This window comes from Protopterus annectens, chromosome 3.part1 (assembly GCF_019279795.1).
Source record: "Protopterus annectens isolate FY-2018-M chromosome 3.part1, PAN1.0, whole genome shotgun sequence".
In the NCBI taxonomy this organism is placed as follows: domain Eukaryota; kingdom Metazoa; phylum Chordata; order Ceratodontiformes; family Protopteridae; genus Protopterus; species Protopterus annectens.
Window position 1 is genome coordinate 1,024,880,245 of NC_056732.1, and position 288,358 is coordinate 1,025,168,602.

Sequence of the window (288,358 nt, forward strand, 5' to 3'; positions counted from 1 at the left end):
CACTGATATTGTGAAAATAACTCACACTGTGCATATAAGGACTGTTGATCTATTTTGTGAGTATGAAAACTTATTTACTGATCTGGATCATTCACTGGAAATTAGTAATATTCAGACAGATTGTGAATGTTTCCAGTGGCACATGTTCCAAGGAAAGATCCAGTAAGCCTGAGGAGTAGAACCAAAAAGGTGCTGAGCAGAGTAGAGAACATGGGTGTGATTAAAAAAAAATGAACCTAATGACTGAGTAAACAATACGGTTACTGTTGTGAAGCCTGACAAAATTCTTGTCTGTATAGCTCTACGAGTCCTTAATATAGCATCAAAAGGGAGTATTACCCATTTCATACAACTGAAGAAGTGGCTAACTGAAAGATCAAACTATTGAAGCCAAGCATATATCAGTATAAAAAATGCATCTTAATTATGTAGAGGTGTTTAAAGTGAATGCCTATCTAATTATCATTATCACTTACCCTATGTGCATTACTTCACTTCATCTGAAAAAGATGTAATATTTGTATATGTGTTTAAATAATGCCTTTATCCTCAGTCAGAGTCCTGCACATAAACATAATCATGGAACTTCGAAGATGCAAACACAATTGCCAACAGCTCTTTCTGTATCTGAGCATAGTGCATTTCAGTTTGGTAAGAGTTCTCAATGCATAGGCAACAGGTTGACCCTCTTGTAGAATGACTGCACCTAGATGAAATTTAGAAGCATCACATGAAAGAGTAACTGGCTTGTGAACATCATAGTATCTGAGAGTTGGTGGACTAGCAGTTCTCTGTTTCAGGACTTCAAATGCTCTTTGGTGCTGTTCCAACCAAGACCAGGAAATATCTTTACATGTCAGCTCTCTGAGCAGTGCTGATAGTTGGCTCAAGTCTGGAATGAACTTGCTTAGGTAGTTAACCATGCCAAGAAAATGTTGCAGGGTTTTTACATTGTCTAGAGCTGGCATCTTGAGAATGGCTGTTTGCGTTGAAGGGTCTGGTCGTAGGCCTGAACTAATTAATAAATGACCAACATAAATAACTTCTCGTAACCTAAATTTGCTTTCCGTAAATTGAGCTTAAGATTCACTTGATGTGCCCTTTCCAGAACATTTCTGAGGTTTCTGTCATGCTCAGCTTTATCATTACCTCCAACTAGTATGTTGTCGACTATAACAGCACAAGGATACCTAGAAAAAAGTTACTCCATTGCATGCTGAAAGACTTCACTTGCAGAATTTATCCCAAATGGCATTCTCAAAAATCTATACCTGCCAAAAGGCTACTGAATGTAGTGAGCAATGAGAATTGTTTGTCAAGCTGAATTTGCCAAAATGAACTCTTTGCATCTAAGACGGAAAAAACAGTGGCATTTGGCATAAGAGCTGCGACTTCTTCGACTGTGTGCATTGGATGATGGGGTCTTTTTAGTGGATCAATACATATTCTGATGTCATCTGAGCTTTTCTTGTGAGCTACCACCATAAAAGCTCCCCATTCAGTAGGAGCTGTGGAACCATCTGGACAAATCACACCTTGTTGCACCATTTTATCTAGCTTAGCTTTGACTCAGTCCTGCATGGCTGTTGGAACTCTTTGAGCTAGCCTGATAATGGACTGACATCTGGGTCTAACTTCATGGAGTACACAACTGGAAGATTCCCTAGTTTGTCTTCAAAAAGATCAGCATAGGTAGAAAAAAATGTACTGGGTGAAATTAGAGTAGTGGTCTTTTAAGCTAATATGATGGGACTTCCTTGTTAAATGAAAGCAGTCCCATTTTCAAACTCTCTCTGAGCCCTAATAATGAGTGGATGTGCCTCTTGACCACATAAAATAACATGTTGTAACATATCCCAGCAGAGTAACATGAAAGCACTACTGAGACTTCAGTCTGAATTTCTTCACCACCATCAGCAAATCAAGCCTTTCACCATAACACACTCTAGCAAATGTTTCTGCTGACATCACATTGCACTTGGAACCTGGGTCAACTTTAGCTTTATGGGTTTGCTATTTATCCAAATAGTGTAAAATACTTCATTCTTTGCCCTTAAATCTACTGCATTAACTGTTTCGTAAAGCGCTAACACTAACATAAAGAGTAGGGTTACAGCTTTCTAATTGGTCAACTTATTCCTTAAAATGTTCCCTTTTAATAAAAAAGTTGTCCTTTTAAATTACAAAACCTTTTGAAATTATTCCACTTATTGTATTTGTGATACTGCTGAGCAAAAGCTAAACATTTTTCCCTTTTAAATTCATGATTTCTACCACAATTACAACATGTTGGCAATGAAGCTAGGTGGGGGCCCATGCTTTGAGTTTGATGACTCACTCATCCTTCACTGAGACTGTGCAAACTCTGGAATTTGCTGGAAAGCTCTGGGGTTTACCAGTGAGAGCTGCAGGGACTACAGTTGCTGCCTTGTGCTTGGGCCTGTTTCTTTTAACCACGTGATGCATATGATCAGCACAAGCTTTGTCACTGTGCCTTCTAGAGCTGACACTGTGCCTTCTAGAGCTGATCTCATTTGTAAGCACATTTGTTTGCTTTTCTGTAAGCTTGTATATCTGACAAATCTCAATGGCCTTATTCAAAGTTAAATAACTATCACAAAATCTTTCTCACAGCGTCATCTTTCATACCACACACAAGTCTCTCCTTTATCAACTCATCCCTTAAATCACCAAATCTGCAAGTTTTAGCCTTGTTTCTCAAGTCAGTTATATATGCTGCAAAGGTTTCACCAGGCTTTTGATCCCTTGTGTAAAATATATGCCTCTCCATTGTAACATTTGTCTGGGTTATACACATTTCTATAATGTATGTTTTAAGCACTTGGGGTCCTCCCTATACTCAGTCAGTACAACAATATGATGGTTTCCTCCTCTCCTGCATAAATAGTAGGTGCATACATAAATGAACGCTCCCTTTCTATGTGTTCTGACCTAGCTAAATTAAGTAGAATAAATGCCTTTGTAAGGTCATCTTTATCAGAAAATGCAGCCTGTTTGAAAATGTCATACTCCTGCTCAGACACTCTCCAGTTCTCTGCAATATTATTGTCAAACACAAGTGCATTGGGTTTTCAAAATCCATCTGCCATGCCCACAAAGTATGCACAAACACACTGAAATATGGCCCTTGTAATTATGTATGGACAAACTCTTCTGTGAGCTTGTAATAACATCCAAATGCACAGTAAACTCTTCAAAACACTGTACTTTGCAAAATATGCTCTGTAATGGCTGTATCTTGTGAAATAACTTTACTGTAACACTGCACAAACATGCAAACACTTTATACACTTCTGATAACTTGGATATCTTTAATTAATATGAAAAATACATGCTTAGCGAAAATGTGGTCATTTCCTCTTACTTTATTCATTTTATGCAATTCAGACTTTATTTCAAACATTTTCCATAGTAATTTGAATATTTTAATCAATATCAGGTATATTGGTTTATTCGAATATCATTTATAGTTCTGTATGCCTTGTTTTATATTTTGCGAATAAGAAATCATTTTGAGCAAGTTTTAATATTTTAAATTTGTTTCTGACCTGTTTTGTGAATTATGTGTGCAATAGGGCTGATTCACTACTGTATATTCCTCCAATGCCAACCGGGTGCCTCTTGGACTTAAGTGGAAGAAACTGGAACTCTTTCTCTTGACAACGAATCATTTTGGCCATTCTTCTAACATCATGTCCGATATGCCACTTCTGACACCATGTTGCTTGTTCTTCTCTAACATAGATAACAAACAGGCGGGGTATTTTGCTTAGATGCATTTAATATATAGCAACACATCAAGATGGATAGCAGCATCATAAAATAGAAATTAACTGGTTAACAGACAGACGTTACATACATACATGCTTACATCTCAACAGCCTACTAAGAAATGGCAGTCAGACTCACACGTGTTCAATATTTATACACTTGTGCAAGCCCTTGGATAGCTTCTTACAAGGTATATATATATATATATATATATATATATATATATACACACATACATTGATCTACAAAGACCATATATTTTTTTTAAGCAAAATTTTTGTGACTTCACTAAAAGTGTTTGCCCCCTTCCCAGGCATAACTGTTTATATTCTAGTTAACATGTCCCATTTGTTAAGCTTTTGACTGCCTTATTACTCTGTTGAATTATATTGCTCCACCATGTTGCTTAATTTCCATGGCAACCACCTCTTAATTCCATAACTACTGTAAAATTATATTGAGAGGAATGCTTCATCTTAGTTCTTTTAATAGAATCTAGTGACTGCATGGGATTTCCACTTTGTCCAGGTTTGTCTGTTCCTTTGACATTTTTTAGCTTAGAAGACAGCTTTATTTTTAGAATTCAGATGAGCTAGACACATTTTTGAATTACAGGTTGTGATGTGGATTGAATTATAGACGATATTTCATAAATGGACAGGCAAGGTCTCTAGTAACCCTTTGCATATACCTGTGGTTATGTCAGACACACTAATTAATGAAGAGATTCATCTCACCTTCTATTCTTTCTTTACAAAACTGCTATGTTTTTACCGGTAACCATTTGAAATGTCAAGACTCGCAAGGCGGAGTTCCAAAATGTGGAGACCGAATGACTGAAAATCCAAACTTACATGCACTAAATGAGAGAGTGCTGTTTCTTGGAATATTCCATTTTCTCTGAAGTATGCTGATGTTGCAATTCTTGTATGTATATATGTATATATACACACACACATCTGTGGATCCCTATCAGATAATTGAGTTTCCAGAAATGCGATATTCATACGGTCGGGACCATATGATCGAGTTTCTGAAAACTCGAACATCAAAAAAAAAAAAAAAATCTACCATTTTTACACTTTTGCAGGGGGGCAAGCTCCCCTGCACTCCCTACACCTCCTGCAAATTATATATACCAACTCCGAGATTGCATTACAGTGAGGAAAAGGGTAAATTTCCTATCTGCACTATACTGTGATCTCCATTCAAAAGCTTTATTTTTTCAAAAACTGGATTATATGGTCCCGATCATATGAATTTCAAGTTTTTGAAAACTGGATCAACTGATAGGGATTTAGGGATACATATAAAAAAAAAATATATATATATATATATATATATATATATATATATAGATATATATAGGTTTACCATCACAATGTCGCAGCTGCAGTGTGCGACAACGGATATTAGAAAGTAAGTCTACACATGTTTGTATGTGCAAAAAAAAAACACATGAGGAATGCACAACAGTGAATGGTAGTGTGCGTTTGCTGTTGTGAGTTTGGCATGTTGGCTGGAGATTGCACTATAGTGGGAATTGTACTCTTACTCACACTGTAGTGCAATCTCGGAGTTTGTGTATATATATATATATATATAAGTTGCACCCCCCCCCCCCGCAAAATGTCTGTTGTATGCCACCGGATGAGGTGGTATGTTCGAAAAATATCGACAATTCAATTTTTTTTGTTCTTTCTTTTTCTCGGTCGCTAGCATAACTTTCAACAATGTTTTTCCAAGTATGAAAGTACTCGCAGCAAACATTTTCGAAATTATGATAGTAAACTATATATATATATATATATATATATATATATATATATATATATATATATATATATATATATATGTGTGTGTGTGTGTGTGTGTGTGTGTGTATGTATGTATGTATTAAGTTTGGGTGGGAGAGCTTGTCCATGTAAAAAACAAGTTTAAAAGAGAAGAGTGATAAATAATACTTGCTCTTCTGTATTTTCAGTCTTTCTTTTGTGTTTTTGGACTCGATGTTCCCAGTACCAACATTTCAGTAGGGAGCCATTGTTTACATTGCTTGTATGCTTAGAGACAATATTTGGCTCATGTCTTCAGAAATAAGGACATTCAGAAATTTAATCAACCTTTTGTTTCTTTTGCAGAGAACTAGTTAAACATTCCAAGAGGCAAACAAAAGTACTTCCAAATGGTTAGCTTAAACAGTGCATTTTACTATCACTTACCCAATAAGCCCATTTCAGTCATATTAGAGCACATTCTAAGAACACATCTGCAGGCTTCTTTATGAATCATTTCATCAGAAGATATTTGTGAAACAATCAGCTCATCATCCATTTACATATTCATTAGACATTATAAGCTGGATTGCTACTCCAAAGCAATAGGGGGGTTTCTTCTACTGTAGGGAGCTACTATAAATTCATGACTTACTACTGAATCCAAATTCACAAAGTAGTAGTTCAACAAAATTAACTGATAGGAGCAATACACAGGCATAACGGAAAGTTAGTTTTGGGAACCTTTTGGAAGAGAAAACTCCCATGTGGGAGACAGTGTCCCACCATCACTAATTAAAAAGTGTATCTCTGAGGTTGCACAACATAATGTAAGAGGGAAATTCCTTGTCCTTGAGGCTGTGCAACATCTGTGATGTAATATTTACATGATAGGGTTGCAGGGGAGCTTGCCTCCTTGCAAAAATTACTTTTGACTTTGTCCATGTGTTCAGTTCAACAATAGGCCAATTCAGTTTATTTTCTTCTGTAATTATACATTAGTCAAACTGATACCTTGCAAACTACTCATCCTTCAATAATGCATTCTACCCTTATGTTTAGAGCACAAAAAACTAGGCATAAATGAAAGATTATAGTAGAGTTGTATGAGATATGATAACAAAAGATGATGACTTAATTCATTTCCATCCTGTATTAGTGGCCTCCCTTTCCACTTCCTTTTTTAAGTTTCTTTGTTCTGTCTTTGTGCAGTGCTTGGAATAAAAGCTAATATGTTTGAAGTGATGACATTGAGCTGAGCTGTGGTTTAAAATGCACCTCACCCTCAGCAGGAGATGCATGGAGTTGAAAGTAAATGAAATGCAGAACATGCTTCAAGGGGTCTACTTCAGAATGTTGAAGATGGTTTTAAGTGGATATTGCAGTACAGTGAGGATCGGGACGTTAACCCTTTTCTCACTGTAGTGCGATCTCAGAGTTGGTATATGTAATTTAGGGGGGTGGGGTGCAGGGGGGGGGCTTCCCCCAAGTAGAACTGCTGAGACAGATTTAGTGTAGCCTGGTTTTTCAAATGCAGGATTGTTTCTAAGTGAAGACTGGACTTCTGGTAAGTTGAATAGTCCGATGTTCTGGGTTTTCATAATATAAGGTTTTGATTAACTGGGGTTTCGCTATTCCGGTCTCAATGTTTTGTAATTCGATAATATGAGTCTTCAACATTCTGAAATAGACTCACTTCAGCATATTGGCTACTATTACACATTTGGAAACATAATAAAGTAATTGTGTGTATTGGGGATTTCCTGTCCCAGGCAAATCCCAGAAAACAATTAGTTGCGAATATTATTTGTGGAGGCACTATAAGCTAGACAAGTGAGTTGTATGCACACCCTAAGTAATTCCAATTGCAGAGCGCGCCAGAGAATGAAGGCAGGGTATAAATATACAAAATATGAAATTATTATTTAGTTTTAAATGATTTAATGCTCTTGAATGCAACTATTTTTTGTTAACTTTAATGTTTTAATACCCCCCCCCTTATATTAGATATAATTTGCAAAAGCAATATTTTGTGAAAAAAAGAATATATTGCTCAGCAATATATTCTGCTAATACCTAGTGAGAGTTCCACTAAAGTTTTATCTGATCAACTAGCTGGTAGCAAGGATAGTGGGGAGGGTGGGTATAATGGGGAATGTGCATCATTCCCCAGTCAGTAGTGCTGTAGTACAGCTAATACAAAATAAATTAATCTCTGTAGTTAAAAATTCCTTGATATAGTGGTATGTACTGAACATTTATTTACTGCTTATTGCTTTGCTTATTTTGAATAACTGTGGGGAGGTGGGGGTTTGATGTCCTGCACCTGTTTAAAAATAAAATGCTACATGGGAAAATGCAGCTCAACATAAGTAAATAGAGTAAGGGCCATATTCAATAAAGTCTTCTCTAAGTGTACACTGTTATGGGTGAACAGACAACACAGACATAACACACACACCTTCTTCCTCCTAATTTTAGTTTTCCTGCTGATATTCTTACAGTTTTAAATATTGACAGGGATTTATATAAGTTACCACAAAGTGTAGACTACATGTATACTTAATGTAATCTTTCGGAGTGACTAGAAAGCACAAAAAATGTAATAATATTTTATTGAATATGTATCGTGTACGCTTAGTATACACTTAGTGTAGGGTTTATTGAATCCGGCCCTAAGTGTAAATGTATGCGATACAAACAATGCCTGCCTGTGGTTGAAGGTAGTGTAATCAACTTTCACTTCAGACAAAAACATGGATTTCCCAAGAATTTCTGGTTGGGCAAATTATGCCATGCAGGTACTATTACCCTTATTTGAATAATGGGCTTGGTGTATGATCTTTGAAAACTGTGGAGGGGAAAAAAAAAACAGATGGAATCCCAGGTACAGAAATCAAACACCAGTATGGCAAGTCCTCCAACCTGATGTGTAATGGTAGACTAAATTAGGCTAATTATTGCCATAGCTACTACTGCTAAACCCAAGGCCTGGGAAAGTCTGTCAGAACATAATCTTCAAAACCACCATGGAATCAGTTACAAGGGTTACATTCAATTCCACTGTGCCACAGGTCCACTTACCTGCAAAGAAATCAGAAAAAGGGATGCTGAAATAAGGGCACCAGCTGGTGGCAAAGACAGCTTGTGATGAACTTCTACTCAAGGAGCACTTAGAGTTAGTAACTCTTTTGCTGACGTGAGTCAGATGATAATGGACTTCCATCCAAACATGGAGATCTATATCACACTCCATTTGCCTCCATAGTTCTCATTTTTCTATTAACAACAACAACAACATATGCTTCATGCATTTGCCACTTCATAGTTAACTTAAAATCTCTACGGGAGGGACAGTCTTCAGCTTCATGTCCTCTGCCTGAGTAGAAAAGGATATTAAAATTAATGTTTCACTGAGGAACTAGTGCCTGAAGTCACATTTTGCTAACTGAAGTAAATCAATTGAATTATATGAACTTATAAACTACTCAGAGTAGATCGATACAATCCCTTCTCAAAGTGTAGATGTATCTATCAGCAAAAGCATGTGAAGAAACATAAGGCAGATTGGTAGACGCCTAATGCAAACTCCAAAATCTGTGAAAAGGAAGTCCACATTTTAATACCTCTGCAAACCTTCTACTATGGGTTATTACCTAAAATGAATCAATTCTGGGTCATATACTTAATGTATGAGCCTTGTGAGAGCAAGGTACAAAGGTTTTAATAAGAATCCATCACTGTCTGAAATTCAGATATGCATTTGTATGGGATAATAACTGAAGAGTACAACAGAGGACCCCTTCACTAACATACTAAGCACATGAATTATTAATGAAGCAAAAGGTACCCGCATCCTCTTAAAATCATTCTTTCTAACATAATAAAATGGTTATTCATGTGGTATAATGCAAGGGATGACTTTAACATTTCTTGAGATTAATCTCAGGATCTCCTAAGAGGATGTTCACTTTGCTACCCAGGTCCTGATCTTACTGATTGTCTCCCGAAATTATTCGTGATGTCCTTTCTACAAATGTGATGGAACAACAGACTGCTTTAGCTTCTGTTCTTGCACAGACTGTTTTACTTAGTTATCCCTTGTAGAATATAAACAATATGTTGTACACATGGATGGGAACCACTAATGCATTATGAACAATGCTAGTTATTAATTCATATGAAATAAATACACAAGTCAAGCGCTTTATTTTTTTTTTTAGTCTTTACTAATTTTTTAGCTGCAGTTTGACCACAGCGTATTAAGAACAAGCATAAAATCTGTGTTTATGTCTAACAGCACTTAGAGCAACATATTTCTGTAAAGTATTGCAATAACAGACCTTAGGTCTAAAACTATGACATCACCATTGCTCAAAGGAACAAAAAAAGGCAAATACACTGCAGTTGTAATCATCTCTTTGATATAACTGAGAGTTACCTTATATGCAAGCAAAGAATGTTAAAGAAAAAAAAAGAATCCTTTAAGCAAGTCATATTGTCAGAATTCATATGAAGGACTAGTCCAACTACAACTGTAAAGTAACTGTTTTCAACAAAACTCTTTACAACAGAACTTTAATGGATAAATAATTGCCAAGTGCTGCACATAGTTTTGAATAACTGCAAATGAAAACAGGCAATTTTAAGTGTATAACCCAGAGATTATTTCTGAAGTCAACAGCAAGGGAAGATGGGAAAGGGATGTCATATGCAGATGACATACTCAAAGCTGGAATGAAGTGCACCTACAAGCTGTCAAAACTGCAACACTGGCATTCGTTTTACATTGTCTGTTCCATGAGAAAATTGGTCATCTAATTAAATATAACTTAGGTAGGGCACATCAGCTCAGTATTCAAGAAAGTACTGGATGCTATCCATTGCTAAAGCAGTAACACATTTTACAAGTCTCACAGCCGTACAAGGATACAATACTGTAATGTTCATTTTGAGCCTATGGCCTCAAAAGATGCCATGCAAGTGTGCATTTCCAGATTGTCTTGGCTAGTAAATCATATCACAGAAAAAGTTACATCAGTTTTGTCGTGTGTCATTCTTTAAATCATTAGACTCAGATTTGAAATGTGGAAGTGCCTGCTCTGATTTCTGAATTACTTTTTTAAAGTTATCGGGAAATAAAAATCTTGTCAGGTTTACTTGTGGTTTTGTGGCATAAACAAAAGGAAGCTATCATCAGGCAAATAGTACTATGATAATTAGTTGCAAAACAGTTCATGTCTTAACCTTATTACTTAATACTTGCACAGCAATCAAAAATAAAAACAACCTTCCAGAATGAAGCAGAAGGAGCTTTACTAAATATATACACATAATGTTGGAGTGACACCTTTGCAGGTATATAGGTGTAGACAGACAGCATTTCCAGCAGGAATATTTTGGTGATAAAGGTCATACTGTTTAAAGAGAGAGAGACATAAAATAAAATCCTAGAAAAAAAATAGAAGACATCCAAGGGCTCATTATGTCAATCCAAAAGGTCCTCCACAGTGAGTGTAACATGTAGTTGCAACTTTCTTGTGTGCTTTCTTATGGCTTTTCTTAAAATTGTGAACTCCCGTGCTTGAAATGACTGTGTTCCATCTGGCCCATTCATAGCATTATTGTGCTATAGTTAGAGCATATTCCTGACCTCAGGATTTCCAGTTCTCAACACCTCAGAGAATAGAAAGTTGCATACTATCTAATGAAATTATAAAACTATAAACCTGAATTTTATTTAAATGAGGTTCTGCTACCAGTGTGTCCCATGGAAGAGAAACAATGGGCAGGAATAATGCAACCACTATGCAGGATCCTCTTGAAAATAAACTAACATAATACTACATACTTACATATCTGTTATATCTCATTTCAGAGGCCTGTCTGCACAGGGTGGAATACTTTTCTCGAATCCCAAGCAGTGTCCCAAAAATGGGTCAAAAGGAGCCCCAAAAAAGGCAAAAGAAACAAAAAGAGAGCTTCTGGACAGATGTCTATGAAGGCCAGTTCACCCAGAGGATACTTTGCATCCAAATTGGATGTGAAGCTACAAAGCTTGACAAGATAGTTACTGCAAGACTATTTGTCAAGACGTAACGTTATTATTCATCAAAGAGGGATCCAGCGGAGATGAATTCATTGAGCCTGATACATTGGCAAATGCTATTTCTGCAAGTTACAAATGTCTTCCAGCAGAGCAGAGAGGTTGCTGCAGTCAGCAATTTCACTTCTGATCTACAGTGATCTGCAAGTTGATAATATTTAATTTTTTGAGGTTGCTACAGGGGGACAATTTCTTGTATGGGGATGTCAGGGAGACAGCAGTGCTTGACCCAAAAATGTATTTCTTAAAATGATGCCTGTGTGGTTTTCAATGACATTTTGGTCATATTGATAATCATGGAACAGTACTGTGCAGATATTCTAGAACATTGATAAGACACAACAACCCCCCCAAAAGAATGTCATGTTAGCATGCACTAAGGGACCTTTAACCTTCTAGTGATAAAGGAAAATTTGCCGGTAAACACTGGGATTGAATAGGTTTCCTAACTACAAAACCCTCCTGATTAAGTACAAAGGAAATGAACAGCTGTTATGTCTGTTCTTATGAATGGGATCAAATTGTAACCAAAAAGACAACATCCTGCATATATAGGATATATTAACCCTGTTTTCCCCACACACAAATTAAAAGAGGAGATGAATGGACTGGTTGAATGACATCTCAAAAACTTCCTTTGGGAGAAAAGGAGAAATTATTTGGTGAAAGACAGCACATAGCTAAGCGATTTCTCAGGTTAAAATAATAGCTACCAAGAGAAATCAAGGTAAACATTTCCATGACAGAGACTTTAGGTATGCTGAACTAGCTCATTTCAAAGATGGAAATGACACCATGTAGATCATGAAGAGACTGTTACTTCACTGGAATCCAGAATCAAGTGAATGTCCTTAGAAGCAATTCACCATTCTATGTTAGGTCAAAATCTTGCCTCTAACCAAATCATGATATCGTGTGATAGCCAATTTCTGTATTTTGTTGAGTAACTGAGACCTATAAAATGTTTGAAACAGACTAGACAAAATGGGAAGGTACAGAATGAGGACAAAGGGACCTTTTCACTTGCTTTATAGACTGTGGCAATCTCCAAAAGTTCTAAATTTTATATGGTAAGTTCTGCTGGCCAAACAGTGTTTATACTTTTTTAAGTAGAAGTGCTCATCCTGCCATAGCTATAAAATCTTCAGTGCTTTGAGCAGAATTATCTCTAGAGACACCAAGGTTCAACAGACATAACTAAACTTTCCTGGACCACCACACTGTGATATACATAAGCTTTGACCTTCCTTCATGTAACTTCAGTAGAAGGTGAGGGACAAGGGTTAATAGGTAATGTAACCTGTCCCCATTCCATGAGTTATGTCACTATTAACCACTGTATTTGTCCTGTTGAAGTCAGTTAGTCAGCAGAACTGAGCAGCACTACCTTCAACTGGCAAATGTAGGGTGAGATGTGGAATGCCCACTTCTGCAATATGATCTGAACATTGACCTGATGAAGTCAGAGCACCAGTTGGTGTCCCATTCCAAAACTGAAGGTGTCCACCAGGACATTCAGTTTTCCTGAGATATGGATCACCATTAAAAACTGCACTGGTGGGTGGCAAACTTCCAGACAAGGATAGTTTCTCTGCAACCAGAAAAAGAACGAGTCCACCGTCCAGTGTTTCAGGTATTATATTACCATATAATTGTCTAATCCTACAAGAAATGGCTCATTTTCAGCAGTACTTTCACAGCCTGCAGCATTAAAAGCATAACCCTCTGATTGCAGACTAATTTGGACATATTTCTTCAGAAGAAACAAATAGAAATTGGCAATTCAGATTGTACTAAGTTCCATACCACTCCAGTGAAGCAAATGTAGTCAGCAACTGCACCAGATAAACAAGAACAAGAAAACCCATCTCCCTTTTTGGGCTGAAATCTACAGATCCACTGAAAAGTGTCTTGGTTTGTAGACAAGGAATGAATCCACTGATACATATGAAAGTATCTCAGTGGAAATGTGACACTGATGTCATAGGCTCACAAATGTGAACTAGAAGGCAGACTTGAACACATCTCCAAGACAAGACACTTATGTGGCTCTCCTTGCTAATACACCAGTATAGGAATATCACTGAGAAAGGCATACGTTCAAATCCTGTTGTGGCCTAGCTTTCTCTAGGGGTGGGGGCTGGCATAATTGTCTACAAGGTATAGGTTTCGGTTCTCAGCTTTGAGGGGAATTGGCTAGGTTAAAATAGTCCACAAGGAACCTAAACCTAAGGAGACCAGACACCCAAGCTGTTGTGTTCCCTGCAAAAGGATGAAGGTGGAGTTCTGCACTGTGTCTGAAATCACTTCTGTAACTGTTCTGAGATGCACTGGATGTAATGACAACCTTTCCCATCTGATGGTAACACAAGTGGATACAAGCAAGGCAAAGAACAGGTTAACACCATGACTAGAGAATCATGTCTCACCTATCACAAATAACACTGGTAAATACCCTGGGAACAGAAGTACCTTGCGCCGAAATGCCAGCCATCCACAATAAAGCACAGGAGCCTTCTATGTGCCTCACATATGCTGATGTACCAACAGATATCCATAATACCGATGACAAGCCCTGTGGGGCTACTAGTATCAGGAGTTGTAAAGGGATCATGTGAATTGTCACACAACTGATAAGAAGGCTAAAATCATTTAAATCCAGAAATGGCTAAGACTTCAACAGCATCTGAATGATCAGGAACAGATGGTGGTAGAATTCCATTCCATGTCCCTTGTGCCTCTGGTGCAAAAGTAACTACCGATCCATTAGCAGGTGGGGGCTGAGACTGGGGAGGTACTATGGAGCTGGAAACACATGGTACATAAGGGGGCACCTCCTAGGACAGGATTCATCTGATATCACTTGGGAGGACAGTTTGAATTATTTATCAGCACTGATGTGTGCATTGAACAGAGAGAGTACTGCTGTCTTCAGAATTAGGGAGTGTGGCTAGATGGAACAAAAGTCTGCCAGAGTGCTGGAAAAACTGCAGTGCCTATCTTATCTTTCATGACTGTATATTTTTATAAGAACATTAATTTAGAGATGGTGGATAATTTAATTGGGATATTTAATAAGGAGTGTTAAGGAGAAAAGCTTCCATCATCAGTAGCTTGGGTTTACACCTTACCTGCAGGTTACTGAGAGGTACCAGAATTGAGGTAAAAATGCACAAAAATAAATCATTAGTTACCAAAGGAACAGACTGTACCAATAAAATACACCTTTTAGTACTGGAGGAAAACATTGCTGTTTTTAAACAAAAAGGCAAATGATTTTTCCACCACTGTTATCTGGTGGCCATACTGTATCACTGCAAGTTGATTCCATCAAGTATTGACTGCATCTACATTTTAGCACTGCTGCAGTCCTGACATATATATTCTTGCTAGCTTTGAATGATAACATTAAAGTGAGGAAACACAAGAAAATGTATTTCTTTTAAATGACTGTTTCACTTTCTACTGTACTCATCTGTCGCTGTGCCAACTTGTGCTTATTGATTTGAGGGAGACAAAACCTAGTTGTGTGCCTGCTAAAGCATGAAACTAAGGTAAGACCTTGATCACAGAAACTGCAACAAGTCACTTCACAAAGTTCAGCCCCAAGAAGGAACTACAAGACCTATTAATATCCCAGGCAAAGCCAAACATGGAAATGTTATGTATGTAGAATCTGGTAGATGTTCTCAGATTTGTACCCATTTTTAATGCTAGATATGTTGTTAAAATACAATAATTTCATGAATGGGGTATCAAAATTTACTGGAAAAATGTGATACTATAACAATAGGATGGGCTGTAAAAGTACCATTTAACCAAACAAGTGCCAGTTTACACTTTTGATAGCCTTCAGTGTTCTTTCTATATAAAAGCTTTGAGTTCACAGTTAGGGTTTGACATTTTGTTTAGAAAATTGTTAGCAATCTGTTCTTTTCTTGACACAGCCAGCAGTAGAAAAAAAAGAAAGAACAGTCAGCTTTTCCTGGTCCTACCAAGTAACAGCAAGGTGATACAGAAATGGCAAGTATTCCATTGCAGTATTAAAGCTTCTTTGTAAGAAAATGGTAATTGCAAAGATACAACAAATAACTAGTTCCTCTATACAGGCTGGTCAGCAATTGCCAAAACTTTTTTCAAATGTTCCTTTAGCGTAACATTAATAAGTATTTATAGGAAAATAAAATACATAGATATCTATCATTTGTATGCATTAATTTGCTATTTTTGTTTACAAAAAAAGGATAAAGCACATGGTAGGCATTCACAAATTCTATGCCACTGTGTTAAAATTGGTATTATTTATACATTATCTTACATTATTAACAATATATTTTGTTGTTCTACCCATTGGGTAGGATATGTGCATAATATATTCAAGTTATATACAGCACCTTACAAATAAAACATAAAAAGAGACAAACTGAAGAAGCACCATTTTTAAGTGAGGCACAACAAAGGTGGGAGCTTGAGTGCAAGGGGGTTCCTATATCTGCTCAGACTTGAACATGAGGCACCTTAAGTTGTTTACAGACTAGTAACATGCAAACCTCCAGATTAAAAAAGAAAAAAATACACTTTTTTCTCTACCACAGTGGACATTAACAAGCAAACACTAAGAAAGATACACAGATAAAGAAAGCTTGGAAATGAAGCCTCTTCTGACACACAAAAGTCCTAACACACACACACTCTGCATCAGATCTGAAAGCTAACATACGTAACCATTTAAAGCAGTAATAGCAGCAACGGCCATAGCAGCAGCAATATAGCAAACAATGAAACAAAGTTAATTCTGGCAGTATCATAATTCTTAAAATCTTTTTTTGTTATGTCTTCATTGTTCATGACACAGATAGAGAGCACTGCTATAGTCATAGCAACTCACTGACTAATGTAGCTTGTTTAGTTCTGAATTAAATATAAAATATTGCATGGTGTAAATAAAGCCAGACATGAGGTTTTCAGTTCTGAAGCAAGCAATACACAACACTGCCTGCTTTAGCATCAACAAGTGAAATGTGTACTGTCTAATTTACATAACGTTTGATATGCCATCCCTTTTCCCTCAAGTGTCAAGAGCTGAATGAAGTGGTTTGAGTATCTGAATTAAATCTTCATTTTTCAGGTACAGTACTATTCATGCTGGATTCCTTTATAAGGTCCAGTCGTGCATTGGTCACACAAAGGAACAGTTTCCCACTAAGAACAGCTACACTTCTGAAGTAAGAGGTAATGCACACTTTTCTTATGATATGTCTAAAATGTGAAGAAGCCACTGTTAACAGTGTAGTGACAGTCTTACATTTAATTTATTGTCGCATCAGCCATTTTGCATCTGAATGCAACATCAGACACATTTAATTTGGCAAGCCTGTCATGGTCATGTAAAATCTGACATCACGGTCTAGCCCAGTAAGTATATGTTTTAACGGCATTTTACTTAAAGCAAAAGTATTATATGTAACTTCAAAACAATGTAATCCATTGGCTAATTTTATGCTACTTAGGCATGTCTTCAAGATTTCTAAATTCAGAATATTATCTAAGTACAATTATGCAGTTAAAAGAGGCTTCTTCACCTAGTTGCCATATATGACTCTGCCCACTAAAATCCCAAGACTTAACAGTCAGGTTCATAAGGACCTTGAATACTGAAATAAAAATCTCCTTAAAATATGCTGCTCACAAATTGATCATATGTTTTTCTCAAGTGCTTGACAAAAAGTGACATGAGATATGCCTCATCAAAGCAGTCTAAATGTACAAGTTTAGCACAGGTGAAGCCAATTACTATTTAAAACACAAAAAAAAATAAATAAATAAAAAAACAATATGCAGGCAACACAGTGTGAAGGAAAAGATTAAACAGGCAAAGTTTAAATTAGATCCTTAATAGCCCTTAAATTAATAAGAAAATTAAAGGTAACCTTGAGCATAGCAAGTTTGTTAAGAATACACTTCTCTCAGAACAATGTCAGCCTGTTATAAGTTGTACTGTCACTGTCATATCTGCTTGTTCAGCATGTGTGCTTATAGAAAAAATACTATATCACATATAGTAACCAAAGGAAGTCTGGTGCTAAGGAGCTGAAGACATTAAAGCATATACTCCTAACAATGAAAATCAGAGAGAATGAGTGAGTGTGTCTTTTAAAGTTTTCCACATTGTCATAAAGCAACCTGTTGGCTGGAAGGTGCATTTATACTCCTGCATATATGTACATAGGCGCAAGAAAGAAGACATTTATACATAATCACATGTTGTTAGTGCCAACACTGCCAATGGAAAGCCGTAACAATGAAGACAATGGGCATAGTATCTTTTTCCCAAAAGAACGTTACCACCTATTTTTCAGTTACTGACATCCTGAGAATTCTGTAGAGAAGCACATACTTCACCATCTTTTCTCATTTATTAATAACCTTACTGTGACAAATGAATTCATACTGCCATTATTTTGAACATGAGAGAAAAAAAAAAAAGCTAAACAATTCCCTCGTGCCTTTGCCTTACATAAAGAAAAAATGAAGGTCACCAAATTAAGTTGTACCTTGTATCAGTGACAAAGACTGTTGCAAGGATGAGAAACAAATATATCTTGCTACTAACAAAAGACAAAGGAAAAATATGAGATATAACTTAACCTTCTAAACAAGGTAAAAAAAACTAAAGTCTGCCAATAAGGAACAAACTACATTATGACACTCAAAGAACTGGGTTACTAGAAGTTGTACACAATAACAGTGGGAATCAGGATTGTATTTTAACATATGTTGAATAAATGATAAGGGAAACAAATACCACAGAGGCAGAAGATGGAAAATTAGTGGATCCAGAAATGAAGACAGGAATGGGGAAGGCCAGTCACAGTTTTTGGGGGGGGGGATAAGCAGCTAACAACTCTGCTGCTCCTCTCTGCCTTTCACAGAAGATGGAGACAAAAGCGCAGTATTTGTGCATTCACAGCATCTGTACATCATCATTAGGGGCCATGCATAATAATGTAGATATACCACTGTTACATTACGTGGCATAACTACATCATTGTGGGTATGCCATGAATAATTTAAGGTGTCTGTACAGGGAAGGGATTTTAAAGAAAAAAACAGAGAGATTTAGATGAAGGCCTCCAGAAGGGCTCCCTGATAGTGTTGCAAATATTCTCCACTGGAAAGCCTGATGATTCTGATATCACAGAGTTCAAAAAGTGAGAGTTGAGCTTACCCCTTTCCTTGATCTCCACTTGGATGATAAAGCTGTTTTACAATAAGGAAGCTGCATCAGTCAGGTAACTGGTGACACAGCATTGGTGGAAATGACTTTTAAGCAGGTAGAAAATAAGGATGCAAAAAGCTATAGGTGTACAACCCACAATAATAAATACTAAAAAGAGCTGATATGTAATGCATGAAACATGTCACATATCACGTTTAAAATTTGTGAACTGCTGATACAACCAGCAAGCAAAATCTGCTTTAATGGAATACAGACTGTCCAGTCACTAATCCACTGAAAATATGTTACGCGAGGACCATGCAGTTAAGCAGCACTAAAACAGGTACTGTGTCCAATTCCCAGCACGGACAAGGTCACAGTTCTACTGAAGTCAGCCTTGGTGAATTTCTGAGCCCTCTTTTTCTCTAATACATAAGGTTTGACAATGCTGGTCTTCATGGAATCTAGCCTCAGGAATCCTTGAAGGTTCAAAGTTATCCGAGAACATAAACCGTTCATCTCATTTGCAGATGAGGACTTCTGTTTGATTTCTCTTTCAACTGTTCATCTCAGACTCATCTTGTGAATCTCCTTTTCATTAGGGTGCAATGGCTAAGGAGTGCAAGATGGAAGACCCTTACTAACCAGAAGGAAGACTGTGACAACATTTCTGTGGAAGATGAGACCTTCCTAAACAGCATTTTGTCACTGCACATGATAACATATTGTTTCTACTAGGGTCTTATGTGAGGGTTCAGCAATGTAGCTGAAAAAACACAGACCCATGCCATACATCTCACCCCCTCCCCGCAGACACTTAGCATGTGGAACAAAGGCCTTCCATTGTTAAACATTATGTTACAGTGAAACAAATGCCCTAGATTGAGGTATAAGATATGAAAGTACAAATCTGTCTAGAAGTTATCAAGGTATATACAACATCCTTGGATATATGCAGCTGCTAAATAGGTCAGGGTATGTACTGCACTCTCTTCCATTAAAAGATTAGGGTATGAAGGTGACAGACGTACTGGACATGCTACTTTTATAAAGCCTGACTTCCATAACCTTCTTAGTCACTCGAGTCCAGCAGAAGGAAATCTTCTGTGGGTGGGTATGGGAAGAAAAACGTCTGTGTTACCCTAAGAATCACAAGCAGCATCTGTAAGGCAAACTGCTCTGACGTTCCTGTCCAAAATGACTACTTATGTTGCTTCTATGTTTGCACATGGACAGTGGCTTAAACACTTGGAGAGGAAATGTATCACTAGAAGAAAGTGAATTTATATATGAGTGTCTGACTAAAGGCTTAAAGGCTGGAGAATTTTCTTCCAAGGTGGGTGATGACGCATTCAGAATGTCTTTTCAGGCAATTCCAAAAGATGGATATTGTTTTCCTATCCAATAACAGGTGAGTTATTTCATCTATCTTATATTCTCAACCCATGCCCCACTGTTGTAATTTCTTATTTTACACTACTTGTTGCTTATCTCTGTTATGAAAAAGGCTAAGTGCTGTCATTGCACATTTATATGGATGTGAATGGAGATGCACCTCGTAGGGTGACCTTATATATGTGATGTTTGTTAAGTTCAGGCTGTCAGTTACACAGACTGCTGTCATTTCTTAAAATCTTTCTGAAGAAACTTCCAGTAGAGTCATCACACTAACTTTCAAACTTTGTAAATGACACAACTAAAAGAACCAGTGCACTCTGGCCTACTGTTGGTTGTGGGGTCTGAAAAGTTATATCTGTAAATGCTACTTTGGAACATAAGCCTGCAAAACTAACCCAAACATGTTTTCACTGTTTGTCTGCCTGCCTGTCAGTCTCTCTTCTTCACTTAAAGCCAGGATCTGATATATAAAGTAGGGGCAGAGGGCCAAGCACAGGACCTTAAACTGTACTGAGCTGAGGTTTCCCCTTATAAGACAGTCATAGAAAAGCTTTTCCCATAAATTACGTTGAAGACCACCACTAGAGTCAAGATGGCTTGAAAACGTGCCTTCTTTAGATTCACCTGGCAGCATGGTATTCTAGAAGTCATTTTTCACTTGGTGCTAGGACTACTACCATCATAACTAAAATGGGTGGGGGACATTTCACAACATAAATGGTTACAATTGCTGTTGCTGGAATCTTTCGACCACTCAGGAACAGCCAAGTCGAAAGGATGTATGGTATATGGTACTTCTGAGTGGAGCACTCAGCAAAACTGCTAAAATTATTTTACAAGCACATCTGCTGTTCCAATTTATATGCTTTACTTTTGTATGTGTTCAGAATACTCACTGATGGGTAAAACCACAATCTGTGAACAAAGCAGTGTATTATAAGGATAAATTCTTAGCTTCTGTTGGGGAGGGGGCATCATAATTTGCTTTACAGATTCCTGATATGCAATGGTTACAGCACATTGTACAGGGATACCATGCTTCTATTATTTCCTTTTTTTGTGGGAACCTTTGAAGAAAAACCTACACAAATAGGTTTTCCTATAATTTAGTGCCAATAAGCAAGTTTTAGCTTGCTGAAAAGTCATTACCCCTTCTTCCAAAGTGCCGGCATTGCAGAATAAATAAACACGAAATGGCATGTGGTTGCAGAAAATCAGATGTAAAATATAGTTTTATAATACACAACAAATATATTTAAGTTTATATAGCCTTTTTCGAATAAAAATGTTAAGAAAGTACCCTGCAAAATGTTTTGTAAGAAAGCATTATGCCATAATTAAGTTATACTTTGGAAAGTTTTTCTGAAATTAACTTACTTATGCTGAAGCTAGCACAGGTTTTACAGAAAATCTTTGCTACATCAACTTGTGAAAACAAAAGCCATTGCGAAAACATCATGATGTCTTTCAAGGTGATACCAAGCAAGGAAAGCCATTAAACAGGTTGAGGAATGCTAGTTTCCTAGCAAAGAAGCCCAGTATGACCTCTGGTAAGTAAAGAAAAGGAATGAAAGAATCATTTTTAAGTGTCCTTCACATATGCCAAAAGAATATTCATAGTTCTGCATGAAATGTGGTTAAGTACAAAGAAGGCAGTCACAGACAAATCAGACTACTTCAACAAACATCCTTTAGAATGATTTGACACTAAGCCCATCAGGAACCACAGATAAGTGTGCTCATTGTGTCTTACAAATGTACTTGGCTGCCAAAATGTGAACAATAAGAATGCACTGAATAGCCCTGGGTATGTCCAGAACTCTCTCCTTCTCTCTCTGGAATCCGTAGAACAATGACAGTGTCCCTGGCTGCATTTGCATCATGTTAATCTGATAGTTATTTCTCAGTGTCTACTGAATAATATCATTTATGAAGAGAAATATGTGAAACTGCAGATGCCAAGAACAGAACTAAATGTTCTTATTGATACCAGCTACAGCCAAGCCTGTCTTAACTGCAATTAACAGTACAATATAACCATAACACCATTTTCCCCATGCAGGTAATTTCAAAAGCCGAATGATAATGACTAGCTGTTTACTAGTGTTACTGTGAATGGCATGCCACAGCCCCATTAAATATTTCTATTTTCTGCATTCATGTTATTGTATTCTTAAATCAAACTACTAAAGTCTGGTGTTATAAAAGTCTGCTCTCTTCCATCCAACAAGTGCATACAGAGGTCAATTTTGGGGTATGGTGGTGTGTTTTCTGTAAAAGAATTATTGCAAAACTACCAACACAAAGTGTCCATGTAATTCCTGCTTTATGTGCACTGGATATGTAAATGACCCCCAACTTAGTTTGCTTCAGAGATACCTCCATGGAATTACCATTCATTCCACAGGTGAGAGGACGACAAAGAGAAACTACACACAAAGCACTTCCCTCTTTTTTAAACATTAAGATAGTGCAACTTTTAAAAACACATTTACCTTTACACAAACAAAATCCTTGCATTCTTTTTAAATCTTTAACTTATACCTTGGCACTCGAAACAGGAATTTTGATTCACAAACTTTTCTCTTGGAGACTGGCCAATTTTCCCATTTAGCTGCTAACACTTTCTGCTTCCCTCTGCTCTTCATCTGTTACAACAAAGACTTGAAAAGCATAACTTCTGTGCTACGTTTCCTTTTAGAATTAAATAATTATATTAAAAAGAGATTTCTGAACACTGCTATCTGTCAAAACCGAGTGGAAGTTTTCTATTATTCAGATTCACTTAGCATGCACTCCCCTAAAGGAAATAATAACAAAAAACTTAATTCTGAGTTTGGTTCTCTTAAGTTGTTCCAAGTAAAATGCAGTAATAATATTGTGCGCAAGAGTGGTTCACTGCACTCCTGTTGTCTGTCAGTCCAAGTGCACATTTAAAGAGCTCAGACAAAGTTTCCTGTCTGTCTGTCTTTGCCTTTGATGTGGACAGTTGTGCTCTCTGAATTGTTCTGCTGCAGTTGGAGTCTGTTGCCCCTGTGTGAGGGAGGAGGTGCATTGCTGTGCTGGTGATGGAAAAAAGAGGATCCTGGGTAGTGTCCCATGACCTCACTATATGTTGGAGGTGGTCCTTCCATCCTTCCATTACTGCTATAGTTAGTTGCACTTATGCCCGAATTGCTGCTTGGTGGGTGTGGCCCTCCATTATACATAGAAATATTTATTAAGTCACTGTCAAAAATGGTTCTGTTTGGTGGTGCCCTGACAGACTCCCGATTCAGTTCCATCTGTTGCTCTGGATCCCGGAGCTGAAGTGTGCATGGCCCCTGGTATGGTGGTGGCTCCTCTCCATCTGAAAGCGAGATGGTTGGAGGAAGATCAATATCATGCTGCATGTATGGATAAGTGGGCTGGAAACGACTAAAGCGATCCCTCTGCATGAACGATGGAGCTGAGACTCTGTCCCTGGAACCTGGAGCATACATTATCTGCACAGGAAACAAAATAAAGCAAATTAAAATCTAACATACCATGGACGGCAAAGGAGCATGCTACTGATGATTACAGTAACATCAGGCAGCAGGTAAAGCACTTTAAGAATATATTACAAGTGCTGAAACAATATCAAATAATTTAAAGCAACAATATTCATGTAAGCAGAAGACTCCACTATATATAACAATATATTTGTACTTATACTAACAAGCTGTGAGGTTCAATGATGATTTTTCCCTGAATGATAGGTGTTTTAGTGGCTATTTTAAAGTACTAGGGACAATCCCGGTGATGAGGGACTTGTTGAAAATGGGAAGCGGTGGAGCAGATATCACTGTGGCACAGATTCTGAGACTCCTTATAGATAGACAATCTAAACATAGCAGCCATGCTTAGAGAAGTTCTCCAGACATTTTGGTATTTTGCTTTCCTACAAATTTTTAATTCAAATGGAGTGTTATCATGAAAGGTTCAGATGACTTAAGGGATCAGACCTGAAATGAGAGAGAAGAAGGGAGGGTGAGCTTCCAAACCTGACATTCTACAGAAACGTGAGGTAACAGAGTCACTTAATGAGATGAAATAAAGTATGGCTGACATTTCAACTTTATTTCACACTGGACAGCAAGAGATTTACTTACAACCAAACAGACCCTTGGAATTCTTAACAAATAAACTTTTATCTGATGGAAACTTACAATGCCTCTTTAACATTTCTTCATTTATTTACTAAAATGCCTGCAGTTAAGCACTGTACTTAAAACATAACCAACAATGACAACTTGGATAAATATAAAAAAAAATGCATAGCAAAATGACTTTCCAAGACTGGCTGTCAGATCAGGTATTAGTTATTACTAAGAGCATCTCTCTATGTAGATTTGAAAATCCTTTCCTATATAGGTGGCATTAAAGAGTCCTATAGAATGAGACTTCTCATCTCACAAACCCATATCAAGGAAGGTAGTTGATTCCAAAGGACAATTGATACTTAAAGTCTCTAGGCAAGTCCTAAGATCAACTTAATGACTCTAATGCAGTTGTCCAAGATGCACAGGAGGAGTGGAGTGCAAAAATAATTCTTGTAACTAGATAGGGCCCTGACCATGCAGTGCACAGAAGGACAGGAAAGAATTTTAAAGATAAACCTCACGATGACAAGAACCAAGTTCAAATCACACAGGCCAGGGAATGACTGGACCACAAAGTACTAGTCAACACTATAGTGGAAGAGGTCTACACCTATTACAGCTCGACAAGGTCACTATACAAAAGTCTACAGTAAAGTACAATAGTCAAGATGAGAAAATATAAGAGCATCCATTAGTAAGGCAAGGTATAAGGAAGATGCTTAATTCAGCCAGGATTTTATATATGTGTGTGTGCGCGTGTGTATATGTGTTTAGGTGTAAGGCAGTTGGCTGAATTTTCCTTTTGTTGAAGGTACAAAAAAAAAGGCAGCCAGTACAGATGATTGAAATGTGTTTGATCAAAATTGTTCTGGATTTTGTCTGTATGAGACCACATAACAGCAGAGATTGGGGGATGTGCCCTTTTTCCACTGTAGCACAATCTCAGAGTTGGTATATAAAAGTCACAAAGTATGTGTGTGGGGGTGCAAAATGTAATGATTTCTGTACTTTTCTTTTATTTTCATTCATGTTTCACTCACAAATGCTTACTGAATTGTTGGTTGACATTTGGAAGATTTCAACCTTTTGAAATCTGTCTCCCTCCCTCTCTCTCTAAATATATATGCATATATTCATAAATATCTGTCTACATATATATATATATATATATATATATATATATATATATATATATATATATGTGTGTGTGTGTGTGTGTGTGTGTGTGTGTGTATATATGGGTCTACTTCAGACCATCGAAACACCACATCGATACGGAAACAACGAAACACCAGAACATTGAAGGATGAAATGCTCAAACCACGGAACATCGAATCAAATCTAACAAGCATATATACCCGATACAACAGTTTTGCAGGGGGTGAGCCCCCCTGCACCCCATAAATTACATACATCATCTCTGAGATCGCACTATAGTGGGGTAAGGGTAAATTTCCCTATCCCCAATGTACCGCGATCCCCACTTCATACTACTGTGCACTACCTGACATCTACACTACCTGGGTCGATGTTCTGTGGTTTGAAGCATGTTGTCCTTTGACGCTCTGGTGTTTCATTGTTTCTGTCTTGATGTTTTGTAATTCGATATTATGGTGTCGTTTTGATGGTCTAAAGTAGACCCATACATAGAAAGTTAATTTGATAGAAATTCATTTGACTGAGACAATAACACCGAAAGTTCAAAACACTGAAAACCCATTTGACTGAAACTCGTAACACTGAAACATTACAGTAAAAGGTATATGCCCATTTTCCCCACTGTAGTGCAATCCTGGAGTTAGTATATATAGTTACCCCACATACTACATACATTTTAAACCGTACACATGGATACTTATATCTGCAATGAATAACTCTTTGCAGAAAACAATATTTACCTAAACTATGTGGGGGGCTATGCGTGGGAGGCTGTGACCCCCACACACCCCCTAACTATATATACTAACTCCAGGATCACACTACAGTGGGGAAAAGGGCATATACCTTTTACTGTAATGTTTCAGTGTTACGAGTTTCAGTCAAATGGGTTTTCAGTGTTTTGAACTTTCAGTGTTATGGTCTCGTCCAAATGAATTTCTATCAAATGAACTTTCTGTCATATGAAGTAGACCCATATATATATATATATATATATATATATATATATATATATATATATATATATATATATATATATATATCTATGCATATATGTACATACACACACACACACACACACACACACACACATATATATATATATATATATATGTTATTCACACAAAGAATGAGACCACGATAAATCATTTCAAAACTTTTCTCACCTTTAATGTGACCTATTACCTGTACAATTCAGTTGAAAAACAAACAAATCTGTTAGGGGAAAAAAAATCTACAATAAGCTGGTTGCATAAGTGTGCACACCCTTAAACTAATAATTTGTTGAAGCACCTTTTGATTTAATTACAGCATTCAGTCTTCTTGATTAGGAGTCTATCAGCATGGTACATCCTGACTTGGCAATATTTGCCCACTCTTCCTTGTAAAAGTGCTCCTAATCTGGCAGATTGCGAGGGCATCTCTTGTGCACAGCCCTCTTCAGGTCACCCCACAGATTTTCTATTGGATTTAGGTCTGGGCTCTGGCTGGGCTATTCCAAAACTTTAATTTTCTTCTGGTGAAGACATTCTTTTGTTGATTTGGATGTATGCTTGGGGTCACTTTCATATTTAAAGGTGAAATTCCTCTTCATCTTTCTAGCAGACACAAGAAGGTTTTGGGCCAAAAGTGACTGGTATTTGGAACTGTTCATAATTCTTTCCAGCTTGACTAAAGCACCAGATCCAGCTGAAGAAAAGCAACCCCAAAGCATGATACTGCCACCACCATGCTTCACCATGGGGATGGTGTTCTTTTGGTGATGCAAAGTGCTGCTTTTGCGCCAAACGTACCTTTTGGAATTGTGGCCAAAATGTTCAACCTTGGTCTCATCAGACCATAACACATTTTCCAACATGCTTTTGGGAGACTTGATGTATTGTTTTGCAAATTTTAGCCGGGCCTGGATGTTTTTCCGTGTAAGAAAAGGCTTCCGTCTTGCAACCCTACCCCATAGTCAAGACATATGAAGAATACAGGAGATTGTTGTCACATGTAGTACACAACCAGTACTTGCCAGAAATTCCTGCAGTTTCTTCAGTGTTGCTGTAGGTCTCTTGGCAGCCTCCCTGACCAGTTTTTGTCTTGTCATTTTATCAGTTTTGGAGGGGCGTCCAGTTCTTTGCAACATCATTGTTGTCCCATATTTTCTCCACTTTTTGATGACTGTCTTCAATGTGTTCCATGGTACATCCAATGCTGTGGAAATTTTTTTGTAGCCTTCTCCTGACTGATACCTTTCAACAATGAGATCCGTTTGATGCTTTGTAAGCTCTCTACGAACCATGGCTTTTGCTGTAGCAGGCAGCTGAGTAAATGTCAGGAAAATCCTACTAGGACAGCTGAACTTTATTTAAGGTTATTCAGAGTTTTTTAGTTGATGGCAGGTGTGTATCCAAGAAGACTGAATCTTGTAATTAAATCAAAAGTTGCTTCAACAAAGTATTAGTTTAAGGGTTTGCACACACAACAAAGTTTAGTTTAAGGTTGTGCACACTTATGCAACCAGTGTATTGTACGTTTTTTTATTTTTTCCTCTAACAGAGTTGTTTGTTTTTCAATTGAATTGTACAGATTATAGGTCACATTAAAGGTGGGAAAAGATTTGAAATAATTTATTGTAGTCTTATTTTTTTATATCACAAAAACCTGGCATTTTAACAGGGGTGTTTACACTTTTTATATCCACTGTGTGTGTGTGTGTGCGTGTGTGTGTGTGTATATATATATATATATATATATATATATATATATATATATATATATATATGATTTTTTAACTGTGTCAGAGCCCCAACTAGGAAAATTCTTCGGAATTCCTAAAATACATAAGGACCAGTTTAATCCTCCTTTTAGACACATAGTGTCGAACAAGAAAACTAAGACAGAAGGTATAGCAGAATTTATTGATTTTGTATTAAACCCTTTAGTACAAGTTTCACCCTATTTTCTAAGGGATTCATGGGATTTCCTTAATCTCCTTTTTCTCAACCCTCCTACTGATGAACATACTATTTTAGTTACTTTAGATATCGAATCATTGTATTCTAACATTCCTCATGATATAGGCATAGAATACTTAAGAAATTATTTATCAAAATTTACCACCTTCTCACAGGAAAAAATTAACATGATTTGCTCCCTAACTTCTCTAGTATTAACTAACAATTTTTTTCACTTTGATGGTAAGATTTTTCATCAAACTAAAGGTGTAGCTATGGGGGCTAAACTAGCTCCTGCCTTTGCAAATTTAGTACTAGCCTGGTGGGAATGTAACTTTCTAGTATATTTACCTGGTTTTAATAATATTCTTCTGTATTGACGTTACATTGATGACCTCTTTTTTGTATGGAAGGGATGTGAGTCTGATTTGTTTACATTTATTAATTCCTTATCTGATAGTATTCCATTTCTAAAGTTTAAGATTTCAGCTTTTGGGAAGCAAGTTAACTTTTTAGATGTACTTATTTCCATTGATACAAATTCTTTAACTTGGAACTCTACTATATTTAGGAAAAAGACATTCAGAAATAATTATTTACATTTCTGCAGTATGCATCCTCTATTTATGAAAGTTAATATGGCCAGAGGTCAGTACATCAGATTGTCTAGGATTATTTCTGATGATAATGTTTTTCTACATGAATGTGATGTCTTTAGTTCCTTTCTTATAGAGAGATGTTACCCTACTGATTTACTGAATTCTATTGTTAAAGATGTAGTCTTTTTAAGGCACACTAATTATCCTCCTATTCTTTTAAAAGGCTTCTCTCCCAAGAAAAATACAACCAATAGTATGAATGAAATACAGACTACTCCCCTTGTGACCAATGAGTGTAGTAACACTATAAATGATATAACCAATACTATGTTTGAATCACGGACTACTCCCTTGTCCTGCACCTATCAGTACGTTTCACAAATACATAATTCAGGACACTCTCTTTCTACACATAACTCTATAGATAGATTCACTAGTTTCCCAGTTCCTATTTGCAGGGACTCTATAGCTATTAAGAAAGTGTTTTATAATAACTGGGATATTCTTACCTCCAGCCAGGAGGTTGACAACAAATTAGGGCTAGGTCCTGTTTTTACACATAAATTTAAATCTTTACGTTCTCTTTTTGAAAATAGAGACACTCTGTTTATTGTTACACCCCCTGTCATTCACAGTAATAAAGGGATGTTTGCTTGTGGAAAATGCATTGCCTGTAAGAATATTCTTACAGGTGCCTCATATACTTTTAAACATAATAATTTTAAAATACATTATACTACATATTTTGACTGCAATTCAGACAATGTTGTTTATGCAGCTATCTGCACATTGTGTTCAGCATTTTATATTGGTAAAACAATACCAAGCTGTCTACAAGAATCAAGGAGCATTGTGCGGCTATAAGAAAATGTGATTTTAGTAATGCCCTAGCTAAACACAGTCATATATGTCCTTTGTCTACAGGATTTAAATTCATTGTGCTTGATTATGTTCATATGTTTTTGGGGATAGAAATACTTTATTGGAGGTTAAAGAATTAAGATGGCAACTAAGGTTAAATGCTAATGCCCCACCTGGACTAAATGAAAGTTTAAACACTAAATGTTTTTTGAAATGGCACAACTAACTACACATTTACTAGTGGTAGGCTTTGTTTAATTTTGAACAGGGTTCTAAATACATTATACATAATTCAGTTAGTGGAATGTCTTGCTTCAACAGGATTCTTATTACATAATTCATGAGTTATATTTCCTAATTGGTCTACAGTATGACTTGTCATTTCACCATTACTTTGGTTATATATACAGGATTGTATTGTAATTGTATGTTATTCTGAAGAAGTCCAACATATTAAATTGGATGAAAGCGCTAATTACTGGCTCTCAGTGTGTTTTTTCGACATTGCTATTGGATAATTCTGATTTTTACGAAGTTTTTTGTATATATATATATATATATATATATATATATATATATATATATATATATATATATATATATATATATATATATATATATATATATACACACATACATATGGGTCTACTTCAGAATGCCGACTTTCATATGGCTGACACCATATGATCGACATTCCGAAAGACTGACATCCTGAAATAGCACCATTTACCTACCTGTAAACACAGTAAAACTTTTATGCAGGGGGGCAAGCCCCTCTGCACCCCCCACACCCCCTGCTACTTAAATATTCTCACTCTGAGATCGCACTACAGTGCAGGAAAGGGGAATCTCCCAGTCCTGCACTGCAGCAGGATCTCCGCTATCACTTGTCAGCCTTTCAAATGTTCTGTGGTGTCGGCCATATGAGTTTTGAACATTTGAAAGTTCGAACAAATGAAGGGCTCCCATATATATATATATATATATATGTGTGTGTGTGTGTGTGTGTGTGTATATATATATATATATATATATATATATATATATATATATATATATATGTATGTATATATATGGATTCACTATGTAATTTCGAAATACTGAAATCCCAAATTTCATTATTTCGAAATTACATAGCCGAAGACACCAAAACCCTAAATCCGCGAAATTCAAAATCCCGACGCTGCAGCACATGCAAACACATACACACAACCCCCCCAACTCAAATATAATATCCTACACTACAGATAAGCTTGGGGGCAAGCACCTCTATACCCCTCCATGTGTGGGATGCACCCCCCATACTTATATATACGAACTCCGAGATCACACAATCAGACACACAAGCAACTCACTCCCACACATTGTACACACCCTCGCACACACATCACAGACAAAACACACACTGACAGACACTAAAGCCCCTAACCAACAGACATACACATACATACATACCCAAACTCACATCTTACCATTCATACACCACAACACCAGAAGCGCTAATTCAAAATCTTCGTACTTCGGGATTTTGAATTTCACGCTTCTGGTTTACTGGTATTTCAAGACGTCCGTATTTTAATTTCGAAATACTGAAATTCGGGATTTCAGTATTTCGAAATTAAATAGGGATCCCATAAAATATATATATATATATATATATATATATATATATATATATATATTTTTTTTAAAGGTTATTTTTTTACCCTCAGGGGCTGCTCCATGTCTTTGGTCTGTGGAAACCCTAGTGCAGAGGGGAGACCCTACTGCAGGGGGACTATCTGGGCAGCCATGGACGTGCTGTGCATTTGTAATTAAGGCCCCTGTCTCACTCCTTGGTGGTTGACATGGGCAGCCACATTATCATGACTTAGTACACCTTCCCTCTGCATTTAAGAGCTCTCCTCCACATGAACAAGGACTACTATCACTGGCTTGATAAGCCAAGCCCACATCCCTGGTTACAACTGCAACTTGAATCACCTGCTAGTCTGTGCTTACATGTAACAGGACAGGCACCAGATCACTCTCCCCACAGAAACATGAGCCAGAACTAGCCATTGACTCCTACTTTCCACTGTCCAAATCTTCCAGCACCCCAGCTGCTATTCAAATGTGGGATATCAGCCTTTGGTTCACAGTTGGGGTTTTATCCCTCTATACCACAGAAACAGGCCTGAATGATATTTTTTGATAGTGGTAAGATGACCTGACAAAAACAGAAACCTGATCCTTTAGTGTTAGTGTGTTGCTAGGCATTATGCTGAGACTGCACACATAAGGGACAAATTCCAGTCTCTTCTCCAAATAAAAGAAGTCCATGAAGAATGAAAAGATGCATGTATCACTGCTGTCTTTGTTTTCACTAGCTTGTCTTTGAGATGACTACATTCCATCCAATGAAGGATGGTATTTAAACACTCTTCAAGAATGGAAAACTCAAACATCAACCACATGTTTCAAAGAGAAGTACAGCTGAATATGACCAGCATACAAGGGCGCCTGTAGGCAGGTGCAAGGGAGTGCACTTGCTCCCCACTGGAATTGGCTAGCTGGGAGATTAATCTTCTTTTAAGTAAAAATCTTTTTTTTTTTTTTTTTAAGGGCATTCCGCTTTAAGAATGCGCTTTGCATCCAGTCACTTTTGTGTCTGTGACACCGATGAGTTTACGTCTTCATCTTCAGCACCCACACGGAATTTGAATTCCAGATGATGTTTGGACTGCGGACGAACATACTAGGGAGAAGTAGGTGTGTGCATGTGTATGTTTAAGAGGTGTGTGTGTGTGTGTGTGTGTGTGTAAGAAATAGGTAGAGGTGTGTGGATGTAACAAGTAGGTAGGGGTGTGTATGTAAAAAGTTGGTAGGTGAAGATAGGGTGTGTGTGTGTGTGTGTGTGTGTGTGTGTGTGTGTGTAAGAGGGGGGGTAGGATTGTGTGTAAGGTGGGGTCATACCTTGCAGTTATGCAGATTTTTGCCTCATATTTTCATTTTGTTTCTCATAAAATTGTGTTTTTCATTGAGGACTGAAATCAGAAAATAATGGCAGACATTTGAGCTTTAGACTTCATCTCCTCAGAAGATGCAGAGTAATGTAAACATTGTTGTTCTATCCACTTTCTAAGGAGGTAGGGGGATGTATGTGTGTTCACACCTCTCAACTGTGCAGATTTTCACAGAATGTCCAGATTTTTGCCTTATATTTTTGGTCTGTTCTTCATAAAAATTCTGTTTTTTTTTGACAAATCACTGGGATACGCTAAGGATTAAAGTTAATAAATAATGATATGCATTAGAATTTCAGACTTACATCCTTCAAAAAATGCACTCTAACACAAATCCTGTTATTCTAGCAACTTTCTAAATGTGTCCCTAGTTTTAGGCCTTTGTCCCCAACATTATAACAGGCTTTCTCCAGATTTCTTGTGGTAAGAGATTGAGAGGTTGTGTGTGTGTGTTGTGTGTGTGTCTGTGTGTGTGTTGTGTGTAGGGAGGTAGCATACTCCTCAGCCAGGGTTGCCAGACACACCTATTTCAGTGGGACCCAATCCCGAGTCCCACACCGCCGGTTAAATCCCAGCGAAACAGCCCCCATTTTGGGTTTTATGATTGGCCCGTATGCCGGTATATGAGACAATCAAAACTTGCAAAGCAGAGCCACTTCTGTTCAGTGCAGACTAGCTAGCTATTCTGCATTGAACAGAAGAGGTTCTGCTGTGCGATTTTTTGACTGGCTTGTATTCCTGCATACGAGCCAATCAAAAATCACAAAGCGGAGCTACTTCTGTTTAATGCGGAACTGCCTACTGTTCCGCATGAAAGACCTTTTTTTTTGTCTTCACTTAGCATGAAGGACCTTTTGTTTTTTTTGGTCCCTACTTATCCCTTTCCAAATCTGGCAACCCTTCCCTCAGCTGTCCAGGTTTTTGCAGAATGTCCAAAATTGTGCCCCATATTCCTCCTAAAAAGGATTGAAGTTGCTAAGTAATGACAGACATTTGAGTTTTAGACATCATATCCTTTAGAAAAATGCATACTAACATAAATAATATTATTCTAGCAATTTTCTAAGTTCATGAGAGCAATATTTATAATCTGCCCCTATTCAGTTTAGGCTTTGTCCAGATTTCTTGCACTAAGAGGTTGAGGTTGAGGGTGTGTGTGTGTGTGTGTGTGTGTGTGTGTGTGTGTGTGTGTGTGTGTGTGTGTGTGTGTGTGTGTGTGTGTGTGTGTGTGTGTGACAGAGAGTGAAATGCCCTAGTTAGAATTAGCAGGTGGAATTTATTTTCAAGTGCATTTTCAAGGAATTGTGAGCTTCAAGGAAAGAGAAGATCTGATGTTGTTAATCTTCTTTCCATTCATCACTGATGGGGTTCAGTTCTGAGCCCTCAGAACTGAGTAAGCCTAATACCAAGCTCGCGCTAGCCAAAAATCTCTTGAGCTAAGCTATTACCCATAGTTCCCTTCTCCCTGTTACCTTAGATCTCGTTTGCCGTGTAGCCATAAAGCCGCATTTCAGACAAGGTAAGTGGAAAACGTTTGACATCTTATCTGGATATTTTGTGTATGTCTTATTTCTTGTTGTTAATCTTGATATTTCTTTAAATTTGAAGCTATATTTAGACCTTTTTGCCCTTTTATTTCTACCCGTTTGGTAATGTGTAAGTACCATTGGTGGTACGATCTTTCTCCTACCCTTGTGATATTTCTTAAATACCATTGTTGGTATTTCTTCTTCTTCTTCCCTTTTCAGCTAACTTGTTGTGTGTTTTTGATATATCTTTAGATGTAGATATAGCCGATCTATAGACATATAAGACATAGATGTTCTAGAATTAGAACTGTTTGCTTTAGTTTTCTATCTAACTGGGTGTGTGTATTTTGTTCATGATGTCTGATAAAAAGGGCAGTCAGGGTTTAAGCATTGTACTTCATGTAAGGGTAAACTGCCTAACAGTGATTCCCATGATGACTGTGTTTATTGTTTGGGGGTGCCCCATCTTTCGGTGCAACCTCCTTGTGTGATTTGTCAAGGTTTTAGCCAGTGCACCTTGAATGAGCACAAAAACAAGCTGATTCTGAGGGGCCTCCTTAAATCGCCCTTTTCAGAGGCTCTTTCTGCGATGGAGATCTCATCCCCTCTAACCAAAGATAAGAAAAGGTCCCACTCTGTTCCCTCTTCACCAGAGCAGGGCAAACATGTAAAGCCTAAGGTACCTAAATTATCTTTGGAGCATAAGTCTGCCTCATTGGCACCAACCTCTTCCTCCCCGACTACAACTGTTCCTATAACAGTGCCAGCTTCGGCTCCGAAACTGTCTCCAGCACCGACTTCGGACTTTCCAAAGATTACTATGACTTCGGCACCGAGTGCCACTTCATCACAGTGCATGCCTTCGATGCCTATCTCTACGATTATGCTTGCTACTGAACTTTCTGTGTTGGCTCCGAGTGCCCCTTTGGCACCGAGTCCTTTCATGGTCCCAATAATGACTATTTTGATGCCACTTCTTCTGGTCTCCAAACTTGAGACATTGGTGCAGGTAGATTCCACACCACGGACCCGATACTTTCCATCAACAGATCCATTTCTAGGGCAAGTATACAGTCCGCTCCTAGAATGACCTGACTCCCCTTTGGGAGTATCTACTAGATCCATCAGGAGTCTTTCCAAGCTTGACATGGTGCGTCTTGTGGATCAGCTTTTGGCAGCCAGGGGGATACCCACTCGTTATAGGATCCATTCACCTGCAGGACTTGGGTTGGCTTCTCATGGACTCCATCCTTCTCTCCTCCTTTGACCATACCGGTTCCAAAGTCTTCAGCTTTGACATTCTTTTTGGAACCCCCCATCTTGGCGCCTGTAATGGACCTCACTGGGGCTCCACGACTGTCCCTTTGTCCTTTGGTCCCCGGTGAATTGGGCCTACCTCAACCCTGTGATTGGGCTGCAGGCTCTTCGGCTAGTGGCATGGTTCCAAGTGTGTCTATGGTTCCATCCACAGTGCTGAGAGCTCTGCCTGCACCGATCCTGCTTGAGGCTCCATCCTCGGGAGTGGGTTCGACGGAGCAGAGTGCGACCCCGGTTCCGAGGTTGACCTTCTCAGTTCCGGGCTCCCGTCCCTCTTCGGGCAGACCTGCTTTCCGAGCTATGGAGTGGGCACTTGCTTCTGGAAGCATTCCACCGATGTCAGAACTCCAGATGTCTTTTGCCCCTGAGCTACAGCTGACACAAGCCACCACCCTGGGACACTGGGCAGGAAAGTCACAGGAGACCCCATTACAGGGCACCCCCTCTTCCGAGTCCTCCTCAGAAGCCCTGCTGAGGAGCCCCCATGGAAGAGATCATGCAACAGGAAGCACGTAGACTCCCCTGAAGAGTCAAAAATAACACTAGAACAGGTACTTAGACACCAATGACTCCAAAATCAAGTAAAATACGTACCACATATGAAGGAAAATAGTCGGCTCAATGATAGAATTCCAAAGCTGGTTAATTCAAACACATAAATGCAATTCCACACACAGAATTTTTGTCTAAGTTGCTAAGACTTCATCAAATGCAAACAATATATGAATGAATAAAGCCTCTCATTATATAATCCATTAGCTTAATTATCCAAGCAATCCACCAGTGAAAATACAGTCCATTGTCTCAATAAGGCATGTCATTAATCTAAAATGCAAAGAAAATGTTCATATTAAATCATAACCATAATATAGGAAATGCACTGTCTAAAATCTATTTAAAATCTGTTTAAAAACATAAAACATTTTATTAGCTTAAAAACTATTCAAATATGTAAAATGCTTAAAAATACTTAAAGATGCTTCAAAGTTCACATACACATAGTACAACAATACATAAAAATATGGGAATAACAGCATCAAGTGGCAAAACTCAAAATTGCAATGTCCTTAAACTTGTGCTTAGTTAAAGCCATTTATAACCATTTATAACTTGGCTGCCCTCATTTTTAGGACAGGGGCTATGGAAATATTATCATTGAGTCCTGGTGGAATCCTTCATCTGTGGTACTTATTTTACTCCCCTGAAGAGTCTCTGACAGAGGATATGGATTTAGATGATGGTGAAGGGTCCCCACGGTCACCCACTGATGATGTCTCCTTTGGGGACATCCTTGAAATATTGAAACAGATGGGTGATTGGAAGCCCACTAACCCTTCTTCCAAGGAGTCCGTGTTTCTGCAGGCTTTCTGTGCCTGGCCATCTACCTTTTGGGTGACCCTGCCTGCAGATAAACTGGTACAACTCATGGTGCAGCATGCCTGGAAGAACCCTGATTCTGTTGAGTCGATCTCTTGGAGACCTAACAAGATACCCCCCCCCAATGAGAACCCACATTGGTCGAGAGGTTTACCAGTTGTTGCTATGGTGGTGGTGGTGGCCACGCAAAAGGATCTCACCGAAGAGACTCATACTGTTCGTCCACCCAATAGAGAGTCCCGAGCTGTGCACAGATTAGGGAAGTGAGTTTTTGCTTCAGCGACCTTTGCCATATGGTCTCTGAATTACTTGGCACATTTTATGAGGCTCCAAAGAGACTTGGTTTCCAAACTCCCTGGAACACTCGCAGGACAGGTGTCTAATGAGGTAAGAGACAAGGTTGCCTCACAGCTCGCAACCCTGGAATTCATCTCCAATTCGTCCATGAGGTTACGCTCACATGCAACCGAAGGGGTGGCTAGAGCGGCGGGTTCAGGCATAGTTATGAGATGCCATGCCTGGATGCACCTCTGTGACTTCGCAGACCCTTTAAAGTTTTCCTTCCTGAATGCTCTAATCAAAGCATCTTCTCTTATTGGCCCCAAGGTGAAGGACACAGTGGCCAGGTGTGACCAGGATGGTAAGACCCTATCTGCCATAGGCCTACATTATTCCAATCCTCAATGTTCCTTTTCCGGGAACCAGAGGAGCAGGAAAATGTGGCACAAAAAATCTCAGGGTCCTTTCCGTGCCACACATGGCGATGATACCCTCAGGGGCCGGGGGGGGGTAACAATTCTGGAAGATGCCCCTACCGATACATAGGGGGTCTGTGCAATCAGGGACCCAGGGATTCTTTCTCTGGGCAGCCTTATCAGTGCTCCTGAAGAGTGGCCCGATTCCTTTCCTCTGGAAGCAGTCGGGGGACTTTCTCTCTGCACCACAATGCATTGTATAACTTCCAACTGTTGGGTACAGAAGATCATAACCAGAGACTACACCATTCCCCTCAACACTTACCCAAAACCTCCGACAAAACTTCCTGATGTTCCATCCAGTCAAATGGAAGAAGCAGCAGCTGCAGAAATAAACAAGCTGTGTCAAAAAAGAGTCATCCAAATAGTCCCACCAGACCAATGCGGATCCGGATTCTACTCAAGATTCTTTTTGGTGCCAAAAAAGACAGGGGACTGGAGACCAATTCTGGATCTCAGCTATTTGAACAAGTCCATTGCCCAAACAAAATTCTGGATGGTCACGGTTCAGTCCATTCTCCCTTTTCTAATGGAAGGTGATTGGATGTGCTCGATAGATCTCCGGGATGCGTATTACCACATCAAAATGGACAAACACTCCAGGAGTCTATTTCACTTCTGGCTAGGAGCCAATTAACACCAGTTTCATGCCCTGCCATTTGGACTCTCTACAACCCCCAGTGTTCACAAAGTGCATGGCAGTGGTCACAGTTCCCTTGAGGCTGCAAGGATTGGCTTCTTACTGTGCCCACCAAGCATTGTCTGGTAACAGCTATGCAGTACACTCTTTCCCTGGTGAGATATTTGGGAATAACAATAAACTGGGAGAAATCCAACCTTGCTGCGACTCAGAACATAGAGTTCATTGGAGCAGTCTTCGAAACTTGTTCTTGCCTGGTGTCTCTCCCAGCTCACAGACTCCAGAGATTGAGGTTCCAGTTCTGGGTGATACTTTGCCAAAATAAAGCCTCAGCAATGAAGGTTCTACAGGTTTTAGGATCCATGGCAGCTTCCATTCCAATAGTGCCCCTTGTGAAACTGCATATCTGAATACTTCAATAGCTACTGCTATCTCAATGGTTAACAAATTACCACCCTCTATGTTTCAAATTCAGATAACCAATTGTTGCAAGCAAGACCTTCTTTGGTGGATAAGGCCAGACACAGAACTTTGGAGCCACCCTTTCCATCCTCCCCAACCCAAGGCCATTGTGACCATGAATGCTTCCCTGACAGGGTGGGGGGGCCATTTTCAGGGAAAGACAGTCCAAGACAAATGGTCCACTTTGGAGGCCAACCTGCATGTCAACGTTCTAGAACTGAGAGCGGTGCTGTTAGCATTGCAAGTATTCCAATCTGTTCTTCCTTCTGGGATGATTGCAGTTCAGTCAGACATGTCAGTAGTCTGGTATATCAACAAGCAAGGAGGAACCAAGTCCTATCCCCTGTGTCGAGAGGCCGTAATAATTTAGCAGTGGGCAATAACTTCCAACCGCTTTCTGATAGCAATGCATATCCCTGGAAATTCTAACATGATTGCAGACAAGTTGAGCATATGTATTCTCCTGCCTCTTGAGTGGTCCCTCAGTCCCAACATAGTGGCGAAAAATTTCAGCCATTGGGAACAGCCTTGCTGTGACCTATTCGCCTCCCCATCAAACAACAAATGTAGCAGCTATTTTGCCCTGTTTCCCCCACAGGGAGAGTCCCCAAGGGACACTCTGATTTATGATTGGCCCACGGGACTGCTATATGCCTCTCCCCCCATCCCCCTGATTCCCCAATTCATAAAGAAAGCTGTTCTGTTGAAATGCAAAGTGATCCTCATAGCCCCCTTACTTTGGCCTCATCTGTTAGGTAGACCGTGGATTCTGGACCCTCTTCCAGACCTGATTTCTTACCCCCAAGGGTTGAGTCACCCGAACTTATCCAGTCTCAAGCTGACAGCTTGGTTTCTCCACTTCCGTTAATCACCAGACAAGATAACCTCCCCTCACCTGTACATGACATTGTCCTGGCTTCACACAAACCATCCACCAGAAGACTATACCTAGACAAATGGAAGAGGTTCTTTAATTGGTCTAAGAAAAGAAGGCTCAACCCGTACTCAGCAGTCTTAGAATATCTGTCAAAGTTTTTCAAAGATGGAGCTGCAGCCTCTACCATACGAATACATCTGGGGGCTAGTTCTAATTTTCATGATGGTTTGGTTCATTCTCCCCTCATCTCTCTTCAGTTATGCAAAACCTTTCTTAAAGGGATATCTCACATTAGGCTTCCAATCAGGCAACCTATAGAGCCATGGAACCTCACGTTAGTTCTTCAGTCCTTAACTCAACCTCCTTTTGAACCTGCAGCAAAGTGTGACCTCACATTTTTATCTGGGAAGTCTCTTTACCTGGTAGCCATCACATCAGCCAGATGAATTTCAGAGCTTCAGGCATTATGCATTAAAAGGCCCTACTTAATCTTCCACAAGGACAGAGTATCACTCCGGATAAACCCATCTTTTCTCCCCAAAGTTATTTCAGAATATTCCATCAATCAGACCATTGATTTGCCAGTATTTATCCCTAATTTTACTAATAAAGGGGGAATATTGTCTACCTTCTTTGGATGCACACAGACAACTGAGGTTTTATTTGGACAGAACCAAAGCAATGGGTAAAACTGACCAGCTTTTCATTTCCTTCTCTGGACCTAGAATGGGAAATTCTGTCTCCAAGGTCACTTTATCGAAATGGCTATGGGACTGCATATGCTACATCTATTCACTTGCAAAAAAACCTATACCACAGAATGTCAAAGCCCATCCTACCAGATCTATGGCAACTTCTGTAGCCTTCCAATCAAGAGCCTCTATGGATGATATTTGTGCAGCAGCCACATGGGCTAATAACCACACTTTTATTAATTACTACAAATTGGATGCGGTCTCCAGAGGGAGTGCTGCCTTCAGCTCAATGGTGCTCAGGAACATTCTTCCATAAGGGCCGCCCAAGGAACACTGGGGATTCTGTCCCATCAGTGATGAATGGAAAGAAGATTAACAACATCAGATAAAGAAGTTATGTCTTACCATAATGTTCCATCTGTGTTGTTGATCTTCTTTCATTCATCACCTCCCACCTCCTCCCCCCTTCAAAGGCTCCTGAGGGATTCTTTGGGTCCAAGTGGTGAGTTAAGGCATTTGTGCAGAAATGGCCTCTGCTTTACTAGTACAAGATGGGCAAACTCGATCTGAGTTAACAGAGAGAAGGGCACTATGGATAATAGCTTAGCTCGAGAGTTTTTTGGCTGGCGCGAGCTTGGCATTAATCTGACTCAGTTCCAAGGGCTCGGAACCGAACCCCATCAGTGATGAATGAAAGAAGATCAGCAACACAGATGGAACGTTATGGTAAGACATAACTTCTTTTTTACTGCTGCTCATGCTAAGTCTACTTAAAATGTGCAAATGTTTTCTTTAGCAAATGGTATCACTACTGTGGTATAGACTTTTAAAGCAATGTTAGTAGCATAGGAGATAGCATACTTGCATCTTGATGTAGAGGGCTGTAGGTTCTACTCCCACAGAATGTAGATTTGTATTTTAAGGGGGTGGGGTACTGCAGTCCTGAGTATGTTCTCCTTTGGATGAGATGTCAAGTGACTAGGAACCTGTTTTTCACCTTGCCACCCATTCCCTATTGCAATATACCAGCGTACCATTTTTTTATGTAACATAGGCAAATTATTATTCAAGGCCAGCAGGCACTGAATTTGTAGATGAAACACTGAAATATAAAGTTGTTTTCTAGCAACAGTCTCTTTATTAGTTTCAGATCTCTTTAATGTGGAATTATTCAGATGACTTTTACTTCTGCAGAGATTGTGCATATTGACTGATGTTGGTGGACTGTAATGACAGAAGTTTGAGTGACCTTTTATGGTTGAAATGTTCTGAATTGAGCAGTTTGTCCTTATTGGTTCATATGTTTTGTTTCATTGCTTACTGGAAACATTTTCAAATGCTGTATTATACAAGTAATATAATTCATTTGTTATATATTATAATTAATACAATCAAGAAGGTGAATGAAAGAACTTTTGCATGGTCCTAAAAATGTGTGCAAGGGGCCTATGATTTGAAAACAGCCCAAAGGTAAACGTAACCCGCCACTGGCCAGATGCATGTTCTTTGAATGTGGATTTCAATGCTGTTTCAGTGAATGTGGGTTTTAAAGGTAGAGAAGTTTTAATGCTAAGTCTGTTTTCATTGTAAGACTATTGCTTTGTTTAGCAAATATCTATCAATGTTTGTACTATAAAATTTGAAGTAAAAGTTGTAAATTAAATCCAAATATCTGTAATCATTGAAGAAGTAAAGCATAAAACAGTATGCACACTGAGAGTTTTGAACAGAGTTTATGCCAACTGGGGAGAAATAGCCAAGTAGTGAGACACTGGAATGGCTGCATGGGGGGGGCTCTGGGTTTGCACACCCCTGCAAAATATCCTGTGAGCTCCCCTGCTAGCATAACAATGGTATCAGATTCCTCTACTTTGGATGAATTCTCTCAGCATAAGTAATTACATCATGCATGTTACTGAAACCATATTTAAAAAGTGTGACACCCCACACACTACCAGATGTCTCTTGGAAGAATTTGTTGTAGAGACAACCCACTAAGTGTTATCTGAGAGTTAGGAGGCAAATGACTTGAAAACTGCAGCAAACAGATCATAATTGGTGCACCAATGTGTAATTAGGACACCAGTGATTCAACAGGAGAAATGCCATCAAAAGGTCAAATATGACTGAGACAGAACATTAATCCCAAGCCATTAAGGTCAACCACCATCCTAATACAGGTGGTATCGCTGTTCTGTGTAGATCTAATATCAGATGAACAAGAGTTGAGGAAATCATGCAACATGAGATGAGCAAGCAGTTGTATATAAACTGCCTTCTCTATAACCTTACTGAAAAAAGGTAGGTACGTTAGAGATAAGAAAAACATTCTCAGCTTGTTAGAATCAGGAGACGATTTCTTATGGAAAACAGTATCAGTTGTCTCTTTAAGGACATTTAAGGACAGGTGGAAGAATTCCTTATCTCTGTCATGAATGCACAGTTCAACAAACCACTGGTCCAAGAAAATCCAGACAAGATTTTACTAACATGGATGGTCCAGAGTCCAGTCTACAATAAATAGACCATAAAGCTGAAAGCAACATCAACAATCTCCTCAGAATAGACATGACTGAGGAGTGTGGTCTCTCCATAATTAGAATACACCTTCCTGTCCCCCTTTTTTGATAATAATGACCATGATTCAAGTCGGCTAATCCAGACATACTGACTCTGCCTTCCATGCAATTTTGAAAAGGCACACTGTGAAACTTTAACCATATTCAGTGCCTTCAGCATTTCTATTCTGATCTCGTCCACTTCTGTAGTACTACCCACTGTGGAAGTAGTTTTTCTTCACACTGACCTCATCAACAGTAAAGAAGTGTTTGGGATGTGGTCAGTGTGAAGAAAAACTACTTCTGACAAACAGATGGGAGCATCAGCAGCACTACTACAGGCATTGTAATAGCCTGTAGTGGTAAAATGTGAGCTGAGTCCTAAGATGATGCTCTCAGCTTATCATTCAGTTTATGTCCCTAGCTTCACCTATGGTAACGAGACCTGGGTGGTGACCACAGTGATCAGATCGTAGATATCAAAGAATCAGATTGTGGATGCAAGTAACAAAAATGTGGCTCCAAGTTTTATTTTTACTTCAAAGGAGACCATTTTGTGGTCTAACCTTACCAGGGGAGACATTACAGTAGGGGGTATGCAACACTCTCTCATGTTAGTAAGGACCAGATCCAGTATGGCTGCACCCCTGATTGGTGTACTGACTATCTGGTTCAGGGAGCTTGTGTTTACAAAATCCAGGAGTCTCTGCGCCTGTACGTTTGGTGGGGTAATTGAATTCACCCATGAATATGGTATTGGGTTGGATCGTTAGTGTTTCTAATAAGTTTAAATACATGGTATGAATTTCCTGGGTCATAGATGGGGACATATAGCTGGCAAGGAAGTGATAATGGATTTTGCCTATGGTGGTTTGAACATGGAGCATCTCAAGTGCATTGTCCTGTTTGACCAGCCAAGAGGTATATTTATTTTTGCTGTAAAGAGAGACACCTCCACCTTTAGTCCCTGCCTGTGAAGTAGCTGTGTGGAAGGCATTATAACCTTGTAGTGTTGGTGTGCTCTCAGCGGCTTTAAACCATGTCTCAGTGACCACACAGTTGTCACCTATTCTCTAGGGTGAAGAGAGCATCTAGGGAGTGGAGTTTTTTTGTTTAGACTCCTAGCATTGTAAAGTGCTGCTGCTGCTGCACACAAGAGAGGCCCGTGATGTGACATCAGCAAGCTGTGAATCACAGAGTATAAAGTGTTAATGAGATGCAAATAAGGACTGGTACACAGAATGCAAAATAAAGCTGATACAGGTCATATCACTTCTGAATTGTAATGCCTACTGCTGCCTATTAAAGTGTGAAAGGCCCCACTGTTCCACACAGTGTACAGCTTTCTCCTTCTTGGAGCTCTGTCACATGTTGTACACAAACGCTGAAACAGACATGCACATAATGCCATATAGCATAACCCACCCTGACCTATGGTTGCCTTTATATGACATAGATCACAGTTGGAGTCTTTCTGTCATTATGTCAGTTGTCACCACCCCTAACCATGCCATTGGGAGTATAGCATAGAGAATTAAGGCTATTCACTGCTAACAAGCTTTAAATTACAGAACAAGATCTGATGCCAGCAGCCTTCACTTCTCAGTTGTGTGAGTCTGAGCATGTCACTTAACCAATCAGCCCTCCTGCATCACCTTGGAAACGGGCTTGTGCATAGTGAACTTACCCAGTTAAGAAATTAATAAAAAAAAAATCATGTCAGGCAGCATGCAGTTTGCTTCTACTGTATCCTTTTTTCAACCAGTGGCTGAAACACTGCAGGGCACACAGTCTACTCTGCCTGGAACAGCACTTTGTACACCTATCCTGGGCGCCATCTCTTCAGTGAAATAATGTGTTGTGACACAGAATGGTATACCAGTTTGCTATTTAGTGCGCTATTTGGTTCACTCTGCAATACACTGCATGGGTCCTGACACAGTTCTAGTTATAAATCACACAACACCCTCCATACCACAACTAGTGCACAGGACAGGAAAAGTCTGTGAAATCATCCACCACATTTTAAAGTATGTATTTAGAACATTTATTTTGCTTTTTTGTCTATATCGTTTACAGTTGGCCAAAATGCCATTGGGTTATTATATTTGCTGTGTTATGTAGACCTTATAGCATTTATAATACAAAATTCCAGAACCATTTTATGCTGCCTTTTTTATGCCAGCATATTAATCTGTTACACCTAGTGCTTTCTACTTTGCATTTATAATTAATAAATAAGATGGTCTACATAAATTGCCAATAAAATTCAGATACAATGAACAATTGCTTTGTTGTTTTGGCTGAAAAAAGACTAAGAAAAAACTGAACTCAGCTGCAATATACATACAGAGTGCCAAGGGAAGCGGTATGAATACCATGCTGTTCACTGTCGAGAAAGTCCTAAACTATTTTGAGAAAATGACAATGGATGAGGTAATAGGGTCAGATGTATTACATCCCAGAATACTGCAGAGTCTCTGAAAGGGGATAGAAGAACCACTCATGAATGTGATATACAGATAACAGTTGGCTCTAGGGCAGCATGCATCATGGTAGGCAGGTCTTGGCAAGTAAATCTGTTTCTGGATGGCAGGCGAGACTGCTCTGAGGAAGGCAACAGACAGCGCCAATCCATATCTTAGCAAGGCACTTGATACCATTCCAGATAAGAAGCACAAATAAATAACTGCTGGAGTCATATTAAAGGGATGTTAACCATATCAAAAACTGACTTGGAACCCAGGCTAGTTCTGAATGGAGAAAATCATGTCAAAAGAAAAGAAAACCAATGGGATGTGTAGGGCATGAAGGTTAGACACAGTCTTTTGAAAAAGTGCAGACTGCTAATGCCACAAAGCTGGAATAGAAATGATGCCTCTTTACAAAAAAGGCAAACACTTAAATAGGGTCAGCTACTGAGGGAAGGAAGGGATGTCAAAAGGAAAAATAGCCTGAACAGGTCTGCAGACAGATAAAAGGGATGAGCAGTTCTGAGTGCAGGCAAATGCAACCTGATTCATCTAGGCTAGAAGAATAGTCAGTGAGAAGCGTAAGTAACAATCGTCCATCCAATCAGTTATGGATAAAGGCACTTTTTCATGTATAACATATGAAGGCCTAGACAAGTTCAGGCAGTGTGAGAATGAAGCTGGACAGGTCAGCAGGTTTCTAGGGCGCTACGTGACTGTAAGAGGGTAGTAATATCACTCTCTGCAGCTCTTCTAGTGATTTGTTTTGTTCAGCAAGTGTACCTTCGCAAAAGATACATATGGTGGTGATACTTGTTTTTCAAAAAATAATAAAAAAGGTTGTATTGATGATTGTTGAAATGTACTGCACTGAAGTGGAAGTCAATGAACATGAAATTGGAAAAATAATTCACCTAAAAAACTTCAGCAAGTTAAAAAAGACATTTTTTATAGCTGGCAAGTGTCCCTGCTCCACCTATTCTAGGGGCCTGTGGCATCACACTCCTTTATACTTTTTTCCAACTTTAAGGCTAACCATCTTTGTAAAACAAAGATCACTCAGGTCCAAAGCTGCATGACCTCTGACTTAAAACAGCTACATAGTACAGGCAAAACTGCACTATCCCATTTGGTGAAAGACCCCATGGAAGATACTCTGTAACAAAGTCATGGCTGTGCTGCAGGAACATACCAGGAGTAATCAGAAGGGACAGAATAGGGAATTGTAAAGGTAATTGCTGCAAAATTCATTCCTGGAGATCTAGTATCATACTGTATACCTCAAAAATAATTGGCTTAGTTTCTGGTGTCATTCTGAGGGGGTGCAGTATTTGTCAGCATGGAAGGAGATGGTCAACAGACCACACTGCTTTGCCACGGATGGTCAGCACCTCTCCCCTCTAGGCTTTCGAAGATTAGCTAAAACATTGTCTTCCCCCATAGTTGTTTTAGGCAATGCCAAACTGAAAGTACATCTGACATAGCAAATCAAAACCAAGAAAATCTAAAGGTATTACTGCTCAATGCTAGGAGTCTAAACAAAAATCTCCACTCCCTAGAAGCTCTCTTCACCCTAGAGAATGCTGACATCTGTGTGATCACTGAGACACGATTTAAAGCCACAGAGAGCACACCAACAGTGCAAGGTTGTAATGCCTTCCACACATTTAGGCCAGCTACTTCACAGGCAGGGACTAAAGGAGGAAGTGTCTCTGTTTACATCAAAAATAAATATATCGTAAGGCTAATCAAACAGGACAATGCACTTGAGCTACTCCATGTTCAAATTACTATAAGCAAAATCCAGTACTACCTCCTTCCAAGCTATAGGACTCTGTCTATGACCCACGAATCCCATACCATTTATTTAAACTTATTAGAAACACTCACCATCCAGTCTAATACCATATTCATGGGTGACTTTAATTACCCCACTATGAACTGGGAATCCTATGTGACACCAAATGTACAGGCACAGAGATTCCTGGATTTTGTAAATACAAACTCCCTGGACCAGATTGTCATTACACCAACCAGGGGTGCAACCATACTGGATATGGTCCTCACTAATATTGGAGAGTGCTGCACACTCCTAGTGTAACAGCTTCTCTGGTAAGGTCAGACCACAAAATGGTATCCTTTGAAATAAAAATAAATTCTGAACTCTCAGCTAACCCTGGAATATTCAGGAACTATTCTAAGGCTAACTTCCTGCTACTAATTGATAACCCGGCAAAATCTGAAACCCCCATAAACCTTTAGAACAATGCTGCCTATGCAGAACTCTTCACAGAAACCCAATACAAGTATGTTAATAGCTGCATAGAGGCAGCTGTGCCCAGCAAGAAGAAGTACAGAACTAACTAAAAAAAAAAAAAAAAAAACAAGCCACTCTGGTGGAATCACAAAATCAATAGGTTGTATAACACAAGGAAGAAAATCATGGCAAAAATTAGGAGGTGCAACACCCAGCAGGTTTAAAGCACTCTCATCGAACTAAACAAACAACTCAGAGGACAAATAAAGTCTACCAAAGCCAAATTTGAGGTAATTCTGGCCTCCCAGGCCAAGGGCAACTGCAAGGCATTCTTTAGCTATGTCCACAGCTTCAAAGGCAATACACAATTGTGTGCAGAGCTCATTGTAAATGAAACCACCTATACTAAGCCAGAAGATACAGCAAACCTACTGGCCAACAAATTCATCTCCAACTTTACCCCTGTCTCCTCCTCAACCTACCCTCAGGAAATACCATCAAATATAACTTCCCCTGCTATCCCTAGGGAACAGGTCCTTAATGCTCTCTCTAAGGCCAAGAACAATGCCTTCTAAATAGCATGAAATATGACCTATCAGGCCCTCTGGAATTGCTATTTAACTGTAGCCTCCAAACAGACTTCATGCTTCATGAGTGGAGAACAGCAACAATCATCCCTCTGCACAAAGGTGAGCCATCTACGGACCCTGGAAACTACAGACCCATAAGTCTAACTAGTCTTATATGGAAGGCAATGGAAAGAATTATCATGGAAATGATCAATAATGATATAGTAAACCTCCAGACACTGGACCCAAATCAGTTTGGAAGGTCATGCCTACTCAACCTGGGGGACTTCTTTGAGAAGAACAAGACACAAATGAATGGGGTTAAGAAGTAGAACTCAGTTCCCCACTATGAACTTTTAATCTTAAGCATTCCTTCTGTATTACCACTATAGTATCGCATACATATGCAAAAAAATCTTTTACATATAAATGTATGTATTTAAGTTATAAGTGGAGAGGTGACATTGGGTGTTGAAGGGTGCATAAAGTGTGAATACGCGGTGAATGTAGGAAGGATGTTTAAAAATATGTTACAGAAGGATGCTTAAAATGTTGTCAATACTCATGAAAATTTTTATTGCACATTTTATTTTGAACAAGTTTAGGAAAATGTTTTAAAAAAGTTTATATTTAGATACAGAGTTAGCATAAAAGAGTAAATGGGCTGTTTAGGTAACATTTAAGTATGGTAATAATTCCATGGCTCTCAGTAAAAGGGCTAAAGAAGGAAAGGGTTACTAAGATGGAGCAAAGTGGAAGGCAAATGTGATTGGTACATATTTTTAGCTAATTAATGAATTGTGTATAATAGATTGGTACTTAACTGGGGCTATTTTAAATGTTTGCTTATCTGAAGAAGTCACACTACAAGTGAGACAAAAAGTGCTTAATAAAATTGTGGTTTTCGAGCACTGTGTCTTGCTGGTCCCAATGACAGCATTTGGTGTTTTAAAGTTACACAAAGCAAAAGATGAGGGCAAAATGGTTCACACTGCTTACCTTGACATGGCCAAGGCATGTGACACAATACCACACTCAGGCATTGTTGATAAACTCAAGAGGTTAGTTGCAAACCCATATGTCACCCAGTCGATAGTCAGCTGGCTCAGAGACAGGACCCAGGAAGTTAAAATTGGGGAGTCCACCTCTACAAAGAGGCCAGTCACAAGTGGAGTCCCTCAGGGTTCAGTCCTTGGACCAATCCTATTTGGCATTTACTTCTCTGAAGTCAAGGCCACTGTCAGTGGTCCCTGGCTGGCTAAATTTGCAGATGATTGAAAATTAGGAGCTGTCATTGAAACCCACGCTGATACAGATGTTCTCCAGGAAGGGCTGACACAGACAAACAACTGGTGTCAGAGCCATGGACTAAAACTTATTGCCAAGAAATGTATAATAGTATCCTTCAGGAAGTCATCCACCCCTGGTTACTATCATATTGACAATACACCCCTTAAGAGATAACCTGGTAGTCAGGGACGTGGGGACACACAGAGTAATCTAGCTTTTGACCATCACATAATTCTATGTTGCACAATTTATAAACAAAAGTATGGCATTTAAGTCCAAGGAAGCCATTGTTCCACTGTATTCAGCATTCATCAGACCTGTTATTGTTTCATTGAGTACAGTGCCCTCTTTGGTATGTACCTATTCAGGCATATCCAACAATTGGAATGTCAACAGAGATTCCTCACAAAAAAAAATACAGGGCTTAAGTAAAATGTCCTACGCAGACCGCCTCAATGCTCTATACCCAACAAATGCAACATCCCCAGTGGATCCTCACTAAAAGAACACAGGGCATAAGTAAAATGTCCTATGCAGACTACCTCAAGGCCCTATCCCTGTATTCTGTCTCCTACAGGCTGTTGAGGCGGGATCTATGCCTGGCATACAGGGCATTGTCAGACCCCCACTCTGATGGACCTCCTCTATATCAGCAAAAGAAACAGCACCAGAATTGCCTGTTCTAAATACTTAAACCTTACCTGTGATATAAATAAGACCTGCTGGAGAGACAGGTATCTATCCCAGAGACTACCCTGTCTCCGTAGCAGGCTTCCCATTCATGTGAAGCAGAATTCCTTCCTAACCCAATTCAAGTGTAACTTGAACAACTGGATGGGGAACAGGAAATTCATCCAGCTTGGCACCTATGTCTCTAATGGACAGAGACAACCTGTAAATGGTTCATCCCCCAGGCCCCTGCTTGTAAATGTTTCATCTCCCAAGCCCCTGCTTAGACTTATCAAGGGTAGCAGAACTTGTCAGAGATTTGGGATGCATGGCTAGACTTAAAAAGGCCCTTGTGGTAAATAGCTTAGTAAACACCTATTAACCTAAATAGCTACAGTACTTTGCTTTATGGTAGTACTTCAGTACAATCGCAAAATACTTCTTAATGTCAAACAGTTGGAACATAATTAACCGAGAATAAAATGTAATAATTCATTTTGAAAAGCACACCACAATCCTGTAAATGCCCTAATTCTGGATAAAGTGTCTAATTTGCTGTGCATGTTGCAGATGTGTACTGAGGACCATGTGGCTGCAGCACATATCCACTATAGATATGTTTTTCAAGAAAACAGCAGATTTGCTGACAGAATCAGTCTTGGTCATTTTTAGGTTCCCCCCCCCCATGGTACAGAGGGGACAAAGAAATGACTGCACTTCAGTTAAATCATGTACACCTAAAGGAAGGGTGCTGGAGGGACTGTGCAGGGGAAGATGGCAGTGACCAGCTAAAGTCGGCATGTCAGTTCTTGGGGGGGGGGGGAGGTAAACAGCTTGTCTCACTGCACTGGCAATTGTCATAGTATGAAGAGCCTCATAAGCTCCATACTATAAGCAGTCTGCAGCTTGGTTCACTGCATTGCAATTGTCACAGCATGAAGAGCCTAGTCAGCTCTGTACTACAAGCAGTGTGCCATGCACCTCTCAAGGAAGCTATAGCAGAGCTCACAAGCTTCCTGGGGGGGGGGGGTGATAGGACAATCTACAGAATATGCAGACTGGCCCACTCCCTAAAACCTGACTTTTGTCTCTACCAAGGAATGTATGGGGCAGAGAAATTTCACCCTGATGAAGAAATGAACGGATCAATTAGGTGCACAAAAAGAAGCTGGCCCGAGCCTGCACAGAAAAAAAAACTAGGGCAATTGCATTTATTAGTACAACAAAGGGGCATGTTTTAGGTACGTTGTACTTAGTGATCTTGACAAGGACGTGTAATTTATAAATCTTTCTGAAAAGATTTTGCTAATTTGAGTTAAACTAGAGTCCTCTTTGGGCATCTGAGGTAAATAAAGGTTTTCTCTCTATTATTTTACATATGCAGGAATAAAGTGTGAGTTACATTAGGAATAATATTTCCTGTGAAGAACTATCATTATGTAATATATTGAAAGGCTATAATGTTTGGGAGCACTTCTGGCATCAGGATGTGGGCAGTATTCATTCATTTAGAAAACAAATTTCATACATTATACATCACAAATTTTTCATGCCTGTGGCTCATTGGCAGTTTTTTAAATTCCCAGCATTGATTGAAAAAGCTCCAGAATATTTTTTTATGAATGATTTATGAACCAGGATAACGATTAAGGTATCTGTTACAGGGGCAAGTGTGTAACATTTTATCTCTGATAGACATTGTAAGAGAACTTAGTGATATGGAGTCTAGAATGTCACTGACTGCAAAAAAAAAAAACAGTCTGCTTGGGGTGCAGACTGAACTTGAGCAGACTACAAAACAGAAGTCTGGGGGATCTTTTTTTTTGGATGTGGAGATAGCATTCCCAACAACTAAAACCATAAAAGGATGGGTCAACAGCAAAATCCAGAAAGAATCAAATTAAAAAAAAAAATCAGGCCAGCAAAGTCAGGAGTGAAAATTTAATGTCCAACAAATAAAATCCACAAAGCTTTCAGGTTGAAAAACCCTTCTTCAGTGTAGTTCCCAACAACTTAACAAGTTTTTCAGCCACTGTCAATTAGGTCCTGTACATGGATTTGATTGGCTTCAGAGAATCTCACAGGTGATTTTTTTTTTAATCTGTGAGAAGCATAACTTGTTGTTTTAGTGCCCAAGGCCACATCTGCAATAGTTTCTTGAAAATGTAAGGAGCAGATATTTTGTGTAATGAGATACCACACTGTTGTGAAATTGTGGGTGATAATACATGTTATATATTTATGAAGGCCCAGAAGATAGTCCAGAGTTCCAATTGACTGAAGTGTAGAGATGATGACCCTTACTTGTTCCATTGTCCATGTGCAATTCTAAGTTCCCCTCAATGCAAGGAATGCATCTCTGGCTAAAATCTGACAGCGAAGAAAGGAAGTGAAAAGGAGTCCTCCTGATTTAGAAATTTGGTTTTGCTGTCACAAATGGTCAGATATGACTAGACAGATTGCCTTTGTTTGATATTCAGTAGGATCTGGGACAACAGTGGTTGTATCACATGTACAGTCTAGCCAACAGGACTGTTTCGTAAAGACCCTGGGTACAGAGACAGGGTAAATGACAGAACTCTGAACTGGGCATAACACTGTTAAGCTGAATCTGTGAGGTTTGTGGTTACGTTTATATTTCCTTACTTTCATGTAGACATCAAATCTAGATAATTTGTGGTGCAGTCATTGATAAAATGTCTACACTGCAGAGCTGGCCAAGGGTTTCATTTTTTGTTATTGTAACATACCATCTGGTGCATGAAATGTACCACAATGCCACCAAATATGAATCCTAATGATATAGAATACTATGACTGTGTTGCCAGTCATAACCAGTTTGCCATGTGCTCCTAAAATCCATTTAGGGAACATATAACACATTTCAGTTATGACTGGCAACCTGATCATAGTTCTATGTTGCACTTGATCCCTGCTTCCTGGATACAAGTAATAAAAGGATGAGTATAGCTTTGTGTCATCAGTATTGTGATGAGAACGTGGGGTTGAGGACATATAGTAGTAAAGAAATGTCAGTCATCCATCAATGTACACTTTAAACATTACACAGAGCCAAAGGAGGAGGAAGGTACTGTACTTTGTTACTGGAATTGCAGTCAGGGGATCTATGAGCCAGTTGAAGAGAAAAAACATTTTCTTTCTGCTTTTATTGCTTTGTTTGACATTTTGATCTCCAACTTAGCAGCTTTCTTCTCAAGTTTGAAATTGTCTTGTGCCTTCTAATTTTAGTAACTTTGTTAAAGCTTAAAGACTGCTAAAAATTATGGCTGACATGGTTAGCCAAGGCAAAAAACACATTCAGAATGAGTTTTTAGGTATACTTCATTTATCACATGTACACTTGTGAAACTACTTTAATGTGCGATGGTAAAACAATAAAATAAACACAGATATAAGGTTAATTTCTCTCAGTAGAAAAAAGTAACTAAGAAAAAAAGTAAGAATTTAATAAGCAGCAGAACAGGTAGCACACATACCTTTGTGAGTTCTACTCCACCAGGTACATGGTTTGCTGACACTGCAGTGCAGCCTAAGGTGGTTGCTTCATTCTTGAGAGGGTCATCCTTCTGACGAAACATTAAACCGATGCCCCATCTGCCGGAGTTGGTGGTAGCTTGGGTGGATGTAAAAGTTCCCATGGCACCTATCAAAGAGTATGCGTCCTTTATTTGTATACAAAAAGAACTTTTATTTACAAAATATTTACATATTTAGAAATGTAAAAATATACACATACACAAATCTATTTACACATATTCAGAATTTCCCTTACAGTCATACTAAATTTTCATCCCTGTTAGACCCCCAATCCTTTTTCCATAACCATCTGATTTTACTTAAGACTGTTGCTAAAATCCATTACTTAAAACTGTTGCTAAAATCCATTTACCATTAAACATAATTTCATTTATTCTTTCATTCAATATAACCCATATAACATAAAATAACTTTTTATCTATTCTTTTAACATACTCTTTGCTTTTATTCTGATAATATCCAAATTTAATTATATAAATTTAGTTATATCCATGTTTATTTTATCCAGTTCTTTTATAGCTTTGAAAAAATCTTCTTTACATAGTTTTTCCAATATTTTTTACCCTTTTTCATTTCAAAAACATATATTCTGTAGTTTCTTCTTGACAATGTAAACATATTCTTTCACTTTTCTTTTTATTTGGCCATATTTCCTTTTACTGGCAATTTATCTATTACCAGTCTCCACAAAAAAATCTTGGCATTCTACTTTCTGATTACACCATTTGCTTCTTATTTTTATAGCTTTAATTTTTTCATCTGTTAGATTTATAGTAATATTTTATCATCACATTTTTCTATCTTCTTTTATATCACCAAGTTTTATTCTCCACAAAAACATATTTTATTGGTAACATTTTATTTCTTCATTTATACACTCTTTTCCTCTGTAACTGTTTTTCACCATACTCCAAAATGCATCATACGTATATTTATGCAATTGTATTACTAATCTCTCATCTTCTTCATTTATCCACTTCAATGCCTTGTACAAATTTAATGAAGCAGCATATATCACTGGGTTAATTAACCCTAAACCTCCTTTCTCTTTATTTAAACACAAAACCACTCTTTTTACTGGGTTTAATGTAGAACCTCATATAAATGAAACAAACTACAATAATTCCTTTTCAAATACTGTTGGCAACATAAATACACTTGCCAAGTATGCTATTTTTCCCATCAGTATTGAATTTAACACATTTTTCTGAATTATAATTTATATGTTCTCCAAAAAAGACAGTTTGTTTTCTTTCTTGTTTTTCCCATTGAATTCTACTTACATCTTTATTCCCAAATTTCGTACCCAATGCAGAAATTTCATTCATTGTAAAATATGTACCCCCTAGCTTTACTATCTCATGTAAACCTTTACTTTTCTCTTCTCTTTATTTAAATCCACCCTATCATTTCTAGATACTCACTTGTGCAAATTATTATTTCTTTTATCCCAATTTTTTCAAGTATTATAATGTCATCTGTATATGTTAATTGAAGTATTATTCTTACTCCTTCAGGTGTTATATACCCCACATCCTTCATTTTGTGATTCATTTCACATACTATTACATACATAACTAATGCAAAGAGTATGCAGTTTTGGACATCCCTGGCTTACACCACTCTTCATATGTACCCCTTGGCTTAACTAGCTATTTACAGGTATTTTTACTTTATTATTACTATACGCTGACACACATAACTTCTTAACTTTCTCACTGCTTTCATTATTACCCATAGTATTTCATGTCCAATTGTATCAAATGCCTCATTAAGGTCTCCTATCATGTTTTTCATTTCTTTTTTATTCATAATATCATCCACAATTTCTCTAACTATTATTAATAATTCTTGATAACCCTTCCTCTTTATACTTTATATATTATTTTCCATAAAATTCTCCATTTCAGTTTCAAATTTCTTTTATATTACTTTCATAAAGATCTTATAATCATTATTATTCAATACTATCAGTCTCCATGTTTTGTCTTTCACCTTGCCTCTTCCGTATGAATTTAAATGCTCCACTACATAATTCTTTATAGATAAAACCTTTATTTAACCATTTATTCAAAATCTTGAAAAAATATTTTTTGCCAATAGCTTAATTTTTTGTAGATTTCATACTGTATTCCATCTGCTCCTAGAGTCAAATCTATACTTACTTGTCCTAATACTTTATCTAGCTCATTTAAAGAAATGTCCTTTTCCAACTCTTTTTCTGTTAACCTTTTTACTTTCCATGGGATTCCCCTGCCTTATTTTTTCTTTAAACATATTGTACTCATAATCTTTTCTTGAGTTATGTCTATTTATCCTTTTACATGTTTTTATTTCTGTCATTACACAATCATCTTCCTTTACTAACCTAGTAACTTGATACCTCTCTTTTTACTTGTAAAAATATCTTAGCTTATATAACAGTTCTTGTTTTTTTCGTCATTTTTTTCATATAATTATTTTTCTGTCAAAGTACTTTTTATCAGTATGTATTAAATCTTCCAATGCATCATTATACATTCTTTTATATTTATCTTTCTCTAGTTTTCCCACATTGTATTGCCACTGTAAAAAATATTTTTAATACTTTCCTTAAACATCATCCACCATTCAGACCAGCTTTTTTATAAAATATTCTCATAGTAACATGGTCTTTCTATAACTGAATTACTAATCTCTTTCATTCTTCACTCGGGTCTATATTACTTTGTTGAACGCCTAATTCAGCACATCAATAATTGTCAAACTCAAATCAGTGAAAGCTCAAGTAAGCAAGTGACTGCTGCAGCCACACTTCCTAGGGAAAACAAGTAGTAGGCCAGCTACCGACCAGGACAAATACAACAACATTTACAACCCTGAAAAGTGGGGGACTTCACCACCCCACACCCCCTAACTATATATACTGAGTCCAAGATCCCACTAGACTGGAGAAAAAAGCAAATGCCCGATGATGGCCAACCATGTCCTCTTTCTAGGAAATGTTGCACTGAAACGATCGTTTGCTTAATTGAACTTTCGCTGAATATGGTTCAATGAATAGTGATTTACTCAATTAAGCATTTGTTGAAGTGATATAGGCTCCTTCATTCCATGTTTTCTCATTTATCATTTTTATTCTTTTTCCTTTTTACAAATTTCTTGTTTTCCTTTATCTCTAGCCATATTGCAAGATGATCAAAAAATCCTGTTTCAACTACCTCCCTTTCTCATATAGCTAAACCTTTCAATACTGTAAAATAATCTCTTTTAATTCTATACATACTCCTTTTTGTAAGTCCATGAATTTTTGTCCCAAAGTTTTAACTTATCACATCTTATAACTTCTAACATTTTTCTTATATCATTTCCTTTCTTTTTATACTCCTCTTAAATCACAATTAAAGTCTCCTGTTATTATAATATTCATATTTATAACTATATAGTCTAAAATCTGATGAAATATGCTTTCCCTTTCTTTATAGTTAATATAAGCATATGGCATTTTAATTCTATATACTTGTTGTTTTCATTTTAAATCTACAATGACTAGTATTCCCATTTTTGCTATAGTTACATCTAACATCTTTACTATATTTCTACAGATTACAACCATTCCAGAACATCTCTAATTTCCCAAATTCCAGATTATCTTTCCTTCCCATAGTTTCTCTGTTTGCAATCTTTCTTCAGTTGTTAAAAATCTAGCGTCTTCTAATATAATTATATCTATACTGTATGTATTACACCACTTCAGAATCCCTATTTTTCTTACTATATTCTTAAAACTATTCACATTTACAAAAAACATTCTAAGTTTTTCATTTTTCCTTTTCCTTAGATTTATGGTTTCATAAGTTCATAGCTAATTACCATGCTAGCTTTCTTAATAGGCCATTTTAAGCCAAGCCAATTTACCTCCCAAAGGTGAGAATCAAACACTGTATCTTGTGTCTGTGAGTCAAACATCTTTACCGTTATATTAACTCCCAATCATTTACTATATGTATTCTTTTTATCCATTCCCTTTCTTTTTTCTTCGTACTTACCCATTTAAATTTTCTTTTTCTGTCTTTTACTTTTTACAAATAGAATTATTTTTTCTTTAACTACCTCCCAATGTGTCTTCCTCATCACTTTTTTCAGAACCTTCTTCTATGTCCTCTTTAATTTTTTTTCTCATCTCATTTTTTCTTCTTTTTCTACTAATTCTAAAAGTTCTTCTCTTTGTTCATGTTCTTCTCTTTCTTTTCCTTACTCTTATTTTCATGTTTGCAATCCATCCATAAATGTCCAATTTTGTTATGTTTATAACATTTCATTTCACAGTATTTTTGCATCATGCCACATTTCCCCACAAGTATAACATTTTCTTTTGTCACAGTTACTTATCAAACATTCTTCTTTTCCATACAAAAAAACATATTTTGGGTTTTCTCCAGTATTTTACAACACCCCTATTCCCCTCTACATTTATCATGCTTGGTATATGTACAATTTTTTTTGTATATTTTTAACACAATATTATAATCCCAGCCACTAGTCCATAAACCCATTTTGTCATAAATGTTTGCAATGTCCAGTACTTCTTTACATAACATTTTCAAATATCTGTTCAAAGTCTCTTTTTTACCTGTTTGAAATTGTACATCAATTTTCTTTTTTGTTTCCCTGTTAAATGATTGTATCACATAAAGATTCCATGGGTTACAGTCTTTTTTTCATATTCTCCAAAAAAAAATTTCATTGAAGAAACAGTCTCAAACATAATGTCACAAAATGTATATTTGTTAATAAATGCTCTTACTTCATGTGCTTTTACATCCACATTAGCTATTAAATTGTCCCACACTCATACCTATCAGTTTCTTTGTCTTCTTTACTGTGAATCCTTACTCTGTACTTATGTTTTTCATTTTCTTCTGCCGTTTTTTACTTTCTCTGCATATGTTTTCTTTTCCATCTCACCACTATTCTTCAGGATTGTCTCAGCAACATCCTTTTGTATTTTCTCCATAATGCCCCCCCCCCAGGAAGCATCTACTTCATTCTCTGGCTCACTCTGCATCAGCATTTCTTTAAGTAGATCATCCCACAACCCTCCTGACTGGAGGGTTGTAATTATACATCCATCATTTGCTGACTCGTTTCCCTCAAACAGATTTCTTTGGAAGATCTCCTAAAAATCCTGCACACATGCTGTGGTCTCGACATTTGCTTTCTCCTTTATTTCTCCCATCTCTGCATCATCTCCTTCTCTCTCCATCTGCCTCCCTGTTTTTCCTGAGCCAAATCTATCCCTGGAATGGAAAGAGGAAGTGCCCCTGCAAAATGGGTCCCACTCGCAACAATGACATGTAAAGGCTCCCCAATGCCCTGGCAAAATTTCCCCTAGTAACAGAAATACCACCTCAGGTCTCCCCTCCCCCCAAAAAAGATGCCACTAGTCTAGTGGGACTAACCCAATCAACAAAAAGGATAAATAAAAAAATATTTCTTTGTATCAGCAAAAGGCTTTAAAGTAATGTCAGTGACTCACAGTAATAACCCAAGACAATTACTTCCACCCTACTTTTGGCTCTCCACAACTGACTGTCAGTTGCTGCTAGTTCCTCTCGTCATCCATCAGGACACTCCCTCTTATACCACCTTATTAATATGTGCTAACTCTAACCTTAACCCTAAATCTAACCCTGCACATTATATTACTAAAGCCCTTCCCCTAACAGTACCACTATACAGGACAAAAGAACACAGAATATACAACACCAAAAATGAAAATAGTAAATCTGTCCTATTACCTGCAAAATAGTAATTCTGTCCTATTACCTGCAAAATAGTAAATCTGTCCTATTACCTGCAAAATAGTAATTCTGTCCTATTACCTGCAAAATAATAAATCTGTCCTATTACCTGCAAAATGGTAATTCTGTCCTATTACCTGCAAAATAGTAAATCTGTCATATTACCTGCAAAATAGTAATTCTGTCCTATTACCTGTAAAATAGTAAATCTGTCCTATTACCTGCAAAATAGTAAATCTGTCCTATTACCTGCAAAATAGTAAATCTGTCCTATTACCTGCAAAATAGTAAATCTGTCCTATTACCTGCAAAATAGTCATTCTGTCTCATTACCTAACCCTTACACTAAGCCTAATCTATGAACACACACATATACACTAACTGTTTTAACGTTTTCAGTGAAACATTCATTTTCTTGCACTGTCCTGCTTACCTACACTGCAGAAATGAGCATTCAGTCACTTGTGAATTCAATCATTTGTGCATTCAGTCTTTTTATGCCCAAATGTGCATTATGTATTTTTAAAACTAACAATGTATAATTTATACACATACTGCTTTAGTGTATTAGATATGTGTGCACTGTTATTGTTAATTCATGTGCTTATCACATAGGAACATTGTATGTTATTGCCCCAGAAAGCTGGGAGTTCATTTTGTGCATCAATATCAAAGACAGTTAACTCTCTAATTTCTCCAAAACTACGAGTAGTGTAATGTAACAACTTTTAGAAAGTTTGCAGGAAGGAATATCCTCCTTCCATCAAATGAAAAAGCAGTTATTGTTCTATGTTTGGATGTATGGGTGTAATTTAAAAGGATAAAGACACATTTTTGGATGCATTTTAATTAACTCAAGAAAATGTGTATTTCTTCTACTCAGTAGCCTCATCTGGCAGATGATACACCTTTAGATCTCTCCAGATCTGAGACCAAACACTACTTTCCCTAAATATTGCCTTCTGCCAAGTAACTCTGATGATACTGTCACTTATTGAAAGGACCTTTCAGTTCCCCGAAGGACAGCACCTATAGATAAGGTTAAGGACTGGTGTTGGTGGTGTTGGGGATAGTGGTTCTCATGTTGGTGGGAGGTTCCTGACCCCATTTAGTCGATGGCCTTGACATATACCTTGCCATGTGTGTGGCAGTCTGGGAAATTATTTAGACATTTGAAATAATATTATTTCAGTAACCATGGAAAAATGACTTGTAGCTGCTACCTATAAGTCACAGGATAGATTGGGAGTGGTCCTGCAAGGAGTTGTAAATGGTATGTGGTTGTAACAGATTTGTCATTCTGTCTCAGGGGCACACAACACTTGCCAAAATCATTAATGAACTTTATCCCGTCGTCCTGGATTTGACTCCCTCAGTCACCATTTGCATCCTCTGTGCCTTTGAGCAATTAATGTAACCAGACAGTGAACCCAAGTCACCCCTGAAAGACACTTCTGCCTAGTGGGTTTAATTGGCTAACAAATAAGTACAATTAAAAAAAAGAGAATTAAAAAAATGGAACTGAAAACTTTGCTAGGCAATTTCTTCTACCTTGGTAACAAGGCGTATCCCCAACTGTTTCAGTTATTTGTCACAAAGGAAACTGAGAGCTCAGTCACTGACAGTGGTATTGCTAATAGACCAGATTAATGGAGCTTGAAGCCTGTAGTTCTTTAGTAATGCCTTGTATCTCTGAATCACAATGCTTACTTTTATTTATTTTTTTTTTTTTGCACTCCTTGCCTCCATTGCCTGTCAACCACCATCCTTCTCCTGGCCATTCGGCTCATTCATTTCCTATCACTGAGGCAGTCAAAGTCAAATAGAGAGAGGCTGTAACTTAGACAATCATTAGGTGTGGTTGTAGTTTTTTTTTCTCTTTTAGCCCCATCAGCTCTGTAAAAGCTCAGCTTTCACAGTAGATGGGAGACATACAATGGTTTGTCTACTCTGGTTATCCCTCACTTTCCCAAAGGAAGTTGCCAGGAAGCATCCCAGACCCCTCCTCTAACATATGGGAAGTATTTTCCCTAGTGTCTAAAAGAGAAATGGCACTTCCCTATGTGTTCCCTGAATGCCTGCTATTCCCCCGCATTCTCTCCAGGAAAGGTGAGCAAGCCATTCCCCATTCACTCCTCTCTCTGCCTGCCTGGCTCATCCAGTGCCAACCCTGGTCACCTGGGTTGCATTAAGGACTCTTTCCCTGTGCACCACAGAGTCAAGCTATATTGCTTAGTTTTATGAAAAATGCCACAGAGAATTATTTAGGGCTTGTCAGCCCTTAATCAGGCAGAACAACACATGAACATGGCCATAACAGATAACACAGCTTCAGAATACTCCATACTGTGTGAATCACTAAGAAGTTACTCACTGATGTCTTCCATAATCTGCAGCCCCTTGATAACAAGGGGATCAAGTACCGCTTGTTCCAACATGTCAGCTCCTAGATAATGTCTTCACTGTCAGCTGACTAAATGCATTTTATACTGAGATAACGGAAGATCTGTCCCAAACATACCTGTCAACTGTCTAGATTTTCACAAAAAGTTCAGATTTGTGCCTCATATTTTTGGTCTGTTCCTCATAATGTCCGTGGTTTTCTAGGAAATCACAGGGATGATCTCAGGACACTAAATAGTGACAAACATTTAAATTTAATATTTCATATCTTTCAGAAAATGCATGCTAATGCAATCGTGTTACTCTTAACAACTTTAAGTTTATAAGAGCAATATTTAAAATATGTCCCTATTTTTGAGCCTTTGCCCAAACAAAAACAAAAAAGCTGCTAATTTATCTTTTGTGACATGCAAAGACTATATATATCCCCAAGAAACAGCTGAATTCCCTGTTCTGCTCCTTTTTATAATGTACTGAAGTGGTGCTGCTGCTGTAAGGAAAGGAGCCTTTACCTTGGAAGTGACTTCATAATGAACCTTCAGTTTAGTCATGTGTGCATTAAAACACATATGGCTGTTGAAACACTGCTTGGCTATCCCAGCATGCCACATATTCTGTTTATGTTTGTATTATAATATGAAGAAGAAATGATTTAGGCTACTTAATGTTGATATTCCAGACCTGAGCTGCTTCACATGCCAAAGCTGCAGAATACTTTGGCAGAAGAAAAACTGCAACAGTAATCTTAACTACAAGGAAAATTGTCTGGGAGTGGGAAAAAAGTATGTCCGGCTCAGAGGACAAGCTACATCTGTTATATCTGGTGCAAAACAGGTGTCATTATATCTAATAACCCAACTAACCACTGTGCCATTCCAGAGAAGTGAGAAGGTATGAAAAATAAACCATGTACAAAGATCCTGATACTTCTGAACAGTCTACCACATTCATTCTTGTGACATGATGTAATTCTGAGCCAAAATCTGTAACAAAGGATAAATGTTTCATAATGAAAACCTGGGTTCCAAATGAAAAAGTTTTATTTGGATTTTTTTTTTGATGCACAGAGGAGGCATACTTTATAGAAACATCAAACAGTAAAACAATGAGAAAGCAGAAATCTGTGTGAAGAGGGTGAGTTCTCAGCTCACTGAACAAAGCTCTGACAAATGGCCTTGTGGTTAGTTCATTAAAACCTTCACATTGGCTTACTGATGCAGAGGCAGTGATGGAAAGTATCATAGTAAGCCTGACTTGTACTTTAGGATGGAGACCATCAGCATTTAGCAGGGTAAACCACTGAATTTACAAGTGTTTGCTTGGGCAGCTGTGAAACGTTTAACATAATGCAGTGCATGTAGTGATCCTGATACTTCTGAACAGTCTACCACATTCATTCTTGTGACATGATGTAATTCTGAGCCAAAATCTGTAACAAAGGATAAATGTTTCATAATGAAAACCTGGGTTCCAAATGAAAAAGTTGCCAGATAGGAATGGTCATGTATACTGCTTGTTGTATAGGTGCCAGTTCAGAAAAAGAAGTGCCCACCACCTGGAAGATGAAAGCCACAGAAAATGTGTCTGTCTTTGGCATGACTCGTCTTTCTGTTAGTACTTCTAATGAAATATACCTGAGGACTTTGGTCAGGTCCTGACAAAAGGCCAGCTTCCAACACAGTAAAAGAGTCACAAGCCATACAAAGTACAGGAGCACTGTCTGTAGTATGTTTCACAAGCAGTACAAAGTACAGGAGCACTGTCTGTAGTATGTTTCACAAGCAGTACAAAGTACTGGAGCACCATCTGTAGTATGTTTCACAAGCAGCACAAAGTACAGGAGCACTGTCTGTAGTATGTTTCACAAGCCTTACGAAGTACAGGAGCACTGTCTGTAGTATGTTTCACAAGCAGTACAAAGTACTGGAGCACCATCTGTAGTATGTTTCACAAGCAGCACAAAGTACAGGAGCACTGTCTGTAGTATGTTTCACAAGCCTTACGAAGTACAGGAGCACTGTCTGTAGTATGTTTCACAAGCAGTACAAAGTACAGGAGCACTGTCTGTAGTATGTTTCACAAGCAGTACAAAGTACAGGAGCACTGTCTGTAGTATGTTTCACAAGCAGTACAAAGTACTGGAGCACCATCTGTAGTATGTTTCACAAGCAGCACAAAGTACAGGAGCACTGTCTGTAGTATGTTTCACAAGCCGTACGAAGTACAGGAGCACTGTCTGTAGTATGTTTCACAAGCAGCACAAAGTACAGGAGCACTGTCTGTAGTATGTTTCACAAGCCGTACGAAGTACAGGAGCACTGTCTGTAGTATGTTTTGCAAGCAGTACGAAGTGCAGGAGCACCGTCTGTAGTATGTTTCACAAGCCAGAGCACCATCTGTAGTATATTTCACAAGCAGGACAAAGTACAGGAGCACTGCCTGTAGTATGTTTCACAAGCAGTATGAAGTACAGGAGCACCGTTTCTAGTATGTTTCACAAGCAGTACAAAGTACAGGAGCACTGTCTGTAGTATGTTTCACAAGCAGTGCAAAGTACAGGAGCACCGTCTGTAGTATGTTTCAAAAGCAGTACAAAGTACTGGAACACCATCTGTAGTATGTTTCACAAGCAGTACAAAGTACAGCAGCACTGTCTGTAGTATGTTTCAGAAGCCATACGAAGTACAGGATCACTGTCTGTAGTATGTTTCACAAGCCATACGAAGTACAGGAGCACTGTCTGTAGTATGTTTCACAAGCTGTACGAAGTACAGGAGCACTGTCTGTAGTATGTTTCACAAGCCGTACGAAGTACAGGAGCACTGTCTGTAGTATGTTTCACAAGCCATACGAAGTACAGGAGCACCGTCTGTAGTATGTTTCACAAGCAGTACGAAGTACAAGTGCATTGTCTGTTGTATGTTTCACAAGCCGTACGGAGTACAGGAGCACTGTCTGTAGTATGTTTCACAAGCTATACGAAGTACAGGAGCACTGTCTGTAGTATGTTTCACAAGCCATATGAAGTACAGGAGCACCGTCTGTAGTATGTTTCACAAGCAGTACGAAGTACAAGTGCATTGTCTGTTGTATGTTTCACAAGCAGTACGAAGTACAGGAGCACTGTGTGCAGTATGTTTCACAAGCCGTACGAAGTACGGGAGCACTGTCTGTAGTATGTTTCACAAGCCGTATGAAGTACAGGAGCACCATCTGTAGTATGTTTCACAAGCAGTGCATAGTACAGGAGCACTGTCTGTAGTATGTTTCACAAGCCATACGAAGTACAGGAGCACTGTTTGTAGTATGTTTCACAAGCCGTACGAAGTACAGTAGCACTGTCTGTAGTATGTTTCACAAGCCGTACGAAGTACAGGAGCACTGTCTGTAGTATGTTTCACAAGCCGTACGAAGTACAGGAGCACCATCTGTAGTATGTTTCACAAGCAGTGCAAAGTACAGGAGCACCGTCTGTAGTATGTTTCACAAGCAGTATGAAGTACAAGTGCATTGTCTGTAGTATGCTATACATTATTCTTTTCTGATGGCAATGAGCAATAAATAACAGCATATGCAAACATGAAAAAAATGATTATTACCCATAACAGTCTTCTTTTTATTGCAGAGGTGATAAAACCAGGATGTGGATATCTAGGATACACCAAGTTATTTTCCAAGACTTGGTAATGTAGGCAGAGTAAGACAATGCTGTGGTGGAGGAAGGGCATGAAATAGGTGGGGCATTTGGAAAAACCGGAATAGAATGAGTGAGGGCACTCAAACCATCTATGATAGTAGTGACTGATATTAACATGTCCTATTCATAAAACTACTGCTACAGAAATGTAATGGGATTATTATGAGTGGTGGTGAAACTGTACTTATATAACAGCTGAGAAGACTTGTAAGGTCACACTAGTTTTTTTTTTTTTTTTTTTTTTTTTTTTTTTTATCACAGTTTGCAATTACCTAATTACCTAATTAAGATGCTGCCATGTCACTTAACATTTTGTATCATTTCCTTTTGATACAAAAAATGTTGCTTGAGATGTAATCTAACCTCTGTCATACAGAAATCAAGCAGTAGGGTATACTCCTTCTCCAGGGCAAAGTGGAAAAAGATATATCCCAAGACTTGAAAGTCTTATCTGACTTATCCAGTGAGAACAACTTGCTCATGTGAACAACTCACTATGAAATAAAAGGCTAGACAATTGCACTGCTGAATGCATATCATTTCAATCTTTCTGCTGCTATTTATTGTGCAAGTTTGATGCTGTATTAATAATAATATACATGTCTGCAAATTTTCTTGAAAGCCAGCGTGCATGAACTAATGTCATTATCACAACAAACTGAAGTGTTAGCCACTAGAAGTACAGTTCAGGGCATTTCCAGTAGGTGGCACAAGCACCTTAACTCCAGTGCTCAGTTAATCCGAATAAGAAACATTTTTATGATCTTTGTCTTTCTGTCTCTTTGCATTTTGTATTGATCTTTAGAATGAAATCCCAGCTGTGTGAGACTAGGAGCTGCAGATGTTGGTAGCCACAGGGTCTGCCTAAAACTTGAGTTGGCACTGAGTGACTGGCTTAACTAGTGCAACGACAGCTGGCTAAATTATGCCCTTAGTCTAAAGTAGACGCTCAGCTTCTTCCCAAGGAACAGAACCTTCTGTCCCTTTTGGCACAAATAAATCCAGCAGCTCAACATCCTTGCTACTTGAATTTAGATTCCAGATTAGCCTAGGTTGTTAGCCCTATGGTACAGAGCATATCATTTACACATACTACTACAGCTCCCTTCCAGATTCATAGGTGAACACTAGGTTAACTGCCCTGAAAGGTCATTTTTAACCCTAGTCAATAATCCGAGGTAAGAATCAGACCCTGTACCTTGTGTCTATAAAGCTGAAAACCTTAATCATTATGCCATATCCACCTATGTTCCTCTTTTGCCACTTATCTGATCTTGGCAGTGTCTGCACAAGACATTTCCATTGCAGTAGAGTCCCTATACAATATTTAAGTCATGACAACTCCACCAGTCAGGGATAATGGGATTTACAATACTCCTATAGCTGGAAATTTTCTGCTGTCTCCCATTTGCTTTAGAAAATACTAAAGTAGGCAGCGCAGTGGTGCAGTGGATAGCGTTGTTGCCTCACAGCAAGAGGTTCTCCGCTTCGGTTCTCGGGTGGGGTGCCTTCTTTGCAGAGTCTGCATGTCCTCCCTGCATTCTCGTGGGTTTCCTCCAGGTGCTCCGGTTTCCTCCCACATTCCAAAGACATGCATCTGGAGCCTTTCTCTTTGGGCCTCCACTGAAAATGGGCTCTGTCCCAGTCAAACTTTCCCAGTAAACAAATGTTAAATAAAATAAAAATAAATGAAATAAAGTACTGGTGGCTAGGGCTACAGGAATGGTAGGTACACATTCATACTTTGAATAACGGCTGCACCCCCACAACCTTACTCCTGGAAGAGGGGCACGAAACAATAGAGTACATCTCACACAAAGAGGTGTTTTTGTCTTATGTTTGAAATGTTCAGACCCTCACAACACTCAGCTTCTGAGCACTATAAATCATTGCACTGTCCTTCATAAATTATAGCAGAGGGTCAGAAAAAGTAGCATATTCTCTTTATTTTGAAGCAGGAATGTTTTATTTTATTATACTTCATATGGCAGTTGATAAAGGACTTTGTTTAGGCTTAAATTGGTTACTTAATAATGCATATTCTCTTAAAAAACAACCTTTAAGAAAAAAGCAGTAACTTTACTGGTATCAAATCTAGATTTGGGGGTAGAAGTCATACCACAATGTATAAATCATATAAGCTGAGAAGTGTCTGACCCCTGGCTACTCCGAGATATCCAGAGGTCAGTACTAAAGCCACTTCATCAACATTCACACCGATTGATTTATTTTTTAGGTTTGATATCCGATGCAGCATTTAGTCACTGGCTAGAGTAATTGCACTAAGGTTCTATGATAATCTGTGGCATTTGGAGACTAACTGACAGCCTGGCTGGACATAAATCCTGCTGGCAGACAAAGCAGTTTTATTAGAAACATTTTTCTCAAATATCTGTTAATCTGGCCTTTACTATTTGTGTTCACAAAACAAATTATGTTTATCTCCCTATAACATGCTCAGGTCCTCTGTCTAGGTCTGTACTGAATTATGTTGCACAATTTCCAGACAGATGATAAAGCAGTTTGAAATGTCAAAAAAAAAAAAGGTATTAGGCTTATCTGAAGCTGGTCAGTTCTGTACAATCCATGTCCACAATTGCTGTTATCAGGTCATCAACAGCTGTGTGTCCCAGACATTATACTATTTTATTTGGAACATACAGCACCCTGGAAAAAAGATCGCTGTCACATTAGTGTTACCTTGGCTGGGTTATCAGAATCTGTAAAGTATTCTGCACTGTTTATGGTCTACATTTTTTTTAATTTGTTCTTTTTGGCAGAATGCCCAATATGTTGAAAGTCCTTAAGCATCAGACCGAGACTGTCTGTGGATGTGCTCAGACAAATACGGCAGGCACATGGCCAGTTTGCAAGGACAGTCATGTGCCTAACTCAAAAAAGAATTATAGCGTCATTCTGCAGCAAAGGAACAGCCAAGTTCAGCTGCTTCTCTCTTCCCTCACCATGTGCTCCTATAGAAACTGAACATAAATATGCAAACTGCGTCAAAGGTAGAAACATAATCTAAACATAACACTGCAGAACACAGGATAAAATCTCTGATGAGGGGTGTCGGCTATGCTGGGGATGATTAATGTTATAAACCTGTACAAAACATGTTAGTAAACTTGTAAGCTAAAAATGTTCTGTAGCCTGCCTTAAGAGTAGAAACCATTTACAAATTCTGAGGTGTCAATCTTAGACATGCTGAGATATCCATGCAATGTAAGTGGAAATGGATGGCATTTTAGTCACTCCACTTTGTGGTAGTAAGGTAGTAAGAAAGAGATGGGACTGAAATAATATTTTGTTGCTTGTCTATGCAACAGTACAGACTTCAAGGCCAGATCACACTGCCTGACCCAACTAGTGCTGAGTGCTGGACATACCATTAGTGTTAGTTAATGTATAGCATCCTGCATTCTTCTATTCCTCACCAAAGCTGTCTTAGGTCCACGCGCAGAGATTCTTTAATCCTGCTATAAAATGTTACCCTAATGCACACCTCCTTGCACTGCCTCTCCAACAATCCTTCTTGGCATTCATATTCCTCCTGGGAACTGTGCCGACTGTGTCTTTGTATTGTCAGATCTGCAGACGACACTCTAGCTGGGGTGCCACCAACTCTCTGCATTCCGTTATCTCCTACTTATCATTACTGCATGCTTGCTTTGCTAAGTAGCTCTCTCTTTCTCTTTTTCCCTTTGTAGCTCGCAGGTTTATTTGTACAAAACAATTCTCTTATAACTCTTTCAGATGCAGTGTTTTACTACAGTTTACCAATAAAATTATGCATCTTCAAGAAATGCTCAGGATGAGTCATTTATGCATATTGTATCAGTGTGTTTTAAATGTTAGCACATTTGACCAGAAAGCTGTGAGTTCCATTCTCAGCTCAGGTCGTACTTGAACGTGATATTAATGTGGCATAAAAGGTCTGCTAATGTGGTTTACTTCAGAAGAGAGTTACAACCAAGGTACTTGACTGTAAGAAGGCTGAAGCATGCATGTCCACAGCTAGTGGAGGTTTGGCTTTATTGGCCTAAATTTACCCATAACAGACTTGAAAAGGAAAAAAAAGTCATGGGCATTCAGAATTGCCATATAGCTGAAACATCTGATGTCCTTAAGGGATCATTTGCATATATCCCATGTTACCTCTAATACAAGAGGTTTTAAGGAAAGTGGAAAATCTAGCTTGCCTGGGTTTTTCTTTCAGTTTTTACTGATTGTTTTTTTCTGTGTGACCTTGTTACTTATTTTACTAATAAAACATAAATTAAAGCTGTTAAAGAAAGAAAAAAAATGCAGCAAAAATGACAAGGGGAGAAAGATAAATTATGTGTCCTCACTCTGCTCCATTTAACCTCACAGTAGCATTAGATAATTTTAATATTTAGAGCCTCAATACCTAGCGAGAGGAATTTCTTTTATTTCTTTTATTTATTTTGCATTTGTTAACTGGGAAAGTGTGACTGGATACATGTCCATTTTCAACAGAAGCCCAGGGAGAAAAGCCTCGGCTATTAAAAAGTCCCTTAAGGTAAACTTTGGTTCTAGATACTGTCTTTGTTACCCTACATGTTGTGCACCCAGGCAGTGTGTAAAGTTAGTACAGGTAGAATTAGGTCAGTATTTGGTAAGTCAAGGACTTCAGGGAAAGAAGTCCAGATTTCATTCATGTAAAAGCCTGGACTGTCTCCTCCTACAGGCTAACACTAAAGAGAATCAGACAGAAGACAATATATAAAAGTGTTACCTTTATTCTCCGGCGTACTTGAAAGCAAACCTGATCTTGGATGCTGAAAAAGCATTTGATACGATATACTGGCCTGTTTTTTCCTCCCATCGATGATTCCAGTTCTCATGAGTATATGTGTTGGATCCAAGCCCTGGCTGAGGATAGCTGTGACACCCTCTGTCAGGTAACCCATTCAAGAGACTCTTCACAGTGGTCATTTATTTCTTGTGTTGTACTTTCAGCCCATGTCCCATACTCTCAGAACATCTAATAATGTGTGTGGTACTGACAAAAGTGCCTGTGGGACAGCGATGAACAAGAATACTGCAAACTTTATAAGGTTGTGTTGTATGAACTGTGAATTATTTTACTATTAAAGATCCAGTTCAGGGCACATTACCTTGTAAAAAGTCCATGATTCTAACAGGAATTAAGACATGCGTGCATAAATGGACATGCCTTCGTTGAAGGTTGGCGTTGAGCTGGCACCTCGGCATTTCGTAAAAATCTACTGCCAATCATTAGCGGACCGGAGTTCCGCTGTGGCGATCCCTTACCGGGAAAAGCCGAAAGACAAACAACAACAACAACTCTATTTAAGATACCCAACAGAAAACTACCAGGATACCCAACAGAAAAATACCAGAAGAGTGTAGGAGATACCTCTGCTTTGTAGCTTTTCCATATTGTTGTACATAAGAAGATGAATGCATTCATACCTCTCAACTGTCCAGATTTTAATAGAATGTCCAGATTTTTGCCTCATGTTTTTGGTCTGTCACTCATAAAATGTGTGATTTTGTGGCAAATCATTGAGGAGTGGTGTCATAGGTTCATAGGTTCATACTAGGCTATCTGCCCTGGGGCAATTACAAGCCTAGCCCGATTTTGTTTGGCTTACGCCACCCCTTGATTTGAGTATACTGTGCCCTTTTTAAGGTTTAGTTTACTGTGCCTCTGTCTAATAGTGACACGGAAGTAATCCCCGGGATAAACCTACGATCCCCCATCCACTCATCAAGATTCTTCTTGAAGAGATTCAGTGAGGTGCTCTGCCTAACATGAATTGGAATTCTATTCCAGAGCGAAGGGAGCCTCTGGGTTATGAATCTGTCCCTCCAGCAAGTTCTATTTATTTCTGTGCTGAGGTTCAAGTCCCTCGAGCGTGTAGCTCTAAGGGAGCTAAATAATGATAGGCACTAAATAATGACAGGCATTTCAGTTTCAGACTTTATATCCTTCAGAAAATGAATGCTAATGCAAAATCTTTCAGTATATCGACTTGCTAAGTATATAAGAGCGATATTTAAAATTTGCCCCTGTTTTTGAGCCTTTGTCCCCCATTATTTTGGCTTTGTCAAGATTTCTTATACTTTCAGGTTGAGAGGTATGGAATGCATTCCCATATCTCATTACTTTGTTGTCTGTACTGTGGTACAAATTCTGATTTTGCTGTGGAATAGGAACACAACATTATTTCTTAGAATTCTAAGTGCTAATAAACAAAGCATTAATAACGTTTGTGAATCTGAAAAAATGTATCCATGTTCCCTACTAAGCAAGAAAGAAATCAGAGAAGCCAAATTCAAGTTACATTTAGGAGTGAACACACACATTTTAAAATGGTAATGTTTTTGTAAAGCAGTAAGACACCTCAGAACTTGTTGTCACAAATGATGTATACTTATCCGTCTGTAGGGAAGTGAGGGGGGCAGAACATGAATAAATAAAAACAAAATGAACATGAGTTTATATATGTGCATTTGCAAAAGCTTTTGATCAACAAGAATGGAGTGCAGTAACAGTGGACAAAGGTGGCTGACAGCAGGACTGAAATGGTCATTAGGAGCTCTCATATCCTACAGGGTAGTGAGTTTCTTCTTCAGTAGCTGGTAACTCCTGCTGAAGGTTAAGCGGCTTGCTGCAAGTAGGAATTTCAGTGTGTGTGTGTGTGTGTGTGTGTGTGTGTGTGTGTGTGTGTGTGTGTGTGTGTGTGTGTGTGTGTGTGTGTGAGTACATTACTAATTTAATTTCACCACCCCCCCCTTGCTGTAAGTAGGAATTTCAGTGTGTGTGTGTGTGTGTGTGAGTGCATTACTAATTTAATTTCACCAACCCCCTTGCTGCAAGTAGGAATTTCAGTGTGTGTGTGTGTGTGTGTGTGTGTGTGTGTGTGTGTGTGTGTGTGTGTGTGTGTGTGTGTGTGTGTGTGAGAGTACATTAGTAATATAATTTCACCAACGTCTTACTTAGTAGCTGCGCAGTATGCATATAACACAGGCAATGTAATGTAATGAGAACAGAACTACAATAACCCTGCCATGATTCTTGAGGTAAGATTCAACTGGCAAAGACGTGAACAAGCTCATCATTAATTACACCCTCATAATTTTGAAATTATCAACAATTTTTTGCCATCTTTTAAAACATGCATTTTAGGGGTTCCAGCTCATGAACTACACCATTGTCCTTGTGTAATTCCATCCAGAAGGGTGCTTTTGTAGTTGCTATAGAAATCACATTTCTAGAAGGAACTCCAAAGTGGCAGAGTTATAATTTGTGATGTGGGGTCCTAAACATATAATACTGAATAACTGGCCTGAAATATTAAAAACTATCAAAGTTGGGACTAAAATAGCACCCAAATAAATGCATGCTCATAACTTTGGCAAATTATGAACAGTCTTGGCTCCACATTTCAGAATACTTACACAGAACACTTCCTATCCCTACTCATCAGGAGTGGTACATTCACTCTTCAATTTTGTTATGAGAACTGACTTACTTACCTTTATCGAATGGCACGAATATCGATGTGAATAATGTCGACACCAGACGATCAACATCATGCATGTTGATATGTTACTAAGCATGCAAAAACCGTAAAACAAAATTAAAACGAAATTGAAAGGTTTCGACAATCTGTTTAGTCAACCAAATTGTGTTGACTAAACCGATGTCAAGAAAAGTGCTTTTTGACACAAGTATCAACTTCTATATCTATATCGATATCTATAGCTATATCTAGATCCATATCTATATTTATGCATATAGGGAGAGAAAAACACACATACAAATACTTACTTACACAGCTTATGATAAGTTCATTAGGACTGACAGTAAGCCTGTAGTCCAGCAAAGAAAGTTCTGCAATATGTTTAGGGGTTTTTGCTGTGGGGGTTGTGGTTAGAAGGTGTGCCAGAGGTGAGGAATCTCTTACTTATTAGAGGGAGCAAAACAACTGATGACATTGTACTCAGGACCTTAATACACCCTCTCTGAAAATTAGAATATCCTGCCAGTGTCATTTCCAGGGTTGCAAACATACAGGGACTTACCACTCACTTTAAAATGGATTTGGTTAAAGGTGGGGTGGGTACTGCTGTGATTGGATGGGGAGGGTCCATCCAAATTGCTTTCATCTGAGCTAGGCAAGACAGGGCCTGTGAAAAAGTACCCTTTTTTTATTATTTTTTTTTTAGTTTCTTGACTTCATTAAAGTGGACATTTGTCAGTGGTATTGTAAAGGGATATGGTAAAAGTGGAACACTGCAATGGATGGACATGAGTATTATTATTATTATTATTATTATTATTATTATTAATAAAAAAATCACACATGTACATGGTAATTGCTGGTTTTATTAATCTCAGAGGCTATTTATTGGCAAATCAGGCTGTCTGTATCAGTAGACTCTGACAATGACAGAATAGGTACTGTACAATAGCTTTGGTGATGAGGAAAAAAGGCAGTGGGTGGGAAGGTTTTTTTTTTTGTTTGTTTTTTAAAAGTTGTCTTTATTTTAAGAACTATCTATAACCCGATTCTTTATTGATGAGGAAAGGAATTCAGCCTGCATTCTTAATAGGGTAGAGATTAAACTGATGTGTCATATATCATCATGGCAGAATACTGGTTTGAAGGCCATTTGACTCAAGTTCCTTGTCACTGAAAAATTGCACAATGACAAACACTGGAGGAGTCAGATACCAATTAGTACAGCAAAGACTTGCAGTGAACCAGCAACTAGCAAAATCCATTTATAGGGCAGGGCTCAGCAAACCAGTACTTAAACGGCCCAGGTTAGATCACCGTATTGACTGCAAATGTGCTGCTCAAATCAGCCATGGGTTCGGCCCCTATTAATGTGCAAGGGTATATTCGATTCATAGGTAGTTACTAGGTATGTAGTCCAGGAGACCTTTAAGGAGTTTATCCCAAATTCCCAATTGTCCAAAACACTGCCTGGTTAAGTGACTTGTTTAGGTCACAAAGTAGGCAAATGTAGACCGTGGGAATCAAGCTCTAAACCACAGGACGTGTTTTTTAACAGCTCAAAGTCTTAATCCTCATAATCTATGACATTGTATCTCAAACGAAGGTGTTAAAAAATTGAAAACAATGCAGTGAATTGCTACTTATATTTCCTTTGATCAATTATATGTTTACTTTTTATTCAGTTTATTCTGCTTATGTACTTATATTTTTGTATTTAAATATATCTAAGACCATTACAGCATACAATCATGCTATCACATCTCCCACAAAGGATGACATATGGGATATAGACATCACAGCTGTAGCATTATTATATGAAATGTCATTAAACCCAAACATTGCATCCCTTGAATGAAGCTATATTTGAGTAATTTCATTTTTTTTCTCCTGAATGAAGCTATATTTGAGTAATTTCAATTTTTTTTCTCCTGTAAATTCCAATCTAAAATCTAGGCTTATTGTCAGACAACTCCTCAGGAATGCCACTACCACCAAAGAAAAAAAGAGTAAATAATACCACTAACGACAACAGTCACAGACACAGAGAAATTTAGATAAAAAATATTTATTGCACTTAGCGCTTCGCCTCCCAGGCCTTCTGTGAAGGCCTGGGAGCCGAAGTGTTAAGTGCAATAAATATTTCTTATCTGCATTTCTCTGTGACTGTGGCTGTTGTCGTTAGTGGTAATATTAACTTGTCAGGAATGTACTGGCAAAGTGCATACAGTATTACTGAGATGATCACCTTCTTTTCTTGAGATGTGAACTGCACAGGGTGTGCCTGCGCTTCACACATCCTGGTCGCCACCTTCCTGCACTGCACACATTCTGTCGTGCTCTGCTGCTGTTATACTCAGCGATGTCCCATACATTGTTTCGTACTCTGCTACTGTTATACTTAGATCTGAACCATACACTGTGCTATGCATTGCTGCTTTTATACTCAGATCTGACCCATCCTCCTACCCCTCAGACTCTTAGTGCAAGAACTCTTAATGAAGTCAAACACAAAGGGGTGAACAAAGGCTCAAAATTAGGGACAGATTGTAAACGTCATTCTTATTAACTTAGAAAGTTGATCAAATAAAAGGATTTATTTTCTAAAGGATTATGAAGTCTGAAACTCAAAAGTCTGTCACTATTTACTGACTTTAGTCCTCAGTGATTAACCAGAAAATTACATATTTTATGGGGAACAGACCAAAAAATATATATAAATATATATGAGGTAAAAATAATGGATATTCTGCATAATTCTCTACAGAGGAGAGGCATGTTCTTCCTTCTCTGTACACTGACTGCTGCATTTCACAACCTGCAGAAATGCTACAGAATTCCTGGTCCCATCACATATCAAACCTTAACTGCCAACTTGAAAACACTCCATCAGTTTGTCAAGAAGACCCTCTGTATCTCCCTCCCCATCTCCTTCTTCTTCTTTGTCTGAAATGATCTGGCAAAGGCACACTTCCATGGAAGGTACCTGTGCTAGAGCTGCAAAGATTACTGCAGTATTATGCAGGTCATGTTCTAATCAAGACTGCCACCATAAGAAGTAACAACTTAGATGAAGAGAGTGGATAACAAGCTCTGCTACTATTTTGATCCTTTGCAAAGCTACAGACTTGTACTCCTATTTCTGTAGGGGCTATATGATAAGGAAGAGTTTTGCAGATACACAGAGTAACAAAATGTACTACTGTTATCAGGCATAAGGCAAAGAACTCATTCTTAGTAGATCTGAGCTGCAGGAAAATGAGGTCTGCTACAGGGCTGTTGGAGAAAAATACCACTCTGGCTCACTGAAGCCCCCATCTGAGTGAGGGAAAAAACAGAGAGACTGAGTGTAAATGAAAGAAGAAATATGGAAGGTTAGGTCATAGGATGCTATTAGCTCTACAGAATAAACTCTCAGGAACACTGGTAGAATGACACAGTAAGAACATCTGAGATTATATATATATATATATATATATATATATATATATATATATATATATATATATGGAAACACTTTATAACCTCGAATTACTGAAATGTCGAATTTCAGTATCTCGAGACTATAAAGCCGAATGTTTAAAATAGCGAAAGGTCATAATCGCGAACTCGAATGTATGTCGAATTCACGGTTATGATCTTACGCTGCGTAATATCCGGGATTGTGTTTTGATGGTGCGCGGTGCCGTGTGTGGATGTAGGTGTTATGTCAGGTAAGTGTTTTCTAAGGGTTTTGAGTAGGAGTTAGAGTGTATGTGAGTGTGCTGATGTGTTTGATGTGTGTGTGAGGGGTTGGAGAATGTGCGTGTGTGAGTTGGCTTTTGTTTTGTGTTTGTGCGATCTCAGAGTTAGTATATATAAGTGGGGGGGTGCAGGGCGCAGCCCCCCACATGGGGGGGTGCAGGGGAGCTTGCCCCCTGCTTATGTGTGTATGAGTTGTGTATGTGTGTAGTTTTGTTTGTTTATGTTGTGATGTGGGTGTTGTGGTGTATGTGTGGTATAGTGTGTGCAGTGCTTTTGGTGTTGTGAATTTCGCATTTTTTTGTGTCGTTGTTTTGTGGATTCGGTTTTATAGTCTCGAGATACTGAAATTCGATTATTTCAGTATTTTGAGGTTATAAAGTGAATCTATATATATATATATATATATATATATATATATATATATATATATATACATAGTTAAGAAACACATTAATAAAATGAAAGCAACTGTATGTATAGGCTTCCAAACTAAAACAAAAGAAAAAAAACTTTCTTATTTCTTATGTTAATGTTAAGCCAAAACAGCTCAAAGTTCCAACTTTCCTGACAGCTTCCCATTGTCCTTTTTGATAGCACTACTGGGTATTTACATATTTGCTATACTTATTCATTCATACCATGATAGCTGCTTTATCCTTTTGGGGAGTCAAAGCCTATACTGGCAAGTAAGAAAGCAAGGAATGCAAGTCAGAGCAATAATTCTAGATAAAATGTCAGTCTGTATCAAGATACATGTGTGCACAAGGATACACAAACACACACAATTTTTTCTTCAATCAGCCCTTAGCTTTTTATGTATAATAGTTATAATTATATGATAGGGTGGCCATGGTGGTGCGGTGGTTAGCATTGTCGCCTCACAGCAAGAGGTTCTTTGGATCGATCCTCAGCTGGGGTGCCTTCTGTGCAGAGTCTGCATGTCCTCCCTGTGGTCGTGTGGGTTTCCTCCGGGTGCTCTGGTTTCCTCCCACATCCCAAAGACATGCTGTAGGTGGATTGGACACTCTAAATTGGCCCTAGGTGTGAGTGTGTGCCTTCTGTGGAAGGTTGGATGCCGGGCTGGCAACTCGACACCGTAAAACTCCACTGCCAATCATGAGCAGACAGATGATCCACTGTGGTGACCCCTAACTGGGAAAAGCCGAAAGGAGAAGTTATAATTATATGATACCTTGTTTATCATATTCTGTACAGGTTCATCTTTATACATTGTAAGTACTTGTGCAGAAATTTGTTTAGATAGCCACATAATGTTAATTTTATACACTCTGCATCACTTGTTATGCTTTCTGTATGCCATTTTGGTTCGTGTCATGCCTGAAAAGGGTCTTTGGATGAGTGATCTTACCTAGTTAGCAAATGTTAAATGAATAAATAAATAAATAAATATGTTCATAAATGCACAAATCACATACATCCTTGGGTAATTTGAGCAACACACATACCAGCTTGTTAACAGTTCATAGCCTTAATCCTCAGCACCATACTTCTCAAACTCTTAGCACAAGAATTCTGAACAAAGCCAAAATAATTGGGGGACAAAGTCCCAAAATCAGGGACAGATTTTAAATATTGTTTTTACAAACTTAGAAGGTAACTACAGTAACAAGTTTTGCTTTAGCATGTATTTTCTGAAGTACATGAAGTCTGAAACTCCGATGTCTGACATGTAATGCCTTCAGTCCTCTGTGATTTGTCAGAAAAATGCACATTTTATGTGGAAGCAACCAAAAGCACGAGGCAAAAGCTGGATATTCTGAAAAACTCCTGACAATTAACAGGTACGCACTGCACTAACTGTCAGACTTTTACTTACTTGCATTATTTGTTATTCTACCATTAATTATTCTTACTTGCATTTATTGCTTTGTTACTACTGTAAGCTGTAATGCATTGGAGTACTTGATAATTACTATTGCCTGTGCTTCAGCTTCTTCTAAATGGCAATACAACTAAGCTATCTCCCAAACTGACTTCTCTGACAAGCAACCGTTAGGCACCATTACTGATCAAAACATTACATTTAATAAGCAAATAAACTATGTAATAGCTGAAACCAATCAAAATTAGGTTGCTGCACAACTTCAAGCCATTCATAGGTTCATAGGTAGGTACTATGCTGTCGGCCCAAGGGCCTATGTAAGCCTAGCCAGCAAGCTTCCCTGGCTTTTGCCACCCAAGAAAGTTATTTTCCTGTGCCCCTGTCGAGCAGAGCCACAGAAGTGATTCCTGGGGTGAATTTCCTATTTCTCATCCACTCATCAAGATTTTTCTTGAAAAGAGCTAACGAGGTACTCTGCTTGACATAGATAGGTAGCTTGTTCCAGAGTATGGGAAGTCTCTGGGACAGGAATCTATCCCTCCAGCATGTTCTGTTTATCGTGGTGACAAGGTTTAGGTCCCTAGAGTGTGTATCTCGGAGGGATTGGGATTTCTTTAGGTATAGCATGTCCAACAGCTCTGGGTTTGACATAGCTTTGTATGTTAGGCAGAGATCACCTTGGAGCAGGCGATATGCTATGGAGTAAAGCTGGAGTTTTCTGAGACGGTCAGTGTACGGCATCTGTTTGAGTCCCGTAATCCTCTTTGTGAGGTACTTCTGTGGCCTTTCCAGCTGTTGCAGATGTCTTGTGAGGTACATTCCAAAAGGGGCTTTGTACTCAATAATGGGTCTAAGGAGAGCCGAGTAGAGGGAAACAATGACCTCTTTTTTCCTGGATGAGAACCCTTTTGTGATGAGGTGTGCCACATAGAAGGATTTCCTGACTACTGTGGCAATGTGATTATCAAAGGGGAGACTACTGTCCACCTGAGTCCCAAGGTCTCTTATCACACCTTTGGTGTTAAGTGTTCTGCCGCCTATGTGGTAGTTCATAGGTACAGCGTTTTTTCCAAAGGGGATGACAATGCACATTTTGGCATTGAGCTTGAGGCCATGGCTCTGACACCAGGCATCTGTTTCAGTGAGGCCCTTCTGTAGGATGCCTACGTTGCTTGGGGACTCGACTATGGCACCTAATTTGCAGTGATCTGCGAACTTCATTAGCCAGAGGCCCTCTGTGTTAGCCCGTACTTCAGAGAAGTAGATACCAAACAGGAGAGGACCCAGGACTGAACCCTGTGGTACTCCACTTGTCACTGGTTTCAAGTCAGATTTGGAGTCTGCAACTTTTACGGTGTGGGTTCTATAAGTGCACCATTTGGCGACCCATCTTTTGACTTACAGATTTATACCCAGTTTAGTGAGTTTATCTGTAATTCCAGAATGGGGGATGGTGTCGAAGGCCTTGGCAAGGTCAAGATAGGCTGTGTAAACTGCCTTACCCTCGTCTACAGCTTTGGTGACTGTTTCAAAGAAGTCAATCAGGTTTAGGAGGCATGATCTGCCTTTCACAAACCCGAACTGGGTGGGGTCCAGAGTTTGGAGGTTGCCAATGTCTTTGTTTATGAGTTCCATGATAATACATTCCTTGGCCTTGCAGACCAAGCTCATCAGGCTAATAGGGTGATAGTTCCCGGGGTCCATGGTGGCTCCCCCTTTGTGAAGTGTTATAACTGTTGCTGGGAACCATTCAGAGGGTACAAAGCCTGAGGTGAGGCTATGATCGAATAGGGTGCTTAGGTGGGGGCCAGTTCATTCTGAAGTTCATGTAGAACGCAGCCTGGGATGTTGTCTGGTCCTATGGATACTGTGTTCTTGGCTTTGGAGAGTGCAGTTTTTATCTGCGCAGTTGTGATTGCCAGGGGCTCTGCATTCTTCCGGTATAGATATGGTCCCTTTAGGGGGTGAGAGTGGGGTAAAGTTAGCACTGAACCATTCAGCCAGGATGTTGGCGATATCAGTTGGTTCTGTGATTTTCATGCCATCGTGCTGTAACTCAGAGCAGATCTGGGTGTTGCCATTGAGATTCTTGACATAGCTATAGAATGCTTTGTGGTGGTCCTTGGAATTAGTGGCAATTTTGTTTTCATAGCTGGCTTTGGAGGATTTTATGAAGGATCTCAGCTTGTTACTGAGGCTGACCAGGGAGCTCCTCCACTCATGGGATTTTACTCTCTTTTGCAACAGTTTCTTCCTTCTGTTGTAGAGTTTGTTTACAGCAGGGGACCACCAGATTGGCTTCCTTTTTTTTGGAGGATAGTGTCTTTGTTCTGTTGGGGATAGCACGATCCATGCACTCATGTAAGTGCTTATAGAGTGCATTTGTGCAGGATTCAGCAGTCATAACTGTATTGTCCATCTGCATGGGTGTCATGAAGTTTGCCACTTCTGTCTTAAGAAGCATTAAGTTGGCTTTGGAGACATTTTTTTACAGTGGTTTTCTTAATGGGGGGTGGGGGCAGGATGTGGATATCTACGGTGATTAGCTTATGGTCGGATCTGACCAATGAAGAGTTGACTTCAGGTGTGGAATACCGGTCGCTCAAGTTGGTAATGACTAGGTCTAGGATATTGTTGCCTGTGGTAGGGGTGTGGAGAAGTTGACCCAGGACACTGGAATGTATGAATTCTAGAAAGCATTGAGTGATGGAGTTGGTACATGCGTAATTTTCCCAGTTAATGGTGGGGTAGCTGAACTCTCCCATTATTAGAGTGTTTGGTTGAACCCTAATATTTTCTAGTATATCAAGAAAAGAGGAGTGGGAATCCTGTGGCATGGTGGGGGATCTGTAGCAAGCTACAATTTGGATTGCAGTTTTGCCAAGCGATAGTTGCACTTGGATAATTTCAGATGCATTATGTTGGGCAACTAGCCTGGAGGTGTGGATATCCTTAATGAATACGGACACACCTCTGCCTTTGGTGACCGGTCCAGGTAAGATGGCTGACAGGTATGGTATGAGTTATAGTATGGTAATGCAGGGGTGCTCTCTGGAGCCTTGAACCATGTTTCAGTCACTACACAGATATCGATGTTCTCCATTTTAAGGAGTGCCTCGATTGAGTGCATTTTGAGGTTTAGACTTCTAGCTTTGAGTAGCATTACCCTCAGTTTTTGCTTGCCTGTACCTGTTATGGTGGTGGGTTTGTCATTTGAACCTTGCCTAAATCAGGCAATATAGAGGTGGCAAGAGCCTTAGCCAGTATCCGGAATTCCAGGGGCGACAGGTGCAGGCCATCTGTGGCAAAGCATTGTGGCCTATTGACCATGTCATCTCAGGCAGACAGATACTGGATCCCCTTAGAATGACACCAGAAGCTTAGCCAATTGTTGAAGTCAATCATTGTGTCTTTGTACTGTGGTATCATTCTGGGTGAAGGTAGGATGCCACTCAGGGCTAGGGTCATATCTGCCTTGATTACAAGATCGAAAAGCTCTTCCATGTCTCTTTTCATGTAGTCTAGGGAGCTATGACACAGGTCATTCACACCAACATGGACAATGATAGACTCATATTTGTACTTGTTGTAGAGTGACTTGAGTGCGTGGGTTATGTGGCAGATCCTGACATCCGACAGGCAGCTAACAGGCTAACTATAGAGTCACCTATGACTAATGTGTTGGGTACATTGTTTTGCCTTATGGGCTGTGATTGAGTGGCACACTGAGTCTGTGGGTTATGTGTCTTTTGGGTTGTCTTGATGGGTGGAGGTTGCCTGCATTTCTGCTTCGGAGGGATCTGTTGCTTGGGCAGATTATTATTGAGAGCCTCCGCAAATGTTTTTGTGTTTCTATGTGTGGGTTTTGGTGTCGTAGGTTTAGTGACACTATGTAATGAGTGTGGTGTGGTGCTAGTGTTAACATTTTCTTCTTGACTGACAACTTCAGTCCTGGTTGGAGAGAGCTTTGCCTCCAGTTTGGCTAGATAAGTGCATCTCTCACAGGTTGTAGTGTTGGATGGTAGGAGGAGAGGGTTGTCTGTGTACATGAGGCAATTGCTACATTGCCCCAAGGTGCCCAGATTCATCAGGTAGACAGGAGAAAACACCGGGAGCTGTCCCTTGGACATGCTTGAATAAAGAAAACTATGTTCTTCTAGACAAGTGAGGAAAGTAAGTACAAGAGCTACTTTAAACACCCAGCTGTGAACAACTATCCAAAAAGCCACACTCGGACAATGTAGATTAGCGTTTTCATTCACTTTTTAATACTGTGAACTTCATCAGAAACATCACTTATAACCCTACCCCTTCCTTTTATAATGAATTACCTTAACAGGAAATTACATAAGATACCAATTAATGTCAATAATACATAAAAAATGTATATTATACTTTATAAAAAACTACGTTTAAATGTATATATACACATTAATAAAATCATTTCAATAATGCATTTGTAACCGTTTTCAAATTTATCTGTGTGTTGAAAAACATTTTAAGTTTATGACCTCATTTAAACCGGGTGCTGTGTCTGCACCCAGCAATAACTGCCAAAATGCTTCCTTGCATTCTAACACATTATTTAAATCACCAGCAAATAAAGCCTTGTCACATTGTCTATTACAAAAAATTCAAACTTTTTGAATTCTTGACATAACAGTGCATGCCTAGCTAATGAATTTGTCTTGTCCTTTTTCTTTATAACCAAATTATGTTTGTATATTCTCCGTTTCAAACTTCTTTGTTTTGCCAACATAATAACTTTTACATGATGAACAAGTGGCTACATAAACTACATAATCACTGTTACAGTTGTAATAATTTTTAGCCCAAAAGGTTTCTCTTGAATGGCCTATAGTAACAAAGGATGAATTACTTATAAACCTACATTGTTTGCAATTAGTACAACTGTAAGTGCCCTTTTTGTTAGTACATGAACGACTGTTATTACTACTCTTCTCTTTTCCGACTTCTAACATATACTTAATGTTAGTTGTTTTTTTATAAGTGAATCTTGGTACTATTCCTAATGTGGCCACTAACTCCTTATTACCAAGGATTATTCTCCAATTATTCTCTATTGTATGTTTGATGTGCCACATTTCACTAACTATTGGTATAGAAAATTCAATTTTATATTCATTTGTTCCTCTTTTAGAACTACCTGTATTCTTGTAGTTTACTAGACCAACCATCACGTCCTTAGAGTGCAAAATCGGTTTTGCAACCCCACTTCTTAATACTATAACTTCACCTTCTATTCTTTTTAACCCATCTAGATCGTAACCTCTATTTATGAAAAGTAGCCTCAAGAATAAAACTTCCTTTTGAAAAGTTCATTGTCTGAAGTTAATCTACTTAGTCTTATGATTTGTCCTTTGATGACTTTTTTTTTCATGTGTGGGATGCAGACTATCTTTGTGTAAATACTGATAAGCAAAAAAAGGTTTTCTATAAATTTTGCTGATGAATTCTTTTCTCTCGTAGTCTATACCTAAATTTAAATCCAAAAAGTTGATAGTTTCTCCAAATCCACTAATCTTAAATTGTAAAATGCAGTGGTTGAATTTAGGTCCATGACAAATTCTACAAATTCCTGATAATTCCCCGTTCATAGGAAAAACAATTTGTCTATGTATCTGTAATAGATGTTTACCTTACTGAAACTAGAATGTGACTTTAGAAATTTCGATTCCCAATTGACCATGACTAAATTGGCAAAAGCGGGAGCTACTCTTGCCCCCATTGCTACTCTTGAAAGTTGCTTATACAGCACTTTTTTGAAACTGAAATAGTTGTCTAAAACCCAATCCATTAAACTACAAATGGTGTTGATTTTTTCACCAGAAAATTCTGTGTTCTCAGTCAAATATTCTCTGAGGTACTCAATACCTTTTTCTTGATCTGTTGATGTGTATAGATTTTTTACATCCAAAGTTCCAAAATAAATCGGTTTATCCATAACAACATACTCTCTCAAAATCTCTAGCAAATGCCAAGAGTCTCTGCGATAATGTTTGGATTTTTGAACCACTGGATTTAGAACACAGTCCAACCATATGGATATGTTTTCAGTTTTGGATTGTTTGGCTGAGATGATAGGCCTAAATGGCGGATTTTTTTCATTACTTTGAATCTTAGGAATGCCAAAGAATGATGCCATTTTAGGTTGTTCAACTAATAGAAAATTATAACTATTGTCTATTTCTCCCTGACAAAACATATCAAAAAGTGTGACATCTAAATTCTTGTAACTATGACTTACTTGCTCATAATTAACCCTTCTGTATACATCAACTTCCTTTAACATTAACTCTATTGAATTTTCATAGTCTTTGGTGTTCATAATGACTATTTTACCACGTTTGTCTGCCTTCATTGTTCTTATGTCAGGGTTTTTACTTAAAGTGTGTAAGGCTTGATATTCATCTTTAGACAGATTTTTTTCTTTGTTCCAATAGCTTATCTTTCTAAATTCACTTTCACATATATTCTGAAACACCTGCAAAGTAGTTTGCAGGGGAGGATTAAATGTACTGGGCTTACTAGGTGTATCCATACTAGTTGTGTTGTTGTATTGTAATACATCCTGCATAATATAATTTAAATTCAGCTTTCTTAGATATAATTTAAAATCAGTTAACAGTTTGCTCACATTCATCCCACGTGTAGGAATGAATGAAAATCCTTTTTTCAAAACATTTTCTGTTTCTAAAGGAAGGGGAATGTCTGACAAATTGAGAATGTCAACATCATAATTCCGGACTTTCCCTTGAATTACCATCTTCTCCTGTTCTTCCCCTTCCCTTTCCCCTTGCCTTGAGTGGAATTGTACCACTTGGTATTCCATTTGTTGGACAACTGTTCTTTGTGAAAAGGGGCATTATCATGTTCTGCTGAAGATGTGACAGCCTCAGCATAACTTGTCTTTTTTTCTTTACTTATTTCCCCTCGGTCCTTAAAAGGACCAACAATGTCTGTAGTAGAAACAATGTCTTTATCCCTTGTTGTTCCGGGCAAACTTTCACTAAGAACCACCCTTTCTGTGTGATTCAAATCCTTATCAGTCTCATTTGTAGTTACTATTGTGTTCTTGGTTGTGGCTACTGCCACTTTGTCTCCGGACTCCTCATATATAATATAAGCTTGATTGGTATTATAAGCATGAATATCCTTTCTTAACTTAGATTTTTTTCTTGAAATAATAGTAGCCCTGTGTCAGTCAGCCTTCGCTTCAACGCCATTGTACAGTTCAGTGAAATTTTTAAAGCAAACAAAGTTCTTAATACGTTCATCCATAATCTTAATATTTTCTTTAACCCTTATGATCTCTTTCTCATAGTGCTCCACAAGTACACACATCATGTTTAGCCCGGTCTCATTATTCAGATTAATTAAGGTTCTGCATAAATCTCCAGGTGTAACACAATTAGGAAATTTTGCTGTCCTTAAACCTTGCGGTGCCACTTTACATGAAATACATTCTTTTAAATATTGTATTTGGAGATTTAAGGTCACATATTTGAAAACTAACTTCTCCATGTCATAAATACTTTTTTTACACAAAACAGTGTCATTAGATAATTTACTCACTTTGTCATTTACAGCTGTTTCAGCCATTCTTGTGAATGGATTCCCGTTTTCCTTACAAATATAGTTTCAAACATTTACCCTCCATGGAACACTCTCGTTTATTTTCACCACCATGTTGGTTAGTAGGGTTACCAGTGTTCGTAATGTTTGCGTCTTGATGTGAAACATCATCCTTTTCTCTATTCGTGGTGACCGCTTTGAATTCCTTTGACTGTTGATTTGCTTGACACTGTAGACAATCTTTAACTATCTTCGTGATAGTATCTAGTAACTCTTCTTTGGAATTAGATGTATGCACAACACTATTGCCACTTTCTACAATCGGGTAGGTGGATAAATTGAGTAACACGTCTTGAGACAAGATCTCCGAGGCCATCAGATGGTGTTCAGAAATGAGAACACAGACAAAAACCAAATGAAACTTGAAAAATACCAAAGAGAAACTTTATGTTCCTACATGTGGGAAGATTGTGGGCAAACTGTTAATTGATTTTAGATTATATCTAAGAAAGTTGAATTTAAATTATATTATGCAGGATGTATTACAATACAACAACACAACTAGTATGGATACACCTAGTAAGCCCAGTACATTTAATCCTCCCCTGCAAACTACTTTGCAGGTGTTTCAGAATATATGTGAAAGTAAATTTAGAAAGATAAACTATTGGAACAAAGAAAAAAATCTGTCTCAAATGAATATCAAGCCTTACACACTTTAAGTAAAAACCCTGACATAAGAACAATGAAGGCAGACAAAGGTGGTAAAATAGTCATTATGAACACCAAAGACTGTGAAAATTCAATAGAGTTGATGTTAAAGGAAGTTGATGTATACAGAAGGGTTAATTATGAGCAAGTAAGTCATAGTTACAAGAATTTAGATGTCACACTTTTTGATATGTTTTGTCAGGGAGAAATAGACAACAATAGTTATAATTTTCTATTAGTTGAACAACCTAAAATGGCATCATTCTTTGGCATTCCTAAGATTCAAAATAATGAAAAAAATCCGTCATTTAGGCTTATCATCTCAGCCAAACAATCCAAAGCTGAAAACATATCCATATGGTTGGATTGTGGTCTAAATCCAGTGGTTCAAAAATCCAAACATTATCTCAAAGACTCTTGGCATTTGCTAGAGATTTTGAGAGAGTATGTTGTTATGGATAAACCGATTTATTTTGGAACTTTGGATGTAAAAAATCTATATATATCACTAGATCAAGAAAAAGGTATTGAGTACCTCAGAGAATATTTGACTGAAAACACAGAATTTTCTGGTGAAAAAATCAACACCATTTGTAGTTTAATGGATTTGGTTTTAGATAACAACTATTTCAGTTTCAAAAAAGTGCTGTATAAGCAACTTTCAGGAGTAGCAATGGGGGCAAGAGTAGCTCCCGCTTTTGCCAATTTAGTCATGGCCAATTGGGAATCGAAATTTCTAAAGTCACATTCTAGTTTCAGTAAGGTAGGCATCTATTATAGATACATAGACAATTTGTTTTTCCTATGGATGGGGAATTATCAGGAATTTGTAGAATTTGTCATGGACCTAAATTCAACCACTGCATTTTTACAATTTAAGATTAGTGGATTTGGAGAAACTATCAACTTTTTGGATTTAAATTTAGGTACAGACTACGAGAGAAAAGAATTCATCAGCAAAATTTATAGAAAACCTTTTTTTGCTTATCAGTATTTACACAAAGATAGTCTGCATCCCACACATGAAAAAAGGAGTCATCAAAGGACAAACCATAAGACTAAGTAGATTAACTTCAGACAATGAACTTTTCAAAAGGAAGTTTTATTCTTGAGGCTACTTTTCATAAATAGAGGTTACGATCTAGATTGGTTAAAAAGAATAGAAGGTGAAGTTATAGTATTAAGAAGTGGGGTTGCAAAACCGATTTTGCACTCTAAGGACGTGATGGTTGGTCTAGTAAACTACAAGAATACAGGTAGTTCTAAAAGAGGAACAAATGAATATAAAATTGAATTTTCTATACCAATAGTTAGTGAAATGTGGCACATCAAACATACAATAGAGAATAATTGGAGAATAATCCTTGGTAATAAGGAGTTAGTGGCCACATTAGGAATAGTACCAAGATTCACTTATAAAAAAACAACTAACATTAAGTACGTGTTAGAAGTCGGAAAAGAGAAGAGTAGTAGTAACAGTCATTCACGTACTAACAAAAAGGGCACTTACAGTTGTACTAATTGCAAACAATGTAGGTTTATAAGTAATTCATCCTTTGTTACTATAGGCCATTCAAGAGAAACCTTTTGGGCTAAAAATTATTACAACTGTAACAGTGATTATGTAGTTTATGTAGCCACTTGTTCATCATGTAAAAGTTATTATGTTGGCAAAACAAAGAGAAGTTTGAAACGGAGAATATACAAACATAATTTGGTTATAAAGAAAAAGGACAAGACAAATTCATTAGCTAGGCATGCACTGTTATGTCAAGAATTCAAGAAGTTTGAATTTTTTGTAATAGACAATGTGACAAGGCTTTATTTGCTGGTGATTTAAATAATGTGTTAGAATGCAAGGAAGCATTTTGGCAGTTATTGCTGGGTGCAGACACAGCACCCGGTTTAAATGAGGTCATAAACTTAAAATGTTTTTTAACACACAGATAAATTTGAAAACGGTTACAAATGCATTATTGAAATGATTTTATTAATGTGTATATATACATTTAAACATAGTTTTTTATAAAGTATAACATACATTTTTTATGTATTATTGGCATTCATTGGTATCTTATGTCATTTCCTGTTAAGGTAATTCATTATAAAAGGAAGGGGTAGGGTTATAAGTGATGTTTCTGATGAAGTTTACAGTATTAAAAAGTGAATGAAAGCACTAATCTACATTGTCGGAGTGTGGCTTTTTGGGTAATGGTTCACAGCTGGGTGTAAAGTTTCTCTTTGGTATTTTTCAAGTTTTATTAAGTACAAGAGCTGTTTTCCTCTAGGAAAATGAGGAAAGTAAGTACAAAAACTGTTTTCCTCTAGGTAATGAGGAAGGTTGAGTGCTGTAGTAATTTGTAGCTATTTAGCACTTACAACAAACTAAACTAACCAACTAGTAGTTAGTACATACACTACTGCTCCCAGTCCTATTATATGCATTTCCAGTCGTAACAATTTTAACAAAATCCAACTCCTTAAACTTGAAAAAACATACCATCAAATGGCCAGGTTTGCTCAAATGCAGCAAATAAACCCCACCACTGTAGAACACTACAGAAAATAACTGGCTAGAACAGTCACACTCCATAACTCTTACTCGGCTAAAGACACAAACATACTACACAAACCTATTAAAAGTCTAACAGTTGCTCTACTGCTCCACAAATATAACCTCTAGACCTCTAGATTCCAAAACTAAAATCATGCTGTCATCTCTCAGTTTCATAATAATCACTGGAACTCCCCCATACTTGTAAACAAACTTTGGATTTCTCTACCCCCTGAACTAAGAGCACAGTCTAACCCTAATCTATTTGATCTATTTGTATAGTACATTTATCATCCAGCTAGATTTGCAGATGTAATCAAACCTGAGAATAATTCTCAGCTCCTAACCTACTACCTCACCATCTATCAGTCCAACACTTTAGAGGATTATTTCCTTTGACCACTAATTAAATATTACTCATGGATGTCTATTATCTTCACAACTTGTACACTCTACTAATTATCTCACCACCCCTTTATATCGTTGTCATTTAATCTATGCAGTTGTAATAAAACCTGCCAAATAGCTATCATTGTGTCAGTTCATATTACTTACCCCCTTCCCATCTACCACTTTAACAGGATTCTTTCCTCAAACCACTAATGAGATATTAACTTTTGATCATGGCCATGTAGCCGAATGGTTAGTGTGACAGCCTTATGTACAGTAGGTGCAGTACAGTACCTAGTCTAATAATACTTGCTTCTAACCTGTCTTATTTAACTCATGTCTTCCCCCTTTTTCTATTACATCTGTGATCTTGCAGCTATACACCATACCTATCCCCAATTTATCCTTACTGTATGCTATACAACGCTAGATGCTGTAATGCATGACAAACAATGTAATATGCATAGCATAAGGCTATGAGAATGTTTGCTTTGTAAAGTTGTTATACAATATACATTACTTTTGGAGCTTTTCTCTGTAGCCTGCTCACAAAATGGGCCACCCCCCAAAGTCAGATTATCTTGTTTATTACATGAAAATAAATAAACAATTCTGTATTTCCTTGGGAGGCTCTTGTACTTACAAACAAATCCAAGCTATGTTACTTGGCTGAACTATTGTCACCTATGGTAAAGGGCTGTGAGTAGTGATAAAAAAAAATGATTATAGGTGTAAGCATCAGAATTATGTTTCTCCATCAGTTCAAGAAGAGCAATTTAAGGTGGTTTGTGCATTTTATAAGGCTTTTCCTGTGGAGGCTTCTCCAAGAGTTGTGGGCATGGCTCCCAGAGAAAGAACTGCAAAACACACTTAGGAAACACTGGAGGGATTACTTCCCTCGGTTGGCCAGAAGTGGTTTGGGATAAGTCTATTACCAGAAGAACCAAAGGGGAAATGAGAAGGTGAGAAGACTGACACATCTTCCTTAACTGGGAGTAGACAAGGAATCATCTTCTGACTCACCTGACCCATAGACTTACATTTTGCTTAATTTTTTTCCACTGCTGAAAGGTAGTTGTGAAACTCATAAGAGGTACCTGGGCATCAGAGTTCCTTACTGCTTTCTACAGGCAACATCCACAAGGGTAAATTCACTGTCAACTCTTATGAGATAAAAAAGTCCAGTGCTTGTCTTTGGTCTCTCCTCATCTTCAGAAAAAATGGAAGTTAGTTAGCTCTACAGAACAAGATGTCTTCATTTCCTCAGTTCTGAAGGACCTCAACAATCCCTGGAGACTGCAGACCCTTTTTGTTGAGCTCCATCTCCAGCAACACTACTTTTCCCTTGAGATATATCGATGCTGTATGTGGTACTGTGAAGCACAGATGGATGCAGTGCCACTGTTTGCTATCCACTAAATCTATCTTATAACAGAAAGCTTCATCCCTTCCCTTCTCTGTGCCTTTATCTTAAGGTTATTGACTTAAATTAGTGTGTTGTTTATCATGTCAAGCATTTTCACAGAAAACAGAGTTTAAGCAGCCTTTTTTACTCTTTGACCACTCAGAGAGTTAAACAAACCTGCAGATGCTTCTTTTTAATCTTTTTATGGGCCAGCCTTCTTTATGCCTTCACAGAAGAGCATAAAGTTAGTTCTTTAAATACTCTGTGGTACATAGAAATAAGCCATGGCTTCAGCAACCCACCTTCACCTTCATATTTCTTACTCTCCACATGAGTGAGCTCAGCCTTTATGCCTTTATCTTTGAATGTGATTAACTATGCTTCTGCGAAGATTGGAATATTGTATATTGTATCCTCCCAGCACAATGTAAACACATTAGTCACTTTGACTAAGAAGATCAAGGTACTTCACTTTCAACAATTTACCATGGACATTCTTAACAGGCCATTAAAAACTGCCTATATGCAGCAAGCACTAGTGGTATAGATAAAGTCCTGACTATGGCTCAGTTGACCAGAGTTCAAATAGCGGCCTGACAGAGCTTGTCAGGGATGGTGGGAGTGAGCAGCTGCTGCTGGTTCATCCATTTTGGATGAGGTAGCATGAGAGGTGGCTCTGGCTTGCCACTTGGGTAACAACTAGTGGTGGTAGCACAAGATAGTGCAACCCTGGAGCATGGTCCTATGAGCATGAGCTGCCATACTGGATATGCATGTAGTTGTGTGAGCATGTGGAGGCATGCAACACTAAGCAGGGCTCAGAGAGTTGCTGTGAGAGAGGGGTGCTCTACTGGGGGAGGGGTAGGCTGTTCCACAAGACAAGGAACCTGGCCTGCTTTTTAACACTCAGTTCTAATAATTGTGGAAAAAATAGACCAACGAGGCTACACAGGCAGGACTGAATGAACCTGAGGGTTCTCATTTAATGGCTCATGCCTCTTGGAATGAATGTACCAAATGGGTGCATGTAGAGTAGCCATCAGACTGGTCTTCCAGAGGAAAAAATGGTTACATCCCCGATATTTGGAAGTAGGCTATTGTGATCTCAATCCATGAATAATGCCCTTCTACAGACCCCAGTAATTACAGATTCGTTAACCTCATGAGAACATTGTACAAGTGGATGGATAGAGTCATTGTAGAACTGTTCAAACAGACACAATAAACCTAATTTTCCACTATCAAACCCAATATGGCTTTGTCAAAGGTAGATCTTATGCTTAGCATCATAAAATTTATTGAGAGTAGGAACATTGCCCTGGTGAAGGTTTATCTGTCCATACAACTTACCTTTCTGGCCAAAGTATTCAACATTGTACCATGTGACAGAATCATGCAAAAATTCATGAGTCTGAAATTAAGTGATGATATAATAACTTGGGTCCACAATTGTTTAAATGGTTGTATGTAATAAGAAGGGATAGGAGAACTCCTGTGGTCGTTATCCCCTTTCTTCAGTGGAGTTCCCTCAAGTTTCATGTCCTGAAGCCTCTTGTTTTTGATATATTTTTCTCAGATGTCACAACTGACTGCACTGTCTGGCTTTCCAAATATGCAAATTACTTCTAATTTGTGAGCGATGTCTGCAATCACACTGACGTCACCTTTTTTCAAAGAGCAGTTAACATTACACACAAATGGTGCAGTATAAATGACCTTGCCTTTAATGTCAAAAATGCAGCATTTTGGCATGTGGCATTAATATCCCATTACCTTTATGCACTACTCATGGGAACAACTAGTCACTTACAAAACTGCAATGGACTTTGGAGTGCTTGTAGACGATAGCTTCATATAGCTGATGCAGCACACAAGACATATGAAGTTGCTCAGGCGATCCTCTTTGGGGTTGAGAATGATGCCAGAGAGGTGGCTGCCCTCTTTTACACAGCTATTATCAGACCAGGTGTAGAATAATACACTGTACTGTAATCTACTCATACACCATCTGCTGCAGCTTGAGAAGATACACAAATATTTTCAAAAGGAGAATCAAAGAGCCCAGGCTGAACTGTGCAGAGAGATGGCGTCATAAATGTAACCCACTGGGCCATGGTGCTATTAGCAGTTCTGGTACTGGAGGAGCCAGACAGAGAGGGAAGGAATGATGGAGCATGCTCTGCTTGCTTCTCCTTGGGGAAAGGGAGGAATGTGGATACTCAGGGCACAGAAGAAGGTGCAATTTCTGTGAAGGAAACCACTTGCTGCGCTTCTGGAATGTGGGCTTTAATGCTTGCTGGTAGAGTTCCTTGCTGAAGTGATGGATGACCATGTCAAACTGCCCATTCCATGCTCCCTCCCATGTGTAGCTGACAGTCTAAAAGGGATGTAGGGCTATTATAGAAAAAGAAAAAATACCTGATGGCTGCCTCAACAGTAGCCCATCTTGGTCAGCTCTTACCCCAGTGATGATGAGCAAATGCAACAATATATCATCAGAGTGACTAATGGTCAGTATGCAGTGGAGAATAATGAAAAAAAAAAATCAATGGGCTCTAAGGTTGCTGCAGACATTCTGCATATTATTTCCATCTTTGAGGAGACCTATGACTGACATACACAGCAATAAAAGACCCCTCACTGCTTGAAACCCTTTGTTTAGAATACCACTCCTAGTGACCTGAATACAAGAGTACACTCATCCTCCATAAAATCTAATATCAACTGCACCTTGAAATGTGACAATTAAATTTTTATTATTTACTTGTCTTTGTTGACCATCTGGTTCGATTCTCAGCTAGAGCGTCTTCTGCATGGAGACATGCGTGAATGGGCGTACCTTCGTTGAAGGTTGTGCGTCGGAGCTGGCAACTCGGAATGTAAAAATCAACTGCCAATCATTAGCGGACCGTTCCGCTGTGGCGACTCCTAACCGGGAAAAGCCGAAAGACACAACAACTTGTCTTTGTTGACCAGGAAATGTCCAACCAGGCCAAACCCATTTTCAGTGGAGGCCTGGGGAGAAAAGCTCCACACTTAAGTTAAACATGATGTGCATTTATAATTGCAGGGTAAAACATCCCTGCATGAGCTTATTTACATGATTTTTAAATATTTTTTTACATGAACATAACATTTTAACATAAAATAAAAATATATAAAAAAGATTTTTTTAATAAAGAATGCATTTATTGAGTTGCTCTAAAAAGTGAAAAACAAGGAAGAAAAGTGAAAACTTTGCAAAAGAAACACAGACAACCTGATTTCAGAAAAGCATTCAAGGTTGGTTTTGCTGATTGTATTACTGAGGTAGCAGAAGAAGTAGCAGGAATCAGCAAAATCAACCTCAAATGCTTTTCTAAAATCAGGTTGTCTGTGTTTTTTTTGCAAAGTTTTTACTCTTCTTCCTTATTTTGTACTTTTTAGAGTGGCTCACTAAAAAGCATTCTTTATTTAAAAAAAATCTTTTTTTATATATTTTTATTTTAACTTTTTAGTTTTTAAGTAAAATATAACAGCAATTCTGTAATTATACAGGATTCCTGTTGCGTTAAAATCTTCATTGTCTTGCGTGTTCATCACTGTGAGTTGTCCAGGTTGCTGAAATGCTGTGTATTGCATAATGATTGGTTCCCACTGGATGTAGGTGAGAGCTGAGTGGTCAAGGAATGTGACAAAACCACAAAGCCAATTTCAATAAAACACATTCTAAATAATAATAATAATAACAACAATAATAATAATAGTAATGAAAACAAGAGAAATTAACATAAATTGGATAATGACAATAGAGAAATAACATGCAGTAAAAATTAATGTATTTATAGCAAACTGGCAGCAGGGAAATGACTGGGGTGTTTTTGAGATTGTAGTAATTTACAGACAGGTAAGTAGCTTAAAAATGGTAAGAGAGGGATATGAAAGGAGAAGTTATGGAAATGACTAGGAAGATAAATGAACACAGGAAGAACTGCAATTAGTGGTGGGGTGTGAGAGAAGAAGGAAAAGTAAAAGTCTGGGAAAAGTGCAGTATGAGAAGGAGTGATGAGGTGCAAAAAGATTGAGAAGCAAAGTGGCTGTAAAGGTTAGAGAAAAGTAATCTGAGCAAAGCTAGCTAGGTGAGCAAAAGAATAAAGTCTCCCATTCCTAGATAATGAACTCCTCCTCTCCAACTCAACCCATTACTGGGATGACTTCTTGGGCACCTGAAATTTCCAAGAAGGGAAATCGGGTATCAAGGTGTTCAATGGCCAATAGGCTCATAACTTGTTTACCAAACCTAAGAACTTATGAACTTATCCTCAGCTAGTATGCTTAAATGAAAAAAAAATACTGACATTTCTGAATTTCTGGCAATGTACTCTTTATTGTTTCCCATATGAAATGGATAACTGTTAATAGTTAATTTTACATAATATGACTTCATCCCATGACATTCTTCAAATGCTGTTTTGGAACTCCTCCCTGAAGCAAGACACAAATTTTTTTTCATTAGCGGTTAGCTGTCTGAGGTCTTCTGACATGATATTCACATCCAAAACAGCAACAGTTTGCAAATACTGACCCTTCAAGTATAGAAATTAAGTTTTGTTCAGATAAACAGCATCAAGTCATGGATAAAATGGTTACTTTTTCTTTGGTGATTCAGTAAAATGACAAGAAAAACAAAAACAGACTGTTCAAAATGCCTGAGATGCCTCTGCTCATCCATCTTGGGCTAAGCAAGAGCCATTTTAACCTAACCAAAGACAATATTTCCTGTTTCTAAGCTGTTTGGCGACAATGAGAAGTAATTTTTAAAGAATGTGAAACCTCACAGCAATGTCTAAGTTATAAGACCAGGCTCTTGTTTTGTCCCCAGCAAAACTCTCATTTCCGTTAAGGGCGAAGACATTTTTTCTACAAGTAGACATTCATTAGTGCGGAAAATTAGGTATGCAGGGTTGTTCCAACCAAAATAAAGATCTGAGATTTGTCAGTTTATTACCAAAGGGAAGTTGAAGATAGCTTCCTTGAACTCTCTGCTTTTAATGCAAGGAGACTGGGATTGACTCATCTCACTAAGCAGACTTGGTGTGTCATGACTTATTCCAGTCCATTTGGGAAGCCACAGATCCCTGGGTTTTGTAGTTCAGATCTGCATTTCAAACTATGGTCTTTATGTTGCATTTTGAGCCTTCAGAAGTATTTTGGATTTACAGCATGGAGTCTTTATATCTTCCTATACCTCTCTGATTCTCAGACTGAAACCTTAACTTTCAAGGCCAACAGCATTTCTTCTTTCACAACAGTAGTCATCCATTTCAGAACTTTGGTGACACCTTTAATCTGATCCTCTGTTTCACAAAAAGCATCATGCACACATTGCAACTTTCATTTCAAATGACAGGCAAGTGGCTCTCGAACCTATGGAGAGTTAGGTAATACTAGTGCAGTCACTTTTAAGGACACCGTGCAGTATCACTTAAAGCTCATGACAATATCTATGTTCACAGTTCTCCAAGCGTGCTTTCAGTGAAATCTTAGTGAATCATAAATTCCAAATGACCCAAAACATAAAACTGTTCTCCCAACCAATAAGAGTCACCCTTCCCTTTTATTCATCATCCTAGTGATGGATATTTCTACAAAACGTCTCCATCCAAGAGACTTGTAAATACCTTAACAGAGCCCTAGGTATTTCTTAACACAAACACTTCATTTAAAGGCTGGGATACACATTGTTTGCACAAAAGTTCCCAAGAAGACACTCTTCTCTTCATTAACTGTCTAGTGGTGCATAGAGCTCCCTTTGCATTTTGAATTATGCAGCTGTACAACTCCAAACTTCTTAACTCACATGGACAATTTAATATCTTCACAAAAGTACAGTTTTGTACCTACCATAAATGTAGATGTTCGAGTTTATACACTGCTGCAGTCATTACACTTGGGTTATCCTGCCGTCAGGCGGTCCCGCAGTCGGCCTGAGTTCCAAAGTCTTGGTCCGATGTCGGCTGCTGTCACTTCTTCCCTGGCATCAGTGCGCCAGGGGTATATAAGATGCAGCTGACGCCATTTTCTTCAGTTTTTCTTGCCCCAGATGTCAGGTGCCCCCAAAAAGGTAGGCAATGCAAATTGCTAATAAAACATACATATGAAAAGCAATCAAAAACTTTCAGTTGCCAGCAAATACTCCCCATAGGTATTGAAGGATAGAAGACTTAGGTACGTACCATCAAGTAAGAGGGGAAGGAGGGAGGGTAACCTGGACTGTAGCAGTGTATACACTCGAACATCTACATTTATGGTAGGTACAAAACTGTACTATGTTCATCGTGTTACACTGCTGCAGTCATTACACTTGGGTAGAATCCCAAAGCTGAGGTAGGGTGGCTGGTTCTATAAGGCATTAGGAGTAGCTATAAGGCCCTGCAGCACTGCAGTGGCAAAGCCAGCTCTGGATTTAGAGTAAAGAGGCAGATGGTAATGCTTGGTAAAGGTATGTATAGAACTCCAAGTTGCTGCTTCCAAAATCTCTTTGGTAGGTACTACTCTGAGGTAGGCAGCTGAAGTGACTGTTGCCCTGGTGGAGTGAGACCTAATGCTGTTAGGTACAGTTTTCCCATGGTGTGTATAGCAGAAACGTATACAGTGTCCTATCCATTTTGAAATGGTCTGTTTTGAAATGGCTTTTCCCTGTGCTCCTGCAGCATATGCTACAAACAATTGCTCAGTTTTCCTGAAAGCTTTGGTTTTGTCCAAGTAGAAGCGTAACTGCCTGTGTATGTCCAAAGAATGCAGAAGTCTCTCCCCTTTATTCTGTGGGTTTGGATAAAAAGTTGTCAAGTGAATAGTTTGGTTTAGAGCCACACTTGATACCACCTTTGGCATAAAAGTAGGGTTTGTTCTTAAAGACACCCTGTCTTGGTGGAAAATGATGAAAGGTTCCACTGCCATTAGTGCCTGTAATTCTGAAACTCTTTGTGCTGAGGTTATTGCCAGGAGCAGAGCCGTTTTCAAAGAGACATATTTTAAGTCTGCTGAGTTTGCTGGCTCAGAAGGAGGTAAAGTTAATTTTTCCAACACGAAGTTGAGGTCCCAAGTTGGAGTTGGTGCTCTACGTGGTGGTCTTATGTTTTTAGCCCCTCTGAGGTACTTTTTTTTACAAAGGATTAGAAAAAATAGGTGGTTCCGTGTTGTAATGAGCAGAGATGGTCGAGGCGTGGATCTTGATGGATGAAAAGGAGAGGCCTTTGTCCATCATCTCAGTTAAATATTGTAGTATCTGAGGAATATTTGGGACAAGAGGTCAAGGTTGTGAGCCTGGTTCCAGGTACAGAATCTCTTCCATTTATCCGAATAGACTTTCCTGGTGCTAGGTCTTCTGGCCTCCAGAATGACATCCATAACAGGTTTGGAGAGAGACATTGCTTGCTTGACTAAGGAATCTGCCATGCAGCCAGGTTTAAAGTCTTTAACTGGCTGTGAAGTATCTGATTGTTGTGCTGAGTCAGAAGATGTGGAATTTGTGGTAAAACCAGGGTGGACCTTGTGCTAAGTTCTTTAAGATTGGGTACCAGTGCTGGCGTGGCCAGTCTGGGGCAATAAGGATCATCCTTGGCTTTTCTTGCCTGGCATTTATGAGTACCTTTGGAAGGAGAGGTAGTGGTGGGAAAGCATATACTTGTAGGTTTTTCCAGCTGAATGAGAGGGCATCCACTTTCCATGCTTGTGGGTGGTAAGTCCTTGTGCAGAATTTCTGTAGCTGGCAGTTCATTGGAGATGCAAACAGATCTATGTCTGGGCTCCACCATTTTTGTGTTATCATTCTGAATATTTCTGGATGTAATTTCCACTCGTGCAGATCCATGATGTTTCTACTTAAGTCGTCTGCCAGTGTGTTTTTCTCTCCTGGCAGGAATTGTGCTTGCAGATGAACTTGACAGGTTAGAGCTGTGTTCCACAAGGTCATGGCTTGTAGGCAGAGGGGATAAGAATGAGTGCCCCCATGCTTGTTTATGTACCACATAACTGTGGTGTTGTCTGTCTTTAGTAGTAGTTGTCCTGGATGCAGAAGGTCCTTGAAAGCTATAAGGGCATTTTGTACAGTTAGCATCTCTTTTTGATTGATGTGAAGATGCCTTTGTTCTGTGGGCCACTTGCCCTGAATACATTTTCCTGCCATGTGTGCTCCCCAGGCATAATCCGATGCATCTGTTGCCAGTGTTTGCCTGGCTGTGGGTTGAGTGAAAGGCTGTCCCTTGTTGAGGTGACATGCTTGAGCCCACCATTGAAACTCCTGTTGAAGGCAAGGAATTACTGTTATTACTGTTTCCAAACTTTGAGAGTGTTGAGACCAGACACTCTTTAGGTACCATTGTAGTTTCCTCATATGCAGTCTGGCATATGGAATTAGTAGTATGCAAGATGCCATGTAACCCAAGGCCTGCAGAATTTTTCTTGCAGGGAGTTGGGTTTTTGTTGCCATCAATTGAAAATATTGAGTCAGTTGTCCTTGCTTGTCTGGCGTGAGATAAGCCATCTGGGCCGTTGTGTTCAAGCTGGCACCCAGGAATATTATCTCTTGTGAGGGCACCAGTTTTGACTTCCTTTCATTTATTGTGTACCCTAGGCAACTTAATAACTGTTTTACAAATGCCAGATGCTTTAGAAGAATGTCCTTGCTCTCTGCTTGAATCAGGCAGTCGTCCAGGTACGGATAAATTTGAATTATTTTCTGTCTGCAAAATGCAATTACTGGTGCCAGACACTTTGTGAAGACCCTGGGCACAGTAGATAAGCCAAAGGGCAGTGCAGAGAATTGGTAGTGCATTGAACCAGCTATGAATCTGAGGTATCTTCTGCAGTTTTGTGTGATAGGGATATGCAGGTATGCCTCCTTGAGGTCCAAAGTTACGAGCCAAGCTTTCTTACCCAGCATGGGAAGAAGCTACTGTAGTGTCAACATTTTGAATTTTGGAACATTCAGGTAAGTGTTTAGAGAAGAAAGATCCAGAGTGGGCCTCCAGGCTTTGTCCTTTCTGGGAACCAGAAAGAGTCTTGAGTAAAATCCTTGTCCTTGCTCCTGTGTTGGTACCTTTTGAATAGCTCTCATGTCCATGAGTGCTGTAATTTGTCTTTGAGCCTCTGCCCATTGATTTGGTGGCAGATTTGGCATTCCTTTTAACCTTGGCAGAGTGTGAAAGTGGAACCTGTAACCTTGAGATATAATGTTGAGAACCCATTTGTCTTTGGTGGTCATATGCCAATTGTGACAGAAAAGTGCCAGTTTTCCTCCCTAGGGGGCTGCCAAGAGAGAACTGTTTGGCAGCTGTAGTAGGAAGTCATTGGGGGTGTTTTTTGTAAGGTTGAGGCCTGTCTTCCCCTTCTTTCTGGGTTGATGCAACCCCATTGTCGAGGCCTGTAAGGACCTTGTGGTTGACCTCTACCTCTTGGACGTCTGTATCTGCCCCTTTGAGGTCTGTCTGTAACTGGAAAGGACCAATTTTTGTTGGCCAATTTCTGCTAAATCGAGGAGGCTGAACCTGTAAGAAATCTTTCACCGTTTGCATAGATTTTGCCTTATCCTCCATTTTCTTTAATACCTCTTCTGCCTTAACTCCAAATAAAACATCCTGCTGCAAAGGTGCATCCAATAATTTTGCTTTAACATGATCTGGTAACGTCTGTTCTTTTAACCAAGCATGTCTTCTAATGACAGATCCTGTAACTGCTGCTCTACAGGAGGCTCTAATGAATCAAAACCACATTGCAAAGTATGTTTTCCCACTTGTTCAGCTGCATGCAATAAATCCTGCATTTCTTTATAATCAGGAGGATCTGAGTTTGGAAGCATTTTTTGTTTCAACTGAGACATCAGATATTGTTGATATTTTAGCATGTAAAACTGGCAATTTAAGGCCCGCATTGCTAAAGTTGCAGATGTATATACTTTCTTCCCCCATCTGTCTAATACTCTGGAATCTCTGTCAGAGGGGACTGGATTCTTTGCTGAGGAGGCCTTTACCCCTTTGGGGCCCTGAGAAATAGTTTCAGGGTCAGCAGCAGGGCTTTTATAAAAAAATTTGTGAGAGCCAGGGACTCTGTAGTATCTGTCAGACTTAACTGGAGCAGGAGGTAAAGAATCAGGATTTAAACTGGATTCAGTATACACATCATCCACAATGTCTAACACTGGTGGAATAGCAAGGGGTCTGTGTTGAGGTAATAAAAGGAAATCTCTGAGCCTTTTCTTGGATTCTGAATAATCCTGGCCCTCCCAATGGAAATGCTCCCTCATGGTATGCAAGGTTTCCCCAAAGGAGTAGTCTCTGGCAGAGAGGCTGAAGGAATTGATTCCTCAGCATCAGAATCCTCATAAGGGGGTAAAGAGTATCCTAGGTCTGAGGATGAATCTGAAGAGATGGATACCTGGTCGGATGAGTCATAGTCTGCATCCTGTCTAGGCCTTTTATCAGGAGGGGGATGGGACCCCCTGATCAGAGTGATTAAGTCTTCGGCCATTTTGAGCATTTGTTTCTTAGGCATGGAGGCCTGTCCTGGTGATTGTTGAATTTGTTTCTTTGTTTTTAAAGGAGTTTTAGACTTAGCAGAAGATTTAATGGTTAACTGAGTAAGTCTGAAAATACCCTCTGAAGCTACGGGTTGTTCAGCTACTCCAGATCCCTCTGAAGGGTTAGTCTCGGTAGGCTGTAAATCTGGTGCATCTGAAGGCCCAGCCATCTCCACGTGGGAGTCAGAGGTGGCTTGAGGTTCTAAAGATGCGGTCATCAGGGGCTGCGAAGGCACCTCGCTGAAAACTGGAGAACCAGCGACTGGCCTAGAAGAGGCTTCGTCATCAGTTTTGGGCCTCGGATGCCTGTCCTTGTCTTTGCGCTTTTTGTGTATTCCAGTTGTCGGTAGTTCCGACGGCATGGCATAATTGAATTTTCTGCCAAAATAATGTCGGGCAAAATCAAACCGACGTTTAATAGTGCGCTTGTTAAACCTAGCACAAAACCAACAACCTGTGATGTCATGGTCTGAGCCTAGGCATGGGATACAATAGGAATGGAAATCCTTATGAGGTATTTGCTTCCCACAAGAAATACAGTTATTAACTTTTACTGACATCGGTCTGAGGTAAGAAAAAGTTTCCCCAACAGGGTACTTAGCATTGTAGAAGACTTTGGTTCTGGATTCGGAATGAAAATCTCAGGAGTCGGCCGACCGGCACTTGCGAACTGCTGTTGCTTCGGGCACCGCGCGGCAAGAAAGGCTGGAGAAAATGGCGTCGGCTGCATCTTATATACCCCTGTCGCACTGACATCAGGGAAGAAGCGACAGCAGCCGACGCCGGTCCAAGACTTTGGAACTCAGGCCGAGTGCGGGACCGCCTGACGGCAGGATAACCCAAGTGTAATGACTGCAGCAGTGTAACACGATGAACATCAGGGATTGTCTACTCTATCCTTTTACTGAGAGAAAATGAAAGCTAGAGAATAGTAACTGGTGGAAGACAGTGACCTTCAGTGCACCTTTCTTCCTAGGATGTAAAATACTCCCATAAATCTCTAGCAGATTGGTGTTTAATACAAGACATGATCAATGCCTAACAGTGAGGTACTCGAGCAATCAACATTCTGCATTTTTCATATTTCAGAACTACTTGATTTTTCATCTGGAGTTTAAAGCATTGTGCTCACTTTAAAATGGGGTGAAATGGTCATTACCTTTAGCATGCTAACCCTACTATGGCCACTTATTTGGGGATACTAACAGTTGTAAAAACATAAAGGTTGGTTATTATCATTGCCCCAGTGTTGCTTTAGCAGATCCTATTTCCAATGGTGAAGTATTCTGTCTTGGCAGATCCCCACCCTTCACACTCAGAAATGTTTCTTTTACTTTGCATTTTTTGCACACTCTGCATATTTTATTTTATTTTACTTGCTGACTGAGAAGGTGAGTAGTCTGTAATTTCACCCATGGCCTGGGTTAGGATTCGTATACAGTACACCATATATTCAATTATCCAATTAATTTGACATGCTAATGAATGAAATTTATAGAGAAAATGTATTATAAAGAGATGTGTACCAAACTAGAAAATGCTAGTGTTTTTTTTTTCAGAGGGAAATGCATGACGTTGGACTTCCTGTATTAGAACTACATCAGATTAAAAAGTATGTAAATGATTTTTGAATGATAAAAAAAATGAAGCTGTATTGCGCTTGCATTTGCAGAAAAAGCAGTATGATAAAGAAAATAATTAAAATGGTATATAATTGCATTTGCCAATGTAAACATTTAGTACAGTTTAAAGGTTGAACTATACCTTGCCAAATAAATTCATCTACTGTTGCAAAGTTTGTTGCTTGAAGATTCTGACTAGTTCAAATGATGATGATTCTTTATTTGAACAGTGGATTGAAAGGACTCTCTCCATTGCAAGAAGTCTGTAAATGTAGAAACAGGAAGGCATCTTCCAAAATTAAGACTAAAGCCACAGCAAATTCTGTTTGGGAACTTATAAACAAAGGGACTGTCTATTACTTCAGAAAGTTATATAAAGAAATGCTGAAGAATACCTTTGGGGGCAAAGTCCAAGGTCTGTTATACTACCTGTGAGGATTCCCAAAATTATATTCTGGATATAAAATCCAAAGACAATAAAAGCACAATGTATGCATAACCAGAAGCAGGTAGTTTCAAGTTTAGATGTTATTTTTCTGAATATTATTTGTTAGTTTGAATGTTTTATTTTAATTTGCTTGTGTATGTTTTGTAATGTTTCTGTATTTATTTGAGAAAAAACTTCATTTTTCAGTAAAAAATTAAATAAATAATTTTGTTATTTAACTTGGAATGCTTGTGGCTGATGTGACTCTTGCTTAAGGGTTCATGCATTTTGCTGGCTCTTACAACTGTTTGGTGTCTGCTGCAAGAAGGTTGACTATTCAAAGCTAATTGCTACCATTTAAATATTTAAATTCTGGCTCATTTTAAAAGGTACAGAGTAAAGTGTTTTACTGCTTTGCTAGTTTTGACAAACTGGTGGGGAGGGATGGGACTGTTGCTGGAGAATTACTATTCCTCCAATCCTGGAAAATGAATTGTGAGTGTTTGTGCAAAATAATTCTGGTCAAGCATTAATTACCATCTGCAAGGTTGCACTAGAAGGACCTGCTCACAGTCTGTGATAGGTGAAATCCTTGGATGCCAGTGATTATAACCCTGATCTCTAGCTATCCTACGTACAGCTTATTTGAGTGTGTCAGGTTTTGTCCATTACACAAAGCAGTGGTATACATTTACTGCACACCCTTAAGGTCAGTTGGCTTTTGTGCTTTACCTGGTACCAGGATTCAAACTCCCTAAAGCTGCTTATGCTGCATTAAAATACCGATGGAAGAGTTGTGGAAGCTAAAGCCTGTAATTCAGCCCATCACATATATAATGAATTAAATATGGTCTCCTTTTCTTAGGAAATAAAGTATAAACGAGTGGTGCACAACCTTTTTGTGGGGAGGGCCACTACACAAATTCTTAATGCATCTGCGAGCCACTTCAAAACATAGTAAGTCGTTATGAGTTAACAATAGGTACAGGTGACTGGCATTTTTACTTAAGACAGCAGTCATGAGAATGCCTGTTTTCTACATCAACTTTGTGTTTAACTTTATTCTGGCTTGCAGCCATGACTTATTACAAACTCTTGCAGAAAGTTACTACTGTTTACAGACTACAAGTTATAAACAACAAAGAATAGTTACTTCCGCAGCTAAAGTTAGAGGTGTGTGCAACTGCAGTCAATTAGGTAAGTAAGCACGTGCTGGAAAGTCTGCGTGAGTGGAATAAGGCATTGCATTTTTTCACTTTTTTAAAACTTTTTGGTTATTCTCTGGGGGCCGGATGTTGTTGCATCGTGGGCCGGACGTTGTGCACCACTGGTATAAACAAATAAATAAGACAAACATGGAAATGATTACACAATACTGATGACCAGATGAGGAATTCTGTATCACAGATGTAAACTCACAATGCTAATGATTTACATAATGAATTCTTCAGCTTAATGACTGATGCATATTGAGAAGCTGACTAACCATTCCCTGAAACATTTATGTTTGTAGGTACTGGACAGGTATTCTTCTAATTTGCAGGACACCTATCTAAGATTTATTCATTTACAGCATCTGAATGAGGTGATTCCATGTAGCTGGAGAAACATCTGAGTGTGTCCTTTGAAATATAGTAACTCTAAAGGAAGGTCTTAGAAGCATGACCACACCTTCTTCCTAATCTCCTAGGGTAATTATACATTTTTATAAATACAATTTTTTACTGTTAGTTTATCAGAAGCACCTGAAAAATATGCATACAAAATGTTAAATGTAATCAGCCTGCTGCTGCAAAAACAGTCTGTCTGTCTGCCCTACCAACAACCCGAGTTCAGGAATGGATGTACTTGGAGGGCTGGTTGGGGGATAGGATGAAGTTATTGTCAGCCAGTTTTCCTATATTTTGGGGAGGAGAGACTGGCCTCTACCATGACCTTTTTGCAACCTGTAGTAGAGAAGAGGGCATTTGCAGGCTCCTAACAGACATCTAGAATAGGAGATGTTGGTACTCATCATTCATGTTGATGTCACTGAAAGTCACTACCCCTTGGTAGGTATTCTGACTAGCCAGCTGCAGATGGCTGCCAGCTACTCTTCGTTCCTCTTCATCCAAGTCCTTAGTCCCTTGCATTAGAAATGGGTAACTGCATAGCACTGTCCCCGAGAATTCAGGAGGCCTGCTCATTGAAGACATACAGCTAGGATCATCCAGTAAGAAGCAGCTGAGGCATTCAATGGATGGTACAGGGAGGCAAGGGATAAAACCTGAAGTCAGTGCTATTCAGCTTGGGCTGGGGGATGCATAAACAAGGTTTAAGGATAAGGGAGGCTAGAAGGAAGATATCACAGTGGCTCTGACAGAAACTGGTGCCTTTTGTAGCTTTTAGGAAATGATTTTCCAGAGGAATGCATCTGCAAATCTTGTTTACCATGGACTAGAATACATCTGCATTGCTGGAAGAACTAAGTACTTTAAATGATAAAGCATATTCCACCATCAGACTGATAGTTTGTAGCACTCTATTTCCACTAGATTTGTGTGTTAGTAAACACGAAACTCCCACCTGTCTTTTAGGAAACCACACCCAATAGAAACAGTATTAAAATGAACCACAAAAACCTTTTGTAAAAAACATTGAATTTATTGCAGAAAGTTAAGCACTTTCATCTTATCATTTACAAAACTTGGTTGGGTGGGCGTTCGAAAGACATGCGTAAATGGGCGTGCCTTCATTGAAGGTTGAACGTCGAGCTGGCACCTCGGCGTTCGTGAAAATCTACTGCCAGTCATTAGCGGACCGGAGTTCCTCTGTGGCGACCCCTAACTGGGAAAAGCTGAAAGACAACAACAACAACATCAGAACTAAAAAAAAAAAAAAAAATAACAGCAATAGACATTTAAATAAGCAAATCAATTAAAAAGTCTAAATTAATCTATTCATGCTGATAAAGGCACCAAGCATTTAATAAAAATTAAAAAATCTCATTCATAAGAAAACAGCACACTTGTATAAACTAATATAGCAAGCCAATAAATATAACATTGTTATTGACATAATATTAATAAACTTTAAATAAAATTCATAACTTAACTGATGTGTTTATTTAAATGTCCATTGCAGCTGAGGTTTTGTAGTTCTGATGAAGTCTTGTAAAAGATAAGATGAAAGCACCTAAATCTTTACATTAAATTAAACATTTTTTACAAATTTTACACATTTTTTTGTGGTTTACTTTAATACTGTTTCTATTGGGTGTGGTTTCCTCAGAAAGGTAAAATGTGAGATTTTCATGTTTTACTAGTTTTGTTTATATCCTTCACTTGGTGGCATTTTTGTGTAGATTTGTGTGTTATTTAAAGGAAAAAAGTCATCTACCCAATATGGGAAATAAAGAATATTGATAGATTGTAAACCAAGACTGGAATGGCTTTCCTAAGTCTATGCTGAACCAAAGGTGAACAAAGCCAGTATTTACCAAAGTTGTTACATATAGTTAGCCTACTCTTATGCAGCCAGTACCATAGCTTGGTAAAATCTTTTTGCACATCAAAGAAGGCCTTGCTTAATTTCAAATGAAGTAGGCCATCTGCATACAAAATGTCATGATTTTGTCGGAGATTATAAGTAAGATCATTAGTAAATAAAGAAAACAGGATCAGTCCAAAAAAGCTTGAGGAAAACTTTCTTTGCAGCTACCCATTTATTACAAGAAAGGCCAAAAAAAAGAATAACCCTGCATGTCTGATAAGACAGACAACTGTGAAGCCACTTGATAACATCATCATAAAACACAGTTTTACAAGCTTATGAAAAGAGTAAGGCGGTTGGAACACAATGAGAGAGTCCGGTAATTTCACAAGTTTAATTTCCAATATACGTAAGCGCTTTCGGCAAATCAAATGACTCACCTTCTTCAGACAAACAAACAGTGGGATGACATATCACTGCTGTTTAAATAATAATGCTAATACGTTTAAACCAATCAACAAGGTTGTAGTTACATTCCTGATTAAAAACCATGGAAACCTTAAAATAAAAATGAATACACACATCCTAAAATAGCGATAATATTCTGTGTGTTGCTAGCCTTAAAAAACTAAGCATTCTGTATAAAAACCATACAATATGATGTTTCAGTTTGGAACTCATTGAAAAAAGTATATATGTATATATTTACATTTGTATGGAATTTTTATAAAATTTATACAAAAAACTACAAAGGATTAGTAATAAATACTATAAAACATCTAAGAAGGGAGTTACCTTCTTTGCTTACGAATGTTTAAACAACTGTATAAACACAAACAGCTTCCCTACAAAATTTGTCTAGCAGACTGTATGATATGTGTCTAGTTCTAGATAAATTTATTTAATGCCACGTTCCATGTGACACTTTACTGTATATGACCGGAGAAATTGACTAAATGTTGTTGAAAGCCTGGTGATAGTATAAGATACAATAATGTTCATTTGAAAACCCTTTTGTCCCAGATGTTAAAAAGAGACTTTATCTGTTATAGGAGAGCCATTTTAAAACACATTTTATTGATTGTGTTTCATTTATACCTGGGAACAGGTGAGCTCTTGTCATTCTGCCACAAGAGTTCATCTATTTCAAGGCGTGTTTGCCATGGGCCCCCCCTGATGTCTTGTTCCCTATGTTGTAAAATTAAATAACTAAAAGTATGACCACTAAATTCCATGCTATGCCTAGCCAGTGCGTTATTGACATCATTCTTCTTTATAGCATATTGGTGTTCATAAATCCTATGCTTCAGCATCCTCTCGGTTTTACCGATATAGAATGCTTTACAATGATTGCATAGGGCACCATACACCACAGATTTTGTTTCACAATTGAAACGCCCTGTGATTTTGTAATGTTTATCATTGATACTACAACTGTTCGTGACCTTGATGTGTTTGCACTGGGTACAAAAGCCGCATTTAAACATTCCTTGTGGTTTAGTGCAAGTGACACGAGGTTTTACTTTTTCCAGGATAGATTTCATGTTTTGACCTCGTCTATATGTAATTATTGGACGTTCCCCCAAAAGAAAGCATAGACTTCTGTCATTTTTGATGATGTCCCAGTTTTTTTGAATTATATCTCTTATTTGTAAGGAATCCAAAGAATAAGTCTGCAAAAAACTAGTAGTAAACTTGTCTTTTGTTGTTTCTATTGTAACGGACAGGTTTAAGTCAATGGTCCCCTGGTCCTCGTTAATGCCAATAGAGGCTGTCCCTAATCCTGAAAGTAAAGGGAAAAAATGGCCTAATTCTCTTTTTTGGGTCACTTCTGTGACTATATTTGTTATCAACGAGGACGGATATCCTCTTGACTCAAACATGTTAGTGAGTTTTGTACACTCATTACTAAAATCCTGTATGTCTGTAATCATACGTGCAGCTCTTACTAATTGGCCTTTTATGACTGCTTTCTTTTGATAGAATGGATGATTACTTGTGAAGTGAAGGAGTGAATTAGAATAGGTGGGTTTTCTATATATACAACTTTTGAATCTCTTATTTGCTCTGTCTTTTATAAGTAAGATGTCCAAATAATTAATCTGGATGTCACTTATGCTATGTGTGAATTCTAAAAAGTCCGTTGTTGTGTTGATTCTGTCCATAAATAAGGGAATATCTTCTGTTTTACCGTCCCAAATACAAAAAATGTCATCCTGGTAACGAGTATACCAGGTGACATGTTTTAAAAATAAATCATCTTTAAACAACATTGTGGACTCCCAATGTGCCATGACTGCGTTAGCAAATGAGCCACCACAAGGTGAGCCCATAGCCACGCCTGATGTTTGGATGTAGAATTGTTTTTCAAAAATGACAAGTTTACTACTAGTTTTTTGCAGACTTATTCTTTGGATTCCTTACAAATAAGAGATATAATTCAAAAAAACTGGGACATCATCAAAAATGACAGAAGTCTATGCTTTCTTTTGGGGGAACGTCCAATAATTACATATAGACGAGGTCAAAACATGAAATCTATCCTGGAAAAAGTAAAACCTCGTGTCACTTGCACTAAACCACAAGGAATGTTTAAATGCGGCTTTTGTACCCAGTGCAAACACATCAAGGTCACGAACAGTTGTAGTATCAATGATAAACATTACAAAATCACAGGGCGTTTCAATTGTGAAACAAAATCTGTGGTGTATGGTGCCCTATGCAATCATTGTAAAGCATTCTATATCGGTAAAACCGAGAGGATGCTGAAGCATAGGATTTATGAACACCAATATGCTATAAAGAAGAATGATGTCAATAACGCACTGGCTAGGCATAGCATGGAATTTAGTGGTCATACTTTTAGTTATTTAATTTTACAACATAGGGAACAAGACATCAGGGGGGGCCCATGGCAAACACGCCTTGAAATAGATGAACTCTTGTGGCAGATACGCACAAGAGCTCACCTGTTCCCAGGTATAAATGAAACACAATCAATAAAATGTGTTTTAAAATGGCTCTCCTATAACAGATAAAGTCTCTTTTTAACATCTGGGACAAAAGGGTTTTCAAATGAACATTATTGTATCTTATACTATCACCAGGCTTTCAACAACATTTAGTCAATTTCTCCGGTCATATACAGTAAAGTGTCACATGGAACGTGGCATTAAATAAATTTATCTAGAACTAGACACATATCATACAGTCTGCTAGACAAATTTTGTAGGGAAGCTGTTTGTGTTTATACAGTTGTTTAAACATTCGTAAGCAAAGAAGGTAACTCCCTTCTTAGATGTTTTATAGTATTTATTACTAATCCTTTGCAGTTTTTTGTATAAATATTATAAAAATTCCACACAAATGTAAATTTATACATATATACTTTTTTCAATGAGTTCCGAACTGAAACATCATATTGTATGGTTTTTATACAGAATGCTTAGTTTTTCAGGCTAGCAACACACAGAATTAGCAACACACAGAATATTATCGCTATTTTAGGATGTGTGTATTCATTTTTATTTTAAGGTTTCCATGGTTTTTAATCAGGAATGTAACTACAACCTTGTTGATTGGTTTAAACGTATTAGCATTATTATTTAAACAGCAGTGATATGTCATCCCACTGTTTGTTTGTCTGAAGAAGGCGAGTCATTTGATTTGCCGAAAGCGCTTACGTATATTGGAAATTAAACTTGTGAAATTACCGGACTCTCTCATTGTGTTCCAACCGCCTTACTCTTTTCATCAGTTCGTGGTTTTTCTTGTTGGTCTGACAGTTTTACAAGCTTATTTATAAGCCGGCAATGACCTACAAATTCAAAATGCTCACGTCATGTTGATAAAACATCAAACTGTAAGAAGCACCCTCCCATCCCTCACATCAGTGACATTGCAGATGGTTGTCAACATATTAAATCCTTTTATGAAATTGGATTGCTCATCAACAGGCAGGACATATTTACTAACATGTTCAAGAGCTTAGTAATAAATTATCTACTCTAACACCTTAGTGAAAGGATAGGGAATAGCAAATAGATGGTAATGTTGTGGCTTGAAAGGAGAAGGAACTTTTAGGACATTGTGGATAGGGATAGTAGCATGTATGAGTGGAGGAATGAGCATTCCATAAGAATGGGAGAAGTTGAAAACTTATGCAAAGAGGTTGGCTATGCAGGATCTAACTATTTAAAGAAAAGGAAAAGAGTGGATGTTTTAGGGCTGTCAGATTTGTGTAATAGCAGATATTTCTCTGAATTGAAAAGGCAGGCACAGTCCAGATTTAAAAGGGGAAGGCTGTCCATGGACTGGTGGATTAACCCTAGCCTGAGGATTTCTAGTTCAGATACAGGCTTTCATTAAGTCAGAAAATATGGCGTTATGAATCTCTACATCCTGCATGAGGGATTTAGACAGCCTTCCAGACATCTCTTTAACTGTGTCTCCCCTCCAGAAAGTTTGGGCTGGCTCCCTAGAAACATATGTTTCCTTTTGGTGCATACAGCCATCCTATTCTGTCTTTTCAAAATTAGGAAATTCTGGTATCATGTATGGTGTTGAGCATTTTTTCACCATGTCTAAGACTGATCTCTTTTCCTTATCTATGTTATAGGGGATTTTTGTAAGCCAAGCTGATTTGTTTTCCTTATACTTCTTAGCTTACATTGAAATAGTCTATCCTCGACTGAAGATGAGAACGTTGAGACAAACATTAAAAAAGTACAGTTATGTACACTTACCATAAATGTAGATGTTCGAGTGTATTCACTGTTGCAGTCATTACATTTGGGTTATCCTGCTTGCAGGTTACCCTCAGTCGGCCTGAACTCCAAATTCTTGGGTCCTGCGTCGGTTGCTGTTGCCTCTTCCCTGACGTCAGATCATCAGGGGTATAAAAGATGCAGCCGATGCCATTTTATTTAGTTTTTCTTGCCCCAGATGTCAGGTGCCCCCAAAAAGGTAGGCTAAAATTATGTAAATAAAACATACATGCACCAAAATAAGCTTTACCTTCATCTATATTCAAATACACCCCCTAGGTTGTATAGATTAGAGAAGTAAAGATAAGTTCCAGCAAAAATAAGGGGGATGGCGGGTGGGTAACCTGGACTGCAACAGTGAATACACTCGAACATCTACATTTATGGTAAGTGTACACAACTGTACTATGTTCTTCGTGTTTAACTGTTGCAGTCATTACATTTGGGTTGAGTCCCAAAGCTATGGTTGGGGGGGCTGGAGCTAAACAGCATTAGGAGCGGCTATGAGGAACTGCAGAACTGCAGTGGCAAAGCCTGCCATGGATTTAGAGTAAAGAGGAAGATTGTAATGTTTTGTAAAGGTATGCACTGAACGCAGAGTAGCAGCCTCCAAAATGTCTTTGGTTGGTACTCCCCTGAGAAAGGCTACAGAGGTGGCTGCAGCTCTGGTTGAATGTGGCCTAATGCCCTTAGGCACTGGTTTGCCATGCTGTGAGTAGCAGAAACGAATGCAGTGACCTATCCACTTTGAAATAGTCTGCTTGGAGATAGCCTTTCCTTGTGATGCTGTGGCATATGCCACTAGTAATTGCTCTGTCTTTCTGAAAACTTTAGTTTTGTCCAAGTAGAATCTAAGTTGTCTGTGTACGTCCAAAGAATGCAGAATTTTCTCCCCCTTGTTCTGTGGATTTGGATAAAAGATTGGCAAATTAATTGTTTGGTTAAGGGCTACACTGGATACCACCTTAGGCATAAATGTAGGGTTTGTTCTCAGAGAGACCCTGTCTGGGTAGAAAATGATAAAGGGTTCCACAGCCATGAGAACCTGTAGCTCTGAAACTCGTATTGCAGAAGTTATTGCTAGGAGCAGAGCTGTTTTCCAAGATAAGAACTTTATGTCCACAGTAGCAGCTGGCTCAAAAGGAGGTAAGGTGAGTTTTTCCAAGAAATAACTGAGGTCCGATGCCGGTCCCGGACCATGGCATTGTCTGTCTTTATTAGTAGTTGTCCCGGATGAAGTAGGTCCTTGAAGGCAGTCAGGGCATTTTGAACAGCTAGCATCTCTTTTTGATTGATATGTAGTTGCTTTTGGTTTGTGGACCACGTGCCTTGAATGCCTCTTCCTGCCATGTGTGCCCCCCAGGCATAATCTGATGCATCCATCGTTAGGCTCTGCCTGACTGGGGGTAGTGAGAACGGTTGTCCCTTGTTTTGGTGAGAAGCCTTTGCCCATCATCGAAATTCCTGTTGCAGGCAGGGAATTAGAGTAATAATTGTTTCCAGACTGTGACAATGTTGTGTCCAGACACTTTTTAGGTACCATTGAATTTCCCTCATATGCAGTCTTGCATATGGAATTAGTAATATGCAGGATGCCATGAAGCCCAAAGCCTGCAGAATTTTTCTTGCAGATAACTGGGCCTTTGTTGCCATTTCCTTGAAATAGATAGTCAGTTGCCTTCGTTTGTCTGGAGTGAGATAAGCCATCTGGGCAGTTGTATTTAAGCTTGCACCCAGGAATATTATCTCTTGAGAGGGTAGTAGTTTTGATTTCTTTTTGTTGACTGTGTACCCTAGGCATGTTAAAAGTCTTTTCACAAAAATCAGATGCTGTAGTAGAATGTCCTTGTTCACTGCTTGTATGAGGCAGTCATCCAAGTAAGGATATATTTGTATTCCTCTTTGTCTGCAGTAAGCAATTACTGGTGCCATGCACTTTGTGAAGACCCTGGGTGCAGTAGATAAGCCAAAGGTCAGTGCAGAGAATTGGTAATGCTTGAGCCAGCCTTGAATCTGAGGTATCTTCTGCATGATTGTCTGATTGGGACATGCAGGTATGCCTCTTTTAGGTCTAACGTCACGAGCCAAGCCTTGCTGCCCAGCATGGGCAGAAGCTGCTGTAAGGTCAACATCTTGAATTTCGGTATATTCAGGAAAGTGTTTAGAATAGATAGGTCCAGTATTGGTCTCCATGCTTTGTCCTTTCTGGGTACCAAGAACAGTTTTGAGTAAAATCCTTGTCCCTGCTCTTGCTGTGGTACTTGTTGAATAGCCCTCATGTCCATGAGAGCTGCAACTTGTTTTTGAGCCTCTGCCCATTGATTTTTTTGGCAGGTCTGGCCAACCGTTTGCCTTTGGCAGGGTATGGAAATGAAACTTGTAGCCTTGTTACACTATGTCTAGAACCCATTTGTCCTGGGTTGTAATGTGCCAATTTTGAAAAAAATGCTAGTTTTCTCCCTAAGGGTGCTGCCAGAAGATAAGTGCTTGGCGCAGGCAGGGGGAAGTCATTGGGACTGTTTCCTGTATGATTGTGATTTGTCTTCTCCACCTTTGGAGGTAGAAGCACTCCACTGCTTAGACCTGTAGGATCCTTGCGGCTGTGATCTGCCTCTAGGGCATCTGGATCTGCCCCTTTGAGGTCTGTCTGAGACTGGAAAGGACCAATTCTTTGTAGGCCAGTGTCTGCTAAATCTAGGTGACTGTACCTGTAAAAAATCCTTGACCGTTTGCATAGATTTAGCTTTGTCCTCCATTTTCTTTAACACCTCTTCTGCCTTAACACCAAACAAGGTATCATGTTGTAAAGGAGCATCTAATAATTTTGCTTTAACATGGTCAGGCAGATTTTGTTCCTTTAACCAAGCATGCCTCCTAATGACAGAACCCGTAACAGCGGCCCTGCAGGAGGCCTTCAGAGAATCAAACCCACATTGCAAAGTATGCTTTCCAACTTGTTCAGCAGCATGCAATAAATCCTGCATTTCTTTGTTTTCTGCACATTCAGAATTTGCCATCATTTTCTGTTTAAGCAGTGTCATGATATATTGCTGATATTTGAGCATTTGAAACTGGCAATTTAAGGCCCTTATAGCCAAAGTAGCAGATGTGTAAATCTTTTTCCCCATCTATCCAGAGCTCTAGAATCCCTGACAGAGGAGGTAGGATTTTTTGCAGTAGAAGCCTTGACCCCTTTTGGACCCTGAGGAAAAAGTTGCTGGGTCTGCACTAGGGTTTTTGAAAAGGAATTTATGAGAATCAGGGACCCTGTAGTATCTGTCCAGCTTAACAGGTGCTGGAGGTAAAGAGTCAGGGGTCAGACTAGACTCCGAGAACACATCATCTACAATGTCTAACACAGGTGGCATAGCTAGAGGCCTGTGTTGAGGTAGTAAAAGGAAGTCTCTGAGCCTTTTCTTAGATTCTGAAAAATCTTGGCTTTCCCAGTGGAAGTGCTCCCTCATGGTATGCAAAGTTTCCCCAAAAGAGTAGTCCTCAGGAGGAGAAGAATCAGAATCCTCATAAGGGGGAAGAGAGTATTCCTGATCAGAAGAGGAATCAGAAGAAATGGAAACCTGATCTGAAGATTCATAGTCTGTCTCTTGCCTAGGCCTCTTACCAGGAGGGGGATGGGAACCCCTGATCAAGGTAATTAAGTCTTCGGCCATTTTTAGCATCTGTTTTTTGGGCATAGAGGCCTGTCCTTGTGACTGGTGAACTTGCTTCTTTGCCTTTAAAGGTGTTTTAGTCTTTGTCTTTGAAGTCGGTTTAATATATAATTGTTTAGGTCTGAATACACAATGCCTGCTCAGCGGCTCCGAACCCATCTGAGGGAATAATCTCCGAGGCTCCAATAAGTTGAGGATCCTGCGGCCTGGCCGATTCCACGTGGGAGTCAGTAGCGGCCTGCGACTCTAAAGTAGCGGGTGTCAGGGGCTGCGAAAGCACCTCACTGAGAACCGGCGAACCGGCGACTTGCTTAGGAGAAGCTTCGTCGTCGGTTTTGGACCTCGGTTGCCTGTCTTTTTCTTTGCGTTTTTTGTAAACTCCGGTAGTCGGATGGCTTTCCGACGACATTGTATAATTAAATCTTCGCCCAAAATAGCTTAATGCAAAATCGTACCAATGCTTAATAGTGCGTTGGTTAAATCTAGCACAAAACCGACAACTAGCAACGTCGTCGTCAGGGCCTAGGCAAGGAATACAGTAAGAATGAAAGTCCTTATGAGGTATTTGCTTCCCACAAGAAATACAATTATTAACTTTTTCTGACATCGGTCTGGAGCAAGAAAAAAGTTTCCCCAATGGGGTACTTAGCTTTTAATGAAGACTTCAGATCTGAAACTCGAACACGAAAATCTCAGGAGTCGGCCGACCGGCACTTGTGAACTGCTTCTACTTCGGGCACTGCGCAGCAAGAAAGACTGAATAAAATGGCATCAGCTGCATCTTTTATACCCCTGACGATCTGATGTCAGGGAAGAGGCGACAGCAACCGACGCAGGACCCAAGACTTTGGAATTCAGGCCGACTGAGGGCAACCTGCAAGCAGGATAACCCAAATGTAATGACTGCAACAGTGAAACACGAAGAACATCAGCAATTGCATCACTTCACGTTTTCCTGCAACATGAGTTGCACTCATATTATCTAACTATAATAGTAGTGATGTTTTCCGATATTTAGGGGAGAATCATCCCTAGGCATAAAATAGATTAGCTGTAGCTTTTTGAAAGACCAACAAGTCATCAGAGAGTAGTGGTCACTACAAGCAGTGGGAAAGGCAACATTTTTACAGCATTCATAGATTACGTGCATGAAAACAGTATATAGAAAGGAACAAGTGACTTGCCTGGGGTTTGGCCTGGTGAACTCAGAAATAAACTGAATAAAGTCAGTGGAAAGGCACCATTCTGTCCAGCTGACTTTTAATTGGTACTTTCCAAATTTTGCTGAAGTCTCATAGAAAAAAATATCTTCTTTCTAGAAAGGTCTAATGTCATATTTAATAGTAGAGGCTCCTGGAAATTAACAGAGGATGGTGATGGAATTTATGCTATACCACTGGTGAATTTGTTTGCCCACCTAGACAAAACTAAACCATTGGGAGCAGCATAACTTCTGGTGTTATGTTTACTCATTTTGTATTAAACTGACTTGGCACTAAAATTTTAATTTTGAGCAAGATAATACACAGCTTTTGTATGTCTGCAGCAAAAAGCAAAGCCAGAATTAGCTCAGGTAGGGTTCTGGATGAAACATTGAGTAGTTAACTACAAATGAGCTAATTTACAGTAACTCACACCAAGTATCACTACAACACCAAAGTCATGCTTAGTCTGAGAAACAGCAGAAGGACACACTATTAAAAAGATTAGTTTATCTAGGGCTTCAAGGATTTCCCACTAACACTTGTGCTAATGAATGGATGAGGAAACTTTAAAAAAGTAAATTTCCATGCCTAAATAGGTTTGGGTATCTAAGAAGTTCAGATGACCTCTTAGCAGCATGTAAATTATTTAGATTAAAATCAATGTTTGTATAGCAGCAGCATATGCTTCTGGTTTGGCATGAAACTATGCTGATGAACCTAGTTTCACGTCCTCTTCAGGAAATCGTTCCCTATGTGCTTCAGTGCTTATGCATGGACCTCCATAAGATAGGTATTTCAGGAAATCGTTCCCTATGTGCTTCAGTGCTTATGCATGGACCTCCATAAGATAGGTATGTGGATGCATTCTTAGCCAGTCATGAGACTACAGATACAGACAGTATTCTTACTGCTTTCTTTTCGATTTGGAATATAATGTAAAATGCACTTTTTATTCTGGATGCCTAGTATTAAAGTATGTCACATTTTGCCACATATTGCTACCCCTTGACAAACCCACTCACAAGCATACATCTCAAGCTTCTGGATCAAGAAATCTGGACAAAACCATAATTAATGGGGGACAAAGGCCTAAAATAGGGACAATTTATAATCGTTGCTCTTATAAACTTAGAAATTTGGCAGAATAGCAGGGTTTGCATTAGCATGAATTTTCTGAAGGGTATGAGGACAGAAACCATACCTCTGAAACTCTTAATCCAAGAAATCTGGACTGGACATTATGAGGGTACAAAGGCCCAAAAATAGGGACAGATTTTAAATACTGCTCTTATAAACTTGGAAAGTTGCTAGAATAACAGGGTATTATAGAAATGCGTTTTCTAAAGGATATGAAGTCTGAATCTGCAATGAATGACATTACTTACTAATTTCATTCCTCAGATCATCCCAGTGATATGCCAGAAAGCCAAGAATGTTACGAGGAACAGACGGAAATTTTAAGGCAAAAATCTGGATATTCTGCAAAAATCTGGATATTCTGCAAAAATCTGGACAGTTGAGAGGTATGTAAACTCAAATGTCTACCATTATTTTCTGACTACAATCTTCAATGGTTTACCATTAAACCAAACTTTTTTTGAAGAACAGACCAAAAATATGAGGCAAAAATCTGGACATTCTACGAAAATCTGGAGAGCTGTGAGGTATGGTCACAAGGCTTTTAAGATCTAGCCACTTACAGTTTGAAGTACTGTTCTTCCTACTACGTTGTTGTCATGACAGAAATGGTGAGGAAACTGTTGTTATGCTAAAGCACTGAATAAATATATCACAAGCTGTTGTCCTGCAATATCACCTAGAGTCTCTATGGGCCCTTAAAACTACTGGGAGCATACCTTAGTTTCACAGCAAATGTAACTCATAACTGATGCTCAAGCACAAATATGCTTGCAACATGCACATGCACATGCATTCAAAGTTTTGTATGCTTTACAAGCAATCATGTTTTTGCACTGGGTAGCAAGCTGCATGCACCCACTAGGTGGGGTGATTCACCCCCATACTACTTTTACTTTCGCCTTCTGTCTCTCACATCACTGCATCTTGGTGAAACAGCAACCAGCAACACAGAGTGAAAACATGTCTTGCTGTTTTTCTGGGAAACTGAGATGTTGAAGATCATAAGAAAATTATAACACGTGAACATCAAGACATTGTATCTACATGCTGTGTTTAACAACACAATAGCTGACACTCCATGTAGCTTTGATGCAAGCGTGATGATGTGTCACCCATGTGGCAAGACAATACCAACGGCTGATGAGCAGTGTTCTCTCACAGAGGTTTAATATTCTGTTCTAACACTCACTAGCTAGACTGCAAGTCTACACAAAAAGCTCACAACTTAAGTTGAGTGATGTCATTTTAATAAACTGAAGACAATATTCTGCAGAGTACTGTAAATGCACTAATACTTCCAGACAAGAACCTAACTTCACCAGTGTTTGCCAGCAGTACTTATGTGAATCGTCACAGTTTCTTCCTTTTTTGACTCATAAAGATAAGTTATACCAGAATGTCTTCACTTGTTTTCTCCCTTATGACTTACAATAGTTATTTTTCCCTTTTGCGATGGTGGTGGCAGAGGTGGTGGTGGGACTGTCTCTTACTAAAGGGAACTGAGAAGGCACAAGGCTTTCCGAACTTCTCAGTTGTTGTATTACAAAGGTCATTGTTTAATACATCTGTAAATAAAATGCTAAGGTGATCATATCCATTCCAGAAAGACCTTTCTATACAGGGGGACAGGTTTGTTGTGTTCTTTTTAAATAACTAAAGAAGTATATTTCCTATCAAGGTAGGTATGTGATAGTCTGAAATAAGTAAAAACAAACTGAGCAAACAAAATACAAAAACTTAACAGTTATTTATTTAATTTGTTTATTTCCAGTTTGATTACCGGGGAAGTCCACTGGGTCCAGAGAGCCTGTTTTCAGTGGAGGCCCAGGGAGAAAATCTCCATGAAACAGATTATAGTAAAGACAGCAGTCCAATAAATATAAAAGTACAAGTACAAATACATATCAAATAATACAAAGCGTAAGCAATATTGCCCATACTGGAAAAATATCGTGCAGATACATTTAAAAAAAAATCACACAGTTAAAGTCAAAAGCTATTTACAGAGTGTGAGAGATTGTATGAGAATTAGCTATAGAAGGTTATAGCCAGCTATAAGGTGCTTAGGAACTCAGGAGGATACCCTCCCAGTGGCTTTTGTTATAGAACAGTTATAGTTATATAAAAAGTTTTTTGTTTTTAATAGAGTCAGATATTTTCCAGCTTGGAAATAATATAATAGGTGGCTACTGTCACACGAAGTAAGTGTACAGTATTTTTTATTTATTTATGAGCAATGCATCATATCTTGTAACAAAGGAAAAACGTTTTGAGCATTACCCTTTCTTAATGAAAAATCATTTTGAGGATGTTTAGACATGGTTATCAGTACCACAGTGATGCAAGTCCCAACATTTCCAGTATTAACAGTAATCCCACAAAAAACATTATTTTACATAAACCACATTGCATTACAATCAATTCAGAAGGGTTCACAATGAAATACTATCAATTTCCTAAACGAAAACCAAACTTCAATGGAGGGACATGGTTTCTAGCATGCAGTTAGAAAGTAAATTTTCCTTACACAAATGTTTGCACAGTTTCCGGCTGGGCTACAATCTTAATTTTTTCTAGACACAAAATGACAAGGTACACTTAAATGGAAAATATTTCAGTCCTTTTTTCAGTAAAAGGGAACAAATAATGTAGCATATTTTAATCTGAACAAGCACAATGATTTAAGGAATAACATGAAAGAACAGAGTACAGGACACATGGACAGTTCACAGAATCATCTCCAGCAGACGTAGCAGTCTCACTGGTATTGTATCTTCAAAAACACTGTCTGGTTTGGCGGTAATTTCAACACTGGGTCATTCTAACTTGACCTACTTTTGCATTATTAATAATAATAATAATAATAATAATACATGCAGAAGCAGCAAGCTTTGTGCAGCCTGCTGTGGTACAAATACAGACTAACATTGGTATGGAGCAATTCATGTAGCACCTTAGTGACTTTGTCCCAGAGTTGTCTAAAAAGCACTCAGAGGGGATAGATAAAACCATATTACTTTTGTCCAGCATTCTGAGACTGCATGCTACCTAAAATATGAATCATAAGAAAAAGAATGCAAGACACATCTAGTCTGTTTCCTACCTCATACTATTCCAAGATTTTACATATCAGAAAAGTTTTCTACTATTGTATTATGTATTTAAGGGAAGATCATCTGTTTCTGGAAATCAGTCTGCTATTTCTGTATTACATTCTCTGCATGCTTTTCTGACCCTGATAATCTCAGTTGCCTGATAATGTTTCTAGTACTGGGCTATTACGGTATATATGTCCTTCTGAAATGCCAAGAACTCCCTAAACTGTAAGCCGCAACAGTCTGTAAGAGTGGGTTCCCTTGTTCATTCAGAAAATGAGCAGAGCTGCTAAGAATAAACAAATCAGAAGGAATATCGTGTGTGCAATAACCTGAAAGAACTAAAGCAAGCAGAGATGTGATACAGAAATGAAATTACAGGCCCATTTTATTCATCTAATTGCAGAAAATATACAATATAAATATGTAAACAACTCAATTTCAAATACAGCTTCAGCAACAAGTACTTCAAAATTAGCTGTACATATACACTGTATTTGTACCCACCAGAATTTACTGTTTTGATTATATTTTAAAATATTGTGTTCCACTAATACAGCTTGAAGTACTATCTGCAGCAATAAAAGTACAAATGATGCTTTTAATAAGAAAAAGACACCACTATGTTTAAAACAACGATTTTCATTCTACATAGCCTAGGTATTTCATTGCACATAATTTTAATTTTACTCATCTTATTAAAATGAGCAGTAGGATGCTCATGTCAGAAAAAAAAATTGCAGAGGCCCAGTGAACAGATGTGCTTCAAATCACATGACACTTAATACACAGTTCTGCCTATATGGATTCATAGATATTTAAAAAAAACTAGTCCAGATGGGCTCTCAAACAATTAAATAGGTAGACAAAATAGAGGCTGGACTGATATGGAAACTAGACAGAAGAACTCTTTTACTACTCTGTGGATATGCATCTGCTATACCTGGTACTTTTTTCTGTGTTGTCTAAAGAACTATTGCTAATGCATTCCAGTCCTGTGCTTTATAACCCTGCTGTACTTTCAGATAACATTGACAATGGATCATATTGCCCTACAAGTACTGTCAGTATGACACACTCGCTCCCTGTTCAAAGAGAATGTTTTGCAGAACCTGATCTGTTTTGGAATGGTCATTTTACTATAGGTGTAAATTTGCAATTTTTGCTGTAAATGAGGGCACCTTGTGTGTGAAACTGCTGTTTGTATCACTAACTGCAGATCTGATCTGACCCTGCCCACTGTGACGCCCCTGCACTGGCTCAATAATCAAGGGACCGGAATCCTCACCACTAACACCAGTGAGGGATGTACACATTGGGAGGATGACAAGAACACACACAGTAAAGTACAATTTCCCTTATGATCACAGTCAGTCTGGGGCTGGGTTCTCCCTCTTTCTCCAGCCCCACTGACACAGCCATAGGGTTAAGATCTTAGCCGAGTGGTCAAGCCAAAACCACCAGCACCCTCTCTGTCCAACCAGTGCTTTGTGTTCCCTGCCCAAGTAGCTGACACACACACACACACACACACACACACACACACACACACACACACACACGTGCGTGCACACACGCGTGCGCACACACACACACACACACACACACACACACACACACACACACACACACACTTAAAGATTTGATTTATATACAAACACACAGACACTTCTGGGGAAGGCTGGCACAGGTTCACTATCTATGCCCTCTTCTGCCCAGACTATAAGGTAGAAATCACTGCCACCAACCACTACTTATCAGCTACTGTAAGGCCCTTACAAAGGGTGACCAATCCTACTGTGTAATGTTACTATTATCCAAATGGTAAGTGTGTCCAAGACTAAGGCTATTTATGAGTGGCCTATACAGTGTCACCAAATACATATGCAAGTACTCCAAGAGCTTAAATATCTCTAAACTAACCAGCCACAATTAAAAAGTTTAAATATATTTAATAATAAATAATAAAAACACACGACAATACTCAATAACTCAACACAGTGACAACAGAGTTCAGAATCACAGGAAATATTTTATAACAACATTGCAAGATAGTCTCATATAAATACATAAAACATCTAAACTAATCTTGATATATTCCTATCTATCTCTAAGAGAAATACTATACCTAAATCTTACTTACAGAGCCAGGCAAATGCAAGTGCTGAATGGATGTTTCTAGGTCCAAATACAAATACAAAATGCCCAGACTTTCTCTGAGAGATAGTTCTTAAATTAATAGTACACTTTACTGCTGGGTTAGCTAGATGACATCACTATTTGACAACACTGTGTCAAAAAGACCTATCTCTTAGAGGTTTTGCCTGGAACTGGAAATCATAAAACAGTTACACACTTTTACCTTTGAAACCTGTAATTATTTATGTTTCCAGAAAATAGAAAGAATTTCTAGATGCAGACATTCTGTCTCTTTGCATTAATTAACTTTATAGCACAGTCATAAACACTATCAACTTATTATCTCAGAGTTTTGCAAGTTAACTCTGTATCTTCCAACTTCTACTTTTGCACAGGTATATACATTTCTGTTCTTTTCCAGTAGGGTACACTGTGGTTACATTCTTGAAGCTCAGTACATAACATACAGTTTTCTTACATTTGTAAAACAAGCATACAAACCATATTACTATTCACAAATAACATAAAATTATTTACAAAATTCCAGCTAGCTGGGCTGGCAGCCTTCACACCCACTATGATACCTGGAGCAAAAACAAAGAAAATGTTTACTTTACAATGCTGCTTTGAAAAGCCATTCTTTGAGACACTACTGTAAGACACTCTGTAAAGACATTTGGTACTGATGCAAGACCAAATGATAATGCTCAAAACAACGGAGTAACATGAAACTAAAATTCTAGTTTTTGCCCTTCATCACAAATATTTGTTACATAAAAGTCCAGCACCATATCAAGTGAGGTTATAAAGTAATATGAGAGGCTTGAGGAGAAAGTCCCAATTTTAATAAAGTTATATTCAGCCGGATCTACTTCAAAATATCCCATTACCAAAATGCTGAAATTCATAACATCAAGACCAAAACATCAGAAGCATAAAAACATGGAACGTTTAAAATAACAAAACTTGTAAAATCAAAACAGACACTGCGCATATCAGGCAGTACACGGAAGTCTTGGTTGGAGATCGTGCTGCATTCATAACAGAAGCTTCTCCATTTAAATGTAACACTTAATAGAAAAACTGTAGGTTTTTCAGCATTTTTGAATGGAGATTGCACTACAGTGGGGATTGGGAAATGTAGTGTTTTCCCCACTACAGTTCAATCTTGAAGCAAATATCTTTAATTAGCAGGAGGTATGGGGGTGCAGGGGGGCTTGCCCCCTTCAAAAATGTTGATAAAGTACAGTTTTGTGTTAAATGTTGCATTTAAATGAATTAGATGCTGTTATGAGTGTAGTACAATCTCCATATAGGATGTCCATGTACTGCCTGACATGCCCAGTACCTATTTCGATGTTACAAGTTTCATTATTTTAAATGTTCGATGTTACTATGCTTCCAATGTTCTGGTCTTGATGTTACGAATTTCAACGTTTTGGTAATGCAATATTTTGAAGTAGATCCATCTAGCCAGCTATACCTAACCAAAATTCATCTTGCAGTCTTACTTTCAGTACTTAGTAACAGATCCATAAAAAAGAGGCATGTACACACTATGCATAACTCATAAATAACATTTCAATTGCCTGTTAAACATTTGCAGTGCAAACGACAAATGGCGTGAGTTACAACTCTAGGTTTAACTGAATCTTGGTTGAAAGATAACACCTGGATACCTTGTTTTATCTTGTATACCCCCTTATATATCCACAAATTTTGCAGTTTTCCATGACAACCGCACTAGACAACGGTAGAGAGATGGAGTACTTGCCCTTGTAAAAATAATATCATCACTAATACAACTCTTATTGGTTTATAGGTAACTGCTAGGCTGTCAGTCAGCAGACTACTACAAGCCTAGCCAATAACCAGAGGTCAGTCAAACCCTGTACCTTGTGGAGGTGAGGTTAAGGCCTTAACCATTATGCCAACATTCCTTATTGAAAAATAAGAGATGTCACTGCTAGCACAGACCCTAACTGGACCCTCCAACAAATTTCCAGTGTCACAATGTAAATTTCACTAATCTCTCCTCTCACCATCTTCAAAAATATCCTAAATAAAATACTCGTGCTGTGTCTGCAAATGAGCTATTATGATCAGTATATTACCGCTGATAAACAATCTAAATATTTACCTCAACTAAACATAATAAAGTAGTAACAGAAGGGGACATTAATATTGACTACTTTGGGCTCAACAAGCCTAAACTTTCTAAACTTTTACCTATCAAGGAATGTGACACAAGTAGTTAACAAAGGCACTATGGAAAATAAAGCCTCTAATAAGCATGCACTGATAGATGTAATCCTAACAACTTTTCCTGAAAAATGCCATAATCTACAAATACTCCCTAAATCAGTGCGAGACCATAATCCAATTCTCTCCACCTGGTCCCTAAAAACAAATAAGCTCCTGCCTAATAACATATCAACAAGTTATGAAAGCTCTGATGATGCTATTAGCATTGAACTCAACATAACAGACTAGATTCCTTCATATTTTGATATCTCCCGTGGCTTAGTCCTCACATTATTCCTTAATATATCATTTTTTTTATTGAAAACTAACTATATACCCTAATATCTATCTGACTGTAATCTTATAAAGTAGAATGGTTTACACCTTAACTGGCTCAACTAATGAAAAACAGAGATCTGACATGTATAGAGTAGAAAAGCAACTCCAATGATAATAAACATAAATTATACAAAGCTCTATAGAAGACAACCAGAATTAACACTAATCATGCTAAGTAACAAAATTGAAAGAGTATGCAGCAATTTTTATATGAGCCTAACAAAAAAGTCAGGAATAAAGTAAAAAAAACTTGCTAGCCACAAAACATTTTTTTTCATATTAATAATGGAAAAACTTTAACTCTTGAAACTTTAAACTCAAATCATCATAATATTTAAAATCCTTATCAATTCTATTTCAATTATTCTGTCATACTATCCGCCACTGATTCATGCTGACTACTGAAATCAGTTTTGGTGAATGTTAAAATATTTAAAATAATTTGAACAAACTGCCTTCAGCGTATATCCCAATTAAAGTTCTTTGCAGGGGGCATGCCCACTACACTCTACATATGGTTGGCCCTCATTCCTCCAAACAGTATACCCCAAATCCAGGGTGACACAACAGTAGAGAAAAAAAGGCAAACTCCAGTATCGCTAAATGTAGTTTTGGCGAACTTGCTTAAACAATTTTACATTCGACAAAACTACCTTTGGTGACCTGACATGCTTCCTACTTCCTAAATTATCCATATTTCTATTTCAAGGCTACAACCAAAATAGAAGTCAATGATGTTCATGCTAAAATAACAAATCATTCTAACACCATCTCCACATAATTTATTCCTTACTCATAAAACTGACACCTTTCTTCTTAACACGTGTACCTATAAATGAGCATTACTGCCCTCCTATAAAAATCTACTCCACTTCCAGGAAGCTTCATAAACTTAAGGACTTCAGATGACCACCTCCTTGTATACACTAGAAGTTGTATAAAAATTGTTTACTAGGTTAATGCCACCAAATCGAGACATAATCTCATAAAAAAAAAATCAGGCCTCCCTGTCTTGCAGACTTTCAATAAATTATTTAAAAGTCATCTTAGAGAAAACCACCAATACATACATAGATACAAATATTTCAAGCATAAACTTTAATGAAATTATAGCCTGTCAATACACCAAAACATTTGTTCTCATAAGTGTCCAAAGTGTTCTGAAAAATATCTAAACTAGTACTTGCTTTAATGTAATTTGGTAGTCTGTTCCATGCATCAGCTGCTCTCTCGGAGAACCAAATAGTACACTTCTCATTGCTGTAGAATCTTCTATGTAGGCAGTCTGATGATTCCCTACTACTTTTTGTTAACCCCAAACATTGCCAGAGGTAGTTGTCTCTAAACACCCTATATACCTGAATAAGATCTCCTCTTAGATATGTATAAGAGACGCTGTACAAGTTTAGATATTTTAGTCTTTCATAATAACTTAAATGTTCACAACCATGGATGCCTTTGGTATAGTTCCACTGTACTCTTTCCAGTTTACTCATGGATGTTTTCTTATAAGGTTTCCATATTGTATTCCATACTCAAAGTTTGGATCTAGCTGGATCCAAATCTGATCTATCTGGATTTAGCTTTCAACCCATCACCACATCATTTATTTCTAGCCTAATCAGAAAATTAAACCCACCACACTCTCTGCCGACCAACTTCCAGCTGAATACCTACAAAAATCAGCTGATGCCATTGCCTACGCGGTCTCAATACTTATCAATTGAACCATATTAGAAGCAAAATTTTCTACTATCTGGAAAATATCCTATGTAATCCCGCTTCACAAAGGAGGCAGTTCTACTGAACTCTCCAATTATAGGCCTATAGCAATACTCTCTCCTCTAGCAAAAATAATGGAAACATATTCAGAAACAGTTCCTCTACCACCTTATCCAGAACCACCTCTTGGCAGACACCCAGCATGGTTTTAGACCTCACCATAGCACTACCTCAGCCCTACTAGTCTTTTCCATTACTGCAAACCTTAACCACAACAATAACTATATTTCTTCAGCTCTTTTTCTGGATCTTTCTAAAGCCTTTGATATGGTTGACAACAAACTACTAATCCAAACCCCGCTAATACTTTGTCTAGTTCCTAAAACCATTCAATGGTTTCATTCCTATCTAAGTGGAAGACAATAGGCTGTGCTTTAGCAGAGCAAACTGTCCACCTTATTACCTAATACCCTAGGAGTACCACAAGGTTCTATACTAGGGCCCCAGTTATTCTCCATCTTCATCAGTTACTTGAACACTGTTATACCTAAACTCAGTTGTATCCAATATGCAGATGACTCTACTCTGATCTGCTCAGCAACATCCCCAACAGAGTTACAGTTATCTACCCAGAACGCCTTTACCACAATTGAAAACTGGCTTGCCAAACGACGCCCGATACTGAACCCTAAAAAAACTAAAATGCTGTTATTCCTACCTACACAAAGGTCTAATGCTGTTAACATTACAATTAAAGCAAGGGATGGCACAGTAATCTCCCCTGACTTATCAACTATAGGTATCATTATAGATAACAATTTAAAATTTGACCTACAGGTTAATCAGTTGATCAAAACCATCAATAAAAAACTAGGATCACTGTACAGAATAAAAGCTTTCCTAACTCCTCCAGCCAAAGTTGCCATTGCTCATCCCACCTTCTCTCTACTCTTATGTATGCATCCCCTCTTCTATGTAATGTTAGCAAGACTGTCCTGAACAAACTCTCTATCTGTTACAATCACATTGCCAGGTTCGCCTCAGGGCTGCCTTACAGGACACATCACTGCGTCAATCTAATCCAGCTTAGATGGTTAGAACTACCCAGTCTAATCTTATATAACCAACTGGTTATGGCCCACAAAATTATACATAACCCTGAAAATACCCCTGCACTCAAAAATCTGGTCACCTTATATAATAATCCTAGACCACTGCGATCCGCAAACAGACTCCTCATCCAGATAAGTAAATTTAATGACTTAGCCTGTGACTCTCTCTTCACAAACTCTGTAGGTAGATCATGGAACTCTATTCCACCTGATATCACCTTACTCTCTTCACTAGGTCAGTTTAAAACTAGGCTCAAACACTACTTGGGATCAAATTGGTCATGCTACTGTATCAAGCCGGGTTAAATATTTCTCTGGAAAGTGCACTGACGAATGTAGCCTATCATGTACTGCAACTTTCACACTCACATATTGAAAAATGTACCTGAGGAACTACTATTATCTTTGTCCATCGAGTCTCATCATCATCATCTTCTTTCGGCTGTTCCCATTAGGGGTTGCCACAACGGATCACTTGTTCTTCCTGTCCTCTGCATCTTGCTCTGTCACACCAACCACCTGCATGTCCTGTCTCACCACATCCATAAACCTTATCTTAGGCCTTCCATTTTTCCTGTTACCTGGTAGCTTCATCCTTAGCATCTTTTTCCCAATATACTCAGCATCCCTCCTTAGCACATGTCCAGACCAATGTAATCTTGCCTCTCTGGCTTTGTCTCCAAACATTCCAACCTGGGCTGACCCTCTAATATACTTATTCCTAATCCTGTCCACCCTCATTACACCCAGTGCAAATCTTAACATCTTTACCTCTGCCACATCCAGCTCAAACTCCTGCCTTTTTGTCAATGCCACTGTCTCCGACCCATATAACATAGTTGGTCTCACTACCCTCTTGTAGACCTTCCCTTTCACTCTTACAGGTATCGTCTGTCACAAATCACTCCTGAAACTCTTCTCCACCCACTCCATCCTGCCTGTACTCTTTTCTTCACCTCTCTTCCACACTCACCGTTACTCTGAACTATTAACCCCAAGTATTTAAACTCATCCACCTTCGCCACCTCTACTCCTTGCATCCTCACCTTTCTTCTATCCTCCCTCTCATTCACACACATATATTCTGTCTTAGTCCTGCTGACCTTCATTCCTCTTCTCTCTAGAGCATATCTCCATCTCTCCAGGGTCTCCTCCACCTGTTCCCTACTCTCACTACAGATCACAATGTCATCTTCAAACATCATAGTCCATGGGGAATGGGGACTTCTGTCTGATCTCGTCTGTCAACCTGTCCATCACCATTGCAAATAAGAAAGGGCTCAGAGCTGATCCTTGATGTAACCCCACCTCCACCTTAAACGCATCCGTCACTCCCACCGCAGATCTCACCGCGGTCACACTACCCTCGTATATATCCTGTACCACTCTTACATACTTCTCTGACACTCCTGACGTCCTCATACAATACCACAACTCCTCTCTAGGCATCCTGTCATATGCTTTCTCTAAGTCTACAAAAACACAATGCAACTTCTGACATTCTCTGTACTTCTCCATCAACACTCTCAGAGCAAACATCACATCTGTAGTGCTCTTTCCCAGCATGAAACCATACTGCTGTTCACTAATTATCACGTCCCTTCTTAACCTAGCTTCCACTACTCTTTCCCATAACTTCATGCTGTGGCTGATCAATTTTATCCCTCTGTAGTTACTACAGCTCTGCACATCACCCTTATTCTTAAAAATCGGTACCAAAACACGTTTTCTCCATTCCTCAGGCATCCTCTCACTTTCTAAGATTTCATTAAAAAATCTGGTTAAAAACTCCAATGCCATTTCACCTAAACACCTCCAGGCTTCCACAGGTATGTCATCTGGGCCAACAGCCTTTCTATCGAGTCTATGTAAATATATTATATGTAATGTGTATTATCTGCCTCTAATGTCTGTTAAGTTTGAATTTTTGCAATCTGTAACATGAGACATGTAATTAGATTTTTGACATGCAATTGATTTTTTATATCTTGGAGCTTTTCTCCCTGGGCCTCCGCTGAAAATGGACATATATCCAGTCGGACTTTCCCGGTCAACAAATGTAAAATAAAATAAAATAAATAAAATAAAAATCTAATGTAACTAACAAACAGTGACTTCATCATTTCTGATTTTCTAGAGTTTATAAATCTTTTTATACAGCCTATAGTTCTATAACTACCATTAACTAATTGATTGATATGATTAGAAAAACTCAAAGCTAGATCTACCTCTATACCAAAGTCCTTACACGAGTCTAAAGTTTTAATCACTTTGTGCTTGTACTAAATATTCAACTTTCAATTTATGTCTCCCAAATCTCATATGCTTAGTTTTTTATATATCTATCAGAATATCATTCTCCTGTGCCCATATCTTCAATTTAGTCAAGTTCTTTTGCAGACTTGTCTTATCTGTAACACATGTAATCAGTTTACCAAATGTCATTGCTTTGGTACTCCTGGATAATCTGTAATATACAACCTCTAAGCAGCCCACCACTAAACAACTTCCTACATATCAACTGAATTTCTAAAATACTATAGCATCCTTATTGTACACATGTACGTTTTTTCTCATCCAGCCCTTACCTCTGTATACCTGATACTGAAGTAACTCCTCCCTGTAGTCTTCCTTAGCTTCTAGTCTGACTTGTTACTAAGTTTACTAATAGAAATCCCTAGACTCCTCCTTAGCTTCCAGTCTAACTTGTTACTAACACAATTCCCTTCATTCCTCCATGCTTTTACTCTGACTTGTTACTAACACAGTCCCTCTGTACTTCTCTTTACCTTCTAGTCTGACTTGTTACCAACACAGTCCCTCTGTACTTCTCTTTACCTTCTAGTCTGACTTGTTACCAACACAGTCCCTCTGTACTTCTCTTTACCTTCTAGTCTGACTTGTTACCAACACAGTCCCTCTGTACTTCTCTTTACCTTCTAGTCTGACTTGTTACCAACACAGTCCCTCTGCACTTCTCTTTACCTTCTAGTCTGACTTGTTACCAACACAGTCCCTCTGTACTTCTCTTTACCTTCTAGTCTGACTTGTTACCAACACAGTCCCTCTGTACTTCTCTTTACCTTCTAGTCTGACTTGTTACCAACACAGTCCCTCTGCACTTCTCTTTACCTTCTAGTCTGACTTGTTACCAACACAGTCCCTCTGTACTTCTCTTTACCTTCTAGTCTGACTTGTTACCAACACAGTCCCTCTGTACTTCTCTTTACCTTCTAGTCTGACTTGTTACCAACACAGTCCCTCTGTACTTCTCTTTACCTTCTAGTCTGACTTGTTACCAACACAGTCCCTCTGTACTTCACTTTACCTTCTAGTCTGACTTGTTACCAACACAGTCCCTCTGTACTTCTCTTTACCTTCTAGTCTGACTTGTTACCAACACAGTCCCTCTGTACTTTTCTTTACCTTCTAGTCTGACTTGTTACTAACACAATTCCCCTGTACTCCTTAGCTTGTAGTCTGACTTGTTACTAACACAGTCCCCCAGCACTCCTCCTTAGCTTCTAGTCTGACTTGTTACTAACACAATCATCCACACTCCTTCTTAGCATCCACTGTGATTTCCTACTTACACAACTTTTCCCCTGACGACTACTTTTTCTTCCTTATTCATTCTTAGCTTCTACACCTCTTACCTACCAACACGAATAGTTTTGCAGATGGCTATCTACTTCAAATTTGTAACTTTACTGAAAGGATTGCACATTCTGCAGCTTATGTTAACTTACAAGTTTTCCTGTTAGTTGACTTTAACTTAGGCTGATTTCAGAATTGTATATCATTTGTTGTAGATGTTTATTTCCAAATGTATAACTTTTGCTTTTTACGTATATGCATTTTTTGTACTCAAAGTTATTCTTATTGCATTTCTGTTGTACATTGTAAATCCTTATTTACACTTTTGTTTATTGCTTGAATGGGTCTGGTTCAATGAGGAGTCTTCTGAGGAGTTTGCTAATAAATCAACACTCCTTACCCATTCAACAGACATAAAAATAAGTAAATAAAATAAAAGATTCAGGTCTACCTAACAAAGGGATTATTAAGCATAATACTCATTTTAATGCAACAGACATGACATCATTTAAATTGCTGAAAGTCAAAAAACATTTTACTCTGGACTCACAATATTTCACAATCATTTATTCTAAATTCAAAGTAAATGAATCATATTTTATAAACTATTTAACTATTCTTAGTACCACATAATTATTGATGAATAGTTGGTATGTGTAGATTAATAACGCAAAAGAAAACACAAGACAAATAAGATCAAAATATTCTACCTTTTACAAATTTGTTCAGTATCGTACAAGCTTAACATTTATTAACAACATAATATTTGCTTGTAGCCAGAATTTGTCTTTAGTGTGAACCTGACATTTTATTGTTTCCTGACTCCAACCACTTGCTTTTAAAATCAAATCATATCTCCGTGCTTTCTCACTTCTTAAAATTACAATAAATGATAAGCCCATTTTTCAAAATGTGGCAACATAACAGAAAAGGCCAACACCCAAACACTTCTACAGGTTAAATATTTCCCAAGAGACATCTACTGTCTTCATGTGACATATAGTGATCATTTTACAAAAGGATATAGCTGTAAGCTTGTAGCGTCCACTAAATAAGCATTCCTGCACTTTAAAGCACTGAGTACACCACTGTCCTCCATTGTTACTATCATTATTGTTTTCCAAGTAGCAGATCTTAGCATCTCCTCGGAGCCCTGAGGAACACGTGCTTTTTGTAGCTTGGTTCCCATAAATCCCCTAAATATTGAGAATCTTGCAACCAGTTTACTGCAAACTAAAATAAATCACCTTTTTTCTCAATGCTTTCAGTTAGCCTGATCAGTCTTAATCCTAGGCAACAAGCTATATGTTTCTAAACATTCAGTTCAGCTTTGAAAACAATTAGTTTCTAGTGTAACTTTTTAAAAAGCCAGCTGTTTTTAATGTAGTGATCCTCGAACTATGTGTCCACCTTCGTGTGTTGGCTAGAGTCAGAACTTATTCAGCCTTTTTATTCATTATCCAGACCATTGTTGGGACTTATTCCCAAGGTATATAAGCATTTCTTTGTTGAGGTTTCAGCGATAGGCCTTGTCATGCTGTTGAATACAGAGCTTCTTTTTATTCTTAGATCTTTTTATTATCATGTAGAGATGTAGAGCGTTTGTGTTTTCTAGGGTTATGTATGATAGCACTTGTTTCCTTATCTAATAAGCAGTCAAATTAATAATAATTGCTTGCAAAAGAGATAGTAAAAGGTCTCTCTTGTTTCTTTGTCTGCATCTGCATGAGCGATGGCCACACTGAATGTACTGGCCTGATCGCTTTTGGCATTACCTACATCAGAAAGCATATCAATACCTACTGGAAAGGTGAGCTAGTGAGCTGAATGACTAAAAAATATAACTTTTATATTTTATTACAGTATATAAAGATGGCTTTCTGATGTAGAATGCTGTCAGGATTTGATTTATACTGAGACCTGCTCAAGGAACAGTTTTCTAAAGAGTTTGCTAATAAATCGATACTTAAATATCTGTCACCGCTAAGCAGACTTATAATATCTGTCACTGCTAAACTGCCTTACTCTGTGTGTGTATGTGTGTGTGTGTTCATGCATATGTGCATGTCTGTGTGTGTGTGTGTGTCCATGTTTGCATACATGTGTAAGTGTTTGTGTGTATGTTCATGCATATGTGCAAGTCTGTGTGTGTGTGTGTCCATGTTTGCATACATGTGCAAGTGTGTGCGTGTGTGTGTGTGTGTGTGTGTGTGTGTGTGTGTGTGTGTGTGTGTATCGTACAAGCTTAACGTGTGTGTGTGTGTTCATGCGTATGTGCATGTCTGTGTGTGTCTGTGTTTGCATGTGTGTGTGTGTGTGTGTGTGTGTGTGTGTGTGTGTGTGTGTGTGTGTGTGTGTGTGTGTGTGTCTGTTCATGTGTATGTGCATGTCTGTGTCTGTGTGTGTGTCCACGTTTGCATACATGTGTAAGTGTGTGTGTGTGTGTGTGTGTGTGTTTGCATATGTGTGTGTGCATCTGTGAACATGTGTTCAGATGATGTCTGAGCCATAAAAGGGTTGTCCTTTCACTAACAATGAAGGATTCAAAGGACATCATGTTTTCTATAGCTAAAAGGCTTTCACAGAGTCTTGTTATTCATGATGGTTTGTAAATATCATCTGGGCTGAGTCACTTGTTAATGTGGTGAAGGTCAATGACAATGCCTTGAAAGAATGAAATGGGTGATGTCCTTTCCTTGGCAGTGTCTGCTGATAGCAGAAATAGTTGTAACTGGCTACAAGAATGACCTGCTAATGAGTCAGCAGATACATTCTACTGAAGAGATGCAAAACAGCCACTGACAAAGGAAAGCCAAACAAGTTATGACTGGTGTGGGCATGCTTCTTCCTGTGGGAAAAGGAGTCATTATTTTCTGCATGATGTCTAAGTCTTTTCAAGCCAAGTGGAATACTTTGAGCCATATTTTCTAAACAGGAAATTTGGTTGAATGAATTATTAATTCTTGTCTGAATAGTTTAAAGTGCTGACGAAATATACAGTAATGTGACCAGGCCCCGGGCATCCGTATCAAACCTTCTTTTATGAAGGAGCTCTATTTTAAAAAATGTAGAAATGTAGTTTAAACATTTTGCAAAAATAGTCAGACACTACTTCATTGAAGAAAAAGAAAACTGAAAGCTGGTAGAAGAGACGGTCATCATTAAGGAAAAAAAAAAGATGTCTGTACAGTGCCCCTTGGTTTTGAAAGGCATGGATGGGTACAGAAAAATGACATGGCGACACTGTCCTTAAAGCCCTAATGAGAAACACATCATAATATTAAGAGAGAAAGCAAGGTTTGTTTGACACAGAAAATATCATAGTTTACTAAGTGTGGGATTCAGAAACATAAGTGTTGCATTTTTTGCTAGGAACACAAAACAAGTGTGTGTGTGTGTGTGTGTGTGTGTGTGTGTGTGTGTGTGTGTGTGTGTGTATTTTTTTGGGTTGTGAGTTTGGCAATGTTGTGCATACAAAAAACAAAATTCAGTGATGCTTTACTTTTCTATGTAGCTGTATCTCCATGTTGATGAAGTTTATAACTTCTTTTATTCCTACAACGTGCCCAGTAAAACACTGGTACAACCAGCTGCTTGGATGCAGCAAGCTCCATGTTCGAAAACTGGATATTTTGTCATCAACTACACAGCTCTCATTAACTGATTCTTTTAAATCGTTTCATTCTTATTTCAGTTAAGCCAACTGCAGTCAACAAAAATAAGGGAGTTTTCATTGAAAAGTTTATTGACGCCTAAGAACACAAAGCCATAAAAGTACAAGACCACCTGCACCAAAAGTAATAAATGCTATTTACTTTCCTCTAAAATAAGCCAAGAGTTTAGCTACTGTGCACTTGTTAACTTTAATAAGCCATTAGAGCTCATCAGCAATGGAAAAGCTCACAAAATAAATATTAATTACTCTTAATAATTTTGTAGTCAGTTACGAATAAATTCAGTTCCAGTGTAGTCACATTTATATTACAGAAAAAGATGTTTTTGTTCACTACATTATGAATGTCTTAAGGAACAGACACTTTCAGGTTCATCAACATATATGCTGGGCATGGATATATAAGGAATGCAGGCAGGTACAGTTACAATATTTATATTTGTAATTTATTAATTTTGGCATCTAACTAGCCCTGCTCTTCAACTCCTATCCTTATAAAAGGCTGTAAAACAATGGCTCTAATGCATTTCCTAAAGTCCTGGCTTATACCATTACTGCCTCAGGCAAGTAGTGACCAGCCATCTTTAGACACAGCAGACTCCTTAATAAATTAATTCTGGGAGGAGACAATGTTGCTATTAATAAAAGGGAACACCACCTTCTCACAGTTATGCTTGAGTTCTCCCTGTAAAGGAGACAAACTCCACAATGATAATCTATGGCAACAGAGATGGTATTATTTTATTACAAAAGATACAAAATTTCTCCTAGTACCACAGCAAATTCATCTTAAAAGATAATCAGTTCTGACATCTTGATAAAAATTGTCTTCTCGTCTTCTACAGAAGATGATGTTGTTGAGGTGCTAGAAGTGACTGAGTGCCCTTTTGCTCTCATCTGCTTCATTGTCATATTATTATTATTTATAGTTAGTGTGCTTATACTTACAAAGATAATCTGGATTGCACTGATTCAGAAAAAGATTCTGTACTCTGGCACATGGTGCTACCACTAGTGTCTACTGAGGGCTACTTGTACATGGTAAGTCTTACATCCACAAAAAATGAGAGCTCTTCTTGGCTACCTGACCCTTCCAAACTCCATATGGTCCACTATCATCGCAGTGGTACAACTGACAGTCTAACTACTGAACCAGCTCACCGGCTGGACTTCTACATCTAACTCTGAGGACCCCACATTGTGAACTGACATCTGGAAAGCCAGGTACCCAACAGCTGCTTCTCTTTCTATGAGGGACAGAGTATTTAGAAACTGATCAGTGGTAGAGGGACATATCAAGAGGCTAGTGACCACCATCATGTACACTTAAGAGTTGGCAGACTTTCTACATCACCACATGCTCCATATATCTGCAGAGAAGGAAACTAAGACCACTTCTTATACTTAAAGCCTATGCAGCAGAACAGAATCTCCAGTGGACCCATCTACCAAATACTACCGCTAACAGTTTTACTAGTAGTAAAGTGGATATGAATCATAGCAGTAACATAGGGAAACATTTGCAGTCACCAGAGAATGCCGTATAAAGCATATCAACAACATTAAAGAACAAGTAACATCTTACATGAACTCATCTTAAAGAATCCCTCCACAAGTGCCAGAAAAAGAAAATGTGCTGTACTGCAGCAATTCCAGTAAAAACATGACATGCTGCAGCATGTGAATTACAGTCCTCTTGTTACCATTTCTGTAATCATTTATAATATACAAAGCACCTGTTCACCCCACATTTGCATATTTTGTCATATCTGTATGCAAAGAGAATGAGATACACTTCATAAGTAGCATTAGGTCTGTCTTTTATATGCTACATTTTATGATTAAAACAGCCAGTTATAACAGACTGAAGCTAACTCTTAATGAGATGAGTGCTGCAGATGCAATAGGAAACTTTTTAGGACATCATACCCCAGCAAGTGTCAGAAATCAGCAGGGAAGGAAAAAAATATCACATCACAGTCTCCCACATTTCATTAATGGAAACCAAAGAAATTAAAAAAAAATAATATTCATTTGTTTACAGATATCCCAAGGTTACTGAGTCTCATAACCATTTTTGCCTTGCTATTAACCTCCCCGTGATGATGTGAAGTAGTGCCAGCTATGCTAGAGAATGTAGGGCAGTGGATGTGTAACATATGCTAGCATAACTAGCTGTAGTATTCTAAAGAATTATATGTTATTTGTATATCAAACTGATTTGTACAGGTGCTTGTGTTGAAAATGTATTTGTAAGGCTGCTTGTGTTAAAAATGTACCAACAGTGGGTCCTGCTGGACAGAAAAGAAATAAATGTGTATGTCAGACAGTATTGTAACCGTTAAAATGAATATATTGTAACAGAGGATACTGGAAGAGAAGAGGTTAATCTTAGTCCATCTAACGTTGATAAAATAGTCTGAAATTGAGTTACCTGGTTCTGGCCATAAAGATTGTATCTTACAGTTCTAATTACAGCCAGAGACAAAATATCTGTGAAAACCAGGACTAGGAATCCTACTGTACTGTCCTTAGGGGAGAACAAATTGCTACCCTGGAAGGGTGGAAGTTTTGAAATGGTTTTATACCTTCCAGATGATATAACACATCTCAGCAAAGCTCTATATGTGAGTATGACAACACATGCTAAATTCTGGTTCAGTTTCTAGTAAAAGGGGGTAGTGTGGGAACCAGAAGTCAGATGACCAGATGCATGTGATGTCATTCTGTAATCCAGTGCTGAAATGATGTTTTAATACTAGATGAGACAGAAGTCTCAGGGCAGTTTGTTTTTGAAACCTAACAAAGAAGGAAGACCACACACCTACTTCATCTTGCCTAGGAGACAGTAATCTTTAGATCAGTCAGGAAAATATAGTAAGATTAGTTAAGTATTGTTTTTCTGTATCTGTGTGAATCCTTCCATCTGTGTTATTTTTAATATTTACTGTGATTGCAACTCTAGTGTTTATTGTAAATAGATATTTAGTATTTTCATGTTCTTTTTAATTTCTTATTAAATATATTTAAACTTTTCATTGTGGCTGGTCTTTTAGAGAATATTTTAACCTTTGAGAGTACGTTTATTTGGTGACACTGCGGCCACTCCTGAAAGCCTTGCTGCATTGAGCAAATGCTACCATTTGTATTAGTATTCATTTTACTCAGTATAATTGGGTACCCTTGTAAGAGCCTTAGAGTACTGTTCTGGTGGCATTACCTACCTTACAGTCTGGGCAGAGGGGGCATAGCTAGTAACTCTGTGCTAGCCTTTCCCAGGTGTGTGTGTGTGTGTGTGTGTGTGTGTGTGTGTGTGTGTGTGTGTGTGTGTGTGTGTTTGTATAAGCTATGTGGAGCAGAGACACAGAGCACTGGTTTTACGAAGAGGGTGGTGGAGGACTGGACTTGGAACACTCAGCTGAGGACTCAACTCTACAGCTGTCTCGGTGGGGAGTCCTATTTGTAACCTGGTGAGAGAGATGGAAAACCAGCCCCAAGACTGAGTGTGTTCCCTGTGTGCTCTTAAGGGAAATTGTGCATCTGGAAATACTGTGTGTATCTATTTTTGCAACAAGTGTCCCTCACCGGTGTCTGTGTTGAGCATTGTGACTCCTTGATCACTGGCTCAGAGCAGGGGAGTTACACTTTCTTAGACAGCACCTTATTTCAGAATGTGCATAAGTAAGCTGTTACTAACTCAAGTGGGATGAAATTCATAAAGAGGCTTGACAGTTAATAATATACCAAACTAAACAAAAAAATATAAATTAGAAGTCATAGTCAGGCATTGTGTGTGAGTGTGTGTTTGTCTGCATGTTTGCTTATGTGGGTGTGGTAAGGCTTTTAAAACAAAAGAAAAAAAGATGCAGTGACCTTACTTGCCACATTGAGGCAGTATCCTGAAATTACTGCAGGAGACAGGGAAGTAAACAGAGCTGTCTGCAACAGAGTTAGTCTGCAACAGCCTTGCCAATGAAAGCAGAATACATGGTGAGCTAAGCCAGCAATTATACCACCTGACTTTTAGCATCACTTGTCTGCTGATCTGCAAAATCATGCCAACTTCGAGCCAAACAAAAATCTCCATGATCAGTAACACTATGACATCATGCACTATTTCAATATTCATACTAAATGTACAGTTTATTTTTCATGACATAAACCTTTTTATTTCTTCACTTAAGGGGACTGATTCATGATGATGTACTAAGTAAACTATGCATGGTAACTCCTCACACTGGCAGTTGCCAGTTACATGCTATAAGAATTAAGAAAAACCTCTTAAGATGGCTGCCACAGTGTAAAGAAGTGGCAAATTCTCAGGGGACTACAGAGCAGCTTTCCTTATATCAGAGTACCATGCACTATTGCTGTAAAAGAATTCTAAAACATTGCCCTCTGAATGGCTCCTGTTGTCACTGTTCAGTGCTGTGATAATCTCTATAGGGAAAAAAAAAACATCACAACAACATGAAGCTGTAAAACTGCAATAAAGTTAGAATATTTATTTAACAAAACAGAAAACAAGGAAGAATCAGGACTGCACAAAAAATGTTCCTTATATTTTTGTAAATTCTATGTACAGTATTAATTTAGCATGTATCAAAACCAATTACTATTTATTGTTTGTTGACTGAGTTCGTTCCACTATGTCAGTGTCCTCTTTTCAGGGGAGACCCAAGGTGGTATAAATACTGGATTGGGAAAATTTGGATAGGCTACTTCCCCATATCTATTGTTTTTTTTTTGTTGATAAATGCCACGGGATACTTTACATCCTGCAATCCAGGCAAATGAGACCTCTGTTTAACATCCCATCTGAAGGACAGCAGTTTCCAGTCCACCTCCCACTAAAGCTGCACTGCAGTGTCAGTAGTGGGAAAGGAATCCGTGTACCTGGTGTGGGAAGAGAACCCAATGCTTTCTGCTCTTCCAGCATGAAGGGTAAGCTTGCTACCTGTTGAGCCACATTGTGTCAGCGCTCCTCGTATATGCATGCAATAGTAGGGGAACATTATCATGCATCAACCATCAACCAGTCCATAACTGCACTGCATGCTACACGCCACTGCACTGGAATTAAACCCCTTATCTAAAATTAAAATAAATTCTTCAGACAGTCTATAACTAACCTATCTCTCATTTCTAGTAGTGTCATAAGGCTGGTCTGTACCTCTCAACACCTGTGTGAAAGAACTGGAGAACAAAGGCGAATAAATAGGGACAGATGTTAAATATTGCTCTTATAAAGTCAGATAGTAGATAGAATAACAGGTTTTGTGTTAGCATGCATTTTATGAAGAAGTCTGAAACATGTGTGTGTCATTATTTAAATGTCTTCAGTCCTTAGAGATATGCCAAAAAACACACATTTTATGAGGAAATGACCAAAAATATGAGGCAGAAATCATGACATTCTGTAAAAACCTGGACAGCTGAGAAGTATGGCCTCTTCCACTACATTAGATAGTAACATTCTTTGAACCCCTTTATCACTGCTAGGATACATCTATGGTTATATGACTGCTTGCACTGTATGCAACAGGGTGCCTTTGTTGTAAGGTTGGGTTTGTCATTACAACTTTAAAATCCTGTCTGTCAAGGAATTTTTGCTTAATACCTATGTCCTTGACTCCATTTTTTTTAAAGGGTAAGAGATGGTGCTGATTATTTCAGTGTAGATTTTTCCACAGAGGGTCATGCTGTCACCCCACACAAATCTTCAAATTATTTTCTCCTCCATTATACTGGGTCCATTCTACTACAATCAGTTAAATAAATATAGATAAAATATTCAATTGCAAATTCAAAGTCAAAACAGTAAAATGGACCAGATAAAGCTTTTTAGCAAAGAAATTGTTGGGATCAATGCTATTTTTGAATGTGGCAAGAGTGGTGTGCTTTACTGATTCTGTCCTGGCACAAACAGCAAACAGTGGCGGATGATCACAAAGTGTCAGCCATGACATCTGCCATTGATACAGTCTCAGGAACAGACATAAGAATCACCTCTAGACACTTACATGAGACACTCTGTCTGTTATGGTGGTAGCATAAGAAGCTGGCCATGCCAAACAGGTGAGGGGATGGGTGAGACTCCAGTTAACATATAGATCTACCATGACTGCCACCGCACACTCTTTATATCTGACTCTTCCCACTCGTCAACTCAACCTTACTCTTGCTACTGTAATCCCTAAGTCCTACTCTCCCCACCATACTGACCCCTCCTACTTTTCTATAATATACTCTATCTCCTGCTGTCATGCTCATGTCTTTCCTCTGCCTGTTTCTTCTTTAAAGCCCATTGGATATTACATTAGGCAACCTGAGGTTCTTCTACATATCTCTTGGCACAATGCTCCTCTAGAAACTGTCCACATCAAACTAATGTAATATTCTGCTCTGCTGCTCCTAACTGAGCATGCTTTCAATATCTGTATTTTGCTTGCATTTACCAAGTAGAACCCCCAGCTTTATAGTAGCTACCTATGTGTACATATCAATGGCAATAATTTGTTTATGTAGCCAGCTCATGTAAGTGTGTAACACTCCTGCTCTTGTTTTTACTTAGATCATGTAATCATTTGTGATGTACAAAGATCAAAACGTAGTCCACACCCTAAACTCCCTAGCATTCAGGGATGAAGCCCTCAGTAAGACCCAGATGACTTGAGATCAGTCAGTATTTCTGATACTGGAGAAGCTGCACAGGTAATGGTGGGATAGAGTACATAACGCTTACTTCCTAATGTTGGGGGTGGGGTTTGGTTCAATGAAGTGGCAGCACCTACTGAAGAGAAAGGTGTTAGTTCCATTTAAACTAATTAGATGACTCTCCTTTCCTTATCTGCCAAACCTGTTATCCAGCAGTATCAACAAACAGACAAAACTGGAACTGAAATTTCTGTACCATTCATATGTGTCTTCAGTACAAAAAGAAAGGCAAGTCAACAGCTATAAATACTGCTAAACTAATGCATATACTCACGTAGTGCTTGCAAAAGTGAGGTGTGTTAACAATTGTTCCTTGTTTTAAAAACTGTAAAAATAAGTAAAATTTACTGAGTGCCAAGATTCTGTGAATTTTCATTATTTAAATCCTGGCAGATATTGAGAAAAACACTTGGTTTCCTTTAGCACGGCAGACTGGCTCAATGGCTAATATTTTTGCCTCACAGTCCCGAGGTCTGCAGCTCAGCCTTGAGCATCACCCACTATCTGTAATTTACATAATCTCCCTGTGTCTCTGTGAAATTATTATGAGTACCATGGTTTTCTTTCATCTCTGTAAAGCATGCTGGTTGATGACTACTCAAAACTACTGCACACACACTTGTTGTGGCGAGGTCTTACCTAGAAGTGGAGGGCTGTTGCACAAAAAGGATAAAGTACAGTTGTGTACACTTACCATAAATGTAGATGTTTGAGTGTATTCACTGTTGCAGTCATTATATTTGGGTAATCCTGCTGGCAGGTTGCCCTCAGTCAGCCTGAATTCCAAAGTCCTGGGTCCTGTGTCGGCTGCTGTCGCCCCTTCCCTGACGTCATGTCGTCAGAGGTATAAAAGAAGCAGCCAACGCCATTTTCTTTAGTTTTTCTTGCCCCAGATGTCAGGTGCCCCCTAAAAGGGTAGCCAAAATTTATATATGTAAAAATACATGCACCAATATAAACTTTACCTTCATCTACAAGCAAATACACCACATAGGTTCCATCAGAAGAAAGGGGGATGGCGGGTGGGTAACCTGGACTGCAACAGTGAATACACTGGAACATCTACATTTATGGTAAGTGTACACAACTGCACTATGTTCTTTGTGTTTCACTGTTGCAGTCATTACATTTGGGTAGAGTCCCAAAGCTATGGTTGGGAGGCTGGAGCAAACAGCATTAGGAGTGGCTATGAGGCCCTGCAGAACTGCAGTGGCAAAGCCTGCCCTGGATTTAGAGTAGAGTGACAGATGACAGTGCTTTGTAAAGGTGTGCACTGAACTCCAAGTAGCAGCCTCTAAAATGTCCTTGGTTGGTACTCCCCTGAGAAAGGCTGCTGAAGTGGCTGCAGCTCTGGTTGAATGTGGCCTAATGCCCTTAGACACTGGCTTGCCATGGTGTAAATAGCAGAAACGAATGCAGTGGCCTATCCACTTTGAAATAGTCTGCTTTGAGATAGCCTTTCCTTGTGATCCTGCAGCATATGTTACTAGTAATTGCTCCGTCTTTCTGAAAACTTTGGTTCTGTCCAAGTAGAATCTAAGCTGTCTGTGTATGTCCAAAGAATGCAGAATTCTCTCCCCCTTGTTCTGTGGATTTGGATAAAATGTTGGCAGATGAATAGTTTGGTTAAGAGCCACACTGGACACCACCTTAGGCATAAATGTTGGGTTTGTCCTCCGAGAGACCTTGTTTGGATAAAAAATGATAAAAGGTTCCACAGCCATGAGTGCCTGTAGCTCTGAAACTCATCTTGCAGAAGTTATTGCTAGGAGCAGAGCTGTTTTCCAAGATAAAAACTTTATATCAGCAGTAGCAGCTGGCTCAAAAGGAGGCATGGTGAGTTTTTCCAAGACATAGTTGAGGTCCCATGCAGCCATTGGTGATCTCCTTGGAGGCCTTACATTTTTGGCTCCTCTGAGGTACTGCTTTAATAAGGGATGAGAAAAGATTGGTAGCTCTGTATTGTAATGAGCTGAAATGGCAGAGGCATGAATTTTAATAGATGAAAAAGATAGGCCTTTGTCCAGCATCTCAGTTAAGTATTGCAAAATCTGAGGAATATTTGGCACAGCTGCATCAGTTCCTTGTGCCTGGTTCCAAGCACAGAATCTCTTCCATTTTCCAGCATAAGATTTTCTAGTACTAGGCCTTCTGGCTTCGAAAATGACATCCATCACAACTTCACTGAGAGGTGCGTTTTGTATGACTACATTATCCACCATGCTGCCAGGTTTAAAGTCCTGAGTTGGCTGTCCAGTCTGGGGCAATCAGTATCATCTTTGGCTTCTCCTGTCTGACCTTTAGGAGTACCTTGGGGAGGAGAGGCAGAGGGGGAAAGGCATATACTGATAGTTTTTTCCAGCTGAAAGATAGGGCGTCCACTTTCCATGCTTGTCTGTGATAAGTCCTTGTCCCCATTTCCTTGTTATCATGCTGAAGACTTGTGGATCCAGCTGCCACTCGTGGGGATCCATGAGGTTTCTGCTTAGTTCATCTGCCAGAGTATTTTCTCTTCCTGGCAGGAATTGTGCCTGCAGATGCACTTGGTAAGTCAATGCTGTGTCCCACAAGGTCATGGCTAGTCTGCAAAGGGGGTAAGAATGTGTGCCCCCCTGCTTGTTTATATACCACATGACCGTGGTGTTGTCTGTCTTTATCAGTAGTTGTCCCAGATGAAGTAGGTCCTTGAAGGCTGTCAGGGCATTTTGAACAGCTAGCATCTCTTTTTGATTGATATGTAGATGCATTTGGTTTGAGGACCATGTGCCCTGAATGCATCTTCCTGCCATGTGGGCCCCCCAGGCATAATCTGATGCATCCGTTGTTAGTGTCTGCCTGGCTAGAGGTAATGTAAATGGCTGTCCCTTGTTTTGGTGATAAGCCTTTGCCCACAATCGAAACTCCTGTTGCAGGCAGGGAATGAGTGTAATCATTGCTTCCAGCTGTGGCAATGTTGAGTCCAGACACTTTTTAGGTACCATTGAAGTTTCCTCATATGCAGTCTTGCATATGGAATTAGTAGGATGCAGGATGCCATGAAGCCCAAAGCCTGCAGAATTTTTCTTGCAGATAACTGGGCCTTTGTTGCTAACATTTTGAAATAGGTAGTCAGTTGCCTTTGTTTGTCTGGCGTGAGATAAACCATCTGGGCAGTTATATTTAAGCTTGCACCCAGGAATATTATCTCCTGAGAGGTTAGTAGTGTTGATTTATTTTTGTTGACTGTGTACCCTAGGCATGTTAGAAGTCTTTTCACAAATGCCAGATGCTGTAGAAGAATGTCCTTGTTCTCTGCTTGAATTAGGCAGTCGTCCAAGTAAGGATATATTGGTATTCCTCTTTCTCTGCAGAATGCAATTACTGGTGCCAGGCACTTTATAAAGATGCAGGACGCAGTAGATAAGACAAAGGGCAGTGCAGAGAATTGGTAATGCATTGAACCAGCCTTGAATCTTAGGTATCTTCTGCATGATTGTCTGATTGGAACATGCAGGTATGCCTCTTAAGTCTACAGTCACAAGCCAAGCGTTCTTGCCCAGCATGGGCAGAAGCTGCTGCAAAGTCAACATTTTGAATTTTGGTATATCCAGGAATGTGTTCAGAATAGATAGGTCCAGTATTGGTCTCCAGGACTTGTCCTTTCTGGGTACCAAGAACAGTCTTGAGTAAAATCCTTGTCTCTGCTCTTGCTCTGGTACTCGTTGAATGGCCCCCATGTCCATGAAGGATGAGACTTGTTTTTGTGTCTCTGCCCATTGATTTTTTGGCAGATCTGGCCAGCCGATTGCCTTTGGCAGGGTATGGAAATGGAACTTGTAGCAGTGTGACACTATATTTAGAACCCACTTGTCTTGGGTTATAATGTGCCAATTTTGAGAAAAAAGTGCTAATTTCCCCTCTAAGGGTGCTGCCAGGAGATAAGTGCTTGGTGCAGGCAGGGGGAAGTCATTGGGACTGCTTCCAACTTTGCAGGTAGAAGCACCCCATTGCTTTGACCTGTATGAACCTGGCGCCTGGGATCTGCCTCTAGGGCATCTGGATCTGCCCCTTTGAGGTCTGTCTGACACAGGAAAGGACCAATTCTTTGTAGGCCAGTGTCTACTAAACCTAGGTGGCTGTACTTGTAAAACATCTTTGACAGTTTGCATAGATTTAGCTTTGTCCTCCATTTTTTTTAACACCTCTTCTGCCTTAACACCAAACAAAGTATCATGCTGTAAAGGTACTTCTAATAATTTAACTTTAACATGATCAGGCAGATTTTGTTCCTTTAACCAAGCATGCCTCCTAATTACAAAACCCGTAACTGCGGCCCTGCAGGAGGCCTCCAAAGAATCAAAACCACATTGCAAAGTATGCTTTCCAACTTGTTTAGCTGCATGCAATAAATCTTGCATTTCCTTGTTTTCTGCACATTCAGAGTTTAACATTTTCTGTTTAAGCAATGCCATGACATGTTGCTGATATTTGAGCATATGAAACTGACAGTTTAAGGCCCTTATAGCCAAGGTAGCAGATGTGTAAACCTTTTTTCCCCATCTATCCAGTACCCTAGAATCTCTGTCAGAGGGAGTAGGGTTTTTTGCAGCGGAAGCCTTAACTACTTTGGGACCCTGTGAAATAGTTTCTGGGTCTGCAGCAGGGTTTTTAAAAAGGAATTTATGAGTCAGGTATCCTGTAATATCTGTTAGGCTTAACAAGAGCTGGAGGTAAGGAATCAGGGGTAAGACTAGACTCTGAAAACCCATAATCTACAATGCCCAACACAGGAGGAATGGCTAGTGACCTGTGTTGAGGTAGTAAAAGGAAATCCCTGAGCCTCTTTTTAGATTCTGAAAAATCTTGGCTCTCCCAGTGGAAATGCTCCCTCATGGTATGCAAGGTTTCCCAAAAGAATAGTCCTCTGGAGGAGAAGCTGAAGGTATAGATTCTTCAGCATCAGAATCCTCATAGGGGGGGGGAGAGAATATTCCTGATCAGAAGAGGAATCAGAGGAAATAGAAACCTGATCTGAAGATTCATAGTCAGTCGCTTGCCTAGGCCTCTTATCAGGAGGGGGATGGGAACCCCTGGTCAAGGTATTCAAGTCTTCGGCCATTTTGAGCATCTGTTTTTTGGGCATAGAGGCCTGTCCACGTGGCTCTTGAGTTTGCTTCTTTGCTTTAGAAGGTGCTTTTGTCTTTGCCTTTGAAGCTGAAGTCGGTTTAATGTAAAGATGTTTAGGTCTGAATACACCCTCAGAAGCCGGTGCCTGCTCAGCGGCTCCGGACCCATCTGAAGGAATAGTATCCGAGGTTCCAATACCGTGAGTTTCCAGCGGCATGGCTGACTCCACGTGGGAGTCGGTAGCGGCCTGTGACTCTAAAGTAGTGGGCGTCAGGGGCACCTCACTGAGAACCGCCGAACTGGCGACTGGCTTAGGAGAAGCTTCGTCGTCGGTTTTGGGCCTCGGTTGTCTATCTCTCTCCTTTTCTTTGTGTTTTTTGTGAACTCCGAGAGTCGGATAGCTATCCGACAACATTTCTGGATAATTAAACCGGTGCCCAAAATAGTTTAAAGCAAAATCATACCGACGCTTAATAGTGTGTTGGTTAAATCTAGCACAAAACCGACAACCAGAAACGTTGTGATCAGGGCCTAGGCAAGGAATACAGTAAGAATGAAAGTCCTTATGAGGTATTTGCTTTCCACAAGAAATACAATTATTTACTTTTTCTGAGATCGGTCTGGAGCAAGAAAAAAGTTTCCCCAATGGAGTAATTAGATTTATTGAATACTTCGGATCTGAAACTCAAACACGAAAATTTCAGGAGTCGGCCAACCGGCACTTGCGAACTGCTTCTGCTTTGGGCACCACACGGCAAAAAAGACTAAAGAAAATAGAGTCGGCTGCTTCTTTTATACCCCTGATGACATGACATCAGGGAAGGGGCGACAGCAGCCAACGCAGGACCCAGGACCTTGGAATTCAGGCCAACTGCGGGCAACCTGCCAGCAGGATTACCCAAATGTATGACTGCAACAGTGAAACACAAAGAACATCTATGGTTCCAAAGAAGGTACCTGCACTGGTGCCGGCTGTTTGTTTGTCTTCTAATACTAGATTAACTAACACAGGAGACTCTTTTTGGATACCACCATGAGTGGATTATGTGCCCCTTGAAATGGGAGCCATCAAAAGTGCATCATAAGCTGATTTAAAGTAGATTACATTTTTACGTTTCTCCATTTTTACAATTACTGGGAATTAGTAGGACTTAAAAGGCTCTTCATTTTTTAACTTACTCTTAGTTAGGTGTGATAGCAAAACAAATGTCTTAGTTTGTAGCTCTATTAAACTCTGCACAATTCAGAAGCATCTCAGTGGCAGTCTGTCTCTCTCTAGACAAAATATGCATTTGCAACAAAAATATTCAGGGCACTCTATCTACTGGAAGAACATTTTCAATAGAGATAGATGGAGAATTCATTACCCCTAAAATGGGCACTAGGTGGAAGAAACTCTAAAGGTGAACTCAACTTTATGATGACAGCAAACCACTGTGATTTAAGGAGCAATGATTAATGATGCACTCACAGAAACAGACAACGTGAGAAGAATAGCTGTAGACTGATACCAGTGCTGTTTATGTAGGGCACATACATTGCCAGATATTATTAATTCTGTTATACATAACACCAACACTGACTTATGTGAGGGACCTTACAGCTAGTGAAAAATGTCACCACTGCAGTTCTTTTGGTGAGTAAACCCTAATGTTATGAATTACTTCTACACTGACCTGACCATCTACTGAATGTAGATTTTCTGTAACTTGTGGATGGTAGTACACATTTTAGAATACCATCATCCTGAAACCATTCACTTTGAGACAAAATTTCCATATCTCAGAAGCTGCACAGCCTTAAATTTCAAATGCTCAAAACAGTCCCTTGTATACACACACACACACACACACACACACACACACACACACACACACACACACACACACACAAACACGCTATCATCAGAATAACTCAAATGCAAACATTTACTAACATACACATTTACTTGTGTTTGTTTTTCAGGACAGAGCACTCACTGATCACCATAGACTGTTTTCAGACTCAGAGCAGGAGCACTGTTTGGTTAAATGACTTGCTCAGAGTCACACAGTTAGACAGTGGAAGCAGCGGGAATTAAACCCTGGACCACAGGAAACATCTCCTTAACAGCTTCATAGACATCCGCATCAACTGCTAGACACACACACACACACACACACACACACACACACTCACACTCACACTCACACTCACACTCACACTCACACTCACACTTTAATTTGTCTGTCTGATGTCCACATCCCTCATGTTGGAACTGTGCCACTGTGTGTCCCCATATTCTGAGTATGTCTTTGACATGGAAGAAAGCAGATGGTGATTCTCTGAGTTTCATAAACACACACCATACTAAGCACAACACTTATTCCATATTCTCACAATTGTCGTCAATCATTTAAGATGCCCACAAGGGCAGATTACATAGAAAATGCACACCCTCTTTCTTATGTATGGATTGTACAGCTTGTAACTATTAAGTCACTGAGCAATGCTTATTTGCCTGGATCTAAACATTTAAAGATTTATTAAAAAAGCTTAAGATACACGATGAAAGGACTATTGTCTATTTTTAAACTTAATTTATTTATTTATTATTTATTTATTTAAATTTGTTGACCGGGAGTGTCCGACTGGACGTAGGTCCATTTTCAGCAGATGCCCGGGGAGAAAAGCTCCACAGTAAAATAAACAGTTACATTGGATTACATAGCGATTAACAATTTAACATAGCAATTACTTGCAACATATTTACAGATGAAGAACATAGTACATCAGTAGACAACTAGAATCTTTATCTGTGAAGTACATAACAGACATTAACAAATGTTACAATGAGAAGTTCCTGCTGTATAATAAGTACTAGGCTTATGAGCATCTGAGCTTGCTATAATCAAGGCAGTTAGTCGAGTGGAGAGAAAGGTAGTGGTTGGATGGGGTGGATGATATTAGAGTGGGAGTTGCAAGGGCATAGCCAGCATGTTTTTAGGTGTGCTTTTAGTAAAGCTTTGAAGTGGGTGCATGATGGTACAGAGGTAATTGTGGGTGGGAGTGAGTTCTATAATTTGGGTATGGCGCAAGAGAATAGTGCTTCACCAGCAGAGTTATTGATCTGTTGCCATTAACCTTATTCTTCATTTAAAGTGATCCTAATCCACAGAGACCTTCGTGAACTAGAAGATCCTAAACAAGGCAGCCAATCCAAGCCAGCTGTCCAAGACAACCCTAGTACCAAGGGAACATTCAGTGGTTGAGATAGGCATGGGTTAGGCATGATCCCCTACCACGTTTTGGGTATATTTTATATTCTGACAAGTTCCATATACACCTTGACCTGCATCACACACAAAACCATACAAAACATAACATTCAAATACCATTTACGCATACACACACACAACGCACCCACATCACATATGCAGTCAGCAGCACTCACACACACTTTACCTTGCACAAACTGGATTCGTGCATACATTGTCAGCTGGAATTCTGTGACAAGATCCACATTTTCTTACTGCTGCTAAAACCAGTCACTAATGACATCTCCTAAATATTGTTCCATTTAGAAATATATATATGTTTTGCAGTTTTGTTTCTGAAATATTTTGCAGGTTCATGTAAAGTTTCAGGCAGGCCATGTTCCACATGAAAAAATAATCTCTGGCCTTTCAAAGATTATCTCATATTTTATGCAAAAATAACTATGTTGGAAAGCACTGGGAGGCTGAAAAGCAATGCAAAAGGATGAACTCCACAGTTTTAGTTAATATTTTAGAAATGTAAAAATAGTCTAGAGACACAATAAATGACTGCATGTGATAGAGAGGCCGTTGAATGTACATCACTGGCACCAGGCATTCATCTATAACTGCAAAGATCTGAACAGCTGATCTCAACTTGCACTGAAAACCATCTGCAGGACTGAGAGAAGAGATTACATCATGTCTTTATTGTAATTACTCATTTGACTGTGACCGACTGCAACACCAACAAAACTAACTAAATATAATTAAACAAAGGCAGTGATGTAAGATCAGCTAAATATGATTAAATCATTGGCAACTTAATACTTCCCACATTGGTATATGTATTTGCAGACAACAAAGATGGAATAATTTCATTCCATTGCACTGTAACATAGAGCGTCAGCTGGTACTGTCTAAATCTCATTTTTACTTGCACTTAAATAAGTGACAAAAGGTAAAGAAACAAATTCATGACACCAAACTAAAACACTTTATAAAAGGAAAAGAACACTCCTTTTTCTCACGGGCACTTAATACTACAGGCTATACCTCTCAATTGTCCAGATTTTTGCAGAATGTCCAGATTTTTACCTCATATTTTGGTCTGTTACTCATAAAATTCATGGCTTTTCTGGCAATTCAAAAAATACAGACCAGCACACTATGGCCAGCAAAATAAATTTAATGTAGTGCTAAAAAGCGCATAACAAAGAGAACATTAAACAGACCATTTTCGGCTTAAATAAAAGAAGCCTTCTTCAGTGCATAAAATTCTTTCATCATTGAGGATTGAAAACATTTTATAATAACAGATATTTGAGATTCAGACTTCATGTCCTTCAGAAAATGCATGCTAGTGTAAAACCTGTTATTCTAATAACATTGTAAGCTTATAAGAGCGATAGTTAAAACCCGTCACTGATTTTGGGCCGTCGTATCCCTGTTATTTTTGCCTTTATCCAGAAGTATTATGCTAAGAGGCCGAGTAGTATGGATGCAGCTTGCTACAAGGACGTTATTTTTATTTTAATTATGCCTATAAAACGCATTTAATTTTATTGAATATTTATTTACTCAATAGAAAAAAAAGTGTTAGTCCTAACCCAACTAGAAATGAAACAATATTTAGGTTGAAAATCTTTGCACCCAAATTTTATGATGCAGTGGAAGGCAAACTTACTAACCACACTTGCCTTTCTACAACTAGAAACTGCTGTATCTGTTGAAAGCTGCAGGTTCAATGTATAAGCCGAAAACCTGCAAACCAGAAAAAGACCTTTCAGTGACTTCAGGTCATGAAAGTAATAATAAGTTGTTGTTGTGTCTTTCGGCTTTTCCCGGTTAGGGGTCGCCACAGCGGAACTCCAATCTGCTAATGATTGGCAGTTGATTTTTACATGCTGAGTTGCCAGCCCTGATGCACAACCTTCAACGAAGGTACGTCCACTCACGCATGTCTCCACGCAGAAGACGCTCTAGCTGAGAATTGAACTGGACAGCGTCTTACTGTGAGGCGACAACGCTACCATAAGTAAGTGAGGATATTCTGAAAGGTGTCTTCCTCACACCAGGCAGTACAGTTTGTTACTACCTGCAGGTCCCAGCAGTATTCAGTGATGTGCAAATTGCAAAACATTGCTCTTTTGAGGCCTACAATTCTGACTGACAGTTATGCTGAAAAAGTAGTTTCTCAGTACTATCAATGTCATCAGATGATGATGCACATCTTTATGCTTGCTGTTACAGCTTCATCACATGTTTGCATGTCTTCCTGTGTGCATGACTTAATACCTACACAGTCTAAAGCTGAACAGTCTCACCAAATGTGCACATGAAGTGTTGACCACACTCAAGACGGCACTCTTACAAAGGAAGGACTGCTTAAAATGTATGCACTGTGGCTTGTTATCTAGGTCTGCAGTGGTTCAGTACTCAGAAGCACTGCTATGAGGAGCATATCACAGACTTCTGACTGTAACAGCACATATACATGTAACTCTTTACAGAGTGCTGCAGGAAGACAACCATCAAGGCAGCATATTTATTCCTTTGCATTTATGTCATTATGTTATGCATCTTACTTCTTGACGGATACTTAAGTTACGTATTTATTTTATCAGTCTTTATTCTTGGCCAGACCACTCTGATCATCAGCCAATCAATTGAGATGTCCCTCCTCACCTCCATCCAAGGGTCCAAATTACCCTTAGATATGGGTGTCTTCCTGGATGACCAACTCAGAGTGGGATGGCACCTAAATGACCTTGACTTTGGAACTATGTAGGTCAGCTGTGGCAACTGTGCCATTCTTGGTGAGCCTGCAAGTAGGGCCTCATAATACTGGCAACTGACTTATGCATGTTTCCACACATGTGCCACCCCTTGCTACCATGTGCAAAAGTGATGCTTCTCCAGCCTTTCAAGCTGCCTGACTGTAACACTCAGCCTCCGATGAGTGTTAGTACTGGTGTAGACTGGGCTTCCTCACACCACACCCCCCTCCCAGGATGGGCAGGCTGGCTATGGCCACTTACTGCTACCCTCACTGGCCAACATCTCCATCACCCAGACTGCTATTAGAAATTAGGTCACCTGGACTGTAGTTAGGGCTTCATTACTCTATTCCATGCAGCCAGTTACTTGTGATTTTTTGGAATGATCTCAGGTTTAAAAACGGGGACGCAGCAGGGGCTATCCTCTTTTCCCATTGTTATTTGTTTTATATTTAAACAGCCTGGCAAAGAAAATAAGGGACTCAAAAATTCAGGGATATAGTCGGTATGGTAATCAAGTAAAGTTGACTTTATTTGCAGATGATATTATTTTCTACCTGATAAAACCAGAAAAGGACATCAGGTGTTGTGGAACATCTTAAGACAGTTTCAAGTCTTTTCAGGATATAAAATTAATTAAGATAAAACCAAGGCTACAGCTGTAAACTATGTACTCACACATGAATTGGCCCCATGTTTATGGAGACATGATAAAAATGAAGTATTTAGGAGTATGGATTCAAATGATTCTGTTATGGCAGCTAAGGATATGTGGGAAGTGACTAAACAAAAAACAATATAAAAACTGAGAAACTGAAAGCTCTTGTTAACGGACATGGATAGCAAGATAGAAGCAATGAAAATGTTTTTAGTCCCTTTAGTTTTAAATACAGGTCAGGCATATTTTTATCAACCAGAGGAGACAATGTGGACAGTAGTTAATAAAGAGTTGAAGGACTTTATCTTGAGGGGAAGAGGGCAAGAGTCAAGTGGGATAATCTGATCCTTTCAGTAGAACAAGGTGGAATAGGATTACCTGGTTTGAAAGGATATTTTAAAGCAATACAGTTAAGATACATAACTTAAGCAGAAAGCTATAATTCAGAGTGGAAAGGGATGATTATGAAGCAAAGGGAACATCAAGAAATAAGGAGAGAGTGGGATTTTAGATACAGATCCTTAAGGAGAATAACAACAGACACACACATATGTTAATACGGTTTGTTTTCTTCTATGTAAACATATGTTTTACCTATGTGTTAAGAAGTGATAGTGGGCTACGTACACTCTGGTTTACAAACTCCATTGAACATATGGGAGAAACATATAAATCTAGGTTTTGTAAAACCGAATTGGAAACAGTCGCACACCTCGTTGCTGGTTGTGACATACTAATGGCAAAAGGACACTATACTGAACGGCATATTAATGTGGCAAGACTGTTGCACTGGGGATTGTGCAAACATTATGGTATTGAAGTGGCTGAAAAACACTGGAAACATAAGCCACAAAGCATCATAGAAAATGATGTTTACATCACATGGGATCATCCATTACCAACAGTTCAAAAGATAGATGCTAGAAAACAGGATATAGTTGTCCACGAAAAGAAGACAAATGTAGTATTGATCATTAAAATCACCACATCCAGTAACTACAGTGTCTTGCGTACAGAAAGACACAATGTCAAAAAATATCAAGACCTGCAGGTAGAAACGAGAGCAATGTGGAAGAAAGATACCCAGACAGTTCCAATAGTAGTAGGAGCAAAGGGTCTTATAAAAAAAATCTACGATCTTATTTAAATCTGTTACCAATACGTGTAATCCCACATGAATTGCAGGAGGAATCATTACTGGGCACACTGAGGGTGCTGCGAAGAGCACTTCTGGCTGACATCAAAGATTGAAACAGTACTAGTTTCATGAAGTTTAACAGTACTTTGACTTAGGAATGGGGTCCAAAAGTTTTGCTGAAATTAAGAACATTATATTCATCAAGTAGCAGAAAGTATTCTAAGAGCTAAGCCGACATGAGAATAAAGAAAGGATATTTTGCTGATATGAATGACAGCAATTATGGGTACAGAAAATATGCAAGAGGGGGCTGAAAATTACAAAATTACTTGGCAAAGGAATCAAGGTACTGGGAGCAAATAACTAGAGGGGGGAAGATAATATAATGAGGAGAAATAAATAAGACATTTAGACTGCAGGCTACAGACTACCTTCCCTTTCAGGGACTGATATCCAAGTATAGGCAAAGAGAAAGGGATAGTGGAATCTTAAGTGAAAGACTTGGTCTGGTAGAGTTTTCTATTGAATCTAAACAGAAGCTGATGTTAAAAAAGGGATAATTATTAGTGCATATAAAACAATGCACAATAACTACATGAATCAATCAGAGGAGGTTAGAAAATATTGGGAAGAGAAGAGGACATATGTATGGCTCCCAAATATGCAACCAAATCACCAAAGTGCTCATCTCTCCTGTTTTACTTTTGATTTTTATATATCTGTATGTGCTTTTTTCAATATTTAACATTAAAGTGTTTGAAGCCGTCGTCTTTTCTAGACTTCAAAAATACCTTACAGAGAACTTTGTCAGAAATTTTGGGTGAGAAAATGGGTGTAAATAAGGAAATTATTATTTTGTTTTTTTGAGCTGAGATGCAAGATCTGAACTGCTAAGTCTAATTCTGGTGGCTGCCAAAAAAAGCAATGACTAGAAAATGGAAATCAAAGTCTAAACCAGCTGTAGTTGATGTATTGAATATTGTGACAGAGCTAAAAGAACTGGAAATGTGATGTCTAGAAAAGAGTACAAGCAACTTACATGAAAGAAATGGAAATTGTGGGAACAATACATGCAGAGTAATGTCTTGGAGGTGTGAGATTTAAGGGAAGGCAGGAATTGATCAATTTATGCAATGTCAAATTGATGACAAATATACAAAAGAATATATGTGATGTATAATGTTTGCATGTGGAAATATGTTAATATGGTTTGTTTTCTTCTATGTAAACATATGTTTTGCCTATGGCTTAAGTGATAATTTAATAAAGGTGTTCATAGGTTCATAGGTAGGTAGTGTTAATAATAAAACAATTAGGGACTGGCTCTGGTAGCCTTAAACTATTACCTTCTTTGCTATTGTTATTCTAAATTCTACATCATGTATTAATACACAGTTCTGGTGAAGAATAATTTTTCAGTTTATCTGTGCGGAGGTTGGATTTCTCCATTGCGAACATAAGGAGAAGAATCGGGCAGTTGTCGCACCAGAAAGGATGCAGTAGGCAGAGTAAACATTAGCAGCTCTTGCTCCCTGGGACAAGGCAGAAGTTTCTAGCATAGGAGGAACACCTGATGATGACCAGAGGTGCGTGTCTAGATCTGAGTGCAGCACTAAAGAGATTTGGGCACATATCCTTCATAGTTGAGGGGATATGGGGGGGCGATGCCTTTGCTTTTGTTACATGTGGCACCATGCCAGTGTTCCTGTACATCCTTTGCCCACTGCAGCAGTTGCTTACCAGTCAGCTAACCTTACAGTGTTCGTGGCACTGCCATATTGGGCAAGGAGAGACATCAGGTGTGGCAACAGGGGATTACTACTTGACATGGCTAAATATATAACAAAGCAGCAAGCAAATGGAAATAATGCACATACACCAGTTTTCTGTTCTTAAATATTTCCAAATACTTTGTGAAAATTCAGACTTAGACAGAATGGATTTACTAAAAGTAAGGTTAGAACAAATACAGTCTTAACAGCCCTGTTGTTCTGTGAAAGCCATGCTCAAAATGGGGGACATGTTACAACTTCATAGGCAAGTACTAGGCTAGCTGCCCTTATGGGCTATTTAAATCTAGCCAATTTCCCTTTCAAAACTGAGAATCAATCCCTGTACCTCGTGCCTGTGAGGTATACCCCTTAACTAATATACCAACATATGTTCTGTAAGTTGTGAGCATTGTCTTGCTACTGCTATATACAAACACGGTGTGACCACATCTCTATTGCACAGAGCAATTCCTTACCTGCTGCAGTCCTTTCAACTACTGACTATAGTCTCTAAACACAATTCTAAAATTTGTGTAGCTATTTGTTGAAATCTTGTACAGAACATATTTCACAAAGAAGCTTGCTGAATGTATTATTATGTTGTGCTGTGCTTGAAAACATATTATTTCATAATGGTTGATTTCAGTAGTTCTATGTGGCGTGATGTTCCCTATCAAAAAAAAAAAAACATTTTACTGGCTGAGAAAGCTAAACAAATAGTAATACAAATCACATTATGTAGCAAACTAGGGCAAAATAAGTAGGATTTTTCTTTGAGTAGTAAATTCAAAATAAAGCTTGCCAGAAAGTAAGGGGCATTGGTTTTACTTATTCAGAGCCAGCAAGGAATATTTAAGACACACATACTTCCAGGAGCTTTTGCCAATGAACAATGGATACTATTAAATCTGGAGGTATTTAACAGAAGTTAATAGTATTATTTATTTTTACTTTGCATTTACTTTGCATTTGTTTACTAGGAAAGTCTCCAGAAGACAAAACCTCTTATCAGTGGAAGCGCAAGAAAAAAAAAACTCTCAGGAAAGACAACGTAATGAAGCATTTTACAATGAGTATTGGTGCATTCCAATTATTTGGACAGTTAATATAAAAAATTAATATAAAGGTGCAGTATTGCAAATACGAAGTTGGCAGGACAGTTTATCGAAACAAAATAAAAATTTGACAGCTTAACAGTTGCTAATAGTACATATTTAATGCTATCTACAGTAACGTTTCATATATGTATAATGATATTTACAATAAGATAAGTTTATTGTATGGTATTTTCTTGGGAATACAGAATTATTTACAAAAAGATTAGGAGCTGTTGTGTAACAATTTCACTGAGAGTACACAACAGTACTTGTGTTGTAGCAATACTTGTTTTGTTTGCAAGCTATGCATTTAGAGCGGTTTTAAAGTATGTATAGAAGAGGGAGAGAATCCTTATTGCTCTTCTTAGATTTATGAGTGAGTACTATATGTTGACTTTGAGATCAAAGTTGCCTCTGGCATACATACCATTGTAACATGGTCATAATTACAGGGCATATTTTTCGGTCTGGATGGAATATTATGGCCACTTCTACAACCGTGTTAGGACATTAGGACGTTTTTGTCAGTTTACAGTTTTTAGCTCTATACATTGGTGTTTGATAATGTTTGCTGAAATTTAGATTACTTTGTTACAGCTTTGGTTTAATTTTTTGTATCTGATAGGATATTGATGATGCCTGTAGGCTATACTAGTTCTGAAAGTAGGCAGATATGAACTGTGGTGGTACACGCTAGATCAGAAAATAGTGTCTGACATTTTACAGCATTCCTAGCTTACATAGTTTTTGTACTATATGTATTTATATTCTAGTTAAATTACAGATTTTGGTTGATTATTACACACAGGAGTTTTGTGTCAGAAAAGTGCTGGTGTTAGTGGTGGAGGGTGTAGTAAAGCTGGTATAGTTAGGTTGGGGGCATGTTAAAGTGAATAGGATTTACTTAGTCTTTCTGGGACTTACAATCGATTTAGAATAGGTTAACCAGTTTGAGTGATTTTTTGACAATGTTTTGTAGTTTTTAAAAGAGAGAGTGGAACAGAATTGCAATGCGTTGTTTGTATACTGAAGCTTAGTTCGAGATATGTACATCAAATTAACAAAGATGTTGAAAAGTAAGTGCCTAATATGGTGTCTTGTGGTCTGCCTGTTGATGTGGGTTGTGACACTGACAGCACTTTGTGGCAGCATAAACATTGTGTTCATTAGCTGCGGCAGCCTTTGAGCTGCTGCAGGGTGTTGTCTTTGGACCTTAGTTCACTTAATTGTGGTACTAGCACAAGGTATGTCGGTATGAGACAGTGCCAAATGCTTTTCAGAGATCAAGAAATAAGGAGCTATCCAACTTTCCTCGATTATGTTTGTCATGTACAAAAGTTATAAATATTGGAAGGGCTGTGTCACTACTATGGCCTGGTCTGAACCCATGCTGGGTTGTATAAAGGGGTCTATGTTATATTTTTGAAAGTTTCAAACATCGAACACCAAATGGTAGACACCATATGAGCGATGTTTGAAATTTCGAAAAATATAATAAAAACATAAAAATAAAAAAATATACTTACTAAACAATGTAGGCAGGGGGGCAACCCCCCCCTGCACACCCCCGCTACTTAAATATTTCTATTCCGAGATCACACTGCATTGAAGTAAAGGGAAAATATTCCCTACGGTGATTTCCGTGTTATGCGTGCGACATTTTGACATTTCAACCAATCGGGTTCGCTCAATACGCGTTCGCCATTTACAATTTTCGATCACGCGATAGGGACCTGTAGAAAGAACACTGTTTTATATAAGCATTTAAGTCACTGTGTGTGAACACATTTCTATTTAGTTAACGTATGCATTTATTTATTTATTTATTGAGGGGTAAGCAGATGGTTACTGGTCTGTAGTTAGTTAGCTCATGGGGTGCCACCTTTGCTTTGTGTAACGGGGCAATGTGTGATTGTTTCTAGAGTTTTGGGGTGTAAGACTCTTGGATTAATTGATGTATTAGTACTGATACAGGGTATGTAAAGGCCTCTGTTGCTGTTTGGAGATAATCTCATGGGTAACTGTCACAGGAAAGTAAAAATAGTTGTATTTTTTGAAAGAGATTTTTGTTTGTAGTGGTAGGGGTGAAATTTAGAGAGAAAACGGCTGCAGTAGTTAGTGGGTTAGTTGGAGATGGGGATGCTAATTGGGATTCATTAAGGATGTTAACTGCAGTTACACAGTGTTTGTGTTAAATTTATATATGACAGTGGATTGGGTTAAGACATTTTTCCTTGCCACAATATGTTATCTATTGTGGGCAAGACTTTCTGGGACTCTTGCTATGATTATTTTGTTGGCCTAAGCAGTAGAATTTACTGGAATTTTAGAAAGTAGCTTTTACTGTGTTTTGTAGTTGTTGATAGTTGCTGACTATAGTTTGTTTGGTTTCAATGCCAGGTTTTACAGGTCTTTTTATTAACAAGATACTTTATTTATTTAGATATATTTGTTAACTGGGGGTAGAACACTAATCACACAGATCATTTTCAGGTTCAGCACAGGAGTGTACAGTGGTCAATGTTTAAGAAAGTATGACACATAAATTATACTTAAGTGATACACAACACATGAAATGAATACATCATACAGATAGAAACATTATATGCACAATATACAGTGCACAGAAAGTCATTAAATCAATTAAAACTGAGGTGCTCTCAGCACATACATACAATATAACAGCAGTTTACAGATAAAGATGAGCTAATGGCCACAAAAAATGAGGGGGAAGAAAGGGCACAAATGATTTCGTTATTTATTTATTGATATTTGATAAATGTAGGGATTAATTAGTTTTCCAAAAGTGAGCACAGTAGATGAGTTTTATTAAATGACAACAATGGAGAAGCAGGTTAAAATAAGTACGTGTACAGGGTAAGTATTTCTACTGGACCGGTTTAAGGAGATGTATTTGAGTTGTCAGTGGAACTTGGTATAAGCAAATGTGTCTGAGGTGAACAGGTAGTGACTGCCGAAGTTTAGGTCCAACAACTGGGAAGCTGTAGTTGCACCATTACAGTTTGGTTCTGGGTGTTCGTAGAACTAGACTTGAGTGCAACTAACTTCTAAGTTTATATGCACAAGTTTTCATGACTACTTTGCCAGACACAAAGGTGGGAAGGAATAATTCAGATTATAAGTGTTTAAATAACTGGGTTTCAAGAAGAAAGTCTTTTCTTTAACAGGTAACAATTTGGCTTTCTGACCATTGGACGTAGTGGTGGTGTTACCTGGGAGCTAGGGTATTAAATCCACTTATGTTATTAGATGTGGTATGTAGTGTTGTAGCACTTCTACTGAGGCAGCTACTGCTGGGGCATTAATGTAGATATGAACGTACTGTTATTAAATTTGGTTTTGTTCCTAACAATGCTGTACTGTATGATTCTGTTTATATTGTTGTGACTCTGTACAACAAAAACAGGGTTATAGTCTTCTGGCATAACTTTTATCTGGGTGATTTTGCTTAGGCCTGTTGTTATTATCCAGTCAAATATATTTTCTTGGGCCTGTTGTTAGTATCTAGTCTAGGATATTTTATTTGCTGTTGACTTTAATCTTTGTGATAAGGTAAGGTCAACTACTTGGATGAATTCACATAATGGATAAAATTATTTTTTAGTGGGCTAAGACCGATGAACATGTCTCTTAAATAAATAAACAAGCAAACAATCATTCTATGTATTGTTTTGTTGACCAGGTGGGTGGAGTGGTTGTGAAACCCTTTTCAGCCATGACCTGAGCCATAAGGCAAAGGAAGAAATAATTACAATATATATATATATATATATATATATATATATATATATATATACATACATACAGCAATATCAGAAAACAAGTTCGGGCAAGTACAAAGGTAATACACAGGAATGTGAATTTCACTAGTATTTCCACAACTTTGCAGAAACAGTTTTAACCCTGGAACAATAAACATATTATTATTATTATTATTATATAGAATAGAGACATACTGCATAAAATAATAGACATTTTGAATATTTGACTAAAAAGAATGAGAGGCCGTATAGAAGTAGAATAAATATTAAAACTGACAGTACACAAAATAAAGGAATAAGGAGAATGGAGAATAAGGCTTATGATATCAATTAATAAATCCAGAGGTGGCTGGATTTTAGAATTGTGAATAAAGGTAATTAGAATGAATTTGGTGCAGTGGTTAGCATTGCTGCCTCACAGCAAGAGGTTCTCCGGTTTGATCCTCGGCTGGGGTGCCTACTGTTTGGAGTCTGCATGTCCTCCCTGTGGTCACGTGGGTTTCCTCTGGGTGCTCCGGTTTCCTCCCACATCCCAAAGGCATGCTGTAGGTGGATTGGACACACTAAATTGGCCCTAGGCGTGAGTGCATGCATGTGTGTGCCTTCTGTGGAAGGTTGGACGCCGGGCTAGCAATTCGACACCGTAAAACTCCACTGCCAATCATGAGCGGACAGTGATCCGCTGTGGCAACCCCTAACCGGGAAAAGCCTAAAGAAGAAGAAGAGGAATGAATTTGAATGTTTATGATATTAATTAATAAATTCAGTGCTAACTAGATTCTGTTCAGCTTCCAAGCCTAACCTCCTTCAGAGGTAATAGAGCAGTACAGTATTTGAACGCTTTCGTATGCTGTAGACTTCAGAAGTCTTTTGGCTCTACAGCCTACGAAAGCGCTCAGATAAAGTGATTTTGTGGACACTTGGGTGCTGTATTGCTCTATTACCTGGTTCTACAGTTTTGGTGTTTGTCTACTTCAGAGGTAAATAATGAAGCTGGGTATTTAGAATGATGCAAAACTATGAAGATTATCTTGGATCTAAAGCAGGTACTATATTATTCCTTCCTAAGGTGAGATTTTATTTATTTATTTTTCTTGAACAAAGGACAATTACCTGTAGAGGCAATTCACTTGGCAGTGAATTTCAGAGGAAGGGAACAATTTAATTCCAGTTTAGAATATTCTCTGTGGGGTGTGTTTGTGCTTATGATTTTATATATATATATATATATATATATATATATATATATATATATATATATATATATATATATATATATATATATATATATATATATGGGTTCCATTCACTAGATCGAATTTTCACTAATTTGAAATAGTGCATGGAATACTCATTGCAGCAAAAGTGCACTTACGCGAAGTTCAGTACAACGAATGGGTGTTGTACTGAACTTCCGTGCAGTACTCACGGACCTTAGGGTTAGGGCACGGGTCATAGTAAGGGGATAGCCAATAGGGCTATCCCCTTTCCATGACCCGTGCCCTAACCCTAAGGTCTGTGATGACTGCAGCGCAGTAAAAGACATAGCAATGTCCACCACTATGGTGCAATAGTCACGATCCTTAGGGTTAGGGCATGGGTTAGGGTAAGGGATAGCTTTACTAACTATCTCCTTACCCTAAACCATGCCCTAACCCTAAGGTCCATGACTATCGCACCATAGTGGAGGACACAGCTTGTTTTTTATGTCCTCCACTGTGCTGTGGTGTTTTAGGTGAAGTGCACTTACGCAAAAGTTCACTTTTGTTAAAGTGAACTTTCGTAGAAGTGAGGCTTCCTATTACAAGTTCGAAGTAGTGAACTTTCGTTCTTGTAAAAGGAATCCATATATATATATATATATATATATATATATATATATATATATATATATATATATTGTTGCTGTACACACAGATTCATGTTTGATCATTTTAATTTAGGAAAGCAGAAGCTGCTTCGCTAGTATAATTTTTTTCCTATAGTATATAGGCTGAGGTTTAGCTTTTTTTGAAGATAATCACTGTTCCATTGACCATTTTGAAAGTGTGGTCATTGCAACATATGTCATAGCTGGGAGGTAGTACTTCTTCAACTTTTATGTGGGACTTTACATCAGAAGTGTATGTAAATGTTCAGCTGTGGATATCTGTAACCTTGGTACAGATGCTTTTGACCTTGAGATTACATAGTGTCATACCAAAAGGTTTATCTCATAATGGGGTACTGGGGTTGTCTAGGATTATGTGCACAGCATTATCAGGGGATGGTCCTGGATTTGGATGCATAGCCCTATGGATTAGTATACGTTTATTTCTAAATTTCTTCACCTGTTTAGGGCTTTGGATAGAGTTTAGAATATCAATTCTGAGGAAATCTCTTATTTCCTAGTGGTTTAAATATTTTAGATGGAAAAACAGGCAACTCAGGACTACTGGATACACATTGGGAGGGACCTGTAGCTCACCTGAAATGTAACTGACAAACGCTATACCAGTATATATCAGTAAGGCAAAACAGCAGTTGAAGAATTATGTGGAGAGAGACAGGAAGAGAGAGAGAGAGAGAGAGAGAGAGAGAGAGAGTGGTACAGAGCAACATGGCTGACTATGAGCACAAGTAACTAAGTGAGAGAGAGAGAGAGAGAAATTGCTTAGCAGGATGTCTAGGCAAAACTGGTTTAGCAATGTGGTCTAGAGAAAGACTTCATCAGAATGCAGTGGGTTGAAGAGGGACTATAATGACTACCATGCTTTCTTTTCTAACATTAATGAAGTAGGACATGAGGGATACACTGACTCAACATGTAATATGTACCAAACTTGGTACCTAAGAGAATATTTTACAGTAAGGGCATAAACTGTGGGGTTTTAATTTGCTTTTGTAGTTAATATAAGGACACTTTAATTAGTGGTAGGTGGCATATGGTACAGCTACACCACACTCTGACTCTAGTAATCAAGTTTGTACAGTTTGTACATATGCTTGCTTTTGAGGGAAAGGTTGACTGATCGGGAAGGCCAAACTCAAATCACTCTTCATGCTAATCATTTGGAGCAAGGCCCAAATGGAAACATAAAAGAAACAAGTTCATTAAGGTCAACGACCATATTTCAAATAATAAGCATTAAACAAAATGGCACTCACCGGCTGTAAGGTGTCTTCCTGCCTTCGGCCTTGACTTTGACGGTTTATAAAGGATCTAGTAGAGTGTTTATAATGGTTTAAGAGGCAGATTATCACCACGACCATTACAGTTATCACCACAATTATAATTATTATCTGAACAAATTCCAGTTCAGCTGAAACAAAGAAAGAAAGAAAGAAAAAGAAAATCAGTAAAATGCATAATTATCTACAATACACTGTACATCATATTTCAGTGTGCACTGTTTTATGCGTTTCATTGTTGATATGCTGTCTGGCCTAATGCACAACACAACATTTTTCAGTATCTGCTTTTGCATCTGTGGTTAACACTCTCTATTCCTCCTGCTTAAAATTTATACCTCTTCTCTGGGAAAAGTATTTGTACCTAAGAATGAGAACCCTAAACAGGACACCTGGTGTCTGACCCTGGAGGAGACATCTTTGGTATGAGCCTTTAAAATGTCATAAGTCGTTATCTTATCCTTGGAAAATGACATAATGACTTCAGGACATCCTGAATCCATACTGGTACCAATTTATTTTCTGGTGCTACCCACTTTCTCCAGGGATAGGCAGCATCTAAAAATGCTCACTCCATCTGTCTTGTGCCAGAAATCTAACAGCCCCAGTTTGATTCAAGAGCTGGTGGCATAGAAGGAACGCAGTACTAGGCTGCCAATAAAAAGTCAGTATGCAAATATACACAAATCCGCCATGTTCCACATCCTTCAGAGACAATATAGGCTCCATAGCTCCATGCTGCTTTATTCCACTATTAAACTACTTTCAAAGCCTTGTTTTATTATTTATTAATTTATTTGCTAACCAGTGAAACAGCTGATGCAGATATGACCCCTTTCTGTCACAGCCCAAAATACAGAGAGAAAAAGACAACAATGCAGCAACAGTACAAATATTCAAGACTGCTTAATAATAAACTAATAGTTAACAAGTAGTTAGGGCAATCAACACTATGGATTGAAAGTGACATCAAAAAGATAGTGAATCCTCTTCCTGGAAAGTATGTTCATCATAATTCAAACTATTCCAATCAGGTGATCAGTCACTATGGCGCTATAACTGTTTCCTGCATATGTTCACTGCAAAATAAGCTACTCTTAGCTAAACCTCTTTATAGCATGTGGCACTTATTAATTTATTTATCTTTGATTACCAGGAAAGTCCGACAGGGATTGATCCCATTTTCAACAGAAACCTGGGGAGAAAAAACTAGGAGTTTTTCATTCTACAAGGAGAAAAAAGTTGTACAATTTTTACAAATACAAAATGCAGAAGATAGTCACTTTATGTACACATACATTAAACATTGTGAATCAGATATGTATATTAAAATTGTATGTTCAGTTTAGGATCTATAATTGAAATGTTACAGTGTGTACTGAAACTGAATATGTACAGTTACTAGAAAGAGAGATGTATGTTGCACTTATGTAAAAACACGAGTTTTCAGGAGTAAAGGATGTAGGTTAGAATTTGTACAGGAGGTTATACTTTTGGATGTTAGTATGTTTATTTTATAAAAATATTAGTATGCAGTGGAACATGAGACACATGTATAGAGATGGAGATGTTAGGTGAGATATGGATGGAAGGATGGACATACATGGATTAGTAGGAGGTCACTTACATATAAGAAGGAAAACTGTTGACAATTAGTACTTGTATACTAACATGGAGCTGTGCAGGAGCACTGCCAGCCACATATTAAGTGCTCTTTTCAATGATGGATTAAATAAATTTAGTTTGTCAATTTGTCTTAGCTCTAAGGGAATGGAGTTACAGATTTTGTTTGTAACATAATAAGAGTAAAGTGACCAAAATATACTGCTGCAACATGACTAGAGATCATAATAGTGACATTTATTTTATATAGGTATATATTTTTCCTCTCCAAACCATATAGACATTTATAAGCAATGACCACACACATCTATTGTCCACAACAAATACACAATATTAAGCCACGCATCTGGTAGCTTTAACTGCCCACAGGAGACAGTGGGACTGGGAACCCATCATCCATTATTTAAATTATGAGAATGGGGTTGTGTTGTCTTGTCTGCTGTTTCAATAGCGTTGTGCCATGTACACTACTTTAGCCCATGCATACTTTTAAGTGCTGGCCAGCTGTTACTAACTTTCTGTTCAGCACAGTACTTTTTGTGCCATGTAGGCTGTAGTGCTCCAGCTTTCCACCAGAGGGCAGCATTACTGCAGCAACAGGCTACACTCCCTTCAGTTGCTCCACTCCACCCCTAGCACTGCTGTAAACCCTGTAGCCTGGGGAGCACTGCGTGAACCATGGTCACAGTAAGCAACACCTTTATATATAAGGAGGCAGGATGTGATGTTGTGTTGATTTTGATGAAGTTCCATTTTTTCCAAAAGGAACAAAAATGCTTTATCAATAAGTTCTTGATCCAAAGTCAGTCATCATCATCATTCCCTTTCTCCCATTTTCTACATGGGGTCAGGGTGTCATGTCAACTGTCACTCTGTATTCAGTGTCACTCTCCTGCCTTCTTTGACACTCATGCCTATCGCAGATCTTCTCTCACACAATCCACCCACCTCCTTGCTGGATGTCCTTGTTTACTCTTGCCTTCTTCCTGTCTGTCCCAAATCTTCTTCACCAGATTGTCTTCTATTATTTTGCATGTGGCTAAACCACCGTAATCTGCTCTCTTTGACCTCTTCTCCAATTGGAGCTACTTTGGCTTCTGCTCTTATGTCCTCATTTCTTCATTTGTCCCACAATGTGCCCCCTAACACCCATCTCAGACACTTAATTTCCATCACCTCTAACTTTCTCAATTGCTCTGCCTTTACTGCCCAGTTACATACCATACAGTAGTACTGGTTTCACCACTTTGTACACTTTACTGTTCAGCTTTTTTGTCATTAATTTGTCATACACTATACCTGACACTCTGTGCCAGTTGGCTGCGCCCCTCTGAGTCTAGCTTTGACCTCCTCATTCAGACTTTCCTTCCCTCAACCACTCCATCCAAATACTTGAAGTGGTTAACCTGTTCCACTATCTTCCCTTCTATCTCAATTCTCAGCCTGTTTTGCAATAAATCATTTGCTAGCATTACAGTGGTCTTATTTGCACTCAGTTTAATTCCATGTGCCTTCTGTTTTGCATCATTCCCCCAGCCTTTGGTGATGTTCCTGCTCAGAGTCTGCCTGTAATGCCACATCATCTTCATACAGCAAATTTGTTGATCTGTGCCCTGTGACCTGTTTGCAAATGTAGTCCATCATCAGTATGAACAGCAATAGGCTCAGACCTAAACCCTGATGAACCCCCACTCCCACTGGGAACTCCTCTGTGAGACTGAACACTGTTCGCACTTGAGTCATTGTGTCCTTGTATATACCTTGCACTAACTCTACTTATGTTTCTGGGACTTTGAACCACTGCAGGACTGCCCAAATCAGCTTTCTTGGGACCTTGTCATATGCTTTCTCCAAGTCTAGGAATGCCCAGTTAAGATCTTCTCATTTCTAGCTTCTTCTCAACTATCTATCTCACTGTAAACATCGGGTCAGTTTGCTGCATCCTGATCTGAATTCAAACTGCTCATCTCCCATCTTACTTTCTACTACACTGCGTATCTGTTGATCAAATGCCCTGTTCAGAACTTTCATGCAACGTGACAGGAGTTTGACACTTCTGTACTGCCCACAGTTGTGCATGCCCCTTTGCTTTTGAACACTAACACTAATATGCTTATTCTCCAGTCACCTGGGATATGCCTTTCTCTCCACATTGCTATGAGTACCCTGAGAAGCCACTCCTGTCCTATCCCACCCAGCATCTTTATCATGTCTGCTGCAACTACATTTGAGCTTTCGTTTTCCTTAGTGCTGTTCTCACTTCTGTGGATGGTCCTCTTCTCTCATCATAGGCTGTGTTTGGGGTAGTACAGCTTTTATGTGGTTTTCTTCATTCAGAAGCTGCTGTAAGTACTCCTTCCACCTGCCTTTGATGTCCTGTGGACTGGTGAGCAGGTTGTTGTTGGCATCTCTTATGAAGGGTGTCTGACTATCTTCTTTATCTTTCTGTCTTTGCCTAGCAACCTCATAGAATTTCTTCACCTCATCTCCTGACTTACTTTCCAGAAGATGGCAGAGTGCCTCTGCTGCCTTTTTCTTTGCTACTGCAACTCCTTTTTTAGTCAGCCAACCAGTATTTCTTCTTAGTCTGGTCTGTCTTTACTATCTCCCACTTTTTCCTGCACTCTTTTTTTTTCTTTTGATGATTTCCTGGACTTTTGCATTCTGCCACCAGCTTTCCTTGTGTACCTTATTTCCATACCTGGCTAGGTCTCATATCTGTTCAGTAGTCGTCACACATACTATTTTGTGGTGCTGCCATTCTTCTTCAACTCCACCTATTTCCTCTTCTTCTTGAGGTGCTAGAGCCCTGAGTAATTCCTTAATCTGTTGTGATTTCTCTCCAGTCAACTTCAATGTCTTTGGCCTGGTTTGTATTGACCTTAGAGCCTTCTCTGACCATCGCTTGCAGCTGATTGTGGCAACCAGTGGTTTATGCTGTTGGCTGACTGTTTCACTGGAGATGTCTTTACAATCTCTGATTTGACCCCAGTGCCCTTTCCATACTAAGAGGAAGTTTGCCTGAGTTGTGTGTTGGCCACTGTTTTATGTGATCTTGTGGCTGTCTCTCTTTCTGAACCAAGTGTTGGCTACTATCAAGCCATTTGCCAGAAAGAAGTCTAGAATGGGCTCAATCTTTATTCTTGTTGCATTACCCATTTTGACCCAGGCAGTACTCGTATCCTGTTCTGTTCTGATATGTATTCAAGTCATCCATTATTAATACCAGTTGCTGTTGCCCTGCTTTATCTAGTAGGTCCTACAACTGAATCTGTCTGAATGTACTCTTTTCCTCAGTACAACAGTAACGGTTGAGATTATCAATACTGACCTGTCATTAGGCTGCAGTCTGATTGCTGTAAGTCCGTCCCTAATTCTGATGACATCCTTCTGATAATTTTCATGATAATTCTTTCCATGAATTTGCATATGACACTAGTGAGATGTATGGGTCTCTAGTTTCCAGGGTTTGTATATGTCTGACCTTTGTGCAGAGGGATAACTGCTGCTGTTCTCCATTCTTAAGGCACAAAGCTTTTTTGGAAGCTACAGTTGAAAAGCTATTCCTGAAGGCCTGATAGGTCATGTTTCATACTATTTAGAAGACATCCTGGGATATTGTCAGGGCCCATTGATGCAGAGTCCTTAGAGACAGCATTAAGGGCCTGTTCCCTAGTGATAGCAGGGGGAGTTATATTTTATGGTATTTCCTGAGAGGAGGTTGAGGGAGAAAAGGGGTAAAGTTGGAGCTGTATCACAAAAGTTTCAAAAAGATTATCTGATTTGTATGCCAGGCAAAGACTGTGTGTGTGTGTGTGTGTGTGTGTGTGTGTGTGTGTGTGTGTGTGTGTGTGTGTGTGTGTGTGTGTGTGTGTGTGTGTGTGTGTGTGTGTGTGTGTGTGTGTGTGTGTGTGTGAGTGTGTGAGTGTGTGATTGTGTCCATGTGCTTGGATGAGCTGACACAGACACACTGAGTGTGTTGCTCACAGAATAGACAGCACTGGTAGTAATAATGGGATGACCCTGTTCCACGGTCATCAAAGTACCCAGTCTCATAGCAACCAGATATACTGTAGAGGAAATATTTTTGTATTTGGTTATCAGTTTCAGTAAACAATCTTTGGAGATATTTGGGTCAATAAGGTATTCAGATATTCTGGGGCTTTGAACAGAAATCTCAGGAGTGACACTGGCACTAAATTTGTTTGGCAATGTCAGTTGGGTCAGAATAGGTGGCCCCACTATGAATATGTTCTGAGCAGTCAGGCTGTCTATCTATCGATCTCTCTATCTATGTTTATGTGTGTATCACTCTGTGTGAGTGTGTTATGTATCAGAGTTGTCTTTCATATATAATCTCTCCATGTTTGTAGTGTCTGACAAATACTGTTTTTCTTCTTTTTTCCTTTTTGTAATAACAGTAATGTGAAAACGAACTGCTTTAAGTTATTTCATTTGAAGGACCACAGTACATATTTTTAAAACATGGGCATGAGTTTGCGATGTTTGTGGAACTATAGCTCATTGATGCTTACTTGGGTTTTCATAATAATTAGGATATTACAATCATTAAACTGGAATGATAAGTCTAGTAACCCATATTGTTTTTGCTGTCTTTAAATATTAATCATTTATGACGCAAACAATAACACAATCGCTACTTTAGAGTGTCATGCCTCTCAAATACCACATATTATGAGATATATCACTTATTCGGTCTCCCAAAATCCCTGTTAACTAAGAGGCGGAGGCATTATTCCACACTACCTACATAAACAGAGATGAACGGACACAGAATAACGTGTGGTTTTCGCAGTCTACAAACAGCAAGCACTACTGTACTTCTCTCTACTACATTATCAATTTAAAGCCTCAGGTCTCATTGTCAGTCAAACAATAGCCTACTTGCCACACATTATGTCACATATTTGGATGAGGAAAAGTGTATACGTATGTTAACAAAACTTAAAACTATACAAAATAAGACTAATAAAACAGTGCTGTCCATTAGATCTGTGTATTTCTCTAGTAATTCTAACAGACTGTAACCTTTCACTATGCTTTTTGTCCTTCCTTCTCTCACATCAAGCTAATACAGTCTGACAGACTTCCAATGCTTATTTGTTTCCTCGTTCAGACACAGATGTGTTTGGTAGAACTCTGCAGTCACACCACCCGATTAGTGGCCTTTTAAATAATGCCTTACTTCATAATACTTTCCCTGCAGTTGTGTAATAGCTTGACATTAGGGTAGCTTGCATTCATACATTTTCATATGCAACAAACTTATGCAGGATGGTCAAAAGTCTAAAATAGGCCCCAAGTTTCTGAAAGGAGTCCAGAGATCATTCAAGCTGAATAGTACCTCATGCCCTTCTTTGGAGGGTGTTTACCAGCTTTAAGTCACTCAGTTCCTGTCCCCTGGTCAGTCCTCAGGCACTCAATGCACTATTCCATACAGGGTTATCAGTGATGCATACAGACACCTAAACCTGTGTTAATGGTTGCATAATCTTATACCATTTTATGCAAATTTCAATGGTTGTGATTAACAGGCTAAAGAAAAGACTGCGTTGAAAATGTGAAAAAGCGGTAAGAAAAAGTTTAAATATTGAATAAGATTGCTCAAAACGATTGAAATGCAGAAACTCAATGTGCTAATGTCACGGATCTATTGAAGAGCACTTAGATGTCTTAACAGTTAGCAACTGTGTCTTTATTATGTCCCGTAAATGCAAAAAATTAATGCTTTACAAAGTAACACGCTCTATTTAGGCATAATGCATTACTAAGAGGGCTACCCATACTGTGATCACATAACAATTTTAATTAAAACACCAGTAGCATCAACTACCTATCTGATAGCATGCTCTCAGGTCATAGTAACTTAGGTGTTACCTCACAGCCCATGTCTTTTCACAAAATCAAGCACAATTCTCTGCTACACAATATAATACAGACAAAGCTTTTCCTTCTGGATGTAAAATATATTCCCTAAAGGCTATCTTGATATAGATATAGATTTTATTATACACTAGATAGTGATATAGATACAGACATAGATATATAGATATAGATACTGATACATATATAAGTATACATACATAGACATAGATAGATAGCACTGCTGTGTCACAGGCTGTCAGAATGTGTATTTGTGCAGGAGGCATGCGTCTAGCTAAATTTGAGGCATCACTCCCTCAATCAAACCCATTCTGAGAGCATCACTCAGTTATACAACAATAACCAACCACATATACACACCCACACCGACAAACACACACACACACACACACACACACACACACACACACACACACACACACACACACACACATATGCACACACATGCACACGCACATGCACACTTCCTGCATACAGAAGATATGTAGGTACACAAACCAGCTAAGTTCAAAGTAATGCCAACATGTCAGTGTAGTACGTGTGTTTACTGCAACAGACGGGCATCCTGTCTAGAAGTGGCTCCTTCCTTATGCCTGTTGCTTGCCAGGCTAGTATGTTTGAAACAAAAAACATTGAACAAAACATGTGGACCACACATAATACTGACAATACAAATGATCAAAACCCAGTACATCAAAAAATTTACATCTCCAATGTACTAAACACAACCCTACCAAAACTCAGCTCAAATTTGCCTGATTAGTAGAAGTGTTATGAAAGGTTTTATTAAGGTAAGGTGCAGGGTTAGGGATGGGATAGCATGTATTACTACAGTGGGAATATTTGTCCTCCTTTGAAGGACTGATTTCAGGATATATGATTAAACTACAGTGAAGTTCCCTGGGGTGGGTAGGAAGAGAGGACTACAGAAGTAACTTTGATGTGCCACAATTCAAAACTCTTCTTCTCTCATAGATTATGTATAACACAAGGCCTCCACCGTCTTGTCTGTGAATAACTGTAATTCATAGGGGTTAGCGCATTCCATAACTTTTTGACTGCTGTACAAGCAAGCCTAATGGCTGGCCATATGATGGCCTCTTGTGGAAATCTCTTGCCAATGTACTGTATTGAGTATGTCTACTGCAGGGGAAAGAATGGGTGGGGTTTGATTTTCCATTTGAGGGAGGGACAATGATTGGCAGACATGAAGACAAACAGAAAAAAAAGAAAACTTTGATTAAAAAGGAAACATTAGAGACAGGTCTTGATTTTTCAGTATCATGTGTGGAAAAATGGTTATCAATTTTAGGAAAAAGTTTTCAACACCACATGTGAGAATTTGCAGACTGAACTGTGATCAATTCTTCCCAAAGTTCATTTTGCACCATTCTGTAAGGCACCAGAGCAGATAAACTGGGCAGCTAATGAGTAGGTCCCAAAATGGTAAAGCAGATAAAAACTGGTTAGGAAGGTTGAGGAGACAGTGCTTCATGGATCAATATTTGGAATGGCTTACTGATGCCTTTGAAGTAGACACTGCGAAGGATTTAGAAGGGAATGTGCACTTCCTTGAGGCTGACAAAAGAATCCGCAGCAGGTAGACAGTGATGAGATAGGAACCACCAACAGCACCAGAGTGACCAACTAATGCACAAGCTGATTTTATGAAAAGGTATGGACTACTACAGTAAGGTACTAGGAACCAAAAGGCCGAGAAAGAAACGGAATACAAAGTGCTGCTCATGACACGGATTATGAAAAGGTATGGACTACTACAGTAAGGTACTAGGAACCAAAAGGCCGAGAAAGAAACGGAATACAAAGTGCTGCTCATGACACGGATTATGAAAAGGTATGGACTACTACAGTAAGGTACTAGGAACCAAAAGGCCGAGAAAGAAACGGAATACAAAGTGCTGCTCATGACACGGATTATGAAAAGGTATGGACTACTACAGTAAGGTACTAGGAACCAAAAGGCTGAGAAAGAAACGGAATACAAAGTGCTGCTCATGACACGGATTATGAAAAGGTATGGACTACTACAGTAAGGTACTAGGAACCAAAAGGCCAAGAAAGAAACGGAATACAAAGTGCTGCTCATGACACGGATTATGAAAAGGTATGGACTACTACAGTAAGGTACTAGGAGCCAAAAGGCAGAGAAAGAAACGGAATACAAAGTGCTGCTCATGACACGGATTATGAAAAGGTATGGACTACTACAGTAAGGTACTAGGAGCCAAAAGGCAGAGAAAGAAACGGAATACAAAGTGCTGGTCATGACACGGATAAAGAGGTCTTAACCACAAAGCAGCAAAGATGGTTAAAAGTGATATTATGAGATAACATAAAAGTAGTCAAGTAGTGGAACAAGCCACAACAAAGGATTTGTGGGACAAGCCACAACAAAGGATGTGTGGGACAAGCCGCAACAAAGGATGTGTGTTATACTTCACCACACTGGAAGGAGTATTGCTGGTGGAAAAGGGAGAAAATTTGATGTCTTCATGTAGATCCCTGGTTAGATTTCAGTCCAGTTGGGCCTCTTGACGTAAAGGCCCCCACAAAGGAAATAAATGTACACATCTCAGATATAAAAAAATTAAAATGCTTCAAGATAAGAAATTGAAGGAATGCAAACTGCATGACTAATGATGCAGAAGGTGCCAGACATACTTACATCAAGGTTTGAGAAAAGGTATGAAGACTTGTGTATTCAAGCAATTCTTTATATTAATCTCTATGTGACTATTATATGACAATATGCACTACGTGTCCCTTAAATTCCTTTCACTTCAGAGGGTGTGGTGTCATCTTATCCTACTTTCAGATGTTTGTGCACTTGAATGTAATGCTATACCAACAGAAACAAAGTGAAAATGCCACTGTGCACTGTTGAATTTTAATACCAATGTGCAATGTGCACTGTTGAATTTTAATACCAATGTGCACTGTTGGATTTTAATACCAATGTGCACTGTTGAATTTTAATACCAATGTGCAATGTGCACTGTTGAATTTTAATACCAATGTGCACTGTTGGATTTTAATACCAATGTGCACTGTTGGATTTTAAAAACTATGACGGAAATGCTGCGAGTCCTGGATGTATTTATGTAGAATAGTGTTTTGTGGTTGGCAAAAGTATGATTTTGAGGGGGTATCCTTAATAAAGAATTACTCCTAGGATTTTATTTTTTTTTATTTCTTTTACTTTTTGTTTCAAGACTATTTTTTAACTTACGAGGATTTATTTGGGATGCATTTTGTCTGTAATAAATCATGACACACTGGTGTATGAAAGCATGTGTTTCATCTGGCTGAAAAGACAGAAAGAAACAGAAGTTGATGATACAGACATAAATCTAATAACAGCAGGCATTTTCTATTATTAAGTCTATACTGGCATGTTAGCTAGTTTTCTTCTATCATTTCTTTCTGAAATGTGTGCAAAATTATATATTTATGTCATTCTGCAGTTGGGCTTTTGTGTGAACTTAAGTGCAAAAAATATTAAAATAAAGCAAAGCTGTGTACCTATACCAAATTATTTTAAACTGAATTTTATCTTTTTCTTGCTATGTTTTTCACCATAGTCATTTCTTTATGAACACACATGACTGCCATAATGGAAGTGAATGTAATGTTCTTACATACCTGAAGAATAACAGTCTGTACAGGATGAATGCGTCTTTTTTTCACAAGATTGAGTCATGACTCCGTATATTAATAGGAATATCCAGGCAACTATGAGATATCTAATGTTTGTATCACTTACTCCAAACTTTTAGTTATAACTTTATAAACACATTTTAAATGATACATGGTCAAATGTCACTATTACATAGTAATACACCACAAGTTTAAAAATAGTTAAAACACAATGCAACAAAGCCAGGTGCCTTCTCTTAACTTCTTACAAGAGAATTATACATATATACATAATGTTTAAATTAATTTATTTTCATACAAATTACTTTTTAATCATTCATACCATTTAAGAATGGTGTATTCATTGCTCTTATTTAAATAAAAAAATCACTTATGTAATTATTTGCAGAAGCTTTGCATGTTTTTGAGAAAGTATTTTTCTTTTTACTATCTAGTGATCAAAAACGTTAACTTGAATAAAACATTTTTAGTGCAGTAGAGTGGTGGGGTTATTTTAAATATTTGCATGTAGGTTGCTTCAAGATTGTAAAGAAAGCATGTTGTATATTGTACCTTGTTTAAATAAAAGTAGATGTCATCTCAAGAAATAAATATTTGCAGTGTGCCTTCACATGCCAGTATAAGCTTATTAATACCAAGTAGAAATATGTTGTTGAGATTGACGTAATGTGAACCTTATGTACGGATGGTGTAAAATATTCATGTAAGACTTAGGCCCAATGGTGCACACTTCCATCTCTAAAGAAGCTCCCTTATGCTCAGACATATATAACGACAAGATGATGCTACTGCAGTCAGTGATAACCAAATGATGCCTCTGCCACGTTTTCTGTTTTTCCACTGTGCTTATGTGTGTGTGTGTGTGTGTGTGTGTGTGTGTGTGTGTGTGTGTGTGTGTATGTGTGTTGTTGTATCTTTCGGCTTTTCCCGGTTAGGGGTCGCCACAGCAGAACTCCGGTCCGCTAATGATTGGCAGTAGATTTTTACGTACCAAGTTGCCAGCCCTGATGCACAACCTTCAATGAAGGTACGCCCATTCACGCATGTCTCCACACAGAAGACGCTTTTGCTGAGAATCGAACAGGACAACGTCTTACTGTGAGATGACAATGCTACCGCAGCACCACCACTGCAGCAGTGTGTGTGTGCATAATATACATACATATACACATAGATATACATATATGTATGTGTGAGATCCATGTGATTTACTGAAATGCATTTGTTGACAGATTTGGCAGTGTGGCATTGTTCACAAAATGCACAGTACCTTTTGTTAAACAGCTGGTTAAGAAGATTTTCCTTACCCTAAGGGTAAGTGGGAGTGTAGGAGCTAGCCACTGTAAAACTGCTGTTTCAGCTTTAGCTTTATTCTGAATTGGGATTGTGTTTCTGTTACTAATAGACAGACTGTTGTTGTACAGTGGCTAAGTCAGTTTTTCTTTTCCCCACCGTTATATGATCTTGTAGTTAGTATATCTGCAGATTCAGGGATGAGTGGGTGCAGGGGGAAAAACATTTTTTGTTGTTATTTATTGTTTTCACAGGGTCTGGTGCTGGGTGTTTTTTTTATTCCAATGATTAATTTATCAACTGAACCAACAGAACATATATAAATGCGCACACACACACACACACACACACACACACACACACACACACACACACACACACACACACACACACACACACACTTATGTATATAGCCCCCCAAGACACTCACATATATAAAACAAGTTAGCAGACTGCTATCATTTAAAGAAGATCTGTTGCAACAACTGTGTACAATCTGAGAAGAACATGACAATGGTACAGCAGGAGCATTGTGATAGACCAACTCAAGTGTAACATGAGGTAGTACTTTATTATGACGGTAGTGGTAAGGAATACATTGAATATCCTTCCTGGATTATGTGGTCAGATACTGCAGTGGGGTACACATTACCTCAGATAAATATGAAGCTCTTCTATAATAAATGGAAATGGCGGGGGGAGGGGATTGCTGTAGCAGGACAGCTACAGTCTATTTCAGTGATGAAAACTAGACAATAGTACAGAAATATATAAGCAAATGATTCCTATATGAGACTATATTATGTCCCAATCTTAAAATATATTAGTAACTTGTTTTTTAACAAGTACAGTACATGATATTCTAATTCTCAGCTTTCTTCTGCAGCTGGAGTTAAAACTTTTTCACACCTCAATATTGGCAAAACTGGTCTGATACTCAAAACAATCATAACCCTCAGATGTAAGACTGCAAATATATCCAGTCCACTGTTTATGTGACTGAGTGTATTTTGTTAAAAGTCTTTTCAAATTCTTTGCATTTTTACCCATGTGATTTAATTGCTCACCCTGTTGAGTACAGCTAGTGCTGTTTTTTTTCTTTCATCTTCATGCACTACAAAGGAATGTTAACATGGAAATGAGATTATAGTTAAATAAGCAACCCTTACAAGCACCAGACTTCCTGCAATGAAAAACAGATGCTATCAAGATAAACAAATATTTCTAGTCAAAGTAGAGAAAAAAAATCAGGTCTGTTGGCACACCAGACTAATGATCTGACTCATTCCTCTACATAGTGTTTCCATGGAGATGCTACTCTGCACTTAAGTACTCACAAATATTACAAAAAAAAAAAAAAAAAAAAAAAAACAAGATCTTGGTTACAAAGCTGAGTCATTGTAACAAGGTTGCTTTAGGATTCATATTTGTTGCATGTCAACATTCATCTTCTTTGCCTCTTTCAGACAAATGCATTTTGCTGGCCCTTCATTTGACATATATATTTTAAATGTGAGTAATTCTGCAAGTTTATAAACAGAAGGATACTTCTAGAACATAAGACATTGCTAAAATAACATTCAGGATTGTTTCTGATGCTGACATTTGATATAGACAATGCAGTTCTAACACTGCTGTGCTCTGTATGAAAAGACTGTTACTTTATGTTGATAAATTTGGTGATAGCTAATTAAAAGTTACAGTATTTTATGCATCTTTTATTATAAAATAAAATATAACAGCTAATTTGCATCAATATTCACAGAGTGAGGTTAACAAAGAATGTGGAACTGTAACTTTTTCCATTAATTAGTGGTTTAAGAGTAGCTTGCTTCTATAAACTTCACACCACAGAAATATGAATTAAGGGTTATCTTAGAGGCTTCATGCAGTCACTAAACTAGTCCTTAACTTATCTCAGCTGTTCTCCTGGTTCATATTGTTCCTGTGGTGACAATATCCTCAGGTTCACAAGCATCCCGCTTTTTTTTGTAATGGGGACAGGCTACCAGTGGTTCACTGTATGCTCAGGCCTGAATGTATCTCAGTGAATACTACGGCTTGATGCGTCTTGGGGTTTGTAACCAGTTGTATCTAATTATATTTTCTTCTAGGAGTGCTAGTTGATGGGAAGGTGCTCATTATATGTCCATATATGACTTGCCAGTAAGGTCAGCTGTACACTTGTGTTGTAGCTCCTTTGGCAAACTCAGTCATCACGACCTAACATGTACGCACATGGGCACAGTGAACTCCCCAACATCATTAGAATAAGAGGATACTCAACCATCACGACCTAACATGTATGCACATGGTCACAGTGAACTCCCCAACATCATTAGAATAAATAAAAGGATACTCAGTCATCACGACCTAACATATACACACATCGTCACAGTGAACTCTCCAACATCATTAGAATAAGAGGATACTCAGTCATCACGACCTAACATGTACGCACATGGTCACAGTGAACTCCCCAACATCATTAGAATAAATAAAAGGATACTCAGTCATCACGACCTAACATGTACGCACATGGGCACAGTGAACCCCAACATCATTAGAATAAATAAAAGGATACTGAATCATCACGACCTAACATATACGCACATGGTCACAGTGAACTCCCCAACATCATTACAGTAAGAGGATACTCAGTCATCATGACCTAACATGTATGCACATGGTCACAGTGAACTCCCCAACATCATTAGAATAAATAAAAGGATACTCAGTCATCACGACCTAACATATACACACATGGTCACAGTGAACTCTCCAACATCATTAGAATAAGAGGATACTCAGTCATCACAACCTAACATGTACGCACATGGTCACAGTGAACTCCCCAACGTCATTAGAATAAGAGGATGTTATGTAGGCCACTTACTTCTCCTTTTTGGCAAGGCCTCTTATAATCTATCCACATTACCAAACTGGAAGTCACCGAGATGGCTACGATGTTACTGAACTGTGGCCACTTTGTATACTTTGATGTATGCACTGTTGCTTCAAGATAAACCAGACTGGCTTATTTCACAAGGAGCCATATAAACACTTGGTAATGCACTGTGTATATTCTTCTAGAAAAGTAACTTTCTACTTTCTCACCTTTGCCTGGCTGATATATATTCCATAATCTTCTAGTTTCTGATACCCACCTCACTGAAAGTGTCAACACGTTTTTCCCTATCAACAATTATTACTACTTGTTACATACACAACCATAATTAAACTGAATTTATAAACAATTATATCTAGCTGACTGGTTACAACATTATTATTTTTTAATAATTATATTCACCTGTTAAAAGTGAAACTTCATCAATGAATTATGGTTATTGCCATTTGAAAACAAAAATACATTTTGTTATGAGAAGTCAGATTATAATGTTTTGTGGTAGATGTCCTTGACCTTTTGAAGAAGTCATATACTCACCCATCCCTAAATTAAATCCAGTAAAATGCAGTTTTATAGACAGACATTGTGAAAAACCTGTAATGACCGTGGTTGATACATATGTACAAGAGCTCCTATCTCTATTCTTCTTTGACATTTCTTATTAAAACTTTCAGTGAATTATACTTGGGCATTTTTACATAGTGCGCCTAAAGCTATCATTTCTACTTCTATACCTACATACAGTTCAGTACTGAATATGTCTCAGTCTCAATTCCATGATCAGTATAGTGAATTTTCCTTTTTCCTTTTCCATGCCTTCTGACCGTTAAGCTCCTGTTGCTACAATGCCCATTAATTTCCCAGTATAATGGTTAAAGCCAGTCATGGTGCATCTGTCATAAAGCCAGTGAAGAGGGAATGTTTTTCTTTTCTGTCTATTATCCCTTTCACAGCAGCTGATATATGCACTTGCAGATGACAGGGCTGCTATGTCTCACTTACTGTTTGAGTGTACACATGCCTACTGAAGTCTACAGTGCAGATGTGGCTTTGCAGAGCCAATTATTATATATATATGTTGTGTATCACTTCATTAAAGGTAGCTTTGACTTTTGACTGAAGTACAAATGGTAAAAAAATGACAAAGTAAATTTGATTACAGGTACATTTGAGTCATTTCATCAAAAAGTATAGAAGTCTATAACTGGTATTTCTGTCAACCCCAATGGTCTTATTCATACACCTGAGTGCTATAGCTTTGACAGAATATAATCTGGGACATATATTTTACAGAAAGCAAGCTAACCACATTTTTTTCTCTGCTCTATCATGCTCTCTTCCATGTTCAAACACCTTTTCAAATCAATTATTCTGCTCTGTTCATCCATCCCTCTGTCAATCTCCAAGTTATGTTGAAGAACAGATTCAACAGTCTAAGTAAAGGCATCATTGAAACAGCCATTACTTTTTCTAGTTAATGGAGTTGTACGTCTGTTATCTGCAGGTGTGTTGTACAGACATTTCATATACATGTCTCACATCATCTTTTCATTCTGTGTATTGATATTCACACATAACGCACGACTTTCTTTCCATTATATCCCCACTCTTCTCTCTTTCATTTGCAGTTCACTACCACCACCAATAACATCATACACTTTTACGTATATTCAGTTTTCATAACTCTCCAAATTCACCAAGTATTTTGAATACAGGTGGTGTAATGACTTCATATTGCTTCACTGCCACCAAACCATTATCGGCATACACTGATGTTTGTTTTTTTTACCCTTAACCTATTCATAACATAAGTTTCAAAGTGATTGCACTTACCAGTGAGGCAAGGGCCACTGCTAAAAGTACTGCAGCAGGAGGCCTTGTCTCATCCCCTTTCCTAATCTTTCCAGAACTGATACTTACAGTTCGTTAGAAAAGTGGCAGTAAGTCTATTGTATGAAGCCCGTATCTGCTGAATATATTCTTCAGCAAACCCTTGCACTTTCGTAGCTTGTGACAAATTAAAGTGACAATGGAATTTTTTAATCTAGACAAGAGAGTGCAGGCTCCTTCTGCATGGTGAGTGGGTGGGAGGGGTTGTGGAGATTTTGCTTAAATTTGTTATGCTTGATTTTCATCAAAGTTTCATGAGATAGCTAGTTTTGAATTGTGCTTGAAATATCAGTCAGTTGCTAGTCAAACCAAACCACTATTAATTCCCCCAGCATGTAGCATCCACATCTTTACTGTCTGACAAATTTATGCAACCATCTCCTTATCCTCAATGAAAATGGTTATTTCTCTGGACATTTTGCCCTCCGAGTAGAAGCCTTATAGTATAACCCTCACAATTCTCAACCTTACCATTGTGGTTGTGCAATGAACAGACTAGATGAAGTGACCTTAGGCTGAATATACACTGAAACACTAGTTCTAGCACCTGATAGATGCAGTGACATTAGGCTGAATATACATGGAATCACTAGTTCTAGCATCCGATAGATGCAGTGACATTAGGTTGAATATACACAGAATCACTAGTTCTAGCACCCAATAGATGCAGTGACCTTAGGCTGAATATACACTGAAGCACTAGTTCTAGCACCTGATAGATGCAGTGACCTTAGGCTGAATATACATGGAATCACTAGTTCTAGCACCCGATAGATGCAGTGACCTTAGGCTGAATATACCTAGAATCACTAGTTCTAGCACCTGATAGATGCAGTGACCTTAGGCTGAATATACATGGAATCACTAGTTCTAGCACCCGATAGATGCAGTGACCTTAGGCTGAATATACATGGAATCACTAGTTCTAGCATCCAATAGATGCAGTGACATTAGGCTGAATATACATGGAGTCACTAGTTCTAGCACCTGAGCAACATCTTCAGCATGCCATCCCGGAGACGTGACATCTGCTTAAGAAATGGTTATTTGCACAACACATTCTGTCACCTTCTTTCAGATTTATCATTATCTATCCCATATTCCTTCCAAGATACTTTGTTGTTTCTGTCTGCTCCTCTCTCTATCCTATAACTGTGTTTCCCTTACTTTGCACTACTTCCGTTCTGCTACTCTTGGAGATCTACCATGCTGCACCCCAGGATGACCTCATAAAGGGCATGAATTCTTTACTCCACTATTATTCCAGTTTGGCCATTTATAAACCCATCACCATACAGCGTTACATCATGACCTTAGCAGTGCTCATCTTAACATGCAGTTTTTAAAAAATATTGCCAATTACATGAGATACCTGTGCCACTGCAAGTAAAATTAAAAGATAATATGGAGTTATACACTAAAACATTGCTTCTTTTTCATTAATAATTGTAATAGTCACGGTTTTCAGGACATAATATACAACAACTGTAACACATTAAAATTGGCTGTAAAAATATTAAGCAAAAATAATGGCACCAAATCAGACATTCAAATCTTTAAAGGTATTCTTACAAGAATAGTTGTTTTATCATCCCTGTTCTTTCCTCTTTTTCCTGTTACATTTTGTAATTGTCATTTGCATATTAGCTATTTTATGAGCAGTATTCAGCAATAATGCTTACTTTTGTCAATCTGATTCATGTGGACTAAATCCATCCTGCACCTTTTTTAGTTTATTCTATACATCATCTTAGGTGGCAAACAGTTAACTCATACGATGACACAGATTGGTGGCTGCCAATGCGCCTTTTTGCAAGTGCTTCATGCTTTGCTTTACCCAACTGTAGTGCACATTCTAATCCTTGCTATGTGGACTAGATTAACTGTATACCTAAGGGACTTATACACTGTTTATCTTACCTCCAGTGAAAAGAAGCACTCTTTGTAGACTTCAGTAATGTAACATTCATTCAGCTAATAACAACACTAACTCCATTAAAGTTCATATTAATGTAAATAGCTTTATAACCAATGCATCTTTATTATATTTTTGTCTTACAGTTCCCTTCCACAGGGAAACTGATCTAATATGTCGATTTTCCAGTGTCTGTAGCATTTTCAGTCAGTTAAGGCTAATTACCCTTTACCCCACTTTATTGTTGATTTCTAAGAGTTCAACTTGTCATGTCAAGAGACTGCACAACTGTATTATATATCATTTTAGCTTATATGTTATAATATGATTATTGAATATTTGTCAAGCTACTATGCTAGCTGTACTGTTCTTGCCAAATGGCAAAGGAAGTGGATAAAAAGGTCTTGTAGAAGTCCACCTCCCTAGTTAATAAACAAACAAATAAATAAAATGTTTAATAAGTATGACAGAGAGTTAAGATGTGATCTAACCTCCATGAGGTCTATATTACAACTGATTATTCTGGAGGTTAGTGTACTACAAGCCACAAAACGCACTGCAGCTAGCTCATTAGTATTTAAAAGTATAGAGTCATGTGCCTGACATCTTCCCTTTTTTAAATGCTATAAAAGGTGTGTGTGTGTGTGTGTGTGTGTGTGTGTGTGTGTGTGTGTGTGTGTGTGTGTGTGTGTGTGTGTGTGTATGGATGTGCACGCGTGCACACACATACACACACCCACATCCACATATATGTGCATGTTTATGTGTTTATCTGTGTGGCTGCATATATTATTTTACACTTACCATTGGTCCAAGTAACACCATACATATACACACACACTTAAGTTACATGTTAAAATAACAACCAACCCACACCTAAAATGCATCAAATTAAAACAAAATGCAAACAGTGTTCCTGAGGAAAAGTATATATCATCTCAATAATTTGTTTTTTTGAGATTGCTGAGAACTATTATTTTGGTAGCTTTGGCTAACACATTTTAGGCATAATGAAATTCTTCTTTGAAAGGAAAACAAGGCTGGATGTCTTTCCTTACTAACACTTTTTATTTAGGGCAACCTTCCATTGTAATATCTTTCAACATTTGAATTTCTAAATCAGTATCATTACATCTCTGAAATGATTTTAGTTTTTCTTCTGTTACTCCTTGTTAACTGTAACACTAGTCAAAGAATAAATTGTTCATTCCCTAGCAAAGCCTTATGTTTCTTTGGTAATACACTGTACTCAACATGCATATGATGTATAGCTTGCATAGTCTGTATATCAATTGCAGATCATACTTCTGTTGATTAAATAACATGCAATCTCACAGGTGCCTTTAACGAGGACATTTTAAATATGCTTTGCAATGTTTTTTAGTCATCTTCTGCCTTAACTTATCTACCATACGGATATCAATGGAATTTCTCATAAGCATACTCTATTGCTAACATCTTTTTAGCTGAGCATTCCTCCTTTGTGCATCTGATCCGCCACATAACCCACACACTCAGGTCACTCCACAACAAGTACAAATATGACTCTGTCATTGTCCATGTTGGTGTGAATGACCTGAGACGTACCTTCCTGGACTACATGAAAAGAGACATGGAAGAGCTCTCCGATCTTGTAGCCCAGGCAGGTATGACCCTAGCCCTGAGTAGCATTCTGCCATCACCCAGAATGATACCGCAGTACAAGGACAAAATGATTGACTTCAACAATTGGCTAAGCTTCTGGTGTCATTCTAAGGGGATCCAGTATCTGTCTGCTTGGGATGACATGGTCGACAGACCATGATGCTTTGCCACAGATGGCCTGCACCTGTCGCCCCTGGGATTCCGGTTACTGGCTAAGGCTCTTGCTGCCCCATATAGTGCCTTTTTTAGGCAAGGTTCAAATAACAAATTCACCACCATAGGAGGAACAGGCAAGCAAAAACTGAGGGTAATGCTACTCAATGCTAGAAGTCTAACTCTCAAAATGCACTCACTCGAGGCACTCCTTAAAATGGCGAACATCGATATCTGTGCAGTGACTGAGACCTGGTTCAAGGCTCCAGAGAGCACCCCTGCACTACCAGGCTATAACTCATACCACACTTTTCAGCCATGTAACCTGGACCGAAACACCAAAGGTGGAGGTGTCCATATTCATTAAGGATATCCACAACTCCAGGCTAGTTGCTCAGCATAATGTATCTGAGGTTATCTAAGTGCAACTTAACTCTGGGCAAAACTGCAATCCAAATTGTAGCTTAATACAGATCCTCCACCAAGCCCCAGGATTTCCACTCCTCTTTTCTTGATGTACTGGAAAATATTAGGGTTCAACCAAACACCGTAATAATGGGTGACTTCAACTACCCCACCATTAACTGGGAAAACTACTCATGTACCAACTCCTTAGCTCAACGCTTTCTGGAATTAATAAACTCCAATGCCCTGGATCAACTTATCCACACCCCCACCAGGGGCAACAATATCCTAGACCTAGTCATTACCAACATGAGTGACCGGTGTTCCACACCTGAAGTTAATTCCTCGTTGGTCCGATCTAACCATAAGCTAATCACCCTTGATATCCACATCCCGCCCCCACCCCCCATTAAGGAAACCACGGTAAAAAATTTCTCCAAAGCCAACTTCATGCTTCTTAAGACAGAAGTGGTGAACTTCATGACACCCATGCAGATGGACAATACAGTTACAACTGCTGAATCCTACACAAATGCACTGTATAAGCACTTACACGAGTGCATGGATCGTGCTATCCCAAACAGAACCAAGATGCTATCCTCCAAAAAAAGAAGCCAATCTGGTGGTCCCCTGCCATAAACAAACTGTACAACAGAAGGAAGAAACTGTTGCAAAAGAGAGTATAATCCCATGAGTGGAGGAGCTCCCTTGTCAGCCTCAGTAAGAAGCTGAGATCCCTTATAAGATCCTCCAAAGCTAGCTACGAAAATAAAATTGCCACTAATTCTAAGGACAACCACAAAGCATTCTATAGCTATGTCAAGAATCTCAATGACAACACCCACATCTGCTCTGAGTTACAGCACAACGGCATGAAAATTACAGAACCAACTGATATTGCCAACATCCTGGCAGATAGGTTCAGTGCTAACTACCCCCCCACCCCCTAAAGGGCCCATATCTATACAGGAAGAACACAGAGTCCCAGTAATCACAACTACTCAGGTAAAAGCTGCACTCTCTAAAGCCAAAAAAACAGCATCCATGGGACCGGACAACATCCCAAGCTGCGTTTTACACAAACTTCAGAACGAACTGGCTCCACACTTAAGCACCATGTTCAGTAATAGTCTCACATCAGACTTTGTGCCCACTGAATGGCACACAGCAACAGTTATCCCACTCCAAAAAGGGGGAACCACCACTGATCCCGGGAACTATTGACCCCTATTAGCCTGACGAGGCTGGTCTGCAAGGCCATGGAATGTATCATCATGGAACTCATAAACAAAGACATTGGTAACCTCCAAACTCTGGAACCCACCCAGTTCGGGTTTGTGAAAGGCAGATCATGCCTCCTGAACCTGATCGACTTCTTTGAGGCAGTCACCAAAGCCGTAGATGAGGGTAAGGTGGTTCACACAGCCTATCTTGACCTCGCCAAGACTTTCAACACCATCCCCCATTCTGGAATTATAGCTAAACTCAGTAAACTAGGTATAAATCCCTACATCACAAGATGGCTTGCCAACTGGCTCACTGACAGAACCCACACTGTAAAAATTGCAGACTCCCAAATCTGACCTCAAAGCAGTGACAAGTGGAGTATCACAGGGTTCTGTCCTGGGACCTCTCCTGTTTGGTATCTACTTCTCTGAAGTACAGGCTAACACAGAAGGCCTCTGGCTAATGAAGTTCACAGATGACTACAAACTAGGAGCCATAGTCAAGTCCTCAAATGATGTGGACATCCTACAGAAGGGCCTCACTGAGACAGATGCCTGGAGAGCCATGGCCTCAAGCTCAATGCCAAAAAGTGCAGTGTTATCCCCTTTGGTAAAACCTCTGTACCCATGAACTACCACATAGGCAGCAATCTACTTAACACCGAATGTGTGATAAGAGACCTTGGGACCCAGGTGGACAGTAGTCTCTCCTTTGATAATCACATTGCCACAGTAGTCAGGAAGTCCTTCTACGTGGCACACCTCATCATAAAGGGTTCTTATCCAGGAAAAAAAAAGAGGTCATCGTTCCCCTCTACTCGACACTCATTAAACCCATTATAGAGTACAACGCCCCTTTTGGAATGTACCTCACAAGACACCTGCAGCAGCTGGAAAGGCCACAGAAGTAACTCACAAAGAAGATTACTGGCCTCAAACAAATGCCCTACACTGACCGCCTCAAAAAACTCCAGCTTTACTCCGTAGCATATTGCCTACTGCGAGGTGATCTCTGCCTAACATATAAAGCTATGTCAAACTCAGAACTGTTGGACATGCTACATCTAATGAAATCCCAATCCCCCCCGAGCTACATGCTCTAGGGACCTAAACCTTGTCACCACAATAAACAGGACATGCTGGAGGGATAGATTCCTGTCCCAGAGACTTCCCATACTCTGGAACAGGCTACCCATCTATGTCAAGCAAAGTTCTTCATTAGCACTCTTCAAGAAAAATCTTGATGAGTGGATGGGAAATAGGAAATGCACCCAGGGGATCACTTCTGTGTCTCTGTTCGACAGTGGCACAGGAAAATAACTTTCTTGGGTGGCGTACACCAGGGAACCTTGTTGGCTAGGCTTACGTAGGCCCTTGGGCCGATAGCCTAGTACCTTCCTATGAACCTATGAACCTTCCTATGAACCTATGAACCTATAAATTGTCTTGATCCATAGCCGACTGCTCTACTTTCTTGTAAATATCACCACTCCTACATCATTCTGACTAATTTCTACTTGTAAAATAACTGGCTTATTCACATGACAGTATTTTAAAGCTGGATCATTAATTACTTTCGTATGCACTTCAAAATTCTTTTATTGTAAAGTTACTTTCCCAGGCTCTATATTGCTCTAATACCTTTCTTAATTTATCTCAGGTATATTAGATGCAAATTTGCAAAATACTGCATCAGTCCTAGAAACCTTTATAAGCTTGCTTGTCTTCTAGCCTAGGCATTTGCACACTTGCTCTAAAATATCAGTCTGGGTTTATGTTTAAACTGATCCAAAAAAAAAATTATACTGTCCTAATCTATTCAGCGTTTTTATTAGTCTCTTGTTATGTTCTTCTTTAGACCAAATCCACATAAAAGAAATTAATGTTTATAACACCATCTAAAACTTCCAATTACTTAGGCAACTGCTTTTTGGAAGACACTGTGTGCTGCAAAATACCATAATGAAATCTAAGGAATCCAAATTGTCTTAGTGGATTATAAAATGCACACAGTTTGGGACAGTGTTCTTCTACATTCATTTGCCAAAAACACTACTACTTTGCAACTCCAAAGATTTAAAAGTATTCTTGATGTGATACTGCACAATGCATTAATTCCAATCTTCAGTTTTGCACTTTGCCCTTTAATTCTCAGTATTTCTTTACAACATTCTGACTTGCACATCTGCCTCACTCTGTTGCATTTTCAGACATCAATGTATCAAGACTCTTTTACTTCAGCAGTAGTACTGACAGATAATTGTCATATTCTTGTTCAAGAATATGCAGATTCTTTGAACACACTCGTTTTTGCTTCCTCAAATCTTTACAAAATGCATTTTTCTAGTCCACTTTCTGCAGGACTGATTATAGGCTGGACAGCCCTTTTGATGCTTATAACTACACCTGCTTCAAGCTATAATTCCACTGATACAGCACTTCTATTTTGGATCCTTTTTATGTTCTAGTACATTGCTTCATTGTTTGTTTTTCAGACCTATTAACTTTACAATATGTTTATTTTATTTATTTATTTTATATTTGTTAACCGGGAAATTCCAACTGGACCAGGTCCATTTACAGTGGAGGCCTGGGGAGAAAAGCTCCGAAACATTGTTACAAAAAAAAAAAAAAAAAAAAAAAAAACAAGAGAAGCAAATTTATACAGTGTTATACAAAGGTCATTTAAATAATACAACATGGAGTTAGACATTTTGCCAAACACTGAAAATATTTTCTCATTTTTGTCTTACTGTTTGACATATCTTATTTACACTTCTCCTAGTTATCAGTTTCAATCAGTTTTTGTTAAACTCTATACTAGTAATTTCATTTGCTTTCCATGAACACACAACTTTTGAAAATGAATGTCTGTTTTTCTTAATTGTCTTCTGTTGTGTCATTATTTCTTATACTACAAACTATTCTATCTCTTATTAAAGAACCATGCAGTGCAACAAATTCACAGTTACTGGTCCTAGTCTTCATCTACAGCCTCTGCAGGACTCTGTGTTATTATGAAGAACTAAAGTCTAATAAATGGTAAGTTCTTACTCAGATGACAATAATTAACATGTATGCCACTTTGCCTTTCTCTTCTTCTTCAAAAAAGTAAAAACATTAAATACCTTTGTGGCATCTTCTGCATCAATAGTTAGGAAAACTGCACAGTGTATCCCTTCAGACTTTTCAAGTAGCCTACTTACGTTAGGGAATAAATGGAATTTCCTAACCCAAAGTTTCTAGGCTTTAGCCAGGTTTCCCTTTTGAAGCGCACGTATTCTAGATGCTTGCAGATGGGCTACTGACGTGTGGATGACAACACAGAATTTGCTGAAAGCAAATACATTTCTTCAGTTCTGCAAATATATTTCTTCAGGTTTTGCAGATATTTTTAGAATGCTGACACCATGTCAATTCACGGGGCTTAAATCTATGAAGGTTATATTTCAATTGATGTCTCTGAAACTTCTTTTATTACAAGACATGCATATAACTGTAGCTAGCACATTAACTTTTAAAGTTAAAGTTATACATCTATATATCTGACATTTCTTCCCCTACACAGTGACTCATTTCAGAATAACTGTCTCAGTCTTGCTCTCTGTTTTATGCATGAAAAGTTCAAATCCTTCTTCTACAGTCTCCAATCTTTTTCTCTATTTTCCTACTGTTGAAGTCAAAGCATACTTTATTATCATACAGACCGTACAGCAAAGTGCACAGCTTAAGAAAATCACATTTCTCTCAGCTCATGTGCAAACATGCAAATAAACAATACACATAACAGCAACAAAAGAGTCCAAGCCATGCAAAGGCATCAAAGCTGCAATAACCATGCTCTGCCCATCCCAGTGATGACTGCAGTGACCGCAGCCATCCTAACCATCCACACTATTCTCATTGTCGCAAACTCCATCCTCAACCACCAACAATGTCCCAAGTCCCAGTCCATTCATCTTTGATTCACTCCATTTCCGATACCTTTACTCTACCACCTGAGGCCTGAATGATTACAGTGGCCACAACAATCCTCTCCATCCATGCCATCCTCACCAGGATCGCCAGCTCTGTCCTTCAGTACCAGCAATGTCCCAAGTTCCAGACCAAACCTTCAACCCAAAAGAACCAACAGAGTCTGAAATCCACAAGCCACATGAGCCAGGCACTGACACCTTCACTTGGCACAACCACCATCCCTAAAGGGCTAAAACTAACATGGTCAGGTCAACTATCATCACAAAAACCAGTGTTGTTGTTGTTGTATCTTTCGGCTTTTCCTGGTTAGGGGTCACCACAGTGGAACCCCGGTCCGCTAATGATTGGCAGTAAATTTTTACGTACTGAGTTGCCAGCCCTGACACACAACCTTCAACGAAGGTACGCCCATTCACGCATGTCTCCACACAGAAGATGCTTTAGCTGAAAATCAAACAAGACAACATCTTACTCTGAGGCGACAACGCTGAACTCCAAAAATCAAGGCAAACCCACTGGACTGAGCAGAAAAACACCACTGCTGCAGACACTGCATACCTGACCATCAAAAATGGTTCACAAAATGGTTCACAAAAGGATAACATAACGACAGAAACCACACAAAAACATGAAATGCACATCAGGAGCCAGAGTAGCCGCAGCCATTCATGGTGCCACCATCTTAGCTTAGTTAGCTTAGTTGAAAGTGCTCTTGTAAATTTCTCCTGTTGCAGACTCCTTTTCATATCTTATGAACAGCCTTATTGTGACTCTGCTGTGATACAAATCTGTCTTCTTCATCAAGAACTGTCAAATTAAGACAATGGCCTGTGCAGGAGAATTTGCTACATATCTTCAGTTTCATAGTCACAAACTGGATCAGTATATAGGCCTTGTTGCATGGGGCTCAATCCCACATAATGCAAATGCTTTCTATTTTTGATACAAATTTCTTGGCAACTCTGATACTACCAACATATTCATCTCCTATATCATGAGTTGGTCCACATTCTATGTTATAAACAACATTTTTCTCTTGGGCACAAATTAAAAAAATGCACAAAGTGTGTTAATGAAGCCCTGCCATGCAGACTTTTCATCTCACCAATGCAGTGTTTCTAACAGTGGTTGCTAAACCTTTCCATTTCTTGCATTCTATACAACTCATATATGTAGCTGTCAACCTCTTAGGAAAAGAAATCTGGACAAAGTCAAAAATAATGGGGGGGGGGCAAAGACCCCCAAATAAGGACAAATTGTAAATGTTGCTCTTCTAAGCTTAGAAATGTTTTGTGTTAATATGCATTTTCTGAAAGATATGAAGTTTGAAACTCAAATAACTGTCATTAATTAGTTACTTTAATCCTCAGTAATTTGCCATAACACAAAAAATATTATGAGGAACAGAACAAAAATATAAGACAAAAATCTGGACAATTGAGAGGTATGATTCTTGGTCCCTCAGTTCTTTTGGGGAGGCCAGCGATCACACATTACTCCAGAGTAAGTTGTTCTGTTAGCAACCAGTTTTTCCTGGTGAGGTTTTCTCGACTTATAGTTTCATGGTTAAATAACACTGTGGTCTAGCCTACATGGAGTACAGACTCCATGATATTTGTGGAACACCAATGCTGACCCAGCCAAGGATCTAGCCAAAGTTTAAATGAGCTCCAGCTTTCTGAGATTCCTATGTTTTAGGAAGTCTCCTGCACAGAACCAGAACACTAATGCTTAAAAACATCTACATTTGGGGTAATATTTCCATGTATATCTGCTTTAATACTAGTTGTGTTCAGGACCAAGAATAACACTAAATGTTGCATCATGAAAGGCTCTGAATGCCAGACAAAATTTTTCCTTGATATGTTTATGTGCGAAACTGTATAGTTTTAGATAGGAACGTTTCATGCAGTATTCCATTTCACTACACACAGGTGTAAAATGCCTTTGAGCTTTTTCCAATAAAGTCACCTCAGTTTTTGTGTACCTACAGAAGCATGAATTATATTCTAATAAAAGACCCCTGTGCAGCATTTTGCTTAAAGTCAAACTTACTGTGAAACATAATGCCCACATCTCTTACAAGAAATGCTTCCTGAAGGCTAACATTATTTAGCTTGAGTGTTATGTCTGTTAAGTGCCTGTCTATGAGTTTATTAGTACTAACACTAAGGCCAAGATTAGAAACCCATTCAAAATGGTTAAAATGTCAATATCAGAGTTCTTGGACACAACTACTCCAGTCTTCAGGTCACCTGCACACTTACTGACCCAACATATATTTGACTTATGAACAGAATCATAGAAAATACAAGGTAACTGGGCCATGTGACGATTTATGCCTTGCCAGTGCCCATTATCAGACTTTACCTCCATTTTCAAGGAGTGATATACCAGTCATGCTGGTGGTAAATTTGTAAATGCAAAAAAAAAAAAACATGATTGAATGAATGTCTGAACACAAGACAGGCGAGTCTATACCTCTCAATTTCTTAGAGCAAGAAATCTGGACAAAGCCATAAATAATTGAGGGACAAATGCCCAGAAATAGGGACATTTTTATATATTGCTCTTAGAAACTTAGAAAGTTCAGAGATTAACAGGTTTTGCATTAACATGAATTTTCTGAAGGGTATGAAGCCTAAAAATCAAGTGTCTATCATTATTTTCTCACATTAATCTTGAATGAGTAGCCAATGATTTGTCAGAAAAACACAATTTTATGAAAAACAGACCAAAAATATGAGGCAAAAATCTGGACAGTCTGCAAAAATCTGAACATTTGAGAGGTATTCAGGAAACTGATACAGCTGCTCTGGGTGCAGGCTGTCAGGGGATGCGATTGGCACTGACTGGCCCTTGAGTAGTCTTTATAATCATTTAAGCAGCCACAATCTCAATCCCGGCTGCATAATCACTTTCTGTTATGGGGTATACAAGCCAATCAGTTCTTGCAAATAAATGAAAAGATGCAAGCAGTATCAGTAATCACTTAAACAGCTGTAAATGAGAGTGCAGCTGCTTAAAAGCTTTTGAAAATTGCTTGTAGTGTGTGTGTGTGTGTGTGTGTGTGTGTGTGTGTGTGTGTGTGTGTGTGTGTGTGTGTGTGTGTACTCAGTACGAAAGCTTGCATATAAGGACTTTTTTTACTCTGATCTCAACTCCGGACATTTTCATTTTTTGGTTTTCAACTACTGTTGCTATCACCAGTTAACCCACTTACATTTGTCTGCTTACAAGAAGGATCTTTGTGGTACCCCAGTATTCACCAGCTCCTAAGCTGAAAAATTACTTTGTATGGTTATACTGGCCCAGTTTTTCAACCACCAAAGTCCACCCAATTATGTAAGGGCTGGCCCTGTAGGCTGTTTTATACTTCCATGTGGTAAAGTGTTGAATGGCTTGTGTGGATCATGATAGATCAGAATTACTAGTATCCCAAGATTAGGTACCACACTAGGAAGGTCATAAAAGTTTACCAAGGTAGTCAAGGATAATAGGACCATAGGAAGTTACTAGGCTAATGGTCCTGGGACATTTACAAGCCTAGCCAAGTTCTACCCTTATTTCCACGATCAGCGCCTATTGCCCCATCAAAGAGGGACACAGTTGGAACCCCTGGGGTGAATTTACAGTTACCCATCCATTGCATTTGAAGAGGGCCAATGAGGTGCTCTGTTTGACATGAAGTGAGAATCTGTTTCAAAGGTGTAGCAACCTCTGGGAGACAGATTTGCCCCTCAAGCAGGTTCTATTAATGTCACATACCAGGTTAAAGTCTTTAGAGTGAGTAACGCATGTACCATTTGACATATGGAGATGCAGCATTTCCAATAAAGCAGGGTCAGAGGCTGCCTTGTATGCAAGGCAGAGATCACCTCTGAGTAGTCTGTATGAAACAGAATCAAGTGACTGTGGTAGCCGTGCCCTTACAGAAGCCATGTTGTAATGGATCAGTTCATGACACAGTCTCATCCTTCTTTAACATGGCTACCAGGCATTTTATTTTTTGATGTACCTTTTCCTAACACTAAAGATAAGGTTGATGGCTTGGTAATTTTCAACCAGATCACATCTACCATACCTGAGCTCTGCAATGATATTCAACATCAATCATTCCTTGGTACAGTGTGTGAATCATGTAAGTAAGGACGTATGTTGGAATATTTTTACTACTGTGAATAAAATAAACCTGGAAGTCCTTTTCACTACAAAAGTGCTCATGCAACCATATCCCAATGAATCATAGGACAATCTGATGTAGTTACTTCCTCTATCTGGTCATTTTCCTGTTTCTCACTAGTGAGGATCTTCTTAATAGTGAATGTGTTAAAAAGATCCACCAAGGACTGACTACCATATTGTTATATAACAAAGGGTCCACTATTGTAGTAATCATTAAGAACTGACATATTGATAAAAAAACTTTATTATAAAGCTTTAGTGGCAATGATTCTTCAAAATTTGGTTAACTGCTACAGCATCCCTTTTCAGATTTTTTGCAGAAACATTCAATTTAATTGTATTAGCCTTGGTGCAGTATGTTGGTTATAAATGTCTACTCTGCTTAAAATTGTTGTGTGTGTATTTATTTTCACAGGTCAGTTTTAACCTTTAGTTTGACTTTAATAGCTTTACCATCACACTTTTTTTTTACCCTGGTGGGCATGAGTCTATATTATCTCTAGTACTCCTGATCAACACTACAGTTATTTTATCCAGTTTTTTTCTTTCAAATCTATTTCATTTATTTTTTACTATGCTATACTGCTCATACATGGAAATGCAACTCATAACTCCCTTTCATGATATTGCAGTTATTCTAACTAAATATAAAAGAAGTGTAACAATGACAGAAACAATAGTTGTAACTTATTTTAGGTAATTGTCCTATAATTCACAAGTCAGCAACTTAGTAATGAAATTTGAATTTGCAAGCTTCAGAAGTTATTACATATTCAGCCATCTGTTGCTTAGCAAAATGTCTTCATTTTATATAGATCTTTATATTGCCATCAATTATCTCATCTGCCACATCAAAACAGCATTACCTTTTTCCTTGTCCTTATCCTTTAAATCTTTAATTCTTATAGAATATCCCTGGCTGCTGTCTGCTCCTGCCTAAGCACCTTTTTGCCTCTGTACCCTGCTTTCCACTGTGCTGTTCCTGATATAGTCTCTAAGAGCCTACCTACCTGGTGACAAAGGACCTCATCTAAACAGCCTTTTTTTGCCCTGCACCCTCTCTCAAGGAAGCAAAAAAGTATGTGGTTGACTAAGTCCTGATTGCAAAACTGACTACTGTCTACTACTTGCTTCAGGGGTTATAAACTAAGCTACAAGCCTGAACAGCCAGCAGCCTTTACTCCCCCCTAATATCTACCCTGTATCCAACTAACCTACTCTACTTCATATAAACCCCCTTTTTACTTGCTATCACTCCATCCCTGGTTCTAAACCAGCTAGCTCCCTACATACTTGCCTGCGATACTAGATCTCCCCACTATGTGGCACTTCCTCCCAACCCTTATCTCCTGCTTTATCCTCCTGTATTTTCCTCTGTAATTGCAGTAATACCCCTTAGGTCTTAGACCTGCTCCTATTTTCTCACTCACCCTTTACTTCAACTGTATACTCTCACCTTTTCTTCTTTTAGTCTCATAGATTCCTGATATACCTCTGATGTTTCCCACTCTTGACCCACCTACTTACCTTCAGCTACCAGCATTGCTGATAGTACATTTTCTAGATTCTCCTTCACTTGTCTCTGACTATTTCCCTTAGGCCCTTAACCACCCCTCTACCTGTCTTCTTCTATCTCTAGGCTCATATCTGCTTCTTTGTCTCTGCCATTCCTACATCACTTACCTTCAGTACCTCCTACATCTCCTGTCTGAACGACCATTAGCCTCAATAGGTGTGGCTTGTGTCCTATCCCTCCTGACTGTACCTATTGCATACCTCTTCCCCTCCCCTCTCAGACTCTTATCCACTGGGATACTATTTATACCCATAGTCCTGCGAGGTGCCATCTTTAAATCTTTAATTCTTCTAGAATATCCCTGGCTGCTGTCTGCTCCTGCCCAAGCACCTTTTTGCCTCTGGTAGGTGTTTTTTTGGTATTTAGTAGCCTTGCCTAATGCTGAGGTGCATCTGTAAATTGTATGCTTTACTACATCTAACATCCTGCTGTATTTATGACTGTGTACCTAAATGATTGTTATTTCCTGTGCTCTGCTGCTGTCTGCGATATTGTATTCCTTATATTAAGCAACCGTAAACTGAATGCTTTATTCATACAGCATCCGGCTCTTGTTTTTGTGACTGTGTACCTGAATGTTTCACATTTGTTCTGCTGCTGACTAAGTTACTGTTTTTTTTAACTGGTTTCCAAGCCTGCAATGAGTATTGCAACTACGCCACCCACGTGGACCCTGCATATGTTGCCATTGCTCAGCCACTTGCCTACAAGCCTGAATCGGCTGCCTTAGACTGCTGCTGCTTGTATTATCCTTGTTACGGCCGAAACAGCCGCTATTAATACTTTATTTTTTCTGTTATGCTTGAACCTGTTAAGTAGCACTATTCCACTCACGTGGAGCTACTTTTCGGTGTATTACATATCCCATTAGTCCGTTCTAGCCTGGAATGGCTATTTTAATTAGCAACACCCACGTGGAACTGATCCGAGAGCACTGAAAAATTGTTAAAGTCCGTTCTCTGCCTGGAACAGCTATATGCAGCTGCGCCACCCACGTGGAGCTAGTCTCAGCGTTCTTATGTTAGTAGTTGTCCGTATTTAGCCGGGAATGACTATTTTTGAGTGCGCCACCCACGTGGAGTCAGTCTAAGCGTGCTAAAGGTATTACTTCCCCTCCAGCTGTCCACTATATGAGAATTAATGAACCGAGTATATTTTAGCTTCTTGGCTTTCAAACTATGCTATTTACTTGGCTCTTTATGCTATAATGATACTAGTTAAAAGCATTTAAAGGCTGGCCTTAGACTGCCTTAGTGAACGGATGTACAAATCGGCTTTAGGTTTTACTTAATAACTCAGAAATTTAAAGGGTTAAATAATCAGTATTAAAGCCTTCCAGAGTAGCTCTTGCCAATATCTTTAGGTTTTATTTAATAAATTTGCAACTTAAAAGGTTAAGTAATCTTTGTTAAAACCTTCCAGAGCAGCTCTTGCCAATTAACTACATAGGCAATATACTCTGCTCCCTACTTTAACTGATAGGTCTTTTGATCAGAAAAATGACAATGTTGAGGTAAACAGTAGTATCTAGTGGGTGCTATCCTGAATAACATTATGGTATCTCTTTGCCCTTATGCATAGCATATAGACCTAGTGACTGTATATTTTTTTGATTAAATACAAAGCCTTAATCATTGTGTTATTGGTGGGAATGGTGTACTGTAGGTAAGAAGAAGGTATTGTTTCCCTTCTGGTCCATGGTTGTACGTGTACTTTATGTTAGAATAAGTATGTTATTTTTACCTTCTGGTCCATTGTTTTATAGTGGGTTCTGACCCTGCCTTCTAGTTTGCCCTAACTCAAACCTGAGATTACAGTCTAGACTCCTGTTTTAAACTTTGCATTGTTTTGATACATTACACTCCATCTACTCTACTGCATTCTATGTATGTACTATAACTTATTCTATTGCATTCTATGTATGTACTATAACTTATTCTACTGCATTCTATGTATGTACTATAACTTATTCTACTGCATTCTATACATGTACTATAACTTATTCTATTGCATTCTATGTATGTACTATAACTTATTCTATTGCATTCTATGTATGTACTATAACTTATTCTACTGCATTCTATGTATGTACTATAACTTATTCTACTGCATTCTATGTATGTACTATAACTTATTCTACTGCATTCTATGCATGTACTATAACTTATTCTACTGCATTCTATGTATGTACTATAACTTATTCTACTGCATTCTATGTATGTACTATAACTTATTCTATTGCATTCTATGTATGTACTATAACTTATTCTACTGCATTCTATGTATGTACTATAACTTATTCTACTGCATTCTATGTATGTACTATAACTTATTCTACTGCATTCTATGTATGTACTATAACTTATTCTACTGCAGTCTATGTATGTACTATAACTTATTCTACTGCATTCTATGTATGTACTATAACTTATTCTACTGCATTCTATGTATGAACACCCAATATATCCACACATTCTCCACCCCAACACACTATCTACCTATCCTTCTCTACCTATTCTCACTAACCATGTTAACATAACAGCCACACCTAGCTATCTACTAGCAAAATTCCATAGGATTACCCACATTAGATATGACTCTCCCAATCCCAGAAAGTCTCTAACTCTATATAATAAGTTCCAAAATCTTAGACTTCAAACACTACGCCTTTTTTTGAAAGATGGTGACATTCATCCAAACCCAGGCACTACAACTGCTACTTCCACTCAACTCCACAAACCCAACCCCCATCCTATCCATTCCTTTACTAAACCACTTAACTCACTGTTATTAGCTCACCTCAACATACGTAGCCTTAATAACAAAGTTGCACAACTCCATGCTCTCCTAGAAGTCTACTCCTTTGACATTCTTTGTTTAACAGAAACTTGGTTAAAACCTTCATCTAAAGACAATGAAGTCATCCCACCCAGTTATAATATTTTGCGACTTGACCGTACAACCAAAAAGGGTGGCGGTCTAGCTATCCTTTTTAAATCTGGCCCGCAGATTACTACCTTCGACTATATACCACCTCAAGTCTCCAACGCTGAAATTCTTATTACCAAGCTTCAACTTAACAAATTCAAATCCATTTATATTATCTGTACCTATCTCCCTCCTGGTAATAACATTGCCACAATAGAGAATATCATCTGTTGGCTACCTCAAAATTTGCCTCAAGGAAACCATAATCCTAGGTGATTTTAACATTGATTGGAAGTGTTTGAGCAGTTGCCACCCTACAAGCCATATAAACCTTTTTGTTTTTTCACAAACCATTACTTCCTCTACCAGGATAAACAAGCCTAATAAGAAAGAAAGTACCTTAGATTGGATTCTCATAAATAGTCATCTCCAGACATATGGATCTGGTACCCTCCCTGATGATGTAAGTGACCACTCATTAACCTACATCATCAGGCATAAAACCAGTCTACCTAACCCAACCATATCTAGAACAATTAGAACCAAGAAAAACTTCAACCCCAATCTCTTCCAAAGGGAACTAAGAGCATACAACTGGTCTCCCTTAAAATACCTCCCACTGGAGGAAGCTGTCAATTACTTTAACTCTAACTTCTTATCCATTCTAGACCACCATGCCCCAGCGTGCTCTATAAGAATGAGAACTAAATCTGCCCCATGGCTTTCAAAAGAAACCAGGCAAAAAATCAAACTCAGAAATAAATACTGGAATAAATCTTGCTTAACTAAAAACCCAGTAGATCAACAAAACTTCAGGCAACTAAGAAACTAAACTAAAAAAGCAGTACTGTCTGACAAAAGAAACTACTACCTACAATTCCAACAGACCCACCATAATCAACCACAAAAGTTCTGGGCAAGTATTAATCAATTATTACACCCAGGTCAATTCATCACACCAAACCCACAAGGCACAGACCAAGAGAATCCTAAACAGACTGCTAATACCTTTAATACCTATTTCACTGAGGCCATTCAAAACCTTGCCAGTCAGCTATCCACTAAAGACTTACCTATATCCAACTATATCACTAACCCACCCCCTCCATTTCTCTTCCAACCAGACCCAACTGCATATATTCTTGCCCTCATCCAAAAACTTAAACCATGCACTCCTTCATCAGACCAGATACCCACTGAACACCTACAAAAGGCAGCCAAATCTATTGCCTACCCAATTTCCATTCTTATCAATAGAAAAATCACTGAAGGACACATCCCTAGCATACGGAAGGTCTCCGATATTATCCCCCTTCATAAGGGAGGTAACTCCACTGAACTCTTCAATTACCGTCCCACTGCCCTACTGTCTCCTCTAGCAAAGATCATGGAAAAATGCATCCATAAACAATTGCTAGACTACCTAATCCAAAATAACTTACTTTCAAACTCCCAACATGGTTTCAGACCTTCCCACAGCACTACTACTGCTCTTCATTCCTTCACTCACTGTATCAACAAAAACCGAAACCTCAATATGCTTTCCTCTGCACTGTTTATAGATCTGTCTAAAGCGTTCGATAAGGTAAATCACCAGTTACTTATAAAAATCCTCAAATCTCTGTCACTAGATGCATTAGCTATAAAATGGTTCCAATCCTATCTGGATAACAGACAACAGGCCGTGCTTTGGCATAATATTCTATCTACCTATCAACATAGGGGTCCTCCAGGGGTCCATATTAGGACCTCTCCTATTTTCTATATTTATCAACGACCTTCACCTAGCAATCCCGCAAGCTACATGCATACAATATGCAGATGATTCGACACTTATATGCTCAGCCATATCAATATCTGAACTTCACTCCCTTACCCAAAAGGTCTTTAACACAGTTGAAACACTGTCTCCTTCTAAACCCCAAAAAAACTAAACTCCTCCTTTTCACTCCTACTTGTAAGTTCCCCCCAATAGACTTCACAGTAACATCCAATAACAGTACTCCTATATCCCCAGACCCAACTACCAAACTACTTGGTATCACCATAGATAACAACCTTAACTTTGACACCTACATTAATAATACCTTAAAATCTGTTAACAGAAAACTAGGCTCTCTCTGCAGGATCAAACCCTTCCTCTCTCCTGCAGCTAGAATAACTATTGCTCACACCCATCTAATTTCTACTCTCCTCTATGCCTCACCCATATATACTAATCTCTCTAAAATCAACCTTAATAAAATGGAAGACTCCTACAATAACATAGCCAGATTTGCTACAGGTAAACTTTTCATAACCCACCACTGTACTAACCTAAAGCAACTAGGATGGCTTGAATTACAAAATCAGCTTAAATTCCACCAACTTACCATTGCCCACAAAACCCTTTACCATCCTACCAGTACCCCTATACTATCTGCCCTCATTATCCCCTACAACAATCTAAAGACCTTACGTTCATCACATAGACTTCTGGTAAATATTTGTAAGTCAAACAACAGGGCTGGAGACTCTCTTTTCCCTAATGCTGTTGGAAAATCCTGGAACCTTCTTCCTAGCGAACTTCCTCAGTTCCCTCTCTATCACTCTTTAAAAGCTAACTGAAACTTTTTCTCAGAACACACTGGTTGTGCCCCTGTACCAAACCTGACTGATCTATCACCATTCTTACTTGGATCTACCTACTCTCTTCTTCTCAATATTCTTGTTCCTTTCCTTAACAACTGACCTAGAACTTTCTAGATTTCTTTTTTTACTTTTTACTTACATCCTCTTAATTTCTTTAAGCAGACTAGTTTTTAACTCGTATACTGATTATTTCAGCTCCTACTTTTTGTTTTCCTTCTTTATGTCAACCTGCATACTAATATATTATCGAACTCAGCTGCTGTCTTTTTATATGTTGTATTGCAACTACATTTGTATTGTATTAAGTGTATTTGTATATTTAGCACTATGCTATGAACAAACGACCACTGTGATTATTCCCTGTTTCTTTTCCTGCAATGTATAACATACAAATGAATCTTTGTATAATGTGATTATATTTTTACTTCCTCGGAGGTTATCTCCCCGGGCCTCTACTGAAAATGGACATATATCCAGTTAGACTAGCCTTGTCAACAAATGTAAAATAAAAAATAAAAATAAATAAATTCTTGTGAAGAAAACAAGATCACTAGACAAGACCTTTTATTTGAAGCACCTAATGCAAAGCCATTGCTGCAGAACGTTACTCCTTTTCTCCTTGCAGCTCTTAGCCTGCACAAATGCTACTTAATAATGGAAAGCAAAGTCTAGGGTGCCAGGACTGATGGATACTTTAGATCTCACCCCCACCACATGCAAGCAACCCACTTAGGAACCTCAAACAGTTCTTAGTTATACAGTCTCCATTAAAAAAAGCCTTCAAATATTTTCCAATAAGCCTGGATGAACTACAATAAGTGCAGTGCAAGCACTTTATGGGAACCTTTCTATCGGGGCTTGGCAACAGCAAACCGTACCCAAAGAAAAACAATTTTGTCAATGATAACTTAAGGTATTCAGATAAAGACATGGGCAAATATATTGCATGACAAATGAAGAAATACATAGCATTCATCTGAATCTGAACTCATGCAAGGTCAGTAGCAGTGACCGTGTCGCTCATTTAATCCTGAGAATAGGCACACTAAGTACTACAAATCACCAAAGGTCAAGGTAAAACATCACTCAGCTACTGCCTTCCAGGCTGCATGCAGTGCTATTAGCTCTTTCCTTCAAAGGGCAGTAGATACAATAATCAGAGCTATGAATGAGCTCCCAAAGAGAAGAAGAAGCTGTAACTTAACTTTTCCTTAAAAAGAGTAATATGTGATCTCCTTAAAATCCCAGACATTTGCCTCCATTCTGCAAAGACAGCAGGGCCGAGGATTGTGTGAAGGTGTATGCAGGGATTCAGAACTGCAATTGTAAGCAGCTTTCAAAATGGCATTTCGCCTTAATTATTTTGAAGAATCACTTAGGATGGTACTATATTCACCAATACTACTGCCAAATCCTACAAAATGTCATGCATTTAAAAACACCATAGGAAATACAACCCAAGCTATGAAAAACTCCAGCAAAAATAAATTCTCCATTAGCCCATTGCTACAAATTTGTTCCTCTTCAAGGGGTAGAGACTGCGGAATGGAGTCCCTGGTTATACTTGTAGTCTAAGAATGGCTTTTTCATATTTTTGCCTGACTGGCTCATCACTGCAGAGCAGATATGCTAAGGACATGAATGCTCCTAAGTGCATCCTCACACGCATTACGACAGTGAGGTTGGCCCCACGCAGAGAATAAGCCAGCTGGCAGTGTGATACTTACTCTCCCTACATCCTTAGCAGTCACTACAGTGAGGACGGATCCTTCCTTGTGAAAGAGAAGAGCAGGCCTATACCCGCTTCTTGTACTTCCTCCTTTGATCACTTTCTGGTTACTGAGGGGAAGCATTCAAAGTTACTTTATTGGCAGAACATGATGGTGCATTAACCCCATAATCTAACTATACACTGTACTGATCCAGCCCCCCCCACATTCACCCCATTTAGTTTTCACAGAAATGAGAAAAAGAGACATGTTTACACGAGGTAATACAAATAAAAACCATGATGGAATATGAAGTGAGGTACAAGAACTGTACAAGTTCAGGAAAATACATTCATATGGGCTTCAAACCACTGCAGCTTATGACAAAGCCACTCAGCACAGCTGGCCTGTTTGCAAGGTGAAATATTTACTGGATGACAACATACGGGCACATTCCTTCATTGTTAAGCACTGCAGTCCTGCAGCATACAGATGCACAAATAACTGGCTGGCAGCATGGTTACCTAAATAACAGCTACACAAGTCATGCTGTGGTAATGTGCTTATAACCTATTCAGACAGATTTTTATAGGAGACATTTATCACAAGAAAAATATTACTTATACCATATAAAGGGGACCACTATATATGATCCGAGTGAGTTTTCTTTTTATCTTTCAGCTTTTTGTTATAGCTTAGTCAGGGTAAAACTGCGGTTTAATAAAAATAAATACATTTAAAAAATGAGGTTTTATAGCGGCTGTTATAGGAATTATAGATTTACATATGACACAGTTATAGGAGTACTAAAAAAAAAAAAAAAAAAAACTTCCCATCTCTTTGCACTAACTCGTACAGAAAATATACTGGTAAAGAGGTAATTGGATAATTGTGGGAGAGGAATATAGGTCAGAAAGCTATTTTTTGCAGTTATGCATATGTCAGCCACAAAATGCCAGAAGACTACATTAAACACTGTACTGTGTGAACAGGGTAAAGGGCATCTTAACTTCTCTCTATAAATATCCAGATGCGATGAGAGGCATAATTTTAGGTGCCTAATTAATGTGAAACATACAATAGTAGGTTTAAGTACTGCATTAACCAACTGTGCACTTTCATTAAACTTCTGAGCAGTTAATTGCATTTCTCTGCACACTTGCATTTCTATCTTTTAAAAGTATCGAGACAAAACCAGACTTCACAAACAGATTACATCACAATTTGCTGAAAAAGGAGGAATGCAAGGGATGGCATATTTGTGATGATATGCATATGTTTGAACTTGGGAGTTTATGTCTGCTCCATAATATGTATCGGAGTACTAGAGGCACAGGTTTCTGCATGCATTTCTTTCTCCTTTAGATATCCTGTAACTGCTGTTTATGCTTCAGCCTCTACTGTGTATTATTCAGTGGAACTACCAACATCGCACTCTTAAGGCTAGTACCGAAATGGATAGGAACTGGATGGTCAGGGTTTGAGATACTCCTCTTCTTTCCTTTCCTTCTACGTTCTTTTAGAACTTCCTTACGACAACTACTGCAAGTATTTCTGCTGTAGAAATACAATACAAAAGCTATCCTTATTTGGTGCTGTTCACTTAAAGCCCAGAAGATGGCAGCAACAGATTAAGCCAGAAAAGCTCACCTAGCTGGAACACAGCTGACCAAATAATTAGGCATCCTCTGCAGATTGCCAACCCACTGCACCCCCAACCTCAGTCTGAAACGTGGCTTATCAGGATGCCAAGAGGTAAGGCATATATGGCTCCATCATCTACACCGTAGCATAGTTTAATAATTATTTTGTAAATAACATGGCCTGCATAAAAGCTTGTAATGCCAAGTGTTATCTCCTTCAGTACATTGAGTAATGAGAGAACTATTTCAGTGTTAATGAGGAAGCAAAGTTTTCATTTACAGAGACCCAAAACGGGTGCAATTTCTTTTCTTGAAGTATTTACCAAGCCCAAATGTATGCACCTCACTGCATATACTTTACAAAATACGCACATCGTAAGGCTTCTACTGTTTTTTTTTTTTTTCTTGGGGGAAAAATTACTTCAGGAATCATGTTCCTGTACTCCGAAGCATAAATTTAAATGCATTTTGAGTTTTTTTTTATCATAACTACAAATAAAAGAAGCTAGAGGGTCATTTTTGCATCACATTTTCAGATTTGTGTTCAGTACTCATTAATTACATTTCAGCAGCCTACCTACCTTTTTCTGTTATTAAATAAATGCATAAAAGTTGCCAAAGTACTAACTAATGTTCTGAAAGATTTCTAAGCAAAAGTATGTTTAGCAGAAAATGGCCAAAGATCAAATGAAATGCTTTAAATTAATTAGTTTCAAATACCTTTTTTTCGCAACACGTCTCTGGGCTGTGTGTCTTTTGTGGCATTCACCTGCTCACTGTTCATAATCGAGGCTCTGGAACAGAGAAGGAACCTGCACACACAGACACAGACAAGCCCCACATATAGTTCACTGCATCTCAGCCGTGTTGCAGAGTTCTGATGTTCAGTAAATTCCTCAAAATGCACCCACACAGGGCTTGTGCAGGGACTGCTGCTGTGTCTCGATTATTCCCCACTAAACTATAAATGCACAAGTGGTAAACTTGAATAGTGCGACTCTAACCACAGATGGCAGCTACCAGTGAATCAGCTGCCATTGAAAAAGAGGAAGATGAAGTGTGGCAGGAAGCTGGTAGAGTTGTGGAAATAGATATCACATCCAAGGCCTTGTCTTTTCAGGTCAGCTGAAACTGCATTTGCTGGTTGTTCACTATAGTTTATAAAAAGCAGCACAGGAAAAGCAATACACATTTCAGCTTTTTTTTTTCAGCATCAGCTGTTTCAGTGGCAAAAAGCACAACTCCATGTGCAAAGTCACAACAAGCTCCGTGATTCCCATTTAAAAGTTATCACTACTCTTCTGAAAAACAGCAAACAGCATGAAAAGGCAAACTTGCTTAATTCCAGGTTTCTTTGTTCTGCGTTTGTGTCTGCTTCAGCCCTTAAAAGTTACTAGTCTGACTCTGCAAACTGTTCTGCATTTGAGATGCAGCAAGATTAACGTCTTCATATGCTGCGAACACTGCTAAATACTTTCAGCCGAATCTGCAGCACCTCCTCTCCAGAGCAGAAGTCCCAGACTACTGGCAGTTGCTTTTGGCTTGCTCTTTTAAGCTCAGCCCTACACTGGAAACTGACGATGTCATAACCTCACTTGGAAACAAACAGCTTTTTTTTTTCTGTCTCTGTCTCTCGCTCTCTCCCACATCTTCCAAGACACTAAGGCAGACACCATCCCACAGGAGCTGAATTAATTTCATTGAAAGAGCTGTTGCATTATGCTTGCTGCCAAGTGACATTTCCATTGTCTTGATATCGTGCCTGTTTCACTGACCCTTAGCAACCACAACTACTGGGTACAGAAAGCAGAAAACAAGTAGACACATTTTCAAGGAGTGCCAGCAATACTTCTGATATTATAGTTTTCAGTCTGACAGATGCATAACGTAGATTTGCCTTTGCTGATACTTTACTGCAAGTAAGGCAGGCAGCAGTACTGCTGCTTAATCGTTTCAAGTTTCATTTCACTTACATTAGCAGAAACATATTCCACTAAACAATGCTTGTTTGCAAGAAGGTGTTTGGCAGTGTAAGTAATAAACCAAACAGCAGAAGTGGCTGTGTACATAACACAAAGGTTAGATTAGAATTAACACAGATTGCCAGTGTAATCTAACTCCGTGTCTGGTGACAACCACAAAAAAATAAACATGGGCCTTCCAACATATGGAATAAAATAAAATATGATTTTAACGGTGCACACATCTGGCATCCCAGAACTGAGCAAGGAATAGTCTGAAATGAAAAGGATCCAACCACGATGTATTCAGTATAACTGGTTTGTGGATACAGATCGTGTCAAAAACATTTGTCCATACTCTGCAAAGCATAGTGTCACATCATGTGAATACTTTTGTGTCTGACTTAGACTACGTATGTTCAATATAAAAAACATACGTACATTAAGTAAGACATGCCAGACCATGGAGCAGTTTAGAAAAAATCTTACTCTATTAAATGCAATGATAAGAGTGTACTCTCCTGGGTGTATATATTTCAAAATGAATGCATATTAGCGGTCAGACACTTCCTCATGCTTTAGTTACTTTCTTGGTGGAGGCAAGTATATCTGATAACACATGCAAAAAAACAAAATACTTCTTTCAACATCCACCCCCATCTCCAACAACATAAGTCTCTGATGATTTTTTCTCAGATAATCACCATGGTGTCTCTGAGGCTTTATTTGGGTAAGAGCTATGACTGCAACTGTACACTGGTCAGCAGTTTCCACAGCTGAATATGTTACCAAGGACTCTTTTGGACTTGTGATGTGTCATATTGGCATGTTTTATTTAGGACATCTGCCTTTGTGGGCTTGGAGGCTTGTCTGCTCAGTCTGTTCCGTCCAGTGGTATATAGTTGGAAGTTGTCATTGTGAGCTTAAGATTTGTTGTTTCATTCATTATCAGTGATGTAGAGTGGTGATCATTCATCCTTCTAGGAGCACAGTGCTGGTCGGATGGTCGGACAGCAGTTGTAGACAACCACGCTTCCCTGATTAGGTAGATCCTTACAGGGGTATGGTGTTGTTCATAAACTGAGAATGATTGTAGACATTCACCCTTCCTGACTAGTTAGGTCAGCTACATAACATGCATTTTCATCTGTTGTATCATTAAAGAATAATTGTCTGGTAAATGGTGCAAGCCTTCTTTAAAACACTTTTATTAAATTATCACTAAAGACATAGGCAACATACATTATTAGAAAAGAAACATACATTACTAGAAAAATATTAATCTGTTTTCTATTTACATACATTGTACATCACATATGTTTTCTTTATTTATAACTATCATCAATCCACCATTACATAAATTGCTCAATGCCTGCCTTCTCATAAACCTCACTCCTCTTCCTAAACATTATTCTGCATGTATTGTTCCCACAAATTCCATTTATTTGTATGTAATTTGCTCCTTCCCTTATCTAAAGATCCCTTCTTCCAGTTATTTTATCCCTTTTGCAATATTCAATACTTAAAATACTGTTGGTTTAGACTTTCATTTCCATTTTCTAGTATTTGCTTTTTATTGGCATCTTACAGAATTAAACTTAACCAGGCCTTACTATGTCTAAAAATTCATATCCTGTGTCCCAACTCAGAAGAATCATTTCCTTAGTTACAGCCAATTGCTCGCACATTATTTCTGACAGTGTGCTATGTACGGAATTTTTCAGACAAACTAACAGTTTTGATTTGATCTATGCTTTACCTACATGTAACATCTTCAACATCAAGTGTATGAAATTTCACCTGGTTGGCATCTGTCATCAGTGGCTGGTTATCTCTGATTAATATGAACGCTTTTCTCTGCAAAACACCCTGGTTATGTACCCAAACAAGACTAAAGGTTTCTTTTTTCAATGAGACAGAACAGTATGCTTTGCATACCAAGATGCATAATGCCAATCTAATAGGCCAGAAGGAATAATGTGTCTCAGTAATGTAGTCTGATGTGCTTATTTCCATAGATGTCCCAAAAGCTCAGTTACAGTTCTCCAGCCATTTCTTGATAGAGCATTTGCAGGTGGGTACTGCCTTGCAGAACAACTTCTAACAGGTTCGTCATTCATGTGTTCAAATTGTATTGTCTTGCACTGTCCTTTGAGCATCTTCCTTCAGAAATTATAATCTTGATCTTAATGTTTGGTTCAAGAAGAATGGTGAAAGAAGTTTTTTTTTGTGGCTGCACATGCTGAATTTTGGTAGGCCTTGAGCAATTGATCTGTCTTAAGCTGGAAGAGTCTGTGTTCATGACTTATGAACTGGATTGCTTTCTCGAAATTCTTGACGAATATGAGCTAAGTCATTTGTAGACAGGTACTGGAGGTAGTTGTGTGACAGATGCAAAATTCTGTATGCTGTTTTGCTTTACGAAAAGGTATATTCTGTTGAGATAAAATGTGGGCTGTAACTACTGGAGATTTCCTATAGACGGTTATTTCTTGCACACATTGTAAAACTACTACAGTTTCTTCTGGAGCAACTGATTGCATGCAGAAAAACATCTAAAACATCTAGCTCTCTAAAATGTATGTCCAAGGAAATATAAATGAAGCAAATGTTGGTGGACTACGGGAAGGAAAACGTAATTAATGGTTAGCCCTACAAAATCAGTACGAGCTTGCCAGCATGGAGAAAGTGGCCACACAGAGGGTGCCAGTGTAGTTGGGGCTGGCCATTTTGGACCATATGGCATCCAGAGCAACTAAGACTTCAGTGTCTTTGTGGATATTAAATGCCCACATAAACCTGCAAATGACTGATTTCATTTACAAACTCCTTAAGTGCCCACGCGTATATCTCCTGTCCTGTAGCATAGTATGTAGCTTACAGGGGATTGCAGTTTTGCTTCCATATAATACAATGCCTCAGAATGTGAATAGATGGTTTTCCTAGCTGGGAGTGTAGAGTACAAAGATTCAGTTCCCTCTGGGCAGATTTTAATGACAAAGTTGGAGATCTAGGACAATAGTTGGTCATTTATACCCTCTCTTTGACAGTTTCTGAACCATTAATCTTTATAATACCTCCAGTGGGTCAACCACAATTCATAAATGGCATTTATGACAGTCTGTTTAGTTCTTTCAAACTTAGTGTCAGAAGTGCATTCTGAAAGAAACAGTGTCTAGCACTTGCAGACACCTGCGTCTGGAGACTTCCTTGGAGCACTCGATACCCTTATCTTCTGCCTTCAAGTGTATTGCTGATTCAGGCAACACTTCGAAAATAAGACAGTCAACCTGGAAACATCATTTAAATATTAAATAATATTTGGAAGAATCAGTCATTTGCTTTTGCAGGTATGATTAGCCTAAATCAGTCTTTATTAAATGCTCCTGCATATTAATAATGCAAAATGTCTCCAGTTCATGTTAGGAGATACTGCACAGTGCCCAGAGTTGGTTTGATAATCACTTTAAATTTTCCAGCAGTGGGAGCATCTCATGACTTGCTTTTCCTCTATGTCAGAACTCAGAACTATTAAAGTAACCCACTCGCTCCATTCTAGTCTAGATGCTCTTGTATCAGTTTTCAACATTCACAGCTCTGGTTGTAGGTTAGGCCTCATGCATGCATTTAGTTGTTTTGTTTGTTTGTTTACGTATGTGTGCATGTTTGCTTAGTGAGACAGTGCACTGATTAAAAGTGATCATTTTCAGATCTAGTCAGGCTGAATAAGTTACAGTGGATCTGCTACTACAGCAGATATCACAATAAGAATAAATCACAATGGATACAGTATTGTAGTCATTATCATAAAGAGGCATTACAGTTTGAAGCAGAAGACATGAGGCATAAAAGAAATATCAGTTGATATAGAGATGAAATGCTACAGCAGTAATTAGAACACTTAGGTATCATGTATTTACAGTATGTGCAATGAATACTTTGTTAGTTACTTGGTTTATAAACAGGGAGTGAAAGTCATGGATAGAGACTGGTGTCATAAAGCACGAGGCTTGGTGATTAAGCGATGTGTCCCTTTTGGAAGCAGAAGCATTTTTAGTTGGATTCTGAAAGTGGGGCAGGAGGGCAGTTCCCTCAAGTGCATGAGGGTGGGACTGCAACAGACTGGGACTAGAATGTAGACGGAGTGTTTGACACATTGAATTCTGGCTGAGGATTTGAAAAGAATGGGAGCTGACTATGAGTAGCCACTGAGGTTGTAGGAAGTTGTTTTTTTCTAATAGTTTAGTTGCTAAAGCATAGAAAGTTCAAGCTGCATTAGTTTAAAGAGATGAGCTGCAACTAACAGGTCAGCTGTTTGACTTTACTGTAGATGACACTGATCAGACACTATGGAATTCGAGGCTAGCAATATAGTCGTTGCTCTGCTTTTCATGCCATTCAGTGTTCCTGTGGCTTTATAAAAATTGTTTCACATTAATTATAGCTGTGATAATTTGTCAAAGGTAACTTTATTACGACCAGTTTTGACACTGAGATACACTGAACTCTAATTTAGGTCCAGTGCCTACATCCATCCTCTGCTAAACAAAGGTCCACCAGCATCCAGTTCTATTTTTAACTTCATCCCTGCTTTCTCAGAGCAATTACATCATTCTTCTGGTGCTTCAGATAACTAGAGTCACATGTAGTTTATTACCTTATTCTATGGTCTTCACATTCATTTTGCCATGCATCTTACTCATGTTATATATACTGGATATATTATGCCCACTGTCTTGCACGTTGCATTTACAACCTGAATTCTTTCACCACATTTTTACTTGCACAGTCACTCACCAAGGCCTTTTGTGAGCATCTTTTAGAGTCTTTCATCTTAAACCACCACTCCCTGGCATTATGAAACATTTTGTTACAATAAACCCATATTTATATGTGTGGGGTGATTACCCAGTTTATTAACAGCACCTTTATTCATGTTCCATTTTAGTTCCATGGCATCCTTTTTATGTACTACCATGTGCAATATAATGTTTAGGTCTTCCTCTAAATTCAGATGTTTCTTTGGTAGAAACTCTGAGCTTTTACAATGTTAACTGAACACATGCATAACCCTCACTGCATCAGGCAGCACAATTTGTACTGATAATGTCCTGCTTATTTGCACATCAGTAGCACGTATTCTGACATTTTTTATTTCGGGCTGATTTCTTCTGTGACCGCAAACTGTTCTGCAACCAATGATGCTGTAAGACTTAACCTTGTAAATGTTTCACTTTCTCCTCAAGCAATTTTGATTTACACTTTTTCATGTTAGTAAAATGCATAACAGCCCTTAGGTTTTAGTATCCAATGTGCTAAGCAGTGCAGAACCTTTCCTTATGCCTTCAGAGTTATTAACTTTACAATAAAGTTCTATTTTTTTCACCTTAAGGGGTTTTCAGTGGGAATGGGTGTGCATCAGTGTTCATCTCTGAGCCCACTGCTGTTCATATTGGTGATGGACTACATTAGCAAACAGGTCAGAGGGGGCAGATCAACAAAGCTGAGTATGCAGATGATGTGGTATTACAAGCAGATTCTGAAGAGGAACTTCAGCAAATTTTTGGGGAATGGAATGCAAAACTAAAGGTACATGTGATGAAATGAAGGGCGGACAATATAGTTGCAATGTCAGCAAAAGGGGGAAATCAGAAAATTGAAATAAGAGGGAAAATGATGGAATAGATTAACAGCTTCAAGTATCTGGGAGTAGAGATTGTTGAGAAAGTAATTCTGAATGTGGAGGTCAAAGCTAGAATCAAAATAGCTGCAGCCAACAGGCAAAGAGTGTGACAGAAGCATGCCAGAGAAGCTGAACAATAAGGTATATAGAACACTGGAGTGACGAGCACTTCTATATGGTAGAGAAACATGAACAATGAAGGTAGAGAAGTTAGGGAAGCTGGAGGTGATGGAGATGAAGTGCCTAAGATGGGTGGTAAGGTGCACACTGCACACTGTGGGACAGATGAAGAAATAATTACATTAGAACACAAGCCAACGTAGCTACATTTGCAGAGATGGTCAAAGAGAGCAGATTGCAGTGGTTTGGGCACGTGCAGAAACCAGAAATTAATTTGATGAAGGTTTGTGAGAGACAAGAAGAAGGCAAGAGAAAGCACATGCATCAAGAAAAGATGTGGATGAATTGTGTGAGAGAAGACCTGCAAAAGTCAGGCATGACTGTCGAAGAAAATAGGAAAGTGACATTGAATAGAGAGGTGGCAACAGATGGCATGACACCACAGCCTCATGTAACGGGAAAAAGGAAGTTGATAACAATGGTCCTGTACTGTGTGTCTGACAATAACAAGATGCCAGTCTTTTCAAATTTGTATTTTTCTATTGATAGTGTCTCAAGCAGTTTGCCAATGATGGTAGTTACATTAAGAAGTTTGTAATTCCGGCAGTAAGCTCTGGGACTGCTTTTATATACCTATACCAGATACAGTTTTCTACAGCCAGTAGTATAAAACCTTGTTTTGATTGCATCCTAAGAAAGAAGAGCAGGCATACATGAATCTTCATCAAAGCTCAACAAAACCTGTATGGCTTGCTAAAACTGGAAAGCTCTCTGGAATTTACTTTGTCTTATTTGCTGACTTTAGAAACGGTTATTGTATTTAATGGGAACTTTGTATAATTGCCAGGATGCTTTGCTGTGAGATTGAGAGGTGGTTTTCTTTTCATAGCATACACTTTAAACTCGCTTATCCTGAAGGTAATATGGGATGTGGGCAGACATTCTTCTTCAATCAAATCTATAGTACAGGCCAACACAAGAGTGCCGTGGTGTGCAAATGTGGCACCTGTGGAACATTGCAGGTGGCATCTTACTACATTACAGCAAATGTCAATTTAAATACTCATGGAACACTTTGCACAACTTGTCATTATGAAATTGCAATACCCTAGGTATTCTGTGACTAGTTTTGGCTGTTATATTTACATCATGTTTCAGAGCTTTGGCAGAACCTTTAGAACCAAGTTCAAATGAGTTTTGAACCATCTTCTATCACTGTTCTCACTGATGAGCTTTGCATTTAGACATTTCTCTGTTCATAAGCTGTGTACACTGATTTAACTATTAATTACCTTTTGGGGCCTGCATTGTTTATTAAAGCTGTTTAATTACATAAGGTAACAAAGTTTTTATTGCACACGTTTATTTATTTATTTTTTGGTGATAAGTTTATTTATTTATTTTTTGGTGATAAGTTATAAACGTTTAGTGTCAACAAGAGGATGGGAAATGAGCATATGGAAAATGGCAATTGTAGGTACTTTGTATTACATCATTTAGATGTGAAAATGCAATCCTGTGAGGAATTTTAGGAAAATACTGTAACAGTTTTCCTTTTGCTGCTCCAAATCAGCGATAAAAGAGCCACACTCATCTGTGTTTGTAAATTCAAAACCTACAGCTAAATGTGACATCTCCTGTCTCCTGGAATCTGAGTAAAAACGCATACATACAATTAGTAAGATTGTTATATAATAGTTTTTATCTCAAGCCTAGTGACTCAAACTAGAAAAATGTATGGGAGGAGTGAATGGGTATGTGTCTGAGCTGAGGAAATTAGCCTAAGACTGTAAGTGTGGAGAGATGTTACAGACAGACCAAAATACAAGTGGAATAACTGAGGAACACACAAAGAAGGTTCTTATCAGAAGAAACAGAGCATTTGAGAATGCCTTACATATTACATTAGCAATGGAAGCAGCAAATAAGATATCTTTATGTGTATGTAGACATAAATAAAATATACTTCAAGAACTAATTAGGCCTAGTCATTAATTTTGGGAAGCACTTTCTCCAGAGTTTTATTACTAATAATAATCATCGCATTAGAATGTATAATATTCTTATTTTCCTACCTTCTTTAAGGGATCAGTGACTAATTTTATTTAACTGCTCGTATGAAAATATCACCTTACTTTTCCAAACTGGCAGGCAAAGGTCCAGCATAAGGGTTATGATATGAATTCAAAGTTCCTGCACACTGACTGCTCTCCCATCTAGCTGTGTCTTCATAAGTTCTTCCTCTAAAAACTAGGAAAAGGAGAGGTGACAGACATGCCTGAATGACTAGTGACCTTCAACTACTTTTCAAAAGATGGAAAAAGCCAGTGACTTTGCAAGAAATCTTTTTATAACTAATTTAGAAATGGAGCTAAAGCTGTATTAGATGAAACAATGTTTAATTCTACAAGGAAAAGCAATCTTATTTTTCACAACACTAAGAAGTTCTGGAATGAAGCAAGAAAGTTCATAGATAAATTGTATTCCTCTAACTCTGCCATCATGCTAAAAACTACTATTTTTCCGACCTGAAGACTTTTAAAGTGAATTATCAAACATTCGCCATCCACCCTCCCCTTAACAAACCTCTGACTTGCATCTTCCATTGCTCCTTGTACAATTCTATTTAGGAAAATGTCTCTGAAAAATTTAGTAAGATTCCTGAGCAGTTTTTATCTCCCTAATCCCAGCGTATCTGGTACTGATGAAATATTAGTTTAGTTTCTTAAACTCTGCAAAAGGCATATCAATTTACCACTCTCTCACAGATTTAACTAAACACAGTGCCAATATATTGTTCCTTTCATCTGAAAGCTGACTTTATTTTTCCTAATGGCCAAATTTACCATTCCACAGGCTACCTCCAACTTCAAAACTATTTCCTTTTTACCTTGTTTGGCATTTTTATTAGAAAAGGCAGTTTACCAATGAGGCATCAGTTACCATATTCTGTCTAGATATCTACTTGGCTTCAAACAAGGTCAAAGTACACAGACTAATACATTTTACTTAACCAGCATTATCCTGCTTGCAGTGGAAGAGGGTTTATATACAGGCACTTGATTTGTTGGTCTCGTAGCTGAAGTCTTCAACCTAATAAACTACTTTGTTTTCCATTGGTTTTGCTTCAGGCATGATTAATTTGTTCAAAAGCTATCTCTTAAGCAGATCATTTAAAGCAGAGATAGGTGCTACGTTCTGTCTTGCTACTTTAACCTCACATATTCCCCAGTGCTCTCTCCTAGGATCATTACACTTTGCTTAATTTAATTCACACTCTTCTGACTTTTTCTCCTGCAGCCTTTAGACAGTTCGTATTATCTTCAGATAGTCTGCTTCTACTGTTCTTTTTAAATCAGAATTATAAATCAATATTCACAAACTTCTAAATTAATTTAGTAACATGCATCTTGTTCTGAATTCAATGAAGCCCAATGGAATGCGTGTGTGTGTGTTTATTCATCTAGACTAAAATCAGCTCAAGTATAAACTTAATAACCTTCCAACTCAGATTGATTTGGTCACGTCCTTCTAATACGTAGGAATTCATCATAACACCATCTGTCCACAGATATTCGTGGACAGCACAGTGGTGCAGCGATAGCATTGTCACCTCAAAGCAAGAGGTTCTCTGGTTCAATTCTTGGCTGGAGTGCCTTCTAGTCAGCATGTCGTGTGGGTTTCCTCCGGTTTCCTCCTATGTTACAAAGACATAATTTATCTGGAGCTCATCTCCCCAGGCCACCGCTGAAAATTGGCTTTGTTCCAAGTCAGATTTTCCCAGTAAATAAATAAAAGAGTAGTCCTGGAAAAATTAACTTGCAGACCCAAAGTAGAATATGATCTCTCATTATTAAGTATAAGTCTGCATAACTTTTCTGTCTTCTCTAATTATGTAGATTTATTTTCCTGTTTCTCAAGCATGAGCATTACTGTGCTACATTCTTCATAGCCAACCATCTTACAACAAAATAATGTTCTAATTTTTCTCATTCTTGTAAGCCATTAAAATGCGACCTATTCCCACAACTTGCCTCAAACGTCCCCCTCTGAAAAAAAATGCTCTCTTATATCTCATTTCATTGGAACATGGGTGCTGCAAAGTTTACTTAAAACTCTATGATGCATTATGCCTTTTCATTCCTGGGCCCAAGAAAGTGGGTTGACCTTACCCAGTAACACTGGAAACTGTGAAAACCATCACAGCATTTAGGCCTATGCTTATTTCTCATCTACGGAGAGAGAGAGTGCAAGCACACAGTTCCTTCCCGATTACCAAGGCCATATTTTTCAGTGTATGATTTAGAATATACATACTGTAGCAATTGCACTGGGCCACAAAGTACTGTAAGCACATGTAAATACTGAATTCCAGTTAATGCACATTTCATTGATTCCAGCATGTCGATCACAGACAATATTGACAAAAACTTACAACATAACTACATGAATCACTAAAAGGAAGCTACATATTGTTCTTTTGTGATTGATACTCTAACAAATATGCCAGAAACAGTTCTTTTGTATGGGGAGGGCTTCACACCCCACACAACGATGTGGGAACTCCTCTTCCACTTGTTGTACAACTTTAATCAAAGACAAAACTCCATAAAGAAGGCACCAGTCACGCTTAAGTGACTGAACTTGTGCACTTGTTAAAGAGTACAACAAACAGCTTGTGAGAGTGTAAATAGTGTCAACAAGCTGTGTATTTGACAGAATGTTTGGCAACCACTGTTGTGTACTGTCAGACCCTGTACTTTGAGACACTTGTTACTGTATACTGTTGTTACTCTCTTGTATTTTGCTATTTTAAATATAAACAAAAGTACAACAAATTACCTTGGTGGTCTGGTTATTTATATTTTTTTCCTTACATGTGTTTTTGTAGTCCCTTGTGGACTGTTTTGTGTGTTACACTTCCCAACAAGTGAAGGAGAAGTTGATTGAATTAAATTTAGTTGGACTTGGAATAACCACAGTTCATGTATTCTGAAAAAGTAGCTGTTGACACATGTGCGTGCTAAATATGAAACTACTTAGAAATTTGTACAATAAAAAGAACTACAGCTAGTATTCACATTTCACTCAATGTCAAAACTAGATTTTCAGACCCATATCAGTTCATTGTGTTAATACTGATGTATTACGTATGTTAAGTGTTGCAGGAAATCCTACAGAGTTAGACATAGCTGATGAACTATTCATGATAAATATTTTGGACACTGCACATATGTATACTGAGCGAGTTAAACACTGGAATGCCAAAGATATAATTCTATCCCAGTTTCAAGACTGTGTCCTAAGGCTAAACAACTGTTCTAAAAATAACCAGTGTTTATGGCATACTATTGCTGAAGAGTAGCAGTACGCATCAGAGCTGAATGTGTATTGCGGTCTCTCCACAATGCTGTTCTGTAATAATGTAAATGTTGCATCAAGCTTGTACTGGAATGCTCAGAAGGACAGACTTAACCAAATCTCATGTTTTTACCTGCCATGACTCCAAATGTGGAAATGTAAGAAAAGATGTCTGTTGAATGTTAATCAAGCAAACATCATTCTGTAGACTTTTGTACTCATGGGAATAGCATGAAAAGCAATGTGCACATGAATTATTCTGGCCCATTACATGGAAACATGTTACTAGTTTTGGTAGTTATTCAAAGTGGATGGACAGGTGTGTCATGAGTTGTATGATTGCTGCAAATACTGAAAAACGAAACAGTAACTGTCCTGAGATTAAAATAATGCTATTTCTGATAATGGATCTGATTTGATAGCTGTACTTTTTTAAACTTCATAAAAGGAAAGTGAATTTGTCATGTAACTACTGTACCAAAATTTGAAGGAAAGGATGAACAAAAGAAAGGTAATATTGTAGAAACAAGCCTGCAGTGATTCCTTTTTAGTACATACTTACTGCAAAGAAGACAGATTTGTATCCTGCAGAAATGGTTACATCAAGAAGGCCATGTTCCACTTCTAACTTGCTTCAGCAAGATCTAAAAGTAAAGCCCAAAGAAGTCATTGGGCTCAGAAACAGATTCTCGACAAACCTACAAAGCTATCAAGTTTTTTTCTACAGATGAGGATTTAAGTTCATTTAGTATGCGGACCTAAATCAATTTCCGGATCATTGAAAATTGCTTCAGACCTGTGTCTTATAACATGAACCTTTTTCAGAGTCTGCATATGGAGAAGAATGCTGAGCCAGTCAAAGAAAGCTTCACAGAAGTAGTTTCAGTCTGTGAATGTGAGAAGGAGAGATGTGACAATCTTTGAGCGGCATGAAGATGTCCATACATTATACCGCATTCACCTGACACACTGCAGTTGTAAAACTTATATTTGAGTCAGTGGTACGCAAAGATTGTGTGGGGTCCCTTCTTCTAACGACAGGTACTTTCAGATGTGCCCACTGCCATCCTATCTAGAAACCCCCTTTAAAAAAGGCATCTATCTACTCACTTAAAAGACCACATTAGGTAGTGGTAGAACATTTGTCCTGTTAAACAGCAAGAATGTACTTGGTTTCATCAAAGTCTGGAAAGTCTAACCAAACCTTCTTAGTTAAAAATCAGCACTATAACCTTGAAATAGTTTTCATACTGTATGATATTTAACTAAATATTTCCTTGTACTAAAACTAATGCTGTATATGAGGAGTTATAGGCTTTGGAAAGGGTAACATAATGTACTGTCTTGGGTACTCAGTGGCCAGTTGTGATACAGTGTTTTTTGAACATCTCTAAAGAACCTGTAATAAGTATCCTATTTAAACCAGCTCTGTGCTATCTATCCGCCTTTGCTGTGCTGTAATTCTAGCACATTCTTATCTATATACACTGGTTTAGCTACTGCTGCTGCTCTTTTGGAGCTCAAATTAACATTTTAAAGCTGTTAAATCATTTAAGCATTTGGACTTTTTATGGCAGTAGTCACATAAAATTCTGTTTCAGCTAAATTGGTCAGCCTTTAATATATTCACTGAACATTCTTTTGAGAATAGTCGAATCCAGAGTGCTTCTTTATGTATGTGTGTTTGTAATTTGACCTTGATCACCATGCTAGGTGTTTTCTAGCTGAAAGGATAAACCTCTGAATGTAAAATTTAACTGTCCAGAGGCTCTTGTTGGTCCAGTGGCTGTGACACCAGACGGTATGCTGGAGGTCTTGGATTTGAGCCACAAAAAAATGTAGGTATGCATTTATTTATGGCGGGTAAGGCCACTAGGGCCCATTGAAATGTATATGCGCATTAAAAGAACAACACATGGCATTAATGTTTTAACACAGATTTACAGTAAATAGCTTAATACCATTAGGTAATCAATGTACAGATATCAACAAAATAAATGTATATTATAACCTTCTCCATTCCCAAGCTAATAATGTGCTTAACCTTTGCACTGGTTCTTAACCTCATTCCAATCCTTGAGAAGGGGAAGCTGTTCAGGATGTTTACTGTGCTGTCCTCAGTAACCATCTTGTTGCGGTATAACTCTGTATTCAGAAACACAACACTCAGATAGAAGGAAACAGTACAATTCTCCTGCAACAGTGGTAGTCTCTCTCTCTCTTTTAGATTTTCAAAACTTAGGCTACCTGCGGTAGTGGTGCTGCGGTAGCGTTGTCGCCTCACAGCAAGACGTTGTCCCGTTCGATTCTCAGCTAGAACGTCTTCTGTGTGGAGGCATGCGTGAATGGGCGTACCTTCGTGAGCTGGTAACTCGGCACGTAAAAATCCACTAGCAAACATTAGCGGACCGGAGTTCCGTTGTGGCGACCCCTAACCGGGATAAGCCGAAAGACACAACAATAGGTTTCTTCAGGCTGTTTGAAGAAACTGTGCCCTACATCCATTCATTTTGTAACATTCTTTTTTGCTGGTTTTGCAGTAAAAAGAAAATATTATTATTTTCCTGATGCAGACTGGAGGTGCCATTCTCATGTCTTCTAGACATGCAGGTTATATTTGTTCAGCTGTTGTAAAGGAAACTAAATTTATTTATCACTTAATTTTAAACACAAATGATTAAGCATTCTTAAGAAGCGGCATGTTTACAAGAAGTGGTCCCTTATGTTTTGCTGACAGGAGCAAAGTTTCTTAAACACTGTTTTTCAGCTTATATAAACAATAGCTAATGGTTCTTTTGGTTTACCATTGTAATGCATGTACCCTCACCTTTATATTTTATAAACAAATTTACTCAAGTGCAATGTTTTGTCAGGTTTTGCAGATACAGGTCACATTCCATTAGCTATTTTTACAGATGAAGAAAAGAAATATCTTAAACATGCAAATACGGCATCCACTTGGGCTGAGTCCATGTCATTTGGCAAGACCCACATTTCATAAGTGCAGGTGTGTTTCCAAGCAATGAAACAGTAATAGATTATTTGGGAAAACACACAGAAGGCAAATATAGACAGCCTAGACTTAAAACAGAAACTGAGAGAAAAGAAAATGTAAAAATGACTGTGAATGTTAGTTAGTTAAAAAAAAAGGTGTGGGGGGCGCAAATACTGAAGCAAATTAGGCAAAATCATAACTTTATTCTGTTTCCTTTAAAATGCGTAACTCTGACTTTAGTTAACCAAATACTTTCCAGTAAACAAGGACCCTTTTCTGTGGAAAATGATTAGCATTCCATTTGGTTTTGTACACAGACAGGAAGTGTAACATTAGGATTTGTTAATTGAGTCATAGTGTGACACAGGATTTTGTAGACAGAAGAGTTATTTTTAGCTTTGCAGACAGACATACTAGCTTTCATTCAGGTTACTTAGACTAACACTGCAGACACATAATGTTCCTTAATGCAAAGTGCTTCCCTTCAGGCCAGTATTCAGTATAACCACATTCATCAGAAAGCAAACAAACTTACCTTACATTTTGTGGACAGACGTATGATTTTTTTTTACTTATTCTTGGCTGGTAAAAGAACAAAGCAGCCAGACATGCAGATGATCTACTGACAGATGACAAACCACAAAAGCAGACATAAATGGCTTAATATTGTATTCAGTGCACACACACCTATGATAGAGAAAAACACAGCTGCTATGGCATTCTGACCAATGCTAGTTCTTTGGCAAGGCACACTGTGTTATACACCATTTTCCAAATTCTGTTTAATGATTTCCTGCATTTGGAATTAGCCTGTCAACTCCACCCTACATTAACTTCTAGTTTGTAAGCAGGTGAACTGTATTTCATCTTTTTATTTCACAGTCTCAGTGTCTATTCAGGTTGAAAAAGAAAGTACTATGCACACAGCTTATCCAAAAAAAAAAAAAATCAAGCAAGCATTTGCACTGAAATGCTCATGACAGGATCCATATAGGATAGTATCATCAAAAGAATGTCCTGAAAATGCAAATCCAAGCTGTATTGCTCTTTGAAGGTACGTACTGATGGCTGGCTACAGATAAGTAGTACAGGTAAGAGATGCATTTCCAAATGTGTACTACAGGCAGCCACTCCTGTATCTAACTGTCCTTTCACAGCATAAGGAAAAAGCCACAAAGCTTCTTGGTGGCAGAATACATTAGTTAGTCATTTTAGAATAGTATGCATCACTAGTTCCATACCAACTCAGAGTTAAAGAGATGAGCAGTTACTAAGTATTCTTGTAACCATTCACACTTACGGGACAGAAACAGCTGGTGATGTACATCAGAATTAACACTCACCTCATTCTTCTAACCTTTGGAACGAAAAAGATTCAAAGTACTGATCACCAGCATGATTAGATTTGTATGGAATACTAGAAAATTGACTGAAATGTTTACATTATTCTGGCAGACAAGATGGCTGCCAGCAACAAGGCATCACAGGAAGCAAAAGCAATAGCTACATGAAGGTAGAAAAAGTATCTAGGTCCTAAAACCTAGGTTCCAAGCAGCAGCTGGATTTTTTACTAACTTGTTTTTATCTTCTCCCCCCATTTTGAGTGCCAACCCTCAGTTTCCAGTTAGCTCTGTGCTCCTTGCATCACTTTATATCTCTATTTCAGTTATTTATTTTTCATCTGTCAACTCTGTAAGTGAAATGGTATGAGGACTTTTTTTACCGTGTACTTTCTCAGCCCCCATTTCTGCTGACCATCAAGCCACTGCCACGGTTGCCCACTTATTCCCTATTAGAGTGAGAGCTCTGGTACCGGTTTGTGAAAGCTACTACAATCCATTCTTTCCCTAACAGGAGAGAGAAAGAGCAGTCCATCAATGAGGCAGTCATGAGAGTATTTTATTCCTTATGTCCCAATAGTGATATAACCACCCACATCACTGCAGGGACTACCAGTGCTCCTTAAGCAAGAGCACACTCACTCCTGCATGTCCCCTGGCAGAGCTACAGAGGACATGGACTGGGCAGGCATGTCTACACCTCTCACACAGCCATGGCCAATCTGATGAGGACTGGCCTCTATATACCCCTGAAGCAACATAGCTAGCATCATGGGAGTCACTAAATCCCTAATTCTGGGCACCTCAGCAAAAAGCTGCACCTCTCCTACTTGGCTCTTCCATTGTCTGACTGTTTGTTTGTCTTTTCGGCTTTTCCCAGTTAGGGGTCACCACAGCGGAACTCCGGTCCGCTAATGATTGGCAGTAGATTTTTTATGGTGCCAAGTTGCCAGCCCGATGCCCAACCTTCAGCAAAGGTGCGCATGCCTTTTGGAGGCCACTCGACCGCAAGGAGGACATGCAGACTCCACACAGAAGGCACTCCAGCCGTGAATCGAACAGGAGAACCTCTTGCTGTGAGGCAACAATGCTACCGCTGTACCACCGCAGCTGAATCCTCAAAAACAGGTCACAGTCAGAGCTGTATACCTGTGCATCACAGAGGCTGGTTTCATTTCATATGAGTACTTTTTTCACTATAACACAGTCCAGAGACAGTTAAAATATGAAGTGTAGAAAATACAAATCATACAGTTAGTACACATGAATAAAACCTATTGTCAAATATCAGTACAGAAATTATTAAACAGTAGAAGTACACAACACATGCATGCAGTCAGATTTGATAAGCCTTAAAACAATAACTTAGAAGGCATAGTTTGGGGATTATTAGTGCAAAACCATATATATATATATATATATATATATATATATATATATATATATATATATATATATATATATATATATATATATATATATATATATATATATACACTATTGACACCAGTCTGTATACCTTCAAAACTAGGCTGCTCAGCCTATGCTTCTAGAGTGAGATAATATAAAGAGTTATGTTCGGTTCTCCCATCATAACCACTTTATTATGTGTTCGAGACATGGATACCAACAAATTTGCTTGAGAGGGAAATCTTGGCATCCATGTGAAGAACACATAATAATGGGTTATGATTTTTGAGACCTGATCATAACTCTTTGTATTGCGTAGAGTTTTATCTGCTCCATATACTAGCTCAAAGTGAAGCCAGTAAAGCACTTAGTGAGTGCTGTTGCACAGACAGCAAGTAATGAAAAAATCAGGGACAGTTTTTAAATACTGCTTTAATGTAAATAAGTTACTTACAGACTGACATCTGCAAAATTATGTGCAGATAGGAGGGAAGGTATTCAGGGACCATTGAGAGTGAAGGAATGTCCCTTCCCTTAAACCTGACTGCAACAGCACTTAGGGGGTGTGTAACAACTGTTACACATCATTGGAAGCACTGTTACAGTTGGGTCTCATGCTACAGAAGTGCGTAACAAGTTTATCTTTTTTCATGGTGCCCCATACACTACAAATGCAGGGTAGACAATTGTAACATTTATCATATTGGAAGGTCTAAGCTGTTTAACTTACACCCTCAGTTTGAGCATGGTTTTAGTCATGGAATACAGAATTATTTCTGTTTAGAATATAACAGTTAAAGCCAGGCTGTTATAGCTGTGTCTACTGTAGAAAAACTGGCAAGAAAAAACATTAATGGAGACATTAGCAGTGCTCCTTGTCTTTACTGCCTTTCCTAAAGCTTACAAATTGTACTGATTGGAAAGTACTGTGGCCTTACATTCTTTAACTATTATTCCTTACACTGTGCCTATATATAAGATCTGCCAGCAGTTTTTCCTGGATCACAGTATTCCTGATATTAGGACATAAAACAGTCAGTAGGCACAGAAACAGAGAAAGCATTCTCTGAAGAGAAGTAAAACTATAAATATGATCTGCTATGCTTCCATGTATATTCAAGGGTACTAGAAATCATGTTTAGAATACGCTAAAGGTAAAAACATTTTGATGCAATAGCATTCAGTAATATGGTCTAAATACACACATACCTTTGAAAAACATAATTGTTTCATTAAATAAGGTTACCTATATCTTTAAGAACTATGTTTTATCAATTTCCTTATTGTGCATCTGTAAGGCCATGGATGGGGTATGTCTTGCCTGTGGCAGCACTTGGTTGTTGAATTGCTGGCAACAGTAGTAGAGAGGACATCATGAAAAACACCAAGGCAAATGAGGCAAAACCAGTGGTAGCCCTATTCTTCTTCTTCAATGCTAACCACTGTACCACCAGTGGTAGCCCTATTGTAGTTTCTAAAATCAAATAGACAAATTGTAGGGTTATGATAGTGAAGTCTACCTTCTTTCAGAAGTGAATGTGGACACTTTTCTGTGATGAATAAAAAAAGGGGATCTGGGTAGTAGTGCAAGCAGCAATAAATGCTCTGATTGCAAGGCTGTCCCTTTACCCGTGTTATTTGTTCGCATGGCTCCCATAAATGTTAGACCTGAGATTGTTTTCAGTGGGTGCTAAGTAAGAACAAAGAAAAGACCGCACTGTCTGGATGCATATTAGAGATCATTTTGAAGAAAGTTGTACTGATGTTCTTCGTGTTTCACTGTTGCAGTCATTACATTGTAGAGGCTGCTACTTGGAGTTCAGTGCACACCTTTACAAAGCACTATCATCTGCCACTCTACTCTAAATCCAGGGCAGGCTTTGCCACTGCAGTTCTGCAGGGCCTCATAGCCGCTCCTAATGCTGTTTAGCTCCAGCTTCCCATCCATAGCTTTGGGACTCTACCCAAATGAAATGACTGCAACAGTGAAACATGAAGAGCATAGTACAGTTGTGTACACTTACCATAAATGTAGATGTTCAAGTGTATTCACTGTTGCAGTCCAGGTTACCCACCTGCCATCCCTCTTTCTTCTGATGGAACCTATCTTTCCTTCTCTGATTTATACAACCTATGTGGTGCATTTGCTTCTAGATGAAGATAAAGTTCATATTGGTGCATGAATTTTCACACACACACACACACACACACACACACACATATATATATATATATATATATATATATATATATATATATATATATATATATATATAAATTTTGGCTACCCTTTTAGGGGGCACCTGACATCTGGAACAAGAAAAACTAAAGAAAATGGTGTCGGACACATCTTTTATACCCCTGACGACCTGACGTCAGGGAAGGGGCGACAGCAGCCGACGCAGGACCCAGGACTTTGGAATTCAGGCCGACTGAGGGCAACCTGCCAGGAGGATTACTGCCCTGGATTTAGAGCAGAGTGGCAGATGATAGAGCTTTGTAAAGGTGTTCACTGAACTCCAAGTAGCAGCCTCTAAAATGTAATGACTGCAACAGTGAATACACTCAAACATCTACATTTATGGTAAGTGTACACAACTGTACTTTTCATTACATTCTGCTTTTTGTTATCAGAGTGTTTTGAAATCTAATGAAAAAGCTACACAGTTTATACTGTACATTCTACATAAAAATCTCATAGCCTCTTAGAGCAACAGTTCTGGACAAGCCAAAAATAATGGGGGGACAAAGGCCCAAAATAGGAACAATTTTAAAATACTGTGCTTATAAACTTAGAAAGTTGCTAGGATAGCTGATTTTTGCATTAGCATGCATTTTCCAAAGTAAATTCAGACTGAAACTCAACTGCCTGTCATTATTTACCAACTTTAATCCTCAACTATTTGCCAAAAAATGAAAAATGTTCTGAGTAGTAGACAAAAATATGATGCAAAAATCTGGACAGTTCATGAAAATCTGGACAGTTTATGAAAATCTGGACAGTTGAGAGGCATGAGGGTGTGTGGTTGAAGTAAAAGATAAATACAGCAAATAATCAACTCAAAAAAGTAATTTCAAAAGCAATCCAGTAAGAACAGGGTATCAGTCAAGTTTTACATCTCATATAAGATAATGATCTAGCTGTCAATACATGTAATGCCCTAACGGTCAGTGGCTACATTATGGAGCTGACTTAAACAGCAATAAAAAAGAAGGAAGAAACCCTTACCGTTAAACAAAGGGATAAAAGAGACCGTAAGGGAGACAGAGAAGGTTTATAGGAGATGGAGGAAGGGAGAGACACTGGAGCAAGCACAGAAGCTGAATCCATGGCATAAAGTGATGAATCCTGGAGCATGACCCAGAATACCCAGGAACAGTTAGTAAACTGGGCATTTGAAGGGCTTTATAGGAGAATAGAAATGAGTGACCAATGTCAACTTGCCCATTCTGGCTGGAGGGAAGACGGCATGAGCTCACACTGGTGGCTCATAGCAGAAGCTAGGAGCACTATACCATGTATGAGCTACTTATCTCTGCTCAAAGACTGCAGAAAGATGCTTTATGTTTTAGTAGGAATGATCCGTATATGTGGCACTTTGCAGATATCAAATGGGCTTGGTACAGCAATCAATGAAAAACACCCAGGATACAGCAACCATACGGACAATGAGTTAGGAAAATAATATGGAAAACCCTGATGGCTGCTTAGATGACAAGTCCCTTTCAATATTAGGTCAGCAGGAGACCAGGTGGTCTGCATGCAGTGAGGAGATATACATAAAGAAAAAACACGATGCAGAAAACACAGCATATTAAGGTTAGCAGGAAAGTGAACAGGGAGGTTACAGCAGTTAATGCACGAGTGAAAATGAATCAACAAAGGAATTCCGTGTTCATGAAGAAGTTGAAGGTATGATTACTGGTTCAAAACAGAATAAAAGAAATATGGGCAAACATAGCAAAAAGAAGCTGGAGGAGGTACAGGACAGGATGAAGGAGAATAAAGCCCCCTAGTTCAGAGACTTTGCCATCTAAAATCTGAAGCATCTGCACAGGATCTTGGCATGGATGATGTCAGTGGCTCAACAGATACGATATTTACTCGCATGTCAGAAGATCAGAAAGGTGTGTGTTCCATTCCCACAGTAAGGGCTTGGATATATATATTTTTTATTACTGACCATTTATAGAGAAACATGCTTCACTTCTGAGGTGCTATTCCTTAGGTAAAACATTAAACTGAGGTCCTGTCTGTCTCACTTGGTAGAAGAGGGATATAAAAGATCCATTGGCACTTACAGAACAGAGTAAGGAAATTTCCCTTGTGTCTTATTCAAATTTTCCCCTAGCCACTATGAATACTGCACTGGATCTCTGCTGAAAGCTGACTATATATGTTGTGGGCTAATCCTGTCCATAAAAATTATAAATCAACAAGTAGACCTATGAAGGAGATATTTAATGTATTTCTAGTAATTGTGAAGATATAAATATTAAAAAGCTACAACCGTCCTACTACTCAAGGGAGACAGCAGGGACAATCCTGAAAACTACAGACCTATCAGCCTGATGTTGGTGACAGGAAAGTAGTGGAAATAAATCACAAAGGAAAATCTAGTGGTGTTTCTGGTGTACTACCAGCTCCATGATATGAAACATGAGTTAACAGCCAAAGACGTTGCCAGTCAAGCTTGGTAACAGCATCCCAGTAGATGTACTATAGTCTACCTGGCGTTTTTTGCATGTCTCATGTATCAAATGAGACATTGAGACACTGTGATGGGTTCAAGTTGTTTATTGTACATAAACACATCAGGAGCTGTAACTGGAACATGTATTTAAGCTAACTGACTGACTCATTACTTCAAGCACACTCGCATGTACATCTCCATTCATGCCTGCATTCACTCTGATTGACTATACAAAATGGCACTGATCCTGCACATGCTCAGTAACTTATATGCATGTGCTATCTAGCTACAGTGGCTGACTAGGTACAATACACACAATGATCTACATCCTCCCTCTTTGACTTGTTTGACATACTGTATAGAGAACAAGATATATTTAACAAGTTAGATATCACAGCAACGTATAACAACAAATGAATTCAAGCCCAAGTCGCTGTGTATCTTGAAATGGGTTTGGAAATTCTACCCAATCTGGTTACATAAAAACTTTGACTAGGTTTAGCAAGAGGGACAGTCTCTGGAGATTCTTTTATAATTGGAACTTCAGGATTACATCAGGATTATTTGAAGAAGATACACTGTCCTCTGGAATTCGAACAAGTGTAGAGTCACTCTGAGAAATAGAGTCTCTGACACAGGATATCTGTTGCATCACTGGTTTGGAGACTGGTAGTATGTGTCTTTGATTCCTTCTGAAATCCATTCCTTCAGATTGTATGATGTAAGATCTCAGTTCTTCACAAAGGTTTTTTGATACCCGGTCGGTCATATCCTTTTGCATTCTCACAACTTCTCCTTGCCTTAATAGTCTAAGTGGTTTTCTGGACTTACAGTATTACAACTTTTGTGACTGTTTTCTTGAAAATTGAGCCTTGACCATTCTGTTGTTCTTTACATTTGGTACTAACAAAGGTTTACTGATCTGTAAAGTTGCTTTTGTCTGTCTGGACATTAATCTTTGAGCAGGTGAACCAAGCACATTATCTCGAGGAATGCTTCTGAGACAGAGTAAGTTAAGAAAAACATTGGTGCAATCTCTGTTGGATTTCTCCAACAAATATTTCGCACTTTGAACTGCACCCTCAGCTAATCCATTGGACTGTAGATACTTAGGACGGGTCCCTATTAAATTATCGAACGTTTCAAAGTTCGAATGTCATATGGTCGACACCATATCATCGAACTTTGTAAAGTTCTAAGGTGAAAGGCAACGGCTCCATACATGCAGAATGGATAAATTTCCCTTTTCTGCACTGAAGTGTGGTCTTGGAGTTGGTATATTTAAGTAGGGGGATGTGGGGGGTGCATGGGGGGCTTGCCCCCCTGCTCAGAGCATTAAGGTAAGTTTTTTTTTTTACGTTTTTATTATATATTCGAAGATTCAAGTTTCGCTCATATGTTGTCGAACATATGAGGTTTGAAATTTTGAAGCTTCAAATATATAATATAGACCCTCTTAGGACAAAGTCCCAAGACTCAGCAAATTTCTTGAACTGCTGACTTGTAAACTGTGCACCATTGTCAGAAATGGCTTTGTGTGGACTACCATGGACAGAAAAATATCTCTTCAATTTCATAATGACTGTGATGGACATTGAGTTAGGAAGAAGGTCAGTTTGAAACCAATTCAAGTAAGGGTCTACTAGCACTAAGTAATGCTGACCATTCCATTCAAAAATATCAGTAGCAACTGTTGACCATGGTAATTCAGGAATCTGGTTTAGCTGAAGTAGTTTTTTTGTTGGTGCAATTTAGTACTGTTGCAAATTGAACATGCTAGAGTTTCCTTCTCTATATCTTTGGACATAGAAGGCCAAAATACTATGCCTCTTGCCCTTCCTTTGGTTGAATCAGTAGTTGGGTGACCACGATGCAAAATTTTGATATATTCCTATTGTAATGCTGTAGGAATGACCACTTTAGGACCATTCATGATGATTTTTCCATCATGAGCTCATCTCTGTAAGAAAAATACTGCATGTCAAGTGGTAGACTAGTTTTTCGTGCTGGCCATCCTAGACTGATAAAATGTTGCAGTTTCTGGAGAATTGGGTCTGAGGCTGTGTGATCTCTGAGTTCATCAAGATGTGATGAGGAAAAAATTCTGACTTCCATGACTTCAAAGTCTGCTTTCTCATTGTCATGCTATTCTGTTGTTTGTCTGGGTGCTTTCAACAAAGCATCAGCAAGGTATTGATATTTGCCTTCAGTATAGACTATATTGAAATTGTACTTTTGCAATTTTAACATCATGCATTGCAGGCGTGCTGGGGCTGTTTGTACTGGCTTTTTCAGAATTGTCACTAGAGGTTGGTGATCAGTCTCTGAATAGGTTTGCCATAAATATAATTACTGAAGTTCGAACATGTGAGCACAACACTACTGCCAAAAGTTCTTTTTTGATTTGTGCATACTGCATTTCAGTTTGGGTTAATGTTCTGGATGCATAGGCCACTGGTATGCCTTCTTGAAGACATGCTGCACCAAGACCATACTTTGAAGCATCACACAAAAGAGTTATAGCTTTGTGAACATCATAATATCTCAGTGTGGCTGGGCTGGCAATTTTCTGTTTCAGAATATCAAATGCTGTTTGGTGTTGTTCCAACCAGGACCAATTTAAATTTTTGCATGTCGGCTCACGTAAGGGTGCTGAAAGCTCACTCAGGTCTGGGATGAACTTTCCTAAATAGTTGACCATACCAAGAAAACGTTGTAAAGATGTGGCACTTTCTGGAACTAGCATCTCAAGAATTGCTGCTTGCTTAGACAAATCTGGTTGTAAGCCAGAAATGGTAAACAAATGACCCACATAAGTAACTTCTTTCAGTTTGAATTTGCATTTCTGAGGATTTAATTTAAGATTTACTTCATGAGCACAGTTTAGAACTTTCTTGAGGTTTCTATCATGTCTGTCTTCAACATTGCCCTCATTCAATAATGTTGTTTACTATAATAGCACATGGATAACCAAAAAAATTTTTTTTCCATTGCACGTTGAAATACTTCACTGGCAGAATTTATCCCAAATGGCATTCTCAAGAATATCTATCTTCCAAATGGTGTACTGAAAGTGGTTAACAATGAAGATCTGTGGTCCAGCGACAAATGCCAAAAGGAAATTTTTTCATCTAAGACTGAAAAAACAGTGGCATTTGGCATTAGAGTGGCTATATCTACTGTGCACATTGGATGATGAGGACATTTAAGTGCTTTGTTTAATACTTTCAGATCAATATGTATTTGAATATCATCTGAGCTTTTCATATGAGCTACGGCCATGGAGGATACCCATTCATTTGGTTCTTTTACTGCAGTATGGACACCTAAATTCACCATTTCATCAAGTTCTGCTTTTACTTTGCTCTGCATTGCTACTGGAATTTTCCTTGCTGGTCTGACAACTGGGGATACTTCATGGTTTAACTCCATGGAGTATGTGACTGGAAGTTTGCCAAGCTCGTCTGTGAAAATATCAGCATATTCACTAAAAATATTCTATGTAAAACTATTGCTGTTGTTCAGACTTATATGGTGGACCTCTTTATTAAATGAAACCAGTCCCATTCTCAAACTGTCTTTGATGCCTAACAGTGACTACACGTATCTTTTGACTATGTAAAACTGCAAGTCATAGTTGTTCCCAGCAGAATGGTATGTGAGAACTACTGCACCATCAGTTTGAATCTCTTCACCATCATAAGTAATTCGTTTTGCACAGTTTGCTGAATCAAGTTTCTCACCAGCTTTTACTTTAGCAAACATTTGTGCTGATATAACATTGCACTTGGATCCAGTGTCTAGTTTAAGCTCTACAGGTTTCCCATTAATTTGAACAGTACAAAATATTTCACTCTTTGCTTCCAACCAATAATCTACTGTGTTAACTGTTTCATCATTCACAGAGAAATTGTCAACATAGAAAGTTTGCTCACAGCTCTATATCTGATCTACTTGCTTCTTTGATGCTCTCTTTTAATAAAAGTATGTGTCACTTTAGACTTGCAAAGCCTTTTGAAATGATTCCACTTTTTACATTTATGACACTGCTGACCAAAAGCTAAACATTTCTGTCGTCTAGGCTCATGACTGCTGTACAATTACAACAGTTAACAATAAGGTTGGGTGTTGTGGCCCTATTCACTTTATAGTTAAAGTTAGGTACTGCCACACACTTCAGTTTATAATTTCTTTTTCATCTTAGCTTTATGTTGTACGCTATCAACATTCTCACTGCAGACACTGCATGCATGTTTTTTTCATTCATAAGAACATTCGTATACTTTTCTGTAAGCTCATGTATTTGACAACTATCAATGGCTTTGCTCAATGTTAAATCACTGTCTCAAAGCAAAATCTCTCCAACTGTATCATTAACACCACACACAAGCCTGTCTTTTATCAACTCATTGCCCAGATCACCAAATCTGCACATTTTAGTAATATATGATGCATTAGTTTCACCAGGCTTTGGATCTCTTGTGTAAAACATGTGCCTTTCCATTGTAATATTAATTTGAGGGTTACACATTTCTCTAAATTTACATTACATTACATTACAGACCTGTGTACTAAATAAAGGATTTTTGACTGGAAACAGACTGCCTGCCTTGCTTGGATTACTTTCGAATACTTAGTAATGCTGTACAATTATATATTTTCTATTATTACTTTTTGTTTTGACTTAAGATGAGTTTACGTTCTCTACTTCTACTACTATTGTCTGATCTGATTAATATATAATGATTAACTAGAAATATATGGACTGAAAATCTTCCACACAGAGAAGTTTCTTACACTGTTTTGTTTTTAGACCCACTACACTTTAGTGGGTTGTTTTGAGACTTCGGGGATACCACGGAGATTACTTGTCTTTTGTCTTCAGAACATCCATCTCACCAGCACTCTGCCTGTGCTCTGTATCTAAGTAGGATCTTAGACTTTAGTGTCTCTCTTAGAAATAGCTAGGAAATAGGAAGATTAGACTATTTGTTTTCTGTACTGATGTCAGAACTATTCTACTGTATTATTTTAAGCATTTTCCTGTGATCTCTGTGTGCTCTTAAGAGAAATTGTAATTTACTGTGTGTGTATTTGTAATCCTTCCCAATGTGGACACCCGTCACTGGTGTTAGTGGTGAGGATTGAGGCTCCTTGATTGCTGGGCCAGTGCACAGACATCACAGATTCTATGAGTCAGCTTGAAGAAATCTCAAACTTAAGCTTTAATCATAATAAAACAAGTACATTATTAATTAATAAAAAAAATCATACAAAAAGTATTCTAACTTTAATTGAAATAGGAATCAAATGAAACACCTTGGTAAAACCATTATGTCTAATAGTAAAGAAATGATATGAGCAAACTTTCAACAGGTTGTTGATAAAATTTTAAGTTTAGCCAGAAATTGGAACACATTCTTCTTTACCATGGAAAAATGATTAATGCTTATTAAGATGGTAATTCTCCCTAAAATATTGTGTGTCTTACAATCTTTAGTACTATGTCTACCAAAAAAATTGATGAAAAAAGATAAATAATATTCCACTTATTTTTTGGCATCCTAATAAACTAAGTATTTCTTTTGATTGGCACAGAAAAGGTTAGGATAATGGTAGAATATGATTCCCTGATACTCAATTGTATGCTACTTCAACAATTGTAAAAGTTATAGCATTATGGATAAATTCATCTTATGATTCAAAATGGAAACAAATACATCAAAAATATTATTAGTAAATAATAAATATTTCACAACTAGTCGTCAACAAATAGTCCCTAATAGATTTGTCTGGTTATTAAAAGACTTTTATGTAAAGAGAATTATACCCGCTTCTCAAATTTCCTATTTAAATAACATAATTTCCTCTTTCCAAAAGTTCACATATTCTAACCATTTTATTAAAGACTTAATATTTTCTGTGTTTCCAGTTGCATATACAAATGACTGCTTAGAAACTCATAACTCCAACAAAATGCTAGTACTGAAATGACAAAGTAACTTAATTTAATGGTACTTAAGTATATACTGTTGAAGATTTAAGGTCCAAATACAATCAGGATTCTAAGCACTGGTTAATTTTACTAATATTTAGAGACTTTGTGAACACAGAGATTAATAATATATTTAACCTAGATAAGAAATCTTCCCCCAAATTATTGGAATTCATAATAAATATCAATAACAATGCAATGAAAAATAAATCATCTCTGTCACAAATTTCTAAAATTCTTAAGTTAGATTTCATATATTTATAAAATTCCTATTGGGACTACTCCTCAAAAATTAACAATGAAGGCTTCTCTGAAGAATGCAAAAAAATAATATTGAAATCTACAGATAAAATTACACCTACATTATATTGGAAAAAGTCCACTTGGAAATTCTTAAACAGAGCTTTTTTCACTCCTAAGAAAATTACAATTATGTATAAATCAAACAGAATTAAATACTGGAGATGTGATTCGGAAATAATAGCTGATTGAATGCATATGGTACATGAATGTGAAAGAAATTAATAATTTCATTCAACATCTATGGTCAGATAGATGTGATATTTCTAAATCTTTAATTTTATTTAATGCTCCAATTCCTGAGATAATTCTAAAAATCCAAGTGCCTCTTCTTTGGTCTATTCTGGCTATAGCCAGTAAAGTAATTACTAAAAATTTGAAAAGTAAAGTTACCTCCCCTAGTTTTGAATGTATTAGTATGGCAAAAAATTGTTTGCAGTAGTGAACTGTATACTATAAAGATGAGAATTTCTAATATTATACTTTCATATAAATCTTGGCTTAAACTTAAAGACTTGAAAAATATTAATTGTTGTTGATATGTAAAACTTTGATGTATTGATCAGCTGTGGACTTACGTAAATAGTTGTTTTATAACTAATTTGTTTATTTATTGCTTTAAAACCAAATAAAAATAATTTAAAAAAGACATCAGCCATGATGTGTGAAGGAGGAAGATGCGTAGGAAGGAATCTTGTGAAATTGGCAAGATGGACAGAGAGGACAGCTAATGTTCAGCACTGACAAATGCAAGATGATGGATCCAGTACAAAACAACACATGGGTGAACAGAAGTGGAATGGGAGTAGAATTCAGTCAGATTGAGAGAAGGAAAGACCTAGAAGAGGTTGTAATGACACAACTACACCAACAGGCACAAAGCAGCAAGTTTGCTACTAAAGCTAACAGGATGCCTTGATATCCTATAAGGGTTAGAATTCAGGGACATTTTCCCTGGCTGTTAAACACTGGTTCCACCTCAGCTAGAGTACAATGTGAAGTTCTGTAGCAATGCTGGAATGTGGATTAAGAAAGGCAACAAGGATAATTAAGGAGATGGATGGACTAAAGAAAGAGTGTAGGGGGGTTCTTGCATCTGTTGCTTTTTAAGCTGAAACCAAGGAAGAAGAGGGAACATGATCTGAGTCTATATATATATATATATATATATATATATATATATATATATATATATATATATATATATATATATATATATATATATATATATATATATATATATATATATATATATATATATATGTATGGGTCTAAGACACATGCTCGACTAGCATATGTATGAATCACAAAACACTGAACACACATAGACAAAAGCGCTTAACATCGAAAAGCACTTCTGTGTATGTGTAGTTAAAAAAAAAATCTATGTTTCTGCTGGGGCTTTGCCCTGCACCCCCCACACCCCCTACTTTATTATTCTCACTCTGAGATCACACTACAGTGGGGAAAAGGGAATTTTCCCTTACCCGCACTGTAGTCCGATCTACAAAACAGGCACACATACACAGAAGCACTTGTCGATGTTAAGCGCTTTCGTGTATGTGTGTTCAATGTTTTGTGATTCGGAATATGCTAGTCGAGCATGTGTCCGGATCCCATATATATATATATATATATATATATATATATATATATATATATATATATATATATATATATATTATATATATATTTATATTAATTTTATTTAAGTAATTATATCATTAATCAAAACAAAAAAGCAATTGTCCTTTAACAATAACAGCAAACATGAAATCTTAGCAATTCATGAGCTATAATATTGACGTGTAAAAGAGCAACATAAAATGAACATTGCACAATATAATATGACCCAATGTCCCTCATGCACATCTGTACTTCTCTAAAAACTACATACAGTAAACACAAGAGCAACAAAAAGAGCTAAGATCTTCAGTGCCTCATTTGGAAAAATCATCCAGTTTAACCCCCTCAATGGTACAAACTTACCAAATACCAACTAATAAATATATTTATCTCTCACTTTCCTTTACTTCCTCTCTACCATACCTTAGTCTTTGCCTGGTGCTCAGGCTGAGCTAATAAAATTGTTCTATATGTCTTGAGGTTGTTTGCATCTACCATCTCATTTGCCCAAACAATTTGACCTTTCCACACCTTGGAAATAATACTCCCTACCCAGCCCAATAAATACAGTAGATGGGCCTTCTCCTTTTTTCAATATGCACTTCTCTCATCACAGGTAAAGCAAGAATGGCTATCCCGTATGTATTATCTTCTCAAAAATATGTTCATGTTCCTGGTTAATACTTTCCTGAAGTTGTTTAACATCCCACCATTCCCAGAATGTATGCAGAAGACATGCTTGATGTTCATCACATCTCCATCACACTCCTTCCCGTTTTCCACATGTCAAGTATCAAATGGGGAGTTCTATGTCATAGATGAATCCATCTTATATAATGATCGGAAGTACCTAACACAACTTTCAGTTTGGTAGTCTTCTGTAAGATTTTATGCCATTCTTTCCAGGAAAAAGCAATCCCTCCACCTCTAGCCCAGCTTCCTGTCAACTGGTCCACAAAGGAGTACGAATGGTAGGTGACTAACTTAAGACTTGACTTAAGATAATGTTATTTCATGGAGAGGGTGGTGAGGCAATAATATTTACTGTCAGAAGGAGTACAGTGCATGTCAACACAGGGATACAAGTCTGTCTAGTTTTGGAAAATGAAAGGGGAGCAGCAAGTGTGCATGAACTGGCTACAACACATGATGAGAATCAGTATTACTTTTTTTTCTGCAGTTGGCATCTATTAATATTCATACATTTATATAACCATTTCAAGATGACTGAATAAAGGGTTCAGTAGTAGCTCGTTGTTCTTTAGTTTTGATGCCTGTGATGTCACTGGAAGTTGTCTCTCGGTTTCATACATACTTGCAAGATACAAAATGTCACTGGACAGCTTTACACCCTGTACAGTAGGGAGATATGTTTTTCTTTCTGGTTTTGGTTTGTATACAGTGTTAGTTTCCACTTGTACATTTTACTGATCAACAATGCTTCTTCTGGCTCTGTAGACATTATTAATACTGGTTTTGTGTGCAGACAAGTAGCAAACTTTCCACTAAGGATTTTCTAGGCAAGTAGTGAATGAATGTATTCTTTACTAAAGCAAGCCAATGTTTATCCAGGTTTTAAAAACAGACAGAATCATTACACCGTTTTAGTCCATTGATTTAAAATAGGGATCCCTTAGACATTTTTGACAGACAGGCTTTTTTTTTAAGATTCACAGATACAGGTAATTCTGTCAAGTGTCAGATACTTACAGGCAGTTTTCTTTCAGAAATCCTAGACATTCAAGTAATTTCATGTTTCACTTTTTGAGATTCACAGAAATTCAAATAGTGTTCCTTCATTTTTTCTAACTTTGTAACCATCTTTCATTTCCACAGATAAGCAGACTTTCCTTTACAGTTCACAGATGTGCAATACTGGACTACTGGACATTTTACATTTTCTACTGAGATGTTACTCAACGTGAGGAAAATCTAAGATTTCCATGACTGGCTGGGGGGATTATAGATGTGACACATATAGGATTAGTAAGGCATACGAACCAGTGCCACATAACATACTATCAAACTAATTTTGGATTCCAGGGTGGGACACTGGACAGCAAGAGACAGATATTAATCATAAGTGGTAACCACAGTGAGGAAAAGAGTAGGTACAAATGGCCCTTACTGCGGAATTCAGTGCTGGAACCAGTTTTCTTCAATGACTGCTAAAGTGACCGTTCATCTTCTATGGCTATGTAAATTATCCAACTGAGGAACTACATAAAAAATCAAAAGTCCTTGAGTTAATGTATAAACAATCCACCTGGAAAAGTTCTAGTCAAACACAGAAATGTGCATATAAAATATCATATCTGTAAATGTCAGTTTTATGAAATATAGTGGGAGTTATATAACTGGTCACTGTGTACTCTACTTAATGCAATGGTTGTCAACAGCAATAGGTCACTATAAAACATGTCCCAAGGTATACTGGTGGGAAGGAACTATGGAGAGAGTAAGTCAGGAGGGAGACATTGAAACCAGTTCTGCATTAAAGGGTAGGTACAAACCCTGTTTTAGGACTAAGGAGAGTAAATGAACAAATGAAAGAAAGAAACTGTGAACCAATTATCAGTATTCCATTCAGTTAAAGAGAAAGAGGGCTTCAGGTGTCTCCTAAATAATCAAAGTATGAAGCAAAAAACACTAATTGACCAAAAGTACATCCTGATAAGAATCTACAAAAAAATGAATAAGTGATGTGGACCAGATACCAGATAAGCATTATTAGAAGATAAAGATGTCCTGTGAAAATATGAAAATAGTTTAAAAAATAGGCTGCTTAAAAACTGACTTGGCTCTGGAAAATTAAAAGAACAGATGAACTAGGTTCAGTACAGAATAATAATAAGAAGAAATGGGTAAGCTGGTGTAGAACAGTAATAAGAACTGGGATTGATGATGCTTTCACTCAGGAGGAAGAAAGCAAAAAAGGATTGACAATGAGCCAGCTTGATGGCACAGAGGCAAGTCATATCTCCAGGCTACTAGTGACCTGAGTTTGTGAATAAACTTGGGCTGGAAATAGGGGTGGCTGGGGTGGTAGGAACAGGGTACAGAGGCTGATGGCCAGTTACCCTATTCCAGTGGGTGTGTTGATGAGAGATCACTGCCTGTGCAACCGCTGTTGGTAACCAGGTGCCTCACAGGTTATAGTCTAGAGGGAAATGGCATGACATCCTATGTTTAGTGGAGAGATGAACACCAGGAGTGATGATGTCACTGCATGTTGCTTCTCCTTCCTGGTAAGGTTTCTGACTGGCCATCATAACATGATGACTTCCATCACCCTGTCCACTTTTCCCCACTGGATTCTTTCCCCCATCTCTTTTGATTTGCAACACAAGGACAACTTCCTGAGATTCAGAGGCCCCATCTGGTGAAAAGATATACCCTTGATTGCATGTAAGGCGTTATGGAGGTACCTGAGAGCAGTGTGGGAATAAGCAGGAGGGCCAGTGTGGTGCACTGGGTGAGAAACAGAGAGAAAAATGATCAACAGCTCACCAAAATAATGAGACAACAGACATCCTCCAGTACTTTATATAGTGCAACTTTGCAGGAAGGCAGCTTCATCAAAACGAGAGAGAAGCTGAAACTGGACAGAAGACTAAACATTTTGTAATTAAGACAATCAAAGAAGCAGCACAACACTCTATAACCTTCCCACATCTCTAAAATGCAATCCTATGTCACTTTGCTCTAGAACTGGATTCCTTTCTTCATTTATGTGGTCTATACTTTTAGTATAACTTTTCATTAACATCTATCCACTCCTGTTACCAGGTATCACTAGCTGGGAAATAAACTTTATATTACATAGTAATTACAAAAATATATTTAGCAACACATATATAAATGAGTAGACATGATACAATATGCCAAAAAAAAGTTTAATAGACATACTTTTATACCCACCTGTTAACACCACTGTTAACATATGAATTTGTAAGGCACACATTCACAATGCACACACCCACATGTCAGTAAAGCAAGTTGCTTTCTTTGATAGTAAATACACGTTTAAGCTGATCATTTACATGATTTAAGCAGTAAAGCCTGATATTAGCAGGCACTCTCAAGTCAATCCTTAAGAAATGCTCATCAGTTTTTGATAAACACTAGAGGTTAAGAGAAATAAAGTAGTAAAATATCATGAGATGAAAAGACTAGAAAGATGCAGTCTTACTGACTGTCCACTTGCAAAAGGTCCGGATGTCACACACATCTACCAGACAGCACTGCACATTCTAAAAAATAATTTCTAACGTACAGCTTTGAGAATATTAAACACTAGTTTGTGCCCTACACACAGACAGTTTTAGCACAAACATCCTGGGCACATAAGAATTCCAGTTCAAAGAAATACATTAAAACTGACATATTCTGGGAAGGGGTCAATAACAAGTACATTATGATATCATTAAATCATCCTTTCATCTGCCCCTGGCAGAAATGGAGAAATCTATCAAGGCCAAAATGCAACACTGTTTTCATAGAGTGTTCACCATTGCTAATAACCTGTGTCCCTTCTCTAATAGTGATCAACTGTCTGAATGACAGAAGAAAAAACAGGTTTAAGTTTGCTGCTAAATACGAATGATAAACAATATTCAGGTTGCTGCAAAACTCTAAGCCATTGTTCAGTTTGAGACCCAGATTAAGAGCCCTAGCAATACTAAACATGCTATGCCTGTAAACATTAGATACTAATAATTATGAATAAAACAAAATCACCTAATTCAAAATCAAGGAGTATATCTGAGGTTAAAACTTTGCCCTCAAGTATGTTATGATAGGGTACCTTCAATTCTATAATGCTTACATGAGATTTAGTTAACCTTTCTTTCATTAGCCTGAGACATGTAAAAAGCTCAAGGCCCTGTCTTATTTACATCAATGTTACTGGGACAAGTGTTGCTGTGCATGAAATGTTTAATAGGATCATAAGTTCATAGGAGGTGACTGGGTTATTGGCCCTAGAGCTATTATAAGCCTAGCCATGTTATACCCTTGTTCCCTTATTGACCAAGTTGTATGATCTATATTTGTAGCGCGGGTCTATGATCAGCATCGACGGCCCTTATCCAAGAGGGACATAGGTGACACCCTTGGGGTAAATTCATGGTCTCCCATCCAGTTGTCTAAGTTGCGCTTAAACAGGGTCATTGAGGAGCTATGTTTTATGTGAATTAGGAGTTTGTTCCAGAGGAGTGGGAATCTCTGAGAGACATGTCTGTTTCTCCAGCATGTCCTGTTAATTTTGCAGGCTAGGGTAAGATCTGTAGAGTTTGTGAATCCTGTCCCATTTGACTTGTGGATGTGCAGCATTTCCATTAGGGCAGGGTCCGAGACTGCTCTCTAGGCCAGGCATAAGTCACTTCTCAGCAGCCTATAAGATACAGAGTACAGTGACAGGGCTTTCAGTCTGTCCATGCAGGTCATGTGTTAAAGGCCATGGATTTTCTTGATGAGAAACCTCTGAGGTCTCTCCAGCTGCTGCAGGTGTCTGGTGAGGTATATACAGAAGGGAGCATTGTACTCTATTAGTGGTCTGATAAAGAATGAGTACAGGAGAGTTATAACAACCTTAGCTCTGGATGTGAAGCTCTTACTTATGTGAAGTGCAACGTAGAAAGCCTTCCTTACCACTATGGACACATGGTGATCGAAGTTAAGGTTGCTATCAACCCGTGTTCCCAAATCTCTCACCGCAGGGTTTGAGCTAAGGGGGATACTATTAATATAGCAATTTGCAGGGACTTCCCCTTGGCTGAAAGGGATGATGATGCATTTTTTTGCATTTAATTTAATTCTGTGGCTTTGGCACCAATCATTTTCATCATTTGGAAGATGGAGTAGCAGTCTACATAATAATATAGTCATACACTAAATTGATCAGTCCTGGAAATCCTGACGTGATGCAACAACTCTTAAGTCAGTGCCTTAAAATGGATCTACTTTGAAACAATGACGCCCATATAACTGAATGTCATTTTCCTGAAATGAAAATCACGAAAACTGAAATATCCGAATGGCAAAGTTTTCCCAGGGTAAGTGAACAGTTGCCCAAACTTACACAAAACACAAACTGAAGTAAGTAAAACCCACCACACCCCTCCTACCATCTCCAGGATCACACTACAGTGGAGAAAACGGCATGTTGGGAAAGTATTTACTTCCCCTGGGAAAACATTGTCATTCGGGTATTTCAGTTTTTGCGATGTTCATCTCTGGAAAATGACATTTGGTTACATGGGCATCAGTGTTTCAAAATAGATCCCCTAAAAACATACCCATTACAGTATTCAAATGGTCACCACAGACCTGTCAAAAATAGTGGTGTTTACAGACATCTATATTTAACCACTTATTTTCAGGTTCACTTCCGAGAGGCAATACTGCATACTAAAAATACCCATTAGGTCCCTGAAGGAAAGGGAAGTATATTATAAGAAAACAACACAAGGGTCATGCAAGCTCTGAATATCAATATAGTTGAATAAAAGTAGGATGAGATAATGAATATGTCAAATACAAGGAATAAATAAAATGTAGTCTCATAAAGTATTTAACATCCAAACTGACAAAAAGCAGAACAAATGAATGAATCCCACTGAGTTAACAGTGGTTCTTCAAAACTATGAATAGTTTTATGAAAATACAAAATGAACTTCCTTTAAAATTGGTCGAGAAAGTTCAGAGAAGGGTTACAGAAATGATTAGAGGACAGGAACTGCCGTTTTATGAAGTGAGACTAGCATGGCTGAAGCATTTGCCTTGGAGAAGAGCTCATGAGGACAGGAGGGCTGGAAGTGGAAGAAGTTATGGATGCCAGGCTGACTCAAATAGATACAAAACTACATAATGGGAAAAGATACTGTTTCATGGAGAAAGAGGGACTGAGAAGGAGGAGAATGCAGGCAAATGTCAGGTTTAAGTCTGAAATGGATAAATGGAATAGCAGTACAAATTAATTGAATGATTCTCCAAAGGGCTAGCTAGCAGCAGCATACAAAAAGGCCAGATGCACCTCTTGTTTCCTTTTGCTGTCATCAGAGCTCACTACCCACCAGTTTAAGTCTTGTCTGTTGATGATTTAGTCTCATTGACTGCTGTTAATCTATCACTGCAATCCCAAGTAAAAATGGTAAAAAGGGGGGGGGGGTGAGGATGAAAATGATGACACATATTCAGATGCATGTATGTTTATGTTTTTTTTATTTAATTCATTTGTTAACTACTAGGCACAACAATTTTCTTTCAGGCATAACCCAACAGCATTGTCTGTTTGACTGGTTATTGTTCAGTACCACACAGTAGTAAAACAGAGACAGAGGGAATCAAACTCTAGACTGCAAGAAGAAGTTCATTGGAAAGATCTAGCCTTAATCCTCTGTATTAAACTGTACAAACTGCCAGATATTTACTAATAATGAAAACCTTTTGCTATAACGTCAGGAAATGCTGTGATAAAATCTAAGAGCACAGCAACTCATGGAAAAAAAGTTGTGCTGTTGCTGAAGGAACTGAATCAAACCAGAAATGGTGTATACTAATTATTTTCAGAGCTAAAGAAATACATGAATCATATCATAGCATAATCTATATACAGGGGAGGGGGATCTGTATCAGTAAGCTGATACCATACATAGATATGGAGTACTGAAGTATCCATTTTTGTTTCTGCATCTAGTTTTCTCCAGATGAACAAAAGTAGAAAGATATGATTTCGAATAGTCTCTGTTTAAGAAACTAATGACCTTTACATCTGAGCAGTTTGTCTCGAGGGCTTTAGAAAAAAGGAAACCTCCCAGGATGAGCAGCATTCTGCATACAACCACAAGAACAACAGAATTAAGACAACGACAGCAAAATAGTAATTACATTTCACAACTGTCTAACGCAAATTAAACAAAGGAAAGGAGACAGCTAGCTGATGATGCAACACAGTCTCTTCTTTCAAAAGCAGAAGATCACACAGAATCATTTAACTGACCTACATCTGGTTGCCAGCCATGGCTGCTGTCTGGTTTTGGCACCTGACCTGTCTGAAATGAGACTGCAGCAAATTTCTTGCTGGTGGGTGTGAACAATCTCCTGCTTTGTCAAACACCTCTTCTAGTGGTAGTAACTGTATTACTAGTCTTTGTTTAAGTAGCTGCACTTAAAGTCTATAATAATGTTAAAAAATGACAAAGCATCACTGTTTCTGTGAACATTTAGATTGTGCATTTCATGTGTTAATCTGAAAAGACTGATGTGTGAAATGTTAAAAAATAAATAGATATGATCATGGGACATGATGCCTCCATGATTACTGCCAGCAACATCAAATGGTATTTTACAGTTTGATCTGTTCTCCCTCTGCATCCCATGCACTGTTTTTCATTTTCTCTTCTTTCATTTTTCAAGTGGCCAATGACAGTACTGTATTAACCCAAGTGTAATGCTGCATCGTGAGTGGTATAATAGTACAACTGCTGGGAGTGGTATATAATTTTGCAACATTTCAGTGTCTGCTACAAGCACATCAATTGGTGTGGCTAAGGAACTAAAAACTTTCTCTTTGCATTAAAGCTCTCTTTACTAATGCAACCTCTTGTCTTGTCTTTCGGCTTTTCCCGGTTAGGGGTCGCCACAGCGGAACTCCGGTTCGCTAATGATTGGCAGTAGATTTTTACAGTGCTGAGGTGCCAGCCCGACTCCCAACCTTTAAAGAAGGCACACCCATTCATGCATGCACCTACCTGTATGTCTTTAAACGTCACTCGACCATGGGGAGGACATGCAGACTCCACACAGAAGGCACTCCAGCCGAGAATCGAACCAGAGAACCTCTTGATGTGAGGCGACAACGCTAACCGCTGCACCACCAAATGGTTTAATTTTGTGAAGCGGGCAAAGCACAAAGATTGAATAAAATATTACAGCAGAGTTCCATAGCAAGCAGAAACTCTGAGGCCATCTCATTCTCAGGTGAGAAATGACAGTTTAAACTGTAAAATGCAGTAAATACTGCACAGTAAAGGTTCACTTTCTTTTTTGTCTTTATTTTATGAAAATAAATTCTTGAACCATACCTGTCAACTGTCCAGATTTTCATAGAATGTCTAGATTGCCTCATATTTTTGGTCTGTTCATCATAAAATAAAAAATAAGTGGTTTTCTGGCAAATCATTAAGGTTCAAAGTCCCCAAATAATACTAAATAATGACAGACATTTAAGCTTCAAACTTCATATCCTTCAGAAAACATAAAATAATGCAAAGCCTATTCTTCTAGCAACTTTCTAAGTTTATAGGAATAGTATTTAAAATCTGTCCCTATTTTTGAACCTTTGTCTGTCCATTATTTCTGGCTTTGTCCATATTTCTTGTACTGAGAGGTTAAGAGGTATGCTCTTGATGGGGGTGGCAGACATTATTAGTATCAAAACAAAAGCTACTTTTAGGCTGAAAATACAAGCAGTGAAATGAATGAATAAATGGTGTTGTTTAATATTATAACTATACTCTTTACAATACTCCCTATCTCTGTGTTGTTATGATACACTAAAGTTATTTGTAGTATATGATACAGTTTACAGAGTTTAAGAAGTACGTGCATACAGAAATGCAGACATGCAAATACATGGGACAGTAAACTCTGTAAACCCAGTACTTCTAATAGAGTAGTCTGGAGGGAATTTCTATAGTCTGCCAACTCACTACATACCACAAAAAATATGATCCCAATTACCTCTTCCTTCCCTATCACACCTCAAACATTTGCATTCTACCTGAGGAAAAAATCTGTGGAGTCTGCTTGGAGTATAAAAAACCTATGCAAACACTTCCAAACAAAAATCCTAAATCTCCTTGTCTTGAGCCACCCCCCCCCCCAGTTTTATCATCATCGCTTTCCACTATGAATTATAGCTTTCTGCTTTTACTATGTGTAGAAGCCTTAACTATGTAGCTCTGAAATACCCCATTCACATCAAGTAATCCCAAACCACCTTATTCTATTGGAAGAATCAACACATCAAACTTGACTCTTGCCCTCTTCCCTCTAGATAAAATCCTTCAGCTGTTAATTAATTGTTATCCACAACTTCTCCTCTGGTTGATAAAAATATGCCTGACCTGTATATAAAACTAAAGGGACTAAAAACATTTTCACTGCATGTATCTTGCTACTGATATCCATAAAACAGAGCTTCCAATTTCTCAATTTTATATTATCTTTTGTTTAGTCTCTTCCCATATATCCTTTACTGCCATAACAGAATCATTTTTAATCCAAACTTCCAAATACTTCATTTTATCATGTCCCCATAAATATGGGTATTGCTGAACCCATTTGTGTGTGGGTACATACTTTACAGCCTTTGTTTTATCTTCATTAATTTTCTATCCTGAAAAGATTTTAAACTGTTTCAGAATGTTCCTCAACACTGTAATGTCCTTTTCTGGTTTTATCAACTATGAAATAATATCATCTACAAATAAATCCAACATTTCTTGACTACCATACCAATTACCTTTTCTGGTTTTATCAACTATGAAATAATATCATCTGCAAATAAATCCAACATTTCTTGACTACCATACCAATTATATCCTTGAATTTCTGAGTCCCTTATTTTCTTTGCCAATGGTTCTAAATACAACACAAATAACAAAGAGGAAAGAGGACACCCCTGCCTGGTTCCTTTGCTCAAACGGTACTTTTCAGGGAGAAATCAACTCACTTTAATTTTGCTCTCCGATCCCTCATATATCCTCCTTATCAACCTTATAATTTTATCAGGGTATGCAAATGCTTCCATTGCCCTCTTATAAAATCCCAGCTTACTCTGTCGAATGCTTTCTCTGCATCAAGAACCAACAACAACAGATGTATTTTCTTACATTCTGCTTCCCTCTAGATCATTATTGTTCTAGTAATATTATCAAATGATTGCCTCCCCTCCACAAAACCACACTGATCCATATCTATCAATTGTGGCATCATCTCTGCCATTCTTTTAGCCATTCTAGACATAAACACTTTATAATCATGGTTTAGGACTGAAATGGGCCTACTCGTATATGAAGCTGGATCTGACAGGTCTTCACCATCTTTAAGTATTATAGCCACCACTGCTTTCTTGCAGGATGTTCAGTGATTTTCTTCCTTTCAAAATACTGTTAAACAAAACCTTCCAGATGTCTATCACTTTTTTCCCTTCTAGCTTCTAAACTTTAATAGAAATACCATGTATTCCTGGGGACTAACCTGTAGATTGGTTGTACAGCACTGTTTTTATCGCATCTCCTCCTGTCCTAACTGTTAGTAATTGAGCCTCATCTGCCCCTAACCTTGGCATATTTAATTCTTCCATAAACATTCCCAGTTGTACTTTTTTATTGATTTCCACATTTCCCTGCTTTATACAAATTTTCATAAAATTCCAAAATATTTCTAATACTTATACAGGAGCTCTTCTTATTTTACAAGTTATATACTCCCTAAGCTTGGGAACAATCCTTTCTACTTTCTGTTGTCTGAGCTGTTGTGCTAAAAGTGTTTGTGCTTTGGATTTATTATAAAAAGAAAAACAGTTGCTTATCAGCAATCTTTCTAATTTCATGCATATTATCAAGGTAGTCTGTTATTTTCACTAGCACTCTGCAATTGTGTCTCTTCTTGTTCTATAAGATTCCTCCTATCTTGCAATACTTTGAACTTTGTCAGGCTCTCTAAATACTTCTTGTTACTTATTAACATATCTCTTTTTCTTTTATGTCCACCCTATTTTAAAAGTCCACTTTTATTTTATTCCACTCCCTAGCTAAATTTTAAGAAGACATTTAGATCTTCCCTAATAACTTATTAATAATTTCCACTACCCATTTCTTAAATTTCTCTACTTTTAACAGATAGGTGGGGAAGCACCAGTGTCTCATTTTCATTTTATTACCTTGCAATTTTATTTTAGTTATTATTGGCTTGTGATCTAAAATAATTATTGGATATGCATCAAAACTTTCAATTAAATGCACATGTTCCTCTGAAATACATATCTGTGTAGTTTATCCCAGTTTTTGTACCTTGGGAAATGTTGTTGTGTCTTTCAGCTTTTCCCGGTTAGGGGGTTGCCACAGCAGAACTCCGGTCTGCTAATGATTGGCAGTAGATTTTTACGTGCCAAGTTGCCAGCTCTAACGCACAACCTTCAACAAAGGTACGCCCGTTCACGCATGTCTCCACACAGAAGACGCTCTAGCTGAGAATGGAACAGGTAATATGTAAATTCACTCCCTAACACCTACTACTGAATTCACATATTCTATACCAAATATTTTCTTAAATTTCTTCAGTAGTCCACCCTCTTTTGTTATATTTTCCCTTGTAGGCACCCCAGAAACATCCTCAGTATTGCAAATCAAATTCTAGTCTGCACCTATAAGTAATATTCCCTGCTGAAAGCTAATTATTTCTCCTAGAATTTTCTTAAGCTCCATTGTATTAGCAAACTGACTTTTGACCACCATATTGCCTTCACTGTATGGAAAGCTTTCTACATGGCCCACCTCATTAGTAAGGGTATCTTATCCAGAGACAAGGTGTTCAGAACTTCCCTGTATTCTTCCCTTATAAGACCTATTATTGAGTACAATGCCCCTTTCAGTATGTAACTCACAAAGAACATGCAGCAGCTCGACAGACCACAGAAGTTCCTCACCAGGAGAATCCAGGGCCTCAGAAATCTACCCTACACAGATAGGCTAAAAGCCCTGTCTCTCTACTCAGTCTGTTACAGACTCCTCAGAGGTGACCTCTCTCTGGCATACAAAGCAATCTCAGACTCTGCCTTGATGGGACTGCTGCATATCTGTAAGTCAAGCTCTTCTCGAGTAACCTGCATGCATGACCTCAACCTGGTCTGTGACATCAAAACGACTTGTTGGCGGGACAGATTTGTGCCCCATGGACACCCCCTTCTATGGAATAGACTCCCTCTCCTGTCAAGCAGAGTACCTCATTAACCCTTTTCAAGTGCAACCTGGATAACTAGATGGGGAACAGAAAATACACCCCTGGGATTCCACCTGTGTCCCTGCTTTACAGGTTCATCTGGTGCTGACTTGTCGGAACATGGGCTAAATTTTTGGCAAGTCTTGTAAGGGCCTCAGGGCCAATAACCTAGTAACTTCCTATTATCCTATGATCCTATGAATACAAATAAATGCCAACAGAACCAAAGAAAGATACCAAAAAAACACCAAGAGGTGCTCAGCCAATAAAATCATCTAAATATGCACCTCCATGAACAATGGGACCACACAGTATTGTAATGCTCACATAAAAAAAAATTAATACATGCCAGCATAATCCTCCTCCCTTGCCAGTAGCCCTTTATTACTACAAATCTATCTTTATTATCATTTTTCCTCTTCTATCACAATTGGAGCACCTCTTGCAACTAATATAAGTACTCTCCCTTTTCCTTTGCCCCAGTTATTCCGTCAAATAACCTTTCTTTATCAAATTCACATGCTCACTTCTTTCCAAATGTGTGCTATTTGCACTCATTTTTTAATATAGTTTGCTAATGTTTCCTTTATATATATATATATATATATATATATATATATATATTTCTGTAAGACTATTCACATTTAACGATAATATGGAAAGTGCTGTCATTATGATAAGAAATAAGTATTCCCACCTGTTATGTATAACACCTTTTTTAAATGTCTAGTTTCAGCTTTTGTGTTATAAGCATATACTAATGTTTGGCAGATTGATCTTTTATACAGTTGTTTCTTGTCATATCCATTTGAACCTATGCCACATATTGCAACACTTTTTGTTTTAATGAAAACCCTCAAACAAAAATAAACACACCTCCAGAACACCCTCAGAACCTATTAACTTAATACTAACACACGCAAAATTATGTACTTCAAACAATGAATCTCAACCCTCCTAAGAGGAACTACTATCCCAGTTGACACCCATACTCACAGGCTTGAATTAAACTATAATGAATGTTATCCATGCTAAGACCTATGGTGCAGCCTGTACTTCTACTTTTACTAACTGCTGTCTGTTTTTGTCTTTATTCCTCTTTCAAATTCAGAGGACAACTTGAATACTTTTAGAAAACACCATCTCTTAGCAAATGAAAGAAGCATTTTTTTTTATTGCTCCCTTATTAGACTGTCTCCATAAAAACATGAGAAAAAGATTCACAGTTGTCTTCCAGTGCAATCTTCTCTTGTTGCACTGTGAACATTTATTTGCTAGAGGAAAAATTCATTATATTTGGTGTTATTTTATTTACTTACGTTTCCCTTAAAACTTGTTATTAGATTAAATCAAGGGCATTAAGTCAATCATTTCCCTATGCAAAAGTGAGAAAACGTATATCAGTCGTACTTATATCATTCTTTTTGCTCCAGGGTTTCTTCTCTTTTTACATTGCAATGTTTACAATTCTTAAAACTGAACTTAAAAAAAGAAAGAAAAAGGAAAAAGGGGCACCTGTTTACTTTTGTATTCCTATTACACACAAAATAACGGAAAAAGCTTTACTTTACAGCAGGCAGTACAGCTCACTTTTTGATGGACAAACTTTTGTATTTCCTCTTTTGCATGTTCTACATCATAAAATTACTTTGAACCTCCAAGGAAAAATTATTCTGATTCCCTGATTGCAGGAATAAGTTTACTCCTCTTCTGCCTCGTGTACAGCGAGTAATTATTTTTCACAAACACTGTACTGTCTTCCACTTATAGTACTTTGTCCTTCTGCCACAGTTTTCTCAGAATCAAATCTTTATGATGGTATGATTGCATCTTTATAATTAAAGGTCTGGGCTGCTTTCTCATGGCCAGGTTTGGGGCATGCTCTTGATGTGCTTTTTCATTTAACAACTCTTACTGTGGAATACTAGTCCAGTTGCTTATTTTGTGTTCTCATAAAATTTATACAGTCTGTTCCTTCCAGTTTTTCTGATACAGCAGAAAATCTCAGGTATTCCCTATTTACTTTACTCTCTAATTCTACCATTTTTTGAAACATTTCTTCTTGAGCAGTTTCGTACTCAGCCAGCCTTTTCTTCATTTTGACCTCTGAGTTTTGCAGTTTTGTCAGATCATCTGAATATCTGCTCAAAGCTTCTTCCATTTTCCAGTCTTTTCTTATTTGAGTTGATATACTCCTTCAGTATTATGTTTATTTAATCAGCTCTTAACACATTTGACTTATAGTTTCCTATAGATTACTGGAAGTCATGTCGTACACCAAAGCTGGAGTTTGAACAGCTTTTTGATGAACAGCTGCAGGATTCTTTTCAGCCATTATTTTCTCCTCACCTTTTGTTCATAGGTTCATAGGTTGGTACTAGGCTATCGGCCCTAGGGCCTATGCAAACCTAGCCATAACAATTCCCAATTCCCCGGATATTTCTTCCCACAATATTTACTTCTCTGGGCCCCTGTCTAGCAGGGTGACTGACATGATCCCCGGGGTGAATTTCCTATCTCCCATCCAATCATCAAGGTTCCTTTTGAAGATGGCCAATGAGGCGCTCTGCTTGACATGTATGGGCAGTCTATTCCAGAGTATGGGGAGTCTCTGGGTCAGGAACCTATCCCTCCAGCATGTTTTGTTCATTGTGGTGACAAGGTTTAGATCCCTGGAGCATGAGGCTCTGAGGGATTGGGATTTCTTTAAGTGGAGCATGTCCAACAGCTCAGGGTTTGACATGGCCTTGTATGTTAAGCAGAGATCGCCTCTGAGTAGATGATATGCCACAGAGTACAGCTGGAGTTTTTTTTAGACGGTCAGCATATGGCATCTGCTTTAGGCCTGTGATTCTTTTAGTGAGGTATTTCTGTGGCCTTTCTAGCTGTTGCAGATGTCTTGTGAGGTACATACCAAACGGGGCATTATACTCTATAATGGGTCTAATGAGGGATGAGTACAGTGGGACAATGACCTCCTTTTTTCTGGATGAAAAGCCCTTAGTGATGAGGTGTGCCACATAGAAGGATTTCCTGACTGTTGTGGCAATGTGGTTATCGAAAGTGAGACCACCGTCCACCTGTCTCCCTAAGTCTCTCATCACACTTTCGATGTTTAGCATCCTGCCACCTATGTGGTAATTCATGGGTACATGTTTTTTTCCAAAGGGGATAACTATACATTTCTTGGCATTAAGCTTGAGCCCATGGCTCTGGCACCAGGCATCTGTTTCTGTAAGGCCTTTTTATAGAATATCCACATCATTTGGGGATTCAATAATGGCTCCCAGTTTGCAGTCATCTGCAAACTTTGTTAGCCAGAGTCCCTTAGTGTTGGCCTGTACTTCAGAGAAGTAGATGCCAAACAAGAGTGGTCCCAGGACTGAACCCTGAGGTACTCCACTTGTCACTTGTCTGGTGCTGGATTTGGAGTCGGCTACTTTTACAGTCTGGGTTCTGTCAGTAAGCCAGTTGGCAACCCATTGAGTGATGTAGGGATTTATGCCCAGCTTAGTAAGTTTATCTATGATTCCAGAGTGGGGGATGGTGTCGAAGGCCTTGGTGAGGTCCAGATAGGCGGTGTGGACCACCTTACCTTCGTCCACAGCTCTGGAGACTGATTCGAAGAAGTCAATCAGATTCAGGAGACAAGATCGGCCCTTCACAAACCCAAACTGGGTGGAGTCCATTGTTTGAAGTTTGCCAATGTCTTTGTTTATAAGTTCCATGATAATGCGTTCCATGCCCATGCAGATCAGGCTTGTCAGACTGATGGGACAGTAGTTCTTGGGATCCAAGTCGGGTCCTCCTTTGTGGTGCGGGATAACTGTAGCTGTGCTCCACTCAGTGGGCATGAAGCCTGAGGTGAGGCTATGATTAAACATGACACTTAGGTGAGGTGCCAGTTCATTTTGTAGTTCATGTAGTACACAGCCTGGGATGTCATCTGGTCCCATGGATGCTGTATTCTTAGCTTTGGAGAGTGTGGTTTCTACCTGTGTGGTGGTGATTATTGGAATTTGGCATTCTGTTGGTATTGAGATGGGCCATTTAGGGAGTGAGAGGGGGGTGAAGTCGGCACTAAATCGATCTGCCAGGATATTGGCAATATCCTTGGGATCAGTATATTTAATGCCATTCTGTTGTAGCTCAGAGCAGATCTGAGCATTGCCATTTAGATTCTTGACATAACTATAGAATGCCTTGTGGTTGTCTTTGGAATCTTTGGCAATTTTATTTTCATGACTAGCTTTTGAGGATTTTATGAGGGATCTCAGCTTCTTACTGAGGCTGGTGAGGGAGTTTTTTGCATCCTAGGATTTTCCTCTTTTCTGCAACAGTTTCTTCCTTCTGTTGTATAGTTTGTTTATAGCAGGGGACTACCAGATTGGCTTCCATTTTTTTGGAGAAAAGCATCTTGGTTCTATTTGGGATGGCACGATTCATGCACGAGTGGATGTGCTCATACAGTGCCTTAGTGTAGGATTCTGCAGTCGAACTTCCAGATCCAGTCTGCGTGGGTGTTGTGAAGTTTGTCACTTCTGACTTCAGTAGCATGAAGTTGGCTTTGGAGAAGTTTTTTAAGGAGGTTTCCTTACTGGGGGGTGGGGATGGGATGTGGATGTCAAAGGTGATTTGCTTATGGTCAGACCTGACCAATGAGGGGGTGACCACTGGTGTGGAGCATCTATCTCCCATGTTGGTAATGACCAGGTCTAGGATATTGGCTCCCCTGGTGGGACAATGGATTAGTTGATACAGGGCGTTGGAATTTATGAATTCCACAAACCGTTGGGAAAAGGAGTTGGTACCTGAGTAGTTTTCCCAATTAATGGCAGGGTATTAGGGTGTTTGGTTGTATCTTAATATTTTCCAGTATGTTTAGAAAGGTGTAGTGAGAATCTTGGGGCATGATGGGAGATCTGTAGCAAGCTACAATTTGGATTGCAGTCTTACCTAGTGTTAGTTGCACCTGGAGAATTTCAGATGCATTATGCTGGGCAACTAGCCTGGAGGTGTGAATATCCTTGGTGAATATGGACACTCCTCCACCTTCAGTGTTTTGGTCTTGGTTTTATGGCCAAAAAGTGTGGTAAGAATTGTAGCCTGGTATTGCAGGGGTGCTCTCTATAGCCTTGAACCAGGTCTCAGTTACTGCACAGATATCGATGTTCTCCATTTCTAGGAGTGCCTCGAGAGAGTGCATTTTGAGGTTTAGACTTCTAGCATTGAGTAGCATTACCTTCAGATTTTGCATGCTTGTATCTGTTACGGTGGTGGTTTTAACCTTTGAACCTTGCCTAAAAAAGGCACTATAGGGGTGGCAAGAGCTTTAGCCAGTAACCTGAATCCCAGGGGTGACAGGTGCAGACCATCTCTGGCAAAGCATTGTGGTTTGTCGATCATGTCTTCCCAGGCAGACAAATACTGGATCCCCTTTGAATGACACCAGAAGCTTAGCCAAATGTTGAAGTCAATCATTTTGTCCTTATACTGTGGTATCATTCTGGGTGAAGGCAGGATGCTAGTCAGGGCTAGGGTCATACCTGCCTGGGTCACATGATCCAAGAGCTCTTCCATGTCTCTTTTCATGTAGTCCAGGGAGGTATGTCTCAAGTCATTCACTCCAGCATGGACAATGACAGAGTCGTATTTGTACTTGTTGTGGAGTGACTTGAGTGCATGCGTTATGTGGCAGATCCTGGCACCTGACAGGCAGCTGACTGTAATTTTCTCCTTGTGACTGATTTTCTTTCAGGCTCTCTGAATTTCTTCTTTGCTGGCATCTAGGCAGTGTACTTACTAGCCAGTAACTGAAATTTACCCAAAAAGACAAATTCACTGGCTCTGTTTTCTGAGTTCCTTTGGGAGAGCTAAAATTAAGCTGTTACTGTGTGTACAGCCATCTTGGAAGTCTAAAATCACACATGTTTTGAGGTACAAAGCAAAATTTAGAGGCAAAATCAGGGAATGGAGAGAGATTTCATCCACACCCTACCAAAGCTGAAAAATGTCAGAAAACATAGTGATACCTTTGTAATAGATAAATTCATAGCAAGTGCAAGAAACATTTGCTCTTCTCCTGCATGAAAGAGAATTTTACTTTTTGTCATTGTTGGAGTAGTTTCTTTCATATCTGGTTCATTGTGTCTTTAGAGTAGCAAGGACCTACCTAGGAGCTTTAGTCTGTCATCATGTAGATAATACCAGCATCTTGCACCTTAATAGACAGTACCTGACCAGGTGGTATCTGTTACTTTGCTAAACTAAGCTTTATGCTGAATATGAGTGCCACATTTTCTCCCATATGAATAATAGGTAGAAGGATTTTTTTTTAGTTTTTGCTGCTATTGGAGTGTTTTATTTCATATTTAGGACACTATGATTTCAATGCAGTAAGGGCCCAACTATGTACAACATTCTGTAACCAAAGACACATTACCAGCAGTTTATTTTTCCCTGCACAATACTTTCATTTGCTCACTGAATGTAAGTACTACTTTCTCACCTCTGTGAACAGGAACTATACAGGTTTTTACTTTCTGCTGTTGAGTGACTTATTTCCCATCTGAGACAAGAAGATGACACAAAGCTTCATTTTGACACCAGGGACACTAGCAACTTGTTTCTCTCTGGACGTTACCGCTCCAGTTTGTACCTATAACTTTAAGTTGTGCTTCATGCTGAATATAAGTGACTTCTTTTCTCCTGCTTGAAAGAGAACTACATGGGTTTTTAGTTTTTGCAATTGTTGGATTGATTGTTTTTATGTTTGGGGCACTGCGATTTAAGCACAGGAAAGGACTAATTGGGAACTTTAGTCTGTCAGCGCACAGGCATTACCAGCAGCTCACAGAGTATACATGAGTGGCTATGCCATTTGGAGATAATCAATTCAGTCATAAGGAGAATGCTGACTTTGTTTGCTTAGTCTGTTCTGAACTTCTTGTTCATTTATCTGTGCCCATTTCTGCTAGCTTGAGAAGAATGTCCTGTTACTGCTATCATGAAAATTATTATTGAAGTAGCATTCCATTTGATTACCATTTTATTATCTGATATTACTGTATTGTACCTAAGCAGTTCTCCTCCATAACTTTTGTAGCCAAACAGACTTCATGCAATTTGTTTAAGGCTAATGTCTTTTTTTCCTGATAGGCTTGGCCAACTTTAGTTGTATCAGTATTATCAGATATTTGATGGCTTTTTTTCTGTTTTCATGCTTTTGAAGTAAGTGGATTTAAAGTAGTTTCATCTGTTGTACTTCTAAACTGATCAAAATAGTTTTCCTTTCAAAAAAATATATTTTTATTTATAATTTTCTCCATTCTTACTTCCAAAAAAAAAAAACCACTGTGGGAAACTCATTACCTGATAATCCTTTGAAATGGCTTTCTGCACTGAAACTTAATCTGACTTGCAGTGAATCCATGACATTGCACTGTGTAGTCTTTAAGGTGTTCTTTTAATTTCATTATGGGGACATTTTTGTTTTTATAGTAATCACTAGTATTATACTTGCAGTTTTTCTTTGTTTAAGTATATACATTGTTTTGACTTTTTCTTCCCTAGATACTAATCACACTGCTTTGATTTTTGACACTAATTAATCACTTACAGTGAGTGTAGCAGCAGGTCTATGTAGATGTTTCTAGGTGGTCTGTGAATAAGACTGAAAAATGTAATACTTTTGCATTTAAATATCTTATACATTATAAATTATTTAAAAAAATGCAACTCTTGTGAAATGTTCAGTTACAGTGTGGCTATTACTAATAAATGTTACAAATGTTTTTGACTAGACCATTTGATTACTATCATTAAAAAAGTGTGGTAACACCGAATATGGTTATGATAACTTGTTGAAGTCCCTTAATGAATTTACCATCAGCTAGTTGCATAACTTGGAAATCATGACATTTCTTTTTAAATAAGGTAATAACTAATTCTGGACAGACTTTGTGTGCTGGTAAGGTTTTGAAATTGTATAACAATCTTTCCAGAACAACTCCAATGTTCTAGCAATTTGGACAGTTTTGGGCATTGGTCCTAGCTGTGTTTGATGATTCTGAAACAAATGACAATGTCTTAAGCTTGGCTGATCACTCAGGCCTCTCTAATGGGTGCAGATGTTTAACATTAAATCCAAGAGAAAAATCAAAAGTCTGACTAATAAATGTCAAGGGATTAAAAACAGAAAATTACATAATTTTACAATCTAATCAATGGGGAATTAAGTGAGGGTAACAATAAAAGTTATAGTTTTTTTTCTGCAATAATAATTATAGGACTGTTTCAATGAAAATTATGAAGCTTAAAAGATCAAATATGTAAATAATAAATGTCAAAGGATTAAAAAGAGAAAACTAGAGAATTACATGGAAGGTATAAATTTGAATCTCTTTACAACATAATCAGAGGGGAATTAAGAAAGGGTAACAATAACAGTAATAATTTTTCATATAGTAATATGGATTGGACTGTTTCAGTGAAAGTTAAGAAGACTAAATGAAATGAGGTAACTCATTTGTTAGGATGGAAATATGAAAATGTTACTACCTGATTCAAGACTTAAAAAATGAAAATTCATGATCGTAGTTATATACATGAATAGGCAGACAATTTACTAGTGCATGTTGATAGTGATGACTTAACAGAGGTAGTGTGTGGTATTTCAGATGTGTATGGAACAGTTGATGCAAATGAGTTAAAGAGAGACTTCTAATGTACAGGTAGGGACACATTATTGCAGTAGATATAATAAAGAATTGCATTCTATCTTCCAGGAACACAAGTAAGCCCCATTAGTGAAGGCTTGAAAGAGGAATTGCACTAATTCATTCTTTTTCTAGAGCTGTTGTCCATGCTGACACAACTGATTTGAAAGCAGCAAATTAATCATTGTGGCTAGAAAGTCACTGACTTGCTGAATTTATGTCTAATCAGGGACGTCAACTTTTTTTACTCTGCAATTCATAAAACAGGTTATGATAAAGGTAAACTGAATTACAGGAAAGTGAATAATGCAGATCTGAAGAAGATTTGTACTTTAATGTTTTTTTTATCATTAGAACTCTGAAAACAACAGCTAATTTCTGGCAAAAGATGTCCTCCATCTAACATTGGTAGAAAAAAGGATTGCTTTCAGCTTCTTTCAAAACAGTATGCCATCTTCAGGGTTTTCAGGAGGCTTATTTGTCTAATAAACTGCAATCTATAATGAAAAATAAATGTATGGTTTTGTATACCAACACCAGAAGTTTAAATTGTAGAGTTGTCCCCTGGTATATGGAACTTGCTAACAAGGACAATGAGAATGGCACTGACTCTGAAACCTGCTTCTAAGACAGTGACCTGATTTTACATCTGAAGAGTTACATTCAGTTTAGTTGCCTCAGGGCAAACTCACTTAATAGGGGTGGCTAAGTAACTGCATTTCTTAAAGCTGACACTCCTGCGGAGGAGCTCTATACAGACAGTCTTACTAATAGGGATATGCTTATGCTGAGATTCGATAAGCAGGAGATCTTATTGGTAACAAACTACAGGCTACTGAAAAGCTCACTCAAAACATTAGAAAAATTGCTTTTTGATCTGTAAAGTTTAGGGCATCAAGAAGTTATTTTTGTCTGTGACACAAATGTACTGAAGGCTAACTGGGATTCATTTGATTGTACATCTAAATCTAAGAGAATCTTTATTCATTTCTTTTGGAGAAAATGATTTAGTCCAGGTTAGTGTTGCTCCTATCAGATGTGAGAACATGGTGGATATTTAATGTATTAACACAATACTAGTATGTGGACTCTTTTAACTTGTTACCTCCACTGGCTAGTAATGGCCAAAGTATCATCACAGCACAAGTCTTTCCTAAAGATATTAACTTTTCTGGTCCTCTGTACACAGTAGTAATTTTATTCTGAGTAGTTTACTGATTACAGTTATGTGATTAAAGAATTAATAAATATACAGATATTAATTCTTTCTGGAAATGACTTTCTAATAAATTTCAGAATGTCAAGCAGGTAAAGGACTTCCCCAAAAAGTTGAAAATATCAATGACATTATTTCCAGAAAATCCAAAATACGATAACAAAAAGAAGTGTTTTATATGATATAGAAACTTACAAAACCACAAATTAAAGAGAAAACATGTCTCTTTGTACAAATCTGTCAAAATGCCAGTTAAGATAAATATTTTCACCTACCTGGAAAACATGTCTCTTAACTGTCATGATAACAAAAGTGCTATTTTATTAACTTATAAAAAAGGGAGAACACAAGAAGACAAATATTAGGGTTCAAGGTTAAAGATTCAAGTTGCTAAATAACAAAAAAGGTATGCCCATAAAGATCACCTAAGAGTTTGTATCAATTACAACACATCTCTATGTATAAATTCAAAGTATTCCTCCAATCCTATTTTGAAATCTGTTATAAACTCAGATTTTGTCACTTTTCTTGGCAAAGAATTTCTTGCTTTGCCCACCCAAACATAAAAAACTCTATTAATAAAGCTGTTATTACATTTCTACATACAAAATAGCTTGCTATTATGAGCATTAACTCATTGATCAATGAGTTTTAAATTCAGGGTTGATGCCAGTCTTTCATTTTGTAGATTTAGAAACACTTTCATGAAATTACCCATCTTAAAAATCTATAATGTACAGAGTGCAATTGCAACTCTTTTGATAAGGACCTGATCCAGCTACTCTTTTTGGTAAAGTTCCACTGGATCTTTTACATTTTTGAGTAATTACTTTTGTACATATAAAAATGGCAGCATGTTCAGTATTTGGTCTTATAATGGCAATATAGAATGCCATCAATGCTTTAGGAGATCTAAGCACAGTACTAACTAATATTTGCATAATGATAAAAAAAGACCTTTTAATGTGTGTGTGTGCGTGTGTATGTATGTGTGTGTATATATATATATATATATATATATATATATATATATATATATATATATATATATATATATATATATGAAGACAAATCTAAATTCATAAACCCATATACATTTGTTTTGCATTTAAAATGTGTCCATTTATGTCAGACAGATAGTTAATTTGCTTTTAATGACATTGAGCTAAATGCCATGCATATTCACCCATATCAACTGATCTAAATACATTTGAAAAATATGTTGTTAAGGAATATGAAAGGCTGGGAGGGTAACTTTTAGTGAAAGCAAACTTACTGCATATATGCCTTGTACATGTAAGAACAGATGTCACAGATATGTTAAATAAAAAAGGACCCATTGTGAAAACTTGTCTGATGCCTCCTTGTCACAGCCTTTAATTTGGATAGAGATTACAAATTCTTACCAGAAAAGTATGAATTAGTATAAATGACTTTTCCAGATAATTATATAAGGATGATATGACACAACAACAACTTGACAATGCTACTTAAATGTGGAATACTGTCAAATGCTAGTGAATGATCTAAATAAACTACAACTACACTTAAGCCCACATCAAGGGATCTATAACAGTAGAACAGAACTGTAGTAAATTAGTGACAAATAACCATCTGTAATAAAGCCATTTTCCTTATGTCCAGTTTTGTTAATAAGATATCTGGTAGGAGAGTCAGTACAATTTGTTTTCAGAATCCTTACTAAGTATAGATTTTAAAGTACCTGGACAATAAGTTGATGGATCACATGGATCATGTCCTTTAAATACTGGGACAATTACAACAGACTGCCAAAATTTAGGAACATTGCCTATTCATAGCAAGTCTTGAAACAGTTTTACTTGGTGGGACATAATATTATACAGTCTCTTCATCCAATCAGGATCAGTATCACTGTAGTTAAGATCATGTCATTGTAATATAGACACTGGCAGCAGATATCTCACTAAAATTACTGTAATATCAGCATTATCCTTATTTATAATCCATTGGTAATTGTTCCCTGATAAAATAAATGACAAGGAATGCCAGTCTGATTATTCAATGTTTGTGCATAATCCTTTCACTTTATGACAAATAATTGTAGTTGACCTTGTAAAATTTCTTAAATTCTTGCTGTTTAAGCTTAACTTTATAGGGATGAGAAATAGTTGTTCTAAACAAACATGATCAAAGCTTGGTACAGGAGGAGTTGCTACAACATTGGATGTGTCAGTACCTTAGTGAAAATGCCACTGAAATATTAGACCCTCTCTAGTTAGAAATGTCATATTGTGGATGCTACCTAAGTTTGTTGCACATTGAAGAACCTAATCTTACAGTGCCTGGAGGGGAAACTATATGCCTAGTCAATATGAAGAGAGTTTAGTCTCTGGTTAAAATATAGTAATTGTTTTAGGGCATCTGTCAAATCACATATAAATTCATTACATTTATTTGGTACAGTTTAGGGATTTCATGGAATCCTTAATATGAAATCTCCTGAGAGAATATTCCAGTAATTTGGCATGCTTGAGCCTTGACCAGAATGGATTATTGAAATCTGTTACTTACATAAAGTGAAGATCCTTCAACAACTAGTAAGTGTCCTAAACTTATGACGCTCCAGATTAACATACCAATGGTAGAGGGTATCCAACCCATACCATATCTCTGTAGCAACTGTGATATCTATAGTCCTTTGAAATACCATATTCTGTAGCTTTCTAAACTTCCCATCTGCACATCTTACATTACATATTAAAATAGATCATGACTCTTCTATAGTATGATCAGTGGTGTGATCCATTACTTTGAGACGGTATCTGTTCAGTCAGTTTATTAGTCAACAAGTTGTTGCCTAAGTGCTCCAGATGGTAACTGTCATGAGCAAAGTAGTCAGTCTTTGAGAAAGCTCATTCCTGTAAGAAGCCATGACTGATACTCTACCTTTTGCTCATTCATCTAAGCTGTCTGTTAATTGAACTGGATAGCCCTACATTAAACTAGTTCTGAGAATGAAGATAATTTGTTTTTCTCAAGATCACTAATTTATTGAGTCTTATTAGTTCTTTGTAAATCAACAAAGGTGTTGCTTTTGGATACAGTATGCAATAAAGATTTAAAGAAACTTCCAGAGCAGTTGTCCTTTTATTTCAAAAACAAAAGAAATAAAATTGAAGTAAACAATACTGATCTGAATCTCTGTTATGTTATTCATACATTTATGGAGAGTGTTGTTTCGAATAGATTATTAAATGAGATTGAGAAAATTGTTTACTATTCACCAATGTGCTTTTCTCTAGAACCAGTCAGCTATAACCTGTAATTTACATTTATGTCATAATATAGTTACTGCTTTAAATGTGGATTTGCAAGCTGATATTGCATACATATATTTTTCTAGTGCATTACACAAGGCTAGTCACAGATTTTTGGCGACTAAGATAACAACAGCTTTTCACCTGCAATTATAAGCTGGATGCAAGTATGGTTACATAAAAGAACCTAGATGGTACTGTGGAATGGTGTTTTAGTTCTGACTTATACAGTTAACCAAGTGGTACCACAATGGTCCATTTTGTGCATTAAATTATTTAACTTATATTTAATGGATACTAAGTACTATAATTCAATATTTTTACCAATTATGCAGACGGTACAAAACCTGCTAAAATTAGAAACTGTTTTGATGATGTTTCATGTTTCTAGCATTTGGGCCATCACAAAAATATCAGTATAAACATCAAGAAAACTAAAGGAATGTCTTTCTGTGTAATCAGGATTAGGATAGTACAGCATACAGGTAATAAACAACTTGACGCAGCCATGTTTTTGCATGACTTGTAAATCCTTGTAGACCAATAAACTTAAAATATCAAATAATAATAATGATATTTTATCTTCCTACACTGAGACCATGGGCTGGATAAGAGTATATATAATAATTACAAACAGTACAGTGCTGTCTGAGTTATTTTTTATTCTTCATAAGAAAGTTAGAATATTGTATACTTCCAATTGAAACCTTCTCCTTGATCTACATAATGAAAGGGAATATAATATTTCACAATTATATTAGATTAGATTAGATTAGATTAGATTAGATTAGATTAACTAGGCTAGAACTCTGATCAAGTTGGACCATTTAAAGTTCAGGCTTTAGCCTAGGAAATAAAATACAGGATGACAGCACAATGTAAGAGAAACACAAATTTAGCGCACAAAATAAAAATAAGTGGAATACCATATTGTAGTATACGTAGATAAAATGAGCATATGGGATAAAATGGTGCATAGGCAGTACTGAAAATTATAAAAACAGTCATAAACAGAGGGGGCAGTTATATGATACATACAGTAAGTACAGAAGCTAGAAAACGGGTGGATCAAAGGAGGCGGAAGAGAAGAGGGTGAGAGTGCTTGAAGAATATAAATAAGGTGGCGGGGAATGGAGAAGAAAATGGTGTTGAGATGATAGTAATATGAAGGTTACGTACTCAGTTGTGGCCGAGCTAGCAGTGCATACAGTTGTGGAAAGGGCAGTCTGGATTAGTTGTCAATAAAACATATTCAAAGAAAACAAAATTAGAAAAGCAGAGATGATGGATACAGTTAATTGTTTATAAGGATGTGGACTACATTGTGAGGTTGGCAATAATTTTACTTAATAGTGAGACAAGCTCACTACTGGTTAAAATAAACTATGCACAAAAGATTTTGTGAATGGATTAATCCTTTTTTCTGATATATGTTTACTGAATGAAATGAAGCAGTTGTCTAGCAGAATGTATTACAATGTAAATTATGAAAGCAAATTAAGTTTTTAACAGTGCCTTATAACATTTTCAGAATGACTTTGGGAATTCTTTAGCCCATAATTGTGTGTTAATTCTTACTAGCTGAGTGGTGGCCTTGATGTGTCATTATTAAAACTTTAGAACATAATAAAAATGTCTGTATTATATGAGGTGGGCCCACAGAATAGTCATTTACTGACATCATAAAACCTTTTCATATAGATCATGCTTCACTGTGCAGAGGCAAATTTACTCTTTATAGTACATCACTAGGCAAAATATGAACTCATTTATTCATAATTTTACAAATACATTTGTATTGCAACCTACTTGAGATTAAGCAAATATTGTTGCATTTTCTTTTAGGACAAAGAGGCAAAGAAATAACAGTAAGAACCTGCAGCCAGGGATGTAGCCAGAATTTCTTTTACACCATCTTCTAGAACAGAGCTCTCCTTTCCCTCCCTTACAAATGTAGCACCCCATACCCATGCACGGCATATTTCTTAATAACATACTTCTTCACCGGTACAAAAACAAATAAATAAATCCTCAAATGTCAGGATTAAGTAAAAAATGGAATTTTAGCTAACCAGTCTTTATAAAAAATGCTGTTTAAAAATTATTTAGCCATAAACTGAGATACATATGCCGTTATTAATCTAGCCATCTCACTGGAGTAAATAAATAAATTTTTAAAAGTATATGTTGCAGAGTACATGGTGATATAGGCCTGGTTATGCCCATGTTTGCAGCCTAATATACAGACCTGTAGCTCAATGACAAATCACATAACCTGGCTCTCAAACTGAAAGTTTATTATCAAACAAAGGGGGAAAGGGCAACTCAGACAGGATTGACTAAATATTGATTACACAATCAGATTATTCAGTAACAGAGACTGAATTCCTTAAACTAAGGTATTATTTCTAACATATTTGTTGAATAAATATGTAACATTCAGTATTACATACACAAAACTCATATAACATTTGTAGCTATTCAAAGGTAGCACACTACTGCCTATTTTTCATTATGGGTATATTATTGTTTGAAGCAATACTCTCAAAAACCTGCTTTGCTACATCCAATACAGTGAAGAGTACACTTTTTGTAGCATAGCTATGTATATTCTAAAATTGTTAAAGGTTGAAAATGGCCCTTTTCCCTGAGATGTGATGATAATAGAATGGGTTATTTAAATTAAGGGAGTGCATAACCTCCCTGAAAACACTTTGTGACTTCTTTGTAAAATCAATACTTTCTTTAAGCTTTTGGTGCATCATGTGTAATAAAGCATGATTTAATGCGTTTTGTTTTGACATACAGTGTCATAACTTTTTCATACAGTTTTCCTTTGTTTTTATGGACCTTTGACAGCATGTCTGTGCATCTAATGTTTATTTACAAGACTGCCAGAACATTCACACCTATATGTAGCATTTGCAGTATTCTTGCTGATTTGTTTATATTCTTGCTTCTGTCTCATTGAGCCTTCTCTGTTTTGGTACTGCTGTTCAGCTGATACGGTATTTTGCATTGTTGGACAGAATGTTATCTCCATTCCCTGATGTTGAGCAGTTACAGTATACACACTTTCTGCAACCTCTTTCTAGCTACTGCTTTTAAAATTACCACTCTTAATAATTTCTATAATCATACAGTCTCTTTAATTTTTCACATTTGACTGATTCCCTCCAAAGAAGCTCAGGAAGTTTGTACTGTAACTTCCAATGGGTAGAGCCTAAGCTTTATGATAGAATCAAATTATGTCCTCTCATTTCAAACAAATGTTCATATCTCTAGAGCCATAAGGATTACTTAAGAGATGCGAATGGCAAACTCTAACTATTTTTATAGTGGTAGCATTCTTTGGGTTGCAGGTCTTAAACTGAATTTTATAAGTCACAGTAAACATGGTAAGTATTAAGTTTGTAATATTTTGTAAATAACTTGTAATATTTCAGCAACCACTCAAACTCTACGCACATAACCAGCAGCATTTTGTACATCCAGCTGAAAGCTTTCACATGATGCTAAGCAGTTTGATCTGTGTTTGATGGTTGTTGAGATATTTAGACAAAACATGAAATTTATGACAGTATAAATATTATATAATCAACAATTAATATATATTTACCTGCTGTAGACAGAAGTCAACTATCGATACAGTTGAGTTTGTTACTGTGTAAGCTTTAAGATGAAATCTTTTAATACTTTGTATGTAGTATGGTTGGTTTTGGAATTGTTATTCACTACAGAGACACGCACATGCAGGCACACCCCCATACAGACACACACACACTATTAGATGATCAAGTTTTCAGTAACTTGAAATTCATATGGTCGAGACCATACAATCGAGTTTCTGAAAGCTGAAAAATTTTGAATGGAGATCATGGTATAGTGCAGAACAAGAAATGTACCTTTTTCCTCCTTGTAGTGCGATCTCAGAGGTGGTATATTTAATTTGCAGGGGGGGCAGTGGCACAGTCCCCCACATGGGACATAAAAATTTTTTTTTTTTTTTGGATGTTCGAGTTTTCAGAAACTCAGTCAAATTGTTCCAACCATATGAATTGCGAGTTTCTGAAAATTCGATCATCTGATAGGGATCTCCCTCTCTCTCTCTCTCTCTCTCTATATATATATATATATATATATATATATATATATATATATATATACATATATATGCATACACCACACCTTTCCTGTCTATGGCAGTGCACATGTGCCAAAACAGCACTTCCCAAAACCTAACTCTCTCCTCTATACTACCACACCTTCATTTATTACTACTTTGATATATCTATTAATAAATCAAAACACTCACTTAATTATAGTCTGTTACTGCCTGCTATCACCTATAGTCAAGCTTATAACTTCAAAAGAGTTAATTACTCAACTAAGCTACTCAGATAAGTAACATATTTATCCTTACTTGTTACATTTTAATTGTGCAATCCACTTTATGCCTGATATTGTACTCTAATATTGTTCTCTGACATTAAGTTGTCAATTGTACCCCTTTGATTTTATTGCACTGATTGTGCCAATCTGTTGTAGCGGATTCATTTCAGAAGTTCGAAATACTGAAATCTCAAATTTCAGTATCTCGAGCCCAAGAAGTTGAATCCACAAAACAACGAAAACTAAAAACCGCAAAATTCAAAACCTCGAATACCGGAGGTTATGAATTTTATGGTTTTAATACACACATACACACCATCCACCACACAAACACACAAATCACTCTACTACATGAAAGCAGGGGGGCAAACCCGCCAGCACCCCCCACTTAAATATTCTCACTCCGAGGTCGCACTACATACAAACACACACAAAACACCACCACACAAGCTACATTCTCCTTGTACACACACATCACAGCAACAAAACACACTGACACACACCACAGCCCCTACCCAAACCCCTTAACACACACACACACACACACACACACACACACACACACACACACACACACACACACACACACTTACCTGAATACATGACCACAGCAGAACTTTAAGAAGCGTGAAATTCAAAACCTTCGGTATTCGAGATTTTGAATTTCGCTCTTCTAAACTTTCGCTATTATGTGGTTTCGGCTTCTTGGGCTCGAAATACTGAAATTCGAGATTTCAGTATTTTGAGCTTCTGAAGTGAACCCGTTGTAGCATATTGTATGTTATGTATTGTGTATTGTTTAAATATTATGTATTGTTCTTAATATATATTATGTATTATTTTTTAGTGTGGATCTTTTCTCCCCGGGCTTTCACTGAAAATGGACTCATTATGGCCCAGTAGACCATTCTGGTAAACAAATGCAAATAAATAAATAAAAATATATGTGTATATATATATATATATATATATATATATATATATATATATATATATATATATATAGAGAGAGAGAGAGAGAGAGCGAGTGAGATCTCAACATATATACAGCGCATACTGTACAAACCAAAGTAGATACAGTAGGTGTCGACAAGGTGTACTGGCAGCATAGAAACCAACACAAAGATTTATCTAGTTTTGGGCAATTGACAATGTGCTACCAATGTATATTTGAATATGCATATATCTCCCACTGGATGCAACAATGCTTGTGTGTGCAGCACTTTCTGCCTTGAATTATCTTTTTATTTTGGTTAAGTAGGTTAGTCCCACAAGTTATGACTTATTCTTAGGGCATGCCTGAGGTGGAGCTCTGACTGCACTAATGGAAATTCTCTTACTGTTTCACTAAATGCCATGAGATCTTTTTTATCTCATCAATCCTGAATTTTCACCAGTTGAGAAAACTGGGACGTCCATTTAACATTTCACTTGAAGGCTAAGGACATTAGAAGTTCAGCACCTTCCCAACCTGCTTTGGGAAATAAACCCAGGTATCTGGAATGGGTATAGAATGCACAGCCTTCTGATCATTTTGACATCCTAATCGAGTAGGGTAGTCTGTTGAACCACTATTTTTTTGCACTGGAGGACATCATGAATTAGCTTCCTTTACATTTCAGCATTTTTTATCATTGTGGGTACTTTTAGGGATGACACTGTAGGGTTGCATTCAGGGCATGCCTCACTGTACAAGTATGCCTCCCCACTTTATACTTGAAGCAATCAGTTTTTTGGAATCAAGTGTAGGATGCAGCACTACACTTGAAGGCTTGCATATCTCCTCATTTGCATATTTACAATGAAGGCACATGTAAGCTTCTCTTAGAACTGTATGTATTTAAAAGATATCAACTGGTCAGGATAGTATCTTGATCAGAGCAAAATTGTTTGGGGATTCAGCTGTCTGTTTGGAAGATTCATCAGACTGTCACCATATGAATTCACCTTCAGGATAACAATACGTCTAGCTGCCACAACATTTCATGATCAAAGGTCATATTACATTTTGGCCAGCAATACTGAAAACTGAAAAAGCTGGGATTCTCAGTTTAATCTGGAACATGCAGGTTTACACTATTGGCAAATTAGAGTATTACCGCTTATCATTTTTAATATTTATGTAGGTATAAATCACAATGAGTGCCTCTTCTTCCAAGGCTTCAAGAGTTCTTTAGACTGACAAGATTGCAAAAAAAGGCCAACATATATAGAGTGGGGAAATCAGATCAACCCATGCAAACCTCAGACTTCAAAACACAAGCCAATCACTGACACATTTAAAACAGGGGTGTAGCAAAACAATTCCATTTTGTACTTACAGGCTAATTTTAGTACTCCCCCATCCACCTGGCATCTAAAAAATTGACACGTTTATAATGTTGCCCCCAGCAGTTAATAACTGTAGATATCACTTCCAATTGTCTCCACTAAAACTATTGTTAGATATTGTTTTTAGATTACCAATCGTCTCTGTAAGCAGGTTATGAACCCATTGTTAGAAGGATCAGTTTAGACAGTTGCAGACATTATATAGCCTGAAAAAGCAACAATGTTTGTGAGGGATGCAAAGAAAGTAATGTAGAGTACAAAGAATATGCATAGTTACACCCTTGATTGACAATGCAAAGTACATTACATAACAGATGATTGACCTGATCCTTTAATATTGGAACTCAGCCTCTCTATCATTCAGTATTGGTCCCAGAATTCAAAATACAAATAACCAATGAAAAAACAGGCACACTGCATAATAATCAATTGATTGACTACACCGATTTCTTCATCTAAGTGCTTAACCTCCTCCCTTTCAGTAAACATTTAATAGTGATAATCTCATTAAGGCTCTGGCTGAACATAAGTCTCAACAATAAATAAGCCCCAAGACATTACCCAAAAATCTTTCTCCTCTGTAGAAACCTAGCTCAAAGAATCAAACCTCCTATTCAACCCCAAGAAAAGTTAAGGCTGTTTACCTCAAAAAGTTGGCAAAATCAAAAGTAATCTTTCACCATAAAGTCAGCAGAGAATACTGTCAATGAAACTGTAACTTGCAGTAAATTTGTAGGTGTTATAATAGATGACAATCTTAAATATGACCAGCATATACTGCACACAATTAAATCTACACACCAGAAACTAGGCTCCCTTTATAGAATCAATGGCTTCCTTACAGATACTGCAAGAAAAACTGTAGCCACCATCTTCTTATTGCCAACTCTCTTATACGCCATACCTATCCTAACAAATTAAAAAAATACTCAAAGAAATAAACTTGCTTCCTGGTAAAATAAAATAGCTAAATTTGCTACCAATCTCCCTCATAGGGCCCAGCATTGTCATAGCTTAAAGCAATTAAACTGGCTTGAACAACATAGCTAGCTAACAACTAATTAACATATTCACAAATAAGTCAAATAATGTTGCTCATACCCCTCAACCTCTAAGAGCAAAACATCTGGACAAAGCCTAAAATGATGGGGGGGGGGGGGGGCAAATAGGGACAGACTTTAAATATTGCTCTTACAAACTTAGAACATTGATAGAATGATAGGTTTTGAATTAGCATTAATTTTTTGAAGGATGTGGAATCCTAAACTCAAATATTTGTTATTTTTTAATGACTTCAATCCTCAGCTATTTGCCAGAAAGGTACAGATTTTAGGAGGAGCACACCAAAAATATGAGGCAAAAATCTGGACATTCTGTGAAAATCCGTACAGTTGAGAGGTATAATGTTGCTCTACTCCCAATGCATTGCTAAACTTTGGAATAGTATCCCCACACAAATAAAACACTTCAACAAACTCAATAGTTTTAAACCACTGCTTAAGCAACATCTTAACCAGTCCTGGTCCTGCACATGCTCATCACCAGATAGAATTTGTGCTCGCTGTGTGATACTCACCAAATACTCTCCTTAAAGAGAATGCACTCAACCTCTCACTGGAATGACAATGCAAATTTTATATATAACTGCTGCCTGTACAATCCACTAAATTGCACGTGGCTTTCTCTTTAGTAACTTCCACCTCTGTAAAATTTTAGAATGTATACATGTAACTACTGTTTGTGTATAAATTTAAATATAAATGTAACTACTCTGTGTTTAACTAGAACGTAATATAATGCAATGTAAGCAAATGGAGCTTTTTTCCTCGGGCCTCCGCTGAAAATGGGTATTACCCAGTCGGACTTTCCTGGTAAACAAAGACATAAACAAACAAACAAATAAATAAATAAATAGGTATTCAGGAAGATTTTCCATGTGAGCTCCTTCACTTCCAGGAAGAACCTCCTCTGTTGTTGGAAGAAGACAAAAAAGAAGGGGACTTGAACAACCTTCTGGAAGTGGAGGAGCAGAGATGGCAAATCCTGCTGTACACATCACATGTATTCAGCGAGGCTAAAGGATGCTAAAAATAACAAATGTTTGATAAAAGGCAGTAGCATGCAATACTAATATCAACAGATTCAAAAATTCAGTCAATTGTTTGTGATCTAATGTGCCTGAATTGTCATTCGTTGGTTTGAAATCTGAATTATGAGAGTTACAAGGGCTGGTCTGATTCCATAGTCTATATGTGCTGGTCCCATACAGTTTGAACAAGTCTTGGAACCTAAGAAGATGAAAGCTGTCACTGTAGACAAAAAGTTTTGATTTGTTTATTCAATGCTGCATTTTTATTTATTGTGTTTTAATACTTTCAGAGCTTTGACTTTTGTATGCATTTTGGATTGTTTGTTTTCTATTTATGTATACTTGTCTAGTTGTTTCTTAATCAGATATGTGTCCTGATTCAGACAGACTCTTTTCAGCCACAAACAAGATATGTAGCAAGATTTGGACATCTTGAAATTTATTCACGTACAGGTAAGGGATAGCTGCACAATCATACTTTTACATACACTGTGGTAGTTCAGTAGGATCCAGTGTAGAAAATCTAATTCAGAAAACACCACAACAGGATAGAGCAATGGATATCCAAATTAAGGGGAAACCAGTGGAACAGGAAGCAATTGGTCAGGCACCATATGAAGATAATTTGGAGCATCCAACAGGAAACCAGTATAAATGTCCACTTGAAGCTAGACAGCAAGGGAACGAACAGGAAACTGTGGAAACTTTGATGCAGTCAATGTTGAGGAGTAATAGGTTAGTGAGTTCCCATATGACAGAGCAATGGATGGCACAGGATGAAATTGAAGAGAATGTGCCACAGGATGATGCTATAGAACCTTCTATAGAATGCCCACAGGAAATGGAAAACAAGGGATGTGCCCTCAGTTTGGAAGAAAACGAGCTAAGAGAAGAGTTGCTTGATTTAATAGACATAGATATATCAAGATCAGTGAAAGAAATAGACTGCAGAAGGTTAATAAAACCCAAAAAGTCAGAAGTCTGATAAAACAAATGAACACAGTAATTAGTACTGTTCATAGAGATCCATGCGATACAGAAGTAAACAGGATATATGACTGTGCAGCTAAATTAATAACTGATAAAGTTCCACCGCAAGAAAACAGGGTAGTGAGGGAAAGGAAGGGGAGAAATTGAATACCATCAAGGAAATATCGAATAGAGAAAACTATGAAGCAATTAAGACAAGGAGTGTCACCATTAGAAGACTACAGAAGAGGGAACAGATCATCAAAAATATTGAGAAAGATAGATGTGATAAAAGCAATGCGCAGTATTAGAACACACCAGGATCTATCATGCATTATCGCAAATAAACTAAGAATTTCAGTACAGGAGGAAAAACTTAAAAGATACAAATATAAATATAAAGAAAATGTACAAAACAAGCAATTTATTTATGACCCAAAAAAGTTTTATAGAGAATTGGGAAACAAGATAAGAGGAATTGAAAGACTGCAAAAAAAAGAAGAAATAGATACATTTTGGAGAAATATCTATGAAGATCCTGTGAAACATAACAAAGATGCAAAATGGATAATCAAAGAAAGAATAAGAAGTTTAAAGGTACAAGATATGAAATGGGATTAAGTAACAGCTAAAGAGATTGAAATAAAGTTAAGAAAAGCCTCTAATTGTAAAAACCCAGACCCAGATGCAGTACCTAACTTTTGGCTAAAAGTATTAACATCTTTGCACGAAGATTTAGCCATGAGTAAGAACTATTTGTATATGCACCCCAAACAGTCACCAACCTGGCTAACAACAAGAAAAGCAATGGTCCTACTTAAGAGTGAACCTGCAAGCTACCCTAAAAATTATAGACCAATAACTTGTCTTCAGATGATGCATCAACTATACAAGGGAATTGATGCCGACAGAGTTTATAGTCATTTATAAGAAAACTTAATTATGGCAGTAGAACAAAAGGGCAATAAAAGAAAGTCATATGGAACAAAGGATCATTTGTTGTTAAATAAAGTCATAGTGGAGAACTGTAAAAAGGGGAAAAATCTAAGTATGGCATGGATTGACTACAAAAAAGCACTTGATAGTATCCCACATTCATAGATAAAAGTGTGCTTAAAAATGTATAAGATGCATCCTACACTGATTGACTACATTACAGTGACCATGAAACAGTGGCAGACCACTTTGCAAGTAAGCCATGATAAAGGACAAATTATTACTCCATGGATAAAAATTCAAAGAGGGATATTCCAGGATGACTCTGTCACCGCTGCTATTCTGCCTTGCCCTTAACCAGTTAAGCTGTCTACTTAATAGCTATAATTTGTCTCCTAGAAAAAAACAAAGTATAAAGACTTCTCATCTTGTCTTTGTTGATGATTTAAAACTGTATAGCTCATCAGATGAGGAACTGAAAGCACAACTGCAAGTTGTCAAAACTTTTTCAGATGATATAGGAATGCCATTTAGTCTTGATAAATGTGCAAAAGCAACCTTTAAAGCAGGAAAACTACAACACCAGGAAAACATCAGTTTGGGACAAGAATGTGAAATAAAAGAACTTGACCAGAAGGAGTGTATAAATATTTGGGAATTGATGAAGGATCAACAATAAAACACAAACAAATGTGAATAAAACTTAGTAAGGAATATTTCAAAAGACTTAAATTAATCCTGAAAACAGCACTGACATCTAGGAACAAAATCCAAGCTATAAATCAAGTGATTGACTGGCCCCAAAACATGTTCGATAGATTAGACAGGAAAACAAGGAGGATGCTTCATGCTCACCAAATGATTTATAAAAATCAGTGCATACCAAGATTATATATTTCCCCTTCTGAAGGAGGGATGGGCCTCCTTGAAATTGATTACATGTATAGATCTGCAATTGTGGGACTTCACAGATATCTGCTGACCTCACAAGACCCAAACATAGTGAAAGTTTTGAAATATGAGGAGAATAAATCTAAGATGACTCCTCTGCTTAATCTAGCAGAAGCATATCGGCATCAAGCAGGAATGGAAATCAAACCAGAAGTAGATAAAAATCAGGCAGCAACTGAATGTGCCAAAAAATAAAAGAAAAAGTATAAGGTGTGGGACCAGATGAGAAGGCAAGAAATGTGGAAAATGCATAAATATAGTTGCAAGTATAGAAAACTTCTGGAAGAACCTCATGTTGATCAGAAAAGAACATATGAATATTTAAGGAGAGGTGAATTTAAACCAAGAGATGAAAGGTTAATATTGGCGGCACAAGATAGTGGGGTACATACACGTTGGTTTACAAAGTCCACTGAACATGTGGGAGAAACAGACAAATATAGGTTTTGCAAAACAGAATTGGAAACAGTCGCACACCTCGTTGCTGGTTGTGACATACTAATGGCAGAAGGACTGTATACTGATATAGTGGTCCAAGAAAAGAAGACAAAAGTAGCATTGATCATTGAAATGGCCACAGCCAGTGACTATAGTGTCCTGTGTACAGAGATACACAAAGTTATAAAATATCAGGATGTGCAGAAATGAGAGCAATGTGGAAGAAAGATACTCAGATAGTTCCAATAGTAGTAGGAGCAATGGGTCTTATAAAAAGAGTCTACAATCATATTTAGATATGCTACCAATACATGTAACTCCATACAAATTGTAGAAGGAGTCATTACTGAGCACATTGTAGGTGCTGCAAAGAGCACTTTTGGCTGACATCAAACAATATACTAATTTCATGAACTTTAATTGTACTTTGACTTAGGAATGGGGTCCATTCCCATCAAGGTATTAGAAACCCACAAGATTTGGAGAAATTAAAAAAGTGGCAGTATTATGCCACAAAGTAATATAGGAGACTATTGTACATTTATAATATTTGTCAGTTTGGGATTTGTAATACACATCTGAAACAACAGAGTACTAAATTTTGCCATATAATAGATACAGTATAAATCACATGTGCACAATGAGTTTTGTTTGTTGACAGAATATCATGAACTAGTCCATACTGAATCCTTTTCTGAACCTTAGCAGCAGATAACTGTAATTAGCATTTTTTGGGAGGAGGAGGAAGGAAACTGAGATACCTGAAGGAAATACATGTGAACATAGAAAGAATGCAAACACTCTATACAATGAGTAGTTAAGGTATGGTAGGCCAATGCTGGGAAGAGAGCACTGGGTGTACAAAAAAATTAATGAAATGATCTTGTTGTACTCTAGAAATCAGTGGTGGGGGTAGAAAGGCTGAAATTCATATTTTCTGGGTCTGGGTTTAAGGAATGCCTCTTTCAGCTTTTCCTAGACTTTTAGTATGGAGCTTGTCATTTTTGTATCTACTATGATTTCATTTAGGAGCACCTTGTTAATTTTTTGAGGGCCATCTTGTGGATTACACAAGTGTGTATTTACCGCAGCTGAAAATTAATTGAAAAAAAAAACAAAACAAAAAACACTTCCTCATAACCAGTAACAAGTCCATGCTTTCTTTGTGGCACAAGGTGTAACTGTAATGAGCTTAGACCGCTGATGTATAATTCAGATCCACTTCACTGATAATTTGTTGGGGGTCAGCATAGTAATTAAGGTGTTTACCTCACGTCAAGAGGTACAGGGTTTAATTCTCACCAAGGGAAATTGGCTAGGCTTAAAATGGTCCACATGGACAACTAGCCTAGTACTTAACCTATAAACTGCAACTATCAGGTAGAAACTGTAACCATCAAGACAACATGCTATTACTGACCCATATTTCATTTTCACCTTATACAAGGTTACTACGAATATTCATAAAACTCAACAGGCTCTAATATGTATTTAATTCCAACACTTGCTAGACGTTACGTCCTGTAGAAGTCTTGTAGAGAGAAACTAAGAAATATGTACACTTTGAAACAGCAATAGTTGCGGCTTGAAATCAATCTGTCAATACTGTGGTAAATAATATGTGCAAAACTTGTAATTCTAGTTATGAATACACATGATTAGCAGACGTCATTTGGAATTATTTATTTATTTACATTTGTTGACCTAGAATGTCCGACTGGACGCAGGTCCATTTTCAGCGGAGGCCCGGGGAGAAAAGCTCCACAAATTATGGTAGAGAGGTTATTGTGGGGGGGGGTGTTCCATAATTTGGCTATAGCGCTGGAGAATAGTACTTCTCCAGCAGTGTTATTGGCTCTAGTAACCTGTAATTGATTTTTGTTGCTGGAATCTTATTCATTTGCTCCTCATCTAACACTAAGGCAAACTGTACATTCAGTGAATTGTCCCATAATATATACTCCACTAAAACTAGACTTTGGTAAAAAAAAAAAACATACATTATACAATATATAATTTATTGAAATTAGTACGTGGGAAGACAGTACCCACTTATTTCATCTGTACCTGCTATAATGTCTAACACATCATTTGGTTGAACACAATGCAATAATTTGTACTGAGGTTTTCAAAATGCATTTACTGTTTTTTTAACCTCAAGGTAGAATGGTTATTTACAACCCCAGCTTGATATTATTCTCTCCTGCTTTAGGAAATCACTAGCCACACTCAAAGTGAACACCTTTGTCGTGTATACTCTTGATGCAAAAATCATAAAATGGTATGCTGCCAATTGTTGGGGGCCAGGCACAAACTAAAAACTGCCACAGTTGGAACACTGCAGTTTCTTTGGTCGCCATAGACTCATGCTTTTTACAGTTAAAAATATCTACTTAAACTTATAATACATATTTTATAACTTTTTATAAATCTCATAAGTATTATTTTTCATATCTGTCCAAATACAGTTTTAATTTCAAAATAGATTTTGCTTCTTTTTCCTAGATTGTCTTCAGCACTATGCAAAATTATTGTTTGTGAACAATACACTATTAAATGTTCATGCAAATGTATCATTCCTCCTTGACAAAATGGCTGACTGCATTTCTGAATAGCAAATTGATAAAAAAGCAATCCAGCCTGCAGACATTTTATACCTGTCTCTTTTCCACAACTTTCAGTGAAATGCTTTTTTTACTTTACAACTGAAAGATTTCTAAAACTGCTGACACAGTTCCTGCAGCTTTGTCATTTGGGTCGTGCAACAAAAGCTTGACGGGTTAAGGAACAACAACATTTTGTTATTAATAATGTCAAAAACATGTTCCAGATGGTCCCTTACATACTTTGAGATGATTACGTTTTCACATCCGTTTTGTTCCATCATCCATTTATGCTTTAACATTGCTTTAATAGTCCAGTCAGTGTGCAATGAGTCCCTACCCGTTTGTAAGAATGAAGCCTACTTATGTGCTGCTTATTTTTTCTGTTTGGTTTTAAATGGAAATGTTAAAGACACACACACACACACACACACACACACACACACACACACACACACACACACACACACACACACACACACACACAACTTTGTAATATAATTCTGTATTCATCTGTTTTATTGTATTATTATTTCATACCTCTGAACTGTACAGATTTCTGTAGAATGTCTATATTCTTACCTCATATTTCTGGTCTGCTCCTCTTAAAATTTGTATTTCTCTGGCAAACTGCAGTGGATTGAAGTCACTATACAATGACACATATTCACATATTTGAGTTTCAGGCTTCATATCCTTCAGAAAATGCAAGCTAACACAAATTCTGTCATTCTAACAACAGTCTAAATTTATAAGAGCAATATTTAAAATATGTCCCTAGTTTTGGGCATTGTCCCGCATTATTTAAAGTTTTGTCCAGATTTCTTCTGTTAGGAAGTTGAGAGGTATGTTTCTGCTCCTCTTTGTGAAACTATAAAATCTCAAGTTTGTCATTAAACAACACAATGACTATTTCTTCTGCAATAGTGTCTGTGGTATATTTACTTCATAAATCAGCTGTGATTGCCTCAGACTACATCTTGCTGATTTTCCAAAGTATTTTCCATCACATTTCAAAACAAGAAAAAATAACTTTGCACTTTTTTAAGTATTCTATAGAGTATGTTCTTTTCTTTTTGTTCTGTTACTGTTGTGCTAGCAAGTGTCCTTGCTCAATAAAGGACAAAGCCAGAAGCACTGAATTATGAAATTATTCTTTCCTTTAGTCTTTTTAGCAATTAACCAGGCAAATTGTATAATGTCTTTTTCTATCTTTCTTTTATATAGCTGCTTAAAAAGTACTGCTCCAAACCCTGAAGTTGTCAGATATGCTACGCTTCTCATAAGTCCATATGAATATATATACTCTACCATCTTAAAAACCTTTCCTTTTCCAAAATGTGATGTTCACCAATACAGTCCTTCTCTTCAGTGCTCAGTTATATTTAATGTGTAAAACTGAATGCAGTGTATACTTAATAACTGTTTTTTTTCAAATAACTTGTAATGTCTGATGTTTTTTCCTTACCACAACACCTTAATAAAATACATTGCAACTGTGCATGCTTTGTTACATTTTGGGAAATGTCTGAAAGTAGGATAACAACTGGCTAGTGTACTTGCAAATAAATAAAGTTAAGGGTTTGATTTTCACATGCAGTAATTGGCTAGGCTTATAATGACCCAGAAGGGCAGTTAGCCTAGTGCTAATCTATGAACCCATGCAATACCATGCAAATTATTGTTATTATTCAGTTAATTCCATTTTGGAGGTATCAGATTTTCAATGGTATTACATAAAACCTTCAAAAGATAAAAGAATGATAAAACCAAATCATTGACATAAGAGCAACATCTAACATTACATGCACAGATGTCAGTAAGTATAATTTATTGACTACAAAAGTACAGTTATTTTAAGTAAAAGTTACCATAACAAACTCTGTAGCTATGTAGATAATCTTATAGATCACTGTTACAGTAGCCAAAGCTTAGTGGATTATATCCTCCCCAGGACATGACCACAGACCAGTTACTCAAAGCTTTAGGGCACCATTCACTCACTCTAACGACAGACAGGCTTGAGGAGAGTCATTTAAATGGACCAGCAAGAGCCCCAACACCTTAAGAACTTTCTTGTCTCAAGAAAAGAGGCTAGAGCCCTGAAACATGTATCCTAATAATTGCCACAACAGATGACCATTGTTTGCATTTATTCACAAGGATGGCAAAGAGGTAATACATATACATACATATTCTCATCCTGACAGCACAAATAAAGATAAACATGGGGGTGGAGGGAGGGGTTAGTCCTGTATCAATGATCTATTAGAACACCTACTGTTATGGTAAGTTTTACTTACACAACTGTACTATGTTCATCATAATGATCACTGTTGCAGTAGCCAAAGCAAAATGGATAGATTACCATAGCTAACCAGAACAGGGAGGAGGGATTTAATCAAGAATCCAACAAACCCTGAAGAATGTTTCTCACAAAACTAGCTATGGACCTAGAAAAAAAGTATAATTTGTAATCCTTGGTAAAAGTATACATTGAGGAATAAGTAGCTGATACCCCTTTCCAAAAAGCCACTGAAGATGCCAATGCTCTAGTAGAATGGGATTTGACATTGCCTGGAAGTGGTTTGTCATGGTGAGCATAACAGAAGCAAACAGCCTGCGACAACCATTATGAGATAGTCTGTTTGTAAACTGGTTATTCTTTTTTCTTACTTTTGGAGAAAACAAATAGCTGTTCACTTTCCCGAAGAGTTTTGTCTTTTTCTTGTAGTATCTGAGCTGTCTGTGGTCATCCAGAGTATGCAAGCCCTCTCTCCCCCATTCTTCAGTTCTGGATAAAAAAACTGGGAGATTAATGGATTCAATCAAAGAAAGCTCTAAGACTACTTTAGGATTTGTTCTTATTGGCTCACCATAAGAGATTGCAACTCAGAAATGTTTTCAGCAGATATCAGGGCAGCAACGAGAACAGCCCTTCATGGCGCGAACCATAATTTGGTTTTATGAGCTGGTTCAATGGTTAAGCGTTTCAAGCACAAAACTGAGATCCCAAAGACAAGTCAGCTATTGTCAGACCCCTTTCAAAAACTGTTTAATCTGAGGACAGGAAGAAAGGGGGATCTAAGGGCAGAGAAGTAGATTGCTGACAACTGAATCTTGATGAAAGAGTATGCCAGGTGGGAAGACAGTAACTCAAACTAATAATCTAATACTAGAAGCAACTGGGCTTTAATAGGATCCCGGTTCTTAGAATAGCACCAACTTGAAAATCTTTTCTATTTAAACATGTACAACTTTCTAGTAGAAGGTCTTTTAGCCTTCTTTAACACCTGATGCACCTCATTAGAAAACAAGTGCCTACAACGAATCAAAACTCTATCATCCAGGCAATCAGATGTAAAGTTTCCAGACTAGGGTGTATGAAACACCCCTTGTTTTTAATGAGTAGATCCACGCTATATGGTAGCTTGTGGTAATTACTCTTGACCAGATTAAAGAGAAGAGCAATCCATTGTTGTTCTGACAACAAGGGGGTTATCACTATAATCTTTGGTAAGTCCTTCTAGATCTTTAGAAGACATCTGTGGAAAGACCTTAGTGGAAAGGGTGGAAAAGCATATAGGTATATTCCTTTCCAGGGGGAATGAAAAGGCATCCATCTTTCAGTCCTACTTGAGGGAGTTTCTAGACCAGAGCTTGTTCAACTGAGGTGAACAGCTTTCTTTGTGGTGCTCCCCAGAAATGGATCAATTATTAGAAGGCCACTAGGTGAAGTTTCTATTTGTGAGGGTCTGCCTTTGTCCTGTTCAGCATGTCTGCAACTATGTTTCTTTGACAAGATGTATGAAGCCCAAAAAGTTAAATTGAGCAGGGCAACTGTCTCCCAGGCTATCCTAGGAAGTCTGCATAGGGGTAGGATAGATTAACTGAACCAAGTGGGATCATGCCCTATAAAGCCATTAAGGGTCCAGTAAAGTACTCAAGATACCTATCCTGAATCCTATTGCTCCTCAGCTTAAAAAGGTAGTTTATGGAAAACCCAAATACTCAAACAAAATAAAAAATATATAAAAATAATTAAACAAAATAAAAAATCCTCCAAAGCTAGTTACGAAAATAAAATTGCCAAAGATTCCATAGACAACCACAAGGCATTCTATAGTTATGTCATGAATCTAAATGGCAATGCTCAGATATGCTCTGAGCTACAACAGAATGGCATTAAATATACTGATCCCAAGGATATTGCCAATATCCTGGCAGATTGATTTAGTGCCAACTTCACCCCCCTATCACCCCCTAAAGGACTCATCTCAATACCAAAAGATTGCCAGATTCCGATAATCATGGCCACACAGGTAGAAACCACACTCTCCAAAGCTACGAATACAGCATCCATGGGACCAGATGACATCCCAGGCTATGTATTACATGAACTACAAAATGAACTGGCACCTCACCTAAGTGTCATGTTTATTCATAACCTCACCTCAGGCTTTGTGCCCACTGAGTGGCGCACAGCTACAGTTATCCCACTCCACAAGGGGGGGGGGATCCACCTTGGATCCTGGGAACTACCATCCCATCAGTCTGATGAGCCTGATCTGCAAGGGCATGGAACGCATTATCATGGAACTTATAAACAAAGACATTGGCAACCTTCAAACACTGGACTCCACCCAGTTTGGGTTTGTGAAGGGCCGATCTTGTCTCCTGAATCTGATTGACTTCTTTGAATCAGTCTCCAGAGCTGTGGATGAGAGTAAGGCGGTCCACACAGCCTATCTGGAACTTGCCAAGGCCTTCGACACTATCCCCCACTCTGGAATCATAGATAAACTTACTAAGCTGGGCATAAATCCCTACGTCACTCGATGGGTTGCCAACTGGTTTACTGACAGAGCCCAGACTGTAAAGTAGCTGACTCCAAATCCAGCTCCAGACAAGTGACAAGTGGAGTATTTCAGGGTTCAGTCCTGGGACAGCTCTTGTTTGGCATCTACTTCTCTGAAGTACAGGCCAACACTAAGGGACTCTGGCTAACAAAGTTTGCAGATGACTGCAAACTGGGAGCCATTATTGAATCCCCAAATGATGTGGATATTCTACAAAAGGGCCTTATAGAAACAGATGCTTGGTGCCAGAGCCATGGGCTCAAGCTTAATACCAAGAAATGTACAGTTATTCCCTTTGGGAAAAACCACGTACCCATGAATTACCACATAGGTGGCAGTACACTAAACACCGAAAGTGTGATGACAGACTTAGGAACACAGGTGGACCGTGGTCTCACCTTTGATAAACACATCGCCACAACAGTCAGGAAATCATTCTATGTGGCTCACCTCATCACTAAGGGCTTTTCATCCAGAAAAAAGGAGGTCATTGCCCCACTGTATTTATCCCTCATTAGACCCATTATAGAGTACAATGCCCCATTTGGTATGTACCTCACAGGACATGTGCAACAGCTGGAAAGGCCACAGAGATACCTCACTAAAAGAATCACAGGCCTAAAAGAGATGTCCTATGTTGACTGTCTAAAAAAACTCCAGCTATACTCTGTGGCATATCGTCTACTCAGAGGCGATCTCTGCTTAACATACAAGGCCATGTCAAACCCTGAGCTGCTGGACATGCTCCACTTAAAGAAATCCCAATCCCTCAGGGATCTAAACCTTGTCATCACAATGAACCAAACATGCTGGAGGGATAGGTTCCTGACCCAGAGGCTCCCCATACTCTGGAATAGACTGCTCATACATGTCAAGCAGAGCACCTCCTTGGCTGTCTTCAAAAGGAACCTTGATGATTGGATGGGAGATAGGAAATTCACCCCAGGGATCACATCAGCCACCCTGACAGACAGGGGTCCAGGGAAGTAAATATTGTGGGAAGAAATATCCAGAGAATTGTTATGGATAGGCTTGTATAGGCCCTAGAGCCGATAGCCTAGTACCAGCCTATGAACCTATGAACAATAATTCATTATCAAAATAATATAAATTCATTTCCTGAACATATTCAAAGGAATATCTAACTTAACTAAGAATTATGTATATAACACACTTACACATTTACATATAACTTTGTTGTGTGTAGGGAAAGTGAGAGATTAGCAGCTCAAATTTAGATCTCAAAGTGTTTTCACCTTAAAAGGTTTATCATAATCAAAGCAAGCAAACAAACAACTGAATTAACAAACAAAAAATATCTCATAACCTCACAGCTGCACCTTAATAAAACTCAATTCATTGTTCCCTTTATGTTTTAACTGTAGAGTACTTTTACAACAAATAAATGTATAATTTATCATTATAAGTAGCCCTAAAGAGCTCAAAAACCATAAAACCATTTACTATTCAGAACAGGTCTTGTGTATTAAAGTATTCTTTTGTTAAACATCCTACTGCTGCAGCCCACACAGAACAGGCTAGATATGCAAAAGAAAAAAGGTAAGTAGTGAAATGAGATTTGTGGCTGAAATGTATTTCTTAATTTGTATGTAAAAGAATTAACTGTTACAGCATATTTTCACACTTTTGACCCCTACATTTATGTACCCATGCTAGTATGGTTATCAAACAGTCCTACTATCGCCCTCTGGACAAATGACCTTAACTTATGTATCTTGACTAATATGTCTGAAATGTTTACCTTTACAGGATTTACTGTAATCCCGGGCTTGTTTTCCACAGATCTTGGTAGAAAATTATTATACTTTAAAATCAGGTACTGCTTTATTAGCTTTACAATAATCACTGTTTCAGTGAAAAATGTAGAATGTAAGTTAAACTGCAATCACTTTGTCTATAACTGATTCCTTCGACAAGATTTTTCTTTATATAGTAAAAAAAGCTCCAGAACAGTACTCTTATCCATCTTCTAGTCCAGGAGATAAATGTTTCTTGGCAGTAATAAGATAATGCTACCTTTATTAATGCAAAACAAAAGAGATTATTTTGTGTATATTAATTGCACCAAATTTCTCATAGGTTCATAGGTTCATATATAAGTAATGAGCTAGCTGCCCTTGTGTGCCACTTTAAGCCTACCCAATTTCCTTTTTTATACTCAAATTAACCTATCGCATTTGATTAGAGGTTGGCCTTAACCATCCTATATTTGACAATTATATTTTACCCCTAATGAGAATAACTGGGATCATATTATAGATACTTTGAGAGGACCCATACATGGGATTTAGGTGTTACCTCTGTCCATTAGTAGTACAGGGGGCAGTTCTGGGGTAAAGTTTCTATTTCTCATCCATACATACAAGCTGCACTGAAATATGGACAGGGGTGAACTGTTAGCATCCAAACGATTCTTAATCTGCTCACTATAACTCTGGTTTCAGGAGTCCATTTTTAATAAAATTAAACCAACTTAAAAAAAAAACAAAAACAAAAAGTAACACCACCAACATACTCCACACTAGCCTACCAAAATAATACCAAAACTGTATCAGTTTGCTTAAAAAAATACTTTAAGAATCTCATTTACCTTTGTTGTTTGCACTGCATTTGGCGCTATTGACAGGGAGGGTGGATGACTCAGTGATTCAGGGATGTAGTTGGTGTGGTGGTTAGAAGGGTTGGCTGTGTTTGTGGATTATGTTGTTTTGTGCCAGTTAGCGCCAGGGAGAATATCTTAGTGTTTTGGAGCATCCTGGGCTGGATCGGGGTCTTTTGGGGATGTAGTACCCATGCTAGAACAGGTGCTATGGCTATGGACTGTGTGCCCATGCTTGAATTGGTTTGGTGGTGCCTATATTTATGGGGAGTTGGTGGGCAGAACTATTTGGGAGCATGGGTTGTAGGGGATTCCATTGTGGTGGCTGGGAATGTGTGGGAAGAGACTGGGCAGGGGATGATGCAGGGACTGAGAAGCTGTAAGACCTTGTTTATGGATATGGATAGCAAGAATCAAGCAGTTAAAATATTTTTAGTCCCTTTAGTTTTATATACAGGTCAGGCATACTTTTATCAACTATAGGAGAAGTTGTAGATAGCAGTTAATAAGTTGAAGGATTTTATCTTGGAGGGGAAGAGGGCAAGGGTCAAGTTGCATAAGCTTATTCTTCCAATAGAACAGGGTGGCTTAGTATTACCTGATTTGAAGGGATATTTTAGAGCTACACAGTTAAGGTTCATATGCACAACACAGGCAGAAAGCTGTAATTGTGGAAAGGGATGATGATGAAGCAGAGGGGAATTTCAAGAAATAATGAGAGTGGGATTTTGGATGCAAATCCTCAAGGAGAATAACTCCTAATGAACAGATGATGAAATCAGCAAGAAAATTAGAGCATTTTGCTGGAAATGAAGTCATCCTCAAGTCTTGGTGAGCATCTTCAGGTGGTGGTCCCTGTTTTCACAAAGTCTCACCAAGACAACACTGATAAATAGACTGCATCTTATGTAGCATGTATCACGGAGAGAAGTATTTTAAAAATAAAAAAAATACAGCTGGGTTCACAAGTCCCAGGATAAAGAAATGCCTAAATCCTGGTGTGCACAATAGTGTAAAGACTGGAAAAAAATGGCAATGTAGACTCCTCAAGACACACAAACATTCCTACAATAGGGTTAGGCCTGGCTCAGGGGGAAGATGGACCACTGTTGTAGAAGGAAGTTGTAGTCCACAAAAAACACAAAAACTGACAGGCCAAAAAACAGCCATAAAGATGATAGAGTGGACTATTGAGTATAAGGAAGAAATTATGTATTGTTGCTAGAATGCAAGAATCCGAGAATTTCCAGATTGAAGATATTCACAAGGATTAAGAGA

At 38.1% G+C, this 288,358-nt stretch overlaps 1 protein-coding gene across 1 annotated transcript; it reads right to left on the minus strand.

Moving 5' to 3' along the window:
• Positions 1–9,773: 9,773 nt before the first annotated feature.
• LDLRAD4 (low density lipoprotein receptor class A domain containing 4) lies at positions 9,774–208,693 on the minus strand. The gene is made up of 3 exons (XM_044067185.1): positions 207,888–208,693; positions 165,855–166,009; positions 9,774–23,775 (listed from the first exon to the last, which is right to left on the minus strand). Exons 1-3 carry the CDS (start codon positions 207,949–207,951, stop codon positions 23,233–23,235), a joined length of 762 nt encoding a protein of 253 aa, XP_043923120.1. The 5' UTR covers positions 207,952–208,693; the 3' UTR covers positions 9,774–23,232.
• Positions 208,694–288,358: the final 79,665 nt, after the last annotated feature.

Bases quoted from the DNA above. Each gene is read 5' to 3' on its own strand.
- LDLRAD4 (XM_044067185.1), bottom strand. From the start codon at position 207,951: ATGAACAGTGAGCAGGTGAATGCCACAAAAGACACACAGCCCAGAGAC. The intron at 166,010-207,887 runs GTATTTGAAACT...TCTTTGTTTCAG, and splicing joins AGACGTGTTGCGAAAAAAAG to CTGAACTGGAATTTGTTCAG. The intron at 23,776-165,854 runs GTGAGTGCCATT...TTTCCTGTGCAG, and splicing joins AGGAAGACACCTTACAGCCG to ATAATGTATGCTCCAGGTTC.